Source organism: Mytilus edulis, chromosome 3 (assembly GCF_963676685.1).
Source record: "Mytilus edulis chromosome 3, xbMytEdul2.2, whole genome shotgun sequence".
NCBI classification, from domain to species: Eukaryota; Metazoa; Mollusca; class Bivalvia; order Mytilida; family Mytilidae; genus Mytilus; species Mytilus edulis.
In genome coordinates, this window is record NC_092346.1 from 84,106,434 (window position 1) to 84,375,570 (window position 269,137).

General features: G+C 31.7%; 10 protein-coding genes and 6 long non-coding RNA genes across 23 annotated transcripts; 8 read left to right on the top strand and 8 right to left on the bottom strand.

Annotated features, from left to right (window-relative positions):
- Window positions 1-4,119: 4,119 nt before the first annotated feature.
- Window positions 4,120-11,621, bottom strand: LOC139514567 (uncharacterized). Of its 3 annotated transcripts, none has more exons than XM_071303954.1 (6): window positions 11,528-11,621; window positions 9,456-9,517; window positions 7,719-8,299; window positions 6,490-6,659; window positions 5,508-5,604; window positions 4,120-4,418 (listed from the first exon to the last, which is right to left on the bottom strand). In XM_071303954.1, exons 3-6 carry the CDS (start codon window positions 8,281-8,283, stop codon window positions 4,198-4,200), a joined length of 1,053 nt encoding a protein of 350 aa, XP_071160055.1. In that variant the 5' UTR covers window positions 8,284-8,299; window positions 9,456-9,517; window positions 11,528-11,621; the 3' UTR covers window positions 4,120-4,197. The 3 variants fall into 3 exon arrangements, with proteins under 3 accessions (XP_071160055.1, XP_071160056.1, XP_071160057.1); XM_071303955.1 differs by having other exon boundaries at window positions 11,524-11,607; XM_071303956.1 differs by lacking the exon at window positions 9,456-9,517 and having other exon boundaries at window positions 11,528-11,608.
- Window positions 11,622-11,632: 11 nt separating this feature from the next.
- Window positions 11,633-23,580, top strand: LOC139514566 (uncharacterized). The gene is made up of 3 exons (XM_071303953.1): window positions 11,633-11,900; window positions 19,706-22,471; window positions 22,665-23,580. Exon 2 carries the CDS (start codon window positions 20,085-20,087, stop codon window positions 21,594-21,596), a length of 1,512 nt encoding a protein of 503 aa, XP_071160054.1. The 5' UTR covers window positions 11,633-11,900; window positions 19,706-20,084; the 3' UTR covers window positions 21,597-22,471; window positions 22,665-23,580.
- Window positions 23,581-30,858: 7,278 nt separating this feature from the next.
- Window positions 30,859-49,737, top strand: LOC139514565 (protein stoned-B-like). Of its 2 annotated transcripts, none has more exons than XM_071303951.1 (3): window positions 30,859-31,058; window positions 38,852-42,304; window positions 45,173-49,737. In XM_071303951.1, exons 2-3 carry the CDS (start codon window positions 38,869-38,871, stop codon window positions 45,532-45,534), a joined length of 3,798 nt encoding a protein of 1,265 aa, XP_071160052.1. In that variant the 5' UTR covers window positions 30,859-31,058; window positions 38,852-38,868; the 3' UTR covers window positions 45,535-49,737. The 2 variants fall into 2 exon arrangements, with proteins under 2 accessions (XP_071160052.1, XP_071160051.1); XM_071303950.1 differs by lacking the exon at window positions 30,859-31,058 and adding an exon at window positions 31,083-31,187.
- Window positions 49,738-53,545: 3,808 nt separating this feature from the next.
- LOC139514569 (uncharacterized) lies at window positions 53,546-85,449 on the bottom strand. Its single transcript, XR_011662636.1, has 2 exons — window positions 85,320-85,449; window positions 53,546-53,981 (listed from the first exon to the last, which is right to left on the bottom strand). It is a non-coding gene; the product is annotated as an uncharacterized lncRNA (long non-coding RNA).
- LOC139514570 (uncharacterized) lies at window positions 57,081-64,932 on the top strand. Of its 2 annotated transcripts, none has more exons than XR_011662637.1 (4): window positions 57,081-57,195; window positions 59,998-60,195; window positions 61,730-61,888; window positions 62,533-64,932. It is a non-coding gene; the product is annotated as an uncharacterized lncRNA (long non-coding RNA). The 2 variants fall into 2 exon arrangements; XR_011662638.1 differs by having other exon boundaries at window positions 57,081-57,191.
- Window positions 73,514-79,900, bottom strand: LOC139514571 (uncharacterized). The gene is made up of 3 exons (XR_011662639.1): window positions 79,550-79,900; window positions 77,428-77,540; window positions 73,514-75,101 (listed from the first exon to the last, which is right to left on the bottom strand). It is a non-coding gene; the product is annotated as an uncharacterized lncRNA (long non-coding RNA).
- Window positions 85,392-95,478, top strand: LOC139514568 (uncharacterized). 3 transcript variants are annotated; one of them, XM_071303957.1, is made up of 3 exons: window positions 85,392-85,503; window positions 88,373-88,697; window positions 89,707-91,145. In XM_071303957.1, the coding sequence occupies exons 1-3, from the start codon at window positions 85,465-85,467 to the stop codon at window positions 90,147-90,149; spliced, it is 807 nt and encodes a 268-aa protein (XP_071160058.1). In that variant the 5' UTR covers window positions 85,392-85,464; the 3' UTR covers window positions 90,150-91,145. The 3 variants fall into 3 exon arrangements, with proteins under 3 accessions (XP_071160058.1, XP_071160060.1, XP_071160059.1); XM_071303959.1 differs by lacking the exons at window positions 88,373-88,697; window positions 89,707-91,145 and adding exons at window positions 93,799-94,072; window positions 95,363-95,478 and having other exon boundaries at window positions 85,483-85,503; XM_071303958.1 differs by lacking the exons at window positions 85,392-85,503; window positions 88,373-88,697; window positions 89,707-91,145 and adding exons at window positions 93,098-93,162; window positions 93,799-94,072; window positions 95,363-95,478.
- Window positions 95,479-107,029: 11,551 nt separating this feature from the next.
- Window positions 107,030-110,150, top strand: LOC139514959 (uncharacterized). The gene is made up of 3 exons (XR_011662771.1): window positions 107,030-107,130; window positions 109,187-109,463; window positions 109,965-110,150. It is a non-coding gene; the product is annotated as an uncharacterized lncRNA (long non-coding RNA).
- A 6,920-nt stretch (window positions 110,151-117,070) lies between these two features.
- LOC139517645 (uncharacterized) lies at window positions 117,071-119,404 on the top strand. Its single transcript, XR_011663175.1, has 3 exons — window positions 117,071-117,112; window positions 117,844-118,091; window positions 119,305-119,404. It is a non-coding gene; the product is annotated as an uncharacterized lncRNA (long non-coding RNA).
- A 1,831-nt stretch (window positions 119,405-121,235) lies between these two features.
- LOC139517643 (uncharacterized) lies at window positions 121,236-125,536 on the bottom strand. The gene is made up of 3 exons (XM_071308918.1): window positions 125,222-125,536; window positions 122,422-122,804; window positions 121,236-121,373 (listed from the first exon to the last, which is right to left on the bottom strand). Exons 1-3 carry the CDS (start codon window positions 125,312-125,314, stop codon window positions 121,328-121,330), a joined length of 522 nt encoding a protein of 173 aa, XP_071165019.1. The 5' UTR covers window positions 125,315-125,536; the 3' UTR covers window positions 121,236-121,327.
- A 2,978-nt stretch (window positions 125,537-128,514) lies between these two features.
- Window positions 128,515-132,663, top strand: LOC139514960 (uncharacterized). Its single transcript, XR_011662772.1, has 3 exons — window positions 128,515-128,585; window positions 130,902-131,140; window positions 132,537-132,663. It is a non-coding gene; the product is annotated as an uncharacterized lncRNA (long non-coding RNA).
- A 1,596-nt stretch (window positions 132,664-134,259) lies between these two features.
- On the bottom strand, window positions 134,260-180,538 carry LOC139514961 (neuromedin-K receptor-like). Its single transcript, XM_071304537.1, has 4 exons — window positions 179,755-180,538; window positions 148,015-148,115; window positions 137,325-137,415; window positions 134,260-134,965 (listed from the first exon to the last, which is right to left on the bottom strand). Exons 1-4 carry the CDS (start codon window positions 180,478-180,480, stop codon window positions 134,747-134,749), a joined length of 1,137 nt encoding a protein of 378 aa, XP_071160638.1. The 5' UTR covers window positions 180,481-180,538; the 3' UTR covers window positions 134,260-134,746.
- A 51,178-nt stretch (window positions 180,539-231,716) lies between these two features.
- On the bottom strand, window positions 231,717-233,817 carry LOC139515461 (serine/arginine repetitive matrix protein 2-like). Its single transcript, XM_071305032.1, has 3 exons — window positions 233,801-233,817; window positions 232,196-232,542; window positions 231,717-232,048 (listed from the first exon to the last, which is right to left on the bottom strand). The coding sequence occupies exons 1-3, from the start codon at window positions 233,815-233,817 to the stop codon at window positions 231,717-231,719; spliced, it is 696 nt and encodes a 231-aa protein (XP_071161133.1).
- Window positions 233,818-241,368: 7,551 nt separating this feature from the next.
- LOC139517646 (uncharacterized) lies at window positions 241,369-245,835 on the bottom strand. 2 transcript variants are annotated; one of them, XM_071308920.1, is made up of 4 exons: window positions 245,709-245,835; window positions 244,166-244,540; window positions 241,944-242,349; window positions 241,369-241,469 (listed from the first exon to the last, which is right to left on the bottom strand). In XM_071308920.1, the coding sequence occupies exons 2-3, from the start codon at window positions 244,536-244,538 to the stop codon at window positions 241,955-241,957; spliced, it is 768 nt and encodes a 255-aa protein (XP_071165021.1). In that variant the 5' UTR covers window positions 244,539-244,540; window positions 245,709-245,835; the 3' UTR covers window positions 241,369-241,469; window positions 241,944-241,954. The 2 variants fall into 2 exon arrangements, with proteins under 2 accessions (XP_071165021.1, XP_071165020.1); XM_071308919.1 differs by having other exon boundaries at window positions 244,166-244,552; window positions 245,709-245,832.
- Window positions 245,836-254,902: 9,067 nt separating this feature from the next.
- LOC139514572 (N-alpha-acetyltransferase 30-like) lies at window positions 254,903-263,607 on the bottom strand. The gene is made up of 4 exons (XM_071303961.1): window positions 262,926-263,607; window positions 261,916-262,039; window positions 259,135-259,190; window positions 254,903-258,058 (listed from the first exon to the last, which is right to left on the bottom strand). Exons 1-4 carry the CDS (start codon window positions 263,445-263,447, stop codon window positions 257,921-257,923), a joined length of 840 nt encoding a protein of 279 aa, XP_071160062.1. The 5' UTR covers window positions 263,448-263,607; the 3' UTR covers window positions 254,903-257,920.
- Window positions 263,608-263,754: 147 nt separating this feature from the next.
- Window positions 263,755-267,850, top strand: LOC139514573 (cytochrome c oxidase assembly factor 6 homolog). Its single transcript, XM_071303962.1, has 3 exons — window positions 263,755-263,856; window positions 265,709-265,901; window positions 267,637-267,850. Exons 2-3 carry the CDS (start codon window positions 265,725-265,727, stop codon window positions 267,757-267,759), a joined length of 300 nt encoding a protein of 99 aa, XP_071160063.1. The 5' UTR covers window positions 263,755-263,856; window positions 265,709-265,724; the 3' UTR covers window positions 267,760-267,850.
- The last annotated feature ends 1,287 nt before the right edge of the window (window positions 267,851-269,137 follow it).

The following is a 269,137-nucleotide window of genomic DNA, read 5'->3' on the forward strand; positions in this document are numbered from 1 at the left end:
CCACCATAGAGCAGACAACAGCTGAAGGCCACTAATGGGTGTCTTGCACCCAGAGGAGTCCTTCAGCTGGCCCTTAAACAAATATGTTACTAGTTCAGTGATAATAGACGTCATACATAAAAAAGACCGTTAGTTTTCTCGTTTGAATTGTTTTACATTGTCAATTTCGTGGCCTTTTATAGCTGACGATGCGGTATGGGCTTTGCTCATTGTTGAAGGCCGTACGGTGATCTATAGTTGTTAATTTTCGGTCATTTAGGTCTCTTGTGGACAGTTGTCTCATTGGCAATCATACCACGTCTTCTTTTTTTTAAACTCCAAATTTTACACAAGAAACTAAAATTAAAAATAACTATAATAGGTCCAGAAAACGTTTGTCAGATGCTCAAAAGTTAATATCAGCTTGCTTTCCATTTCTACCAACAACTTTTTCTACGAGTTAATGCCCCTAAATGAATCTTCAAATTACACAAGAAAATTATATACCCTTTTGCTATATCAGCTTAGTGTTGTAAGAAGATCCAAACTGAGTAAAAAAGTTAAGCAACAAATATTTAAATTATATTTTTTATGCCCCACCTACGATAGTAGAGGGGCATTATGTTTTCTGGTCTGTGCGTCCGTTCGTCCGTTCGTCCGTCCGGACGTCTGTCCCGCTCCAGGTTAAAGTTTTTGGTCAAGGTAGTTTTTGATGAAGTTGAAGTCCAATCGACTTCAAACTTTGTACACATGTTCCCTATGATATGATCTTTCTAATTTTAATGCCAAATTAGAGTTTTTACCCCAATTTCAAGGTCCACTGAACATGGAAAATGATAGTGCGAGTGGGGCATTCGTGTACTGAGGACACATTCTTGTTTTTGTATTAAATGTTTCAAAATTTGCTGAAATGAATTTAATAATTGAGTTTCTTTGAGTTAAATTTGCACCTTATTTTATTTCATTTGTTGCAATGATATGTTTATTGTGATGTTTTGAAGTCTAGTTCATTTTGAAATATGAAATTAAAATATATGTTGCTAAACTATTTTACTCAATAAATAACATTTCATAATTATTTAACCTTTTATAATTCTTTGTGATGCATAAAAATATTGGATAGCCTCAATCTTAGAACCTATATAAAAAAGATAAAAAATATTTAGTATGCAAAGGTTTAGTGAGTTAGGTTATGCTCATCTAACCTAAACTTAAACCTAAAAATATGATCCAGTGGTCAGATTGAAGTTTTTGGATTATGCTTGTTTTTACTAACAATACATGTACATGAAACAAGTATGCTACTTTTTGCACATGAAAATACTTGTGATGATGTCATGCAAGTCAATCTTGTAGGTATCATGTAACTTATAAATGATATAAAGAATAGGTTTACATCTATAATACCTTTCATGCATCATGAAACATAGATACTTATATTCTATCATTTCAATGAGTGAAATTTTAATAGAAATATAGGATATTTTACGGCATTTAAGAGACATAATTTTTTAATGATTTTTGTCCAATTCAGTATTGGTAATGGTAATGGATACTGGAAAATATATAGGCATATGAAATGATGAAGCACAAGACGTCAAGTAAGTCAAAGAATATAAAATAACACTTTTCAATGTTAGATCTTTTGGCCTGGCCCAGGTCCGTCCTACAGATAATATTCATTAAAAAAAATCCTATTCTGTTTACAATAACTTTGAAATACCATGTCCCTAGGTTATACATGTTGAAATTCCACCCAAGTTATTTAATTCATTATTCTAAAGTGCACATCCATTTAAAGACATTAGCCTCACCTTAAAACCGATAGATTTACCTGATATGATATGTTAAATGGACCCTTTAGATGACCTCCTCTGATAATATTGTACATCTGTGATCTGAACTCAGCTATAACCAACTGTACAATGCTTTAAAGGTTTAGGTTTTATTCTATGATGTCCCAAGCTATAGTACTTCCATTAGCAAAACAATATGAATGGCAGGACCAATATATGGCCACATAAGCCTTAATTCTTGAAAAATTAGAAATGCTCCATAGAATTAAAATTTCTATTCACTGATCGTGAAGAAAAGCAAAGAACTTATTTAAGTCCTTTCTAGCCATATTAACATCAAACTTTTACTAATAGCACAGACTAAAAACTGACAATATCATTTGAGATAAAGAATGTCATTAAAAATGCTTCAAATTATTGTGTTTTCACTTGTTCTGATATACAAAGTGAGAAGTGAGATTCAGTGCAAAAAATACAAGAAAATAATTCACATGTACAATGTGAATTATTTCTTCTGCTAATAGATGTCCTCATCCTTCTGTAATATTAAACCCCACCACATTCTGAATGTATGTGCCTGTCAGGAGTCTGTAATTCAGTGGTTGTTGTTTGTTGCTGTGTTAATATTTGTTTTTGGTTCAGTTTTTTGTACATTAATTAGGCGGTTAGTTTTCTCGTTTGATTTGTTTTACATTTGTGATTTCGCTACCTTTTATAGTTGACTATGCGATATGAGCTGTGGTCATTGTTGAAGGCCTTATGGGAATCTATAGCTATTAATTAAATTTCTGTGCAATTTGGTCTTTTGTGGAGAGTTAATTGTCTCATTGGCAATCATACCACATCTTCTTTTTATATTAGTTTTTTTCCTAGTGAGAATGACAATAAATGCATCTTAATCAACTTTCATGTAAGATTATCAGAATTTCTGTAGAAGTTTATACTGAATCTTTCAACCAATTAATGTCACCTGACCCTGACCAATTGTCAGGTTAAAGGAGTAGGTAAGGTACAAAAGGATCTATTATCTGGGCCCTAAAATATCAAAACATAGTTAACTTATTCAAGACTTTAAAAATTGTGTCAACTCCAATGTCCTTCACTGGTGCACATATTTGATCTATCAAAGGGCAATAACTCAAACAAAAGGTTTTGGTTACTTTTCAACTTTTTTCGTCCAACAATTACAGAAATGTAGAGATACCATCAATCTCATCTCCATATATATTTTTCTATTTCCAAAGGGCATGACTCCTATATAAATTGTTGATTAGCCGTCTTTATAAAACTCTTCAAACAAATGTCAAAGGTCTTGATGATATAAATCTTTGACATAGATTTCATAAAATTTGAGACTAGAAAAAATAGGTGTTTGAGTGCTTAAAATGCAATGTTTAATATCATTTATATGTCAAAGGGGCATAATTCCTTAAAGAAAGTTGAATAACACCAATTTTTCAACTATTCACAAATATTACTGATAAAGACCTTCAATATTAATTTCATAAACATCCAAACAGAATGTTAGCAAAAGTTTGCTTACAATGCAATTTTCCTTAGAATTGACATGTCTCCTGTAAAAATAATTCATCAGAGTTAATCTTTTTAATATGTCCCAGACAATGGTGATAATAAACCTTAGATATAAATTTTATTACAATCCTACAAGAAATGTAGGAGAAAAAGTATTAACAATGCAGTTTCCCATATAGTTTATATTTCCAAGGGACACAACTCTTTTAGAACTAGTTAATAAGCACAGATTTTCATACAGGTTCAAGGCATTGCTGATATAAGCCTTTAGCATAAATTCTATTACAATCCAACAAGAATTTGTAGGATTTAGAGCACTTACAATGCAATTTTCCATATAATAAAAATGTCCAAGGGGCAAAACTAAAGAAATACAAAATATGTATTATTGATTGGTACTGATTTTCCAAAGATATTGTTCAAGGAGAGCACTTACAAAACCAGACAAACTCCCAGTATTCCTATATCCTTTCACTGTACTTGCCTAGCATTGCTTAGGGACAAACATTCAACAAAAGCACACACTAAATGATGAAAGTAAAAAGAAAGCTTTGTATGAGAAACTGGATTGTATATTTTACACCAATGCAACCTGCCAAACTGTTTTATTTGATGTTTAGTCTTGCATACATCCATAAATTCCCATTCTTTGTTTCTTCATCTAAAAACTTTTTTTTTGTACATATAACTGCCAATTTATTTGTTCCTAGGTGATCAAACAGGTATTAATACAATTCTTAGATGACTATATCCTTTTAAACAGAAAACAAAAATAACATATGTGGTAAAAAGAAAATAAATCTCATGTATACATACATATTCCTTTAATTCATTATTAGTGCAGGGGTTTTCATAAATAATTTATAATTGCATTCACATAATATCATTACTAATCAACTTTATAAAAATCGCTTATTCTTTTGGCAAGAAGAGTATTTTTAAGTTGTGGTGAGACTAAATGTCTGTGTAACATTCTCATTGTTGCTGCTGGACTATGTGACCAAGTCTCTAACACATATTTCATAGGTAATTCTAACTTCCATTTTTTCCACTGTACTACGGTCTCAGTAGATATCCCTACTCTCTCAGCAAACAGTCTCCAATCCGCACCTAAAAATAGAATTGTCTCTAGTTAAATCATGACTATTATATAAATCTGCAACTACCTGATAAACTGTAAATTTAGAAATCATTGAATGCATTTATTGTTGCAATTTTCAAAAATGGACAAAAATGGGAGTTCAATCATTGTGATTTTAGAAAATCTACATATAGATCTATGGTTTATTGATCAAAATGTGAGTTCTTATTATTGCAACACTCACCACATTGCATTATTTGCATTAATAAAAACCTCGCACTAATTGCTGAATTTACAGTAGTTTAAACTGTGAAAATACTTTTACTCAATAGCTATATGTATTATTTTATAAATTAGGCTGTAAGTGCTTTCAATTGAATTGTTTCATATTTTTCATGTCAGGAACTTTTTTAGTAGACTACACAGTATGGGTTTTTCTCATTGTTTTAAAAAGCTGCACGGTTCCCTTTAATTGCTTGCAATTACTTTATTTGAACTTTGTTGGATAGTTGTCTAATTGGCAAACATACTGTATCTCCTTGTTTTTTTTATATCTTTATAATTTAATATAGTGAAAAAGGATACTGAAATATAAACAAGGATACTTAATTTAGGAAAAAAAGGAACACATAAACAAGTATCACTTTAGTCAAAAATAATGATCAAATAGTATTTATTCAGAAATGTTATCAGTATAACATAATATCAGTCCTTTATCTTGGAAGCTACTGAAAAGTGTTAATCTTGACAAGATCATGACTGAGTCTGTAAAAAATCCAAAAAAAAATCCTATAAAAAACTTATACTTCATTGAATATTTAAATGCATGCTTTTCCTATACAAATGAAATCCACTAAAGTAGGTATCTCATGAAAAAATTATAAACCAACAGTACCCATCATTTATTTGACACTGGACACTAAAAAGTCATTAATGATCAATTTACCAAGAATAATGTTATACAAAATCCTAAAAAAATCTGGACTATGGCCAATTCACTCATCACATTATGCAAACATTTTGTTAAACAAACTTAAATGTTATTTATATACAGCCTTTTTCAAATGAATATTTGATACAAAATGTATCAATAAAAATTTCATGTTCAGTTTACTTACCATTTCCTTTACAGAGACTTAGTTCATTGATAATGTATTGCTCAAGGTCTTTGTCTATTTTCTTTATATGTGTTTCTCCTGGTAACTTGTTAATGGGCTGAAATAACGCAAAAACAAACAGATATATTTATATTTTATGGAATAGTTATAATCTAAAAATGAATTTAAAATTATTATAACAGGAAATTCCCAATGAAATTTTTGAACAGTCCAAACAATATTTGTCTAGGTCAATAGCTGTAATTGATAGGCTAATTAATCTGCGTTGTTCATTAAGAAAAAATAATCTGCGTTGTTCATTAAGAAAAAATAATCTGCGTTGTTCATTAAGAAATTAAGGAAAAATGCTATTGTACTTTAAGTTTTAAGTTATTTTAAGAACCTTTTCCACATTTTCTTATTCTCTTTACATAATATATCTCAGATTATGTGACTAACTAGATTGATTATATACTATGTGACAATGGAATGGAGTCTTTCTTTAAAGACTCAGTTTTCTTTCATTTAAATCTGATGTAGAACATTCCTTTTTTGATAGCCCAACCAAAAATTTAAATCATTGAAAGTAAAAGATTTTACATTTTTCACTATGTAAGATTTGTCAAAATAGGATAAGGAATGAGGAAACAAATTTTCTTTATATAAACTGTTGGTTAAGAGATAGTGTCAAGTATTGACTTATGGGTGTTAAATCTAACAGTTTGAGTTTATTAATATTAATACTGAGTAATACTAACTTCTGAGGTTAAAAGATTGTTTACGTATTGACTAAGGTTTAAAGCGTTAATAGTTGAGAGAACTCTGAATTTGTTATTTAGTATTGACTTACCGGTGTTAAATCTAAGGTTTAAAGTTTATTAATATAATACTGAGTAATACTATGGTTTAACTTCTGAGGTTAAAAGATTGTTTAAGTATTGACTAAGGTTTAAGTTGTTAATAGTTGAGAGAACTCTGAATTTGTTCATTAGTATTGACTTACCGGTGTTAAATCTAAGGTTTTAAGTTTTTTGATAATTGACTCAGTATGAGTAATACTAGGTTTGACTTCTGAGGTTGTCACTGTAGTTGAGGTATTGTGGTTGTTAGTTATTTCTTCCTCATTAACACCAAACTGGTCTTTTTCTAGGAAAGTAAACAGCCTACTACCTTCTGAAATAACAAACAGAGTCAACTTTAGGTGATTTTATCTTCAACTTTGTATTCAATTTAGTACTGGTACATGCAACATAATTATAATAAATTAATCATAATTATGTGTAATATAGTCAATCTTAACATATATATGATTATTCTTAAAGATTTAAAAAGACTAGGAACCTATTGCAGGGTAGAGAATTTGCTCATAGCTACATGTAACAAACACATCAAGCATTTAAGAAGTCATTCTTATATATTACAGTACAATTTGTGTAAAACAGTTATTCCATGTAGATTTCTTTGATATTGTATACTTTTTGTAATGTTTAATTTAATGCATAATTTGACACAGCATTATATGATTTACAAATATAATAAGCCTTACAAAACAACTTAAGCCTGGAGATCTATACTTGTGTTGTTTATATTATATATTATAAATATGCACATCAATAAGTTAAAAATTTTAAATAGATTGTGCAAAGAGGAAATCTATCAAATATTACTTCCCTGAAATAAAAATGTATAAACTTTTAGGGGAATGTAACTGTGAACAAGGGAGATAATTACTGTCTAACAAGGAAATTGTGATAGGGAAAAAATCAACAAAATATTTTCTTATATAATTGCATGCAGTTGATTAGTTAAGTTGTTGCAAATATTTCACTTGTATTGATGAAGATGGATTGTACATGTATGTTTCAAACAAAAGGATCAACAATACAACAAATTCTTTGTAAGGCAAGCTGCCTTATATGAAGAGTATTTGAAAATCAACATAAAATAAAATTGAGAGGCATTGAGCTACAATGTACTTTACATGGAGACATTTTACAAATCAGAGCATTTTAGAAAGAAAAAAAAATATATGTAAATAACAATGTCATCCATGAAAGAAACTTTAAATTGTGGTATGTTATCCTTGTTGACACATTAAGATAAATTATGTAATAATGGAGAAAACTATGAAAGATGTACCATGGTTAGAAAAAAAAGGAAATACCAAGATGATTGTCTATGTTTTATATGACCAATATTCTACTAGAAGCAATATATCAAAAGTTAACTTACTTGTTTCATATAACAAAAATCTTGCTCTATTTTGAGCATCAAACAAATTATTGCAGTTTTGAATAGCATCTAGTCCATGCTCATAGTTTATTCTCAGTTCCAACATCTTTGCTAATTCCATATTCAAATGAGTAATTCTGGTTTCTAGTTCCTCTACCCGTGTTTCTATAGAAGCCCTATTTCTAGGATCTTTCCCATGTGTCAAAAACTCAATAAGTTCGGAAATATTTCCTATTGGTAAATCAAGCACATCCATGTTTTGAGTACTAGCACTATATTTGTACCCTTTTGATTTGGAATGTTCAACGATATCAGTTGTTATAAGTCTCAATCTTTCCATTAGTTCCAAATTTGTAGAATTTAAAGATTTGACTTCAGCTTGTAACTCTGAATTGTCTTTGAGTATTTGATCTTGTTTTGATTTGCTAAACAATCCATTTGTATTGCTATTTACTATTTTGGCTGAAGACTCCCTTTTTGTTAATTTAGATGAGGCTGGACGAGATTTATCTCCCCTTTCTCCAGACTCTTTCTTCATAGTTGACTTTTTAGGTTGACTTGCCATGGGACATACTAAGATACTGCAATATATATAACAAATTTCAAGTAATAGTATAGCATATTAAATTACCTGACTATATCGGGATATCGGTATTTAGTCGGAAATTAACATGTACTTGTGATTTGTAACAAACCGGTATTTTAAAAAATAAACAAACAAATACTGAAATGTTCTGGTCGACTTAATTAAATCTATATTTGGGTAAGATGATGCAAGCATACGATTTTTATTGCGTCTTACACTTTGAGAAGCAAATAATCTTTTACTACTTATTAAAATATTGTGTAAAAACATTAATTATAATAAGCTATGAAAGTCAAGTGGCTCGAGCATTTTTCTGAGAAAGTTTTAAAAATTTCAAAGAAACATTTTTACAGTTGTCTAGCTTTCAATAGTCTTCACTATCCTATAGATTAACAACTTTTGGTAATATTTATAATTTAGAATCTTCATTGAAGGTGGAGCACGAATGCACAGTCAGCACTGCTGTCATTAGGGAATTGTGATTAAGTATCTACAGAACAACCATTATTTCTAGTTTATCCTGCACAATGATGATCACTAAAACGCTTAATAGTGCATGGATACAGGCGATCCCCTCTATCTGGTCAATGATGTCATAAAGGCACGCATAATTGTAGAGTTTTTTCCGGTGACAAACTTGAAAGTGGTCTATTGTTTCTTTATTATAATAATAAAATAAATCAATAGTACTAAAATATATATATTACATTAAAAAGTGTCTTTTAAATTCTCTAAATTACAAATTGCAAACTACATAAATTTTGTTTCAAAAATATATTTTTTAAGTTATAACTGCATTCAACTTTAGTGCCAGGTATCAATAATTCAATCATTAAATCTAGAGTGTGATTTGAACAGTTAATGTTTGAAAATACACATTTCCTTAAAAATTCTGTTACAGCATATAAGGATCCAGGAGGGGGGACCTGGACCCACCCTCACTTTTTGTGGGAAAAATTTGTTTGATTATATAGATAATCACTGAAGCATGACTGGATCAGGCCCCTTACATAAAGTTCTGGATCCACCACTGTAAAATTCCCACCAGATACCAAATGGTGTAAATGTTACTTTTTTGTATGTATTATAATATACACAAATTAAAGATACATGTACACACAAAACTTATTTAAACAAAAGCACTTCCTTACCTAAATCAGGCACAAGAAATTAATACTTTAGTCTTTATCTGTATTTTGTCTTTAAAATTATTCTGAAAAAAATTTAAATTCTTGTAAAATTAAAATATTAAATTACCATCATACCACTGTTCAATCTATAAAATCATTTAAATTTATTTGTCATCAGTAAAATGAATAATACCCACTCAAGAATATCTATATTCATAACAAAGAATTTAAATGCCAAAGCTTCAATAATTTAATATAAGTATTCAATTTCAGTATGAAACAAGTATTAATGAAAAGATTATGTATACTGTATTTTTAATAGATTTTAGGCAGGTGTATTTACAAAAATTGCCATGTTGACATGTTAAAATGTAAACATGTAACTTAAATTCAAATAGGAAATTCTATTATCATGACATTTGTTTGAATTGATGATAAAATTAAAACAATTCAGATTAAGGTATCTACAAATGTAAATCTGTTGCAATTTATGGACAAGGGGGGAGAAAAAAAATTACAATAGAAGTTCAACGGTATTGCACTTTTAAATTTAAACGAAACTTAAATATTCTTGATTTGTTTCAAAGTATGTACACCTTAAGAAAGATATTCTGTAGTGTACTGATAAAACACCTTGCTATTTAATCAAGTTCTTAACAATACTTATGAACATGTTAGAAGTATTTAAAACTTAACAAAGAATTATTTACAGACTTCAATCAACAGCAAAAGTGGTTAAGTAAACAAGACAGTTAAGTTCCGTTTAAAGGTAAATGTTATCAGAAAAGGATCTTCCATTTAACTAAATCTTAAACATTCAAATCTTTCCATACAGAATGATAAAATTTCACATCAACATTCACATATATCTGATATAAAGATACAACATTTCTATACAAGTAAACAAAACCGAATATTCTGTAATCAGGTTTATTTGATAAATCACTTTTAACCTGACCCTGATTAGATTTTGAAAGTATAAAATTTAAGACATTTTATGATGACAATGATACTAGGATAGGATTACTTAAGGATCTTTTATAAATTTATCTGTCTCAAACTAAACATTCAAAATGGGTTTGGTTATTTCCATTAGTATCAAAAGCAAAACTTTATTAATAAAATTCATATCAAAATTTTATACCAGTAAATAACAACAAATGTTGTTAGAAATGAAATAAAAGTTGATTGTTATTTATTGAAAGCATTTTTTTTTCACAAGAAAAGGCTATTTACTAAATTACTTCAGGTTGAAACCTATTAAGTAGATTGATTCATAATAATCTCCCAACCCCATCTCATCTCATGAAATTTATTAGTAGTAAATGATTGTAATTATATACTTTTTCCTGATAACTTATAATTAACTCACATGGGAGCATAAATCTTGGTTATTATGGTCTACTTCAACAATATTTATCAAAATATAGCATATATGACACATTTTTCTAAACTTTTTTTAATCAACTACTGCTCAATTTTCATGAAAATAACAGGAAAAATTAATACACACCTTTTCCCTAAAAACTTACATACCATATAAAAAAAACAGAAAGAAATAAACAAAAAATACTGAACAAATACTGAAACACTTAACTTTAGATAAATACTACAGATTATCAGAAGTCTTAAGTAATGAACTTCTGATATAATATATGTTGTATTTCCCAATATTTCATATCATACAAAAAAATATACAATTCCTTGTACAAATACACAGACAAACTTGAAAGTTTATCATTTAATTGGATTAAATATTTTGACTTTAATAAACACCTGTAACATTAATATATTAGTATTGGAATGTTACAGATCTAAATCTCACATTTTGTTGGTCCTTTAAAAACACAAAAATGTATGGTAAAACTATAATTTCTACAAATCTACTTAAAGTGCTGTATTTGGTCAGGTAATCATTTCTTATAAATTCAATGAATAAAAGTCTTGATATAAAATAGTTTTCCATTTTAAAAATTACTATTTAAGTTTATTTATAAAACAAGTTTTTAGCATCCCAAACTTTATTTTTTCTCCCGTTTTATATATTGAACATTATTGTATGATATTTGCAATATAAAATTTGTCATACATACACATTCTTTTCTCATTACTTTGATGTTTTCCCAACAAATGTGACAGCATTTCTATTCAACAGGTGCACGTTGGTAAGGAAGCCAGACATGCGTAGTTGTTGAAATGGAGACTTCCGTAAACATTGCATATGGCGCTGGAAATTGAACGTCAAAATAATTTGACAGTTATTAATGTGAGATTTACTGGTAAATTGTCGATTATAACCACATTACACGCGTTAGAAAACGAATTATGATAACATTTGTATGCATTTAAAGATTTGTAAATGGGCCATCAATGAATAAATCAAGGTGACACAGCAATGAGCATAAATTTTACTGACCCTGAAACTGGGAAACTTGCAGTTGCATGAAAATATGAAGACCATATGAAGTTAGTATGTCAATTTTGCTTATATGATATGTACACAATAACTATAAAACGTGAGCTCTTTGATTCGTTTATGACATAAAACAATTATGCAGCTTCATGGTATTAAAAAATTTAATTCTTTAAAAGAGCTAACTAGTGCCAGTATTAAAGAGGGTAGAAATGCCCTTTTACAGCAGGCGTCAAATGTTTTTTTCTGCTCATGTTAGCGTCAAATTGGTTAAAGTTTTACTCTGATTTGTCAAAATATCCTTATTATGATTCGTCAAAGGGCTCAAATAATTTTCGTTACCATTATCAAAGATTTGTATACTATACAAATCCTGCCATTATTTAAAGTATAAAACATTAATGTTATTCGTCAAAATCTGTTGGCTTGTTTTATCCTCTGAACGAAAGGGTACATATTATCGTCATGTACAAAATGTACTAAAAACTACTGTCAACATCATTTATTTGTCATTTGGCAAGAATTATTACTGTATTTGTCATGATGGTACCCTCATCCAGTAAGGCATGAAAGCAATTTAAATAAAATAGCCTTTCAAGACGTCATAATAGGGCCAAGTGAGCTTTTCTCATCACTTTGCATCCAGCATTGATAGTCTGTTAACTTTTACAAAAATCTTCTCCTCTGAAACTACTAGGCAAAATTTAACATATACCTTAAAAAAAGTAGGAGCAGATTATTTTGTCCCAGAAATAAGGAACATTGGTGAACTTAATCATGCAGTCTGAACGAAGTGATCATTGACACATGATAGCCTTGCGACGAATTGACCAAAATCTGGGGTGAATTGGCTTGGAACGAATCAGACTTATAACAAATTAACTACCATAGCATAGTATACTAATATGGACTATGGAGAGGATTGATCTGTATTTCTTGTGTATTGTTTCACATAGAAAATCCAAGTTAAAGGGAAATAACTGGAGTAAGTCATGATAAAGGAACATTGAATAAATTGTAAGTTTACACGGTCTGTACAGGGGTTTCCCAATTCTTTTCTAAATTTGTATTGCTTTGCAGGTTTTTTTTTATGTACAAAATGTGTGTGAATTAATGAAGTTAATTTTGAAATAAGTTAATTTAACGTCCTCTTCACATGATACATACATGTACATTTATGTATATCTACAATATTAATCAAAAACAATGTTTTTTTAAATGATGTTTTTATTATGTTTTGATAATAGAAAAAAAGGGATATGGGTTATCCATCCATGACACAAAATCAGTAAATGCACATAAAAAAAAAATCGGAAAGAAAGAGTGCTTGTATTGCTGTTCTCCATCTCAAACTTGAAATTCTCAGTAAGGCCCTCAGCATGGAGCAAAAAAAACCACCTCATGTCTACATTGACTTTGTGATAGCCTGAAATATTTTTTGGTAGGCCTGCATCTTCTTTTGAGAAAACTTATTATAAGTCCAAAGTGTAGAAGAAAAAAATAATCTTTATTAAGATTAGAAACTACATCGCATAAGGAACTGACATAAACAAACATGTATTTTCATCAGCAATTCTTCTGTGGCAGGATGTTGTTTAATTTATATATAATATACATACAATGTATTATATCATGCTATTTCAAAAATAATATTTGCAGTGGCTACTTTTTTGCAATTGTTATTTCTTTACATATTAGTTGTAAGACTTATATCTTTATTATGCAATAGCATGAACATGCATTTTTTTCCAAAGAAAGTATTCTAAGTTTTCATTTAGGTAAAGGTAGATTTCAGATAATTTTTTTTAAGTTTCATTAACTCTTCGATGACTGAGCCTAACAAAACTGGCCTCTCAAACTAGGCCTATATATAACAAAGTTGGCCTCTTTTACCAATTTAAAAAGATTATAAACGTTAAGACAACTTTATTTAGCTTTTAGAAAACATTAATGGATCAATTTTCATGCAGATTATAAATTTGCAATTATAAAAATTCAAATATACATGATTTTGATGGATGTTTAAATCTGAAATCGAATAAAATATCGGATACTTTTAATGCATTTCTTATAAAAAAAAATATCCCTATTTATTCCTTTATTTTTCTTGGTATTTGTAATTATGTCTCATATGTACATGTATGACTTACTTCAATGAACATGAAATTCTGATATAATTTATTACTGCCACATATATACTGTTGACAACTTGACACCATTTCAATCACTTATAAAAACCAATCAACTAGATATAGGTGTGACTATAACTGCACAACTGTAAAAGTACATTTATTGTAGTAATTAATCAATTATTCATGTTATTCACTGCTATAAAAAAATAAGAGAGAATAAGGTAGAGCAAAAGTTGCCATTTTTGAAATTATCCGACACTTCCTTAGAGAATTACATGTAATTGTCCTTAATAATGAAATGATTTTATTTCCTGTTTCAATGTTATAAAAAACTGTTAAGACCTAATGGAAAAAAAAAAACTATATGCAAGCATTGAATTGGCTGAAATAGTCTAATCACGACTGTGTTGAACAAATCTATCCCATCAAACTAGAGATAAAGGATACAACATATACCAGGGGCGTAGCTGCCATTAGGCACTTTAGGCACGTGCCTACACATAATTTTTTCAAAAATATTTTTTTTTTATTAAAGAAAATAATAAACAAGGCTTTAGATGAAAGCCGGTGAAGTCAAAACTCTTTAATTATCGAATGTCATGTGTACACTAGTCTCTCGTCCTTAATGAATCGAACTGTGACAACATAAATTGGATAGAATTTTAAAAATGTTTTTACGATTTTACCTTATATAGAAACTATAAACTAGAACTTTGGTTCAGATCATTTCACTTCTATCAACAAAATCTTGAATGAACCTCAACTTAGACACATGAGTTTTTGTCAAGCCTGCAACTTTTGTTGCAGAAAGCTCGACATAGGGATAGTGATCCGGCAGCGGCTACGGCAGCGGCGTTAGCTAACTTTTTAAAAGCTTTATATTTTAGAGGGTGGAAGACCTGGATGCTTCATACTTTGTATATAGATGCCTCATGTTACGAAGTTTCCGTCAGTCACATGTCAAATGTCCTTGACCTCATTTTCATGGTTCAGTGACCACTTGAAAAAAAAGTTCAGATTTTTTGTAATGTTGAATTCTCTCTTATTATTAGTAATAGGATAATTATATTTGGTATGTGCGTACCTTGCAAGGTCCACATGCTTGTTAGACAGTTTTCACTTGACCTCGACCTCATTTCATGGATCAGTGAACAAGGTTAAGTTTCGGTGGTCAAGTCCATATCCCAGATACTATAAGCAATAGGTCTAGAATATTCGGTGTATGGAAGGACTGTAAGGTGTACATGTCCAACTGGCAGGTGTCATCTGACCTTGACCTCATTTTCATGGTTCAGTGGTTATAGTTAAGTTTTTGTGTTTTGGTCTGTTTTTCTCATACTTTATGCAATAGATCTACTATATTTGTTGTATGGAATGATTGTAAGATGTACATGTCTAGCGGGCAGATGTCATCTGACCTTGACCTCATTTTCATGGTTGAGTGGTCAAAGTTAAGTTTTTCAGTTTTGGTCTTTTTATCTAATACTATATGCCATAGGTCAACTATATTTGGTGTATGGAAATATTTTATGATCTATATGTCAGTCCCGCAGGTTTTATTTGACCTCGACCTCATTTTCACGGTTCATTGATCAGTGTTAAGTTTTTGTGTTTTGGTCTATTTTTCTTAAACTATAAGTAATAGGTCAACTATATTTGTTGTATGGAATCATTGTTAGCTGTACATGTCTGCCTGGCATGGTTCATCTGACCTTGACCTCATTTTCATGGTTCATTGGTCTTTGTTTAGTTATCTTGGTTAATGCTAAGTTTATGTGAGTTTTTAATAAAGCTTTATACTTAGGACTATCAACATAATATCAATAATTAGTAAAGAAGGCGAGACATTTCAGCGTGTGCACTCTTGTTTAATTAGTTGTTGTTAGTTTTCAACTAGCTTTCCACTTTGTCTTCACCCGACTTGCCAATGTTGGTCGTCCGTTTGGCTGTGCAGGATGTATAAATACGCAGTCACGTCTGGTCAGAATGGGGACATTAAATCCGATGCCTAGTTGTAGAGAGAATGCAACTCTTTGAGGTTAATATAGATGCAACATCTAGGCTCATTCCAACAAGCCGAGCATCAAGAACAACTAGGACTGGATGTTTCCAGGTTCCTCTTTGCAGAACGGATATAAGGAAAATGTCATTCTATCCAAAATCTATACGGGAATGGAATGCCTTACCACTTTCAACTACCACCGCTCCGAGTCTTGAATGCTTCAAGGCTCGGCTAACAAAATAGACCTAAACACTTGTTTTTAATGAGCACCTGTATATAGGATTTTAACTTTCACAAAATGTAAATATATTAAATTTTCTTTGGACTTTCATGCGCAACACACAGTGGCAGAATAATCAGACAGTTGATTGCGGCCGCTTAACTGGAAGAAGAAGAAGAAGAGGAGTTCGTAGTTGATTTACTGAAAGTCAAAATTTCTGCTCCTTTCCAATAATCCCTCATTTTCCAATGCCTGGCATTTTTAAATTTCCAGACCTTCGTCCTGGACGACACCTATTACAGGACCTAGCTCCAAGTTGTATTTATTGTAAAAAAAAAAAATTCAACGGTCCTGAACTTGCATAAATATTTGACACTGGATGTAAAAAAATCAGTCAATCAACTGGCTTCCAGTAATTTTGAGTACTCTCAAATCTGTGTGTAATGGCCCCATATATACTGTATAAGGTCACTAGCACACTTATGTAACAAATTTATCGTACAGACTATCTTAACGTGTGAAATTTAGACCTATCAAAATGAGCAAGCCTTCAATACTGTTAGCATTAAGAAACTACTTCCATTATTCAAAATTCCTAAGCAGGTAGGTATTTAACAGTAGAGGATATTAAGAAATACGAATTTCTTGAAATTTGTTATTCATCGATTATGTCTGTATGTGTTTGTGTGGCTAGGGTGAAGGTTTAAGATTCAAAAGATTGATGGTTGATGTCTAGCCAAAAGGATAGTTCTATTATATAGTATTATCAGTGTTTACGTGCCTATTTTTTTTTAATGAAGGATCGTCAATATATACTATTAATAAAGTTAAACGTATATATCAATCAGAACGGAATAGATATGATAATACCAAACAGGGATGCGCTGATCTACGCTGGGCAATGCATATTGTAAATATCTTTTTTATATTACGGATTGTACGTACTGGCTAACTGCGTTATTTAGTTCACCAGTCAGATGTTATGTTACATTATTCATAATTCTTCAAACTTTTCATCATGTATATTATAATTATCATGATTAAATAACCAGTAAATTTAATGTTTTTGTACAGAAAATTTTGCAGCTAAAACGCTGAAAACCGTTTTCCGTCGGGGGCAAGCCCCCCTGAACCCCCTACCAAGGCTCTGCCCTGGACCTGATGGGGGCCTTGAGCGGCCCCCAGACCCCCAGCCGATTGGTGCCTACAGTTGACTGAATACCTAGCTACACCCCTAGATACAGTTAAGTCTACCTCATATCTTGACCAAAATCTAGAAATTGAAAATGAGGATTGGTTGAAAACAACTTTACCACAAGAGAGAATTTGGCTTCCCAATTGTGAAATTTCCATTTCTTTGTAGCAACAATCCAGCAGCACCTGCATACAGAGTATATACAATGCATCTCCAAATTGATATGATATTCCTGGGCTTGTCTTTCCTATCATGATTCCCTTGATAGAGGGTTGCTGCTTACAAGAAAGTTTTTTAATCAAGAGTTCAAAATGGTACAGTTGAAGTCATCTCCTTGTAAATTTTAGGAACACCATCATGAGTTGGTTGACTGTTACGGAATATCCGTTTCACAGATGATAGTGGATATGTTCCTTATGTCTTATCAACACGATGGGTACCACATTTGGAGCAGAATCTGCCTACCCTTCTGGAGCACCTGAGAACACCCCCAGTTTTTGGCTGGGTTTGTGTTGCTTAGTTTTTTTTAATTCAATTTTCTATGTTGTGTATATTGTGAACTTTTGTTTCTATGTTTCCTTTTCCATTTTTATACTCCCACTTTTTTTTACCCCTGCTTTAAAAAAAGTGAGGGTATACTGTTTTACCTCTGTCTGTTCGTCCGTCAGTCTGTCCATGTGTCTGTCCCATGAATATTTTCGTCACATCTCTCTCAGGAACTACAATACAAGAATTTCTGAAAATTGGTTTCAGGGTTTATATAAGTCAGCTATACTGTGTCATGCGTTTCAGATTCATCAACTTCCTGTTTACCATAATATTTTGGCTGGGGTTTCATCAGTGAGCAGTATCTAACAGTTTCACTTGTTAGCCATGGCATTGTCAATTTATTTTGGATTTATTGGTTTGAATGTCCTTCTAGTATTTTCCGGCCCCTTTGATAGAGATTGCCTCTGAAACACATTTTTTAAGGATTAGTAATGAACAGGGCATTGAGGAGAATAGAAAGGGTTAAACACCTATAAATAAAGGACAATGTTTGTAGTCACATTATTATATAACCCAAGCAACAGGTTGGGTAGGGTATAATGTTTTTATCCGTCCATCAGTCTTTTTCGTCTGTCTGGTTCTGTCATTGAAACTCCTCTGAAACCACATAACAGAGTTACAGGAAATTTGTAGATAATAAAATCATACTATTTAGATGTGAATATTTAAAGGAAATTATGATTCAATTTTTTTCTACAAATTATGTCCCTTTGTACATGTACATTGTACATAGAATTTTGGCCTAAATATATTGCTGCACACGTACAGTTTGTCATCAATACTTGTCTAAAACCACATGATAGAATTTCATGAAATTTTTTAGTTAATGAAGATATAAAATGTAAATGTGTATATCTTTAAGAAATTTAAATCAGTTGACTTTTAAGAGTTATAAGTATTTGAAATTAGGAATCTGGGAAGAATTTGTTTATCCAGTGACAATGTGGGGGCATGAGGTATGTGAGCATGCTGAGGTTCTTAATTGTTTTTGAAATGTCCTTGTTTTTCAAGTGTCTTTTGTACAAGGTGAGAGCTTCTGGCTCCTGTGAGCCTCTAGTTTTAATGTCAGTCACCTACATGTGTACCAACCAAACTAATCAAACTAACTCATGAGCTGAAAATATAAGAAAAAAATAATTTAAAAACAAGAACTGTTTTGAAGATAATGGTGTAGTCTGATATTAGATTTTGTATTAGACCTAACTCATCCCTTGATGAGACAGCCACATTTGATTTCCATACCATCCTTACTAAATCTAATCTAATCATCCCTTTTCAAAGGATTCTTACATGATCATTGATTCATACTAAGTTATATCATCACTGTCACAATAAAACACATGATGTTTACAATTCTAGAGTGAGAATATACTTCTAAGGGAAATATTTGTATCGTGTTGTCTTGAGAGATGTCCCTTGGGAATCCTTGTATATTTACATTTCTGTTGTATCATCAATTACTATTTTTCTGAGCATCACGAGAAATGTCAGTATTAGTGATACTAGAAATTAAGATATTACAAATTGGTTGTCATTGTATTAATGTTAAACCATTAGATGTAATTTTATAAGCGAAAGAAGCAGAAATCTGATTTACTTACACAATATTTCTGGTAAAATTTTCGTAATTTTATTCATTATGTTGTATAATGTCTCCACAAACTCATTGATTTTCTATTCTCTGTTATAGGGACTTGAACATAAAGAGACTTTAGTTAGATAATAAATTTTAAGAAAGGAACTTTGATTTTTATTTACAGACGTGAACAGGAGTATGGAAGTGGTATAGACATTGTAAAGACTAAGTGATATTGATTAGAACTGCCAATGCCATGTGTTAACCAATCTGTAACTCCAACACGGCATAGAAGGTCTGCATGGCTGGAAGAAATGAGCGAGTTTATCAATTATCAGTATACATTTAGTTAACTCAACTATAAATGTCTGATATTGATTTGTCACCAATTACATTTAGTTTTTGTGGCATTGAACTTGGTAATTTGGATAATTTACTGATGCACAAAGTGAGTATGGATTTAATGATTCGGAGAAGTTTATATATAGATTTTTACAAAACTGGAATTCAGGATGTGAAGGACGTGAAATAGTAAGATATTTAAAAAAAATTAAACAATTAGAATGAGTATATCAGAAGCACCAACTGCAATATCTGGTGATTTAAGAGCTCCTTTGGCAACTTTTGATACATTTGATTTTGGAGAGGAAAGGAGCTCACTAAAAACTTTACAAGATGATTCGTTTGAGTTAAAAAGTGAAGTTGAAAGCACTAATTCAGAAGCCAGTATACCTTTTGAGTACTCAACATTCACAGAGGATAGTAATGACCCCTTTATGCAGGATGTAACCACAGATTCTACCAAACAAGAGGACGTTTGGTCAAAAGTAGATTTAAAGACATTCTCAAGTCCTCAACATGCAAAATTAAATAAAAGGAATAGTTTTGGATACCACAATTTAAAAGAGAAAAAGACAAGTAGTAGTTCAGATTCTTCAGATAGTTCTGATTCTGAGAGTGGGTATTTACAAAGTGGTTATGTCACGGTTTCTTCCAACTCTTCTAATAAGTTTTCAGGTTCTTCATTTCCTAGTGACATTTTTGATTCACCCTTACCACAGAGGGCATTTTTAAAACACATTGGAGATAACAATAGTTCTTGTGAATCTACACCATTTTCTTCACCAAATTTAACAAGATTTTCTCTTCCATCACTTTTACAAGAACTTGAAACGGTTACTGAAAAGTCAAAACGAAAAGCAATTGAAAAGAGGATTCAAAGACTGCAGGTAACAAACAAACCAGTGGAGAGACCTCGAAGCACAACTCCCATAAATGTGGTCAATTTTGAAGAATACAAACCAGAAATATCTCCATCTTTAAATAGTGAAAAACTGTCAATAAAATTGCCACCTGAAGAATTTCGAAAAAGACATAAAAGTCCTTTGAAGCTTCATGGTGAAATATTTAACTTTATGAATGAGGATCAACTTTTCACAAGAACAAAATCTTTAGTTGTTGAAACGGCAAGTTTACCTGGACAATCTCCGAAACGTGTATTGATACCTCCCACTCTTAGCCCATCTTGTTCACCATGTGTTTCTCGTAGGAAAAATGAATTATCAGAAACATGTCCAAAACACTCTGAAATACTTTTCTCAACATCTCCCGATAATTGGGTTGCATTTCCTAATGTGTCTTCATCTAGTCAGGAAAACCTCCATACAGAAGGCAATTATACTAAACAGGATGAAATTCCACCTTTAAACGAAGACGTTCTTACCATAAGTATTATAGAAAGAGATAATTCTAAGACTTGTGATATTTCATTGCAAGGTAATTCAGCGGGTGACAGTTTACAATTAGACAAGCAAATCAATATTCCCATGACAGGTCAAGGAGACAACGAACATTTACATACAGAACAGTTTGACAAAATCACATTAGACAATTCTCAAACATCAGATTTTCATAAAGAAATTATTTCAATTGTCAATGAAATATTTGATGCTGAATCAAGTCTACCACAGGTCTTTCAGAATGAGAGAAGAGAAAATGAAGAAGTAGCAAAGAAAGGTGAAGTTTGTGCCAAAGAAGAGAATAATACTCAGAATACTCATCTGCTTATTTCATAACTCATAATCGTAAGTACATTTATTTACGGGACATATAGATATTTATTATTTTCTATTTACTCATATTTTTTATTAAAAATAAGCAATTACACTTCTTAATAACAATATGAAACATATTATTAGTTTGGAATTACAAATGCTTCAAATAGATTTTCATAAATACCAAATTAATTATCAATAAGCAGAATGTGAAACGTCCAGTGTGATGAATATGAGGATGTGCATTTTATGAAGAGGCAAGTATATTCAAGTTTCTGTATGCACAAGCTTGAGTGTGTCAAGTATAATCTTAGCTACCTTAAGACTTAAAAATGTAATGTACAAGAAAAATGAATCTTTACATGATGTTTACAGAAAGCCAATGTCAAAAGAATGAAGATTATGCAACCAGTTCAGAAATTCAATACGTCCCAATTTGGCAAAAATACACATAAAAGAATAATATGATATCTAGAAAATTACAATGTGTAGAAAATTATAATATCTTGTCTAAGTTGGCACATTTGTACATAGAACACTTTATAAATTCCTTAAGCCTGAAGTACATTGTATGTAAACCCCTCTCTGATAGGTAGCAATTATTCATACCTAGGACAAGTTGAACTTGGTGATTCATCTGGTCCTATTTATTTGGAATTTATTGAATTATACCAACATCTACCTAAAAAATGACAGTGAGCTGCCTACAATTTTGTATAATACACTTAAAAAACATGAGGAAACTTCTGTTGTTAAAACAAAGCATTGACATTGATCAAATTTCATTAAAAAAAATCTAACATCTTCAGATAGTGTCATAAATTAATTGATGAATCAAATCCCTGGTAGCCTTAGTCTTTTTTTTTTATTTCATGATTTTAGGAAAATCGTGAATTGTTGATGTTTGGGGAGATTTGGCATGTTTGGGGAGATTGGGCATGTTTCTGACCTTTAGTGTTGATGTTTGGGGAGATTGGGCATGTTTGGGAAGATTGGGCATGTTTCTGACCTTTAGTGTTGATGTTTGGGGAGATTGGACATGTTTGGGGAGATTGGGCATGTTTGGGGAGATTGGACATGTTTGGGGAGATTGGGCATGTTTGGGGAGATTGGGCATGTTTGGGGAGATTGGACATGTTTGGGGAGATTGGGCATGTTTGGGGAGATTGGGCATGTTTGGGGGAGATTGGGCATGTTTCTGACCTTTAGTGTTGATATTTGGGGAGATTGGACATGTTTGGGGAGATTGGGCATGTTTGGGGAGATTGGACATGTTTGGGGAGATTGGGCATGTTTGGGGAGATTGGGCATGTTTCTGACCTTTAGTTGCTTACATGTAGTCATTTACATTGAGCTCTGGTGAATAATTCATTTCAATGCATGGGTACAATGTATACCTCTGGCAAAATTTCCGTTTTAAGGTCGAGTATCATAATTATGTTATAATGACCTTTATGCAGCTACATTTTAAAGTCATATGATGATATCATTAATTGTTGTTCATACATGTATTAAAGAATAATTATATATGAAATTCCAAAACATATTTGTACATTTTACAAGTGATATTCATTATTGGCTTCATAAGTAGGTTTCAAAATATACATTTTCATTTATTTTATTTATGTATGTGCCTTGAAGTATGAATAGCCCATTTTATCAGACACATATTCAGTTGTTGGTACTTCCATCTTTTATAGATGGATGGAAGCTGGTTATCATGGTTATTGGAAGCACTCCTAGATATCATAGAATTACAGGATGTGACAATTTAATGGCTTCATTGTGTAGGAGTGAAATTGTAATTTAACTTGTAGTTCTTTCAATCTAAAATCATTCAAATGAGTGTAATTAAGGGGGGGAAAGATGAGGAGCCATCATTATGTATAGGGGATGGTGTTTTCTGGGATAAATAGGCTAATAAACTAAAGTTGTTTGTTGTTAATTGAAATATCTTTTATTTCTGTTTCCAGTTGATAATTAAAGTACTGATTTAAAAAAAAAAGTTTCAAAGATTCTAATGCTGTACACACTTGCAAGTTGACAACAAATTAAAATTCACTTTAATTTTAACAATCAAAATTTGCATTTTTAATTGTAAATGATGGCCTGTTTATCTGTTATCTAAAAAATGAGTTTTGTCTTGTATCTTAATGAATTTAGCAATAATTTTTATGACCTTGTCTATCCAACCATTTGTTTATTGTTCATGTAGCCTCTCACAAATATTCTTGCATGTATGAGAACTTGTGTCCCAATTTTTTGTTTGAAGTCATTTACTGGTATTTAGCCTTTTCACCATCATGACCATGTGTAGACTTGTACTAAGATTTTAGAATTTTAATTTTTGTTTTTAGTATTCCAGCAATGTAAAATTTGTCATGTTGACCTTGTCACCAGTACCCCTCTACCTCTCATTACTATTTTGGCATTACTCATAAAAATCCTGGATGTTCTTAAGAATCTGTTAATTCTTTTATCCTTTAGGTTTTATGCACCTTTTTTACCAGAGCTTTTCATTCATGAATGTCCTGTTGCAGGTAATTTATTTTGTGCATTTATACATGTACATTTACATGTAGTACTGTTCATTTAATATTATGTCATGTATGTAAAGATCTTGATCAGCAATGAGGATTTGGCATCTTGATTTTATATACAAGTCAAATTTTGTACCAGTAATGGAAACTTTGTATTGTGGACCCTAGTCTCCCAAAGTTTGTCTAAATGTAGATGTTTATAGTTGTGAGTCATTGTTCCTAACCATAATTGATGTGCCGTAAGGTGTGTAATGAATAATGAATTATTATAGTTTTGTTTTATGGATTGAAGATGTTAAACTTGCACAAACAACTGGTAATATGGATCTTCTCTCCAGAGCTCTTCATCAGTTAATCTTGTATTTTTATATGAAAAATTTTAGGGGATGTATAATAGTATAATGTTGTTGTTGTTTGGCGGCACCATCAGCTACAGTTTTATCCAAGGTTGATAGTTCTGAGATGAGATTAAACCAAGAAATTATAGTTGAAAGACCATAATTAATCTGTTTATCAATATTTTACTGGGCATTAATGGCATTGGCTTAAGATGTCATCTTGCTCTCATTGAAGCCATTCTAGGTTCATTATATAGAGATGGAAAATTATCACACATAAACATCAAAGAAAAATTAAAGAAAATAAGTATTATACTTGGTCTTGGTTTTATTTTATAAGAGGCCTTACCAGACCCTTCACATTCTGTTGTTCCTTGTTATATATATGTTTGGTGTGCAATAATAATTAAATAACATTCTCGTCGAATTGTCTCCACATTTTTTCATGTCAGTACCTTTTCTTGCCATTTATCGATTTTCTCATTGATGAAGGTTGTATCATTGCTGAAAATTGCATGCATTCACTTCATTTGAATTTTGGTGGATAGTTTTCTCAGTGTCATATATACCAGTAAATATGTAATGCTTTCATCATGATAAGATATTATTAAGGAACAGGGAAAAAAGGGCATGTTTTCTTAATAAAATGACCCAAGTTAGACTTGATAACCTGTTATTATCATGTATGCTATATGGGGATTTAACACAAGCAGCAGTACACTGTGAGCCCCCATGAAGTTTTATCTCTTGGCAGCAAAGATTCATTGTAAGAACTTATTGATGTTTTCTAAGTTGTAATCAATAGACCAATTAATAAATAGAATATGGGATGATTACTCTATAAATGTTTTATTCACCTTATATTGATTTGTCAGTCAAGTGGAACTTATGAAAATTTGATAAAGTCCATATATATAATGTCCAGAAATAGTCAATCAATATATAGACCAGAAAAACCAACAATAGTTTACTAATCGTAGAATCTAACAATAAAAACTGTGTGTACATATTGATTGTGGAATATAGTTTTCATATACATGAACATTGAAACTATTTTATTCTCTGTTATTTTTCAGAATTGGAAATATAGCGAAACTTCTGTCAATATTAGCATTAGAACATCAGAAATCAAAAAATCTAATAAAGTAAATAGATAATTTCCAGCATGTAGAATTTAAAATTGGTTTTGTAATTAATGTCATATTCATTCAATCATGTGTTCATCATGTACATTAAAACAAAGCATTACTATCTAGTGATGATTACAGTATAAATGTTTAATTCATCTAATGTTTTAAAGACGGCCATGTGAACATTAGATAATTTGTAACCTTTAACAAAAGAATAAGATAATAAACATAAAAGAGCAACATTACACTTTTTCTTTGTGATATTATGAATAAATAAAAAGTAGAATGATTGCATTGGCATTCAAAGCTTTCTCTATGACATTCTTCTGATCAGTGGCTGATTTAGAAATTTTCAAAAGTGGGGGCCCACTGGCTGCCTAAGAGAGGGCCCTTTCCGGGCCGCCAGCCACCCCCCTCCCCCACCCTCTGCTGATAAAGGTTGTAATTTAATGGTTGTTATTAAATCATCGTTTATTGTGAAGAGTTAATTTTTCAGGGTTAGGTCTTGTACCTGTACTGAGATACTAATACATTTGTAGATTACCTTTGTATAGGTTGCATAGAACATGTAATATAATTGTGATTTGAACATGTCTACAAGTCTGACAGTTTACATCTGACCTTGACATTATTTTCATGGTTCAAAAACAGTGTTCTAGCCAGGATTTGAAAAGGGCAGGGTGCGAGTCAGAAAAAGAGCAATTTAAGGGGTACATGTCATTGAAAAAAGGGCAATTATAATTTATTTAAGCTTTATAATTAATAAGCATATAACTAAAGCACTTTGGTATTATCAATTTTCAGTAAAAATTGAGTAATAAATATCCATTAATGGCACAATCTTCTATGTTTAACTTAATAATCTCAGGGAATTATCTTGATATGCACACTCTTTCTCAACATATATTTAGTTAGATGGACCTATCTTTGCTTTATACAATAAACAGTGTAAAGTGCACCTTTTAAAGGTCAGGCAAGTGAGATGCTTTCATTATTCAAATTATTCAAGTTTTCGTGGTAACTCAGGAAAGGTCATTTTTACAGAACCCACAAAGGTGACCTGGGAATAGAAATATAGTCACCTGTGGTCTTCTTCGACCAGTTGTAAAACCTAAGCCAAAGTAGGGGTTTGTTGACTATGCAGGATGTACAAGTTTGAAGCCACATTTGGTCGAAATGTTGCTGATGCTTCCTCCTGTAATGAGAGTGCCAACCTCTTTGCATGTTAAGAACTCTTGCAACAACTTTCAATAGGTAGCCTATTGTAAGGCTAAATTCTGTCCCTATCTAATACATCATCATTTTCCCAGGGCAGCCCATATTTCCAAGATCTTCATCCCAAACAGCCTCTACTACAGGACCTTCCTATTGTAATTGTTGTTAATTGATTTTGGTCCTGAACATGCATGAAATATTTGTCACTGAACGTTAAGCAACCAACAATTAAGCAGTCATTCAGTTTTACAGATATTTTAAGTAACAGGTCATCTTCATTTGGTGAATGGAATGATTGCAAGGTGTATATGTCATCTGACTTTGACTTCGTTTTCATGGATCAATGATAAGGTTAAGTTTATTTGTTACTTGTAGTAAAACATTGATCTTAATTTCATAGTGTGTAATGTTTTTTCACCTGTCCATCTGTCCATCTCAGTCCTGTTCTTTTTTTCACCTGTCCATCTGTCCATCTCAGTCCTGTTCTTTTTATCACGACTCCTCTGAAACCACACAACAGAATTTTATGAAACTTTTAAGATAATTAGTACATATTGATAGGAAATCATCATTTTTTTTTCTATAAGTTATACCCCTTGGAAATACACTGTTAAGTCTTAATATACTTTTGGAACAGTTTGTCATAGCCACCTCTCTGAATCCACACATTCAGATTTCATGAAACTTTGTAGATAATAATGATATACTATGTAGATGTGCAGGATATCAACAGGAAACTAGCTATAGTTCAATATTTCTCTAGCAGTAATGCCCCTTTGAACTTAATATTTTGGCTTAAATAAACTACTGCAACAGTTTGACATCACAAATCCTCTGATGAAAGATTATAGATGATAAGTACATACTTTGTTGACGTGCATATCCACAAGAAATTTGAATCAGTTGATTTTTGTAGGAGCTATATGTCTTTGAACTTGAGGACCTGTTTGTCTGATGATTTTACTGTATTGTTGTTAAAACCTTTGAAAAGAGGTGCTTAAATGACAAATAGTTTACAATTCAAATGAGAATACTAACGTTCTCATTTAATTACAAAACAACATAAAAAGAATAAAAAATATGATTTACAGCAACAAAGGACAGTTTTACCGCCAGTGGCGGATCCAGAAATTTTCCTAAGGGGGGCCGGCTGACTGACCTAAGGGGGGCCCGCTCCAGTCATGCTTCAATGATTCCCTATATAATCACCAAATTTTTCCCACAAAAGGGGGGGCCAGGGCCCCCCCCCTGGATCCACCTATGACCGCTGAATTGTGTATGTATGAAAAAACATGTATATTGTAAAAGAAAAAACACAACTATTGTAAAAGGAAAAACACAATAAACTATAGAACATAGTTACCAAACTATCCATCCAATCTGCCTACACCGATTTTGAATCAGCTCTATACTATAGATAGAATGTTCATTTACAATTCCAATATTGTATAAGTCTTTTATCAGTGGTACCTATTGATTTGCCTAACATACCATCTATTTATTTAAACCCTGTTCTTTATTACTCTTTAATTACTATAGCTCAATGGTTTTTGTAAATTGCTTATAAATTGGAATTAATGGTTTCCACAGTTCCTAAAGCAGCAGTAAAGCGGTGTATTGAGTGTGTATAATATGTTATGTTAACTTTATAAATCTCAACTCTTGAGAGAAAGTGCCAATTAGTTACCATTTGCTTCTTCTTTATATAGTCTTTTATTGTAGACAGCCATGTAGTTGTCATGGTGATCTTGACATTAATTGGGTTATTTTTTCAGTTCTTATATTTTCTTATAGGTTTTTGTAGGTATACAATATTACATCACCCAATTAAAGATTTGTTTCCTTTAGATAATCTTAAAAAAGTCAAATAATATTTCACAAAGTACTTCCTTATTGTTGCTTTGATTTTGCTCCACCTGATCTCAGATACTAAAGGCAATAAGTCTACTATATTTGGTGTATTGCATGATTGTAAGGTGTACACATCCAACTTGCTGACCTTGACCTCATTTTCATAGTTCAGTGGATTAAGTTAAGTTTTTGTGTTTTGGCCATTTTTTCTAATACTTTACAATGTCAGTCTGGCAGGATTTATTTGACCTTGAACTCCTCACGGTTCATTGCTCAGTGTTAAGTTTTAATTTTTTATCTGTTTTTCTTTATCTTGAAGAAATAGGTCAACGGTCAACTTTATTTGGTATATGAAATGATTGTAAGGTGTATATCTCTGTCTTGCAGGTATCATCTGACCTTGACCTCATTTTCATGGTTCATTGGTCAATGTTTAATAGTTTTCATGGTTAAGTTTGTTTCTTAGATATACTATAAGCAATTTCTCAACACTATTTAATGCATAGATTGATTGAAAGGTGTACATGTCTGTCTGGCATGGTTCATCTGACCTTGACCTCATTTCATGGTTCATTGGTCAATGCTTAGTTTTCATGGCTAAGTTTGTTTCTTAGATATACTATAAGCAATTTTTCAACACTATTTAATGTATAGATTGATCGAAAGGTGTACATGTCTGTCTGTCTGGCATGGTTCATCTGACCTTGACCTCATTTTCATGGTTCATTGGTCAATGTTTAGCTTTTCTGGTTAAGATTGTTTCTAAGAAACTAAAAGTTTTAGTTTTACTATATTTGGAATGATTGTTAGGTAGGTGTACATGTATTTCCCTTTAGGTTTATATGACTTTGACCTCATTTTCTTGGATCATGTTAAGTTAATGTGATACTTGTTATAAAGCTTTATATTTAGGACAACCAACAAAAAATCAATGGTCAGTAAAGCAGGCTAGACATTTCAGCATGTGCACTCTTGTTATGGTCATGCTTGAAAAAGTATTGTTTTGAAGTTTTTGGTACTAAATGTATAAACAAGGAATTATTTGAATCTGGAATAATTTTGAATTCTGGAAAATTGATTAGAAATGTAGGATGAAAACTAACCCAACTAAATAGGGTTAGCCATGCACGCATGGCTAAGGTTAATTTTACGCTCACTATCATTTCAGTATGAACTAACTAACACCCCTTAGCCATGCGCACATGGCTAACCCTATTTAGTTGGGTTATTTTTCATCATAAATTTCTTATTAATTTTCCAGAATTCAAAATTATTCCAGATTCAAATAATTCCTTGTTTATAGTATAAAAGTATTCTACACAAATATGAAGGATTTATATGACCCTCATACTGGATTACAGTATATGTTTAAGGATTAGACGCCCAGAAAATATGATTTAATGCTTTAATGGCAATATTTTTCCAAAAATTTGAATACAACTTTGGCTAGATGAAGTGTTTAAGACTTCACTGTAACTCTGAAATGAAGAACAGCAACAAAAACAATGTTCCTTGGCATTTTGTGTGTCATTTTTCTGTACATGTTCTCCTTTGGTGTCATGGAAGAATGGTACCCCATCTTTTCCTGGGGTAGAACATTTTTTAGTATTTCGAAAATTCAAAATTTTGGAAACAGTATAATTATAATCATAAGACTTTATCAATGATAATTCATGTTAAATAGAAGTGCTGATAGAAAGTGACTTTCATAAGCATATCATATTAGGGGGGGAAATTCTCAAATTTGTTTTAAAATCATGAAATCAGCAATTTTAAAGGCATTTATAATTTTGTTTACAAATTGTTGATACAGTATCTGACTTTTAGTTTTTTAGTTGATTTTGCTTTGAAGAAAAAAATTATTTTGGTTGTGTTTATTTTGAATAATATGATTTAGTTCCAAATAAGTCAAAAGTTTAGAGGTTGTCAATCTTCCTTTGAAAATAATTGTATGAAAGTAAAAAAGCCAAAAAGGAAACAAATGGTTTCATTCTGTTATTTAATATGGTTCCTGGAAGTTTATAACACTTCAGTCATATGCAATAATGAATTGACACAGATTACTATAATATTATCAATCAATTTATAAATAAGTCATTATAGCTTTAATAGTACCATAAATAATGAACTTAAGCTTCCATGTAACCCGGAATAATTATGATAAAGAGACAAATTGATTAAGCTCCTCCCTAATGATGGAATTTGTTTATGACTGGTTCCAAAAATCTGGCATTGATCTGATTCCTGCAAGAAGATTTTGGAAATCAATTTTTTTATATTGGAATATTGTTCTGTTCAACCAATTGCCTTGGTTACAATTGGAGAAAAGTTGCTGGATCAATTAATGGATTTTTCCAATAGACAGAATCATTTGTAATATTAGGCTCCTAACCAAGGCCCTGTTATAATGTAAGTAAATATAATTTCATTGATTTTCTAACCAATTTTCCATTTCTATTAATGGAAGCCATTTTCTTTCTGTCCGATTCAAAGAATGAACTGCCCCTGCAGGTTGGCAAGACAACAAACATGGCTGAGGTAATGTTTCTTATCTATTTTTTTCAATTAATGATGTTTTCAGTTAGTAGCTTTGAAGGTACTGAATTAGTGCATGTGCTGACCTTCTGCTGTTAGCTACTTTTGAAAAAGCCTGTATCTGACATAATAGAATTAGTTGGGACATAATATTATTGATCAAGCTCCAGCCTGAAAAATTCTCACTGTAAATGGTGCTTATAATTGTCTTTTGTCAAAGACATTTCTACAAGATTCATATTTAGGGCACGTCATTTCACACCTTTCCTTGGTGTGAGGAAAATTTATTTGTTTTATGAATGACTTTGAGCAGATCAATATTCATGTATTTTTTTATAATTCTAGACTGTAGGATCTGACATTAACATATATATTTGGCAACCATCTGAACATTAATATATATAAGTGATCATTTGAATAGATAATATCATAAAACTTTTCCATTTTAATATGCTATATACATACACAAGTGGTCTATTGTTGAAGGTTAGATGTGTTTTTTTTATGTGTCATAACTTTGCTCTCCAATAAATGCATACTCCCCACCTTTCTATGGGTACTCTGGCTTGCTCCCATAATAATTAATGTCCACCAGGATATAGCAAAGACTGCTGAAAAAGCCATTCAGTGTCAATCAATCATTGGAAGAGTTGTTGGTAGATAGAAAACCATAATACTTGTTGTTCCATATGTGTTTCCTAGATATGAAAACTTAACCCTACCTATTATATGAAATTGAGGTCAGAATATATCAGTGAAGTATAAAAGTGGTCAGTTTTTTTAGGAAGCTAGAGTCAGCAGAACGCCTGCACTATAGAAGGTGGCTAGTCCCTTATAATCCCAGGCGCGTAGCAACCCGTATGCAAAAACGCAGTTGCGTACACATCGAAAATCTCAAAAAAAATAAAAATATGGTAAATCTAGTAAGAATTTAACTAAAGTAATGAAGTTAATAAAAAAAAAATATACAAATATGTTAATGATCACTTTGTAGCTATATTCCGTTCCGAAAACTAGTCTTCCCTTTTCATTTACGAAATCAGCATCGTGATTCTGTTGCTGATACAAACAATTTAAAATGGCTGAGTCCTCCGGGTGTCAAAACACAATTGTCACGTCTTCTATGCCTCCTTACCCTGACATTTTTTTTCTGAAGATTGCAAAATAACTGATGAAATAAAATATGACATTTTTAAGAGACCATGGACATCAATTCATTCTTATGAAACTGAACATGTATCTACCTTTCGTCGATCATTTGATAGCAGAGTTGAATACAAGACTTCTGACAGCAGAGCCACGTTATGTCGCACAAAAGTTAATCCCACAATCATTGACCAACTTACTTTAGCTGTTGGGGACATAATCTTTAATGGAATGCAGATGATGCCCATGTTTCAAAAGACGAATTTCAAGATCGAAATTCGGAGATGGTTAAAAAATGGACTGGATAATTTGATAACATTCCTAACAAGCTGCAGGAAACATTAAATGTTATAAACCAAGGATACCCGGGAATCTTTCAGATACTTAATGTATTTGCATGTATGCCGGTCTCGACGACAACGCGGGCAGAACGGTTCTTTAGTACCATGTGAAGAGTGAAGACCTAGTTGAGAAATACAATGAAAACGAATCGTTTATCTGGACTCGGTCTTTTGAACATATACTAAGAAAAAAAATTAAAACAGACACGGTTTTGGACATCTTTAGTAAAAAAAAAGAAAGGAAATGGACATCGATTTTTCAGAATTAACTTTGAGAGAGAAAAAAAGCTGAAAAACACTGCTTGTTCACTCCTAAAATAAAACATAAAGATATGTGTCTGATTCGAATTTTTATTTATGTATTTTCTCAATAAGAAAAATACCATTTAAGTTGCACAGTGTTGGCTTAGAAATAAGTTTGTTTTCTAATGTAAAGTGGGTTCAGCATGATTAGGTAACAAATAGAATATACCTAATCAAGCCATTTTAACCCACTACACATAAGAAAAGAAAAAACAAATTGTTAAGCCCAACAGTACGGGTTTCTTTGTTTTTCTCTGATTTTTTATTTCCAAAGTTGACTTTTTTCTCCTGAAAGTAAGATTTCTGTGAGGTCATTTTAAGTCCTCGGAAATTGCGGGAATGCAGGATTTTGCACCATTTACCCCAGAGCTTCAGGGGGCCTTCAGCGGTCCCCAGACCCCCGGCCGTATGACTACCTTTTCCGGAATTGCGTACACATCAAAATTGCCTAGCTACGCCCCTGAATCCATGTACCTAATTAGATTCATTTCATGAAACATGTAAAGGAAATGTTCAAAGACTAATTTATCATGCAAGTGGTCCTAGTTAATATCACATGACTTCTTCAATGTAAAAAAGATTCTTCAAAATGTCATCAGCACAGTGTCACTTGACCTCGACTTAAACATCTTAAAAGTGGTATCTTTTAAATGCTTCATTTATCAAGGGTTATGGCCACTTTTTTTACAAATGGAACCAATATTATATAGACTCAGACTCTGTAATAAAAACTTGAATAAAACGTATCCGAGAAGGAATTTTCTTCATATAGAAGGTTTTTTAATTCGTTAAATATTTCTAACTATTAAACCATAAGTTAGGCTGTTTTACCATGAATGAAAATAGTGGATGGTCATCTGTGACAATAGACTGTACCGATAGCTTGTAAAAATTATCTAAATCAGTAAATGTCCTCCAATCTTTACCAAATCCACAATAATTCATCTTCAGATGTGAACATTGAGGTTATTACAACATAATATACCTATATCACCTATTTTTATAAAAAAAAAAAATATATTTCAGTCAAAGTAACAGCATAAATAGTTGTCTATGTCAATAATATTGATGGAATTTAATTGGTTTTACTTCCTTGTAATGCTATACCTTGACAAATCAATAGTTGTCAAGTCTACAATGACATGTATTTTTTATTACCACATTTAAAAAAATCCCAAGGAGGATCCAACAGTGCAATTTAAGGAGATTTTCTATTAAACTTAAACCAATGATTTATCTTTCAGACAAATTCAGTTCCATGTTGGTTGAGCATGTCTATCCATGCAAAACATTCAAAATTAGTTTCAAGTTAATTAGGCATGTTTATCCATGCATAACATTTAAAATTAGTTTCAAGTTAATTAGGCATGTCTATCCATGCAAAACATTCAAAATTAGTTTTCAAGTTGATAAGGCATGTCCTTCAATGCAGAACATTTTTAAACTAGTTCAATGTTGGTTAAGCATGTCCTCCAATGCGAAACATACAAAATTAGTACCATGTTGGTTACGCATGTCCTTCCAAATATAACATTTATACAATCAGCTAATGAAAAAACTAGTGGAAAGGCTCTACGAATCTACAATGAGTAGTGTACATTTATGGGGCATTTTCATCTGCATTAATCTTTACCCTCCAAATTTATTTTTTGACAGTTTTTATTCAAGAAATTGAAAAAATCTTGATTTCTGATTTTACCTGGTGTTTTTTGTATGTAAATCATATCTTAAGTCTTTAAAAATTCGTTCAGTATCTTTTTAGATTTAGATTTTTTCTGTTGATATATTGTTCTGAAGATGTGAAGATGTCCTCCACAGAATTAAAACACTGACTCAAAACTATTTTTCCTCATCAGAGTTATTATGATTTATTCAATGAGGTGACATGACTTCCTGATTATTCTTACCTTATTTATTAGGAGCATGCATATGTTGACATTTGGCTCAGCAATAGATACGTGTTATGATTTATTCAATGAGGTGACATGACTTCCTGATTATTCTTACCTTATTTATTAGGAGCATGCATATGTTGACATTTGGCTCAGCAATAGATACGTGTTATGATTTATTCAATGAGGTGACATGACTTCCTGATTATTCTTACCTTATTTATTAGGAGCATGCATATGTTGACATTTGGCTCAGCAATAGATACGTGTTATGATTTATTCAATGAGGTGACATGACTTCCTGATTATTCTTACCTTATTTATTAGGAGCATGCATATGTTGACATTTGGCTCAGCAATAGATACGTGTTATGATTTATTCAATGAGGTGACATGACTTCCTGATTATTCTTACCTTATTTATTAGGAGCATGCATATGTTGACATTTGGCTCAGCAATAGATACGTGTTATGATTTATTCAATGAGGTGACATGACTTCCTGATTATTCTTACCTTATTTATTAGGAGCATGCATATGTTGACATTTGGCTCAGCAATAGATACGTGTTATGATTTATTCAATGAGGTGACATGACTTCCTGATTATTCTTACCTTATTTATTAGGAGCATGCATATGTTGACATTTGGCTCAGCAATAGATACGTGTTATGATTTATTCAATGAGGTGACATGACTTCCTGATTATTCTTACCTTATTTATTAGGAGCATGCATATGTTGACATTTGGCTCAGCAATAGATACGTGTTATGATTTATTCAATGAGGTGACATGACTTCCTGATTATTCTTACCTTATTTATTAGGAGCATGCATATGTTGACATTTGGCTCAGCAATAGATACGTGTTATGATTTATTCAATGAGGTGACATGACTTCCTGATTATTCTTACCTTATTTATTAGGAGCATGCATATGTTGACATTTGGCTCAGCAATAGATACATTCCACAAGTCATGTCTTCTTTGACTATTAATGACGTTAAAATACTAAATCCCTGTGATGTGTTTTAGTCGATTTTAGTCTCTGATGCATGATTTTTTATTATTAATTGGTTTTGGCTTTTAACTAGCTGTCAGTAACTGCGAGTACTCTCAAATCGTATTTTCTTGTTAATTCGACCTGTTGATACTGTTTATAATGCTTTTTTGTCATTTTTTATTTATACGGATCTTGTCTGTACACCAGCTTTGATTATTTGTAATATCTTCACTTATTCTTACAACATTTGTATAAACTTCAAGATTATAAAAAAAACGGTTTTTTTCTAAAGTGAACATTGATTGGTTAAATATTTCTCAGTCATGTCCTGTTTTTGAATTTGTTTGTTAGCTTTTTGGTCATGAATGTTTGTCTCTAATATTTAATTAACTGTGCATTTGTATTCAGATATCGCAGATCAAATTTATTCGTTCATTGTTTAATCATACGTTTTTTGATTGAGTTAAGTCTGCCAATTGATATTTTATCGTATGTTTTTCTTTGTTGTGATGTTATGCTATTGTTTCAGAAAAAGGGAGAAGGTTTGGATCCATTAAAACGTTTAATCCCGCTGCAAATGTTTGCACCTGTCCTAAGTCAGGAATCTGATGTACAGTAGTTGTCGTTTGTTTATGTAATATATACGTGTTTCTCGTTTCTCGTTTTGTTTATATAGATTAGACCGTTGGTTTTCCCGTTTGAATGGTTTTACACTAGTAATTTTGGGGCCCTTTATAGCTTGTTGTTCGGTGTGAGCTAAGGCTCCGTGTTGAAGGCCGTACTTTAACCTATAATGGTTTACTTTTTAAATTGTTATTTGTATGGAGAGTTGTCTCATTGGCACTCACACCACATCTTCCTATATCTATATGTTGACATTTGGCTCAGCAATAGATACGTGTTATGATTTATTCAATGAGGTGACATGACTTCCTGATTATTCTTACCTTATTTATTAGGAGCATGCATATGTTGACATTTGGCTCAGCAATAGACACGTGTTATGATTTATTCAATGAGGTGACATGACTTCCTGATTATTCTTACCTTATTTATTAGGAGCATGCATATGTTGACATTTGGCTCAGCAATAGATACGTGTTATGATTTATTCAATGAGGTGACATGACTTCCTGATTATTCTTACCTTATTTATTAGGAGCATGCATATGTTGACATTTGGCTCAGCAATAGATACGTGTTATGATTTATTCAATGAGGTGACATGACTTCCTGATTATTCTTACCTTATTTATTAGGAGCATGCATATGTTGACATTTGGCTCAGCAATAGATACGTGTTATGATTTATTCAATGAGGTGACATGACTTCCTGATTATTCTTACCTTATTTATTAGGAGCATGCATATGTTGACATTTGGCTCAGCAATAGATACGTGTTATGATTTATTCAATGAGGTGACATGACTTCCTGATTATTCTTACCTTATTTATTAGGAGCATGCATATGTTGACATTTGGCTCAGCAATAGATACGTGTTATGATTTATTCAATGAGGTGACATGACTTCCTGATTATTCTTACCTTATTTATTAGGAGCATGCATATGTTGACATTTGGCTCAGCAATAGATACGTGTTATGATTTATTCAATGAGGTGACATGACTTCCTGATTATTCTTACCTTATTTATTAGGAGCATGCATATGTTGACATTTGGCTCAGCAATAGATACGTGTTATGATTTATTCAATGAGGTGACATGACTTCCTGATTATTCTTACCTTATTTATTAGGAGCATGCATATGTTGACATTTGGCTCAGCAATAGATACGTGTTATGATTTATTCAATGAGGTGACATGACTTCCTCAATATTCTTACCTTATTTATTAGGAGCATGCATATGTTGACATTTGGCTCAGCAATAGATACATGTCAACAATATGATTTAAAGTTTAGTGGATTAACAACTATTCATTCTATCTTTGTATGTGAATTAGTTTTAACATCAATTAAGCAGCAGGATTTGTGCTTTGTTTTCCAGGTTAATTGAAAGAACTTGTTTCTTTACTCAAATTTATCACCAAGAAAATGTTTTTAAATCAATAAGACAGTAGATTTTCCTTCAGTGTAGAAAATTAATTATTGCAAAGAGTCTTTTCATCCTATAAAGTGTTGTTAATTTGATTAATCTTTATTTTAACCTAGAAGTTATAAACCTAAAAAAAGAAATACATTGTATCCCTTTGAATATTCCAAGTGGCATGTCATGTATCCCATCCTTTCTTTGGTCTTCCTATTATTGTAAATCTCACACTTTGGGATACAACGAGATTCTTTTCCATTTATTGATTTGTCCTTATCTGTTTTGTTAAACATATTTGTTGCTTTTCTTGTGTTAAACATTGTTGTCAATATATTGGAGATTTATTGCTCACTGTTGTGCAGTATCAAAGCCAGCAAATTAGAAAACAAGGATGTATTATAATCAAAGGTTAAATGAAAGTCAACACAGGAAGCCAGGATTAATTGCATGATGGCACAACTTGTTTGATGTTATTGTGGAGTCAACAATTTAAAAACAGATATTGTGCATTTAATTGCTCTCCTTGCTTTTAATAAGTCAAAAGTTCTATAGAAAATATTATGGTACTAATTTTAAATATACTGAAAGATTAACATATAAAATAAGAAGATATTGTATTATTGCCAATGAGACCAATACACCCCAGAATCTAAATGATAGTGTAGATATTAACAACTGCAGGCAGGTCACTTCATGTACAGTTCACTTACTACATGTAACCAAACTTATCAGTCATTGCAGTCATATCATTAAATTTTGTAAAAAGTTTGATACACTGAGCGCATTGCAATAATTTCACTGTTTGTTGGCATTGCCATTTGTTACCTCAAAAAAGGAAAATAGATTATGCCTCAAAATATACTTTATGAAAACTAGATGACATATACTATTTAAATTAAGATTTTAATTTAATATTTTTTCTAATTTCAGGGAAGTTTAACTTAGCTATGTCATCAGAATCATTTGACGAATCATCTAATTTGGTTGTTACCTCCCCTAATGGTGATGATAAACGCAGCAAACATAAAGAAGATAAAGGAAAGCTACGTGTTAGAGACAAAAGTCCTTCAAAGGGATTTGGTTTTATGAAAAAGAAACGATCAAAATCACCATTTAGCTCACCATTCAAATCATCTAAGCCTCCTAAATCACCATCAAAGTCACCTTCAAAAGAAATATTAACAGAAGAATATAAAGATATTGAAAAAAAAATAAGTGAAAAAAAGTCTGAAGAATGGAAAATCTTCCAACAAATGCAAGACCGCATCAAGCAGAATCTCTACCAAACTCAAAATACACTTCATAAACTCTCAGCTAGTTTTGATGATGACATTGAACAAGTAGAAAAATCCAAATTAAATGTTGATGAAACGAATGATAATATGTCTCTGATTAAACGTGAAACTGGTGAAGACCTTGATCTAACTGTAACAGAATATAAAATGGCAGATGACAATACAACAGAAGATGAGTTGTTGAATTTCTCTCAAGGAATTTCAAATCTTAAAGTAACACCAGATATATCTCCAAGAGGTACACCTAAACCACCAGCAAACAGTTTAAGAGCAAGTAGTGAAAATTTACTTGGTTTAGATCAAACGTCTGTTTCAGTTGACACTGGATATATTGATCTCCTTGGACTCTCTACAGATGAACAAACTACTAATGTGGATAATCAAGTGCCGCCATCTTACATGAACGAAGATTTACTTGGATTAGAAGACTTTGGAACAGATCTATCTCAACAAGGAAGTAGTTTATGCAGTAGTTTTGATGGGTCAGATATGATATACAGTAGTAATGTCCAATCTCATAGTGAAATGTCATCTTGTCGATCCACACCATTGGGCTTTGAATCAGCATTCTGGGAAGGTCAAGACAAGGTCACACACATTCCCTCTGATTTTGTAAGTTCATTGGTGGATGAATTTCTACAGCTTGATACAATGAAGGGTACAGATGTTTCTCTTGGCTCATTTGGGAAAGATAAACCTTCATTTACGCCTGATTTGTTCGATCCATTGACTCCTCCCCCTATTCCTTCAGCGACAACCAAAATAACATTCCCTACATCTAACATTCAGACAAATGTAGATCCTTTTGCTTCTGTATTGGAGGACAAAGACGTAGAAGATATGAATAGTAAAGATGATGCTGAATTACAACCTGATTCTTCAGCATTTGCTTCAAGAGAATATGATAATTTAGGCTTCAGAATGCTCTCTCTTGATGTCCCTCCTGATCAGGAATCTCAAGGGACTGCACTGAAAAATCCTTTCTTGTCTGATACAGGAGAGGAAATATCTCATCAACAAACAGCAGATGTTTTTAGTGACAATAACTTTTTCTCAGATATGCTCAACACATCTGATATACCTTCTCATGGTAATATCTGGGGTGATATTACAGAAAATATGGACAATGCACCAATGGAGGGAAGCATCAATCCATTTGAAGAGGATTTTTTTGCAGCTGATCAGATAACTCAATCAGATATTCCTACACAAGGTAGAAAAATGTCTTTAAATAATCCTTTTCTCATGATGGATGAATCTGATTTTGATCCTATAAGTGATGAATCTACGATAAATCCCTTTATGGATCTTGAAAAACCGGCTTCAGCAAAACATAAATTTCTATCAGACTGTGACAATTATCTATCTAATTTTACTGATTTGGATTCAGTTGTTTCTGACACTACCAAAATTTCCACATATTTAGAAAATTTTGATCCGTTTGGTACTGCTGTTGATAAGCGTGACTCAGGAATCAGCGATAAGGTGGAAAATGGAGATGTACATGTACATGATGTTGATTTTGTTGCTGATTCAACAAATTTTAATGATGATGATGATGACGATGATGACAACGAGGATGATGACACATTTAGATTGAAAATAAAACCAATCATGAGTGAATCAAAAATATTGAATACAGTGCCTGTTCCAGCTCTTGTACCACCTCCTCGACCTAGCAGGTCACCTCAACCTCCTAGGGAAAATCCATTTGATAGGGAATCTCCGGCTGAAGAAAATTTTGCAGAATTCAAAGATCTCCATGAAGAAACAAATGCACCGAAAGTAATAGATTCTTTTAAAAGTAGTGATGTATCTACTGATATCAATTCTTCAGAAGAGGAAAATTTAGAACCACTTTCACCATTTTATGCAAAGGCTGATCTCGAAAAAGAAGGATGGCATTTAATGTTGAGGCAGCCAATAAAGAAAAAGTTGGCCTTAGCAGGAAATCGTTTCTGGAAGGAAGTTTATGTTAAACTAGTTCAACAAAAAGAAGGTCCAACTCTTCAAATATTTCGTGATGACAAAAGTGCTGAAATTCTTCAAGAACTTATACTGCAACCTTGCTATTCAATATCAGAACCTACATTACAACATTATGACCAATACGGTAAAATACACACAGTAAAAATACAGTATATCTTCTACAAAGAAAGAGTGGGGATAAGACCTGATAGAATTAAACCTTCATTTGTCAAAAAACCAAAAGCTACTATGATACTTGACCATGCACCACAGGTATCAGAAATGATGAAATTTGGGTCTTTAAAAAAGGAGGAGATAAATACTTTTGTTCGTCTCATAGAAGATACAATGATGAACATGGATGCTCGCCGTGAAAAAACATTGACTTATGTCAAAGATGAAGTATCTGCCGAGGTTTGGGATGAATATAAGACAGTGCTTGACAAGCAGGGTAAAATTTTATCTCAGAAAGTAAGGTGTAGGATATTTTTCTTAGCTTTTGTCACTGGAATGCCTGCCACAGAATTAGGTATCAATGATAAAAGAAAGGATGGAAATGAAGTTGTAGGTCGTCATGACATTCTACCTATCAAAACAGAAGAATGGATCAGACCAGAAGATCTGGAATTTCATTGTACAGTAAACAAAGAACTATTTGAAAAAGATGGAACAATAAGATTTCATCCTTTAGATGCATGTCGATTTGAATTAATGAGATATCGTGTCAGACTGCGTGAAAATAAAGAGTTGCCTCTTCAGTTGACAATAACGCAAGAAGTTAAAAAGAAAAAGTTTGAAATTAGGTGTGACCTCCTTGTAACTGGGTATCATTCGTTCAGTAAAAAGCATGGTCAGTTTCCATGTGAAAATATTGAAGTCAGATTTGCAATACCAGAACAATGGATATATTTATTTCGATATGAAAGACGGTTTGGGTATGGCTCTTTAAAATCAGCATGGAGAAAACCTGGGAAAATCAAAGGCCTGGAAAGATTGACAATGATAGCTCAAGGATTAATGACTCCAACTCTTATGGAAACTGATGTTGGTGTTGCCAAGTATGAGAATGTATATCATGCTGTTGTTTGGAGAATACCCAGACTTCCAGAAAAAAGTGAAGGTAATTAAGCTTAATATCATAATATCATTGATGCTTTTAACAACATTTTTCAAAGCACAAAATAATCTGCTAGAAATGATTATAAAAATTATGGGTTGTTGGGTCCAACCCCTGAACTCTCATACATTTGTTCCTTGAACACTATAGCCCACCTAAGATACAATATATATACAGATTTTTAGAGTCAATAAGAGAATTGCTTACTTGGTTAAGTAATTATTATTTTACTGCCTTGGGATCTTTTCTCTTTATTCATTAAAGCATCATTCCAGAGAAAAATCAATAAATGAAGGAATCTGCAACCACTTAATTTTACTTTACCAAGTGCTTTCTATTGCCATCCATGTATTATACCCTAAAACATGTACGGTATAGGTATATATTCTATTTCAATTAAAACTAATAGTGGTAATAGTCTTTTCTATTTAACTGATGGTCATACCATTACATCGTTTTTAACAGATAAACACAAACTTAAAGGCAAACATAACTAGCTTGCTGCTTGTATATTTTTTGAATAGTTGAATTTTTTCAATATTAATAACAACTGATTTACATATATTGCAAATCAAGACCTTTCAATTAGCACATTATCATATGGCATGTATATTAAATGATGCTCGAATTTGTCCTTTGGTCAATGACATTGGAATCACAATTGTAGGACTCACTTAACATACAAACCTTTAAATATGCATTCAACAACAATTATTTGAATAGTTTCAGCCATTTTTCCATACTTAAAAATAGAACAACAATTATTTGAATTGTTTCAGCCATTTTTCCATACTTAAAAATAGAACAAAGTCAGTTTTCAGCAAATTTTTCCAAAGATGTTACCAATTGATGTTTTGAACCTCACAGCAGGAAATTCCTCCCCAAAGTGTGGTTTTGAAATAAGTATAAATTCTCAGTTTTGTCTCAGAAGTCCTTTACATGGATAGTAAGTACCCTGGCTGCTCTATGTAAAAAAGTTTTCCTACAATTTATTTGAGAGTTCTGATATGGCCTGTTCTTCACTATCCAATATACTCCCATTTTCCATTGGTTTTCTTAATTTGATACCTCAGTAATACATGTACCACACATTTTTTGTGATAAGTGTATATGTATATATGTTATTATGGCTTCAGTCACCTGTTCTTGATTTTCAAAGGTTAGAGATTTTCAGTATATATATATATATAGGATGAAGAAGATTAACTTGTTTTAGTTTGAAAGAATTTGTTTGCAATGTCAGAACTGCCAGTCTGAACATTTAGATCACAACATTAATGATATCACCCTGCCCTCATTTTTCCTCTGCAGTGATCAGGCTTAGATGTCCATCATTAAGTTTTGATATATACTATTGGTCAACAAATATTTGTATTTGGATTGTTTGTGAAAAGACCGTATATCTGTCTGTAATGGACTTATTTTTTATGGTCATACTCAAATTGTCAGGTTTGGTTTTCAGGATTAAAGTCTGATGCATTCCTAAAATTAATGTGTAAAGATATATGACTGTCTGACATATCGTGTATCTTTTGTCTCATTGTTGTTCTCAAGTGACCACATTAGACTTTCTAGATTAGATATTCTCCCTAGCAACTATGTCTGATAAGTTAACACAGCTTCGTACATTGTAGTACTGCAATATACCAGTTATTGAATTTTTCAGTAATCAGCACAGTTCCTGGTCAGTTGGAAAAAAATATGTTTGTTCTGACGTGATTTCTAGAATCAATTTGAATTTATCTTCATTTATATAAATTCTTGCTAGCTCAACTGTGTAAATAGGCTTTTAACTAATGTAGCAGCTTGCAAATTTACATCCTAAGTAAGTTGGGCCTTCTTTAGTACATGTATAACTATTGTGCAATTTAAATTAAAATGCCTATTTCCATGTGAAAAGTAATTTCTAATCATTGAAATCTGTGCAGTGAGTTTTCAGATTATTGACAGTGTATACTTGCTTTGCTTTAAAAAGAATGGTCTTGATTTGGTTCACAATAAGACCCAGTGGCGGATCCAGAAAATCTTAAAAGTGGGGGCCCACTGACTGCCTAAGAGGGGGCTGCTTTAGTCATGCTTCAGTGATTCCCTATATAATCAACCAAATGTTTTCCACAAAAGGGGGGACCTCTCCCCCCCCCCCCCCCCCCCTTCCTAAATTCGCCTCTGAGACCAGTACTTCCATACTTGAACTTATCATTTTCTGAGCTGATGAATTCAAAGATGCATTAATATTATACTATGCTTTATCAACACACCCAATTATCAATCATTTCATATCATAATCTTCTTTTCTTGCTTTATTTATGATAGAGACTTAAATAATGAATAAAGATTTAAATTTAATTCTTTTTTTCCAACTGTTCATGACTAGTCATAGCTTAAAATTGCGAGTCCCATGACTGACCTTTATAAACCTTGTTGACTTCAAGAGGTTATTAGTCTCGATACTCTCCTGTCGAGTCCTGTGTGTAAAGAAAGACGTTAAAATTGATGTTTGCTGCTCATCAACCAAGCCCGTAGCTATTTTTATGCTTTCTGATAATCATGTGTGAAATCTGAAAAAGTGTGATCATAATTTATATGAAGTATTTATATAAAGTGGCAAACAAACACCTCATTGATGAAAACAGAAACCAACACAAACAAGTCAAACATTTATTTCATCATATATACACATCTAGATTTACAGAAATAAAACAGGAAGACTTATTCACTTCCGAGCTCTGACTTTGAATAAAATGTCTAGTTTGTGTTCTTTTAAGTTTACTTTACATTTCAATAATAAGAAGCAATTGAAAAATTGTTATACTGGAATTATTATAGTACCTTAACTTTGCACTAATAAGAAATATATAATTTTTCTTTCAGGTGCTTACAAAAATCATTTGTTCAAACTTTCCTTAGAGCTTAGTCCTCATGATGTTATTCCAGAGACATTTGAACAAACTGCTGAAGTTCGCTTTACTATGCCATCATGTACAGCATCACAGACTCAAATTAGGTCTGTCTCCGTAGAAAATCCAAATCCTCCAGATAAATGGGTCAGATATGTGGCCAAATATGAATACACAGCGGCAATAAATCACATTGACCATGTAAATGATGTAGTAAGTCCTACAGAGAGTGACATGGATTACAGTATATCCACAAATCCTTCACAACTACTGGTAGAGAAAGGAGAAACAGAAATCCCTGAGAAAGACCAGTCTAGTAGTGAGGATGATGATTGAGTCAATAGAAAAAAGTTGTTGTCATGTTGTGTTAAGGTTCAGAGTGAATCCCATCATTAACTATATGAGTATAGAGGCAATTACTATTCATTAGGGTACTATCCTATAATATTAAGTAAGGATGAGTTGAAAATTAATTTGAAAATATCATTTAACTTTTTATTTGATTTTAAATTATCTATTCTTTCAGTTAAAGATGGTTGTAAAGTAGTCTGTGACCATACTACTCTTTCAATGTCTGAGTGTTCCAAAGTTCCACTAGATCTGGTTCTGGATTTAACACTTAAACAACAAAATAATGTCAAGATTTATTTATGGGACTTTATTTCCACCAAACAAACATTACACAAGCAAAATGGTCCAATAATGATGTAAAAACCAAAATTAAAGACTTGTTGACAAACATGATTTAAAATACATATCTTTTGCAAGAAGTGAAGATAGTTGCTGTTCTATTCTGTTCCACAGTAAATTATAAATTCTGCAATTATATCAACAAAAGTTTGTGCTATTTTGATTATTTTTTAGACAACAGGCTTCCTTTACTGTTTCTCTGATAATTTCAGTGTGAAATTAATTCTCTTGATATCAGATAGCTTTGTTTTAACAGGTTTTTTTCCCATGTCAAACATATTAAAATATTGAAGCAATACAACCGCTAGAAAAATTTAATTTTGCTATACAAACTGCTGGAAATTCTGTAGAATGCAAAGTAAACAAATGCCATCTTTTCCCGCAGAGCTATCAGGTTCTTTGATTTATCTTTAAAATATTTATACATGTATTGTATGAAATTTACTTATGAATTGTTAAATATAACTTAAAGATCCATTGTTATATGTATTTTCCTGTCTTTCAATACATGTGTGTTGTGAAATTTTGGTGATTACAGTAAATTCTGAATATATATATATATATATATAGGTTTTTAAAACTTGACAAGTTATGAATTATTTACAATTCATAATATAAATTTATGACTTATTTATATTAATTTTTTCAGTCCTATGAATTTTTTACATTTTTAAAGTATCTAATCAAAAGAGTAAAACTGTTGCCCATAATGCAGTTTGTATATACATAGAAAAATATTTTTTCTGGCAGAGCAGTATACTGTTAGAATTGTGGTTGAAACAAATCCTATGAAATTACTAGGATCTCTTAAAATCTGCTTATTTTCATGATATTATCATTCAGATTTAACTGGTTTGAACAAATTTTTATTGTCTGCAGGCCATTGCTGAAGTCAATGACTCCAAAGTTTCTTTTCATTAATAAAAATCCTTATATTCAATTGTTTGAATAGTTTTTGCCTTTTTTTGGAGCTGTCTGAGTGAGTTTTGATTTTTTCTTTGTATTTGGTGCTATAAATTGTTTATGACAAGTGCAATGTTCTTCAGTTATATTTAATCATTTATTTGATTCTATAAGGGGAGATAACTTCATCCTTTTTTTATCATTTTTCCAGACACATGTATCTAAATTATAATTCATTTAAACATTATAGACTGCTGACTTTGAGTTTTCCATGTATTTAGGGTAATAATTGTCTCCTTATGAAGATGTGCTGAATATTTTGTTAAGGGGGGATGGGATTATATTAATTAGGATTTTAGATGTAAAACAAGATTTCATAAACAAGAACTTTATGGAGAAGTAATATAAATATACCTAGATCTGACTTCTTTATGTTGGTGAGATATATAATATTGTATTTTACCTAATTAGTCTCCTTAGTATTTATAAAGTACCCCAGAGAGAGTTATTTATTTCATATTGAACCTATTTTCCCTCTTTATAGCCTTTAATGTATTTACTGATAATGTAAGTGACATATCAGTTATACTACATTTCAGTGACAATTTACTGTTTATGGTGTTTATTAATTGTTACAGGGACACTTCTGAGGTAAAGTGTATGGTGTTTATTGTTACAGGGGCACTTCTGAGGTAAAGAGCAGTTCAATTTACATGTTTTTTTTATAATGGGTATTTTGCCAGTGTGTATAGATGCTGTGATATTTGTCTTTTTTGTTTTCATTACTTTTATTATGTTTTGTATGTTTTGTATGTTTTCTATTTTTCTGTGTTATCGTTTTTATACTACATCTTGCTGATAAGAGTGCATTTAGAAAATAATTTACATCAGCCAAAGTACTACATGTATAAGTTATTCATTACCGAATCAATAAACATTTGTGAGACTATTTAAGATTTCAATCATACTCAGTATATTCCATTTCATAGAAATATATTACTAACTTTATAAGTTAGTCATGTGACTCCTTCTGATTTAGATATATTGTATAGATGCCTGTCTGCTAGTGAAGAATATATATGTTTACCACAAGATATCTTTTGTATATTTGTGTCAGTGTGTTGCTATTTCATTACATATTCCTCACATTTCAGTTGGTTTATTTTTTATTGCACTAATGTAAAATGAGTATCAATTTTTCAGACTGAAATCTAGAATTTATACTATTTAATTCTTTCAACATGTTATAAATGATCCTTTACCAAAGAGCTGCTGCTCATGTTATTATATATGGAGATTGCATGGTACTCTCCCAGTACTCTCTTTGGAGGTAATTTCCCCCATTAAACAGGAAGTGACTGACAATTTATTAGATGTATAATTGGCACTATATACATAAGTGTTGTCAGTTAGAGTTATTGGTAGGGTTCGGTTTTTTTACATAAAGAGAGCTACATATACTCTCAGGATAATAACTAAAATACACATGGTAGACCCTGGAATGTGTCTTGAGTTATTATCCCAAATTAGACTGTTTTTCTGTATCCTCAACAAGTGTTACAGTAAGCTGTCTCCAATATGCTGGCAATGTTTGATGTATTGACTTAAACTTCTATCTATATACTAGTACATCCCATACCTACCAATAGAAAATAATGAAAGTAATATACTTGGACAGAAGAGTATCAAACTTTAAAAAGTAAAAATAGATTTGTTACAAGAATCTTTCACAAAAAGATTTCAAAAGACTATTTGCCTAAGAAATGGACATCTGTTTACATTGAAACTTCTTTCAACTAAGATCATCTTAGCTATAGTGTAACACTTAGATCATCTGAGCTATAGTGTAACACTTAGATCATCTGAGCTAAAGTGTAACACTTAGATCATCTGAGCTAGTGTAACACTTAGATCATCTGAGCTATAGTGTAACACTTAGATCATCTGAGCTATAGTGTAACACTTAGATCATCTGAGCTATAGTGTAACACTTAGATCATCTGAGCTAAAGTGTAACACTTAGATCATCTGAGCTATAGTGTAACACTTAGATCATCTGAGCTAAAGTGTAACACTTAGATCTTATGAGCTATAGTGTAACACTTAGATCATCTGAGCTATAGTGTAACACTTAGAATATCTGAGGTATAGTGTAACACTTAGATCATCTGAGATATAGTGTAACACTTAGATCATCTGAGGTATAGTGTAACACTTAGATCATCTTAGCTATAGTGTAACACTTAGATCATCTTAGCTATAGTGTAACACTTAGATCATTTTTGTACCCTTTTATGAGAGGCCACACACTTAAAACAGAAACATTATTGCACCATTTTCTTTTTTAAAGTTTGCATTTTCTATGTGTGTCTGTTGAGTATTAACTCTGCTTTAATCAAGAGTAGAAAGAATAGATATTTTAGATATATGGCCAAAGAAAAAGTTTTTACTCACACAGACAAATATCACACCATTTATTTTTATTCTGTAAATAATGGTAAGTAAAAAAAAATTGTTTATTATCCTTTGAGGTTTCTAACTAAGCAAGTCTCTAAAAGCATAATCAGAAGTTGAAAAAACAGTGCATTGCTTTTATACATCAAGTTAATTACTTACACCATAATAGAGCTTATCAACATTTACAAATTTATTTCTTGTTAGTAAAATCCTTTGCTTATATGGTACCATATAATATTCATATTATAATATCAATTGTATTTATAAATATATATGTTATTATTTATACATTTGTGAAATATTTTCATATTTGTCAAGTACATGACAAGAAGTTATATTGTACTAACAATACTCATATCTTATATAATCATCACAAGATCTGTTTTATTACAATATCTAGTCCCTTCATTTTTTATTACAAGGATAGTTACTGCAATTACTGGATGTTAGGAGTTTTGAATTAAGTTGAAAATAAAAAATATAACTGGACTGAGTTATCTTTCTTGATATATGTTTTGTACTGATCAATTATAACCTGAATAATCCAGTGTTAAATATGATCACAACGGAAGTAGACAGAGGGCGTTGAATTATTTGAGTTTTGATCATTTCATAAAAGTTTATCATGTAGATGAGGTATACCTTTATAGGATACTTCATTTGGGTTCAAACTGTTAATAATTTAGCACAATGAATTTCCTATTAGAGAAATAAAACTTTATTGAAGTCCAATAAGTTTAAGGTGAATGTCATAACAGCTAAAATAAGTTTATATTACATTTTCCAGGTATTTAGCTCACCTGGCCCACAGGACCAAGTGAGCTTTTCAGTCATCACTTGGCGTCAGTCGGCGTCCGTCGTCATGAACTTTTACAAAAATCTTCTCCTGAAACTACTGGGCCAAATTTAACCAAACTTGGCCACAATCATCATTAGGTATCTAGTTTAAAAAATTGTGTCTGGTGACACGGCCAACCAACCAAGATTGCTAAAAATAGTACATACTGGTAAAATGCAGTTTTTGGCATCATATCTCTGAAACCAAAGCATTTAGAGCAAATCTGACGAGAATAAAAATTGTTCATTAGGTCAAGATCTATCTGCAGTGAAATTTTAAGACCATTCAGGCAACCTATTGTTGGGTTGCCGCCCCTGAATAGGTAATTTTTAGAAAATTTCGCAGCTTTTGGTTATCTTGAATATTATTATAGATAGAGATAAACTAAACAGCAATTATGTACAGCAAAGTAAGACCTATCATTAAGTCCACATGACCAAAATGGTTAGTTGACCCCTTAAGGAGTTATTGCCCTTTATAGTCAATTTTTAACCATTTTCATAAAATATTTTCCACTCTAACTACTGGGCCAGGTTCATTATAGATAAAGATAATTATAAGCAGCAAGAATGTTCAGTAAAGTAAGATCTACAAACACATCACCATCAACAAAACACAATTTTGTCATGAATCCATCTGTGTTATTTGTTTAATATGCACATAGACCAAGGTGAGGGACACAATTAGCTCTTTAGAGCCTTAAGTTTTATTCTCGGGGGAAAACTAATTCTAGGAACATATAGTGGTCTCATGGTCAGTTCATCTGTGGGTTTGTAATAAATGGGTTTGAGAAATTAACTTGAATATTTGATTATAATGAAACTTATTTAATTGGAAGGAGGAAAAGTCTATAGATTATGAGAATCAAAGGTAAAGGTTGTTGTACTAAATACAGTATATCAAAATAGGAAGATGTGGTTTTTGAGTGCTAATGAGATAGCTCTCCATCCAAGTCACAATGTATATCATTATAGGCTTAAGTACAGGCTTAATGGGTAATATAATTGTAGTAGAGTGATGTTGTATGATTGTCAATGAAACATTCCTTCACCAGAGACCAAATTACGTAGAAATTAACAACTATAGGTCAACGTTCGGTCTTCAACAATGACAAAAACACATGCAGTATAGTATAAGGCATAGAAATTGAAAATGTAGATACGGAAACCAACTGTTCAAATATTCTTCAAAAAGGATTATCTGTTTATCAAGACTGGTGTGCACTTTACAACATGACAGATGTAGGTTGAAATTTCAGGAAATCGAACCTATTTTAAATAGCTTCCTGCAATATAATTAGACTTGTGTCTTATACCACATAGAAGGGCTTTACCCAGTGTCAGGAAAGTAAAGCCCACATTTTTTAAGGAGAGTCCATATGGTGGGTTTTTTTTTTTTTAAAAGGTTCTGGAAAATGTATAATACAATTTTAGTTATAGTTGACTTTATATTAGAACTCATTTTGGGTATATTGGGGACCATCTATCAGTGTGCAGTTCTGACAGCATGGGATGACAGTACAACATTTCGCCTTTTCTAATTCAAGTACAAGACATAGTGTATTGAAATTTTTACTTTAAGATAAAACCCTAAACTGATGCATTTTTATACGACAGCTAAAAAAATTTGAGATCGTATAATGGTATGATGTGGGTGTCGTCGTCGTCTGCGTCGTCCAAAGATATATTTGGTGTCCGGAAATAACTTTAGTTTAAGTGAATAGATCTCTATGAAATTATATAGGAAGGTTCAATACCACAAAAGGAAGGTTGGGATTGATTTTTGGGATGATGGTCCCAACGGTTTTGGAATTAGGGGCCCAAAACAAGCATTTTTCTACTTTAAGGGTATTAAGTTGTGTATAAGTATTTCAATTGCTCTGAAATTGTACCACAATGTTTAATACCACAAGTAGTAGGTTTGGATTCATTTTGGGGGTTATGGTGCCAACAGTTTAGGTATTAAGGGCTAAAAAGGGGTCAAGAACTAGCATGTTTGTAGTTTCTTGACAATAACGTGTGTGTAAGTGTATTGATCTCTCTTATATTGTACCACAAGGTTCGATATCACAAAAAGAAGGCTGGGTTTGAGTTTTGGGTCAATTACCCAATTCATGCGGGAATTAGGGGCAAATAAAGGGCAAAAAAACAAGCATTTTTGTCGAGCCTTCGACTTTAGTCGAAAAAGCGAGACTAAGCGAGACTACATTCCGTCTTCGGCATCGTCGTCGTCGTCGGCGGCGGCGTCAACAAATATTCACTCTGTGGTTAAAGTTTTTGAAATTTTAATAACTTTCTAAAACTATACTGAATTTCTACCAAACTTGGACAGAAGCTTGTTTATGATCATAAGAAAGTATCCAGAAGTAAATTTTGTAAAAATTAAAATTCCATTTTTTTCGGATTTTACTTATAAATGGACTTTTATGGTTAAAGTTTTTAAAATTTTAATAACTTTCATAGACTATCCTTGATTTGTACCAAACTTGAACAGAAGCTTGTTGATGATCATAAGATAGTATCAAGAAGAAAATTTTGTAAAAATAAATTTCCACTTTTCCGTATTTTACTTATAAATGGACTTAGTTTTTTTGTCAGAAACAAAACATTCACTCTGTGGTTTAAGTTTTAATTTTTTTTATAATGTTCTTAAACTATCCTGGATTTCTACCAAACTTGGACAAAAGCTTGTTTCTGATCATAAGATATTATTCATGAGTAAATTTTGTAAAAAAAAAATCCACTTTTCCGTATTTTACTTATAAATGGACTTAGTTTTTCTTCCAGTTAACATTACATACAGTCTGCAGTTAAAGTTTACAAATTAAACATTAATTAGATTCATAAACTATCCTGGATTTTTACGTAACTTGGAAGCCCTTTTCAATCAAAAGACAGTATCGAGAGGGAAATTTTTATTGATGTTTTTCCTCATTTTTGTTGAGTCTGCGATTAACAGCAAAAGTAGGAGAGACACTTGGTTCCGAGGAACGTTTACGAATTTTTCTAGTTTCCAGACACTCGTGTTTAAGAATATGGATCCCTCTGAAATCGTACTACAAGGTTCCATACTACAAAGGAAAAGGCTGGGTTTGAGTGTGGGGGTAATTGCTCCAAGAGGGGGTTCAAAAAGTTTGGGGGTTATAATTTTTTTAAGGGGTTCAAAATTTTACAAATTACAAATTTTTTAAAATTTTCAAAAAGAATCTTTAATCGCACAGTTTTGTGCAATAGATTTGTATTAAGATTTTGACATTTATTTTGAGTCAGAAACCTATACTATGTCAAAAATTTGATCACAATCCAAAATCAGACAGAATCAAGCTTGAATATTGTGTCCAAATTTGCCACAACTGTTCAAGGTTCAACCTCTTCTATCGTATCAGGCTGCGCTCAGAGAAGCATTTTATTGTAACTTGAAGGCATTAAAATTGTTTTGAAAAAATAAAGAAACAACATATAGTTTACTAATGCATTCGGTTGTTTATTATAACAATTTGTATGAATCTAAATAAAAGCTGTTGTTTGGCTTTTCACAACTTCTTTTGATGAAAATCTTCAACTATATAATCATTCAAAATGGATATAACAGACATAATACCAAACCAAATCGTAAATTTAAATTACGAAAACAGAAATTATTTGCGCAGAGTCACTTTAGTTGTTCCTATAATCTGATAGTCTTGTTCTGAGTCAACAGAAATCATTGGAACTTGTCGAGAACTTGGCCAAGTTTGTTTTACTATTACTTTGTTGCCATGTGTTGTTGTTTCTTTCAGTACAGGAACCAGCATGGCCAATCTGCATTTCAATACATAGGCCAGCACATTTATATTCTTTGTTTTAGGAACAGATCTTTGTTTACAGTTTATTGATGCAATACGTCTCTTGAGGTCCTGGAAAGTTAAAAAAAATTAATTTCATTTGCATTTAATTTTCATAACTAAAAAAGTTTTATTCTTAATCTTAAGATTTTGAAAACAACACACAAAGATATAGAGATGATATACAACACTAAAACGCAGTTCCTTTGCCTTTTGATTTTCGAAAGTGCGTATGGGTTTTGTGTAATGAAGTGCACCACATTCATTATTTTTCATTTTGTTTCTATCTTCAGTGTATTAGATATATATGCGTCTCAAATAATTGGTTGTTTGATACAGATCTGTTAGTTTTATTTTGGTTTTTTTTCTCTCACTTTTCTTGTCAAGGTCAACTTACAGCTTTACAGCTTTATAGCTTTACAAAGTGTGCAGACACTAATGTAACTTATGAGACGAATGTTATCCAAGGTGCTTGTGATTTTTCATATCTTTGGGTCGCTTTCTCACTGAAGAATATACCTTTTCTCCTTTATACATCATAAGTATGCTCAAGTTTTTATAAAATTGTTTAGTTGAAACATCTACAATTATTTCTCCGATTCATAGGGAAAAAAAGGATTAGTGTAAAAAATTTGTAGAAATTATTTACATAATTTTATTCTAAGCTTTGTATCCCCCATAAAATGAAATTTATTTTTTAATCTGATTTCAGACTTTTAATAAATTTCATTAAACCGGGTATATCCTTATAAAGGAAAGGAAAACGCTAACTCAGTGATGCTGACCATGAATGAGGTCAGTGGACGTTTGTTTCATGCGGAATTCAAATTAGAATATGACAGCACCCGATGCAACTGAGGTTATCCTATTAAATAGATCTTATGTTAGTGGGGTTACGTTGTTCAATAGAGGGTATGGTATACCATGTTAACACATGTTAGGGGGTTATTCTATTGGAATAGAGAAACACAGTATTATATCCATGCTAGTATATGGTATGGGGTTATCTTATTCAAGTAAAATAACACAGCAATGATACAAGTTTTGCATATGGTATGGAGTTATATTGTTCTAATAGGGTAAAACGGTACAACGATGTTGAAGCCAATAATTTTTTTTTATCCTACATCCGGAAATTAAAACTGCGGCCTAAAAACCATATACCATGAGATTAACACGTTATTTGATTTATTAGTGTTGATCTTATATTATAGGGTAATTGCATGAATATTGAGGAATATTGTCCCGAGTAGAGTATAGATTATAAAGATGGTACGTTTGATGGAACTTCCAAATATACAGCCGAGACCGCATTCGATCAAAAATCGTAGTTGAAAAGCATTAGAAAATATCGAAAATGATTATTTTTTATATAGATACGCATCCCTCTGAAATCACCTACTTATGGAAAATGTGTGATAAAATTACTTAGATAAGTTCACAATAATTTATTCGAAGGTAAAAAGATAAGCACTGTTCCCTAATATAATATGCCGGATACAATAGAAATACTAATGACCATCATATACTATATGTATAAATGCTTTATTAATAACAACTATAAGAGAGAAGATGTGGTATGATTGCCAATGAGACAACTCTCCACAAGAGACCTAAATGACACAGAAATTAACAACTATAGGTCACAGTACGGTCTTCAACAATAAGCAAAGCCCATACCGCATAGTCAGCTATAAAAGGCCCCGAAATGACAATGTAAAACAATTCAAACGAGAAAACTAACGGCCTTATTTATATATATAAAAAAATGAACGAAAATAAATATGTAACACATAAACAAACGACTCCTGACTTGGGACAGACACATACAAATAAAATTGAGAATGGAACTGGGGAATATGTCAAAGAGACAATAACCCGACCATAGAGCAGACAACAGCAGAAGGTCACCAACAGGTCTTCAATGTTTATTTTCCAATCAAAATTCAAGGTCAGAGGCGGATTTAGGGGGGGGGGGCAGGGGGCCCGGGCCCCCCCTTTTTGGGAAAAAATGTGGTTGCTTATATAGGGAATAACTGAAGCGTGACTGGAGCGGGCCCCCTCTTAGGTCAGTCAGTGGGCCCCCACTTATGAAAATTTCTGGATCCGCCACTGAAGGTGGCTATAGTGACAAATCTAAATCGGTGACCCCCAATTTTTTTCCATCATATATTGTTCCTCAAATCATGAAATACCTTCACACAATTATTTTAGGGGGAAATCACTGGTAGAACTGAATAAGTTGTTAAAGGCTTTTTCAAAGTTTAGGACTACTTTATCTTAGGAAAGGATTTATGTGGGTGAAATGACCTTGGAAAATAGTTTTATTCCCAGCATTTTCATCAAATGAGCATTTAGTGTTTCAACCTAAATAATAATCTCAAGCTGATCTATTAAAAGATGACGCGGCGACAGCTTTCTGTATGGAAATTTTCGTCAGAAAAGCAGAACGCTAATTTTATATCATTTTATGTCAGTAATGACAGTATATCGGAGGTTTTTCTCTAAGCAAGTACAAATTTTCAGAGACAAGTTGTTGTCTCCATGGTTACTTGTAAACAGTCAAGATTTTGAATTATATACTTATGTCGACCCCGCAACACACCGTGTTTTGTTTTTTTGATATTTGTGTTTTTGCTTTTTTGCTTATTATCTGAAACTGAGACTATTATAACACATAACCTCAGTCTTAAAAGGCGGCGAGATCATCGGCAATCTAATTAAAACCCGATCTCTCATCGCTCCTGTTTCTGATATGTCGAGCTCCCACGCGACATATCAGAAACAGAAGCGATGAGAGATCGGTTTTTAATTAGATTGGATCATCGGACTCACCGTTGCACACACTTTCACATAGAAGATCATCAAGTTGAACTATATGTAAAAGACAAAGAAATAGCTCGTAGAACATTTGAAGAGGGCACAACCAATATATAAACTCAATGATAATGACACTCTCAAACATACTATTACAAATTTAACAATTACTAATCTAGTATAACTGATCTTTAACCCCCCTTTATAGATGAACCATATTTTCATATGTAGAACAGGTGCTCTCTTTATATAAAGTACTGCTTCTCCCTCCACCATTGGGCATCTAACCATAGTTACATGCTCAGCTCTGTTTCAAGTGCTCTCTATTTTACTATCCACACCGATATGTGTCCACACTTGTAAATTTTTAATTTTTTTTCGGAAAATACTCATTTCCATTCGGAACTTAGCTAGATCTACCACGATGTTGATGATGGGGCGCGGCCATTATGTCTGGAACACATAGTAGGTAACCAAACATTTTCAATGTAAATCTATCCTATTCTAAAAGATAAATCCCACAGTTATAGGGATGAAACTTTAACAAGCAATACAAGTACATTAATCAGGAGTAATAGGGAGTTATATATATATATAGCTAGTGGAGAAGAAGATAAAATTGTATAAAAAAATCAGTTAATCTATTTTGGAGTTTTTGTCCCCTTTATAATGCTTTTTATCAGTTTTTAACTGTGACCACAATATGTTTAGGAGCTAGGTTAAAAGTTTACTGAGTTGGAAAATGGATCAGCATGACAATATGTATATTATTTTTGACTGAAATTTCGAGAAAAGTCTATAAACCTGTTTTGGAGTTATTGCCCCTGAAATAATATAAATTTCCAGTTTTTTAGCTTTTTCCATGAAAAAATAGGAGCTCAGGTGAAAATTGAACATGTAAAAAGGTTCAACCTAACAAGATGAATATATGTCCTAAAAAATTAGTGAATATTTGGTCCAGGTGTCAACTTATATTTGAAGTTCCACTGGAAACTTTGTTATAAACAATGTCATAATATCTATACCTGTAGGAACACATATTCTATACCATTTATTCCGTTCGGATCATATACTGTAATTTTTATTCCTCTGGAAATAATATTCCAGAATATTTTTCCTTTCGGAACTTAAATTTATATGAAGGAACTTCTATTCCGTGACACCCCCTGTTTCGATATAATCTCTTTATCAACTTGTACTATACTTTTATTCACACATTTTTTGTTGTTATTTTGAAAACATTTTTTAAATATATACATTAATTTAAAGAGAATAATTGGCATGTCGGTGATTACCAATGAGACAACTCTCCACAATAAATGACATAGAAACTAATAACTATAGGTCACTAACACTGTACAGCCTTCAACAATAAGAAAAGTCTTTTAAAATGCATAGTCCGCTATGTCATGTATGTTGATTTTTTACTTCTTTTTTTCAGTTTTGGCTGTTATCTGAAAGTTATACATGTTACAGGAGCTTAAAGCTAAACCTGTAAATTGCAAAAAAATATATAAAAGTCTGAATTAGCAAACTGGTGTCGATTTTATACTTCAGGTGAACAATACAGGCACAGATATAACTCTTCTTTGTCTTTTTAAAAATTGTTGTGTCTATTTTTGATTGCCATATTTGCATCTTCTCCCCCTTTTTTACATCCTTCAATGAATATCATGATTCTTAATAGTTAATTTCTTTCCTTCCATATTAAAATAAGGAGATGTGGTTGATGATTGCTAGTGAGACAACTATCCACATGAGTTCAAATGAAGGGGATGTTAAACCATATACCATGTATATACATGTTGCCTTCAGCATTGAGAAAAACTTGTTATACATGTACCATTTGGTTGGCTATAACAGCATTGTACCAACATGAAAAATGTAAACTAATGTGAACTTTAGAGAAAACTTGTGGTCTGATCGATAATAGTTTGACAACCATTTAAAAAATCTGATTTTTATGTTATTATATAAAACATCACTAACATGTTAAATGACAGGGACTTGTAAAACATTGAATGAGTGATATGAGTAAGTTACAGTAATCATGTTCATTGAACAAAAAATATATAGTTCTGTTACCATTCATACATTTGACTGATGAAAAACTTGACAGTAACATTCAGTGAATGGTATAAAAGTTAACAACTACATTTGTATGGGTCACTAGATATATAAGAAGATGTTATATGAATACCAATTAAACAACTCTCCATCCAAGTCACTATTTTTAAAAGTAAATCATTATAGGTCAAAGTACTATAACTTCAACATGGAGCCTTGGCTTACACCAAACAGCAAGCTATAAAGGGCCCCAAAAATGACAAGTGTGAAACCATTCAAATAGAAAAACCAACAGTCTAATCTATATAAAAATCGAGAAAGACTTATGAACCTCATCAACAAATGGCAACCACTAAACATCATGTTCCTGACTAGTAAAGGTGCAAACAAATGCAGCTGGATTGAACGTTTTGATAGGTACCAACCTTCACCCTTATCTGAAACAATCACAACATAGACAGACACTGAACATATGTGTAATGCCTTCAACAATGAACAAAACCCATGCCATGCATAGTTAACTTAAAAAGGCCCTGAAATACAAAACAATGTAAAACAATTCTAAATTACCTGATTTATGTATAAAACAAAATAAATGAAAGAATAGATGTAAAAGACATTTATTTAACCAGGTTTGTTTATTATGTCCAATATATATTAAATATGATAAAACAAAGATTTTTTTACACTACAAACATGTATTTTAGATTTGATGTCATTTATATCCTACATTTGTACATGTGATTTACAAAATTTGATCTTTTCTAGTATTAATTGAGAATTAATTTCCACCAAACTCAAATACAAAAAGGCTGTTTACTCGAAACACATGAAATTCAGGAAAGGCACTTTAAAATCTGCTTTATGATAGAGTCTAAGTACGATAAAAGATGTAAATGAGTGAACATGGTGAAAATATAAATGAAAATATTTATTTTTCACTATATATTGGTGGATACCCCCATTTTATAATGGCCTCCCATGAACACCAAGTATGTTTAAATTGATCATCCCTAATACCTAATGGAAAAAAGCATACCTAACCTTTACTTGTTTCAAGCTTAAAATTTACCTCAAAGGAAAATTTACTCAAGACATTCAAATTTTATGAAAACATTGTGTTCATACATTAGTTCCACTACATCTTTTAGGAGAGATCTTGAAACTAATTTGTATAAATTGAAATCTTTATCATACATTTCAGGTCAACCTTCTCATTTATATTGGCAGAATATATAATTATTATTAACTGACGAAAAATAAAGGAACTGTTGAAAATGCATGGAGAAATTTGTTGGGCAAGGACAGACATAAAGCTTAACATCAGAAAACCTCTGGATTCTCGGAACTGTTTATCACATTGACATTATCAACATGATCAAATCAGATAGGTTTTAAAAAAGTATATATTGTAAAAGACTTCACACCTTTCACAAAATATCTTACTACTAAAAATGCTAGCAAGTATTGAAATGTTCCTGACACGCAATTATTATTATACCCCTTATCTTGAAAAGATGGGGCATTTATTGATGCACATGATTGTCAGTATGCTGTCTGTCCACCATTCAAAATTTTAGTTTTATGATGATGATTACAGTATCACTTGACCAAATCTGATGAAATTTAAACATCTTGGATAATACTTTATACTGGTCAAGTTTGATTATGATAGCTTTGATGTTTATTGTTCAAGATTTATGACTAAATATGCCCCTTATATAATTATCCACGACCACCTTGAAAGTTTTTTTTAAATCTCTTGCCAAATTTTTTTTAAGTTCTTAAAGAACACAATGCAAGTTGGTTCATGAATGACAGATCAAATTAATTTTGACATTTACTGTTTTAAGAGTTATTACCCTTATTTACCTAAAAATTCAGATTGATTTTGTGTTTCTTGTTGATAATGCACCATTTGAAAAAAAACTTTTTTCAATTTTATTATAATTTAACACAAGCATGACAAGTGAGGAAACTTAAAATACAGGTCACATTCAATTGTGATTTTGGTTTGTGGCAACTACAGTAAGGGTGTTTTTGCAACCAGGGGTACCTGTGATCACTTGATCACCTAGACTGACAATTTCGAGTTTCTAGTAAAAACTTTTATGAAATGGATAGTAATTTTTTAGTTTTTTAACACAGTTATATTCATGTACATTACAGTTTGTACCTATGAAATGTCAAAAAAAAAGAAAACCAACAATAGAACAAAAGTCCTATATTTCTGTTCATGTATAGTGGAATTTAAACTAAACTACATTGTATCTTCATATACATGTATATATATAACACATGAGGTATAGTCTTACCGGTACTTTGGATACCATGCTTTTGTGTCTTCCACTACTAATGGGAGCTTTTGGGTGTGTGTATGATTAATGGAAGAAACCACCAATCACAACAAAACTAAAATGAAACTTATTTCTCTTATTTTTTTGTGTTTATTTATAAATAAATAACTCCATATCTTAATTTTTTAAAGAAAATCATAATATATTTAATAGTTTTCTGAAAGTTGTATGTTTATTGATGGTAACAACTTAACATCATATATGTAAACCAACTTATTTTTCAGGGATAGTAGATTTTGTGTAAAGCCCTTTTCAGCTGACTTAGCAGCAATTTATTCTTGTGATTTTCAACCAAAATGCTATTGATTTCTGTTAGGAAAGACCCCCATTTTAGTTAATCCTGACAATTTTCATTCCAATTAAATGCCTTCGTTGGGTTGAGCAATATCAAATAACCTAGTAAGACTGGCTTTTTCTTCCCTGCTTTACCTCTGACAGACAACATATGTGCCTTTTCTTTCTTTCTTAAACTCACAAAAGTTTCAAAAGTAATAGTCTACAAAAATAAGTTGGTGTACAGTTTTGTAGATTTAGGATCTTCTTTAAATTATACATTTATTACACACTTTTTAATTACAGTGATATATTATATAATGGAAAGTTAAAGCTGGAAGTAAGGTGCATACCATGAAAGTACCTGACAAGTGGACTTACAAGATCTGGTGTAAGAACATTTGTGAATTGTTGAAGAAGCACAATAAAAGAAGTCCATGAAGTTTTTGAAGATCTTGTTGTCAGGTTAATTTCAAGTCATCCCTTTCATGCTTTACACATTTGTTTGCCTTAATTGATATATCCCCATTGATTGACATATAACTTGATACCAGCTAAAACACAAGTCATCTAAAATTGGATTGCCATCAAATATTAACTTGTTGAAATAGTGTACATGGCTTTGTGCTTTGAACAATTAGTCCAATTAAAACTTTCAACAGGTTGTCAATTATATTAAGCAAACATATTCAACAAGTGACAAATAATATCAAAAATATTTTAACACCCTCAGCACTTTTATAATATGTACAATATCAGAATTATTAAAATTTATGTTATTTGTCCAATGATTTAACAAAAAAATTTATGAGGTTCAGTAGTTTGATTGATTTGAAATAAGATATCAAATATCAGAATGTCAACTGAAGAAAATGTAGAGAGTGCACAGAAAATTTATAAGAAAATGTAAAGAATGCACAGACAAAATAAGAAAATATATGGATTCACAGAAACAATAGTTGTATAATCATGTATATAGGAATAATAGGTATAATATTAAGACTTCTAATTCTGGATACTATTTTTTTTGTTGCAGAAATCAGAGATGTATTGAATAGATTTTAAATCTGACACAAAATAATCTAATAGAATTATTTTATTTTTTTCAGTATCTGACTTCATTGGTAGATGTAATTGAACAGTTTAATAAACCAGCTCCAGCAAATCTAGATCATTGTTCCAATACTCCAGCAAAAAGATTTATCATTAGAATTCCAGGAAGTCACAACAAATTTATTTTATGGTTTGATCCTAAACACTATCATCATTGCAATTGGTTTAATATTATACCAGGCTCTTGAGTCTGAGGAAAGGAATGTTATTTTCCTTAGTTTACTGTTAAAATAGAGAACATGAATAATGAAAAGAAGCTTTTTTTGGGCATGTGATAGTAATTATACCCCACACAACGGGTTGCGGAGGGTATAATGTTTTTGACCCGTCTGTCCGTCCGTCAGTCCGTCCGTCAGTCCTGTTTCTTGTCATCACAACTCCTCTCAAACCACACAATAGAATTTCACGAAACCTTTTCAGATAATAAGGACATACTATGTAGTTGTGCATATCGACGGGAAATTGCGATTCAATTTTTTTTCTAGGAGTTACGCCCCTTTGAACTTATTTACTTTAATGTACTACTGCAACAGTTCGCAACTCCTCTCAAACCACACAACAGAATTTCACGAAACCTTTTCAGATAATAAGGACATACTATGTAGTTGTGCATATCGATGGGAAATTGCGATTCAATTTTTTTTCTAGGAGTTACACCCCTTTGAACTTATTTGCCTCACTATACTGTTGACTCCTCTCGCTTGGAATTTAAATTCCCCAAAAATACTGAACAGTGGTTATTTTATTGAAGTTGTATGCTGGGTTTACCCTGCGTCCGTTTTCTTCTTGCCATGCCTTTGGCTAATGCTTTAAGTGGTTTTCATGAAACTTTGATGAATTATTTATTTCTATTGAAATGAGCTACCTTTCGTTTGATAGAAATTTTAGATTTTACTTTTCCTAGCTATGGGGATTTTTTTTGTTAACAAAAAGGGGGATTTTCCTGTTTTCGGACAAGAATTCATAAGTGCTTTGAGCAGTTTCATGGAACTTTGATGACTGCTTTATTTCTATTGATGTGAGCTCCCTTAAGCTTTTTTTTTTTATAAATTTCTGATATGAAATATAGGCATTATGGAATGTTATAAATGAGAGGCATATAATGTGCTCATTGCACTGCTGTATATTTAACTAGTTCATTGTAAATTCTATTTCTCAAATTAGGTTTATGTGTAACATCTTTTTTATTGTTTTTTTTTTCTTAAAAGTTCCTCTTGCTCATTTTTCTCTTACTTATTTAATTGTATTTTATTGTAAACTTTAAGTTTTTAATCAATTGTAACCTGTTGACTATTTTTTTTAAACATCATTTATGGCATTTAACTATATTTATTGTATATATTTTAACTATTTTGTTGTGACGTTTTTTTTGTTGTTGTAAACTTTGATATGTGAGAAACTGTGAGTGAATAAATGTCCGTTGTTTCATTGTCAATGTCGCATGTTTTGTATCTTTAAGTAGAAATCAGGTATTCTTAAAACGAAACATTTATTTAATCTGAACTTCCAACCTCATTTAGTTTCCACATTTATGAAATTTATATCAAAGTTTTATACATGTATCAGCAATGTCTCATCCAAATATATCTGTTTTCAGTGATTGTGATGAATTTTATATTATATATCTGTTTTCTTTAAAATATGTAGAACTAGGTATCTAGTTTTCTTGTATGAAGTAAAATGTTATGTTACGTTAATTTCAAGGTTAATTATTTTAACTTTGATATTTATTTTTTTCACTATGAAATCAAAAATACTTGACATATTGAATATGTTTTTATTATGGAAAATTTTAGTACAATATTTTTTTTAGTTCATGTTAATTAAGTTTATAACAGTTTATTATTATTACTAGTTTACTTAAAGGCACACATTGTATGCAACAAGAGCAACACAATATAGTATACAAAATGATAAATTGGTCAATAAATATGACAAGAGAAGAAAAAACACAACCCTTTTATCACTAGGGGTGGGAAAGAGGTTTTAAGTATTTGTGAAATATGGTCAGGATAGTACTAGCATAGGACAAAAAATTTCCAGATAGATATAGTATTAGTATTATATATAGTGTTTATGTACTTTGCATTGAAGCTAATATTGACCTGGTTTTACGAATCAGGTTTGTCAGTTCTGTTCCGCTTACACTTTTCCATTGTTTTGATGTCAGACTATTTCATGGGCAAAAACTCAATCAATACTTATAAGTGTCATATTTTATGCTTCAGTCAGAAATGAGAATTATATTTATTGTTGCTTTAAGGGTATACTATGTGTTAGGATTATGTTTTCTATTGAAGATTTGGGAGTGATGTTTAATGAGTATTTCTGATGGTATATATGCTACGTAGAAATTAAATTTCTAGTTGCCTTTTCAATAAAGCAATCATTTACTATTATGAAGTTTTTGTGTTTGTTGCCAATCTCAAATGGTTTTAACAGCAAAAGCAGAACAGTAGTAAAAAAAACAAATTGACCACAGCAAGTATTCTAGTAATTAAAGTAATAAGTAAAAAGCTGCTGCTTTGGTCATGATGTTCATAATGGCACCATCTTCCCTATTTTGATGATTAAAAAATCATGTATTTCCTTCATGTCATAAACAATTTGTGTACAAGTCAAATACAACTTCCAGTTGCTTGTTAACAGTAAAGAATACTACCACAGCAGAGTTGATCAAACAGGATTTTTCTGAATATTAATTTCAAAAATTAAAATCTATTTTTATAGTCTAAAATGATAAAATCCCAATAATAAATATGCACAATAATTTCTGAATTTACAGTATATGAAATTAGGGTTTTCAAACCACTCCTTTTTTAAGTGAATGGTTCAAGAATGAATCTTGTAATATATATTATCTACACATCAATGAAACAAAGCCATGATCAGCTAGCAAAGAAATTAATTTCTCATACAGATAAAATATCGAATAAGTGATTAATGTAGGTAAATTTTTAGGACAACTTACTCTTTTAACATGTTTATGACTGCAAACATTTGCAATCATAAAATGGTATGGCTATTTAAATGATGTTTAAAAGAAAAATCAAAGTCTTTGATTCTTGGGATTATGAAAAATGCTGGATCTAACTGCACATTTAGATTTTGGACCCCACTTTAAATTGGTCCATATTAAAGTCCAAAGGATCCAAATTGTTTGATTTCAACAAATATTTAATATGTGGTGTCCCTCAAGATGCTGAATCTAAAGAGAATTTAGACATTGATTTTTGAACCCAATTTTCAAATTAACTGGTCCATATTGAGGTCTGAAGGGTCCAAAATTGAAGATAAATGGACTTCATCAAAAATTGAAATCTTTGGATTGTTAGATATATTGAATTAAAACTTTTGTTTAGATTTGTGATTTTGGACCAAATTTTCAACAAAAAATTAAAATATTGGGTCCATTTGATATGTTGAATCTTATTGTGAAATAAGACTTTAATTTTTGGGCTTACTGAGCAAATTTATGGCAAGCCGTTTTGCTATTTATTATAACTTCATTAAATCTCATAAACTTTATTAGATATCTTATATAGTTTATAAAATATATAGTTTATAATGTATATTATATAGTTTATAAGATATATTATATAGTTTATGAGATATCTTAAATAGTTTATGAGATATCTTATATAGTTTATAAGATATCTCATATAATTTTTATAAGAAATCTCATATAATTTTCTTTATAAGATATCTCATATACTTTTAAATATATCTTTTAAAGTATTATTAGATATCTTGTAAACTATATTTTTTATATATATAATATATGAGATGTTTTATAAGATATCTCCTTAAATATACAAGATATCTTATATTACATGAGATTTCTTGAAATTCTAATAAATAGTACGCCTCCGGGTGCGGGAATTACTCGCTACATTGAAGACCTGTTGGTGACCCTCTGCTGTTGTTTTTTATTTGGTCGGGTTGTTGTCTCTTTGACACATTCCCCATTTCCATTCTCAATTTTATTTTAAAACAGTTTGCCATACATATTGGTCCGTTTTGAGGTCCAACAGGTCCTAAAATTAAATTTTGTATGATGAACACAAGGTGTTTTGTTATATTGTGAATCCATGGACCTGTATGTTTCTGCTGAATCTAACCATATATTTATAGGTAAATGAGATAAGATGTGGTATGATTGCCAGCAAGACAACTCTGTTCAAGAGGCAAAAATGTCGCAGTCATTAACAACTATAGGTCAACTTGCAGCTTTTTTACAAGGTTAAAAACCCATAAAAACTTAATAATCAGCTATAAAAGGACACCAAATTACAAATGTGAAACAATTCAAGGAGAAAACTTACAGCCAATGTATGTTAAAAATAATGAACGAAAAACAAATATGTTAAAACAGCAATAAACGGCAGCCATTGAATTAAAGGCTCCTGACTGGGACAGCCACATACGAAATGTGGCGGAGATGAAATAGTTGGATGGCGCAAAACCCTTTCCTACCATGAGACATTGGTACAACAGCACAAAACAATGCACTATAAAATATAACAAGCAACAACCATTCATTTTAGCTCCTTCCTTACTTGGAACAGGCACATACAAAATGTGGTGGGGTTAAACTAGTTTGAATGCTCCAACATTTCCCCTAACAAACTATATAAAAATCAGTTGGAGAATGGCTTAACTCATCAGATGGGTCAAAATAAAAATATAGAATCTTAACAAAAACACAATGTTTCCAATTTCAAAATTCTTAGACCACACTCATTTGCGGTCAGAAACCTATGCTGTCAAATATTAAATCCCAATTCAAATTAAGAACTGTATCAAGATTAAATGATGTGTATAGTTTCCCCAACTGTTCAGTGTTCGATAAGGAACAAATGTTCCATGGTGCAACGAAGCTAAGTTTTATGCAAAATATATGACATAACCAGTTTGCTGTGTATCTATTTACCAGCATTACCATCATTCTAGTATACGCTAGATTGAGTGATCGTTGATTGCTTTAGTCCAGTGGCAAAAATTTGATGCATGCGAGACAGTTTGTTGTTTGCTTTAGTCCAGTGGCAAATATTTCTGCACGTGAGACATAGTTTGTTGTTTACTTTAGTCCAGTGGCAAATATTTCATGCATGTGAGACAGAGTTTGTTGTTTGCCTTAGACCAGTGGCAAATATTTCATGTATGTGAGACATTGTTTGTTGTTTGCTTTAGTCAAGTGGCAAATATTTCATGCATGTGAGACATAGTTTGCTGTTTGCTTTAGGTCACGGTCAAATATTTCATGCATGTTTGAGACAAGAAAACTATGCGCACAATAGGTAGGTCGTGTAACTGCTATATTCCGTCTATCTAAAAGAATGGACAGAAAACATATTTTTTTACATTCTATAAGACGGAATGATCTTGTCCTTTATTGAAACTTCGTAATAACTCTGTCTCATAGACGTATATATGAAGGTTACATAGGGTCTATACCCATCGAATAACTTTGTCGCATTGGAGTCTTTTTTAGAGCCTATTTTTATCTAATAAATCAGATGATTCATTGTATAAAAGCTATATCCATCAAATATCTCTGTCTCAGGGTTTATACTTCTCAAATAACTCTGTCTCGTATACCCATCGAATAACTTTGTCTCGTTGGTGAGCGAATGTTGTATAGGGTCTAAAACCCGGCCTCGAAAAACTCTGCTTGATTGGTGTATGAACGTAATATAGGGGCTATATTCGTCGAATAACCCGGTCTAAATGGTATATGGACGTTATAGAGCTTATAGCCATCGAATAACGTTATCTCATAAGTGTATGAATTTTGTATAGAGCCTATACTTATCGAATAACATAAGTTTCATTTGTGTATGAACACTATACAGGGTTTATACTTCTCAAATAACTCTGTCTCATATACCCATCGGATAACTTTGTCTCGTTGATGTATGCATGTTGTATAGAGCCTTTTCTTAATGAATATCTCAGTCTCATTGATGTATGAACACTATACAGGGTCCATACTTCTCAAAAAGTGTCTCATTGGTGTATGAACGACGGGTTATATAGCCATTTAATAACAACCCTGTCTCATTGGTATATGAACGTTATATAGAGCTTATAACCATCGAATAAAGCTATCTCATTAGTGTATGAACGTTGTATAGAGCCTATACTTATCGAATAACTCAGTCTCATTGGTGAATGAACACTAAACATGGTTAATACTTCTCAAATACCTTTGTCTCACAGTTGTATGCACCACGTTACATAGGATCTATACCCATCGAATAACTTTGTCTCATTGGTGTATACACGTTGTATAGGGTTTATACCCATCGAATAACTTTGTCTCATTGGTGTATACATGTTGTATAGGGTTTATACCCATCGAATAACTTTGTCTCATTGGTGTATACACGTTGTATAGGGTTTATACCCATCGAATAACTTTGTCTCATTGGTGTATGAATGTTGTATAGGGTCTATACCCATCGAATAACTTGTCTCGTTGGTGTATGGACATTATATAGAGCCTATACTTATCAAATAACTCTGATTCGTTGGTTTATGAACGTTGTATAGAGTATATGTAATTATATACCTCTCGAATAACTCTGTCTCATGTGTATGTGTATGAACGTTAAATACATTGTAGGGTCTATACACATCTTATAACTCTGTTTCATAGGTATATATAACATGTATGAAGGGTCTATACCAACCGAATAACTGTCTCATTGGAATATGAACTCTATATATCGAATTGATCGGTCTAATATATAGGTGTATGAACCTTATATACCCATAGCGCCGTCTCATTGGTGTATGAACGTTGTATAGGGTTTTTATATATCGAATAACTATGTCTCATTGGTTTTATTCATGAACGTTATACAGAAAATATACTTATCGAAAAATAAAAGTAATGAAATTATGCATTTCAAATAAAGTTGTCTTTCAGTGCGTCGTTTTACCTACGTTACCACAGTCTAGTAACCGCTAAATTGATTGATTGCTGTTTGCTTTGCGTCCAGTAACAAATATTTCATTCATGTTCAGAACTAGATCATATTAGCGATCACTTCTATAGTAAGGGTAACCTCTAGACTCTGTCCGTCCAACAAACTATTTACGTCCAGTGGCAAGTATTGCATTCATGTTCAAATTAACAGCGAATACAATAGTAAGGTCACATAACCGTAGGACTCCGTCTGTCAAATTGACTGGAAATAAAATCAATTTTCGGCTTCTACCTGACGAAATCATTTTTTGATTTGGTCTGCAGCTTGGTATTAATATTGTAGCCAGTAAATAAGTACATCCGACGTGCAGCCACTTAAATGTCCGTCTGAATACCTTTATATGTGTAAGAACTGTATCCATACCATCATGTTACAAATATATTTTATGAACGATGGTGTCCGCCTGTTTCAATGATTTGTTATATACGAAATGAATCCAAAACAATGACATTACTGACTGTATGCAAAAACCACAGAAAATAATCACGCAAGTACCATAGCAAAACTTACAGACTGTACGTAGGTACCACAGACTATACACTACTTAGACTGTATCTAAGAACAACCGACAAAACTTACAGACTGTACCTAATAAACACAGACAATACTTACAGACTGATCTAAGAACCACACCACAATACTTACACTGTATCTTAGAACCACAGACAAAACTTACAAACTACATTAGAACCACAGACAATACTTAGACAGTATCTAAGAACCACAGACTATATTTTCAGACTGTATCTAAGAACCACATACAATACGTACAGACTGCATCTAAGAACCACAGACACTCCTATAATGCTGTATCTAAGAACCACGGACAATACTCAAAGACTTTGTCTAGGAACAACAGAAAAAACTTACAGACTTTTACAGGATCTAAGAACCACAGACAATACTTACAGACTGTATCTAAGAACCACAGACAATACTTTGACTGTATCTACGAACCACAGACAATACTTTGACTGTATCTAAGAACCACAGACAAAACTTACAGACTGTATATAAGAACTACAGACTATATTTACAGACTGTACATCAGAACCAGAAAATATTTTCAGACTGTATCTAGGAACCAGACAATACGTACAGTCTGTATTTAAGAACCACAGACAATACTTTTATGCGGTATCTCAGAACCACGGTCAATACTTACAGACTGTATCTAAGAACCAGACAAAACTTACAGACTGTATCTAAGAGCCACAGACAATACTTACAGACTGTATCTAAGAACCACAGACAATACTTACAAACTGTAAATAAGAACCAGACAAAACTTACAGACTGTATATAAGAACCAGAGACAATACTTAAAGACTGTATCTAAGAACCACAGACAAAACCTACAAACTGTTTCTAAGAACCACAGACAAAACTTACAGACTGTATCTAAGAACTACAGACTATGTTTACAGACTGTACATCAGAACCAGAAAATATTTTCAGACTGTATCTAGGAACCAGACAATACGTAGTCTGTATTTAAGAACCACAGACAATACTTGTATGCGGTATCTCAGAACCACGGTCAATACTTACAGACTGTATCTAGGAACAACAGCTTAAACTTGCAGACTGTATCTTAGAACCACTAAGACTTTGTCTAGGAACAACAGAAAACACTTACAGACTTTTACAGGATCTTAGAACTACAGACAATACTTACAGACTGTATCTAAGAACAACAGACAATACTTTGACTGTATCTACGAACCACAGACAATACTTTGGCTGTATCGAAGAACCACAGACAATACTTACAGACTGTATATAAGAACCATAGACAAAACTTACAGACTGTATATAAGAACCACAGACAATACTTACAGACTGTATATAAGAACCACAGACAATACTTACAGACTGTATATAAGAACCATAGACAAAACTTACAGACTGTATATAAGAACCACAGACAATACTTACAGACTGTATATAAGAACCACAGACAAAACTTACAGACTGTATCTAATAACCAGACAATACTTAAAGACTGTATCTAAGAACCACAGACAAAACTTACAGACTGTATCTAATAACCAGACAATACTTAAAGACTGTATCTATGAACCACAGACAAAACTTACAGACTGTATCTAGGAACAACAGACAATACTTATAGACTGTATCTAAGAACCACAGACAAAACCTACAAACTGTTTCTAAGAACCACAGACAAAACTTACAGACTGTATCTAAGAACTACAGACTATGTTTACAGACTGTACATCAGAACCAGAAAATATTTTCAGACTGTATCTAGGAACCAGACAATACGTAGTCTGTATTTAAGAACCACAGACAATACTTGTATGCGGTATCTCAGAACCACGGTCAATACTTACAGACTGTATCTAGGAACAACAGCTTAAACTTGCAGACTGTATCTTAGAACCACTAAGACTTTGTCTAGGAACAACAGAAAACACTTACAGACTTTTACAGGATCTTAGAACTACAGACAATACTTACAGACTGTATCTAAGAACAACAGACAATACTTTGACTGTATCTACGAACCACAGACAATACTTTGGCTGTATCGAAGAACCACAGACAATACTTACAGACTGTATATAAGAACCATAGACAAAACTTACAGACTGTATATAAGAACCACAGACAATACTTACAGACTGTATATAAGAACCACAGACAATACTTACAGACTGTATATAAGAACCATAGACAAAACTTACAGACTGTATATAAGAACCACAGACAATACTTACAGACTGTATATAAGAACCACAGACAAAACTTACAGACTGTATCTAATAACCAGACAATACTTAAAGACTGTATCTAAGAACCACAGACAAAACTTACAGACTGTATCTAATAACCAGACAATACTTAAAGACTGTATCTATGAACCACAGACAAAACTTACAGACTGTATCTAGGAACAACAGACAATACTTATAGACTGTATCTAAGAACCACAGACAAAACCTACAAACTGTTTCTAAGAACCACAGACAAAACTTACAGACTGTATCTAAGAACTACAGACTATATTTACAGACTGTACATCGGAACCAGACAATATTTTCAGACTGTATCTAGGAACCAGACAATATGTACAGACTGTATTTAAGAACCACAGACAATACTTTTATGCCGTATCTCAGAACCACGGTCAATACTTACAGACTGTATCTAGGAACAACAGTTTAAACTTGCAGACTGTATCTTAGAACCACTAAGAACCATAGACAAAGCTTACAGACTGTATTTTAACACCACAGACAATAAATACACAGTATCTAAGAACCACAGATTAAGGTTTCACTACAAGTATCACTGACAATTCATATTTTACATAGATCCTATAAGACACACATGCACATCTAACAACAATAATTCAATATACCAAATATATTTGACCTATTGCTTAATATAGTACTTGAAAAAAGACCAAAACACAACAAACTTAACATTGACCAATGAATCATAAAAATTAGATCAAGGTCAGATGAAATCTGCCAAACTGACATGTTCCCCTTTACTAGTCCAAATAATTATGACGTCTGGCAAGGCTATTTTAATTTTTTTTCTGGGACGCCTTCTCAAGGCTGAAAAAAATTAAAATAGCCTTGCCAGACGTCATAATTATTTGGACTACCCCTTTACATACATAACATATAGTTGACCTGCTGCGTCCAATATTTTATAAATAATAAATAATGATAATAAATAAGCAAGTCGGCAAGATATACAAACAGAGACAACATTAGCTCTAATGAGATTTTAACCGACATAAGAATGGATCTAATCACAGAACTTTAAGGTCAAGGTCAAAAGAATCTGGTCTGACTGAAATGTAGATCTTTGAAAAAGACACACTGACAATATCTTAGAATCACAGACAATTCATACATGTATACATGAAGACTCTTTTTAAGAAAACCATATAATTCACAGATTGTATCCTGTTCTAGTTTTACTTACAAAAAAATAGGTGAAAATAGTAAAGTCATCATTTAATAAAAAATAATTTCACACAAAAAGTCATGCTTAGCTACAATACTAAGTTCAATTCAGGCTTTGGGTTGCACTCAATTCCTTCTGTAAAGAGGAAATGAACTTTAAATATGATAGTTGAAGCAATTTTCTCTCCGTTTTCTATCTTTTGCTGTTTTATTTTCTATATGATGCAAGTTATATTTAAACTCAGTATCTATTACTGGAACAGCCTTCCTTTTAATAAACATATTGGATACAATCAAATCAATCAAAACATGTTTTATTAATTTTATTCTTTATTATAAAACTTTAAATTTTTTAAATTTGTATATATATATATATAAATGTAAATGAAAACATTATCATAAATACCTAACAAGAAAATTATCTATAAATTAGTGACATGCATAAAGCACAATTTATATTTATCATGCATAATATCATGGTACAAAACAAAATAGACAAAAAAGTAACCTATTAAAAAATATGGAGCAAGAGGGCACAAAGTGTTTTTGAGAGATTGTTTTTAATAGGAAGACAAATTCAATAGATATCTTTATATTATATTAATCTTTTATAGACCAAGTAAATTTATCAACAAATTTACAAGTTTCAAAAATTAATAATGAACAAACAATTTATCTTACAAAAAGACAATGTTTAATATATTTTCTTTTATACATTTAAATAATTATGAATGAATTAATTGTGACTTTTTGACTGAGGCTTGTTACTCTAAGTCCTATGGCTTTTTTTTGTTTTTCAACACATATTGTCAACAATCAACAAACATAAATATGATTAGTCAATTCCAGTTTATATATTCATCTTAATTTAAAGTACAATTATTTGCAACAATGAAGTATTAGCATATCATAATCATTATGTATGTTTTTCTGTACATGTATTTATGACATTTAAAAATCACGTTTTGAGGTATATTAAATTATATGATAAACACATCCTCTATGCAATGAAGACAATCCCAATAAAAATACTAAGATTTGGAACTAACCTTTATTATACAAAAAAAATCACTGTTGTGACACAAAGTTTTTTTTTTGTATGGAGTCTTAATAATTTGTTTATATTTTAGAAATTTATATTTATTTATGCCAAGACTCTCTAATTTTTTTCAGAGAGGCATTCATAGTGGACAGTCCTTATGGCATATATTTTTTTCATAACTAAATATAATTGGGGTGGATTAATACTACACATATCAAGAAATAATAAAAACACAGGTCATACTTAGAAGGTATTCAAGAATGACATCTTAATCCTAAGAAATAAAAAAACAAAACAAAGTAACCTTACTAAAAACCTTCAATAGTTGTCAATGGTACTCACGTAGGAAAAGGTATAAAAAAAACCAATTACAAGATATCTAAAAAGGAGCAACTACAAAACAGATCGGTATATTAGAACAATACATTACATAAATTTACATAACTCTATCGTAGTGGTAAAATATCAAACATAAGCTCAAAACCAAGTGCAATAAAACAAGTCTTCTCTGTTCTTTAAAGCCATTCTTGCCATTCACTCTTTGACACTTGTATGGCAAGCACTAAGAAGTCTTGATAAACCTAAAATAGAATTGTTTTCATGTAAAATTCACAAAAACTGGTTCAATTATTGAAATAAACATACATAATAAAATGGAAAAAAAAGTTGAACTGTTCAGATCACATTCCAGATAACTGACTTTTCCAAAGATATATTAAGTCAAGTTGGAATGATGTCTTAGTTCTGGTTTTAGGCATGTTGCAAAAAATCTCTTTTTTGGTTTAAAATATTTTTACAAAGTATAATGCAATATTATATGACTGGAACATCTTAAGCTCGAAAGTTGGATCAAGCTATCAAAAAATTAAGTGTGATAAAGTGTATTTAAATTAAAAAAAATATATCCTTTTAAAATAAAGGGCAGATAATTACATTGATTTGATAGGACACTTTGTGTTTTGTATTTATTTTTAAAGAACAGAAGGCTGCGGCCCCCTATTTTTATTTGATGTTTCAAATGTTCTTATAATAAGTAATTCTCTGATTAAATTTAAATGTAATGCAACTGGGTGAGTATCGCAACAATAAAAACTTGTATTCTAGTTACTAAAACATAGATATGTTAAGACTCCTGATTCACCTGTACTTTTGTGGAGATCTAACTTCGTAATATATGTAAAGAATATAACAAGGACTTTTGTGATCCTAGTTTGAAACAAGAGTGAACACAGAACAGCATGGATAGGATTTGTCATTCTGAGTGTATTGCATAAAACTGGGAGTCAACCCACTAAAGGATACCCCACCCCCATTCCAATTCATCTTCTGAAATATTTCAGACCAATATGATTTTCCTTCATGCACATTCCCAGGCGGTGTACTGCACTTGATATAAAATTTCAACAATATCGATAAAGCAGATAAGGAGAACATCCACTTATCTTACTAAACACTGTTGCAACATATTGCAACATTAAACAATTAAGATCCATTTCCCCCTTAAAATATTTCAGACCAGGATTATTTCCTCCATATACATTCTCTGGTGGTGTCAGTCTACTGTGTTAATTTACATCAATATCCATCAAGGTAATTAAACATAGTTGCACTTACAGGTCCTGTTGCCACTTATTGCAATATTAAACTAATTAGGTTCAATTATCTCCCTTGAAAATTATTGGATCTGGACTATTTCCTACAAACTAAGTAAATTCAATTATCTCCCTTGAAATATTTTAGACTGTGTAAAGTTTCATCTAATTGGTACATACATTACGGAGGAGTTAAGTTTACAAGACATATGAAACAGACAGACAGACAGACAGAGTGATTCATATAGTGGCGGATCCAGAACTTTTCCTAAGGGGGGGCTGACTGACCTAAGGGGGGGGCCACTCCAGTCATGCATCAGTGATTTCCTATATAATCAACCAAATTTTTCCCACAAAAAGGGGGGCCGGGTCACCCAGCAACCCCCCCCCCCCCCCCCCCCCCCCCTGGATCCGCCTATGGATTTGCTGAAAGTATTTTTGAGTTATTGTCCAATAACTGGAAAATTCCCCCTTTTGTAATGAATAAAACCCCATAAAACTCTGAACTATAAAATCTAAAATTTATATAATTCTAAAGGGAGCTTACATCAATAGATATATACAATTCACCAAAGTTCAATAAGAGCTGCTGAAAGTATTTTTGAGCTATTGTTTGAAAACTGGAAAATTCCCTTCTTTTTAATGAATAAAACCCTGTAAATGGGAAACACAAAAAATCTAAAATTTATAAAAATTGAAAGGGAGTTTATGTCAAAAGATATAAACAATTCACCAAAATTTCTTGCAAGTTGGTGAAAGTCTTTTTAAATGATTGTCAGAAAACTGGAAAATTCCCCTTTTTTTAATTAATAAAACCCTATAACTCAGAAACTTAAAATCTAAAATTTATAAAAATAAAGGATCTCACCGCAATAAATATAAACGATTCACCAAAGTTTTATGCAAATTGGTTTAAGCCTTTTTGAGTAAATGTCTAACATGTTGACGATGGACGGACAGACAACGGTATACCATAATATGTCATGTAACCAGGCCTATAACAATAACTGTGAAAAGACAGTTTTGTGTCATTTCTGAGTTGATTAAATGTTTCATAAGTTATCCCATGGAAACTGTTCATGGCAGCATGTCCAGTCTGCCTTACTTGAACAGAGTACTAACCAGTTTTCTATTGGTTAATAAAACATAAAATTTCAATGAAAATTATGTTAAAGATGAATTGAAACATTATCCAATATGCCTTAATTAAATGGATTTTGATGAAGTTGTTAAATTAAAGTGCTTGTTTTTCAGAGCAACTAATCCTAAATATACTTCAGTCTCAAACATAGCATTTTTTTGGGGTGATCGATACCATTGTAGGTCCTGGATTTCTTTCAACATCACCAGACAGCTGTAGGATTAACCTTTTGAAGTTCTTCCAGTACCTGCTTGCTAAAACCTTCACTATTGTTACTTCATTACATCCTGAAACAATAAACATATTGATATATATTTGTATCATATATGTAATATTAAAAACAGTAGTTTTATATATTTGATAAATAGCCTGCTGTTTAATATGTATTGCTCAACTTTGATGAGTACCCTTTATCACACTCCTACTCGGATTTCACCTTTGTGACAGTAGTGATTCAGACAAAATAAAACGGTCATTAGGGCATGAAGCCATTTATTGAATTGCATCATTGTTTGGCATGTTATGTCACAGACATCAAGCGTTCATATTCTGGCACACGAAATGCAACTATAAAAAAGATCTCAATGAAATACCATACAAAACACACAAAAAATAAAAATAAACAAAATAATTCTATGAACAACATGACTCAAACTGTAAGGTAACACAGGTGCTTCCAATAAATAAATAAGCGTTTCTCTTTAACGCTTTCAAAACAGAAGTAAATCTCAGGTGCTAGGGGTCAGAAAGCAGTTGATATTTACTCTCCTGTTTAAATATATGATAAAGCGTACAAAACATGACGAAATCCGTATCACATGCCATACAAGATATCTTATATAGTTAAAAAGATATCTTATACAGTTTATAAGATATTTCATATAGTTTAGGAGATAATGATGATAAAATTGAGAATGTGTCAAAGAGACAACAACCCGAATATAGAACAGACAACAGACAACGGCAGAAGGTCATTTCCACATCAGACTGTGATGGCTACCCAAACTTTAGATACACCAAACCAGACCCTTTTCAGAAACATGAAATATGTGGTTTCATTTATACATTTCAATGTGTTCTACAAGGATCACCAGTACTATATACACCTTTCAAATAAAACTCAATTACCAAACTATATTCTATATATTTTGATATTTACACCTTAGTTATGCCTATTCTGTTTTAAATACTTTCTACTTTCAAGTATGTTTTTTATCTGGCCCAATTTGGTGGTGGTACATGTTTATATAAAGTCTATCCGAATTTTTTGGCTAAAAATTCTGCTCAAACCAATGCTTAGGGCGATCTTATACTTGCAGTGATTTTTTTTTGGCTCTGTGTTGAAGGCTTTACTGATAATAGTTATGAAAAAGTGCAATAAAGCCCTGATCCTTTGATTTTTGTGTGTGTTTATAGTGCCTTGAAAACAAATAAAATCCTGTGGACATCCATACTCTTATTATGGGAAGAAACATCCTACTATATCCTACTAAGCTGTATCTCAAAAACTGTAGGAGGAGAAAGCCGGAAAAAACAATGTACTCTTATAGAGAAAAACAGACAGTGGGATAGACAGGGTTAATTAATTGAGCCTTTACATTTTTTAACATTTAGTTTACCAAAAAAATATGAGACAAATGTCAAAAAAATATAATAGGCACAACAACTGTGCAAAATGTTATTGGCCTAAGTGTTTTGGGGCTTATACAAGACAAATCTCATAATATAAGATTTCTTACAACAAAATATACGCTGAATTTCACATTAATATAATATACACATTGCACTCCTTCCTAAACATTTTGAACATATATATCAATAAAAACAAATACTGATTTTAAAGAATCACATTAAATTCCTTACAATACCAAATCCTTAAAAATAAGTTTTTCTCAGAGGATTTGCATTTATATGAGGTCAATATTGCAATACTTTTTGAAATTGTTGACTACGGTACATTTGGTTGTGGATTGAGAGTTGTCTCATTGATAACCAAACCACATCTTTTTTTTTTATAAAGTATCATTCCTCCCTTTAAGATTATTATATAAAATAAATGGTGATATGATGTTGTCAACTACATAATATGGTAAACAGACTTTTTCTACTATTCTATAAAACTGAAAAAGTCTCACCCATAATTATAAAGACTATGTTATCCTTTAAAGTTTTGCTACAGATCATATCATCAATTGTTCTCTTAAGTAAGAACTTTATGTGCTTCACAATAAGCATGATTGACAGTTTGTCAAAGTAGCAATAAACATTACGTTAGTCATACAAGAGAAAAGCATACCTTTCTTCTCAACATCAGAAATAGGACTAAAAAAAAAGCTTGATCACAATTGTTGTCTTTTCTTTGAGCACATAGACCAACTCTTTTTGGTACATATATCCCTATAAAAAGAAAGTTAAAATGGAGATTTTAGTTATCCCATAAGTTAACTATAAGTGAAAACAAATACATAATCTAACTAGGGTATGTAGAAAACCCTACATTAAACTTGCTTTACAAAACACTGTCAAGAATATTATTTTGTCTAGACCATTATTAGTTATTCCATGTGAAGGACAATTTTTTTTTTTCAAAATAATATTGTAATACTAAACTCTAGTTACTAACTAAATAGTAACACATTATTCATTTTTTTTTAAATTAATTTCATTGAATAAACTGTTCTGCTTGTCCTTCTCCAAATAATAACTCCTGACATGAAGATGCATGTAAAACTAATAGAATAGGCTGGACAAAATGCTGGAGGTCATGCACATTAAGTTAAAAGGTAAATTGGGAATCTGTATACATGTACTGTCATAATATTATTGAACTATTAACCCTTTTAATCAGTACAATAAAATAAAAATGTCTTCCATAATAAGTTAATATCCTTAATCATCTAAACATCTTCCTCTAATGTCAGCAGAAAATAATACAATTATTGATATAGCTATTCACATTCAAATCATGCAAAAAACTGTAAATATGGTTCATATGAACCAGTAATTCTATAGATTGAAATTGCCTTAGTACATCAGCACATGTATACAAGTATCTGAGTATGTTTTGAAAATGTAAAAGATTAGTTTCCCATGTAAACTTACTGGTGATTCAGTAAAAACAAACATTATTGAAGCAACAATATACCTGTAACCTGTCTCAAACCTATTTATATTAAATTTTTGCTTAAAAGTATCATTAACATCTCATATCACCTCGTAAGGGAAAAGTAAGAGTGTGTATTGAAACTGAATCAATGCCACTTTCCTCTTTTCGCTGGATGTTGAATCTTCCAGTCTAGTGTGTGGTCTGTTTCGGGCAAAAACTATCTAATCTTTGGTGGACATTTAGTAAAGCAGATTCTTTTCATTCTACAATAAATAAACAAATTTCAATATATGTTCTATTTGTTTTACATGCAATGTATCAAGTTTCATTAAAACCATTCACATTGGGAGTTTTGCTTGAAAGATACATTGTACTACAATAAGTCTTCAATTATCTCCCCTTTATAAATTATGACTCAAATAAATGGGGAATGTGTCAATGGGACATAGACGATGCACCCTAGGCATATCATATAAAGTTATAAAGGGACATAACTGAAGAAGAGTAAAATTTACCCTACCCAAATGTGCATGTTGATTTGTGGTGTCAGATCAGTATTGTGTATAAGTTTTATTACATTTGTTTGAGACTAACTTATGTTTGAGAAAGGAAGCAAAAATTCAGCATTTATTTCCATTTTTTATGCTTATTACCACAAAATACTTTTGTTACACAGCATAGTTATGATCCATTTGTAAACTTTGGGAAGTATGGATGTGCAAAAGGATGTAGACATACAGCTGGACACGGGTAGAACTTTGTGCCCCCTCATCATTTCAAGGTATAAGAGGAAAAACCTTGCAAGATGATCTCAAAACAGACAGACCAACATGTATCATTATTCCTATGTTATCATAGTTTGTTGTGGTATTATAGTTAAGAAATAGTTCATGGAAGCCAAAGATTGTTGGAAATTTACACATGGCCTTGGCTGAGATATTCAAATTTTATCCTGAGCGTTAGTTGATAAATACGGTCTTTACAAAATTGAAGTGAGGGTTGGTATTTTGTGTGTTTGGCTGTTCTTTTTTACTCCTTGTTAGATCAAGTTCAAACATTCTAATAAATCTGTAGCTTGCATGGATTATTTCGTGAATAACTGCTCGAGAAAACCTGTTTAATTTTTTTACTTCTCAATCCCAACATTTGACATCTTTAATTTACATGTGTTTCTCGTAAGCGACTGTCAAATTCAAAATTGACATTTCTTAACCAAAGAGCCGCCATGTTGACTTGCTGAAATCTGTAAAATGTTAGTATAATGCATTAAAATAGAAAATAAAACATATAAATACATCAGAAATCCATTTATCATACAAATTTCTATTGTTCACGTAATGGAAAACCTTCAACTCTAGCGTTTTCATTTGTATGACGTCATGTTTTGAAATGACTTGAATTCGCCAAAAATATTAATAGACTTTCGCGAATTTAATTTTATTTTGATATTGTTGATTTCTCTGAACTCTTGGGCATTTATTTTTTATTATGCATCTGAAAAAGAATAAAAGTTCTTTTGTCTTTTTTAATTGCCATTTTTAAAACAATAAAATCGGCAAAGAGTTTGCAAAGTAGGTTACAATACATGTGTTGTAACATCCATTATTATGTACATCTCTGAGTCTGTGCTAAGTATAGATATATTGAGAATTTTATCACGGTGTTGCATTTACTTTTCTACTTGGCTTGAGGTACCTGTCACAAGTCAGGAGCCTCTGGCTTTTGTTAGTCTTGTATGATTTTTAATTTTAGTTTCTTGTGCATAATTTGGAGTTTAGTATGACATCCATTATCACTGAACTAGTATATATATTTGTTTAGGGGTCAGCTGAAGGACGCCTCCGGGTGAGGGAGTTTTTCGATGCATTGAAGACCTATTGGTGACCTTCTGCTGTTGTCTGTTTTATGGTTGGGTTGTTGTCTCTTTGACACATTCCCCATTTCCATTCTCAATTTTATTGTTCTTACAGAAAGTTTCAATTACAGAGGCATCCTGGTTTCAAAACACTAGCGTGAACATTCCTTGGACGAAAACTTTATTGTTTACATCAATGCAGGATTCAAATACACCATAAATCCTCCAAATAAAGTACACTGGCGGAATCAAACCACTGTTACATAACCACATCCTTGCATTATAGGACTAGTTGCATGGTCTACAGTTAGCTATTCTATACCAGCTGAACCCTTATTATATTAAAATTAAGTTTTAGTGGCAGCGATTCATGCAACATAATTCTGCAAGTTTTGTGCAATAAACAGATAAACGTTCTGCAATATAATGTGGGCTTCTGGATCTCTGAGTGTGGTGTTATCAATAAATAAATAAACTAATATGTCTTGGTAAGCTTGCATTTAATGTAGCACCATTCTCATATTATCCCTGATAAACAAATGTATTTCTTCATGTTGTTTTGCCTTCAACTGTTCAACTTTTGAGGGGGAAGTTTTTGCACTTGCAGTAAGACATATGTATTTCATTTTAATATTTTGGAGTAGATAGATATAACATTTCTCTATTAATCAACCTCATGAGAGCAGGTTTCTGTTTCCTGTTATAAATTGTCCCACTTTCTAGGCCAGAATTTAATTAATTTACGAGTCAAAGTGAAAGTGAAAGTGAAATTGACTAAACGGAAAATAAATTTCACAACTTCCGGTACAAACGTATGTATCAATTCCGGACAGTACATTTTGCTATCGGCCTCAGCTATGGGCTGACAGAGAGGTTGCGCGTTTTGCAGTTAAAAACTACGTCGTTAATCAATATAAACGTTTGACAAATATTTATGTTTAGCAAATATAACTCAATTTTTCATAACACGTTCAATTAGATTCATCGATCTGCGGGTGGGTTTTGGTTAAACAATCAGTGGCGTAGCTGGGTCATTTTTACGTGTACGCCCAAACCTTGGCGAGGGATATGAGGGGGGCCAACCGCTCAAAGTTGAAGCACCTGCGGGTAGTGGGTTCGTTTTAATGGTTTTACACTAGTAATTTTGGGGCCCTTTATAGCTTGCTGTGATGAAGGCCGTACATTGACCTATAATGGTTTACTTTTTTTATAAATTGTTATTTGGATGGAGAGTTGTCTCATTGGCACTCACACCACATCTTCCTATATCTATTTGTTTTGGTTAAATTTTGTAATATGTTAACTTATTCATCGTGTTAAACTGGAAGCTGGCCAAATGGTCATTGGTTTTAGAGAAAACGTCCAAACCAATATTACTTTTAAATAAGTTTAAAGGGTGCCGTGAGTGAGCGTACAATCGACAAAAGCACCTTTTAATGAACACAAAAAAAAATATTTCTAAGAGGTGCAATATAAAAAAAATACCTTGGATTTCTTCCAACAAAAAGTAAATCAATTTATCATTCCTTTAAAGAGATTTAAAAAAAAATCTAAAATTTCCTTTTGATATTTTTTTCTTGATCTGAAATATTTCACGACAATCGATGAAGGGGTATAAATTGAGCATGTAAAACAATTAATTGCGTAAAGAAGAGTCCGGCTCTCTGTCTATCAGAAAAGAACAGAAAAATGACCGAAAACAAATGCTTTCAAAATTTTTGCTTTAGACATTAGTCATAGAAAAAGCTTCTTCGGCATTTTCATAAAATTCGATGAAGGTTCGACAAGTAGTTAATGTAATTGAGAAATAACAAAATGTAAGCCCAAACTGCGACCACTTATTAGTTAAAGAAATACATTTTGTCCTTAAAATGCGGGAAAACTAAAGATATAATTGCATTATTATATTGCTCTGAATACTCTTTTGATCATACACAGTTTCTGTCCAACTTTCGTAAAATTTCACGGAGAGTCATTCAAAAGACTTTATTCACATTTGGAACCTAAATATTGACGCGGCTTTGTCTCGCTTTTAGGACATAAATCACAGGCTCGACAAAATACAAACAGCATATTGAATCTGAGCAGATGGTGAATTGATTTAAATATAAGAAAAGTACGTAGAATTCATAGTAGATTCAGACTTTTACAAATTAAAGATTCGAACAAATATATTAAATGGTCTATTTGATTAAATTTAGTCCCTTTTTATTCAAAATTACAATCCATTGAAAAAAGAAGCACAAGGCTGATGTGTTTTTGACCAATTTTTCTTATTCTATGTCAATTATTTGTTTTATTTTCAAAATTCAAGTGTACGCCCGTGCGTTTTGACGTAAACGTAGCTACGCGCATGACAATTCAAGTTAATCAGTATTAGGGCAATTAAATGTGTTCCAGTTTAAACTAAAGACACTCGTTTAATATTCTACAATAAAACGTGCTTTAAGTCAAATCAAAAAGGGACGGGACGAGGAATGAGAATTATTGGAAATAAACCTTCGTAGTATGTAGTAATATCAAGTAATATGTATAATTGTTTACAAGTATAAATGATCATAAATGCATTTAATTCTCAACTTACTTGAATCTTTATTTTACATGATGCAGCGTTAGTCGTATCATGACAAGATGCAAAAGTTTGGTCAATTAATGTAACAATGACCTCTACACTCTCTGTTTGCATGTGGCTTGAAAGTTATGGGGTATTGTTTTTTTGTATGATTATACAAGAAATACAATGATTGGTCAATGTTCAGCCTCTGTGTCATACCAAAATATCTGTGTTATTTACTTGAATAAGATAACCCCATACTCAGTTTATCCTATGTGCTAACATTGTATAATTTCTGTGTTACCTTTATTGATTAGTATAACTCCATACTATATGCTAAATTTGTATCATTACTGTGTAATCTTACTTGAATAGGATAACCCCATACCGTATACTAGCATGGTTATAATACGGTGTTACTCTATTTCCATAGAATAACCCCATAACATGTGTTAACATGGTATACCATATGGTCTATTGAACAACGTAACTCCACTAACATAAGATCTATTGAAGAGGATGACACGGGTTGCATCGGGTGATGACAGTACCTTTACAATTTCTTCTTTTGATGTACCTTCGACTTTCTGTACAGTCATCAAACAATATTGACTAAGAACAATGGTTACCATAGGAACGTTGCTCACGTAACGTCTTTTTCAGTTTGACTTGTAATATCGGAGCCCCGAAACGCTAATGGAAGCCGAGACAATTTCACATTCAAATGATTTCAATGTAAGATTTAGTGTGGATGAAATTTTTGCAAAATCATAAAAGAAAACATGGGTTACCTTTCTTATCTCCTAGAAATTTGAGGCACAATGTAATTTATTGAAAGAACTTGTATGACTTTTTCGTCCTATATGGTGTAAAATGGAGAAATCTGATAAAAACCACTCGATTCGAATTTTAAAGCCTATCTCATAAAAATAATAGTAGTTACCTCAATAGATAAAAATAATTAAGAAATTATTATAAGGAAATATTATATGTCCGTTTTTAGGATTAAAATTTTAGTAATTACTATATAAGTGTTTGTTTTCGAAAACCGACAGACAAAAGAAAAACCAACATAAATATATTGTTGTGAGGTTAACACTGCACGCGACACAGAAGTTCTTGGCAATGAAATTATGTTTGTTGTCTGCAACATTGAAGGTAGAAAATATCTAGTGAGAGACCAACAAACGATAATCATAACTTCAAAATATCAAGGATTTTTTACCCGAGGAATATATTACCGTAGCCATATTGACGAAAACTTTCATTTTATTTTGGTCCTCAATGATCCACAAATTCGTACTCATTTTGTCTTTGTTAATTCGAGCGTCACTTATTGTCTACACGAACCGCGCGCCTGGCGTAGACAATGTTCATCCTGGAATCTATGATGATTATCACCACACATAAGTTTAAGAATATTTGAATTATCTGCAATTACTCTGGTATGGTGGCACATATCTGCAACCTACTTGTCACTTAGTTAAGTCTTCTTAATTAGCTAAATCAGTCGACTTGTCAGATAATTAAGTCTGCAACTCTTGGATAAGAACGTTGTGTCTTTTCCGTTTTGTTAGTGGATGTTCATGCTTACCGATCTGATGCGTCAAACCATTTTCAACTTATCTGAATAGTTTGTTTAAAGATATGTGATAAGCTTAATTTAATCATGTTTTAATAAAAAAAACAAAAAAAAAATAACCAGAAAATCTAATGAATATTGTGTAAAGTATAGATTTACAGCAGACATGGGAGTATATTTAAATAAAGATAAAAACGATTAAAAATGGTAAAGAAAGATTCGAACAAACAAATGACTTTGTATATTTTTTCACTACATGTATTTCAGTTTCAAATACAAAATCGCGTTATCGGATTGGAGAAAAATACTAAAGATCCGTTTAGAAAACAATCAATAATTTGAAAAAGCAGAAAATGCATGCGAAGTATAACTCTTCCTGTTATACTTTGGAAGAAAAATAACCCAAACTAAGCTTAATATGACCGGGAACAAGTATGTAGGTCTCCAGGGTAAATATTTATCAGATCATGTTTGTGTTTGACAGTTCGCACATTTTTAAGACTTAATACATGTAAAAATGTCATTAGTGTTGACCATTTGTTCAATAAAATATGTTTATATATTATACTTTCAACTTTTATTGCTCCTATTTATCTATTGAGCATCATAAGCTGGTCAGTATATCGTAAATGAACTGGGTCAGCGAAGTGATGGCTTTACTATAATCATTCATGGACAACATTTAAAAAATAAATTTCCGCTAAATATAAGCTTTCAGTAAGTGTCCAACTACCATATTAAGTTTTTCTGAATTGTCCATTAAAAAAGAAGATAACTGAAAATTCGGCAATAAATTCTCCAACAAATGTGTTAATTCTTTGAGTATAAAATAAAATCTGGAGTTTTTGAAAACCCAATACTGTTACTATATACTAGGTTTCAAATATCATGAAAGTTGTATAAGGATAGAAAAAAATTCTATATCATATTTAGCATCTAGGCAAGATAAAGAGGGATATAAAAGGTGTTTTTAGTTGGAAAATGTCCTCGCTTGGTGATTTAAGACTTTACTTTTTTCGTGACTATTACAAGTGTTCATAGTATTTTGTTTCTCTCTTTTAAAGTATAATATAAAACAGGGCTGATATGCGTACAACTACTCAAGTTGAGATTTTTTAACTACATGTCCTACGATAATTTAGTACTAAATTAAGATTCTTCAGTACGCAATGTTAATTGGTGCTCCTGCGAATACACACGAGCTATTAAAAAAAATGTAAATTCTTTTATACAATTGAAAGTATACAGCTGTATCAATAAAAAGGACATTTTAAGATACATTTATATTAACATTAATTACATATAGAAAACTAATAAAACAAATGTGTTTGATATGTATTAGGAGACCCCTGGGCTTTTTGTAATATATTTTTTTAATGAAAAATATGATAAAATAAATAATTTGATTACGTTTAACTGCAACCCTTTTGATTTGCTCACATACATCACAATGTTATAGAAAATGTCCATATTCCAGTTTTTTTATACATCATATCGATTCTTGAAAGGTGTCAAAATCAAATCCTTTACGATGATTAACGTCCATATGTACATTTCAGAAATAATGTACTTCCTTAAATTGTGCAATATTGCACCGAAAAAAAGTGAAGTATATTGCTATTGGCCAATAAAATATGTACGAAATTAATTAAAGATTTTCAAAAAAATAACAGTATTATAAAGCTGAAAACTATATCCGATTAACTTCCTTAAATTTCAAAACAACAATATGTGAGTATGATATAGTTATTTATTCTAAATATTCCTTTGATTTGCATTCAACTTTTAAGAATAGTATTATTTTATACCAGCGATCAAGATAATAATTCAGAATATAAGCAACAAGAGTTCGTTGTTGCATTCAGATTGTTACAATCAAAACTTATTCTACAGTACATAAGAAAAATAGTGCAATCGTAAAGTTAAATATTGATAATACAAAAACATTTACATGCCAATAGTATTCATAGTATGCATACAATTTGTACAATATTTTGAGAAACCTTTCCTTTCCTTTTTCAGACTAAAATGAAATTGCTTCTATGCGTATTGGGATTGATTTGTATAGTATATGCTCAAAGAGGTGATATAGGCTTCTTTGAAGACGACGTTGATGATTTTAATGCCCCTGTAGATAACTGGGACGAAGATCGTGGAGATGGATGGGGATATCACACCCCAACATGGGAAGCTGGAACAGGGCCGTTAGTTAGTGCTCAAGCATTCGACACTCAACCATTCGACCATCAAACATTCGACCACCAAGCATTCCCCGCAACAAATATACAGTATCCACAAAAGGACATTTATGATTTTACTGAAGGGAATTATGGATATATTGGACAACGTAAGTTTATTTATTTCAAACAAAACAACATGGTAATGGCAGATTGCATTATCTTTTATGTATAAAAAGTTTAATTTGATGAATTGTTAATTTTGATTATGTTGTGTCTTGTCGTATACGGAAGTAGAACCAAGATTGCAGCGTAAACGGACTCAATCGACTAGGCTTAATCATACATTTCAATTGATTGATTGATTGATTGTTGTTTACCAAACGTCGTGTGGCAAATATTCCATGCATACATGTCCAGACGAGAACAAATTAACAAATAACGCAATAGGTAGGTCGTACATTGTAAAAGGTCGACTGTAATGAAGGACAGGACCTTTTTACTGGGGATTTTAGCATGTAACAGGTCACATATTGACCCTTCGAGAGTTGTTGCAAATGTTCTTTAACGTGTTGTCCCTATTCTCACCGGACGTGGCTATGTATTTATACATTCCGCACATCCAAACGGAAGCCCTACTTTAATTGCAATACGGGAGACATCCAAAAATTACCACATCACTTGCTACTTATTGAGAGTCAAAATGGAGGTCTTTAAAACAACTGAAAATTAGATATTGTAAGGGGTAAATTCACCTTCCTCTACTCAATCACAAAACCATAAAGCAAGAAGACAGCGCCTGAAATATTATTATTAATCCCATAGCCATAGCGTTGAACTAAAGCTTACATGTACCACACCACATCACACCCCGGGACGGTCCCTTACACAGTTTTGCGATAACAATTTAAGAAATTAATTATTTTTTAAAGATCATGGATAATGAATTAAAAGATGAAAAACATTTCGTTTTAAAATGTCTAAATCAGTTAAGTGTGATGCCCATTTTTGCTGAACTAGTATTCATTTTTGTTTGGGGGCCAGATGAAGCCCCCTTCCGGCATATGCAATTCTGAAGGCAAAATAAACACCACCAAAACAACACATAAGGGCGCCATAGATGACCTTTTATTGAAAACACATCAAATGTTTTATATTGTACACATTTCTTTTTTTCAGTAGGCAAACACTGCAAAGTGATTAAAGAATATGGTAAGCGTATCAATTATCATGAAATATACCAATCATACAACGATGGCGGCTCTTATAACAAAGGATATCCAAGTTCCATTGGACTTCAACAATTTCCGTCATACGCAGAGAACCACTTTAACTACCAGAACAGCCATCAAGGCGACAATACCTTATCGACAGTTCCCTTCACAGCTGCGGGTGGTGCTGTTCCTCTAACATCTATGCTTACAGGTCCAACATTATCGATTGGCGGTTTTCCTTCATACACAGACATTAAGAATCAATACTATCAGAACAATAATGAAATCCCTAATAGCTTATCTACCGCTCCGGGAACAAACATGGGTTTTGTTGCGCCATCGGTAGCTGCTTTCAGCTCACCAGTATCGAACGCAGGGTTTTCAGGAAACGACAACTCTTACCACTGAAATATCAGCTTTGGCATTGCCTGATTTCTAGTCATTATCATTAATTTAATTTAACATAAGTGTATACATCTCATGATTTCTTAACTTCACATGTTCATATATCTATACTATAGTATAAGCGTTGTATATGTGACGTCTAAAAATTTTGTAAATTACTGCTTAATCTTAAAAATCAACACCTGATTATATGATATATGGGGAACTTGGTTGATTCCCACTGGATATTTTTATTAAGTTACATACTATTAATTATTGGGAAAAGCTTGTAACTGGTGAAAATAAGAAACTTCCTGTTATTCTATACAATCTTGTTACTGGTAGTTATAATGGAAATATAGCTTGGTGTAAGAATGTAAAATCTGTGCTTGATAATTGTGGGCTATCAAATAGTAAAAACTGGTTGTATGATACTGTTAAATTAAGATTAACTGACCAGTTCAGACAGACATGGTATGCTACTGTACAGAATTCTCCATAAGCTCTAGATTATAAATTATTCAAAAATAGCATAAATTTCGAAACCTACTTTGATATTTTAGATGACAAAAATATTGCTTCTTTTTGTAGATTTAGAACGTTGAACACAAAAATTCCTATCGAAATTGGTAGATGACAAAACATTCAGAGAGAAAATCGTATTTGTACTTTGTGCAATTCTGGTGACATTGGCGACGAGTTCCATTATATTTTAGAATGCTCGGCAATAGACGATAGTAGACAACTGCTACTAAAGCATCATTTTATAAACAGACCAAATATTGTAAAATTTCAAGGTCTAATGAATAGTAGCAACCCGTCTGAACTAAACAATCTGTGCAAGTTTATAAGAATTATTGTTAAATGCCTAGAATCTCCTGGGTAATCACTTTATGTCTCTATTTTACATTTGTATTTAAAATTTATACTATGTTAATTTATTTGTATATGTCTCTGTACCATTGTACTTTGGTTATGAGAATAAAGTTATATATATAAGTACTGTGTTTAACTGATATGTTATAGTTATTTTGTAATAAAAATAGTTTTCAAAAAAGTTATCGATTATTTGCCAAATAAATTTTTTAAATACTGTTAAAAGACACTCCGAGAAAAATTTCAAAAGAGAACTAAACGTTCATTTCGACTGTTTGTCTTTTTATAACAGAGTAAAGTTATCGCCAAAGGCAAAGTAGTACTCGCAATTGCACCGAGTACCCAATTTGCATCCATTTTGCATCCATTCCAAAAAAAAAATGTGCATCCATTCCAAAAAAAAGCAGTAGACATATATGTTTTCTTAGTATATGATTCAATAATAAATAGCTATACTAGGATGACAAATTGTAAAACAATCAAAACGAGAAAACTAATTCCTTTATTTAAGTGGTAAAGAACAAGGATGTAGGTGACCGTAACTGGGACAACAAATGTGAAAAATTCAAATGGAGATATCCAAAAGTCTAGATCAAGACTATATATATATGATAATAAACAAAAACCAATATGATAGATAGCAACCAACAAAATACTGATTTAAAGGCTTCTGACTTGGGAAACGGTAGGTCAAACATGTCTCCGAGCGCTCCACCCTCACCTTATCTGGGACCGTGTTGTTTCAGCACAACAAAAGTCTGATAAGAACAAACCGTCAAAATAAGGCGAATGGGTTAAGTTCTTCAGATAGACAGAAAGAATTGATAAAACTAACACAAACACTTTAAAACACTTGTACTTGCATAAGTGAACTTGGCTCAGAGTAACTGAAATCTAGTGCAATGCCTATCACAACTAATAGGTAAATCGATGTTTCATCCAAGACTAAAGTATCAATCGGTACTCATCAAATGGATTTAGTGTAAAAACATCAATATGACATTTTGCAATGCCTAAATATAGATATCTACAGCAACATACGCAGTCAACGGTGTTTTAATTTTTTAGCAACAAAATCAGTGCAAGAACCGACAAAAACAATATTAATAGATTCCACCACATTGTTTAAGAATCTTTCAGGATAATCGGAACACTCAAAGGGAACCAAAGGGTCGACCAGTCAACACTGGTCGTATCCATGGGGTCTGGAAACAACATCACATTTAAAGCTAGGACCTGTTTATCTGTTTGTACTAAGTTTTCTACTGGTACAGTCAAATTTCCAAACCAAATCTGTGTATATATGAGAAAATTGACGAAAGGTTTTGATTGATTTGTGGTAACAACATGTGAAACAGAACAATCTGATTCCAGAAAATGACAATTATAACTGTTTATATAAGATTTATTTAAAGTAATTTTCTTTCGGTAAATTTCATGTCTTGTGATATGAGGATAAAGGAAAATGGGATTTATTTTTAATTGAAAACATATTTCGAGTTAAACTTAAAAAGAACTTAAAATAAAATATAAATTAAAGTAAATAAATAAAAATAAAGTTAAGAATGTGGTTTGGATTTTTTTACTACGCTATTCAAGTTACTTACCACACGTTACTCCCGTCCTAAATTTGTATGATAAATCATTTTGCTTATTCATAGAATTATTTTCGAAATTTTGTGTTCAGTAGTCAAATATAAAAGGGTTTTAATAAAATTTTACAATCCTACTACAACAATTTAACATTGGAGAATATGTTACCTTGTACTCTTCAAAACCCTTTTATAGTACTATAATGTAACCATCTACATATTTTTACAGTGAACCATTCTGGAAAAGTTTACGAAGTTATCTCTACAATGTACTTTCTTTCTTTTATTTCCAATAGCATTTTTATTTAATGATGTCTTAACGGAATTTTTTTTATAACCAATGCTTAGACAATTAAAATGATGGCTTATTGACAAAATAATATGTATATTATTGATCACTGGTCAAGTTTAATGTGTTTGTAGAAAAGTAGTGTCCCGTTGTGATTGACAATTATTGCTCTTAGAAACCTTTCCATTTAGCCTCATTTACATTTCATATAAAAATCTTGCTTTTCTTTTATAATGTGCCACTAGACTTTATAACAAGTAGCCAGCATAAAGGACAAACGGTAAGAATTATTACTTAAGCCTTTATTGGGATAAATACACTTAGCATTATTTGGCTTTTGTCCTGTATGCATACTATATATATATAACTGTTATTTCAAAATTATATATCCAGCATAGTTACCAGATTTATAAAACCAGCAATAATTCTTAAATTCAGTAAAAAATGTAAAATTTGCCTGAGTGGTACTGTATTACATAAAATGCTCCTTTTTAGTTTTGTCGAATTTCAGATATGTTGCTTCAGCGATGAAAACATTCAAAAGTAAACGATTCCGACCATATAAATAATAACCCGTTTGCTTTTACAGATCTTCATCCAAAATTTTCACAATTGTATCATTAACAAATGTTAACTTCTGATTAGGAAGATTTTCATATTTATTCTAATACAGTATAATCTTTGATTTGAACAGTTTAAAGTTTAACAATTTAAACACATTTAGTTTTCCAAGGTATACGCTTAACATAACCCTAGGAAACTTTCTGTAAGACGAAGGACGTTTATTGAACCCGTATGTGAAAATTGTGGTTACGTTACAGCATTTTATCGACATGGTGGTGCGGTTGGAAACATAAAGACTTGTTACGAAATGTAATTTTTCTTAAAAATGTATTTCAAATGTTATCTTTTTCAGAGAAAATGAATTCCTTATTGGTAGTTCTGTTGGCCTCTGTGGCCCTTCTTGGTATGACGTCAGCACAGAGTTTTAATCTTTTCCCTACTTTAGCCTCATCGACAGCTGGTGGTCTTTTAACTTTAGGAGCATTTGGATTACCATTCCTTCTTGCAAATGGAGGTGGTAATTTCTTTGGAGGAGGAGGAAGAAGGGGACCACCAGTAAACTTTCAGCCACTCAATATCCCACCATACCCTCGTCCATTCGTTGGACCATTTCCACCAAGACATTGGTATGTGTTTATTCATTTTTTAATAATTGTATATTTATTTTCAAGTCATGTAGGCCGTGTTTTCAAGGTAGTTGTTTCATGGTCAAAAATGAGTCGATAACAAGCATTCCTTGTGAAAACAAATAAGTATTTCCATAAGTTATCAATTGTATACGTAAAAACTTTATAACTTTATTGGAGCACGATTTCGGTAAGAAATAATCAGCTTTATAATTAAAAAATAAAAATACAATGTATATAACAATATAACATAAGAGTTTTAATGTGGTAAGCTACATGAAAAAGAAGTTCTTCCTGATTAAATAAGACATTCTTATTTAATGCGCTTTTAAAAAAAAAAGATGATCATAATTTATTTTTAAATATATCACATAACAAAGATCCTATAAAATTACTTTATTCAGGACAGTGACCATTTTGAAATATATCACAATATAAAAATAAGGAGATGTGGTATGATTGCCAATGAGACAACTATCCACCGAAGTACAAATGAAGTAGATGTAAGCAATTATAGACGACGAATGCGAAAAACCCATACCGTGTGTCGGCATTAAAAGGGCCCAACATGAAAAATACGAAACAAGTCTCTTTTTTTTTATTTTAAAACTACAGAGCGCACATTTTAACGAAAATTGTTTGTGAGATTTTATCATATGTTAGCAACTGGAATTAATGCTCTTCAACATCGTAATTTATTTGGCCTTTTATTTATTTTTATTCGAGCGTCACTGGTGAGTCTTTCAGTGTAGACGAAACAAGCGTTTGGCGTACAATGTTTTAATCCTGACAATATTTTAATCCTGGTATCTATGATGAGTTTATTAAAACCAATGGGTCGATGCAACTGCTGGTGAAGTTTTTCTCCAACTTGGTATTACCAGCCCAGTAGTCAGCACTTATACATTGACATGAATTATCATTGATATAGTCATACTCATAAATTAACTGCTTACAAAACTTTCAATTTTTCTAAATACTGACAATTGTCTACACCAAGAATATATTACCTCAGCTGTAATTGACAAAACCTCAAGTTTTTGGAATTTTGTGTTCTGAATGCTTTTCAACATGGTACTTTATTTTGACCTTTAAACTTTTTTATCCGAAACCCTCACATGCAACGGAGTTTACAAAGTCGTGCATTAATTGTACACGATAGGTTATCAATATTTATACCAAAGTCTCACTAAAATCATAGGTATCATACATTTTGTTTTTATTTCATACATGTTTGTCCTTATTATCTTAAATTTATTCTATGATAAACTTTTATTTTTATTCTTTCAGGTAATTTGGAATTCCTGTTTGATTGTTACATGGGAAATGTGCTTAAATTCGTGCTGTCAGTTTATTGTTATGTTACCTTGTCTATTTTTTAATTAAAAAAATAATTAAAAAACCAACATTCGACTTACTTTATTCACATGATTTATTAAGACCTTGCAGATAATGTGGTGTAGTCTAACGTATACAGTGCTCTAGCTAGAATTCAAAAGGGACAGGGTGCCAGTGGAGGGCAGGGCACTTTGTTATGATAGGAGAAGGCACTGCTAATTTCTTTTGTCTACGTCCCTGCGTGTATCACGAGTTCACACATTTTTTACTGTATATATTGTCAATAAAGATGCATAAGTTGTTGTTATGATTATTTATTCTATAAAATTTGCATAAGAAAAGTCATTCATACTACATGTTCATATAACATGGCAATACAAATTCATACTATTAACCAAAAGAGGCAAAATAAACTTACTTTTCTTCCTCACCCCCTCTCCTTCCAAAAAAAAGAACATAAACTAAACATCTCATAGTTTACCATACGTGTACATGACAGAGTAGTTGTATTTCAAAATTTTTATCTAGAGCTTGGCCCTCAAAACTTTTTTTTTTGTTTGTGTTTAGGAATATATAATTTAGTGTAGCTTCATCATGTTGATTTGTGATGAGAGTTTAACTACACACTTCTATTTTTTTTTTTTTTATCTTTAAAAAAAAAAAAAAAAAAAAAAAAAAAATGGAAGTGTGTAGTTAAATACACACTTCCATTTTTGTAAGTTGATAGCTTGACACCAATCAATCAAGGGTTGTAACATATTTCTTACTTGAGAATGTATTAAACATGGATTGCCAAAAGTATGATTATAAAAAATAGATTGCAATATATTGTTTTTGTATGTTCAAGGACAGTTAGTATCCTTATGGTAACATTCTTATATAATTTTGTATTCAATTGGTTATTTTTTCCTATTTTTAGTGCTAAATAATATTTTAGGAGCACAATTTTGTAATAAGCTTTTTCAGGGGAAGTAACTCCAAAATTAATTTCCAACATGTTTACGTCTGCTTGACGCTCACAAGTTGAGATGGACGATGTTTCTGTGAAGGCAAAGTTGATTACTTCAATTCAATTCTAAATTCATGAAAGTCTTCATTCATACACTCTTTCATTGTGACTTGGAGATCGAAAAGAAAATGCCGACCCATTCATCATATTTATGACAAAAAGGTACATTGTCTTAATTAAATTACCTAGTAATTAACACCTATGAAGTCTTATCCACAATAATTGATTGTAATGACATGATTAACCTCGTTACCTGGGGGCAATCACCAGGTGTCATATATGTAATTTAACTTCTGATAAGAAATCGATGAAACAAAAGGCAATTTTACCAAAACGGCACAAGCAAGGGTTTTTCAGAAAACGGCGTCAGGGCAGAAGGGCGCGTCTGAGGTCACACAGGGCGCGGCTTAGGGCACCCAGGGCGCGTCTGAGGTCACACAGGGCGCGGCTTAGGGCACCCAGGGCGCGGCGCCCTTCTATTTTGGGCTAACGAGACCACTGGTATATATATATAGTTAATGTCTTATAAGGTGCATCATTGTAGAAACACATAGTTCTGCATTCTGAGAACGTCAGATTCAGTGATTTAATGACTTATCTGATATGATTCGATTTCTCGAATTGGTAACTTCAATGATCCTCCATGTGAATGTATGACTTTTTTTGTGTGTTAACAATGCTTTCTACCCGATGGTCTGGTTGTTGTCTCTTTGACAAATTCCTCATTCCCGTTCTCAATTTTTTTGTTTCTATATAAACAAATGAGGAATGTATTGTTCCCAATTAAACAGATCTTCTGTCGTCGTTATTGAATATATTTATGAAATAATTTATATTTCTTAAGTTATTTTTTACAGAAATATTTAGGACTTGGTACTGATTTACAAGGCATTGGCGCGCATGCGTCAAGAATATTTTACAGTCCCCCTGCTTTGTAAGTCGGTTACAAATCCTAAAAATTACTGCAAGTGTAACTTGTTTTATCTGTGTTTTTTTGTAAATGAAATTTGCTTTATCTGTTATACTTTAGAAAAAAAATGTCATTACTTAACTTAACCAATGCAAATTTTGTGCAGTATATGAAGGTCAGACTGGTATCATTGGTATCCTATCACATTGTCTGTTGAAAATAGTTTGTTGTACGGTGATGTCATGCAATGTTAATACAATAACCATAAATTCATGACATTGTTTATAAACCTCAGGAGGTATTGCAAGATGGTCAATGAGGCAAATTTCTTTCAGATGACAAAATGACGTGTGTGTAAGCAAATACATAACTCCGTACAGCTTTTAACAGATGGAACAACCCATATCGTATACTAATTTAATATTTATGTACTTAAGACTATATTTTCATTCTCATTCAAAACATCAATGATTTTAACAAGGATCTTTGTAAATAGTTATCAAAGGTACCTTTGAGATAAGTTAAATAGCTCAGATTTCTTAGTCGGCTTTGTAAATTCGTTTTGGTATCTTTCGAATGCTTTATATTTTCAACTTTTGAAAAAGTAATTAGACACCAATGAAAAAACAACGTATGTCGAGGGTAAACTTAAAACACCCTTAGCAAAGACGACCGTCCACAAAAAAAAATCACAGAAAAAGTCCGTTATCAAATGGCAAAATCAAAAGCTCCAACATATCACAAGAATGGACAACAACTGTCATATTCCTGCCTTGATGCAGGCATTTTCTTATGCATAGAACATGGTGTATTAAACTGGTTAATTAGCTGGCTAAACTCCTCACTTGTATGACAGTCGCATTATTCAATAACATTGCTAACGATGAGTGAACAAAACAAACAGACATATGTTAAAATGTAAAAAAAGGGGTACAGCAGTCAATATTGTGTTCACTATAAAAACAAACATCTCTCTCTATATATATAGATATATATACATATCTATATATGCATATGTATATATATAAACAAACATTTACTATGGCACGATTACACAATGACGGGATGTATAAGTACAGAGCCACGTCATACGAACAAAGGAACACAAAAAGGCATAAAAACAAAGCATAAATAAAATGTGAGGAATACAAAGTCTGAGTTGTTGCTGTATTCTCCTGAATACTGAATGACTTTGCGAAATGTATTTCCCATATGCAGGTGAAGTTGGTATATTGCTACCAAGGTGTGGGAAATTGATAATTTCAAAATTAAAATCGCCTAGTCTGTCATAGATTCTTGTACTGAGATGACCGTGTGTGTCTAATTCCGCGAGGTATATGTCTAAAGGTTATCTTGCCATTTTTGTAATAAGATCTTTTAATATTATAGTTTACGTTGGCTTGTCGTTACGTTTGTTTAATTTTTTTTTTTTGGCATTGCACAAATCATGTCTTCGTTTGACTGCCAATGACGTTAAATAGTAAATCCCTTGGATGTATTTCAGTTGATTTTAGTCTGTTATGCATGGTTTTTTTGTTATTAATAAAAAAATTTTTGCTTTCAACTAGCTTTCAGTAACTTTCTCGTATTCTCAAATCTTACTTTCGTGTTAATTTGACCTGTTGATACAATTTGTAATGCTTTTTTGTTATGGTAATTTAAATAAAATTAAATTATAGTTTATACATATTTTGATAATTCCCATGATTAAACTTCCGCTGGTTTGTTTTCTTTAATGTTAAGGTCAGCTTGTTAGCTTGTCAGCTTGTCAGTTCTGTTTTAATTAGAGATTAAGGGAAGTAAGACGCTGAGCTAGCTGTAAAACCAGGTTTAATACACTATTTTCTACATAAAAAAATGCATGTAACAAGTCAGGAATATGACAGCTGTTAACTATAAGTTTGATGTGTTTGAGCTTTAAATGTTGTGATTCTTTTGTGTTGCATGTTTATATACTGGTAAGAACTCTTGCTTTATATGTTTCATTTGTGCATGACTTGATATGTATGTTTTGTTTTACGTGTTGCTCTGTCGGTTTTAAAAGCTCTTCAGAGCTTATGTCCGCAATTGTAATGCATATACCGACTCTAAATAAAGTTTTGTGTCTTATGTCTTCTGTTTTGTATTTTCCCCGGAGTTTAGTATTTTGTAATTTTATTTTTTATCAAATCTGGTATATATTAAAAATGGAGAGACGAGATATAAGATATGATTATAAATATTGAATAACAAAAAAGCATTACAAATTGTATCAACAGGTCAAATTAACACGAAAGTAAGATTTGAGAATACGAGAAAGTTACTGAAAGCTAGTTGAAAGCAAAAATTGTTTTATTAATAACAAAAAAACCATGCATAACAGACTAAAATCAACTGAAATACATCCAAGGGATTTACTATTTAACGTCATTGGCAGTCAAACGAAGACATGATTTGTGCAATGCCAAAAAAAAAAAATTAAACAAACGTAACGACAAGCCAACGTAAACTATAATATTAAAAGATCTTATTACAAAAATGGCAAGATAACCTTTAGACATATACCTCGCGGAATTAGACACACACGGTCATCTCAGTACAAGAATCTATGAACGCTCCTTTGTCTAGAGATACATTTATAGCTTGGCTTCGAGAGTCCCTGTTCAGATTAGGGTATAATGATAGTAAATTTTGTGGTCATTCTTTTCGAATTGGTGCTGCTACATCAGCTGCAGCCGCAGGGGTCGAGGACCATATTATTCAGACTTTAGGAAGATGGTCATCCGATTGTTATATACGTTACATTAGAACTGACCCAAAAACTGTTTGCAAAGCACAAAGCAGAATGTGTTGTTCCTAAATTTTTGATACATGTTCAGTACTATATCAAAGAGTTATAAAAACTACATTTTGTTGAATCTATATAGTATGGTTTTTTATTTTATGCGTTTTCATTTTCATATATTAATTCCTTTCAAGTACTATTCTCGTTATGGTATATGGAAAATTTTGTATTATCAGTATTATATATATATATATTTTTTTTTTATATGTATCATTTCTTGGGGGCTTTCACTCATGCTACTCGTTTCAATTTGGCCTACTTAATTTCAGGGAAATTATTTTCCCCCAATTCATTAATACATTTTATTATTTATTTAGGCTTTGTTTTATTTAAGGGTGATAATTAAGTTTTTTTTTTTTTTTTTTTGTACCTGTTGGAATCTACCGCAGGAATTCTCATTTTTCAAATTTATACTTGTCTGGGCTCTACCAGTCAGGTTCTAATAGTACCTGTTGGGATCTACCGCAGGAATTCTCAGTTTTCAAAATTCATACTTGTCTGGGCTCTACCACTCAGGTTCTAAAAGTACCTGTTGGGATCTACCGCAGGAATTCTCAGTTTTCAAAATTCATACTTGTCTGGGCTCTACCACTCAGGTTCTAAAAGTACCTGTTGGGATCTACCGCAGGAATTCTCAGTTTTCAAAATTCATACTTGTGTGGGCTCTACCACTCAGGTTCTAAAAGTACCTGCTGGGATCTACCGCAGACATTCTCATTTTCAAATTTATACCTGTTTGGGCTCTACCAGTCAGGTTTCTTAAATTAATTTTTCACCTGTCAGGGCTCTACTGCAGGTTCTTAAATTGCATAATTTAGACAATTTACTTTTTATTTAATTTAAAAATAGTTTTGAGTAGGTAGTGTTTTTTCATATGGTTATTTTTATTTTTATTGTAAGTTTTAACGAGTAGCCCCCTAGAAAGCCAAATGATACATTTATTATTATTTTCATATGTATTTAGTATAAAAGATGTAGAAATGATTGTGAATATGATTTAAGTATACTGTGTATACAATAGTGTTTTAGTATACTAGTTTGTTAATAAAATTAGAATAGTTATTATAAAGATTTGCGTATGATATCAGTATCCTGTACGGCAAGATATATATGTTCCATCCTAGTTAAACATTTCCTTTTCTACTCTAAGCATCTATAGAAATATAGATAAATGTGGTATGATGCATGAGACTAGTTATTGTCTATAAGGACACATCAACTGTTCTAGTGGTATGGTATATATGTATGAGACTTGTTAGGTTTTAGGCGGAGATTTCTACTTGTTCTATGTGGTATGGTTCTTGAGACTTTTATGTACTTAAAGACATTTACATTTGTATGTGGTATGGTATATAAGAATTGGTAGCATTTATTAGGAGACATCTATTGTTCCTTGTGGTAGGGTACAGGAGACTTGTTAATGTGCTTTAGAAGACATCTACTGTTTTATTGGTATGGTATATTAAACTTTTCAGTGTTCAAGAAGACTTCTATTGTTCTGAAAGTTATAGGTATAAATGGTAATTTAAATAAAATTAAATTATAGTTTATACATATTTTGATAATTCCCATGATTAAACTTCCGCTGGTTTGTTTTCTTTAATGTTAAGGTCAGCTTGTTAGCTTGTCAGCTTGTCAGTTCTGTTTTAATTAGAGATTAAGGGATAGGTATTATATCATAAATGGGAAACAGCTTGATGACAGCATAGGTGTTATCAGACATGTATGAGAATCATCTGTATATAATTTTGATAGGATGGCAGTTGTCGTTTGAGCATTGCACTGTTAGCAGTCATATTTTTACTTGTGGATAATTTATTCAGCCCATCCACCGAATCCCCAGCTGCACCTTTAAGAATTTAATAGTCTTATTTTAGTGTTAATTATTTTACATGTTTATTTAAACAGGGGCTACTCATAACATATTTGTTTTTTGTTTGTTTTAGTTTTATGTTGTGTGTGTTGTTCTGTCATTTAATTTAGCCTACTTAATTTCAGGGAAATTATTTTCCCCCAATTCATTAATACATTTTATTATTTATTTAGGCTTTGTTTTATTTAAGGGTGATAATTAAGATTTTTTTTTTTGTACCTGTTGGAATCTACCGCAGGAATTCTCATTTTTCAAATTTATACTTGTCTGGGCTCTACCAGTCAGGTTCTAATAGTACCTGTTGGGATCTACCGCAGGAATTCTCAGTTTTCAAAATTCATACTTGTCTGGGCTCTACCACTCAGGTTCTAAAAGTACCTGTTGTGATCTACCGCAGGAATTCTCAGTTTTCAAAATTCATACTTGTCTGGGCTCTACCACTCAGGTTCTAAAAGTACCTGTTGGGATCTACCGCAGGAATTCTCAGTTTTCAAAATTCATACTTGTGTGGGCTCTACCACTCAGGTTCTAAAAGTACCTGCTGGGATCTACCGCAGACATTCTCATTTTCAAATTTATACCTGTTTGGGCTCTACCAGTCAGGTTTCTTAAATTAATTTTTCACCTGTCAGGGCTCTACTGCAGGTTCTTAAATTGCATAATTTAGACAATTTACTTTTTATTTAATTTAAAAATAGTTTTGAGTAGGTAGTGTTTTTTCATATGGTTATTTTTATTTTTATTGTAAGTTTTAACGAGTAGCCCCCTAGAAAGCCAAATGATACATTTATTATTATTTTCATATGTATTTAGTATAAAAGATGTAGAAATGATTGTGAATATGATTTAAGTATACTGTGTATACAATAGTGTTTTAGTATACTAGTTTGTTAATAAAATTAGAATAGTTATTATAAAGATTTGCGTATGATATCAGTATCCTGTACGGCAAGATATATATGTTCCATCCTAGTTGAACATTTCCTTTTCTACTCTAAGCATCTATAGAAATATAGATAAATGTGGTATGATGCATGAGACTAGTTATTGTCTATAAGGACACATCAACTGTTCTAGTGGTATGGTATATATGTATGAGACTTGTTAGGTTTTAGGCGGAGATTTCTACTTGTTCTATGTGGTATGGTTCTTGAGACTTTTATGTACTTAAAGACATTTACATTTGTATGTGGTATGGTATATAAGAATTGGTAGCATTTATTAGGAGACATCTATTGTTCCTTGTGGTAGGGTACAGGAGACTTGTTAATGTGCTTTAGAAGACATCTACTGTTTTATTGGTATGGTATATTAAACTTTTCAGTGTTCAAGAAGACTTCTATTGTTCTGAAAGTTATAGGTATAAATTCAATATTTATAATCATATCTTATATCTCGTCTCTCCATTTTTAATATATACCAGATTTGATAAAAAATAAAATTACAAAATACTAAACTCCGGGGAAAATACAAAACAGAAGACATAAGACACAAAACTTTATTTAGAGTCGGTATATGCATTACAATTGCGGACATAAGCTCTGAAGAGCTTTTAAAACCGACAGAGCAACACGTAAAACAAAACATACATATCAAGTCATGCACAAATGAAACATATAAAGCAAGAGTTCTTACCAGTATATAAACATGCAACACAAAAGAATCACAACATTTAAAGCTCAAACACATCAAACTTATAGTTAACAGCTGTCATATTCCTGACTTGTTACATGCATTTTTTTATGTAGAAAATAGTGTATTAAACCTGGTTTTACAGCTAGCTCAGCGTCTTACTTGTATGACAGTCGCATTATATTAACAACGGTGTGTGAACAAAACAAACAGACTTAATAGGTAAAAATGTCAAAAATAGGTGTACAGCAGTCAACTTTGTGTTACATCCCAATCACTATAAAACACAAATATGTATCAAAGAAGCACATAAGCAAAACTGATTTATAATCATATCTTATATCTCGTCTCTCCATTTTTAATATATACCAGATTTGATAAAAAATAAAATTACAAAATACTAAACTCCGGGGAAAATACAAAACAGAAGACATAAGACACAAAACTTTATTTAGAGTCGGTATATGCATTACAATTGCGGACATAAGCTCTGAAGAGCTTTTAAAACCGACAGAGCAACACGTAAAACAAAACATACATATCAAGTCATGCACAAATGAAACATATAAAGCAAGAGTTCTTACCAGTATATAAACATGCAACACAAAAGAATCACAACATTTAAAGCTCAAACACATCAAACTTATAGTTAACAGCTGTCATATTCCTGACTTGTTACATGCATTTTTTTATGTAGAAAATAGTGTATTAAACCTGGTTTTACAGCTAGCTCAGCGTCTTACTTGTATGACAGTCGCATTATATTAACAACGGTGTGTGAACAAAACAAACAGACTTAATAGGTAAAAATGTCAAAAATAGGTGTACAGCAGTCAACTTTGTGTTACATCCCAATCACTATAAAACACAAATATGTATCAAAGAAGCACATAAGCAAAACTGAAATTCAAGAATACAAAAATTATCATAGAACAATAACACAGTTACGTGATGTATAAGTACAGATCCACGTCATATGTATAAAAAAACCACAAAAAGGCATATAGACGAAGCACAATATCAAAACTGAAAGACAAGAATACAAGAATTATCATAGAACAATAACATAATGATGGGATGTATAAGCACAGAGCCACGTCATATGTACCAAAGAAACACAAAAGCCATAAGACAAAGCACATTAGCAAAACTTAAAGAAAAGAATGCAAGTATTATCATAGAACAATAACATAATGACGTGATGTATACGTACAGAACCACGTCAAATGTATAACAAAAAACCACACAAAAAGCCATATAAACAAAGCACATTAGCAAAACTGAAAGACAAGAATTAAAAAATTATCATAGAACAATAACATAATGATGGGATGTTTAAGTACAGAGCCACGTTATAAACACCAAAGAAACACACAAAGACATATACACAAAGCACATTAGCAAAATTATCATAGAACAATAACACAATAACTCAATGACGGAATATACAAGTACAGAGTCATGTCAAATAAATATCCCCGTAAAAGACCAAACAGTAAATGTAATATTCATAAAGACAAATAAAAGAATATCATAATACGTTATTAGGTTGATAAACAACGTTAGTACTGATAAGTGTTTGGTTTGACTATAAATTGTTACTTCTTCTCGTACTATGAACAACAAAATTAATTATTTTGTAAAAAAGTATTTCCGTTTTCCATTATTGTATACCTTCCAACAAAATATTTTTTTATTTACCAGTGTACATGATTCTATTTTGCGGCATTTTGTTCAAGGTTACGTTTGTCTTTCTGAAATTGCTTAACATTTTACTCCTTTTTTTTTATTGATTTTGTATAAACATGGTGTCTTTTAATTTAGTGACGCCATTTCAACTGATACTTTATAGTGTGTAAGATAAGATTGGTTCCTATTAAAACGTTTGAACCCGTTGCGCACCTGTCAAGAACCTGATGTTCAGTGGTTGTCGTTTGTTGAGGTGGTTCATAACTCGTTTTTATATAGATTAGACCGTTGGTTTCCCGTTTGAAGGGTTTTACATTAGTCTTTGTTGGTAACCTTTATGTATAGATTGCTTTTCGGTGTGAGCTAAGGCTCTGTGTTGAAGACCGTACTTTGACCTTCTATGGTTTACTTTTACAGATTGTAACTTGGATGGAGAGTTGTCTCATTGGCACTCATACCGCATTTTCTTTTATATATATTAATTTTGAATCCCAGTTGTCCATGTATATATATTCTGAAATTTGATGTAAACATTATCAGTTAGGCGTAAAAGAAGAGAAACTATAATTTTCTGACAGCATTATTAATTGTGATGCCGTCTATTGATAAGGACGGTAAAAAGAGGTTAAAATTATAATTTTCTTAATGCTATCATCTTTCTTAAATTCGATTTTTACAAAACAAGAATCCTACAGCCCCATGCAAAGTTGGCCTCAAATTGATTTGATTATTCTTGTATGCCCCTTCAGATCATGTAGATCTTTGTGTGTTTAGGTAGTTGTACACCCTTGCCTTTGGATATTATATAACACAATGTTGACTGCTGTAGTTATGACTTTTTTTTACTTATCATGTCTGTTTGTTTTGTTCTCACATTGGTGTCAACATAATTGCGACTGTCATGCATGCAAGTTAGAGGTCTTGCTATTAAACCAGTTTTTTTTTACATCATTTTATACATAAGACCATGCCTGTGTTACCAAGTTAGGAATATGACAGCTGTTTTCCATTACTTTGATGTGTTTGCGCTTTTGATTTTGCCATTTGATAAGGGACTATCCGCTTTGAATTTTACTTGGAATTCAGTATTTTAGTTTTTTGTTGTTGGTATGAACGGTTTATGTTGAATGAAAATTCAGAAAAAACGCTTCGAAAGCAACAAATCAAAGCGTTATTTTTATTTCTATTTGACCAACTATACTTTTCTGATTAATCTATAACCAAAGACGGAGCTCCAGTGTTTGGTCCATTGCACTAGACAGATTTTAGAAATGACATTCCTTGTATACTCTAATCTATTAACGATATATATATATCAGTGAATATGAACATTTGTATTTAAAAAAAATATGCTTGTTTTGTATTCTGAGTGTATTTTAACATCGCATCTGTGATTTTCTAAAATCTAGTTATTACTTAAACATGTGTCTTCAATGATAACAGTCTTGCACGTAACAGAAATGAACGATGAAGTCTATTGGAAGGCAGAAATGCAAAATGATTAGAACAAAATAATGATATATATTTAATATAACAAAAAACAAGTACTAAAATAGAAATGGTTGAGCTAAAATACATATAATGCAATAAACCCTGAAATTAGTCAGCACAAAACAAACAATAGGTGTGTAACACCTGACAATGTGGTAAAACTGGATATGCCGGTGGTCATTTAAGACAGTACTTATGATGGATTTAGTACTGTTGACCAAAACATGTTCGTATAAAACAATATGATAATATAATAAAATCATTTTCTTAATGTTTCGTCAGCACCAGAAAGGTAAGTTATTGTCATTTAAAAACTAATTATAAATGAAGGTAGACTACTGTAAAAAGAAAGCATTTCTTCATTCAATTATAATTGGAGATATAAAAATAAAGGCTTTTCATTTCATTAGTTCTCATTTAAAAAGGAGTAGGTCCGGTAAGAACCCATTTTGGCCTTAAATTCCAGGTTCATCTGATGAAAGATTTTGTACACTTTTTAAACACCGAAGTTGCTACTTCAGTCGATTCAATTAGTTTGTGAAAAAGATTAATACTGATTTAGTCAATTCAGACGCTCATATTCAAGCTTAAATATGAAACATCTATAAAATGTGCCATAATATGTCTTTTTCAGATAGTTTTTGTCAACAATGGAAGTGGCCGCATCCGTGTTGACCCTCAACCTTTATATATGTTATATATTATCATGAAATACAACTTACATTTAAATATTAAGAATGAACACGAATGCGGCCACTTTAAGACGAAAACCGTCTAGAATTTAACTTAAATGCTACAATCGTGAAGATTTTAATAATTTTGCATGACTTAATGATGGTACTATCCGATATATGTGTATTTTATTGTCAAAAATAACCCATATGTATGTAGCTGAAGTATTTTACTTTCCAATAAATAGCTTGAAGTTTACATTATAACAATTTTGAAAAACTGATATATTTTGGGGCCAAAAAGGGGTCTTACTGAACCTACTCCTTTGCAGGAATTGGTTGGTCAAAACGTTTGACAAAATAAAATATTCCGTAAAATAAATCATTGTAAAAATACATCTAACACGCCTTAAAATATACCCCTTTGATTTTTTTGTACTAGAAACATATCCTCCTCATAATTGCAGGTCCGTCAGTAAATTAAAATTAGTGTACGTCTATTACGCCGGACTGTATTGTTATCTAAAAAAGTAGCGCAGTGAAAAAACTTTCTATGCTTTAAATAGCTTTATGGCTGAACCTGATCTTGTTTTTACTTCGTTTACCGTCAGCAACTAACGGTTGTCAAAATTTTTTAGCAAGTTGATTACCTTACTATAACTCTAGTTCATGTATGCCACTTGTTGTGCCTAAATTTTCTAATGCGGGTCTGGGAAGATATTATAAAGGATATATCTGTACATAACTTACATTTCATTGTTCAATGGAAGTATATCTGTACATAAATTACATTTCCTTGTAAAATGTAAGACACATTCACCAAGTGGGGTTATATACAAAGCAATATGTCCGTCCATCGTCACAAACTATCTGCCAACTCGATAAAAAACGGACTCAAACCGAGGGTAATGTCAGAAAAGACATCCATATATTATTTTCGTTTTCACAATTATTCCCGAAATAACCCGAAATGACTAATCATTAATAGTAGGATAAATCAGTTTGCCTAATTCATGGGGGTTAATATTAATATTGCTTAATTTTATCAGGAAGACGGAAAACCGACACAAAAACATCGATCTACTATTCATATGTATTGCATTGTCTGTTTTTGTTATCTTCAATGACGAGTGTATATTGAGCTTCCGCGCTGCGACTTATAGTCCCAGTTCCGCTTGAACAACAAATGTAAAATAAATACGTATGCAGTTACTTCTGGTCCGATTTTGGAACTGCATTTTTTATACGTGTACTCGTACATTAGAAAATATTATAAGTTTGTGAGGGTTGGTGTTTAAGGGCGGGATGTATTGATATAAAGAGTCTATATACAAATCAACGATGTAGGAGGATCTGTTGAAGATTTTTTTTTCAAAAGTAGGCAATTTATGCACAAGGAAATTGAAAGTTTTCACCGGCTTACGTGATGATATAGAGGTTTAATACATATAATATGAGGAATTTCGAAAGACACATTGTGTTCGTTATACTACGTACGGTATACTACACATATTTAGTATTACGTAGTATAACGAAATCAGAGATCTATATTTTAATTAAATTGTATGTATATCATGATAAAATGTTATATAATGTTGATATAACCAAATGGACAATAAATATCTAAATACATTGTTATATAAATCTATTATTTCATATTTGTTAAACATTTTACAGAACAAGATGAAAAATTTGGGGCTGTTCACCATTATTCTCCTCATAGCAAGCGCACAGGTTATATCTGCTCAGGGTAACTTTGTCCGAGGACTTGTTCTTGGCGGTCTTGGTGGTTTTCTCATTAACAGAGCAGTTGGAAATAACAGACGAGGTGGATTTGGCGGAGGACTTTTTGGAGGTGGACTCGGTGGAGGACTTCTGGGAGGTGGATTCCGACAACCGTTTCCTGCTTTCAATTCAGGTTTCCGTAATTCCAGAGGATTTTCGCCATTTTTTTGTAAGTTTTTACACAGAAGTTCATTGTTGACTCTATATGGCTTTATCTGTATTTAATATCATTATGACACAATCCTTGCACATATGCATAATTATACAACAATATCAGTTTATTCGTTATTTATTCTCAAATGTTACAAATGCCTCACCTTTTTAGAGTGCTTAAAATCAGTGTGGCTATTTTTCCATTGATTTTTATTTTGATATACGTCTGAATTTTTCAGTACTGTAAATTCAGAAATTATTGCGTTCATTTATTATTGCATTTTTGTCATTTTGGACTCAAATGCGATTTTAATTTTTGCGATATTGAGAAAAACCGTTTTTAATTCATATAATTTATTTTCAGTAGTTGTTATAATTCTAGTCCGTTCTAGTAGGATTCATTATTTCATTTTGTTTTGAATTGTTGACAAGTAATCATCAGTTTTCAAAATGTCTTTGCATATTAATTATTATTTTGTGTGTATTTTTCAATTTTTTTTTTTTTAATTTTTAACAGGAAAACTGTTATCTGAAGATGTGCGTTAAGACGTTCCCAGTATATAATAGTCCCGACGGTTTGAACTCTGAATTTGTGGAAAAGATGATTACACCTTTGTTTCTCCAAGGATCATTTCTAGACTGTCACAGCGTTGTAAAGCAAGTTGATATGTTTTGCATAATAAAAAGATGAAGCAATGGCAAAGTCTTAGATTTGATTATAGGAAATAGCATAAGTATTTCGGATCAATATTCAAATAAAAGGTGAACCATGGCATTATACGGTTAAGGAGGGTACCCAACATTTTCACTAAAATAAAGTTGACTCGTTAGTTTACATAAAAATTGACTAAATACTTACTATGACTGTTGTCAAAAATATGAAATAAGTAAATTCACAAAAATACTGAGCTCCGAGGAAAATTCTTAGCGGAAAGTCTCTAATCAAATGTCAAAATCAAAGCTCAAACACATCAAACGAATGGATTACAACTGTCATATTCCTGACTTGGTACAGGCATGTACTTATTCAGAAAATGGTGGATTAAACCTGTTTTTTTAGCTAGCTAAACCTCTCACTAGTATGACAATTGCATCAAATTCCATCATGTTAACAACGACATATATGAAGAAAACAAGCAGACATAATAGGTAAGACAGTCACAAAAAGTGATACAGCAGTCAGCATTTTGTCATAATCTTAGTCACTATAAAAAACAAACAAATATGTAACAAAGAAGCACAATAAGGCATATAGACAAAGCACAGTAGTAAAACTGAAAGACAAGAATACAAAATTTACAATAACAGAAAAGACGGGATGTAAAAGAACAGAGCTACGTCATATGTTTAAAAGAAACAAAAATGGCATATAGTAAAAGCACATTTGCAAAAATGAAAAACACGAATACAAAAATTATCATAGAACAATAACGCGATGAGGGATGTATAACAACAGAGCCTCGCCAAATGGATATCATCAAAAACAGACTAAATATACGCATGGAAAAAAATATTGCAACACCTTGACTTTTTAAACCTTGAAAAATCATCCTCTTATTTTGGATAGATTGGATAAAGTATTTGTAAAGTAATTTTAAAACATAGCTAGTGATAACATTGGCATAAAAACGAATAAAAAATGTATGAAAAAAAAAAGTTTTATCTTACCACAATTTTGATAACAAAATGAAGTATTTTTTGTACACAAAAAATGCATTTTACAACTTTTACTGTAGTTCAATGTCAGACATTTCAAAATTAATCTTAAGATGATTGTTGACAACATGGTTGATAGGTATACGCCAAAGAATTAGTACTTGGTGCAGCCTCCCTTCAAACGGATAACCGCCTCTTAACGTCTCCTGATTCCTGCCATCAGTCGAATAATTTGTTGCTGAGGTAACCGCAACCATTCCTGAGGGCATTGTTTATTTCATGACATGTTTAAACTAGGGGTATCCTTTCGCGTAATATACGTCCAATAGTGTCTCATATGTTCAAATCCGGGCTACGATCGGCCACAGGAAGATAACCGAATTCCATTTGAACAATGGATCTTCCTCCACGATGCTAATTTCCAACTTTGCAAGCTCTGCACTACATTGGATACGGGCAACTGTATGTCTGTTCGTAAGCAAAGGTCCCCGAAGTCGATCTCGAACAGTTCTTGTTTAAAGTCTCCTGTATGGCAACCACTCTCTTTTTAGGATTGTATTGTTTGAAATGGGTTTTCCTTTTGAACAACCTTCATTATGCTTGATTTTGCGCATATGCAGATAAGAACTTATCGAGTCGATAATTATTGATTAAACTCAGGTGTAATTTAAATAATGTTTAACAAGTTCTATATCAACAAATTATATCACAAAAAAATAAAGAGTGTTTTTTTTTTAATTTCAATTTCAATTCGGTGGTGCAATATTTTTTTCCATATGTATAGTAAAAGTAATATTCATAAAGACAAATAAAAGAGTATAACACAGTACAGTATACACAATATTTATCAACAGTCTTGGTAACTTCCGATAAACTTTTTAGCTCAATTGGCCTAAAAGGCCATGTGAGCTTTTCTCATCACTTGGCGTCCGTCGTCGTCGTCGTCTGTCGTCGTTAACAATTTTTCAAACATCTTCTCCTCTGAAACTACTGAATGGATTTGAATGAAACTTAGCATGATTGTTCCTTAGATTATCCTGCACAAAGTGTGTGCTTCGATTTTTGATCCGTCAAAAAACATGGCCGCCGTTACTTAAAATAGAACATAGGGGTCAAATGCAGTTTTTGGCTTATATCTCAAAAACGAAAGCATTTAGAGCAAATCTGACAGGGGTAAAAATGTTCATTAGGTCAAGATCTATCAGCCCTGAAATTTTCATATGAATCAAACAAACCATTGTTGGGTTGCTGCCACTTAATTGGTAATTTTAAGGAAATTTTGCAGTTTTTGGTCATTATCTTGAATATTATTATAGATAAAGATAAACTGTAAACAGCAAAAATGATCAGCAAAGTAAGATCTACAAATAAGTTAATATGACCAAAATTGTCAATTGACCCCTTAAGGGGTTATTGTCCTTTAATGACAATTTTTCACAATTTGTTCATCATATTTGCTAACTTTAAAAAATCTTCTTCTCTAAAACTACTAAACCAAATTCAACCAAACTTCAACTGAATGATCAGTAGGGTGTATAAAATAAAGTTTGTGCTTTATTTTTTATTTCGTCAAAAAACATGGCCGTCATGGCTAAAAATAGAACACAGGGTAAAATGCAGTTTTTGGCTTATATCTCAAAAACTCAAGCATTTAGAGCAAATAAGACAAGAAGTTAAAGTATTTATTAGGTCAAGGTCTACCTGTCCTGAAATTTTCAGCCGAATTGGGTAACTGGTTTTTCAGGTATAATGCCCCTGAATTGATGATTTTAAAGAAATTTTGCAGTTTTTGGTTATTATCTTGAATAATATTATAGATACAGATAAACTGTTAATAGCAAAAATGTTGAGCAAAGTAAGATCTACAAATAAGTCAATTTGACCAAAATTGTCAATTGACCCCTTAAGGAGTTATTGCCCTTTAAAGACTTTTTTCACAATTTGTTCATCATGTTGACTTACTTTAAAAAATCTTCTCCTTTGAAACTGCTGTATCAATTTCAGCCAAACTTAGGCTAAATGAGTTTCAGAGTATCTAGTATAAATTTTATATTTCATTTCCTTGTATGTCAGAAACATAGCTCCTATGGCTAAAATAGAACATAGGAGAAAATGATTTTTTTTTGCTTTTGAAGAAAATAGGACGATTCAAAGAACATTTAAATAAATTGAAAAGCCAAAATAATCATTGATGAGAGATTTAAACAAAAAAATTAAGGTGAGCGATTCAGGCTCTTGAGAGCCTCTTGTTTAGAGAAAGGACGAGATGTTCTTTGACATATCCCTGTGGTTCATCAACCTTCTTCTCAATCATTGATGACGTTTCATAGTCTTAGTAGGACCTGAAAAATTCTAGAAATTTGGGTCACATAATTTACAGGAATAATGTGGTTGGAAATATATAGCAGTTCGACAAACACAAATTTTGATAATTCAAAAGCCTTATTTCTTTTTAACTAAATTTTTGGATTGAATCGTTCAGCTGAATTTAAAGAGTGTCTCAGGTATTCCATACCCCATTAGACATTGAATACGTTTAAATAAATTATATTAACGGGGTTTCAGATGGTTGTGGATACAAATTGGGAACTTAAATAGAAAAAACAACGGCAAAGAAACGATTTTGGATGGTAAACCTTAAAATTAATTCAGGTAAAAAAAGTAGGCTCACAAATTAATGACATTGCATAGTTAAGATTCTTTGACATTTGATTGCATTTTGATTTATTTCGAGGTTTCAAAAGAGGAATCGATATTCATGTATACAGAAGTGTTAGACATAACAAAAAAAACCAAAACTATCATGCCAAATTATGTCTAAACATTTAAAAATCATTTGATGAAATAATTGAAAACGTAACGATAGTTTGATTCTGTAAAAATTATTAAAAAAATATGTAATGCAGGTCACGGAAGAATAAGATTTAAAAGTGGGACGGTAATGAAGAATGGAAAACCTGCTTAAAAATGTCGGTGTCATACATTCAGAACATAAATATAATAAACCATAATAAACAGGCCATTATTTCAACTTGGAATTATTTTTAATTATGGAATTTGCATAATTTCTTGTGAATGAAATTTTTAATTAAGTCCATGTGTATTCTGTTTTTTTTTCAATGTTCTGTGCAGCGCACAACACTTTCTTTTACATAGAAGAGAGCACATTTTCAATTGAATGTACTGTGCGGCGCACAACACTATCTATACACAATAGAGTGTTTATTGGTATTAATATTGATTCAGTTATCAATGAATGAAATTAGTTATCAAAGGTACCAGGATTATAATTTAGTACAACAGACGCGCGTTTCGTCTACATAAGACTCATCAGTGACGCTCATATCAAAATATTTATAAAGCCAAACAAGTACAAAGTTGAAGAGCATTGAGGATCCAAAATTCCAAAAAGTTGTGCCAAATACGGCTAAGGTAATCTATGCCTGGGATAAGAAAATCCTTAGATTTCGAAAAATTCAAAGTTTTGTAAATAGGAAATTTATAAAAATGACCACATTATTGATATTCATGTCAACATCGAAGTGTTGACTACTGGGCTGGTTATACCCTCGGGGACAAAACGTCCACCAGCAGTGGCATCGACCCAGTGGTGTAAATAGTTATCAAAGGTACCAGAATTATAATTTAGTACGCCAGACGCGCGTTTCGTCTACATAAGACTTATCAGTGACGCTCATATCAAAATATTTATAAAGCCAAACAAGTACAAAGTTGAAGAGCATTGAGGATCCAAAATTCTAAAAAGTTGTGCCAAATACGGCTATAAAGGTAATCTGGTAATCTATGCCTGGGATAAGAAAATCCTTAGTTTTTCGAAAAATTCAAAGTTTTGTAAACAGGAAATTTATAAAAATGACCACATTATTGATATTCATGTCAACACCGAAGTGTTGACTACTAGGCTGGTGGTAACCTCGGGGACGAAACATTTCTAAACCACACTAAGTATTATTGTTCAAATGGAGAATGGGAATCGGGAATATGTCAAAGAAACAACAACCCAACCAAAGGCCACCAATGGGTCTTCAATGCAGCGAGAAAATCCAGCACCGGGAGGTTGGCCTCAGCTGGCCCCTAAATAAAAATGTACTTGGTCGGTGAAAATGGACGTCGTACTAAAGTCAAAAACATACAAATGAACTTCGATAAAAAAAAAAACCAAGAATTATACATACATATACTCACATTCACAAGGTGATATTTTTTCTGACTCTCAAATCCATTTGATGCTGGATGTGTTCTGATTGATATTTTAGTGTTTCACATTAGCTGTTTTTGGCCTAGAACTATCTGCAAGTACTGTCAGGTCTATTCTAAGTGTTTTTGTTGTGAAAAATGTTTAAATTTCCTGACACGTTCGAAGTGTGTTTTTGTTTTTGTTATGATGAGTCAATCGCTTGAAGGTGGTATGGGAGTCTAAAATAAAAATGATAGAATTTGTTCATACTTTGCCAAAATGTAGTATCTATTGATATATGTTGAAAAATATAATAAAAATGATAGGTCACCATGCATTTTCTCAAGCTACAGGGCGTGACAAAATGACAAATTTTGTATGGACTATACAGGAAAAAACACCATTTTGTAATTAGAAACTAAACAAAATGATAGAATTGTTAAATACTTAAGGAAAAGATAGCTTTCAGACAATGCTTTGAGAATATCAAAAGAAAAGATAGGGTCACCGTACGTTTTTTTTGGCTAAAATACAAAATAGGAAAATTCCATGTAGAATCCTTCAGAAAATGCACTGTTTTAGAGTTACCTCCCCTTAAAATACCAATTTAAATTTTTGTTAAAACAACCAAAAATAATCAACATTTGCAAAAATATTAATATTGATAAGTTATATTCTTATAAATTGGTTCTTTTAAATGAAAATTCACATTAAATATCTGCATTCCTGCATCAAATTTTGCTAACTCGATAGAAAATCTGGACCTTTGGTTCTCTGTTTTTTACAATCCAAGATGGAGGAAGACACCCATACCACCTTAATGTTCTTATGGTGTATTATTACACTAGGCTCCAGCAACATGTTAAACCCATCGGCATTTAATATGTGCCTGTCTCAACTTGAGTCAGGAGCCTGTAATTAAGTTGTCGTTTATTGCTGTTTTTCATATTTTTACTTTTGTTAATGGTTTAAGTAGTTTGTATCTTGTGTTACAACCTTTTCCAATGTTTATGGGAGGTGTGGTGCCTTCAAATATGGTTCACCTCGTTTCGTGCCTGTCATATTTGTTTTTCGTAAATTATTTTGTTATGATTTAGTCGGTTAGTTTTCACTATAAAATACATTGTTTCACATTTTTCAAGTCGGTGCCTTTTATTCCCGACTATGCGGTATGGGGTTTTCTCATTGTTGAAGATAATACGGTATCTTAAAATTGCTTACATCCACTTTATTTGAATGGTGGTGGATAGGTGTCTCATTAGTAATCTTTCAAAAAATATTCCCTAGCAGTCTAAATCTAAAGAAGAATACACAAAGACATGAACTTTTATAGAGGTATACAACATTTCTCTTTTATTAGATTACATAGATCTACGAATATAAAATAAACAATTAGGTAATAAAACACAAAATAACAAAATTACCGAACTCCAAATAGAAACCAAAACGAAAAGATCTTTACCAAATGGCAAAATATAAAGTTCAAAAACATTAAACGAATGGAAAAAAACTATCATATTCCTGACTTGGCATAGGCGTCATAACATATCTAACAACAAGTGAATGAACAATCTTACTTATTCGAATTTCTCAGGTCTATTCAATGAGTTGTTATACGATTACGTATACTCTAGGCAATAACAAGGTAAACACGGACAATAATATTTTTACATAACAATTGACAAGATAGAACAACAAACATGGGACGTAGGTGGGCAATAAACATAGCAGTACAACTACTATAAAGTACTATTTTAGTAAGCAGATCCCACAGAACTAGAGACGAAACCAAGCTGTATTTACATACTTCTGTAAGTATCAAGACTGAAATATTTGAATTAGCATATTTTTTTGAACGAACTATCGAAAATTAATTCTCTTATTATTTCTTGCTTAACATTTTAGACTGTGAAAAGGATATTTAATAGGGAAACATATTTTAAAAATTTGAACACTACACATTTAAATAGCACAATGTGATTCTTAAAATTATAATACACATAAATGTAGCTGAAATATGCACACAAGGAGTAGTGCGATTTGTTTTACAGCCGTCAATATAAGTTTCTTATTATTACTTAAAATTTTATAAAATAAGTGTGTGATTAATAAAAATTAACAAAAAGTATGACCCGGAACCAACTCCGAGTTCAAATAAGAATAACACTGGAAAATACGGGATGATCTTAAAATAATCATAATGAAAAACATTATACAAAAGATGACTTATCTTATTCATAAAAAAATTATTTATTTATTTAAAGGTTGTTACAAAAACTTCAACTGGCTTTAAGTTCTGACATGATTCCACATAGAAATCGAAACTTTCATTCAGATTACATTGTATTTTTTGTATTCATATCCTTATTAAACCTCATTCCGACACAGAAATTGAGCATGGTTATATAAATTAGGATGAAGATATTTTTTTTACGTAGATAATGTACCTATCGGCCTATTCTTACTCTGATTCTGATTTCGCCGGAGGTAGTTATCGTAAATATCTATTTATCAATTAACTACTCCTCTTATTTCTTTTCAGGCTTATATAAATACAAGATGAATGTTCGATGCATATTCGTTCTTTTGCTCCTAATTTCAGCAAGCCATCATGTTGAATCACAGAATTTTGCACCGTTTTTAGGAGGACTATTTTTAGGTGGTTTGTTCAACCGATTTCAGTCACTTCCGCCACCCCCAGTATACTCACCACCTTTCTACTACCCACAGTTTCAACCTGGATTTGGTCGATTTGGATAGATAAATAAATTTAGACAGTTTATCGGTGCTGTAAGTACCAATCATTATTTACTTTAATGCAAGTGCCATTGTTGCTGATATATATGTTCGTATATTAGACTTTAGGTGTAATACCACCAAATGGTACGTCACATCCGGTTGTATTTTTTAGGTCGAAAAAAAAACCAAATATTCCCTTGAATTTGACAGTTGTTGGTAATTAATCCTACATTTTATTGCAGTAAAACATTTCTGTGTCATAAACATATGTCTTGGGTATTTCAAAGCACCATTAATTTTTTTTATTTTTCTATAGAATATTTTGTAAACTTGAGGTTACATGGTTACTAAACCTTGTACACAGATTAAATATGGGGAGAAATTTGAGTGGTTAACTTTCACTGATGGTTATTTTCTTATATGCAATGAAATGCAATGTGATTTTTTTTCTATAGTACTGGACAGGACACAACTTTACTCATGCCAAGTATTTCTTTATTTGAAACAAAGATAAGTTCTGCACATTTTTTTGAAAAGTGCAAATTTAACAAAGACTAATAGGGGAAAATCAATGTTGGTATTACACCTATTAGAAATATCCAAACGATTCGCGTCTAATTTTCTTAAAATGTTGCTGAACAAGACCTAGAATATATGATGATATACATCTCATACATATGTAGGAGATCTTTGCGATATCTGTGCCGACTCGTATATAATTTGGCAGATAGCAAAATAATTAATTTGCAAAGTTTACAAAGTTTCTATCTCAGTTCGTTCTGGTGTACCAAAACACCAAAAGAAACGATTGCAAGAAGAATTTTTATTGTTTTATAATTACATTTTCTTTGTATTTAAAAAAATATGTGTAGACAATCGGTTGTTGAAATTATAGAATATGAACGAAATCACTACATGACTCTATACCTCTTTGGTCGGTTTGTTGTCTCTTGGGCACATTTCCCATTTCCGTTTTCAATTTAACTGTTCATTATATAAAAAAAATATAGTAGTTAAAATAAAATCCTGCTTTCTTTTGTGTAAAGAAACAAAAGTGTGCCATATTAATATAGTAACATATTTATAAACATTTGCTGCTTAGCGAGGTTCATTTCATAAATGAATTAAATCTTATTAAAATGACAACGATGGTACCATGATGATTATAATTGTAAACAAACAAATAAACAAACAAACAAACATACAAACAACTATTGTATTTAGATAATGGAAATATTTGTATATTGAATTTTCCTCTTTTCAGGTACATCTGACATTTAGAAGAAACCATTTGTTAATGAAAATGTGAGAAAAACAGTAACTGTTGTGTATCTTTTTTATTATTAAATTCTTAATTAAATTAATAGTTTCATTAGAATAAATCATCGTGTGGCGATTAATAAATAAAGGTAAGTTATAGTAGAATAAAAAGAAAATGGGTGATGCCATATATTGCCATTGTTGGTATATATACATATATTTTCTGCGCTCTGTACCCTTCAAAAATGAAAATAACACGTTATAGATCAGTTGCTTTCTAGGCGTTTTTTCTGGATTTACTTCAAATCAGGAATGCTCAAAGCCAAAAATATTGATTGAAAGACGTGGATGAATAAATCTTATATGACTAACATAGATCTTAAAACAAAAGCCAATTCCATCGAAAGTAAACGTTGCTTGTACTGTGAAGTACCGAAGCAAAGACTACTTCAGCTGATGCTACTCTCAATAACTAATAAGAGTCCACCAGCAGAAGTATGGACCCCATTGCAAGTAAATGAACATTTCTCTTAATCATTTATTTGCGTCCGAATCGCTTTCCTGGATTTACCTTCACCAGGAAGCTAAGTTTAAAGAATTCAAAAACTAAGAAGATGTACAAGTTTTTGAAAACTTGACTGTGAGCTATATGACCGAACTGGTTTTCGTGAAAAATAACAAAATTCGTGTAGGTTAACTATGCCTAAAAAATGTTTTTTTTCTGTAAGTTAGTAATTTCGAAGTTCATGACCGGGAAATTAAAAAAATACAATGATATGCTTAAATTCATGTCAGTACCGATTAAGTGACTACTGAGTTGCTTAACCCCTCTGGGACTTGCAGTCCACTAGCAGAGATATCGACTCAGTGTGAGTAAATGAAAATGCCACAATATATAGATTAGTTTCATCTGGAACGGTCCAGGCCAAACATCTAATTGATTGATTTCTGGTTGCTTAACGTCCAGTAACGAATATTTCATGCATGTTCAGGACGAGAACAAGATAACAATAAATACAATAGTTAGGTCTTGTTAAAGGACATCCCGGAATGATGGTCGGGGAAATTTGGACTGCCACTGGAAAATGAGGGTATATTGGAAAGGGGCAGAAATTTTGCCTTGACACAGGCCACCTACGAACCCCTCAAAGAGTTGTTGCAAGGGTTCTTAACGTTCAAAGAGCGTGGTACTCTCTTTACACGAGGCATAGGATTTAACGTCTCCATTCTGACCGGACGTGGCTGCAATTAGCCTTTTCAGAATCTAAAGAACTATGGGTTATCTCATTGTTCGTACACCAAAATGAAAATAACGTTACGCCATTGGTCAAATTTTCATTGTTAAGAACGTTTTAAACCAATCACAACGTTTTGAGAGATATGGCTATAATCTAATACCTGGAACGTAGTACCGGGAACCAGGATAACGGACGCCCCACTTTGGCAACGTTTTACTACTGGTGGGAAGAAGATCAACTGGCCATACTTCTATTCCCCCTTGGGGGGGGGGGGGGCGCAAACATTTGAAATCCATGGATATATTAGTACTTGTAAACATGAAAAGATATATAAATGGTGATAAAAAATAGTTGAAAACCAAAATTGGAGTGTTAAATCATTTTAATACTATAGACAAGAAAGTTCATACACTTACTGGTTTTATCAAAATTTCATGGAGTTTCGTCAGTTGAAAATCCATAAAAAAACAATCTACCACAAAATGGCCCGTTTTATTTATGTCTTATTTTGTTATTCTTTATGGACTTCCCCTTTTAAATTTACCGCTCGACCCGATCTATAATGGCGTGTTTGGTTTTGTTCGACCAAGGAAAGAAAACTTATAGATAATACTTCCATGGTGCGACACACGTTTTCGAAAATATCTACGTCAGGTACGGGGGAGACCTAAATAAAAATAAAAAACATTGAAGTATGTCAAGTGTGTGTTATAATTTATTAATTTTATCTTGTTTTGTTACACGAATATGTTGTTAGTTCTCCGTGAAACCTTTTCTTTGTGTCTATGTTTATAGTTGACGCATCTGTCTTCTCCTCTGTTTATAAACGTAAACACTACAATATAATATGTATAATTCATTAACATACATCCCTATTTTTTTATTAATTTTTACACAAAAGACAAATTAATACGTTTATGTGGTCAGTATTGTTTCAAGCTATTAATATTAATGTATCTTATAATTGGTTGAATAAAATTGAGAATGGAAATCAGGAATGTGTCAAAGAGGCAACAACCCGACCATAGAACAGATAACAAGAGAAGGTCACCAACAGGTCTTCAATGCAGCGAGAAATTCCCGCATCCGGAGGCGTCCTTCAGACTACATGTTTTATCGAAGCAACTGCGTTAAAACGAAAATCAGAAATGGAAAATTCCAGGAACCAGGAAACAGAAAATTAAGTTTAAACGACATTCTCAAAGAACAAAAGAAAATGAAACATGTGCTTAAGCAAATTTGAAATTCTAACATTGTTGGACTTAATTTTAAAGGCATTATATATATATTATTGTGTTAGCTCTGTGGAACCACGTGTATATTATCCGATGGAGAATGTCTCAAATAGTTGTATTTATAGATTATAACATGCCATTTTCCATATTGGCCCTGGTATCATCCAGAGGCGTTAACCGAGGGTAAATATGAAAAAGACATATTATAATCTATTTAACACATATTTAAGTTCTGCAGAAAAGAGAAAAAGTCAATTATAACTATCGGATTAACAACAAAAGGTAAAGTATAAAAAGATTTAATGCATTTTCCATATTTTTGTTCGTTTACTGCATTGTAACATATGGTAATACACAAAATCAATAATTTTGTATAACTGAGGCTAAATCCTTAGTTAGTTGCACATTGTAACTAGTAGCTATCATAGCAATATTCTCAATACAAACACCGTCAATTTTCTCCGGTATTGCCGTTAAGATCGCAATGACGTCACGTAATTTGGAATCTGGACACAAGGACCAATAATCACTTGTTTGCCCCGGGCAGCAATATGAGACGGACATTTTAAGGTCATTACATATGCAAAGCCCAACGTTTTCCTTTCAAATATGTGACGAATTGTATATACATTTCATCTGTTAACTTACCTTATAGTAGCCACAATGAGACATATTGAACTAGTAATGAAAACAGCAAGGCCAACATTTGGTTTTGAAGTCGTCGTCGAAACTCTTGGTGAATGCATATGACATTTTGGAAATTTAGGATAGAGTTTATGCAACTCACAAGCACATTGTTTGGCGAAGTTTTTACAGTCTGTGCATTTATCGAACTTATCATGAAAGTCTTCTTCACGTAAAAAGCAGTTGTTATATATCAATAACGACTCATTACATTTGCATTTGTTCACGTCACATTCAAAAAGCTTAAATTTGAATTCTTCATCTTGAGGTGGACATATCATAGACCCTAGCATTCCAACCGTTGTCACGTGTCCTTCAAAATAAAATGATGGCGATGATAGCCTAATCTGAAATAGGCCAAAGAATATCTGTGTAATAACTATAGTCAGTCGTACGAAAAGAAGTCTTTAAAAACAAATTTCTTAATCAATCAATTGTTAACTTACAAGACAGCTAAGCCTATGCATTTTTTTATTCCTTTAAATTGATAAATCGAAAGGATACTGTAACATGTAACCAGGCGTTTATATCAAAAACGTCCATTCCAGTTAAATACTTGGATAAATGGGCATGCATTTGATATATTTCATTAACTTAGAACACTTCCAAACTCTTAAATGATGCGCATGTTGTTACTTGTTCATTTATTATGACTGTAATGTGTTGCAATTGAAAATTGACATATTTGACCTAGATGCGACATCCGTTCTTGCTGGCTGTTCAAACTCCTTCCTCAGAAAAATCACAATTGCAGTCATTTGCTTGTTTACAAACAAAAAAGGGAGTTTCCTAAAAGAGCCTACACAAACATTTTTACTTCTCCAGTGTAGAATTCCATTAAATTAACAACAAAACGTGTGAGCAAAACAAACAGTCAATAATACGTAAAAATGTAATTACATGGGGACACATCAGTCAACATGGTGTTATTGCGGCGCTTAAAATCGCGATGCATTAATTTGCTTTTTTGAGTCGGGGCAATTGATACCTCGGTGGGTTTTTTTCCCCTCTTGGTTGAAATATTCAAAATAGAGTTTTTAGTTTTGCGGTAATCTACTGTTGACGCTTTCTTGCTTTTTACATCTAAATAATCATCATTTGATTCCTTCACTGACCTTTTTCAAAACTTAAGTATTCAGCAATTGAGAGAATTAAATAAATATGTATATACACCTACACCAAGGTGTAGTTAGATGACATTAAATGCACTGCATTTATCATGCTTTGTCAAATCGCCGAAAGACACCCTCCTAAATTATTGAACACTTTCATTCTACGTTGACAACTGTTTGTTCCCTATTGTTTATACTAGTATTCCTTATTTGAACGGTAATGTTCCATTGCGATCATCTTACGGTATTAATATACCACAATCTCCTTCGCATAACGTTTTGGATTTCAATGAACTTAATCTCTATTTTAGTCGTGAATTATGAAGTGATTTTATAACCACGAATGACTTTAAACCTTTTCTAAATTCTTCCATAGATACACAGATTTGGTTTGGAAGTTTGACTGTTCCAGTAGAAAACATATTTCAAACGGGATAGCACATCCAACTTTAATGGAGATGTGGTTTACCGGGCAAGGAAATCTTGATACGACCCGGGTTAACTTATTGATCCTTTAAATAAACTTATTCTAAAAGGTTACCAACTCAACACTGTAAATATATATTTTTAATATTGTTTTGATTGGTATGAATATTGATTTTAGTATTATTATTATATACATAATGCACAATCATGGCTCTACAATGGTTGAAAGCTTTAATTTGGCATTGTACAATGTCATGTTTTTTCTACTGTTAATGACGTCTTGATCCTAAATCCATTCGATGTTGGATGTGTACTGATTGATATTGTATAGGCTAAGATGCATAATTAGCTGTCTTTAACACAGCCAGTAATCTGTACGTAGTTTTCTGCTTTGTATTGATCTGAGGATTTAAGATCTTTTCAACTGATAATTATAGTTTGTTCTTATGTTGTACTGTTACACCACAGTCCCAGCTTAGGGGACGGTTTCATTGGTTGTCGTTTGTTGCTGTACCAGTATAGCATATTTGGTTTTGATAATTGTTTTGTACATAAATCAGGTCGTTAGTTCTGTTAGATTTGTTTTACATTTGTCATTTCGGGAAGTTTTATAGCTGACTTTGCAGTATGGGTTTGGTCATTATTGAAGACCGTACGGTGACCTATTGTTGTAAACGTCTATGTCATTTGAACTCTTGTGAAAAGTTGTCTAATTAGCAATCAATATTTTCCAGATGCAGTAACACTTGAGAAGATGTTTTGTTAATATAGTTATGGATTTGGAATGAAATCTTAATTGCGACTATTTTTGTGTCATCAATTTGATACCTTAGTACTTCTATGGCAATAAGAATCGTTGTACTATCTCATGTTTCCTGGTTTAAATGCAAAAGATCTGAACGTTTTGCTGATAAATGATAATATTTCCATGTAAGTTAGCCGGAATGGGTGCATCTTATTAACATGTTTACATGTTTTGCAGAATGACAGTTTTCAATAATTTAGGAGGGTAGTCTTTCAGTGATTTGATTAGCATGATACATGCAGGGTGTCCAATTTCATTTAACTACATTATTCATGGTTTAAATGAAAAAGCGCCACCAATGTAGAATATTTGTATCCGTCTGTTTGTGATGATTATGATCTACATCAAACATGCAATGGATCTTTATTGTTGCGGTGTCTACATTTATTTTAATAATGAGTGTATTAGGTAAGAAAAATACCTGTGAGCAGAAGCTATCAGCTGCACAAACTGGATCATTTTCACCTGAAGCTGAATAGTGACATATAAAGAATAATAACATCCATCTCGTCATTTTAACAATTTATACAAAGCCCGCACTGAAATAAAATGTCTCTTATCATATCCTTACATTCCAAAGTTCATTTAAGTTCTGAAACAAACTATATAATATTAACACATAAATTTCGATATCCGTTTTGATTTTAAATATAATATAATATATTTTATCCTTTTCAATATGATTAAATTTTTCCTGTACATAATACGGAAGGAAGTGTGTATTTAATAATATAGATAAAATTACCAAAAAGAACGATTTCTCTGTAAACGGAAATATTACACACAAACTGGAAAAGTGAATAGATTCATTTGTCTCTCCTTTTATGCATCAACCGCAGTGAAGTGTTTATTTAAAACAGCTTATGCAATCGTTCGGAGATTTAGGACTGATTTTATTAAGTTATTACTATGTTTATATTTACAAATAGTATAAGTTCGTGTACCAGTTGAGGTACACGTTATTCAAGTAGAACCTTGATACCATTTCAGTAGGAATAATCATGAACAGAAGCAGGTTTTTGACAGCAACAAAACGACCCAAGAGAGACCCAGAGGTCAACATACCGGTTGTCTACAATCGAGTCTAATATACTCTATCACTCCAGACGAAGATGACAAAGAACAGCCGCTTGAACATGTTTCTCGATTAAACTAGTATTGTTTATATAGAATGGAATTCAAAACAGTGTGGCTGTGGCCATTGATTAACACATTAAATTCATCCATTGACTGGGACAATTTACGTGAACGTTTGTCTGTAACGACCACTGTTCACGACGTACCTACGATAGACATTCTTCTTTGCTGTGAATACCACTGTCACTCTAATATAATTATAATCAATTTAACTATAATTGTCAGTTTATTGTCTTAATTTTGTATGCCATAACCATTTAATGTAAATGTGTTTGTGCGAATAAAATATTGCCTATTGTCTATTGTCTATTGTCTATTGTCTATTGTCTATTGTCTATTTAAACTGTGGGGTCACCAAAGGTTTCTTAACGCCTTTAATTATAAAATTATTCGAAAAATTAATCAGGAATAACCTTTATCTTTTGACTTATATAATTGATATAAATCAAAACATCGTGTTATTTCTGATTAATTTTTCGAATTACTTTATTAAGGTGTTGAGAACCTTTGGTGACCCCATAGTTTAAGTGTCTTTAAAAAGTACATAGTGAGCGGTGGTCGTTATATACAAACGTTCACCTAAATTGTCCCAGTCAATGAATGAATTTAATGTGTCAATCAATGGCAACAGCCACACTGTTTTGAATTTCATTCTATCTCAATTCCGACTCACTGTAGTCAGTGGTCTACAAATAGAATTTAAAAAAAACAACCAATAGTTATCAGTACATGAAAAGCACTTAATTTCATATAAGAGTATAATAATATAAACAAAAATATAAGTACAAACAGTAATGATAAACCTACGGATTAAGATTCAATATTTTATTATATAATACCCAATATATAACACACATTCTCCATAGATAACGTACAAGTGTCATTCTCAAAAGAATTATGAAAAACTGTAAAAAAATAATTATTCTTAAAATTACTATATTACATATCATTATGTGAGATAAATTCAATCGAAGAACATAAAATGATATTTCAGGGGAAAAACAAAGATATGAGATATCCATCAATGTCAAATGCACAGCACATGCACAACAACAAAAACACACAAAAAGCAAAGGAAAAGCGCCCCTACTGCTGTTCTTCATCTTATAGTCACAGTGAAGCCTTCAACACGGATACAAAATTCACCTATTGGAAAGTTAAAGACGTCTTATTGAAATATTTAATCAGGCAGGTCTAAGCAACCAGATCATAACACTCGTTACTTTTTAAATAAATATAAAGATTTGTCATCATTCTATAAATTATAAATATCTTCAGTACATTTTAATGCTTCAATAAATAAACAACTACGAAAATCTGCATATAATGGGCTTGCTAATGAAACATGTTTCTCATCTCCAATCTAATCATTACACATAAAATGATAAAAGTGTCTCATTTGGCACTCACACCACATCTTCTTATATCTAGTTACTTTCATACCTTTCTGTTTCAATTCTTAAATGAGCTACTCAACATCTATATTTTGAAAAAGTACTTCTATATTCATATTACAGTAACACATGTCTAGAATGCTCTCATTTACTGAAATCCAGCCTAGAAAACTTTGCCTGATGAAATGTAATAATGTTGTCCTACACTCTATGTGTCAACATAGGACTACATTTTATTCAAGAATGGTGATGTAAAAGAGGAAAATCCTCCAAGAAAATAATCATTTAGTTTTCATGCCTGTCTATAAAATAGATAAAACTGTCACATGTATTATTCAACAAGCCTATCAGAAGTTTGACATTTGTTCCTGTGACAGAGCATGTACAAGAATAACGATACATAAATATGATATTCCTTCCAAAAAAAAGAAGTCATGTTTTTGCACGATGTTTTATTATGAAATTAACGTCATAATGAAGCCTAAAAGCAATTATAAATTTTTCGTATCTCAAGAAATTCTTCAATTCAGAGATGCTTATAGGTAGTAACTATTCTTTTTTTTTCATTATTATATTATGGAAAACATTAAACACAGGTATATTGTTTTTAATGGATAAAAAAATTAAGTAACTTTCACAATGAAAATGCCTTTATATTTTTTTTCACTTTTCTGACTTCTTTGTCATTCTACATCAATAACGGTAGAGGACAGGGCTGATATGCACAAAACTACTTAAGATATCCATTCGTAGTAAGAATTGATCGTAGGACATGTAGAACAAATCTTAACTAAAGTATTTTTATGCATATCTTCCCTGATTTACAAAATGACCTTGTGGCTGTGGTCATCTTTTATAAATGTAACTGTTTCAGTGTAAGCGAACGAATTCAAATGAATTCAAAGTATTAGGAATATCCGTCAAATGATGGGTGGTATATATGGGTGGTACACTTAAATTTTTGCTTCTTTTAGTTTTGAAACGATTTTTAGTTGAACTATAAGGGAGTGTTCAGAAAATAAAAGTATGCAATCATTTACATACTTCATACATTAATTTTAGAAAGACCAGTGACAAGATGTCCATTAAAATTATAGTTGTCGGACGCTTGTGGAAATAAAACCAATCAATAATGACACAAAGGCAATTATTTTCGCCAATGGTCAACGATATTTGTTTACTTTTTTATGATTTGTAAGTTATAAAACAAATATTTCTTGTATATGTTAATAATTTTACACAGTTTCAGTGACGGTAAGTGCTGTTATGTTTCTTCTGTTATTTCAACTTGGAATCATTTTTGATGATGGATTTTGCATAATGTTTTGTGCTTGAAATTTTTAATACAGTCCATGTTTATTCTGTATTGTAATGTAACTCTTTCCATACAATGTTATTTTGTATAGATATTGTTGTGCGCCGCACAGTACATTCTATTGAAAATGTACTATCTTCTTTGTAATAGCATGGAAGTATTATATTCTTCCATGGTAATAGAAAGTGTTGTGCGCCGCACAGAACATTAACATACAGAATAAACGTGGAATCTATTAAAAATTTCAAGCACAAGAAATTATGCAAATTCCATAATTAAGAATATTTCCAAGTTGAAATAATACTAGTAGCCCGTTTCAATAGGGCGCATTACGTTTGCGCGCATTTGAGGATTAAATATTTTTACGCTTGCGCACAGCTTTTCATTACATTTGCGCGCATGATTTTACAAGTATTTGAATAAGTAATTAAATACTTTAAGTTAGCTTGCTCTAAAGTTGTGTCAAGTCACGAACATCGAGTCCATATTTCCTTCAAGTCTTTGGGCCATCACTAGTATCAGCAGAATCCAGGCGTTCTATAAACGGGCAGAATCATTTCATGTTCACTATAATGAGCAGTTTTATTATTATTATGCACATCCATGTATTATGTGTTTTCTTGCCACTATTTTTTATTGTGTATGATAAAACGGACCTATCCTGCTGAAATTCGCAATGTAGCCTTTTTTTAGTGAACACTGGACTTGGACTAATTGAACTTGTTCTTCATGTACAAAATAAATAATTACTAGTATTATAACTTGTATTTACGTGTCAAATAAATTCGCGCAATTGTAATTAAAAGCTGCGCGCAATCGTAATGATTTTTTCGCGCAAATGTAATGGTAATGTGCGCAAACGTAATGAACAGTTTCAATAAGAAGTTTAAATTCCAATACATGCTTGAATATAAAGAAAACATTAAAAAAGATCTAAGTATTATTGCGTTGAAATTGATTTTGAATGGTGACTTTAATGTTACAGTCTGCAGGTACGCTTGAAGTATAACCATTTCCGTATTTTCGTGTTTGATGAGTAAGAATTAGAAATAAGAGGTATTCCTGAAAAATTCAAAAACGATTTGACTACGATGATTTGGTATTTCATATGGATGGTAAATTAAATCAAGTAGACCGAAAGGGGTATGGGGATAGTCAATTTAAAATATAATTATCTAGTTGGGAGGCTTTAGGTGAATTTTTGTTAAAATAACGACAAACATTTCCTTTGTACATGTTCTGGCCTTTCAGGCAATGACAACAAAACCCTACCACATTATTACAAAAGCGCTTAACAAACATGATCAAAATTACCATGAAATAAAATACAAGAGTTTTCAAATAATCGCATTATCTATATACATATGATTTGTTAAGGTAGCGGAGTGAATTTTTATAGCGAGTACATAAATTGGAAACAAATTAGGCTAAATCAGTAAAATGGATATTAAAGCTACGCCTAGGATCGATGATGGTCGAGTTGTTGTCTATTCGACATATTCCCCTTTTCTATTCTTAATTTTATTATAAACTTTAAATACCACGGGAAACGGGGAGAATTGGTGGATATATCTATAGGAGAAAGTTGACCTCTGCAGGGATTTTTTTTCGAAAATTATCTACAAAAGGTTCTGTTTCACTTTCGATGGAGCGTACCATTCAATAAAACATACAAGTCCGTAGACAGATTCTCTTCATAATAATATTACAATAAACGAGGAACGCATGAGAGATCAAAAGAGGTTGCACAATTATGTCTGCATGTAGAAAATCAAAGAAGTCGATCTCTCATTTAGTATGCAACTCTAATTAGGGACAGCCATACACAATAATGAATGTTATTTTTATACTAATGACTAAAAATATATTTCTCATGATATTTCCACGTCTGTATATTTTGAAATAGCGAGCATGCGTCAAATAGACCATCGCACATTAGCGTCCGGACCATAGAAATTCGGCGTAGACCATCGAACTTCAGCGTCCCAATCGCATCTCGGAGTCCTACATATATACCAAAAACTGACTTTAAATAATTCATACGTCTTCATAATTCATGCTTATAATTATAAATTCTACCTTAATATTTACCATCCATTCTTTATCTTTAATAATCCATTCATGGGTATGTTTCAGATTTAATAACTATTTTGTGGTAATCAGTGAAAAATTAGAAAGATATGACAATTGAAGATTTGAAATCTAAACCTATCTAATTCCACTGGATTGCTTTTTCATTTTTTTTTCTTTTACAGACAATTACAAGATGATGAAGTTTTTATGCACTGCGTTGGTTTTAACATTGTTCTGTGTACAGGTTATTGATGCACAAATCATAAGTGCATTAGTTTTAGGTCGGTTACTCGGTGGTGGTAACTTTTTAGGCGGAGGAGGAGGAGGAGGTTTCCAGCAACCTGCTACTTTTTACTATCCTAATTTCCTTTCTGGTCCACCTCCAATGCACAGAGGGAATTTCTACGGATGAAATTTAAAAGTATGTTACTAAAATAATAAATATATATAAACAAAACTCCTCTTAGGTCCAAATCTAATAGATATTTATATCTTTATTCTGAAACAGCCAATGTATAATATTCGGTACAGAGATACACTAAAAATATAAGAATAAAACGCACCATAACTTTCAATATACGAACTATACATGCAGATACAACTAACAATGGTAAAAATAAAAACATACAGAAAACATGAAGTATGTATGGGTTACAAGCCAGGAGGACAAACAGAAAACCATTACAAATTAAATCAAATTCTTTTCTTTTTTCTTTTGAAATTGACTATCAAAACAGTCGCTGAAATCAACATAACTCTGGAGAAATTTTCTCTTTCTAACAAAGACCAGAGTTTCTGCTGAAACATTTATACATTTTATACATAGGTATGGTGTATAAATGCGACTAGAAAACGGAAAAAAAGAAAACGAATAACTATGCATTTTCTCATATATTGAATTATTAATACAAGACGGAATACTATACATATACAAGACTTAGAAACCGTACAGATCCAAGACATATTCATAGTTTGAGTCCTCTTTTGAGTAATAAATCTTATTAAGACATACTCTTGCTATAGCTCAGTGACTGATGCAAAAACTCAGTACCTATGTAATACACTTAAATTAAAAAGAGTAACTGGAAAAAAGAAGGAAACCATTATATCGTGGGGTGTTGCTAAACGGCGGAAACGGAAACGGAAAGATATTTTTATATAGACTGAGTGTTTTTTTTTTTTTTTTTTTTTTTTTTTACAAAACCCCACACTGTTCTACAGGTTACTGAATATGAAACCAAACATTTCAACCTATTACTCATAAAACTCTGTGGTAGAATTAACAGATAAAATACATATATTCAGAGAAAATTTGGTGGTACATATATAAAAGAAGATGTGGTATGATTGCCAATGAGACAACTCTCCACTAGAGACCAAATGACACAGGAATTAAAAACTAGTGGTCACAGTATGGTCTTCAAAAATGAACAAAGCCCATACCGCATAGTCAGCTATAAAAGGCCCCGAAATGACAATGTAAAACAAGTCAAACGAGAAAACTAACGGTCTAACTTATATACAAAAAATGAACGAAAAACAAATATGTTACACATAAACAAACGACAACCGCTGACTCACAGACAGTCGTGTAACAGTACAACATAACAACGAATTCAAAATCAGTTGAAAAAGGCTTAACTCATCAGATGGATACAAATACTTATACTACACAGAATAGACTGTGAGTTTCCACAGTATTTTTTATCTGTTGTGTATAAATTAAAGGCCATGTCAAAAATATTTCAACACGAAATACATAATGTATCTGAAAAGTGTCACTGGTTCTTCTGTAGCATGCAATTTTATCATTTCAGAAACATCATGTAATCAGCGATTTGCCATGAAGACTGTGCGACGGTGGAACTTCTGAAATATTTCATAGAATGTGTTCAGATTTCAGTAAATTAAAAATTTCAAACATTGATTTGATACTTATATAAATCATGTTTTGAATCTATTTGGCCCTGAAACCCGCATAATCGGAATAAACTTATACGGCATATCTTATAACAGTCGATTAATAGTCCTACATTTTACTTAAGTCACTGCGGATAACTACGACTGTATCAAATGTTTCAGTACTGCTCTAGACCCATAGTGGCATTCGGCTGGTGTCTGCTCTTTTTTGTCGGGTTTCTGTCTCTTTGACGAATTCCCAATTTATTTTCTCAATTTTATGTCATAATTAATTGAAACTTTGAAGGTTTTCCTGAACTTTTATTGTATAATTGTACAGGTTTTCTAGATACCGCGCAGGCTAAAACTGATATCACAATTATAGAAATATATGATTGAAGATGTGGTATGAGTGCCAACGAGACAACTCTCCATCCGAGTTTATATGTTTATTTGTTTATTTTCATGGTGAGACGTTAATAATTCCAGATAAAAAAACAACCTGATATGTAAATTCAATCAATAACAAAAAATAATAATGACAGACAGCAACCAGCAACAACAACCAACTGACTTGGTACAGGCACAAAATATCGTCGGGTAATCCATTTTAACGACACAAAACCTCTGCCTCCATCTATCTAGACCATATGTTTTAACATGTTTGGTCCATTAGTATTATTGATTTAGTTGCTCTCTCATTAACTTAGGTCTTTGATCTCCCTCTTCTTTATAATTACCAGGCCTCGTCGAATGCATGTTTCATGCTAACCGTACACTGCACTCCCAGTTTTTGTCGGGGTTCGTGTTGCTTAGTCTTTAGTTTTCTATGTTGTGTCTTCTGTACCATCATTTGTCTGTTTTTCTTTTTCTTTTTAGCCATGGCGTTGTCAGTTTATTCTATGAGTTTGACTCTTCCCCCTGGTATCTTTCGTCCCTCTTTTACAATTGGAAGGTTATCAGTAGGTTAGTTTTAGCATTTTGCGGACAGAACCCGGATGTATATCTATTTCTTTTGTTGCATGGAGGAAAGGCCAGTTAGAATTTGACACATTACAGATAATGATTTATCATAAATTTTCAAAATACCTTTATTCCTGCAAACAGAGTGGAATGAGATAGTAAACAGTTATTGTGTTTTGGGGAAATAAATATGTGGTTTTATTGAAGAAAAAAACCCCGAAATAAATAACTTTTTTTGTTTAAAGTCAACTCAATCATATATTTACCGAAACAAATGACAGCAATTGTTTACTCTCTGATTGTTATCAATGTATTTACCCAGACAAACTGTACGTAAACTATTTTGCAATGATTGTTCATATGAAAGCTTGCGATGTGTACCGCGGTGAATATCATTATTCTTCAAGTGAATTTTTTTTCCTTTCAAAATCCAATTCATATAGACAACCCTACTAAAATGACACAAATATTATTGTCGTTGGTTGTCTTATTATAAGGTTGGAATAAGATGTGGTGTGGACAGCTAAATGTATGGTGTATAATAATTGAATAAATGAATGAAACAAATAAAGTGTGTTTCGATGTCATTAAAGCATACTGTATTTAGCAGTTGATATGGCATACCCTCTACATCAAATGCTAAATTCAAAGTTTTTGTTATTTATTATATATATTTAAATGTATGCTGAAATGAAATAGGGTGCAAAAGAATACATGTGAATTAAAACTCTTTGATGGTGATGAGCTCCAAGCTGATGACCTGTTATAAACATTTATAAATTTTACAGTATATTTGTTCTGTTGTTAATTTCTAGGTTCAATGTAATAACACACAAAAAGGGTTTGCTTTCATTAACCCAGAGAAATACTGGCTCCGTTGGTATGCATTGATGATCAAATCATTCTCATAGAATTTCAAAACCTACATTGTTAGTCTAATATATAGTGGGTGTTATTTATTTACAGGAAGGTGAACTTTCAGATTGATCTTCTGGCTCGGTTATCATTCAACCGTCGTTCTCGATTGTCAAATAAGTTTAATGCCTTTAAACTTCTATCAAGATGGGCTACTTATGTCCATCATCCAAATCAATTCTTGCCACTATTGGCTTTTGGTCGTATCAATATCAGTTGGCCCGTTGTTGTTTATTTGCATCATTGATAGTCAGACCATCGCAGGGTCGACATTTTCTATCGATAACTTTGTCGATCTCCGGTGATGTCTAGAATACATTGACCCATTCATCGATGTCCTATATTTCCCGTTGTGTATGAAACTCGTCCGTATAGTCATGTCATCAGAGAAATCAGGAAAATCGTGGTCTTTGTACAGTTTTCGACAACATTTCCAAAATATTCGTCGAAATGCTCGTTTAAATTTATCCTGAAACAAAACAAAAATACTTTAAAAAATTCTACCTATAAACAGTCATTCAGTGTTGTTTTAATAGAAAGACGAGATAGAAACGCATTTATTTCCTCATCATAAAAAGTAGAAGAAATTTCGTAAAACCTCGAGTTGTTCATATCAAGGATGCTGTGCCTGTTATGTTATGCGTCTCAGACTTTTCTTTTGACAACCGCACATTTTTTTACTTTCCTTTTTATGATGTTCATGAGTTTTTTCTATTTATGTGTTTTTTGTCGTGATATAAAAGAAAATTGTGTTTTTTTAAGATATTTTGAGCTACTACTTTTGATTTTTCAGAATTTTCAAAACTATAAATGGAGTTTGCACAGCAAGGCCTATGTCCTAACACTAACACTTCATGTTCATATCGATAAGGAAGTTGACAGTTAATACATGATTTATTGAATGCTGTACCAAACAAATCTTCAAGCTTTTAGACTCCCTATCAAAATGGAAAAAAAAAACGTTATTTGAAATATAATTCAAGCAATTAAAATGGTTACGTAAATGTCAGGATGGGTATTATATATTAGCACTTATTTAACTCTGAATGAATCGAAAGAAAAGCTTAATGTCATTGAAGGTTTAAAAAAGCCTTTCATAACATATAATTGATTATATTTCCTCATTTAAAGCAGTACCATGTGGTGTATGTTACATTGATAATGCAATGGAATCAGAACTTACAAGTTTAAGAAAAAAATATATAATTGTCAATTCTGGTGTAATGTAGAATCAGTTTCTCCATTGTTTTGCATTTCAAAAACACCAAATTATCCATTTTAGGATTAGACGATTTTAAGGAACAATGATAAGGTGTTTAAACTGCACAGTCAGCAATAAAAATATTTCAGATTAATGAGTTAAAATCCTTAATAATGGTAAAAGGGGGTTGAACTTGTAGAAAAGCGGTATCTTTGATAGTGTCTGTTTAATTGTACTCTTTTATAAGTGAATTTACTTGGTAGGACGCTATAACTATGAGATATTCTTGTCTTATGAAATACTTGAGACTAATCTTATCAAACTTCATCTGGTGCGGTGATGAATGGAGCGAACGTCTAATGTTATTTGGTGAAGCAATTGAATTAAGGTTAGATAACTTGGATTTTCTGAATGATAAATACTAAGAATAGTTTAATTTACTGGAAATTGTTTTGAGAACAATATACTAGTATAACAATTTGCATTGGTAACTAGATTGATTTTACTATGTTACATTTCTAGACATAGGAAAATAGTTTTAATAGCCTTTTCTGAGCTATTAACTATATTCCACGTCAACGTAACGGATAAACCACGTGATCGCTTTGATTGTTCAGATTTTTGTTATTGTTAATCAAGCACTCCTTCGTCAAGTTAATGAACCTAAACATTTCATTCGTCTTTCTCCAAACTTCTTGTCTGATGGGCACAAATATTTTTTTGATGAATGGCCTTATTACTAAAGTTATATATCAATACTATCCTTCCATTATTTTCTATTATTACTTTGTCAAATATTTGTAATTTGAAGAGAGGTCAATTAGTTTCTACTTATGTTTAGTTGTTATAAAAGACGAATTGCGTCTGGTGTCCAGGCTCTAATCGAATAATACCAAATGACCAAATGTCAAGGTCAGTTGTCACATATTCAAAAAAATGATTCCCAGTAATGGAGAATCCAGTTGAAGTGAATCTGGTATCTGGATTCAATTGGAATTACTGGCAAGGCATATAAAGTATATACAAATAATCGGATAGCTGATTTTATTGAACGTAATAATTTTTAAAAGATGTTTTTGAAAAATAAGTTTCAGATCTAACTGTTCGAACGAAAGCATCAATACCTAATCAATGGTATCCTTGTAGAAACATTTGAAATCATTAGCCTTAAGTTTGTGCGTTGCAGTCTTGAAGTATTACATAACATCGATTGTGCTATCAATGAATGAAACTTTTCACCGATATCGGGTTTTTCTCTTTGGTGTTCGTGTTTGTTAGTCTTTAGTTTTGTCTATTCGACGTTTTTCGTTATATCCCATGATAATTTTATTGTCTGTTATTCTTTGCTTTGTCTTTAATGTCTTGGTTTATTTTTCAAAGGTGATTCTTAATGTGTAATTAAGCCTTTAAGTTACACACTAGTATAGCAGTTTACGATAAATTGCTTTTACAGAGAAATTTACAGCTATAAAGATGATACTCAAAAATTGTTCGATATTTTTCTATTAATTTATAACCTTTAAACGTTGGCACAAACAAACTTCAAAGTGTGGCACATTATATCGATTTATTTTCTACTTACATTGAGGAGACCATAAATGAATGGATTATAACACGAGTTACTTACATTGAGGAGACCATAAATGAATGGATTATAACACGAGTTACTCATTGCGAACCAATTGGAACAGAACCAAATTATGTTGATGTACTTGTAGCTGAAAGTAAAACAAGAATAAGTTTACGAGATCAATTACATACTTTTTTTGTGTTAAAATTAAACTGGTATATCAATACACCTGAATCATATATTTCTTTTTACCAAAACCAATCTTAGTAATTCTAATCCTAATGGCAATATGAAACCTAAACAATCCTTGGAATTTCATTATTCTTGAAATCATTGTTTATGGGTAAGACATCGTTTAGAGATCATACATGAAAATATCCTTTCACAAACATAAATGAAGAACGAACAAGTCATTATGTTTGTCGCATATTATTAAGTTCAAAGTGTTTTTAGATAAGATAAAAAAAAAGAGAGAAAAAAGAATGGCACTTTAATCTTATGTTGAAAAGAGAACACATAATGACAATACACTTTAGAGTAAGAAAGCAATGCCATAACATTTAAAATTTCAAGCTAAGGATGCACATGATACACCAACCATTCTTATTTGCAGTATACCCTTTTCAAAACCAATCAAAAAACTTGGAGAGGAGTTCACTTTGCATACACCTACTAGATCTTAGTCGACAAGAATCAAACAAACCTGTAACATATACATATACATGTATACTATATTATAGTCTATAATTTGCTAATGTTTGTTTTACAAGTTTGTTCTGAGGTACAGAGAAAAATGACCAAATGAATATTATCCCGAAAAAATCAAAATGAGCAGCTATATTGTAAAACTTTTAATCGAAAATTTACACAAAATAGAATAAAAGAAATAGAAACACTGGTCCTCTTATCATTCATTGTTTTGAGGTTTTAAGTTTTGATGTTACATCTTTTTTATTGAGTACTAGTATCTTTCACCATTTCTGAATTTTATTGTTGTTTGCCCTTGGGAAACATTTGTTAATGTTACTTATTATGAGCTACATGTACGTACACGACGGGTGCCACAAGAACTTCTTATCCTCACGGAGCACCAGAGTTCGGCTAGCTTTATATTGTTTCATATTGATTAATTAGTTTTTACAGTTGCGTTTTTTACTGTTGTTTATTTGTTTTCGTGGTTGAACATTTTTAAAACCATTTGTTGTCAGATTGTCTTCATTTTTATGACACTCAATGAAAATTACGTATTTTAGCTCTGTATATAGTTGTAGATTGTTGGTTGTCCTATATCGTCTCTCTTTGACTAGTAAATTTTTATTCACCACTTGGTATCATCTGTCTCGTTTGTAATTTATAATTTGTGGTTTATTCGAATTATAATTGATTTTTTCAATCCGCTTTAGACGCTTGACATAACAGAGGAATTAACAACAATTATGTTCATGAAATTTGTTGACAGATTGTGTATTTTGAACCTACACAGACTCGTGTACAATGATAACAAGTAGTAGTCGTTTTCTGTATATTTAGACCATGGCGTTGTCAGTTTATTTTCAATCTATGAGTTTGACTGTCCCGTAGGTATTTTTCGCCCCTCTTTTAGACAATAGTCTTTAGACTTTTGTTATGATTAGATTAACTTATTAACCAAGTTATACACATTCAGTGCATTCATATCAATACAACATCTTCAATCCAAGGTATCAAAGAAATGGTATATTTGATGACACTGAATGAACTTTTACTGAAGTCGAAGTAATCTTTGAAGTCATTACAGCATTTAGAGATTTCAATTTCAAATAAAACGAACACATGATATAACTTTGTGACTGAATGGTGTTTAAACAAGAAATTGTTAAACTAATATTTCAAAGCCGATGTGTGCAATAATTGAGATCAATGTACTAGAATGCATTTCTGATTTTGTCGTTCTTTAATTAACATCCTTTTCAGTCGATCAAGGGAAACTAAGTTTGGATAGTTTAAAGTACGCGTGTTCTAATTTCGCAGGTGTGCTTGGGCGGCGGGGATTAGAAGTTTATATGAGGTCGAAGGTTTGAATTGACCAATTATAACGCAGGTGTGTTTGGGCGACGGGGATTGGAAGTTTATATGAGGTCGAAGGTTTGAATAGACCAATGACAACGATCGTTCCTCAGCGAGTTGATCTAATAAAGTTTGTTTGACTGATTACGTCGCAAGTGGTAAGTTATGATGGTTGTTCGAAAGTGATTGTCGTCCGTTAAACGGACGAAAACATATTCTGCGCATGGATGACAAAAAAATCTGCTTCCCAAATGTTACAAAGAACTGACAATGGATACCGCGATCTCGAATGGTTCTATTTGCAGTTCGACCGAATATAAAGCTTTCATTTCCGCCTTCTGGGGAAATGACTTACCCAAATTTTCAAATAGTCAGTTATTCGTTCATAAAACCCGCGGTAGGTCAGCTAGTTTAAATGTATCCACGGTTTATATGTTAAATTTTTTACAAAAATCGATCGAGTCGTTAGAAATTCCAACTTTGAGAATACAAATTCCGGAACCTATTAGACTATCCTAACGTTGTCACAATGATGGAAATGTCATCTTTCAAATCTGCTCTCAACGAGAATCTGATTTACATGGTTGTCAATATATGAACAGATGAATCTTCTTTTCTCTTTTTTCATTCCCGCAATATTATACTTCATAGTTGGATGTTTTTAAAAAAACATAAATTTTTTATGAAGAAAGGAAGAATAGTTCATTGAAATAAAAGATGAAAACATGGTGTTCAAATCGATAACGGTGTTGATTTTGAAATGAATCGGAATGCTGATTATTTTAAATCAAACTTCAACGAAATAACAAAAATATGAACTATTTTTATACCCACATTTCATTGTATGTCTACAAGATTCAATCATATCTTCAATTTTACCGCTTTTCGCCAATTGTCTTAAATTCACTCAGACTTTGCAGAACCGTATATAGCTTTAATCTCAGCTGAAAAGTGGAAGAAAATTACATGTCTAGTCTTGAAAATTGTCAATGACTATCCTCTCTATTATAACATTGAATATCTTTGGGTAGAGAGGCTTTTCCTTAACGAATAACAGTCATGTTCTCAATATTAGACAGGAAACTAAGTGCGATCTTCCTTGAGACTGTACTGTTACAATTATAAATAATGAGTTAAATTTGACGGGAAGAATTCATTTTTTAAAGTTATTTTCACATATATTAATAGTTTTGTTGTTGAGCTTCTTTCAAAACCTATCCCATGTTGATTTAAATGTATGTCCTGTTTCGATTGACCAATAATATCCTGTAGTTAACAAATAATATTTAAATACAAATGCAACCAGCAGATTATAAAGTCTTGTTATATTTCATATAAATGTATTTTTTCAACCGTTGTCTTAATCAAGGAGTGTTAGAACTTTGTAGTTGAAACTAGTAAGAAAACATTGATATTAGTATTCTCAAAGTTTCCGACTGTCTTTTTAAGTTGTTTACAAAAGAAAATAGAGATTACAAAATAGGAATTTATTAGCAAATTGAATACCAAACCTGATTTTCCGTAATTTAAAAATGTCTTGTAGGCACCACATCACGTTCTATGAATAATTCATTGTTGTCTTTTTAAGCCCTATCATCGGAACAGAAATTAACTTGAATCTACATATTATGATTTAAAATGTTAGTCAAAGTATTGTTGTGTACATATTATTATTTTGATAAGAATAAATGTACAAATGTATTACTTAAAATGTCGAGTTTACCATAACAGTAGCCAATGCAAAAGTATTGGCATTTTTATAACTGTCTCAAACAATATTGACTGGAGCGTACACAACGTTGTATGAAGTGTTGAATAATAATTAGATAATAACATTCATCCTGAAAAACATACAAATACGAACATTGACAAATACTGAAGAAAAAATCTTGGAAAAATTGACAGTTCGGTTAATACGTTCCAATAGCAATTCATAAAGAGATGAAGTACTGACGTTGTTTATCATCTTTATAACGTGTTATATTATTTAATTAATTCGTATATTTTAACTAATTTGATTCGCTCAGGGATAGTCACTTGTTAAACTATATTTTCGAAGGTTGAAAGAAAACGGCGGATAGCAAAAAGCATATTGCACGATTATTTTTAGAATATTTAAAAACCGACATATTTTGTTTTTATAAAATAAATATCTATGATTGAGTATTTGAAGAAAAAAATCTTCAAATACATAAGATGTAAAAATAAAAAAAGTAAATGAAATAACAACTAATATGTTGTTAATGTCTAGGAGACAATATAATATCTATAAAATTACAACATAATCAAATGACGATTTTGATACAAATATGGTAGAAAATTAATAATATAACAATTATAGCCAATTTATGAGGCCAATACAGGATATATCGACCTCGAACTTCGTCCTCAGTCAATATACTTCTTTCAGGTCAATATATCCTTGGATCGACCTCATACAAATGCTATAATTGTATAATATACTATTCTTTTATTTGTCTTTATGAATATAACTTTTACTCTTTGGTCTGTTTTTATCGATATCCATTTGACGTGGCTCGGTACTTGTACATCCCGTCATTGTGTTATTGTAGAACATTGTTTATTCTTGTCTTTCATTTTGCTAATGTGCTTTGTCTATATGCCTTTTTGTGTTTCTTTGGTATTTCGTGGCTCTTTACTTATACATACCGTCATTTTGTTATTGTACTATAATAAATTTGTGTATTCTTGTCTATATACCATTTTGTGCTTCTTTGTTACATATTTGTTTGTTTTTATAGGGATTAAGATTATAACACAATGTTGACTGCTGTACCCTTATTTTTGACATTTTTACTATTTATGTCTGTTTGTTGTGTTCACACATCGTTGTCAATATAATAAAATTTGATGAGATTAATATAAGTGAGAGTTTAGCTAGCTTTAAAACCAGATTTAATCCACCATTTTCTACATAAGAAAATGCCTGTAACAAGTCAGGAATATGACAGTTGTTATCCATTCATTTGATGTGTTTGAGCTTTTGATTCTGGCGTTTGATTAGGGACTTTCCTTTTTGAATTTTCATCGGAGTTCAGTATTTTTGTGAATATTTTTTTTTAAAAATAATACCGTTTGTCACAAGTGTTAATCATTTTGTTTTAAGTCACTACCAAATTCTATAGTATCAATATTAAGATTAATTGGATATGTGTATGATGAAATTAATCACTGTTCATGTCTATTAATTGAAAGTTTACCATTATTATAACAGTTGAAACTGAATTAAAAAGTAAATTTTTATAGATATAAAAAACAAGATGTGGTATGATCCGTTTACCAATGAGACAACTCTCCACAAGATGAAAAATGACACAAACAATAACAGCTGGTTTTTTTTTGAATGTAGGACAGAAAGTCACAAGACAGAAAGTCACGGACAAAAAGTCTCAGACAAAAAGTCACAGGACAAAAAGTCACAATTCAGTTTTCAGATTATTTTTCTTTGAACAAGAAAACACTTATTTTGAAAATATTTTTTTGGATATTTCTTGAAGCAACTTTGTAATTAAAATGTATTCAATAAATATCAATAATGATCAAATAATTGTTATGAAAACAAAATGTTAAAGTGGTTTGGTACTTAAATGGCTTCATTTTGCCAATACATATTTTCTTTGCATGATTAAAATTTAACAAATTTTCATTTATCAAGGTTTATGAGTAATTTCCTTCTCTTAAAAATGAATATACATGTATGTAATAAAAAGAAAATATTACAAAATACATTTAAACAATTGTCAAAAAATTATTTGTGACTTTTTGTCCTATCAAATTTGTGACTTTATGTCCTGTGACTTTTTGTCCTGTGATTTTCTGTCCGTTTATTTTTTTCTTCTTGTGTATGTAAGAAAGTTTTGCATAAACTGCTTTGTTTCAAATCAATGAACTTCATCGACTATGCGAATTTTGGGAATAAAATATTTGTTGTCTGAACCATGGAAGCTATACCTGTCAATATAATACTTTCATGTCGGAACTAACTGGTGCACAGACAAATCACTTACAAAATTTTTGCATTTTTTTCAATAATATGTAAATACATTGCCAATTTTTGTGGTCCAGAAAAATATAACATGCAATTGTTACTATGCTAATAGGTGTTTTCGCCACATTAAATAGTTTGATAACCATCATTAGACACCGTACTTTGTAAATAACGTTAATTCTTTAGTCGTAATACCGAATGATTGATGATTACTTAAGTTCCTTATTTTAAAACACTGAATTAAATTATGTCTGATTCCAGACACCGGACGGCTTGCACAGTAATTCCATTTTGATTCATATTTCTTCTATGTTGCAATGTACGTATATGTCAATTCATAATATATAATGGACGTATATGAATATTTAAGCTGTAGAAAGACCATTACACAAGAATGGCTTGTCAAATAATGTGAATACCATTTGTTTGTGATTTTGGAAGACTCTGGAGTCAATAATTGACTACAGAAAAAGTATCCCTGTTCTTTGTCATTTGCTTATAGAAATAAAAAATTAAGACCTGTTCGAAGCTTTTACTTTCTTTAAATGGATATCTGGAGTAAAAAAATAAAATCTTTGATCTAATTGAGTTGTTAATGTCCCTGTAGCCCATTCTATAGGCAGATTCGTAACAAGAACAAGTCAAACAATTATTTATAGGCTATTAAATGACAGGATCGGAAATAGAAGCTAATATGCTTTATTACAAGTCAAGGAATATTACGAAGAGATAGAAAATAACTTCTTATAAACGGTTTACATACGGATTTCTTATGTAACAAGTGTAAATGTTCTTCAACGCTGATAAAGCCTGGTTTGCTTTAGTATGGATGTTCAATTTTTTCCATCTCACTTCAACTAATATTACTAGTAGTTGCCAATATAGAAATATACTTAATATAATATTGAACAATTCATGTATAAATAGTTCAATCCTATGAAAAGTTTGAACACTATACTTATTAATGATATATATGTTTAAGACGTTGTGGTTGTAGAATCAAAACTTTCTAAATTTCAATATTTTACACTGTCAGGCATTAATTAATATTTTCCTAATCAGTTTCTGTCTCATACCATTATCACATCTAGGAAAGAATTTCCATTATCGTCATCGCCTTAAACTTAGTTTTTGCTCTGTCGTTAAGACCTAAACTTCAAGTTCAAGAATTTGTTATAAAGACACTGTACCAATGCTTTATGTTTAATCAATAATTAGTATTGTTATTGATCACTGGTAGTTGTTAAGAACGTAACGCTCAAATGTGTGTTCAGTCAAATCAGCATGGTCGATGATATGGTTTAAATAGTTACCAAAGGTACCAGGCTTAACTTAATACGTCAAACGCGCGTTTCGTCTACATAAGACTCATCAGTGACGTTCATATCATGATAGTTATAAAGCCAAACAAGTAAAAAGTTGAAGAGCATTGAGGACCAAAAATTCCCAAAAGTTGTGCCAAATACGACTAAGGAAATTTCTTCCTGGGATAAGAACATTCTTAGTATTTCGGAAAATTCACACTTTTGAAAATAGTAAATTTATAAAATTGACCATATAATTGATATTCATAACAACACCAAAGTGCTGACTACTGGGCTGGTGAAACCCTCGCCCCAGTGCTGTAAATACTTATCAAAGGTTCCAGGTACAACAGCTATTAAAACACAAGTCTTAAAATGTGTTTTTACAAAAGTGTTACAGGGGGAAATTGCTGAAGAAAACCTTTACATGTTTGTCGGATATGAGATGGCTGAAGGTTATAGATTATAGTCATCATTGCATAGTTGGTCATTTTTTTTTATTGTCAATCTGTTTTGTAACTCAGGAAAATCTCATTTGTTTTAATGCATTTGTATCATATATATGTAGCACTATTCTATCTACATTTGAAAATACAGTTTATTATATATCTATTAATTTCTTATCCAAAATTACTTTTTTTTTTAAATACAAAATATAATTATAATGTTATTTTCCAATCTAAGGTTGCAAACGAATTTTGATATCGCCACAGTTTGATAACGATGTTTCCAAGTTTTTAGATTCTTAATAAACCTGTCCTCTTTTTCAGACATAGTTCATCAAGAATTGCATACTTTATATTCCCTGAAAATGGTCTTAAAGCAATCGTTCATCATGCTTTTAGAAGTTATTTCCGTTTATATGTATGTCTTACTTAATCAGATATGATTGACCTTTTCAAAATATGTCATGAAACACCCAGGGTATAAGTTAACACTTTTGGCCTTGTATATTAACCATCCCATGTCCTGTACTTCCTCTTATGAAATTTTGACATGAAATATGAATCAATTCATTGGCCAATGACTTTAGCACGGCCAAAATCCCTGTTGACATTTCAATAAATGCAATGTATAGACGTTACGAAACAACCACAAATACTTTCTGAAGAAAGCGTGACATTTTAAAATTACTGACTATAAGAGTGCAACTGTTCCCTAATTGCTTTGAATCGACTATATTTATATAAAGGTAGGAGATAGCGATTAACTAACCTTACCACTAATAGAACTTAATCAGTGTCGTTATAAGTTACTTGTTACTGATAATTATACCTCTCTCAGATGATGATTAGATTTATAGATTTCAATCTTTTGGAGTATATTTTTGGTTTCATTTTGTTTGCGTTTCTTTTTACGGCATCACCGTGATCTAATTAATTTTCAGTCCTGCATTGAGAGATAAGATTATTTCATTGATTATATCTTCAATTGTAAATCAGGCTAGTTGATTCAAATTGTGAATAAGGAGACTTTTAACCACACGAAGACAGTTCTCTGTCCAATTGCTTTCAACAAAAGCAAATACTAGACAATTGCCTATTGTATATTAGAAAATTTCACAAATTGAAATGACGGTATAGCAGATAAACTCATCATAGATACCAGGACTAAATTTTGTATAAACGCCAGACGCGCGTTTCGTCTAGAAAAGACTCATCAGTGACGCTCGAATCCGAAAAAGTTAAAAAGGCCAAATAAAGTACGAAGTTGAAGAGCATTGAGGACCAAAATTTCTAAAGATTTTGCCAAATAGAAAGAGTGATGGGAGTTATAATTCTAGAAATCAGTCAATAAAAAGGAGAATATTTCTAGGGCAATCAAACTCACAAGTAATAGAATGCACAGACAACATCATGCGAAAGGAAAGGCCACAAATTATTCCATAGACAAAAATAAAGCAACAAGAACACAAGTCTGATGGTCAAATGGCTTCCTTGTAAGCAGAAAACCTAATGATAACCTGTCTATATCAACTAGAGTGCTATATATGCGTCGCTTGTAGGTGCTGCTGAAATGTTGCTCTCAATAATAAGTGGAGAAATTTGGAAGTATATAATAATAATTTTCCATACATGTACCGTTATAAAGAAATTATTTGTTCTTTCATTTCTTTTTTCAATAAACAGTCATAGTCCATATAACATATATTACTTAATTGTTTGTTATTATAATTGTCACAGTCATCGTACTATGACATATATGACTTAACTGTTTTGGTATAATAATTGTCGGACACATGATCCATCACAATCAAACGACGTCTTCTTAGTTTACGGTCAATTTTGATTAATAGTTCATGGTATTAAGTCGTGATATTTTTTTGAATGTATATGTCTATATTAATGACATGAAGAGCCAATTTTGACATACTATCCATACTATCTTTAATGTGAACGCGTCACGTTAAATCTAATTTTTGTAATGGTAAAATATTTCAATTATAGTAGTATAAGTATAATTTTGTTTTGGTCGTTGGGATTCTTATATTATATTATAAAAATTTGCATGCGCATGATTTAAGTTTTTGTAGTTAGGAATTTCGAAAAATTCCAACATCTAACACTCAAGAATAAATACGCCACTGGCGAGCATACAGTTCACTCTAACAGTAATTGAAAATACACCTAGTTACCAGGTTAATGTTTAATCGGAAAATAAGAAAAATTAGATGCTGAATTTTAGGTTGATAATACAAAAATTTATCAAAATAAATGAACACAAGACAATAAACAATGAAAGCCAGAAATATTAAATGTGTTTGCAATCATAACTTGACCAACATAATTTTAAATGTTCAGTTAAATCCTGTCAGTACACAACATACAACTGACCTATTTTTGTATTCATAGTAACTGAAAATATCATCTAGTAATAAAAACCTCCTGTTGACCAATGATTGATGAACATTAGGTGTAAAAGGTGAGATGTTTTCTGTCAGTCGAACATAAACACATTAAAATTGTTCTATAAAGGAAATATAGCCTGCTTTTCTCTAAAAGTACAGGGAACTGATCTAAATAAGACCATTGCTTATTTATAAATGAACCATTTAAAAGAGAGCAAGGTTGGGTGAAACAAATCAAATGGGTATTGCTTAAATCCACGTTTTAAACTCTGTTGGATTCAGGTCAGACCGGCAACATTACCAGGTCTTCTTATTTTATATTTATATCTAACAATTACCATATTTTTATAAATCAAATGTATCTCATCTGTTACTTTTTGAAACTGGAACGATCACGTATCATGAAACCCATAAAGTGATTCTAATCATAAGAAAAAAAATTACTTTCAATGATTTAGGGAGTCAATGCATATTAACTTTAAAAGACCTGCAACTCATGGATTTTCAATGACAGTTGCTGGTTTATTACACAATACTTACTCATTAACTTCTCTGTACACTTGTGACACAACATTGTAAACCTGCAATGGTAGCCAACAGATGACGAACAGGCAGACGACAATAATCAGGATCTTCACAACCTGCAAAATTCATCAAATATTTTATTTAGCTATTTTGATATTCTCCATGAGAGGAAATAAAAGGTGTTTGCGCAAAGAAAAACGACTTTATTGATTTGAATTTTCATTCCATGGAATTATATTTATTGCTATTCAATTTGTGTAAGATGTCTAGTTCTCGTTGTGTGAAAAAGAAAGACTATAGAGAAAATGTTAATTACTATAGCAGTTCGATAAAATTGTTGGTAGAGAGTAAAATCACAAAAATACTGAACTTCGATGAAAATTCACAACTGAAAGTTCCTAATCAAATGGCAAAATCAAAAGCCCAAACACATCAAACGAATGGATAACAACTACAGATGTTCTTTGCGAGCTGATTAAACGGTCAATTGCGTTCCTATATTTAATCAGCTCGCAAGTATATTAAACATTTATCAATGTAAGCAGTTCGCAAAGATCACCAATCGTTGTATCTGTGAGTATTTCTTATCCACAGACTAAACTTAAATATTTCTCAATTTTACATTTTCCCGTTCGTTCATTTTGTTGTTATTCAATCTTACATTACTTCTGTGTTTGATATTGAATACACCGTTGGTGGTTTGAATGGTGATCGTGTTGCTTATTTCAGAATTTATGTCTCTTCTTTTTCATTTTTGTCATTGGTATTTACTGTCCTTACTCGACTCACGGTCCCTGTTTGTATATTTTAACACATAATTGTGTTTTGAATTTATCTGATTTTGATGGTGCCACGACATTAGTTCTATCAGAGACATATGTAGTACTCGATATATGTTTCTGGTTCGATCGCAGTTTTTCACTTTCATTTATATAATCGGATAAAATTATGTCATATGGTAATATCGAATAACAATATTCATTACCAACCTTTTCTAAAGTATTTATTACTTTAATCCCAACTAACCCAATAATTTCAATAAAAAAACAAGGGATATTGAATTATCATAGTTCCGTCTGGTGCAGTATGTCATTCTTTAATGTCTTAGTTTTCATTACTATTGCTATTGTCATTCAAACAAGAAGCATTGAGTGCAAGCTAATAACGTGTTTTTTTTATAGAGGATAAACGTGGAAACATACCAAGCATTCAACAAAATCGTTATTAAATATTCCTTCATTTTCATAGCACTTTTTAATCATTGCATATTATCTTATCATAGTATAAATCAAGAATGAAAAATCTATTTCAATTAATGGACTATTTTAACATGGTAGAAATTAGTTTTCGTAATGACAATCATATTTATTTCATATGATACATGTTTTTCTTTTGTCAAAAAAAAAAAGTTAAAAGGACTAGTACTGATGTATATACATATTATAAGAGACAATTTTGATAGAATCCTAAACAATATTGGAAATGCAAGATCTAGTATGCTGAACGATGCTGCAATCAATAATTAATGTATAATTGTTTATGCAAATCCCTTTAAACATTGATATATATATATCCGGCTGATTCGAAAAGTTTTTGGTGCTATTGCGTTTGAACTGAGCATCAGACATTACGTTATGTTTTTTTTTAATTTAAATGGACAAAAACTAGCATTATTATACTTTTTTCCTTTTATTGTTCCAATAAAAAGTAAACTAGCAAAAATACTGAACTCCGAGGAAAATTCAAAACGGAAAGTCTTTGATTTTTTCTATAGATTTTGACATAAATTCATTTTCTGATAACTGGATTGAAAGTTTCTAGAAAAAGAAAACTCATACATCACGAGTTGACCGTTATGGAATATTTGTTTCACAGATGACTACGGATGTGCACCAATCTTATTCCCTTTCCCCCGATTATGAATTACAGAACTAGACATATCACCGAGTTTGAACTTACATGAGTAATATGATGTATGCACCATGTAGATTAGGATCTGCTTACCCTTCCTGAGCACCTCAGACCCCCTCTTTTTAGTGGGTTCGTATAACTCAGTCTTTAGTTTTTATATTGTGCTTTTGTGCTGTTATTCGTCTATCTGTCTGTTTGTCTGTCTGTCTGTTTGTTTGTCTTTTTCTTTTTTAAACATGGCGTTGTCAGTTTATTTCGACTTATGCATCCTGTTGATATCTTTCGCCTCTCCTTTACAAGTTATCCTGTAAATTCCCATTTAGGCATTCTACTGCAGATATTAATCGAGAGTAATAAAAGAGTGTATATCGTATAACAATCTGATATCGTATAACAATTATCTTTTAGTGAAGTTTCATGTCCTCAGATATTACCATTCACACAAAGTTCAAAGACTTTATTGTTATAATTATTTCTTTAGTCAAAGACAACTTTTATCCAAGACAATAATTCTAATAGAAACTTTTCTGATTATAATGACATCCATGCACTATAAAATACCCCGTTTCTGACTTAAATCTCGTGTCTTTTTAACACAGTAAATATCACCTGAATATTTTAATGATCGCAGATAATGACTGTCATTCACTGGCGCTTAAATTCCGAAAGATCTAAGAAATTAAATTAAAGTATCATTAAATAGGAAGAAAAGATTTTGAAATAACTTCACTCGCTTTACTTGGTTCGAACGGACACTTGTCAATCATTGAATGAAAACATAAAACATTTTTTTTTATTTAAAATGCCATTATACACAATGTATGTTGAACTAAATTATTCATCCGTCTTCTCTTTAAAGCATTTTAAAATAATGTAATTTTCAATTCTTTTATCTGAAATATCTCCAAATCGACTTTTTATAACATTAACCACTTTCTTTCCAGACGACAACTAAGTTATTTAATTAAAAACGTTAAAAAAAATCACACAATATGTCTTTATTGTAATGTCGCATGTTCTGTCGCAACATCGATATCAAAAGAACGCTCTTTTCAAGAGTGGTTTTACCGAAGCATAAATCCTACAAAGTCTATTTATGGTAACTATCTGGGGGAGTATTTCCTTGACGGATGTCCAGAACGCATGTTAAATCCCACTTTCTTATGTTGACTGTCTTCTCAAGGAATTACAGAAATCTGCTTTCAGGATTAACCGAATCATAGTGATTTCTTACTCCTGCCCTTTGTATAAATGTCACCAAAAGATATAATATGCTATTGGTAACATAGACTTGAATTAAAACCAAGTCAAAACTCCGTCTTTGAAACACTAAAAGGCACGACCTCGAATCAGTTTCTAAATCGGAATAAGGAAGTGACCATAACACGGAAAGGACGTATTCGCTATCTATATACACGGCTGGATTTTAAAAAAATCGTTCGAAAGTCTGCCGATTATTAACTTTTATACATTACCACCATCATTATATTGCTCTCAATTCTGCTCCTTACGGGGGAAACCTTATTAGAATGTCCAATGGAATCCTTCAACAGTTTAAAAATCAGTTCCGTATTTTAAAAGCGCATTGAATAAAACATGTGCATTTAATTTATGAGCAAAATCAACACGAAAGACAATAAAAAGCTAGGGTTGATCTCATACGGTTCGGAAGGGTGATAAGTAGTGACATCCGTCGTGTTGCTTAATACAAAATAAGGAAAAAAAAATGTCAATGATGTGACAAAAAATAGCACGATTGTTAAAACAGAATATATCACTGACATTTAATTTGTATTTAAAGTATTCAATGTTTTTTTTTTATCTTTTGGAAAAATAAATGACATATGCATAATTGGCAGGGATATCAAGTGTTCCATGACACATTTGGTACATTGTAATATTTTAAAGAAAACTAGAGGCCGTAAAGAGCTTGTGTCGCTCACCTTTGTTTATGTGCATGTTAAACAAAGGAGTGATGTGTTTGTAGATCTTACTTTATTGAACAATCTTGCTGCTTACAATTATCTCTATCTATAATGAAATTGGCCCAGAAGTGACAGTGGAAAATATTAAGTAAAAATTTACAAAATTAATGAAATTTGTAAAAAATTGACTATAAAGGACAATAACTCCTTAAGGGGTCAATTGACCACTTTGGTCAAGTTGACTTATTTGTAGTTCTCACTTTTCTGTACATTATTGCTATTTTCAGTTTATCGATATCTATAATAATATTCAAGATAATAACCAAAAGCTGCAAAATTTTCTTAAAATTACCAATTCAGGGGCAGCAGCCCAACAACAAGTTGCCCGATTGGTCTGAAAATTTTAGGGGGCATATAAATCTTGACCTAATGAACAATTTTTATCCCCAACAGATTTTCTCTAAATACTTTGGTTTCAGAGATATGAGCCAAAAGCTGCATTTTACCCTATGTACTATTTTTAGCCATGTCGGCCATCTTGGTTCACGGGCGGGGTCATCAGACACATTTTTTAAAACAAGATACCCTAATGATGATTGTGGACAAGTTTGGTTAAATTTGTCTTCGTAGCTTCAGAGAAGAAGATTTTTGTAAAAGATTACAAAAAATTACCAAAAATTGTAAAAAATTTACTATAAAGGGCAATTACTCCTTAAGGGGTCAACTAACCATTTTGGTCATGTAAACTTTTTTGTAGATCTTACTTTGCTGAACATTACTGCTGTTTACAGTTATCTCTATCTATAATAATATTCAAGATAATAACCCAAAACGGCAAAATTTCCCTAATATTACCAATTTAGGAGCAGCAACCCAACAACGGGTTCTCCAATTCATCTGAAAATTTCAGGGCAGATAGATCTTGACCTAATAAATAACTTTACCCATGTCAGATTTGCTCTAAATGCTTTGGTTTCAGAGATATAAGCCAAAATCTACATGTTCACTTTATGTTCTATTTTTAGCCATGGCAGCCATCTTGGTTGGTTCGCCGGGTCACCGGACACATTTTGTAAACTTAATACCCCAATGATGATTGTGGCCAAGTTTGGTTTAATTTGGCCTAGTAGTTTCAGAGGAGAAGATTTTTGTAAAAAAACAACGACGGACGACAGACGACGGACGACGACGGACACCGAGTGATAAGAAAAGCTCACTTGGCCCTTTTGGGCCAGGTGAGCTTAAAATATATTTGGAAACCAAAACCGTACCGTTTATTTTAACAAGTGTAGTTATAAATATACATTGTATCGCTACAGTATCTCCTTCAGTTGCAGCGTAAGAAAATAACTGAATGACCATCATGATTGCAATAACAAAAATATGCGTCCTGTACGATAAAGTTTAAGATTAAAGAACTGTCCGAAAATATAAAATAATAGGTCATACTTCAATTTGACAGATTTGTCTGTTTTGCGTCGAAGATATTCATTATCACACACTTACCGAAATTGATTGCTATAATGCAAACAAACAAACAGAAAACTAACGTTAAGATATAGCTAAATGCAACCAATAGAAAGGTTCCTGTTTTTGGACAGGTACAAGCTCATAGCTTAATCATCTCTCTTATTACTTTTATGTTTATGCTGAGTCGCTCATAATTCTTAATAGAATGGCCCTTGTATATGTTTTAGTATTTAAGCTAATGATATTTTACTGCAGTTTTAATATACAATATGTTTTATATATATAACCCAATATTTCATGTTATACTCAATGTTTTAAATGTATATTGGAATGTATTATGTTATACAATTGGTGAGACTTTGATAAAATATTGAAGCTGTGTTGATTGTTTATCAAAAGGTTATGATCGTTTATTATGTCTGTTTGTTTTGTTCACGCATCGTTGTCAATATCATGGAATTTGATGCGACTGTAATACAAGTGAGAGGTTTAGCTAGCTATAAAACCAGGTTTAATCCACCATTTTCTACATAAGAAAATGCCTGTACCAAGTTAGGAATATAACGGTTTTTTTTTTATTTTTTTGATGTATTTGAGCTTTTGATTTTGTTATTTGATTTAGGACTTTCCGTTTTGAATTTTCCTCGGAGTTCCGTATTATTGTGATGTTACTTTTTACTTCTGCACACAAAAAACTGTAACAAACCCGATATTTTTTTAGCAGTTTTTGATCTACGATCACATAATGAAATATAATTTCCCAATTATATGTTATTGATATGTAGTTAAATATGTATGAATGCATTGGTTCAACCATTTCCTTAACATTATAATTACCCGAAACCCGTTTCATATGTCTTTTTAAAACATGATAATCATCAGAAACTCGTTTCAAATGACTTTAATATAATCATCACTAGTCACTTGTTTCATATGATTTTAAAGGACCTTTGGTGGATATTGAGGTAATCACTAAAGGTATATTTTCATTCATAAGGTAAACACTGAAAACAACCCGTTTTAAATTTCATGGGTCCATATCCCTTTTTGGATTTATCTTCATCAGTACGATCAAAGCAAAATATTAGAAAACCATGTATGTAAATGAACCGAGCTAAGTGACTAAACAGGACCCACAAAAAAGGCCAAATCAATGTCAACTTTGCCTCAGGGAGATGAAACCTTGTGAAAGAAGATTTTAGGCTACAATGTGTTTGACATAGTAAGATATAACCGGCGAAGTATTTAGAAACTGAGTTTGCTATTTTGTGCCGATATTACAGCCATTTTATATCCGTTCACCTGTATTTTCGATAGCCTGGTTGAATGAAGCTTACCTCACAATACTAAAACCGAAAAAAATAATGTATAATGGTTCTATTCTAAATTCATTGCGCTTACAGTTTATAGAAAATACTGCTTTTCAAAGAAACGTTAACCAAGGAAAGGAAAGTGAAATTTGTGACGGATATGGAATCGACAGTGTTTTGAAAGATAAGGAAATTGAATGGAGATGTTCAATAACCATTTAATTTCTAACTTCGAAAAGATGTTGTCATGGTTTAAATAATTCGATTTAAATATCAAATTTCTCCCATATTAATGTTGTCTTTATTCCAGGATAAAACGGATTTTTATCAGTTGAGTTCACAAAATAAAATATGAGATGATTGGTGGTATGCAGCATTGCATTTAAATAGATTTGAAATTTCACATTGTGTTGTCTTGGTATTAACATTTCTTATTCTACTACGTAATGTTGTTAAAACATAAAAATGAACTAATTTCAGTCAACAATTGGCAATGGTAACTGAATCTTTCGAAAAAACGACCTAAAACTTTAGCGCTGAAATAGATTACATTATTGCGCTCAAATTTGGTATTGTTCGGTGCTGAAACTTCTGATATATTTTTTTCTCGCCGATGCGTACAAAAAGTTTAAAAAAAACTCGGGGTCATTAACTGGTGTCAGTTATTATAAAAGGAGCTTGAGCACTGCAAAAAAAAATTGCTCAACCCTCTCCTGTCCAACTTCAATAACATAATCATTGGTTGTCTACGTATAATTTTTCTTTTAAGAAGGAGTTTTAGAGACTGATATTCGTGTGATACAAGAGGATCATAACCCACACCATACAAAAAGGTCTATACCACATGTCTAGCACTTAATTGTCATGAATCTTGATAATATTTTGGTTGGACGTAGCGCGCGTCTGACGTATTAAAATATTTTTTAACCTGTTACCTTTTGATGGCTATTGTTCGTTTGTTTCTCTGTCCTATTTTCTCCCATTTATCTGATTATTTAATTTATTGTAACCCTGTCGTGTAATGTTGTCATTTTAATGTTATAATTAACACTGCCATTAAAGCGGGAGGTTTGGCATGTCACAAAACCAGGTTCAACCCACCATATTTTCATAAAATGCCCTGTACCAAGTCATGAAAATGACCATTGTTACATTATAGTTCGTTTCTGTGTGTGTTACATTTCGGTTTTGTGTCTCTGTTGTGTCGTAGTTCTCTTTTATTAGATACGTTTCCCTTAGTTTTAGTTTGTAACCCGGATTTGTTTTTTTTTCTATCGATTTATGAATTTTGAACAGCGGTATACTACTGTTGCCTTTATTTAGTATCAAGAAACGACCATACTTTACGTATACGACACAGACCACTGGCTATCTCTCTATATGAGATTTAAACATCGGCGAACTAATTTTGCCTTTATTGATGAGTTCTATCTAATTGACTCATAACTCGTATGTTTCATTTTTTCCAAGCTATCATTCTAAATAAATAGAGAAAACTAATTTATGGATAGAATCGAATTACCTTAATTATGTATAATAAGGAGACAATCAAGCAAAACGAAACAAAACACTACAGAAAGTTTGAAGATTGAGCAACATATTTCGAACATGTGACTTTAGCTTTACCATTAAGAATGATTTTTTGTTTGCAGCTCCTAATAGGAAATACGATCTTTAGAATAGCATGTAAAATTTAATAGGACATTTCATATCAGATATAATAAAAGACCACATCAGAGTGAGAGTAAACTGATTTGTATATATGTAGATAGATATGACATACTTGGTTCCCTATATGCCTGTGCAGCTTGAATACTGACATTATCCAAAGTTTTACGATGTAGATAATTGCATGATGTGTCCTTCCTAAATTAAGATACTCGTATCTACGTATCCCAATCTTTGCAATGAAATAAGGTTAACTAAAGACTATTAAATTTAGGAAAAAGAGTCTGTAATACATGTTCAAATATTTAAAATTTATCGCAGATTGATTTTGATCGGATCTTTAGTCTGACATACCCTTTGTCATTTTTCCAAGTCCAATTCATTAAAACCAAACAATAAATGGTTCTAAATGAAAAGTGCATTTCTTTCTAACACAAGCGATACAAACGGTTCAGTGCATACACGTTTAGATCATTTATTTCAAACCAAGAGCATTCCTCTTTTTTAGTGGAAAAAAATATGTTTAGATAATTCATTACATGTTTTAGTTAGAATGACAAACTGTAGACGTATTTTCATAGAGTGTATAGTTTGTCAAAGTTTATGCAAACTTTGCAAGCGTATGTTAGAAACAAATGATCGAAACGTGTGCTCGCTAAACCTTTGTATCGTTTGTGTTAAAAAGAAATGCACTCTTAGTTTCTAAATATGCTCTGTTTTGGCTATCGAAATAAAAGATTTCCATCATTAAAAATTATGCGAGCGATTGACTGAAATACTAGTGATTACGAATTCAAGAATTACACGAACTTGTATTTCATGTGTACTTTATTTGGCCAACATATTCAAAACATTAAAATCACGACGATAACATATCTATCAAAATCTAATACAAATTACTAACTACAGACCGAACGATATACTGAAACACACATTAATATCTCGAAGGTTCGTTAACGACGAGACTCCGGAATTTGTTATCACCATGCTTATTGTAGGTATTATCAAGCTTCATGGTGCAACACAAAGGTTCATCCCAAGAGAATATTAATAAAATACTTATCATTATAATTCAAAATGTGTTGTAGTATTTAACTGACTCAATATTATGTTGCAGTAAAGAATTATTAGCTTTCCCTGGAAATCAATTTTTTAGTGACAGACACAAGAAAATAATGTCTCAAAGGGAACGCATGAAAAATCAGGAGGCAATGTATGTATATAAAATCTACTATTAATCTCCCAAGATATTTGAAAGTATGAATAAATCGAGTCGATTCATCAAAATTCAATTTCATCATTTTACCGATAACATAATTTCCAACAAAGCGAACAGACCGAAAATTACATTATGATTCCTCGGTTATTAATATCGTTCACGCTGGTTTTATTTGTCAACATAAAAATTAGTTTGAAATGATGTATTTTACGAGAAAATGTCAGAATTGAAGGATGTTCTTCTGCTTAGTATTTTAAGTTTGATTGCCTTCGTTTGAAAACACATTTACAAACGTGTCCAAGTTGTCGCTTTGGTCTATTGATGGTTTTCCTATTCTCTCACAACAGGGAGTGTATTATAACAAAAAATGACTTTCTTCTAACAAAAATATCATTACTTCAGAAAGCTCAGCCATAACCCATGTTCTGATCGATGGAGCCAATATATCATTCAATTTTGAGGTGCAGACGTACTCATATATTGTATTAGATACAGAAAAAGATAATCTTACAATTTTCAGAAAATTTATGCTTGTAGATCCTTTTCTGAATTTTGAGTAAGCAATGTTTCTAAAGATTCTAATTGAGTTAAAGATTATCTTTATATACTTGATTATAGCGATTTCAAAATGAAAAAAAATGAGAGGTAAATTAAAGGCAATATTAGTATACCGGTGTTAGAAAGTTATAAATCGATTGAGAGAAAAGAAATACGGGCTACAAAATAAAACCGAGGGAAACACATCAACTACAAGAGGGGGAAAACGAAACAACAAAAACACTGAAATTCAAACCAAACGACAATGCATCACAAATTGGAAGCATTTACTGCTATATTCACCTCTGAAATGGATAATGATAATTTTGATTTGCGAAAGGAAAAATCCTGTGCTGTAAGTGGAACAGGATCTGCCTTCCCCTTCTGTGCAAATTATCTTTCTCTGAGGTGAATCATGGATAGAACTTTATCTGTGTGCTTTTAACAATTGAATCAATCTTCCAGAGTTCTGCTGACAGATTTTTTTAAACAAAAATGTATAAACATGTTACTTACAAATAGATATCATTAATTGCCATTATTTCGTAAATTCGTATAGAAGCGAAAGTCTATTTCAAAACTTACATTTTGTGGCCATAGATCTTCCATGTTTTATGTCTTTGTTAAGAAATTATGTATGTGTATATGTCATCATTGAATTAAACATATAATCTAACGACTCCCTCGTGCATGTTCCATTAAGGTCTCAAATGTTTAATGCTATTCTATATCATGTTATGTGATCTGTAGTTTTATTCGAAGATGTATAATTCAAGATACAATGTGCAATTATCAAGAAACCGAATCAGTTGGATCTTTGAATAGCATTGTAAACTCTAACGTGTATCAATCAACCTGTTATTTAAGGTATCTAGTTCGAAGTTAAACAATAAATATGGTGTTCTGTTAATGTTAAGGTTTTATTTGTAACTGTATTATAAAAGTAAATAACAATTTATCTTATTCGTTTATGGGCTTAGATATCCACTGTTTGAAAATGCTATTAAGTGAATTCAAAAAGTCATTTATGTATCTACTTTCAAATGTATTTTACGACAGGGCCTTTTCTTTTATAGAGGAGTCACTGATGGATCTTTTTAACGACCACCAAACAATCACGACAAACAGTGAAATTTCGTAGGTGAGGTTAAAATCAGATGGCACATAAAGCACACTCTTGTGTTGAACTTGAGTTGCTTTGTAATCTCATATGTGTATCCTGTTATGAATTGTGTGTTATGCATTTATCTGTCACAAGTGGTGAGAGTAAAATACTGCATTTGTCTTTTCTTGTCTTGACTCTCAATATTTCTGACGCTCACATTTAAATACATACATGTATGGTAAAGTTTACGTTTATGTGCTGAGAATAATTTTACATTATCTCTCATAACTCTTTGTAGAAAGCCTCTTTTAACTTGTGTGTTTTATTAGAAAGCCTCTTGTTGTAAATTGTGTGTTTTATTAGAATACATATTGTTGTAAGTTGTGATTTTTTTATTAGAAAGCCTCATGTTTTAACTTGTGTTTTTATTTATAAAGCCTCACGTTGTCACTTGTGTTTTTTTTTATTGGAAAACCTCTTGTTTAAACTTGTGTGTTTAATCAGAAAGACTCTTGTTTTAACTTGTGTTTTTTTTTATTGGAAAGCCTCATGTTTTAACTTGTGTTTTTAATTAGAAAGCCTCACGTTGTCACTTGTGTTTTTTTAATGGAAAGACTCTTGTTTTAACTTGTGTATTTCATCAGAAAAGGTTCTTGTTTTAACTTGTGTTTTTTATTGGAAAGACTCTTGTTTTAACTTGTGTGTTTTATCAGAAAGAATCTTGTTTCAACTTGTGTGTTTTATCAGAAAGACTCTTATTTTAACTTGTGTTTTTTTTTAGAAAGCATCTTGTAAATAATTAGGAAGACTCTTGTTGTAAATTGTGCGTTTAATTAGAGAGCCTCACGTTGTAAATAAACTCAGCATAGGGACTAGGATTGAAATTTTGTATTCGCGCAAGACGCGCGTTTCGTCTACAAAAGATTCATCAGTGACTCTATCGAAAAAAAAAGGCCAAATGAAGTTCGAAATTGAAGAGCATTGAGGACTAAATATTCCTAAAAAAATCATTTGTGAGTTTTGTAAGAAAGCCTCATGTTGTAACTTGTGTGTTTTATTAGAAAGTCTCTTGTGTTGACTCGTGTGTTTTATTAGAAAGCCTCATAGATTTATTTGTGTGTTTTATAAGAAAGTCTTTTGTTTTGACTTGTGTGTTTTATAATAAAATCTCATGTAGTTACTAGGTTTTTTTTTTATTAGAAAGCCTCTTATTGTAAATTGTGGGTCTTATTAAAACATCTCATGTAGTTACTTGTGTGTCTTATTAGAAAGTCTCTTGTTTTTACTTGTGTGTTTTATAATTTTATGCGACTGTCATACAAGTTGAAGGTTTAACTAGCTATAAATCAGGTTTAAACCACCATTTTCTACATAGGAAAATACTGTTACCATGTACGGAATATGACAGTTGTTATTCATTCGTTTGATGTGTTTCAACTTTCGATTTTGCCAAGTTTTTGTTTTTGTGTAAGAAAGCCTCTTGTTGTATTTAGTGTATGTAAAATACTTTATCTCTTACCAATACTAAGATTTCAATTACTGACACTCCAATTTCCATACATAAATGTATGGTATTTCATACTTTAGGTGCTGAAAATTATTTTCTTCTTACATTTGAAATAGAAAGCACAAACAAAAACCAGGGAGCACTGCATTTTGTCGGTCGTGATGAGGTTGCTGTGTGGTTCTTCTTTAAATGTTGATCAATGTGCATCTATACGAGTGTCCTACTATGATGCTGAAACTGTTTTTTTTTTTTTTTTGTATCTCAACAAGACAAGAACCAATGCCAGATGACTTCATTGCATCTTATTACCATCATGACAGAAATACACATCTCAAATTCGTACATGTATTTCTTCATGACTATCCTATGAGTAAAAATTCAGTACATGAAATGGATCCAACCAAGATATACATGTTATATTCAAATAAAAATGTACTTTATTTTAGGCAATGTTTATGGACTATTACCATAAGAATTTAATAATTCTTAAAAGTACAAACCTGTTTGGGTAATTGTTCATGTTTGTTATTCAATTCTTCTCTCATATACCTTATTTAAATATGAGAATAAAAGACGTCTTGTGTTCTATTTTAGATAGAAGAATTCAAAATGAAGTTTAAGAATTGTCGTGCTCTTACGATCGAAGTTAATGTAAAGAAGATTTGTCTCTAAAAGCAAGAAGATCGATGTAATTGCTAATACATATCCGTCAATTCCTATTTGACAGTCTTTTAATGCTGTTGAATATCTGTGAAGTATTGTTATTTACATGATCTAATTTCCTGATCACAATATAGAATTAGATATATTTAAGTAAAACGTACATATTAGTTGATCCATGAAAAATTCTTCATCATGAAGTATGACAATTGTAACTATAATTATAGTTAAAATCATAAAAAGGTAAAAGAAGTATAACGGAACAGCGATAGACCAATTAACAACAAACAGAACATAAAAGACTAACACACGTCCATCTGTAACTTTAGTTAGGTGTTGCATCTCCAATTCACATTTCAAACATATGTGAAAGTGTTCCCATTTTGATAAAAGAGTGCCCATTTACTTGTGTATGAATTTACATGAAAATTTAAGAGTAAATGTGGTACTTATATAATCTATGAATTTCAAATCTATTTGGGATTTTAAATAAACTTTCCGGTGATAAAGCTTTTCGAAATGTTATTTTAAATACTATGCTGTAAGAGGAATTAAATCTGTAATGAAATGATACTATTAAAAGTATATCCAGGTCTTTATGCTTCAAACACGGATTGTGCAAAGTTATCTGAATTCATACAAAACATAAAGTAATACACCAAATTGTTTGTAAATGAAGGGGGGAGGGGGACAGCTGATCTGAAGCCCAGTGACAAAACCTGGAAATAAAAACCATGTGAAACTTTCTCCCTCCAAACAAATAGGTAAATGCTCAGTACTCTTTAGTGTACTTTTTATATCGGTATGTCGAAAATCATAAAAAAAACCACAAATTACATATGGCATTACAAAAGTATTCTCTCGATGCAATAAGAATACGAATATTCTGTTGTTATTGGAAATAATAAACATATACATTTTATCTTTACGTTTGGTAACTGAGAGAAAAAATTCTGTAGTTGCAATTAAGAATGGTGAAGTGTACATGAGCTATGATGAAATTAAAGTTTCTAAAAGGTCTCCCCTGTTTTTTATTCAGATTAATCAAAGATACGTTATACTTATGTGGCTATAACCCCCTTCCAGCAAGGTATTGCCTGTACTGAGTCAGGTATATAACAGTTATTATACATTCGTTTGATATGTGCGAACGTCCGATTTTGCCATTTGCTTAGATACTTTCAGTTTAGAATTTTCCTCGGCGTTTGGTATTTTTGTTATTTTATTTTTTGTTACAGAATCTTAACTGGTATTTATTAATAAGTTTCCTTTTACATAATTTGTGAATAATCAAACTGTTTAGATATTTCATGATACTTGATAGAACTGATGCATTGTTGAATTCAACTTTGATGATAACACTGTTTATTTGTCTTTACCCCTTTACATTGAGCAACAATACATAGTTTTATAGCTTGATATGTGCTAAACCTGATATATTCAGAAAACCTTACAAACAACAAAACCTCTACAGACATGAAGCCGAAAAAAAGAAAAAGAAAACAAGGCTGTTTGATACATTGACATGACCGAGTAAGACAGCGATACAATAAATTAAAATAGACAGACTTTAAGATTGGTATTAAAGAAGCCTAACAGAAAACAGACTGAGGATGTTGACAAGGAGTTAATTCTAATCGGCAATAAACACTTAGTTCTACTAAATAGTTATCAAAGGTACCAGGATTATGATTAAGTACGCCAGACGCGCGTTTCGTCTACGTAAGACTCATCAGTGACGCTCATATCAAAATAGTTAAAAAGCCAAACAAGTACAAAGTGGAAGAGCATTGAGGATTCAAAATTCCAAAAAGTAAAGCATATACAACTATATATGTTGAAAACAATATATCAGTGTTCCTTCAAGTACCCGGAAGTCAGATAGTCTAGAGCTTAAAGAGTTATGTAAAGGAACCATATTAAGAAAATGTCGATAGGGATTTTGTTACAAATAAAATATCGATAGGATTTCTGTAGAGAATAAATTCCACACTTTATGGTAATAAGCTTTTTGGAATTAAGATTCTCTCCCACTAGGTATAAAATACTGCGACATGAGTTATAGTGATCTAAATAGGATCTATTATAAAGACACGGAATCAATTAAAATACCAGGTCCAAACTTTGTAACTTATTCATCTTTTTTATATGTGTGAACAAAGACATATAATTCGCCATTGGTACAAAAAAGTGTTTATGTCAGTTTACTTTTAAAATACAAGTAGTTACAGTTGATTCTTATCTAGAAACCACTTTTGTGGTCTCGTGGTAGCATGCAATCACGAGAGGATATGGGTATGAACCCCAAATGGGGACCAAACCAAAAAAGTGAAGTTTGTTACCTTGTGAACTAGGATGTGAAATTTTTAGATCAGCGTATCGGTCTAGTCTAAAGCAGGGTTAATATATCATTTCACATAATCGTGTTATCGTTCTGAATATCTATTTGGTATAGCCTTTGAAAATCCAACCTCCATCCCATTTCTAATCCAGACGATTAAGACATTAAATTCTTTTATATAATCATTCAAAACAAACATTAAAGAATCCTGACACGAACAATTCGTAATTACAGATAAATCAAATGTTTATTTAGATTCAAAGTTTAAAACTTAAGTTTTCATCGTTTGATTTATCAAACCTAAAGAAGTCCGCCATCGTTTAGACAATTTTTTAAAGAAGTCAATGGTATAACGAGGCAAACATTGTTCAACACTTGAAGAGATGTTATATTTTATTTTAATGCGTATTAAATTTTATGTTCCAACTACAAACAACTCAAATGTGGAATTGTTGAACATTAAACAAATGTGTACAGCAGTAAATTTCGTTACCATCTTATTCATAAATAGAATCGTATTATAGAATTCATTGATAAAATTATAATGTGAAAGAATTTTCAATGCCAAACGATTGACACTGACGCGAATCAACAGGAAGTACCAGTCTTAATTCAGCCAAGTCTGGTAGAAAATGATCTTATATTAAGTTAGAACATAGTGCATACATCAACTAATCGTCTCAAATACAATAATTAGGATTTAAGGTTTAAACGATTGATCAGATTGCCACTGTCTCACTTTAGATGGAAGTAGGTACGTAGTTCGGCTTTAGGTAATATTTCTTCTATGACGATGGAAAGCTTGTGACATTTGTGGTTTAATACGTTACTTTGTATGAAGATAATGAATATATATATATATACAACTCGTCTTAACATCAACCCAACAATGTTAGATCTGTAAATTTGCTTTCGCAAATTTTTTTGTTCTTCCCTCGCCGGGATTCGAACCCATGCTACTGAGATATCGTAACACCAAAACGCCTGCATGTTACATAAAATATGTTTGTAGCTACAACTACATGAACTTGGAATAAAAGTTTAACACATTTATAGATGTTCGATTAATTGTATGAATTTCTATAAATTAATTTGTATGATTTCAAGATAATTATGGTTTTGATTTGTTTTTAAATCTTTTTTCGTCTCTCTCATTGAGTCCATCAGGTTCAAGAGTTCGTAACTGGTGCATCCAAAATCTCTCTCTTTTTTGTCTTCCTTGTGTATCCTAATTTTGATTTTTTTCAATCAATAAATATATATATATATATAAGAACAAAACAATTGCGAAAGCAAATTTACAGATCTAACATTGTTAGGCTGATGTTTAGACGAGCTGTATATACAGAATGTACACAGCCATGTATCACCATCACTGCTGGTGATCTGATGGATCAATCTGTTGTAGAGTTGTCACTGGTTCGGACGTACTTGTATATAATATCCCCCTTAACTGACTTTTAAAGGATTGTAACTTATTTCGGCTTTTTATAGGCATATGCAAGGTAAATCTCAATGAGACAGAACAAAACAGAGAAATCCGAATAAATAAAATACTATATAACATTTTTGCAATTTTTAGGTTAGTTTTTTTTAGACTGGACAACATACGCAAACAAATTTAACAGAATTAAACCGAATATTTCACATTAACATCCAATTTGTATCTTAGAAGTGTTATTCAGAGTATTAAGTCATGTTTCGTAAATCTATGAAAAAAAGAACACTATCAAAATTATAATTATAATCACTACTGACGTATGTGGCTGCTTATGGAAATCTCGTCAGCTGTTCTTGTAACACTTGTAGTTGTACATATTTACTGTCAAATGATCAACTACTTAAGTATCCAAAAATGTAAAGTCACAAAAGTACTGAACTCCGAGGAAAATTCCAAACGGAAAGTACCTAATCGAATGGCAAAATCAAAAGCTTTGTCTGTCGTCAGTAGTTTTTGAGTTGTTGTAATGTATTTGTCCCATCTTGATTATCAGTGCTCTCTTAAAGGTTAGTTTTCTTCCTTTGAGATTTTCTTTCAATTTTGTTTCTATCTAAGATTTGTATTCTGGTATCAGTTATTTGGACTCTCTATTGCGTTCATTTGGAAAATTTGTGTAGACTTGGAACAGTTACACTTTTTTTTTACATGTCCGCCGATTGAGATCGTATGCTAACCTCTGACAAGATTATATTTCCAAAGTTTCATTATTTTCTCTGCAACTAAGGATTACTCCCAATGATCAAATTTACCTCGATATGTACATTTACCTCGATGTGTACATACATGAACATTGTCCAAAACTTCATTTTCTGTGTTTTCGTTGTTTTAAATATCATTGGATCTGAATCCTTAAATCCATTTAAAAAAAAGTACTATCATTATGTATGTTACCAGAAACACAGTACACTAAAATGAATGCAAATGTAATTTAGCATTGTGTCTGGGTAACAGATCATTCGGATAATTTAACAATCCCTACTGTTAATTATGCTTTGTTTTTTGGGAGAAACAGTGAAAATTAGCTTAACTGTTACTTATAGTGTCTAATTAATGACGCACGAACAGGCCTGTCTAAACAATTGAATGACTGATACACCATAAGTAATGGCGAATTAAAGAATGGGAAATCACGAATAAAGAAAACAGCAAAGTAGAATAAAAAAAAACCTCGAGATTAAGTGTAGAATCTGGGCATAAAGGTCAAACTTAAGATATAAGAATTTGAAACGTATAAAAGATATATTTATGACTCCAGAAAAAAGCAAAGGGAAGATATGAACAAATGTAGACATCAATATTATTTTTTTTTAATTAATTGATAATGTGCTCACATCATAAAAATAGTGTGGTGCTCATAAAGTATCCACAAACGTGTTTAATTAACATTATATCCAATGAATATGTACAAACAAGTAAACATATGCATTGGTTATTATTGGAGTTCAAAATTGATACATTTAGTGAACAGCATCAAATACGATAAATAATAAACAAAAATAATTTAAGCAATCCTATTAAATCTCCCTTCAATCTACAGTTGTATCTGTTAACTGATTGAAAAGTGGGAGCTAGATCCAAAAATCGCTATTTAAAACATTTCATACGGAAATGAGATTATATGACAAACGTTTTGCCACAGCTCATAACTGATTCCAATTCAGTTACACTTCGCCAACAATTGTTTTTGTAATTGATACAGTCAATATTTAACTGCTTGTAGACTTCAAGTAGAACACATTTTCTTTCTTATGTTGCATTTCTTTTGGTCAATTGTGCAGATATGTTCGTATGACGGACGATAATGTATCCGACAAATCATTCACCGAATTACATTATAATGAATACAGCTGTATAGTAAAGGGTAGAAAGTCGAAATAGATGTACAGATATCACAAAAATATCATGAAAAGGAAAAAGGATAGACGAGATAAAACCATCCTTACTTTTGACAAGTTTGATGCGAATTCATAATATAGACAGAGCTATAAGAAGGTGTGGTAGGATTGCCGACAAGACAACTATCCACCAAAGTTCACATCAAGTCTATATTTGTCTTTAAATGTATTTATTGAGAGTTTTGATTTTTCAGATTGTGTTTTCTTTAGTATTTCTATGCTGAATCTTAAACGGGTGTCCCTATTGGATTAGGATCTACTTTCCCTCAAGGATTACCAGAGATCACCCGCGGTTATAAGTATGGTTCGTTTCACTCAGTCTTTAGTTTTGTTTGTTTTGGAATTGTTTCCTCTGTTTGTCTTCGACCTATGATGTTTAAATTGTTACCTTGGTAAATCTTCTGCATATTTTTCATATATGGAATAAACCTTGTTGTTATGTTAGATTGAGTAATTTATCCTTAATGCCTTACCGTTTCTGAGACAAGCGCATTCTTATAGTAAAAAATATATCTTGCACATAGATTCAACTTCTTATAAGTGCAGTAGAATATAGATCACCACCATGGGTTTTATTCAAGTCGATATGAACAAAAATGCCAAGCTCTTTGTTTTATTTCAATTGCATTCCGAAAAAGATTCCTTGCTACAATTCCTTTACAAATAAAGAGAGATTTTCTACCATTATATAATTCTTCTTAATTGCATTTCACTTTACAAGTTTTTCTTGAAATTAAAAAGAAATTGAATTATCCTACTGACATCAATTCACAATTATGAGTCCAGTTTTGAATAATTGTATTAATGATACTTTCTTTGAAATGTTTCAAAAAAGAAAAACACTGAAATATATATAAATCTAAAAAATGTTATGTGTTTACAAACTTAAGTGCAGTGCAGCAGTTAAATCATTGTTATTTTATAAATGTCTTTATATGTAGACAGTTGTCATGCAGCAGTAGTCTAAGAAATTAAATCCAAAGAGATTACAGAGGTCTATTTGAATACATAGTGAGCACTTTATAACCAGTATATATACTCTGGTATTTTTTTTACATGCAAATGATAAAACAATTGTTCCAATACCATTGGCCATTAGAATAACTGTCTATTAATGTGACTGTAATGTTAAAATAGCGGTGCGACGAATATATGAAAAATGGTTTTCGTTGAATAAGCCATGGCTATCAATAAATATATAACTAAGAAACAATGATATTTTTTTAACAAATATCATTGCAAAACTACGACTAAGTATATCTTATCAGATATTGAAATAACCATTTGAGGGTTTAATGATTGTTGAGGGTACGATGGTTGTTTAACTAAAGATCTAAGCAAAGAACAACAATAAACTGTTGTCAATATACAAACTAGCCCCCTAGAATAGTGTTGTTTTTCAAACCAATGAATTGTCTTACTTTACCAAAGGTCATAAGATGGGAGAGTATATATGAACATTGCCTAGGTGCATATTTTACACATATTTTTAAACAGAACCTTCGTTTAATATATCGATTAATGATATTTATTTAGCCTCATCAATTCATCATAAAAAGTAAAAACACAAAAATACTGAACTCCGATGAAAATTCAAAACGAAAAGTCTTTAATCAAATGTCAAGATCAAAAGCTCAAACACATCAAACCAATGGATCATAATCCTGACTTATAACAGAAGCAACAAAAAAACAACCCCACAACACAACAAAAGAGAGGACAATATGTCGTCTAAGTGACAATATATTATACAAACCATTTTTTATTAACGCGTTATTTTTCGTTATCTGGGACACTCGGTCAATGAACGACAGATTTTAGCCTATTGTGTAGTTAACCAAAATTAATGTTGACGACTGCCCGGAAGACTTCAAATCTTAGACATTGCATTTATAATAAGTCTTCTATCCATTAGTTAAGATTAAGACTTTGGAAACCCTTCACTGTAGTTAATGGCTTTTGAACGATAACTTTTATGTAATATTGTAGAGTTTGCAAAGCTACGTTAATGAAAGTATCAAAGCGTCTGTGCGAATAAAAGTAGATTTTAATCAGTCAATGAGGCAGTAACATAAGTTTGCATAATGTTACAATTCCGCATTCAAATTCTAATATAAAATATTGCCTCTCCTTTCTTCTCTGATTGTGCAGGATATATCCTTATAGAGACGACCAATTTTATTTTCTTCCGAGGGGGAGACAGGAGGGTCTAGAAAATTAATATTCTGGCCGGGTAAGAGCTTAAAGTATATAACTTGGCCTTAGACAGGATTGAAATGAAAATTTCGCAACACAAAATTGAGGAAATCATTGTAATGAAGAAAAAAAATACATGCATAGCTACAAATGAAAATGAAAACCCAATTCGCAAAATTCCTACTGCGGTCTTTAACAAAAGAAAAGCGCGTACTAACTTATACAAATAGAAAAATAACACACAAGAAACGTGCTTCTCTCTATAGAGTAATAGAAGTAACCTTACAGTCTTTTGTCACACAACAAAAACAAGTCTTTCGTGGTCGTACACAAAGCAGCCTTCCAGTATTTAACAATAAAAAGCGCACAGGGTCCCCCTTGCAGTCAATAAGCTGATTATAGAAAAGTACTTCTCTCTGACAGTACTATAGCAATAACTCGAATGTCTCTTTCAATAGAACAGTATACTATTTGACAGAACTAAATGTAACCTCTAACAGAAAAAAAAACGGCTGAACGAAATAGCGCGCACTCATGATGAGTGAAAATTTTTTGACAACAACGTGATTGGAACAAATTTAGGGGGTTATCCCCGAACCTTTTGTAATAAGCGAGCAATTTAAATTGGAAATAATTATTGTCTCCAAATTTCCCAATTAACTGCTGTATCCTATATCTTCATTTATACCTTTGTTTTACTTCTGAATACTTCATTTTGCTAAGGAAAGGAAATGAGTAATTCTCTATTGAATTAGTCACAAGTATCTTTATTTAGTAAGCTGCTACAACTGAGTATGTATAAAAAGTGCAACCTGAAAAAAACCAATCACATATTGCACTTTTAAAATTCGTTTTCCTTTTGTTTTAATCACCTACGAGGAGAGCCTGTTGATATCATATAAGAACCGAAAGAAGTGTTTATGATGAAATTGAAATCGCTGTTTTTTGGCAAAATACTTTGCTAGAGATACAAATACTTGAGTTGATTTACACAACTCCAGATTTATATCCTTTTACTCAGATTTTCTATTCATGGAATCGTCAGAACTAAAACTGACAGTTTATTTATGTAGATGCATTAATTTCTATTTTGTAGGTCCTTATTGTTAATTTTAAAAACAAAACTGAATAGAATAATCGCATTATTTGACTGCGTCTCTAAGAAACAGAGACTATTTTCGTTAGGCATCATTTGTTAGAATCAATGAGCAAATAAAATATATTGAAATTAAAATTAGGATCATTCGCTCAACAGTACGTCAGAACTTTCAACTTTTCATGCTTATAGATCAACCCAAGTCACCTTTCATTCAAATAAAAAGTATCGACTGGATGTAAAAGGAATGAATGAACGGAATCAGGATCGGAATTAAGGGTATAATCATGCTTTATGTGAACCAGTTCCTCAGCTTCCGCTTGCATGTCCGACCTATCCCGCATACAATTCAAAATGTCATTTTCCAGGAAATTCACTTTTAGAGTACAAAATATATTTAACTTGAAATGACATGAATATCTAATGCGAAAATGTTACAGGCTGAGAATAACTCTAAAAACAAACCACGAATTACAGGTACACGTGACCAATCTATTTTGAATCAATGAACTCAAATTCAGAAAGACATTTCAAACACAGAACAATTGTATTAACTCCGACTGCTGGCGGAACCGTTTACATGCTACATTATTTTAAATTCTGCCAAATGAAAAGTGTTTAAGCAACGACTATTCTGTTTTATATTTTTTTAAATACTAAGTCTTTTCTCTGGCAAAGTTTGAGATTCTTGGCTATTCCTTTTTTAGGGGCAATACAACTGTGTTTATTAATCTTAGACGTACATGTATGAACAAATGATTGATAACGTTCATAAGTGTCTCGGAAGAAGCTTATACACGATTGATACCGCCTTATATTACCGTCAATTCTATAAGTGTAGAATACCTTAACTTGTTTCACAACAGGTTCTTAGATTTAAAATTAATGAAGTACTTAAGGTTTCGTGTAAGAAAACAATCACTTTGTCTTCTAAACATATCCACAATAACCATTTTGCAAACTACATGCAATTAGTGCAGACCAAAGATATGAATCCAGTGCATTCACCATAGGTTTATTGCTTTCAATGAATAAATATAAGACAACATAATAGTATGGCTGTCAAATATAGGCATCAATTTGTATTGCCTGTATTACCGGGTTGTATAGATATGATTTTACTTTGATACTTGACATAATTGCTTTTTGGACAACGGCCGTTTGGTGATTTCTGAAATAAGTGGACTGGAAATATTCAGGAAAAGCACTTTTCTTCGTCTAGTTTTTGAGTGTGTGTCTATATCCTACTGTATTTATCCACTCTAAATGTTTACTGACAAACTGGAATAAAGTTCAACAAACCATAGAGGAAAATTAAAAGCAATATATGGTCCGAGAACACAATTATTTCGTAGTGCATTTCTTTTAGAACATAAATGAAAATAAAAAAAATCCCACCTGCGCTTTCTCAAAGAAATTTTTACAGTGTGTTGTACTACTTTTGGGACAAATTATATCAAAATTATAGAAAACTTCATCGGCTCTAACTCAAAATATGGACATTTCTATGTTTAGGGCGTCTTGAAATCTTTTGACAGCTTCCGAAGTGCTAATTTTTAACCTTTTTCAGCTGGACCAAACCTACTTTCCTTTAAAATTCTGGACCCAAATTTTTTTACAGTGTAATTTCACCCCCCTACTTGCAATTTGAGGCATTAAACATGGAGAAATAAATTTGGAAGGGGTATAAAAATTAATGGCAAGTAACCCACTGTCAACACTAGGGACTATACGACAATTGTGGTCTCGGACCATATGTTGTTAGTCATCTTAATGGAATTTGATATATCCCTGATTTTTCTTTTAGATAATTTATTTATATAAACATAATCAGTTTTACACTTGGCTACTTATAAAAACACTGCCGATGCTTAAATTTTGGCACTGCATAAAGCAAAACCTTTCTTGGGCTAATCAAAAACCAAATCCGACTATAAAACGTAATAACTTAAAAAAAGATTTACTGTCTGGTTTTGAGTTGCCAGTCACTTCTTAGTTATTCCCTTATTTACTACTTCAATATTGAATATGCAAATGTAACTCAGTATTGAAACGCAAAATAAAGAAAAGCCTATGATTGTCTTTAATGTTTTCCAAAAAAATATATGATGTCCCACTGAATTTCGGGTTGAATATAAATGAGTGGATTTTTTTGAAAATCAAGTCGCTGTGTGGAATTAGTTAGATTCTCTACTACATGTATACAGTGTCGACTAGATACATGTGTCCATGCTGCAGTCCTATCATAATATGTTTCCTCCAAACTATTGAATTATTCGTTTTGATTATGAAGCAAATATTTCATGTAAGAACTCAAAGCTAACTGGTTATATATATGTAATAGGCCTTGTCTATTATTTCGGCTAGCCGGAACAATAGCAAAAACATATAATCTTCCGGTCAACCGTAAAAGCTTTTTTCTATGTTTTTCATGAGGATCCCCTTTCTCGTTGAAATAATTTCAAACTTTTCTTGACACAATTCCAATTTGTTTTTCTCATTTAAGTATTAAGTTTGATAATTTATTGGATTAAAAAATTGTGTGATTTTCTTTTGGCAGTAGGTACGGGGCGCCGAATAGGACTCTTGTGATTTTGTACTCGAAAACAGATAAAATTCATTTTTGTCATGACAAAATTCAATTTTTGTGTTTATTTTTGAGTAGACAAAATTGACTTTTGTGACAAAAATGACTTTTGTGTTTTAGTTTCCATATCATGTAACAAAAGTCAATTGTGTATGCAAATAAGTTTATATAAACCGAATTTTGTCTACAAAAATGAATTTTGTCATTACACAATTGAAGTTCTCTTAAAACAAGTCTGTATCACATAGTTTTGTAAGACAAAAATGATTTTGTTATGACAGAATTGAATTTTGTGTACACAAAATTGATTTTGATAACAAAAAGTTCAAGACCCATTCGGCGCCCCGTAGAAGGCAATGTTTTTATAAATTACGCCTATAGTCAAAAATTCGTTATAGGAAAATAATGCAAAAACAGAAATGACGCTTTTAAATCAATTTTCTACACAAGATTGTATCTACATAAACTAATTTTCCGTCTACTGATTCATGGACACGTTCATAAGTGTTGACATTACGAATTGTCCTACAGGCAAATGGGACATTTTTTCAGTTAAAAGCCGGAAATTCACCAGTTAGACGGATTGTTGAGGGAGAAGAAAATAACCAACTTGCAATGTTAGGAAAACTGGACCAGACATAAGGCCTCACACAAAACTAAAATAAGGGTTGAACATACTGAGATGTATATAAAAATGTAAGATGGCAGAGGAATTAACTCGATGGTAATATTTTTAATTTGCTTTGGATACTGCAAACCTACCGAAGTCGGAAGTTTTTATAATTTCTCTCTCCTCTCCCATTCTGTTGTAAATCCTAGGAGTTAATGCAAAGAACCTTCTACCATTTTTGTTAATTACAGGAATTTTCATCTTAAGAGTATGATTTCCACATTACACCAAAAGAAATACGTCTATGGTTTACACAAGTAAATTTGAATAAAATAAACGATATCATATCATTACTCACAAAACAACTTAGCTTTGAAAATTTATTCTGATATAATTTTATGGGGACAGTTTATATCTCAAGTGTATCCTGTCTTTTTACGAATTCTCTGAGGTAAAAGAGACTCCTTGTAGATATAATGAGGGTATAAATAAATGACCTTTATTTTATTACCTTCTTACCCATCAAAACGGTTTCTTTACATTTTTTTCTATAACAATTGATACAATCTTACCGACAACACTATCTGAAAACAGTTTCATAGGCAGAAGGCAATTATAGGATAATTCCTGGAATCCAATTTAATTATAAATGTCGTAAACGATACAGTGCAACATATAAAGGTCTTTGCGAAAATTATCTTCAGCGGCTCAGAAAAGCAAGCTAGGGTGTGCTTAATTATATACAAGACGGATTCAAACGATTAAAAACTTAAACAAATACTGGTATGACAACTCAAAGGTTTATTCCCTGCGGATCGAAAGGAACTTTTACAGGAAACCACACAGACTGGATGGTGACAAACTAAGTAACATAAATTTATAAAAATTTGTAAGAATTAAGTCTATTCATATCGCCTTCGAATGCAAGTGTATTTTGGATTTTATCTGTTGTTTAAAGTGCTAAAATCAGCCCCCCCTCCCCACCCCCCAAAAAAAACAAAACAAAAAAAAACAAAAACAAAACCAACAAACATACGAACAAATAAGCCAAACTTGTCGAACTGTGACAAACACTAAATCGACATATTCTCGATCTGATTGTTGTGGAACATTTGCCTCTGTATATTATTTAAGTTTTAGTTATTTGGTCATAGTACATGCATTAGTAGTGTAAGTCCCGCAATCGACAAAAAATGTTTATTTTACTCTCATGAAAAAACCGCATGATATGAGTTTGTTTCTTCACACTTTGAATTATATTTTGTCATCTTTAAAAGCCCCTATTATATAGAATGCTTCGGAATACACCGAATATTCATAACCTTATAAATCATGCATTGAAATAACATACTAGTAATTAAAACCCGTGCATAGTTTAAATAATATATAGTTACATTACATGTATGTTTCAGGAGAATTCGTTATTCTGATTAATTGGATAATAACGCTTGTTCGTCATACTAGAATTCACCTTGATAGCCCAATGAAGTTTAAAATTCACGATGACACGTGATATCACAAAATAGTTTTTTTCGATTGTCATTGCAAAAAATGTAATAACAAGTATTGAATGCTTCTTTTAGTAATTTCATAAGGTTGTAAAAGTGTTGACCGTGCGCACATTTTTAGAATGAAGTGCTTCCGCGTTTCATACAAAATGTACTTCGGTCAACGCTTTTACACCCCTATGAAATTACTAAAGGAAGCATTCAATTCTTTAAAAATACAATGTACATATAATTAGACGGCAAAAACTGAATAGTTTACCTAAAGTTGAGAAAAAAACAAATAGCAATTAGAACAAAAAACAATGTTAAAATATAGGATACATTAAAAAAAATAATCGTTGCCATATTTTAACACAAACTGTGACATGACGAATATATTGATTCTGCAAATGATTTTTAAAACCTGGATAGCTTACCAAAAACTCAAATTTAATATGGATGTGTACAATTTATTTCTCTCATCAATTCATTCGTTGTTCTCGTTGTGTTAATGATGAAGTATTTATTTCGTTAGTTCCAATTTGATTGGTCATTTTTGTATTTGACGAAAGAAAAAAAATATGCACCAAATGCAAAATGGTCAAAGATTCTGACTAGAAATTTCAGCTGACTTCTTTTTTTTTTTTAGATATGACGAATTTTATGTTCAATTCTAGTATGTTCATTTTGTAGATACGATATATCCTCATGTTTCTATACACATCCACAAATTTGATTTTCATTATCTACTGAGTGGATTTGTAACGAATTACAAACGACCGAAGATTCTGTATTGAGGAGTACCCAAATTGCACCCATGCTTAACTTCACTTCCGATAAATCGAACAAAATAATGCACTGTTTTATTTCTCCACATATTTTGATCAATTTGACAATAATTCATGCTAAATTTACATTTTGTAAGAAATGGATGTTGGCAAGCCAACACATTTCAATTGCACATTTATAGATAAGATAAGATAACCTTATTAGCACTAACACATTGACAATAAATGGTTATGACAACAAATTAAAGACAAACTACAATAACATATATACAATGAAGGAGTGACAGTGGATAATTATGACAGAAATATATAAAAATAAAAGAGAAGCATATACATTATATAAAAGGCAAACTTTACTTTTTTCACTGGTTGCCTTCATCTATTGGTATATAATGTAACTGTTTAGTGTATATTTATGTGTATCTAGCTATGTTGAAAGACGTACCTATTGGCATTACGACACCATTTAAAGTAAATTTAGTGTTTTGAATGTATAACCAATCCCACTTTTTCTTCGTCTTTTCTTTTTGGTTATTACTAACCTGTCATTATGATGTAAGAGGACAATTAACAAACATTGAGAGTTCGAACTCAGAATTATGCTGCTACAGAAAGCTAACACTTAATTTTTAATCAATTTAATTATATTTATTACATTCTTTTTATTTCTGCAAACAGTTTAAATAAATTATTTCCGTAAATGCGTCCATTGTCGTATATGCGATACAGTTATTGTTTTATAATCAAAAAAATCAAAATGTTCACGTGAGCCTGTGAGCTTATCAAAATAGTCAGTACAGCTGATGGTCATAAAGTCAGTAGAAAGTTCACGTGAGTAGGCGGAGCTTAGATCATGTGTTGTCTGCATCCTCAGTGCACTTGATGAAAAGAATTTACAGTACAATGTATTTCCTGTTATTATATCCATTCTGTTATTATGGCTTTGATATAAAGCCCTGATCAAACATAAAATAAATCTGCAATACTTATTATTATACAAAACTCATTAGAAATAAAGGTAGACTTCCAACCCACAGCTTCCTTTGAAAGAAAATAATGTAAACAAAGCTTAGTTGACTTTATTAACTTCAAATTAAAAAATATGGTAAAAGAATCACTATCCTGGCTCATGTGTATCTTATTAACATTTGTTTAGACCACTGGACCAATTAATTTACAAGAATTAGAAAATATATACAATTAACAAAGCGCCAGTGCAAATATTTAATGGATTGGAGAATAATTAAAATAGGATTGGGTTCGAATACCAAAATTACACTGAAGATATTGAAGTGACAGATAGTTATCAAAGGTACCAGGAATATAATTTAGTACGCCAGACGCGCGTTTCGTCTACATAAGACTCATGAAAGGACGCTCTTATCAAAACATTTATAAAGCCAAACAAGTGCAAAGTTGAAGAACATTGAGTATCCAAAATTCCCAAAAGTTGTGCCAAATACGGCTAAGGTAATATATGCCTGGGATAAGAAAATCCTTAGTTTTTGAGAACAGTCCTCTAAAAAAAAGTACATATACGAAAACGATTGTATAGAGATGAAAACAAACCACAAAGCAAAATATTTATGGACCATGCATATATTGGCTTATTGCCAATATTGGCAATTATGATAAGTTTATTTTTATATAGTTCTTAAGAGAGTTCGTGTAACAACTCTTTGGAGTTAGAAGGCGACCCATTACAAGAAACAAAGCGCTAAAAAGTGAATTTTTCCTTAATTGATTTCACTCAAGAGCAATTTTCAAAAAAGTTCGTCAATCTTGAATTTAATTTTCAGTAACACCGCTTCCCATTTTACTATTTGGTTGTTTCAGCCTTTCGTATTTCTGAACATGAAGCTAATTTGCCTGGTCTACAAATGACTGAAAACTGATGCTTTACGAACTTTGACAAACAATGAGGTATAATAAAAGCCAATAATTGGTCCCTATAATTGCATAATATATGTACTTCCATTTTTCAAGCCTTCAGTTTCCTCAGATGTTATTTGTTATATTTATTCTACTTTTTTTTTTAAATCAGGTGACCAAAACAGAACAGCCTCTTGAGTATTTACATTTTTTTTAACGAGAATGACATTCTAAACAAGCCCTAAACCCCTTTGGAGGTTCATCAACGTGTTGCCTAGAAGATACAAACAAATGATTTTGGATTAAATGTCTCCTAATGCAAAATTTTATAATAACATAAAACAATTGTATCTTACAACATAGCCATTATACCAACTTTACGTACAGCACTGATTTTTTTTCTTTCATTTTTGTTGTCTTCCTTTTTTTTTGCCATGAAGTTGTCAGTTTCTCCTCGACTAATGAGTTTTGGTTGTCCACGCGTCATGTTCCACCTCTCCTTAGTTATAATGGATTAGTGAAAAATTGTTGCTAAAATTTTCTAGTAGCCATTCATTGTTCAGACTTTTTTTATATTTTAATATCTCTGTGTATAATTATTTTTTTAAATGATGACCTCATTAGTGAAACCAATTTATTGGAACCTACTCATGTATGTTACATAACTTATATTGACCAATTAAGGTGAATTAAGATTTACTGTGCTTTATTTTTATGTTTCTTTATGGGAATATTATAATATTAGCTACACAGTGCGCTAGTGACCTAATAAATCAATATACGCGTCAGTAAATTATATATATATAAATATATTTTCATTTTATGTTTTCTTTTTTTGCTTTTACTTCTGTTTCTAAAGTTTTTGAAATATTCGAATATTGAACAATAAGACTGATATATCAATTTGTGTTCAAACGTACACACAACTAAACGACGACTGCATTAATGCAAAACTACAGGTACATATTAAGATTACAACTTAAATTCATGTTTATTGGGTCTTTCTTTTACATAGCAATTTGTATTTCTACACATTAAGAGATCTCGTCCTTACTTATAGGTTATCCAATGAATGTAAAGATCCCTTGTCTACACGTAACCTGAAGAACATATAGAAACCACAAAACCCAGATAATAAAGATGTTTTATCACTTTCCTCACAGTATCTCAGTTTATATCGGGAAACCTACGAAGCGAAGTGGAATTTGAATGTCAGTTATCTTACTAATCTATTGACAAAATTTACTACCTGTTTTTACTACATGATAAACCATAATGAGCCGTATAAATGAGTGTTCGCAGTTTTTGAATGAAAACTTAAAGTTTATCTTTTTGCTTTTGCTTTTTTATATACTGTTATTTTAGTAAAATTGAGAATGGAAATGGGGAATATGCCAAAGAGACAACAACCCGACCATAGAAAAAAACAACAGCAGGAGGTCACCAATTTTAGTGTTTGTTTCACCTTCATTTGAGTTTTAAAACTGCTGTTCCAGTAAGGAAAACACATTTAAATTTTGTTTTTAGTTTACTATTTAAGCCATCGTGAAACTATATGCTGAGAGGAAATAATTAGCTCTGCTTTTAAAAGAATATGTATTCAAAATACGAGTTTTAAAATTCAAAGAACTTAATAGAGTTATTGAAATAGTCAAGCATATAGATATAAGAAGATGTGGTATGAGTGCCAATGAGGCAACTCTCCATCCTAGTTACAATTTTTAAAAGTAAACCATTATAGATCAAAGTACGGTCTTCTGTTTTCTGCAACGCTTTCAAATTTTAGAATACATTGACATTTTACAACCATTGAAAATAGTTATTGTGTGTTGCTTTGTTAAAAACAAATGACTAAATAATGAAACTATAAGCCTTATCGTTAACAAAGCAATAACAGAGTTATACAACATTTTGAAGAATTCTATAGTTCAGGTAAATTTCACATTACAATGTTTACTGGGGGTTGTTGGTGTCTTAAATACGAATACTGTTTTAAGGAATCGCTCATATCAAAATCTATAAAAAGTACAAACAATACAATTAAATATTGTGTAAAAAAATTCTTCTTACCTTCTTACGGTTCCTGGCACGAATGTCATCACGTCTATTTATATAATCCCCGGGTGCCTTTGTTCCCCATATTCTGTATGCTATTCTTATGTACGAGAAGTTAATAACTATCAGTGGTAATATGTACTGTATGCACAAAAGATACACAAAATAGTATCTTCCAAAATCTTTATGCGGAAAAAACGGTCGACAGAACGGTTTTGTTTTTCCAGTTGCGTTCTCTGGAACTTGAGTGACTTTCATATACAGTGCTTGAGGAATGCTTGAAACTGTCCCAAAAACCCAAATAAAGACTAAAATCACAGCGGCAACAGATTTCTTAAAACCGGCTTTCAATGGATACAGTACAGCTATATATCTATCTATGGCAATACACGTTAAGGTGAAAATACTTATATTTACGGATAAGTCTTTGACAAAAGGTGCAACCCAACACATAAAATCGGCAACGACCCATCTCTGCAATAAAGCCGCTTGGAATTGAAATGGAATGGTGAACATACCCAAAATGACGTCAGCGAACGCTAAATTTGCGATGAAAATATTAGTTACTGTTTGCATCTTTTTATTAATGATGATGACACTTATTACCAAACTATTTCCAATGATAGCAGCGACAGAAATGCTTCCATATAAAATTGCCAACAAAGCAATAATACCAACTGGTACCGGGTATAGGTCAGATATTGTTGAGTTGACCAGTGGTTCTGTTCCATTCCATTCCATAGTCAAATTGGTGGTAGTTATCAGATTTGATGTTATAGTACCAACAGTCCGGACTGTTTGATGTATTGTAATCCAGAAGTACTTTCAGAATAGTATAACACTTCTTTGCATAATGATGAACCACTTTGAACTTTTATACGTCACTCAAAGTTTTTGTTTGCCTCGTCATTAAAATATGTTCTTTGCTTCCCACGCCTTGAAATTAACAAGAATTGTGAATAGCTCCAGTGATACTATTCTTTACATATAGCAGGCTGATTGAATCAATAGAAGAAAAAAGCTCTAACGGAAAGCGCCTGCAGTTCTTTACATTTTTATAATAGCAAACTAACAGATACTTCGAGCGAAAATGAAATTTCTCCAATCACCCAATAATAAAATTATTAGTCGAATAATTACTTCCCCAATTGGATTTATTTGTAGATATAAAAAATAGTGTAATTATGGGCCGCTCAGGGACCTGGAGACCAATTACAATTATTCTGCGGATTTATAAGTAAAACGTATTATGTATAAAGCTCTCATCTTCTTATTCCCATCTAATATAGATCACTGCTGAAATTCTTCACTAGGAGACTATTAAAGTTAAGTACGAAACAACAGCAATGAGAAACTTAGTGAAAGACAATGAAAGTATGCCATAAAAGAGACAGCCTTTACCTGATTTGTTATCAATACATGTTTATAGAATTTGGCATTCGTATGGCTACAGATAACTATTTTTGGGGAATTGTACCTTACCGACAATTTTTGTTGTTGCTAAAATAACAAAATTGAATAATTCGTTAAATAAATAAACATTACAGCATTTGGTAGGGTTATTGAAGTGTTTGTCATCTATAACTGAAGGGTAGTAGTATTTTATCTAAAACTACATGAACAAAATCTATCCTGTACCATGTTACTAGAGGTTGGCGTCAGGGACATTGCCATTTGATTAGGGACTTTTCTTTTGAATTTTCCACGGAGTTCAGTATTTTTGTGATTTTACTTTTGTCAATATTATTAATTTGAAAGCCTTTATTTCACTTTTTGTTCGTGTTATTTTTTACAAGGATCATGAGAGATCTTTAAATACAGTCACATCAAATGAAGTCGAATTATGTGAAACGATAGAAAGGTTCTAATACTATATATGATGTTGCTGTATGAAAGAGTTTTTGAAGTACATCAACTTTTATCAGAGCGTAGGACGGCATATTTTTGTTTTACAATAAAGACTCATTTTAAAGATAATAAATACACTTTGTTCAATTCTTGCAAAACACTGAAAAAAAATACACAAAAGCAATATATTCTTTATGTTGCTTGTGTTGTTAAAGTTTAAATTACTTTTAAGGAATTCAAAAAGATTAAACTAGTATCTCTCAAAACCTTATATGCTTAAAATAGGACCACTTTGAAAAAAAAAATAGTTTCTCCTAAAATTTTATACCAATGAAATAAAAAATATTGCATTTAAATGAAAAATATTGAATTTTTGCAACCAATACCATGCCATAGTTGTATAACCTAACCTAATGCAGTAAAGTAAGATTACAACATAAAAACGCCGCTACAGAATACCAATTAAAATTGTTGAACTCGATGAAGACATATAAAGAAAAACAATTAAATATATTATACTGAACGAATAAGTTTGGTCAATGACACAATATAAATACAATATTAATAAAAAAAAAAACCAAAAAAACAAGATTTTGAAACAATATCAAAAATGCAGCTCTAATCGGGAACAAAATGGCGAACGTATACAAGTAAACTTAAAATAATAATTGTTAAGAGTACGGAAAAAATCATTATTTACAAAACAAAAACAAACAAAAACGTTTTGTTAACAATACGAGTAATGAAGTGAAAATATATCTTTATACTAAATACTATTTGTCAAAGGTAGTACATATATAACAAAAAATATGTAAACATTGAATAACAAAAATGCATTTCAAATTGTGTCAACAGGCCAAATTAACATGAAAGTACGGTTTCAGAGTCCTTCCAGTAACTGAAATCTAGTTAAAAGCAAATAATAAAAACCCTAATAAATAATAAAAAAAAAATCAACATTCATCAGATACCAAAATCAATTAAAACGATCCACAAGGAGTTGGTGTTTTAACAGTCAAAGCATGACTTGTGCAATGTGTAAACTATCAGCATCTGCATATGAAATATTTTATTTTCTAGTCCCTATGACATGTCAAGGTTTGCGTTTTATATGTTCGGATTTTCTCGAGAAAGGTTTGCTTTTAACAAGAATTAATCCTACTTTTGTTTCTACGATTTGTTTTCGTACGCTATCATGATTGGTTGACTACAATATCTTTGTCACAAATGACCACACATATTAAGAAGGGTGCGTGTTGCTATATATGTGAATGGATAAAGGCAGTGAGGTTGTTGATACAAATCAGAATTAAGAAACTGAATGCCCATGCTACGTCAATCTTTAAAGACCCAAATGTTGCAAAACAATTATCCTACCTCCATGACAAATATGTTGTTGTCCCCGCAGATAAAGCCCCAAACAACATCGTTTTTGTGTGTAAAACTCATTACATTAACTGCTTGGTAAACGAATTAGGTATTGACAATTCACTTGGAAACTCAACATATACCCTAACGACACTTGCCAAAGAGGAAATCCTGAATAATCATAGTTCTGTTCTATGTGCCTTTGGAATTTCAACCAAAGATGAAGAACTGGATCTTCCATCATTGTATTGGATACCTAACCTACATAAGTGTCCTTACAAACAACGGTATATTGCTGGGTCGTTCGAGTGCTTCACGAAACCTCTTTCTTAATTATTAACATCTATTTTATCAGCAATCAAAGAAGGGCTTCAAAGTTATTATGAAACTGCCTATTCTAGAGGTGGTGTGAATCAGATGTGGATACTTAAAAATCACAAAGATCTTTTAGAGTACATACAGTCTAACTCTCTTTCATCTTGTAATAGTATTAAAACATTTGATTTTTTTCTACACTTTACACAAGTATTCCACATTCCAAACTAAAAGACAAATTAACAGAGTTGGTATTGCTTTGTTTCATAGAAAAAAATGGCCAACGTAGATACAAGAAACTTGTCTTAGGGAGGGATAAGTCCTACTTTGTAAAGGATCACTCTGATTCACTACATAAAAAAATTCTCTGAAACTGACATTATCAAGATGCTTGATTTCTTGATTGATAACATATTTGTTACGTTCGGAGGACGTGTTTTTCAAATGACTGTCGGCATTCCAATGGGAACAAATTGTTCCCCTCTTCTTGCCGACTTGTTTCTTTATTATATGAGGCTGACTTCATACATGAACTTCTTAGAAAGAAAGATAAGAAGTTAGCAATATCCTTTAACTCTACTTTCCGCTATGTAGATGATGTTCTTTCACTAAATAATTCAAAATTTGTTGACTATGTTGAACGCATCTATCCCATCGAACTAGAGATAAAGGATTCTATAGATACAGTTAAGTCGGCCTCATATCTTGACTTAAAATTTAGAATGGAAATGGGGAATATGCCAAAGAGACAACAACCCGACCATAGAGCAGACAACAGCAGAAGGTCACCAACAGGTCTTCAATGCAACGAGAAATTCCCGCATCCGGAGGCGTCCTTCAGTTGGCCCTTAAACAAATATATGCTAGTTCAGTGATAATGAACGCCATACTAAACTCCAAATTGTACACAAGAAACTAAAAGTTAAAATAATACAAGACTAACAACGGCATATACATATAAATTGACAATGACGGTCGGTTGAAAACAAAACTTTACGATAAAAGAGATGATTTCAGCTTTCCCATTGTGAACTTTCCATTTCTAAGTAGCAACATTCCAGCAGCACCTGCATACGGGGTAGATATCTCCCAATTGATACGATATTCCCGTGCTTGCATTTCCTATCAGGATTTTCTTGATAGAGGTTTGCTGCTCACAAAGAAGCTATTAAACCAAGAGTTCCAAATGGTGAAGTTGAAATCATCCCTTCGTAAGTTTTACGGACGCCATCAGGATCTGCTTACTCTTCCGGAGCACCTGAGATCACCCCTAGTTTTTTCGGGTTCGTGTTGCTTATTCTTTAGTGTTCTATGTTGTGTAATATGTACTATTGTTTGTCTTTTTGTCTTTTTTTCATTTTTAGCCATGGTGTTGTCAGTTTATTTTCGATTTATGAGTTTGACTGTCCCTCTGGTATCTTTCGTCCGTCTTTTTCTAGGTTTGTTGTTTTCTGTGTAGAGGTTTGTGGACTGTTTGATGTAGCCTATATCTCTTCGACTTTTAGTTTTGATTTTCACTTAGTTTTTTCTTACTTCCCAAAGTATCTACAGATTGAAGGATATTTCTATTTTAAAGTACTACTTTGTACATGTACATGACATACAAAATATTACAATTTCAAACATAAGTATAAAGTCAATTTAGCATTTACGGTAATACCAACCAGAAGTGCTGTAATTTGGTAGTTTTCGGTTGTCGTTTTTAATGTATCATGCATGATTGTATAGTTATGCTAAAAAGGATATCATCAAATGTTTATTTGATTTGTAAAAGTTAATTTTGAATATTCTATGAAAATTTTCTGTCCTATCTTGTAATCTGATTTATTTTTTACTCTTACTTAAGCTTTTCAATATTTCAGGAACTAAATATAAAGAAGAAGATATTTACTGCGGTTATTTTTTTTACTAGAACTAGAACTAGGTTCAACATATGTATATAAAAATGTATCTTTCTAGTCGTTCTGTATAACAGTATTAGGGTTGTCAGCACTGTGCAGAATTTAAATTCAAATCAACATGAATGAATTTTCTACATATCAAAAGTACATTTCAAATGAAGCATATAAGATATTAATCATAAATTGGTAGCAAAACTATTATTATAATTAAAGTACCAGATATTCCTAGACACCAATATTTGACCTTATTCTTGTTATGTTTTGTAAATGCCTTTTTAATTTCAGTTCACGAAGATTATTATCCAATAAAAACATTTATATATCATTTCGCTTACATTGTTTGAATCATTTACATTTGTTAAGTACAAATAACAGTGGATACAAATTGAAACTTACTTGAAATCAGAAAGTGCACAAGGTTTTCTAATTGCACAGCGCTACTTTAATGCAAAGAGCATTCGGTATAGGAATATAACTGTGCCGATAAATGAATAACTTTTTTAACACTAAACTATCATCAGCAGGAATTAAACCAAGTCTCGTGTACTTTTTCTATGAAACGTTACTTTTCGCTTTTTCTTCGATTTTCCTCGCTCTTCATTATAACGTCAGTCCTCTTATTCTACTGGTTCAAATTATATTTATCTTAGAATTCCAAGTACCATTTATCCAAAAGCCTTTACACAAATAATTCATACATATTCAATTAAAAATATTTTAAGCCAATGTATTGGAGACACACATCTTTTTTATATATATTAATTGAAACAAAATGAGATAGACACTTATAAAATAGTCTAAAATGAGTTTGTACCTTTTTTCTAATATAAAAAATAAAATAACAAAAAAACCAAATAATTTATTCACTCATAATATAAGGATAAGTAGGTTTCCCTTACATTCAAACGATGTATTCAACCATCAATCGTGTTTTCATCACTATATGTTCAATTCTGACGTAGTTTCTTTGTTGTCTTTCTTATTCACTCATACACCACCCTAATTTATCATATTTTTACACAAAAAGTATTTCTTTATACAATTTTAACTTTTCCATTTGACTGTAAAAGTATTTATATACTAGTATTCTTTTATATGTTATCTCACCCGAAATGTTTATGCACTTTTTAATGCATTTTCATTTTTATGTATATTATTTTTAACTTCTCTGTAACCTTTGTACTTGCATGGTATTATGAGAATAATCTATTTATCTTAAATTTCGCTATTGTGAAAACACAAAACGACGACCGTACAATAATACGTCACATAGAAAGTGCAGATATTTGAAATTTTAAAAGACAGTTTGCCTACATATCGTATAAAAATCTATAGAAACACAGATTAAACCCACCGCTACTTATGTGATATGATCATTTTCCCCAAAATTCACATTCAAATTTAAAATGTTTAAAATGCTTATCAAGCGTCATGTTTTGATATGTGGCTGTCTTCGGGGACGAAATATTTTATCACCGTTTTAATGTAGAATCTATATTTTATGAATTAATGTCAATGCAAAAGCCTTGAATTCATTCTATGTGCTTAATTGAAGTCACACTTTATCTGACTATTAGGACATGCGTAGTACCACTAGAATGCATCTTCCAATGTTAAAGCTTACATGAAAAATTCTGAAAAAGCAGAGATGAAAATCAAATTATCTCAGAAACAACATAAACAACAAAGTTAACCTAGTTAACGATTGAAAATTAGAAAATCAATAAAACCAGAGATGATATAATTCTATGGAAAGTGAAGTTTATTATGCAAGTTATCATAGCCGATAGTTTATGATTTAATTGACAGAGAAAATGTTTTCATTTTAAAAGTTTTAATTAATACATTTGTGAATGGGAAGATGAAAGTAAATTTAAAAAAGGTCTTCGGACGCAGGAAATGTATAGTGTAGTTTACATATTTTACAACACTTTTGGACATTACCGCTGCTAGTGGACTAGCACCTCCAGGAGGGTATCATCAGCTCTGTAGTTAGTACTTCGGTACTTGCATGCTTTATGACAAACATTTCGAAAATTCACCGTTTAAATATTTAGAAATTAGTAAGGAACTAAGTGGTTTTTGTTTGTTTATGTGTAACATATATGTTTTTCGTTCATTTTTTGTACATAAATTATGCCGTTAGTTTTCTCATTTGAAATATTTTACATTGTTATTTTGGGGCCTTTTACACCTGACTATGCGGAATGAGCTTTGCTCATTGTTGAAGGCCGACCAGTGACCTATATTTGATAATTTCAGGGTCATTTTGGTCTCTCGTTGAGAGTTGTTTCATTGGCAATCATACCACATCTTCTTTTGTTATATTCAACGGTTAGAACCAAGGATAATTGTTATAAGTTTTACGAGTTATGGTCTTAATAGGCAAATGAGGATGTTTGTGTATACGTATAACTGGTTTAAACAATATTATGTATCTGTATGAAAACATGTGTATTTCTTTGTTCAATTTCTTGTACGCATGTATGGGATTTTTTCTTCGGATGAGTCAAGTCAAATATGTCTTTTGTACAGTGCTGTATTTTTCGCCTTTTTTGGTTGTCGCTTTGAATGTAACATGATTGCATAGATTTTTTCTCTGTGTGATTATATTTTCAATTAGATTTAGGTTTAACATATATATATATATCAACATATATCTTTCAAGTCGTTCTGTAGAAAGGTTGTAGGGTTGATCTCAATGTTTGTTAATCATAAGTAATTTTGGTTCTCAAAAATTTATTTCAATTGAAAACGAGTGAATTTTTTACGTATCAAAAGTACATTCTACTTAAAGCATATGAGATACTAATCACGAATTTGTAGTAAAACTATAATCATAATTAAAGAACCAGATATTCCAAGACACCAATATTTGACCCTATTCTTGTAATGGTTTGTAAATATCTCTTTAATATCAGTTCACGTAGATTATTATAAAAAAAAACATTCATATATCATTTCGCTTACATTTTTTAACTTATTTACATATGTTTAGTACAAATAACAGTGGATACAAATTGAAACTACTTTGAAATCGGAAACTACACGAGGTTTATAATTACACAGTTCTACTTTATAACCAAGAGCATACGGTATAAAAAATATTACTGTGCAGATTAATGAATAACATATTTTTAAAGTAAACTATCATCAGCAGGAATTATACCAAGTCTTTTTGTGTACATTGTATATGAAACATTACTTTTGACGTTTACCTCGTTTTTCCTCGCTCTTCATCGTAACGCCAGTCCTATTGTTCTACTGGTTCAATTTATACTTAACTTGGTAGTACAAGTACCATTTATCCAAAAGCCACATTATAAGAAATCATGCATAGTGAATTAAAAAGATTTTCAGCCTATCTATTGGAGAAACAAATTAAAGATTAGTTGAAACAAAATGAGATAGACCTACATAAAATATTCTACAAATAGAGAGTTGGTACCTTTTTGACCATAAAAAGTAAAATAACAAAAATACCGAACAATTTATTCACTGAAAATGTAAGGATTATGTTTCACTTATTTTCACCGACCGTGTTTTTATTACTAAATATTTAATTTTGACGTAGTTTGTCTTTGTTGCTTTCCTTAAATTTCGCTATTCTGAAAACATCAAACGACAACCGTACAATAATACGTCACATAGAAAAAATACAATAAGTTGCAGATACTTGAAAATTCTAAAAGACAGTTTTCCTACATATCGTCTAAAAATCTATAGAAAAAAGATTAAACCCAACGTTTCTTTTTTTCTTTCTTTAAAATTGACATTCAAATTAAAAATGTTTGGAATTCAAGTGTCGTGTTTTTAATTGTGCCTGTTTTCGGGCGCGAAATATCACACTTTTAATGCAATATTTATGTTTTATAAATTAATGTCAATGCAAAACCTTGAATTGTGGTTGCATGCATTCGTCAGAAGTGCTAAATTAACACACTTTAACTGAATATTAGGTTTATGCGTACCTACCACTAGAATTCATCTTTAAATGTTAAAGCTTATATTAAAAATTCTGAAAAAGCAGAAATGAAAATCAAATGTTATCAGAAACAACATAAACAACAAAGTTAACTAACGATTGAAAATTAGAAAATCAATAAAACCAGAGATGATATCATTCTACGGAAAGTGAAGTTTATTATGCAAGTATGCATGGTGTTATCATTGATATCCTCATTAATCATAGCCGATAGTTTGTGATACCAGATTTAATTGACCGAGAAAATGTTTTCATTCAAAAGCTTTTATCTAATACATGTATACATTTGTGAATGGGTAAATGATAGTAAATTTAAATAAAGCGCTTTATATATTTTACAACACTTTTTGCACATAACCGCTGCTAATGGACTAGCACTTCCAGGAGGTTATCATCAGCTCTGTAGTTAGTACTTCGGTACTGGCATGCTTTATGACAAACATTTCGAAAATTCACCGTTTAAATATTTAGAAATTAGTAAGGAACTGAGTGGTTGTCGTTTGTTTATGTGTTACATATTGTTTTTCGTTTATTTTTTGTACATAAATTAGGCCGTTAGTTTTCTCGTTTGAAATGTTTTACATTATTATTTCGGGGTCTTTTATACCTGACTATGCGGAATAGGCTTTGCTCATGGTTGAACGATGACCTATAGTTGATAATTTTTGGATCATTTTTGTCTCTCGTGGAGAGTTGTCGTCTTATTGGCAATCATACCACATATTCTTTTTTAAATTCAAGTCCATCGTACAAAGTAACCATTGATTGATTCTGGCATTTTTATTCATATCCTTTATGGTCACATAGCTCTTCAACCTATTGGGTTCTCATACATCCTTGGCTTTCAGACATTCAGCTTTGAGCTTTTCTGATGAAGCCAAATACAGAAATGCGCTTCGGACGCAAGCTATACGAAAAAAAGGTTTCATTTTTCACAGCACAGTGTCGATAACGCTAATGATGTACTATGAGTCCCCGAGGTATGAAATTGATAACGTGTTTTCATAACGTGTTTTAATTTTTGTTTCATCAGCTCAGTAGTCAATACGTCGGTACTGACATGATTAATAACATACTATTCTCAAATTGTCCGATTATAAAATAATCTAAAAAAAATGAAATAATAAAACTCCGGATTCAATTCCATCATGCAATGTCGACCAAAGATGAATTTAAAGTACTATGTTAATGTCCTTTTTTGTCAGATAGCACTTAACTTGATTATGTTTTTATACACCATCGGCTTTCAAATATTCGGCTTTTTTTATGAAAACAAATGCAGAAAAGCGCTTCAGACACAAGATATTATACAGTGGGGTTTTCTTTTTAAATTTCTATTACAGCATTAGCATGAGTCCATACTGCTGATACTGGACTATCATGTTATCATCAGCCTAGTAGTCAGTTCTTCGGTACTGACATGATTTATAAAAAATCAAGATTAAGGTAAATCGAGAAAGTGTCAATTTACATTTATAGGAATAATTGTTTCACTGAATGTGCAATGCATGTGTTTTTTTTTTGTGATAAATAAAAGTGATGTTGACGTCCAGGTATGGCCTTCAAAACAAAGAAGTACATAGCAAAAATAAAAAAAGTATTATTTACAAATTATGTTACATTGATCACGAATTTGTTTTCATTGCTATTTTATGTCATCAGACTGTTTAACCGTTAGCCGTTGTTTGATTGAGTTATCTGTACTGATGTCATCACTTTATGACCAACCGATCAGCACAAAATCTTTCTTTTCAAGAAAATTAGCTTTTTTTCAACACGGATTAATCATTTTCAGAAATAGTGCTAATTGAAATCCTTATCAAAATTATTGTCCCATGACTATATAGTATTTATAGCTATTGGAATGTTGCATTTAGAACAGTATAACTGGCAATTAATTTTTCCATCACGCATTACATATATAAGTTCTTTACGGTTTTACACGCATTACTGCAGAAATGTTATTTTGTTTTGCAGACTTCGTGCAATAACTGTTAAAATGAAGTGAATAATTGAATTTCGTTTAATGCTGAAAAGAATGGTCACTGTGCCGTTACAGTGTTCAAACAAAAACAAACACCATAACAAAATTTAAACAAAAGATGAGAAATATGGAAGAGAACATTTGTCACAAACCCATTTTCAAGCCTTAAATATTGATTAAAACTTTGGTATCCCTATAAATGGTCGAAATCCCCCTAAAAAAACCACCAAAAAAACAACACCCTGAGTACAATAGACCTTTATCGCAGTCAAAATCATTATACAAAATGTGCCACAAGTTTTACCCTTATTAATTTTCTATAAAAATCTTTGTCTAAAATTGAAAATTGAAATCGTAATTACGCAGTAACTGCTCAAACACAATTTTGAGGAGGAAAGATTATTTATGACACTCCTTAACTTGGTTGAATTGGTTGATCCGCGAGATGTGTCTGTATCTAAATTAACGGAGGACATTTTTACCACGTCTTCGATTGTGGTTTACCATTTACGTCGTCTGGTCTTTTAAGTACCGAACACGACCTATTCCCGAATATAACTGTTTTGTTGATTTTGAATTCGCATTGCTATAAGACGTGTCACGATATTTGTTTATCCAATATTCACATATATTTAGTTATGATGTTTGTATTTGTAATTTTGATCGGATATTGTTTAATGTCTTTTCGTTTGTAGGTGTAATTTATATTTTTGAATTTTCTATTCGTAAGGAAAAGTAAAGATAATTAATCACTAATCACCCAGTTCATTTATTTGGCCTTTTTATTAATTTTTTTTATTCGACCTTCACTGATGAATATAGTTATCAAAAGTACCAGGATTATAATTTAGCACGCCAGACGCGCGTTTCGTCTACATAAGACTCATCAGTGACGCTCATATCAAAATATTTATAAAGCCAAACAAGTACAAAGTTGAAGAGCATTGAGGATCCAAAATTCCCAAAAGTTGTGCCAAATACGGCTAAGGTAATCTATGCCTGGAATATGATGAGTCTTTTGTAGACGAAACGCGCGTCTGGGGTAAATACAAAATTGAATCCTGGTATCTATGATGCGTTAATTCATAAGATTTTAGTTTGAAGCAACTATATGTAACCGATTTATTTGTGTGTTACATTTTGATGTTGTGTTTCTGTTGTGTCGTAGTTCTCCTCTTATAATTGATCCGTTTCCCTCAGTTTTAGTTTGTAACCCGGATTTGGTTTTTTCTCAATCGATTAATGAATTTCGAACAGCGGTATACTACAGTTGCCTTTATTTATTTGTTTTACAGTTTGATTTAGAAGAAATACCGACATTTCAGGAATGACTGTAATATTTTTTCTGTCTATTCGAAATAACATAAAAAATGTGGTGCACACTGAATAACGCGCGTAATGTTTAACAGAAAAAATACAGTCATTTCTTATAATTTAATTCTAAATTCCATTTTAAACCGTAGAAAACCCTGAAAAAACGTTGATGACGTCACGGTCACATGACTAAATCATGTCTATGGGCTTATAACAAAATAACGTCAGCCAATCAGAAGACGCGTTACATCCAAAATTAAATTATATATAGATAATACAATTATTTTTTAATAACTAACATAATTCTATATTTATATTCTTGTTAGTCTCTTATAATTCTCCTTTTATAAAAGTCACAACACGGTTTGACCTCCAAAACCGTGAAGATACTATGAAGAACAAAGACGCTAAATTCATTCAAGTGTGGACATCACAATATAGCAACTTATTACATAATAATTAATTATGTAATAATTATGTCATAATGAAATTATCACAATTTGAAAGATTAATCTTTCTTCTTTCATTTGGTACCTCATTTATAAAATTTAAAGAAGGATGAAATGAATTACATCAGTTTAATGCTGTCTGATTGGGAGTGAAAAAATCTTTGTATTGTGCTAGCTGAATGTCGTAATGTTTTGTTATTGTAAAAGTAATAATAGGGTTTTTGTTAGTTTTCACATAGTAAATTCCATTAAAGATGTTACATTTACAGGTTGTTCACCGCGAACAGTTATCAAATTTTTCATATTTGTTAACCATATTTTTTTTTATTGTTAACTGTCTATTTGTACTCTAAATCTAATTTAATTACTGCCTTATAAGAAAAGTTTGAATATCAACGACATTCCAAAACAAACACCAGAGGAACTGCAATTATAACATTATCATGTTCGGAATATAATTATGTAAAAATCTTGGGGCCAAATATCTCTAACTGTAACTTTGTATTCGATCATATTGCGTATTATGTCTTCACAAGACTGATTAATGGAACCAATGAGGTTTTATTAGAACACTACCTAATATATCCTCCTTGATGGAACCTAATTTTTAATATTAGTAAATGGATTGTATGTATTGAGAAGTGGCTAAATATTTTCTAAAGATTGCAGTTTATAGTTGTGTTTAGACAGCATGGTGAAATCTTTGCAAACATATTACTTCCAATCCATACATATGTTAACGGGCTTTGATCAGAAAATGCACTCTTTAATTGGGAAGCCAAATAACATAGTTATGAAATGTTATTTATCATTTCAATACATTACCCGGTATAGCTAAAGTTCTTGTTTTAAGGAAAGGCTCACGTAATTGGCATAAATCACTTTCTTATTGAGGTATTCGAGATGGCATCGGCGACCCTTTTTCTGTTTTTATTGTAAATTTTTATCTGTTAACTTAGTCGAAGTAGTTGAACATAACAGATCATAACATATCAGTCATCCAACGCCAAAATTACAATGTTTAAATAGTGTACATCTTATAGGAATGTTTCTATTGAAAATTGGGACTTTCAACGTTATTCCAGGTGAAATAAACTGTTAATAAATATATTCCAGAGGAAATAAAGTTTCAAAAAGTATAGTACAGCTAAAAACAAATTAATGACTCTTACTTTTCACAATTTGAGGCTCTTTCAAATGCCGATGTTGGTCCAAATTCGCCTAAACGAAAGCACCCATAGGAGCTCGTTGAACTTAGTTTGCGGAGTGCCTTAGATGGCATTCCAACTGTGTGGTTTTTTTTTACATATAGATGTGGTGTGTTGGCCAGTGAGACAACTTTCCACCAAAGTTTAAATGAAGTACATGTAGGTGTATAAAGCAATAATTATAGTCCAACGTACAACATTCAACAATGAAGTAAAACTATACCGTATAGTCAGCTATAAAAGGCCCTGATATATATAAAAAAAGGTGAAATATATAAAACTAGAAAAACTAAGTAAGTAGCCTGTAATTCAGTGGTTGTCGTATGTTGATAGGTAACATATTGTTTTTCTTTCTTTTTTATACATAAATAGGACCGTTAGTTTTCTCGTTTGAATAATATTACATTATCATTTCGGGGCCTTTTTTAGCTAACTTCTATTATGCAGTATGGGCTTTGCTCATTGTTGAAGGCCGTACGGTGATCTATTAATTTCTGTGTCATTTTGGGTTCTTGTGGAGAGTTGTCTCATTGGCAATCATACCACATCTTCTATTTTTATTTTATATATAACGTTATATGAATTACTTATCAACGAAAAAGAAATATGACAGATATATAACCAATGTACTACAGGCCCCAGACGTTGGACAGACACAAAAAGAATGCAGCGGTATTAAACATGTGAGCCCCCAACCCTCTCCTAAACATGGGACACTGGTGTAACAGCACAACATGATAAAAAAAACCTGTATAATTGCAATTGGCTCAACTCAAAATGACGGTACAAGGCACAAAAACCATATACATAAAATATTGACAAAACAGTAATGGTAGTACTAGTAACTGATAGTTATTTCAAAGCAAATTACAACTAAGAGGTAAATTATGTTACTAAAGTATCAGTCAGTATATATCCAACGCAAATAGGTAAAAACGTAATAAAACGCATTAACTTGACGTGCAATGCCAAATATAAGTAAACAGTATCGAGAGTATATACGATCTTATGAGTTCTCATAAGTGTGCATATATTGTACTAATGTTAAGTGATCAGTCAGATGTTTTGATTTAACAGGTACAGCAAAATTTTCGACATTGTAGCCAAATTATTTTTTTCATCTATGTAAGAATTTGGTAAAGGGTGACTGAGAAATATACTAGTAGATATGGTGACTTTGGTCTTTTCCCGACTGGCAGTAAAACCTGCCCGAAGTTGGTCACCCGTTTAGCTGTGTGGGATGTAAAAATTTGTTGATTTTCAACTATGAAATTTTCAAAAATGTATGTTTTAAAACTAAGAGGCACGAGAAACATTAAGTTTTGAGTATTTAAAAATACCAGGCACGTTTTATCATTGATATTGTCGTGCGTTTTGTGATGTTTGTGTACAAAAGTGTCACATTTTTCAAAAACCTTTGAGTAAGTAATGAGTATTATGGCAAAGAATATATTGGAGCAAAATATCCGAAGAATGGATATTGGATTTTCTTTAAAAATATTAATTCTTTACTGTCTGAACTCAGTGGTACGCGGTCTGTTCGATTCGAACGCGTCAACGTCCGGATTCATCTGTATCGGGGTTATACAGGGTGTATATGTCTCAAAGTATAAACGTTACTTATATATTTTATCGAAACTCATATGCAGTTCCACGGACTCTAATTGCATAGCTGTTAATGTCTGTGTCATTTTTGGTCTCTTGTGGACAGTTGTCTCATTGGCAATTATACCACATCTTCTTTTTTATATAGATTGCCTCTTTACGTACATTTTACTTTAAAGAGTCTGTATTTTATAATTAGAAAGTAGATATGTAATAACAAGGATAAAGGCTGCATCTGCGGATCAAACCTTACACACAATTTTTTTTTTAAATCTTCAAAGTCGATTTATTTGCTTTATTAAGCCGAAGTTCCTATGATGAAAACTCTCAGCTTGTTTTGAAAAGAAAAATCACAGAAAGTTAATAATCAAGCCAGAACGTTAAATTTTCCTTTTGTCTATTTTTTATATGGGAGGTTTCATAAAAGATCGACAGACAGAGTTGGGCAGTTGGAATACATAGAATTTGATCTGTTTGTATGGACCTGCAGATGACGTGTGTGCGTCTCAAAATATACCCTCTTTCTTATCCGAGTTGCGCAACATGACGGACGTCAGATAACCGATAGTCTTGAGTATTCTTCTTTATTCAATGAACTTGTCAGTTCTTACGTTTTGAAAGTCCTTTTAGTATATTTCACGTCTTTTCAGTGTACGTGTAGAGATAAATCAGCAAATATTGGCAGATTCCGCTACCCCACATATAGGTTGATAGATCTGGCGAAATGTGCAAAATGATAAAGCGATATGTCTTTATTTAAAATTTGCCCCTATTATTGGATTTTTACCACAAACTGTTCGGCGCTTACGATTGGGTTTTGAGGAAAGATAACTTTTATTTCAATCAGCATACAAGAACACACTACAGCATCAATAACTTATAAGTGGTATGCAATAGTATTTGAATTAAAACAGAAAATTATAAAACATCTAATTCATAGCAAATTAAGAAATCAATTTTGAAAATAGTTTCCAATTTCTATTTAATAAACAACAAAACTGTATCATCAAAGTTCTCGAACTTGTTAGAATTAGAGAAAAAAAAATGATATATTTAGACAGATACAAATATCATAACCACAAATGTCTCTAGACTGAATAGATCATAGCATAGTGATGTGCGTTTTCAATGGAGTTCACATTGCAACATTGTCATTGCCTTCCATTACGAGGTAAATAAATCGCTTTCAACTTCAATGTTAATGTTCTAGGGCTGATAGATTTGACGTGATTTCAAATCATCATATGAAACATTAATATTTTTCTTGACTATGCCATATAAAAATAAAACCAAGATAAAAAAGCAAGTTTTGAAAAATTGACAAGTTCAAATTACCAAAGCAGCATCAACTGGGAACATTTTATACACAACAAATACTAGACTAGATTTCTTAGTAACAGTTGTGAGCAAATATTCTTTATGTCGACTCTACGACATATTGCTATTCATCAGTTTCTTCTTCCTTATCATTCTGTTTTCTTAAAATTATTAATGTCAGCAGGATTTTTTCCGTATAAATGTTGACAATAATGGGCACCACCATGTGTACTTGTTCACTTGACTTTGTAATGTACATGATAACTGTCATTACCAATGGGAGCAGTACAAGTTTGAGATTTTGAGTGTCATAAGTACTACCATACTGTCATGGACAATGGAAAAAGGTTTCCCATTTTAAGCCACTGTGAATAACCTAAAATTAGCATCGTCTCTGCATAGGGTAGGTTAAACCCAAAGAACATTTAATCGTATGCTGACTCTCATATACCAATGCGGCATATGTCTATGGAAATTTGGAATTGGTCACCGTTACCAAGAAAAATAGCAAAAATCTGGTTTTTTTTTCAAATGTTCCAAATGTTCTGAAAATGTACAATAAGATGATTAGCCATGCAAATATATGTATTCACTGTTTGTGACTTTTCTTAATATTTGCCATTTAGTTGTAATTGGGGTGGGTGACACCGGCTGTTCTTGCAATAACATTTCTAGTTATTCATCCATGTGTTATGTACATACGTTGGTAAATGCCCAAGAGATGGAAATTGCAATAAGTAATTGGAGTATACATGTATCAGATTATTTTGAGTTTCGAGGTTTTTGCTTAAATTTGAATGATTATCTCCTCGTTGTGATCAGCAATGTATAACAGGTAATAAGAAAGGAAAACAAATGATTACTTCCTTGTATTAATTTATCATTGTACGGGGCCGGTATACATTTCTGTGAACAGTTTCAATATTTATTAATAAAATTTATCACTTTTAATGATTTATTGTTGTACTGGTCCTGTATAAAGTCAATATGTACTTATAGAAATTAAAATTAAAAGAAGTATTGAATTAGAATTATCGCATGTATGACCTTCTTTAGTTGATATAAAACTCTCGTGCAGATAGGAAATGACATGGGTTTACGGTACAATATTACGCCAACAAACTGAAATATCTTATCGCTCGGAAGATACTTAGAGGTTTAAAAATGATTTTCAATTCACAGTTGATGAATATCAATATCTCAATAATATAAAGTATTGATAGGAATTATGCATAGACGAGTTTATATGCTTATCACATATAAAACAGCTATAATAAAGTTCTTTTCCAATTTGAGAATTGTTCTAAAAGAAGAAAGATCATATAAATCAGTGAAAGGTTAGCCGATCAAATCTCTGTTATGTAACTATATTGAGCAGGAAAAGGCCAAATGTCTATAACAATATTGAAGACCTTGGCTTTTATTCACTTTATTCATACTCTTAAAGTGCATAGTTATATAAATCAGGACAAGAACCAATGAAGTACAGACAAATTCAATTAAGATATTAGATTGCATTGCTTAATATGAAACAATACAAAAATGATATTGCATTTTCCACCTGTGGTTGGTACCGGAAATAAGAAGTTATCCTTTTTTAAACGTTAGACGTGAGTGAAAATTGTCGGAAACATAATAAATCAACTACACGAGGCAATTGTCAATAGCTAGCAGGGAAAGTAAAAGAATCAATGTTTGCACACGAAACTTAATTTGACATTTACTTTGGTAGGAAGTAAGGGAGATTATTTAAGCTACTTCGTGTAATCTTAAAAGTCGTAGGATGTCTGTCAGTAAAATATCTAATACGGTGTTCTTTTGTCTTTTCTTTGTTATCTACCAAACCTGGCATATTATCACATGACCAATATTTGATAAAAAAAAACTTATGACCGCCAAATATTGCTATCCCTCTTAACAGTCTGAAGCAGAAAAACTGCATCGAAATAAGATAAATACAGAAAAAACAGTTCCACTTCCATTCTTTAATTCACTAGGTATTAATTTGGTTTTTATTTTAGTGTTTTTTTTTTATATAACTCTAGAATGTAACTTTATAAATTGAGGACGAATTAAGTTGTCAGAGCGCATGTTTTTTCCAGTTACTCACATGGTTGTTTTGATATAAGCAACAACGAAAGCAAAACCTCTCAAAAGATTCAAGTTTTTTCATATTACATCAATATTCTTTTTAATTTAGACATCAAACCGTGTGTGAAAATACCATCTTTGTCTAATTTTGATAATGTTAATAATCTCACATTGATTTCAAAATTATAATTATGTACTGATACCCATCTATTCTTGTTCAATAACATACCTTATTGTTGATGTTACTTAGTCGGGTTACCCCGTTTAACATCATATACAACACCTTAATACTAGGTGGCATCTTTGGACCTTCATTCCTGATTAAGATAGCATCATTGGACATTCATTTTTGTTTAAGGTATTATCTTTGGACCTGCGTTCTTGATTAATATATCATCACTGAGCATTCATTCTTGTTTTAGATGGCATCTTTTGACCTTCATTGTTTTTAAGATAGCATCACTGGGCATTCATACTTGTTTTAGATGGCATCTTCGGACCTTCATTATTGATTAAGATATCATCACTGAACATTCACTCTTGTTTCAGGTGGAATCGTTGGACCTTCATTCTCTATTAAGATGGTATATCCGGAACTTTATTTTTGTTTTATAATTATATCTCTGAATATTCATTATTCTTTTGAGATGCATCTCTATTAAGTCGTGTAGGTGAAGATATGATCTTAATCAACTTTGAAATGTTTAAAATTATTTCCATTGTTTGAGATTTCAACATAGTTTGTGCAATTCAGTAAATATCTGAAGCAGAGCTCATTGTATATGAGCATTTCAATTAAAATCTATACTGCACTTAATAGTTTTGAAAAAAGTAGAGAAATAAAAATACTGAACCCCGAGGAAAATTAAAAAAGGAAAGTCCCTTATCAAATGGCAAAATCAAAAGCTTAAACACATCAAATGAATGGATAACAACTGTCATATTCCTGAAAAAAGTAAAATCACAAAAATACTGAACTCAGAGGAAAATCAATTCGGAAAGTCCATAATCACATGGCAAAATCAAATAACAAAACGCATAAAAAACGAATGGACAAGAACTGTCATATTCCTGACTTGGTACAGGCATTTTCAAATGTAGAAAATGGTGGATTGAACCTGGTTTTATAGCTAGCTAAACCTCTCACTTGTATGACAGTCGCATCAAATTCCATTATATAGTCACCGATGCGTGAACAAAACAAACAGACATAATAGGTAAAAATGTCAAAAATAGGGGTACAGCAGTCAACATTGTGTTATCATCTTAATCCCTATAAAAACAACAAATGTAACGAAGAAGCACAAAAAGGCATACATCAAATTAACATCCTCATTTTGATTATATTATACGATTATATTTGTCTATGTAAAATGCACCCATCAAGGAAGGAGGGTATGGGTACTGGTGTAAAATTGCGCGTTTGAAATTCGCACAGGTAGACATAAAATAATTTTGTCGTTCAAAGTATGACGGGATGCATAAATACAGTCACGCAAAATAGATATAACAAACACTGACTTAGCAGTTAAAGTAATAATAATAAATAAAATAATAGTGTGGTTCAAAGTATGACGTGATACATAAGTACAGAGTCACGTAAAATGTATATCACAAAAAAAGTTGGTTAACAGTAAAAGTAATATTAATGAATAAAATAATTTTGTCATTCAAAGTATGACAAGATACATAGGTACAGAGTCACAAATTTTCTTATGTAAAAAATTGTGAATTAAACATCTTTTGATAGCTTGCTAAACCTCTCACTTGTATGACACTGGCATAAAATTCAATTATATTAACAACGATGTGTGAAGAAAACAAACATACACAATAGGTAAAAATGTCAATAATAGGGATACAGCAGTCAACATTTTGTTATCATCTGAGTCCTTTAGCTGTGATGATAACGTTAAACATGACAAATTTGAAGTCAAATATTTTTTCCTCAATATTATTCAGTTTTGCAAAGTTCTTAGTCAATAAAGATAACTGTTTAGAACATCTCGTTCACCATGTTCACAGTGCGAACAATTTATTTTAACAACTTAGATGTAATAAGCAGACAATGAATCGAATATCCAACGTAAGACGTTGTGTTATATAACAGTTCACATTGGTTTTCAACTGGAAAAAAATATTGATTTAACCCAATTATATTGTTCTTTCTTTTCTATTTAGAAAAAAATAAATCAAATAAATGACTCAAGTGAGTAATATCGAGTCAGATTTGAAATTTGTGTAAGCTAGATTATCATTCTAGCATTTGACTTTCGTTTTTGGTACAGTTTTAACAATAAATTACAACCAATGTCATGAAAGCAAAGATTGAGGAATGAATCTTAAAAGAGATTTTATTGCAATAAATCTTACTCACAGAAGCTGTATTTATTCAACTACAAATAACTGAGTCCTTTGTTATCAATCATCTAGCACATCTATGCCAACTTGAAATAAGTTTAGTGTCATCATTTTCACTGTGTTCCATCTCTATCAATTTCGTGTGTTCCTTTTCCACAAACGGAGTTTAAATAAAAGGTTTACGATAAATAAGTATGGTATAAATGTGTTTTTGCTGTGAAATATCGTTCCTGTTCATTTGAGATAGGGTTTTGGTACATTTTCAAGCTTTCATAAACAGAATAAATGTGTAGCAATATTACAAGATGGTATTCGACAATTAATATACACGCAGACAGATGCTACACCGATAATTGAGCAAAGATTCAAAATAAAACTGGTCGTGAAATAATGAATAGGAAAAGTAGACCAAGAAAATAAACCCTTATATAAAACTGATTGTGAATGTAAAACGAAGACCTATTTTTGAGAACATTATCAAAACCCAAAGAAGCAGAACAGACGTTGAAAACAAAATAATACAAATAACAATATAAAATATACTAAAATAATGCAAAAGCAAGCATAACACATTAAAAACTAGGGATGAATCCAGGTACTTTGGATTGGCTAAAAGTTACTGTTCCAATAATGGCAACCATCATCAGGCTGTGTGGACTGCGTACATAAAGGTTAACCAAATCATAACTGTGTGCGTAAACCTTAACAATTTTGAACCTATTGTTCAATAGTTTACTTTTTACTAATTTAGGAAATCAAACAAAGATACCGTCAATCTGTGAAACAATGCATCAACTTGGACTTATATATAATTAGTCCAATTTGATGAAGATAGTTCAAACTTGATATGCAGAAGTTGAATACATTTTAGTCTCTATCTATCCCATGCCGGCTACACACATCAATAACTATTTGATATATTTATAATACTTTTGTGATTTCAAAATCAAAAGATGCTGAAATTAAGATCGGTCATACCGTCTGATTTGTACAACTTAATTCTTGAAATTGACGTGATTTATAAAAGGAACGCAGTGACTGGTGCGTGGTTAGCTGTTACGACATGGTAAATCTTGTGCCAAAGGTGAACAGCGTGATTTGCCATCCTTATTTCAAGCTCACCAAAAAGAATGTATTGTAACTAAGAACAAACATCTTGCTTCAAAATGAATCTTCTTGAAGTAAATTACTAGAATCTGAAGATAAAAAAATCATTTGAACAAATGCCCGTATATCTTTTTCATGAACCGATATATTGTACGTCTTTGAAAACTGTAAATTTAATAGTACATTAATCTTAACACCGACATACATTTTTTCCCTCTTTTATTAGGTCAGTAGTGAACTGAAAGCCAAATCAATGATGACATAAATTTTGGTCATTATTAACAAGTTAATTGAGAAATTAGGTATACAAAGTTGTCTATTTCAAATTTGTCTTCCTATAAAATTGCTGTTCAAGATGTAACAGAAATCAAGTTATTAAAGTTTTTTAAAATCATATTCACGAATGACGTCATTTATCTCAGGTGTTCTGGCTCTTCCATCATCAGTATTACTGTCGTTTAAAGTCTGTTTTAGTAAAAACATAAATATAAACTACAGCTGAGCAAATGAACAAACGGTTCAAAGAAAAGAAACCAAAAAGACATATATAGCTAAACATGCCTATCGGTCGAGGTTCTGCAAAACAGGAAAAACACGATTTAAATTTAATGTGTCCGAAGCGCTTTATTGAATTAACTTTCATCAGGAACGCTGAATGCCGAAAATTTGAAACCATCAATTTTTTATATGTTTGCTATGTGTAATGAAATTGCTATTGTAATTATTTTAAGATGGGAGTAATAATATCAGCATAATCTTCATTCCGCTGGTATGGGTATGATTGCAATGATACATACAGTTTTCTAAATTCTGGTTGATAATTTTGTTTAACGTGATTGTCCTACAATAAAGATTACTTTTCTACGCAAAGTAAGTTGGAGAGATAGATAACCTTAGTTGTAAATGGCAAAACATTCGGAATTTTTAGCCTTCGATGCTCTCCAACTCGAAGTGTCTTTTTTCATTTAACTTTTTTTTCGAGCGTAATTTAATGTTTTTCAAACGGCACGCGCGTCTCGCGTACAAATCTATTAACCTGGTATGTATAATAAAGTGTTTTTTTCAGACCACTTCACTTATGCCATAAATGGTGTTTTTCGATATTATCACTAGACCATCATGTATGTGTTGACGTGAACTATTACAGATATTGTTATATTCATAATTCAAAATGTTTACAAAACTTGGAATCAATCGAAATATTGACAGTTTCCTACCCGAGAATGTATTACATTAGCTGTAATTGGCTTCCGCTTTCTAGAGGAATTCTGATAAATTTATTGTCTACTTGTTTCATGTGCAATATCGTACTCAAAGAGAATTTGAGAACTTAGATATTAGATATTAAGGAAAATTTTCAATAATGCTTTGTTTGTGTCTTTAAAGTCACATGTTACTATATAGAGGCAACAGTACTTTAATGCTGTTTAAAAGGCCTAAAACGACTGAGAGAAAACGATTCCGAAGTAACAAAACCAAACAAACGAGGTAAAAACTCAACTTACATGAGGTAAACAACGGAACAACAGAAACACCGTTGAAATTATCTCTTTTGTCGTAGAGTTTTAGTCTGAACCGAACATCTTTGTCAATTTATATATATAAGTCAAGATATGATGCAGATAAAATTGTATATGTCGTATCTTTATTTCAAGTTCAATGGGATAAATGTGTTAAACTAGTTTGTGATATGACACCATTTGTAAAGTAGAACGATATGCTTTCCACTCTTCATAAAAAGCTCTGGTATGAACCCGGCATCATATGAATATAGGAACGAGCCGAAAAGAAGAGTTCACATGTTCAAACATAATTCTAGTATGCTGTAATTTAAACATCATAATAATGTCAGTTTCAGAGAACAGTTATGTTTTAACAGTGTACGATTTAACCCTACCTAAGAAGGGATACTTGTATATGTGTTAGTCATTTTCTTTTATGAAACAAAGTAGAGACAATCACGGTTGCAAGAGGAAAGATATTTGAATATTCAGAACGTGTTTGAAATTGAAAAGTTGCCGCTGTTGTATTTGGTTTAAGTGTAAAAGTGAAACGAAATATACATATTGACAAGAAGTCAGAGATGATAGGTACAGACTGATCTTTACAGTAGGGAGATATTTTCGAATGAACTTGTTTTTGATGAAGGATATTGCTCAAAGTTGATAAAATTGAGCTCAGTGTTGATAGAGGAAAGTTTTAGAAAGAATCTCTTTTCCATTTATAACCTTTTCCAATGTAAACCGGTCTGAGAAGTCTACTACTTTCAATAGAAGATAGCTGTAAAAGAGAAACAAACGATACCATAAGAAACTTTAAACCCAAAATAAAAGAAAGCGCAATTGCAAAAGAAAAAAAAACAATCATAAAAGACATTTTGTATCGGTTTGACATTTGGTTTGTAACAGTGGCTTCGAAACCTAAGTTGTACAGAAAACGAAGTTTTGAAAAGGGTAGTGAAGAAAGCTTCTTTCAAATGTGATGATTGCACAACTTTTTGTACAAATGTCAAAAAGGTCATATTAAAAAAGAGATATCATGGAGAATGGGTGATGTTTAATGGCCATGAATAAGCCTACGTCGAAGTACACGTGTTAAAGATATTTACCACATCAACCGAGCTACAGGAATGCCTTTATAGTATACCTAGTCCATCAATTTTGCCATTGCAACCATATCATGCCGCAGTTCGCAATTTTCGAATCCAGTATTCTTCATTTTGTCTATTGAAAGGCGTTGCAAAATTGGTTATTTTGTGACACATTTTTTTTCCGATGATGCGAACTAGTAACTAAAGGATTGAATGAAGAAACTAAATGAAACCCTGGTAAATAATGTCATTTGCATTGTTTTGATGTCTGGTCTATGACCGAACAACGTTTAGTAAGCCTGTACTTCGTTTCGCCGACATTTACAAATCAACAGAGATTGCACTCAAATCAGTAGGCGAGATTTGTTGATTTACAATTCAGATTTTTGTTGTTTCTGGTAGAGTTAGAAGATTTAGTTATAGATATTTTTTTATTTGTTTTGCACTCTTTTGTTGCACATTCAGACATAAGAATTAATTTTGCATTTTTTAAATTATCAATGTTTTCTCTGCAATTTATTTATTTATTTCTCAAAGCAATATGAAGATGATGGCATATCAAAGTTAGATAAAAAAAAATTTAACATATTCACAGTTAGTAAATCGGAGCAACACATACACTTCTGTATTTAGCAATGAAAGGAAGGTTATGATAAGTTAACGTTTAAGCCTTCTTCAATAAAAAAAAAAAGTATATAATAATAAATCTGCCAGATTAAATCCAAAAGACATTAGTCTATCGGACATCAGTATTCTATAGTTTTGAATTTTGTCTTACGTGTTTGCATTACACATTTAAACTTTTTGCATGGAGGCAAAACAGCCAAAATTGCCTATTTTTTTTTTTAGATCTTGTCATTTATGTTTTGTGACGTATTTTTCGTAAAAAAAGTTTTTTGCTAAAAGATGATTTTTAAAAATAATGGTAATGTGTGTAAAGAATCTGTAAGTAAAAAGACAAAAATGACCTATTTACAGAGAGGGACTGTGTTAATGATAAGGATTGACTAAATGATAGTTTGCTACAATATAGTTAGAATGAAGATTTTAATGTGGATAAAATACGTACTGTATTGAGCTGCAACTCTTTTCATTTAATATTTTTATTTCAAATGCTGAATGTTTGTAAAAGAGGGACGAAAGATACTAAAGGGACAGTCAAACTCATAAATCTAAAACAAACTGACAACGCCATGGCTAAAAATGAAAAGGACAAACAAACAACAGCACACACGACACAACATAGAAAACTAAAGAATACACAACACGAACCCAACCAAAAACTAGGGGTGATCTCAGGTGCTCCGGAAGGGTAAGCAGATCCTGCTCCACATGTGGCACCCGTCGTGCTGCTTATGTGATAACTAATCCGGTAAATAGTCGAATTCGGTAGGTCACGTTCATGAAAGGGAAGGGGATTGTAGTTACGACGTAAGGAACATATCCGATATCATTTGTGAAACGGTTATTCCATAACGGTCAACCAAGTCGTGATGGCGTCCGTAAAATTTACGAAGGGATGATTTCAACTTCACCATTTGGAACTCTTGGTTTAATAGCTTCCTTGTGAGCAGCAACCCTCTATCAAGAAAATCATGATAGGAAATGCAAGCACGGGAATATCGTATCAATTGGGAGATATATACCCCATATGCAGGTGCTGCTGGAATGTTGCTACTTAGAAATGGAAAGTTCACAATTGGAAAGCTGAAATCATCTCTTTTGTCGTAAAGTTTTGTTTTCAACCGACCCTCATTGTCAATTTCTAGATGTAAGTCAAGATATGAGGCCGACTTAACTGTATCTGTAGTATCCTTTATCTCTAGCTCGATTGGATAGATGCGTTCCACATAGTCATCAAATATTGAATTATTTAGTGAAAGAACATCATGTATGTAGCGAAAAGTAGAGTTAAAGGATATTGCTAACTTCTTATCGTTCTTCCTAAGAAGTTCCTGCATGAATTCAGCCTCATAATAATAAAGAAACAAGTCGGCAAGTAGAGGGGCATAGTTTGTTCCCATTGGAATGCCGACAGTCTGTTGAAAAACACGTCCTCCGAACGTAACAAATATGTTGTCAATCAAGAAATCAAGCATCTTGATAATATCAGTTTCAGAGAATTTTTTGTTCGAATCAGAGTGATCCTTTACAAAGTAGGATGTATCCCTCCCTAAGACAAGATACTTGTATCTACGTTGTCCATTCTTTTTTACGAAGCAAAGCAATACCAACTCTTTCAATTTGTCTTTTAGTTTGGAATGTGGAATACTAGTGTAAAGAGTAGAACAGTTAAATGTTTTAATACTGTTACAAGATGAAAGAGAGTTAGATTGTATGTACTCTAAAAGATCTTTGGAATTTTTAAGTATCCACATCTGATTCACGCCCCTCTAGAATAGACAGTTTCACAATAACTTTGAAGCCCGTCTTTGATTGCTGATAAAATAGATGTTAATAATTTCGAAAGAGGTTAAAATAGCTTTTAAGGTAAAGCGAAAGGTCAAAAACATTAATTCCAACACATGGTATCTTAGATACATCGCAACTGTCAATATGTGCATGAAAAGATCACCGCACCTTTAGTTTTTATAGTCTTTTATAGTGACAACAAATTTATACCTCGTAATACAAGAATAATAATGATATCTTTATCAATTTAAATTTAAAACTACAGTGTTTACCGTTTTTTTTTATTTTGTTTTTTGATGTTTTTTTTACCTTGAATTGAACTAATTAGATCTGTGTTTCAGTTTCCTTTTATAAGCTGTAATGTTAAATCATCTGGTGCTGTTCTGGATCGTCAATCTGCAGGTCAATACAACTGACCGTAATATTTACAAAACAAGAGTGTGCTTTATTTGTTTGATCGATTTATTTCTAGTTTGCCTTTAGTTGTGATTCTGCGTCATTTGAGTCCCCCTATTATAGGGATGTATTTTTTTACGTCATAATAGAAACATCTGACGTCACACTGGAAAAGTAATAGTTGTTTGACGTCAATAGTTCATAGGCGCAGATTATCAGATCAACGCGGTTTCAGATTTCTAAATAGCGATAAAGACTATTGTTTACGTCTTTGTTCTTTGGTAATGGTCCTAGGGTAGTTCAATATTATTTTTCTCAGTGGCAATCATTTTCAACTCCTAGTTTTGTTCAATCTTTTTTTTCTGAGTAGACGTATTCTGGTTGTATGCACATTTGTCCTCCATTACACACAATTCCCCGTTAAATTTGACATTACAATTTAAAAAATTGAAATGAAGTAAAAAGTGATTGTTGCCTGACGTCAGTTTATTCGGAGACAAAATTCAGCTGAATACCAGAAATAAAAATACGTTGATTTCTCAATGTTACCTGCTTTACTTCTACTATTGACACTTTATACCTTTTATGTCTGCTTGTTTTGTTCACAAGTTGTTGTCAATATAATGGAATTTTAATGCAACTATAATACAAGTGAGATGTTAAGGCAGCTATGAAACCACTTTTAATCACGCATTTTCTACATAGAAAACAGGTATACGATAATTGTTATCCACTCGTTTAATTTTGCCTTTTTATAAGGGACTTTCCGCTTTGAATAATCCTCGAAAGTCGGTATTTTTGTTACTTTACTTTTTTCTCATGCTATAGCAGTACCTTTCCAATCACTATGTATGTATGTATTGCGACTAAATATAAATTGTAACACTTTTTGGTGACTGATAAGGGTTAATAAATCATCAAGAAATGTAGAAGACAATTCCAAACATTATCCGATCATTTGGCGTTGCAGCTTGTAAAAGGGAACGGAGTAACTCAACATTGGAAAGTTATAATTCAATGTAAAATATGTTTAAATCTTGTGAAATGAAATAAAAGAGAAAAAGGGAAACGAAAAACCAGGTTAACACTGTAGCTAATTAATAAAGATACCATTACGTATGTCTGTATTTGTCTCGGATTTCATGCTTTTTGACGACATTTAAGATATACCTAAATTGAATAAATCTTTCATATTTGTAACAGATAACAATGGTATATAGATGCATTTCTCCAATGTACTTCTTAATATCCTCTCTGTTATTGTTTATTTATTTGCACATTGGGGTATAAAGTGACATTTATTTTCTATAGAGCTAGCGGATAACTTGTTGATCACCGCTGATTTTCGAACTTGTCTCACCAATTACTGAAATAAATCTTCAATACGAATTTCATTACAATCCTTCAAGAAATGTAAGCTTGATAACCGCTTAAAATACAATTATTCATATGATTTAATACCGACGGGCATATATGTTTAAACATAGTTGATCGGTCATGATTTTCATACTTGTCAGAGACACTGCTGAAACAAACTTTTGATATAAATTTGATAAGAATCTTACAAGAACTGTAAACTGTGACTATTTGCATGCAATTTTCCTTGTAGTTAATATTTCCAAGGGGAATCAATCTTTTATTTAATGGCACTGATGAAGATACTGGTGATAAACATTTGAAAACAAAATTGCCAAGAAAAAAGTAAAATCACAAAAATACTGAACTCAGAGGAAAATTAATTCGGAAAGTCCATAATCACATGGCAAAATCACATAACAAAACGCATCAAAAGCGAATGGACAAGAACTGTCATATTCCTGACTTGGTACAGGCATTTTCAAATGTAGAAAATGGTGGATTGAACCTGGTTTTATAGCTAGCTAAACCTCTCACTTGTATGACAGTCGTATCACATTCCATTATATTGTCACCGATGCTTGAACAAAACAAACAGACACAATAGTCAAGAATTTTATCCTTGTGAGCGCTTAGAACACATGACCGACGAACGAACGCCGTTTATGTGTTTATCCCCGTCAACGCGTCGCCCAAGCAAAAGATATATATAACTTATTAAATAAGGATGTGTTCATCTTTTATTCAGGTACAGATATTTTTGTTAACATATCTCTTATTTCACAACACACATTTTGTTTATCATTCTGTTTAATAATACTTCTTTCAAATTTTTCTTCAGAGCAGTTCCTAAATATACAATTTTCTATTCTCACATTTTCAACCAATACAAGCTGTATATATCTAATGATCAATACCTATGAAACAAAATTATTTCATATGAATTAGGTTCATCGAATCAATATTTTATGGAAAATTATGTGTCTGGCGGTAAAATTCTGCTCTCAATTTTTGCACTTATAATAATGCATAGTCAATTTTGTTCCATTAACGACAAATTTTCATTACGTTATAAGAAAAACTTTGTTTTGATAAAGAAAGGTCAAAATTATCAATTACGTGGACATTGTCTTTAAACAAATTCTGATGGAACGTTTCACAAGTAAGGAAATTATTTTCATAATCTTAAGAAATTTTGTCGAGAAGTTGTGACGGTTTTTTCTGAATAAAATTAAGATTGGAAGGCAGACATCTGCTGGCCCCATAAAAAAGTATACTAGATTAGCGAAAACTTGACGTCACTTAAAACTCAAACACATATATATGAACCAAAATTAGAAAATAGACTATCAAAAGCCAGATGTTTCTGACTTAAGACAGACGCAAAAAATGCAGTTGGGTTTAAAATATTTGTGAGATCTCAACCCTCTCCCTATACCTTTAGCAAATGGGTAAAAACCAGAGCAATACGCAAATAATGACTCTGTCTAAAAGAAGTCCAAGTCCGATGTTATATAAGGTAAAAGAAGAAATTTAGCAAATTGACAATGATGAACATAAATTAACAAAGGAATAATAGCAGTTACATGCCAGTTCGAGACCTCAATTAAACTGATGGAAGTTAATTTATGACAGTAATAAAGGTTCGCAAATGCATATATGGCACGGAACGAAAGGCTATTAGAATAATGTCTTACTTAAGAGCTAACAACATTAGACAATCAAAGAAAGGACTTGAGTAGAATGAAACCCAAAATTTTAGATAACGAAAATAAAATGATGCCGTTTTTGACAAGTAAACAAAATATAGATGAAGAAAAACTTGAAAGGATTTTCAGACAAATGCAATTATGGAAGTAGCAGACATGTTTGTATCAACAAAACAGGACAATAATTACTTTATAACATTTCTATGTCTTTTTCGTGTATATTGGAAAATTAATCAAATTTTAAAGAGGATGCAAATTAGAAAGTCAATTTGTAATATTTAATTTGTTGAAGAAAAAAAACAAGGAGTTTGTGAGAGAGAAGAGAAAAAAATCATACGATTGCCCCGTTTTTGTTTTTGGTTACATTTTCTTTTTCTCTTTTGTGGGATAAGAACATTGGTAAACTACAGTTACTGTTCCTAACTTAAACCGTTAATGATAACATTTACAGAAAGTCTAATCATTATGTAGAATTAAAAATCATACACAGACGTATACACAAATATGTAAAAGATAAATATTGCGATGTCATGATTTAATCGATTTTTTTGATTTTTTTCTGTAGCAATAAGTTACAAATATTAGAAGTATGAAACATTGTAGAGAAATAAACTCAAAATTAATCACAAGACAGTAATAAAAAGAAACGTTTGATACCGATATTTATCTGTTGTGCATTTATTTATATATTTTTTATAAAATGCTTTTTTCAGAATATCAAAAGCTAAATGCTTTAACACGAAATAGAAAATTTCTTGATGATCCTTTTATTAGTTTTCCTGTTATAATTATAGTTTCAAATATTCTACTTTTGTAAAAATATGATAAATTATTCCTTGACGGGGCATAAGCTACGAGATATGAAAAAATCAGAATATGATTTTGTTTGATACAATTATTGATAAATTCCTTATAATGAAATGATAATTCGCTTTTAACAGTCAATTTGGTTTAATTTTGTCAAATAGGCAAAGAAACATTGCTGATGAGTTATTCACTTGCAAATTAATAATTCGGCCTCATTGAATCCGTATTCATGTGACCTTTATATCAACTCATTAGCTAAAGATGGGTTGCATATGTATAAGTCATGTTAAGCCAAGAAAAGAATATCTGCATTAAAATTAAACAAATGTGAACCATTTCGTTGACGGATTCGATCCCCAAAAAATCATTTCTATAAAAGTTAAAACGATACTTATTTTTAAACAATCAAAATTTATATCTATGTTTATATCGGGTTAGTCTTTGGAGGTCTTCTCAATAGTTAATTAGATGGTGCCTAGTCTTATGAGTTATCAAAGTTACCAGGCTTATAATTTGATATGCGAGACGCACGTTTCGTCTAATAAGACTGATCAGTGACGCTCAGATCAAAATAGTTAGCAAGCCACACAAGTATAAAGTCAAAGAGCATTGAGGACCCAAAATTCCTAAAGGTTGCGCCAAATACGGCTAAGGTAATCTATGTCTGGGGTAAAAAAAAAAATCCTTAGTATTTCGAATAATTCGTACTTTTGCAAACAGTTAATTTATAGAAATGACCAATTTAATTGATATTCTTGTCGACACCGAAGTGCTGACTACTGAGCTGGTTATAACCTCTGGGACGAAACATCCACCAACAGTGCATCTACACAGTTGTGTAAATAGTACACACGACATTTTGATAAATTTATCGAGTTCGTACATTGTTAACTGTTCAATTCAGACTGATTGTTATTTGGATATATAAGTCTGTATACGTTATAAATCCAAAATGAGAATGCGAGTCAAATCGGTGAACATTAATTTTACACCTAATGCCCCTTTAAGATCTACTGATGATTTGTAAAGTACATCTGTTCTCGCAAGTTATAGACTTGTTTTATGATTTCTAATTGGACTGTGGATTAACCTAATGACATGATGATAAAATCATCAGTAGGAATTATCATCTTAGTAAACAACGTGCAAATGATTAAATCAATAAAGAGGGCGGCGTTTTCTCACACTTATATTAATTTACTTTCTTTTTTGTATTATAGAAACTGGTAAACTGCTTTTTCTTATCTATATAAACTGGCCTATTATAAATGCATAAATTTTTATTTGAATGGTTTTAAATTGCACATAAAAATATGATCTGAAAAATCAAAAACACAAAATGTTATTATATCTATATTTAGTGGTTTTGTGAAATATACCACCAAAGCTGTAAATCATATTTTTGTCTAGTTGAAACTGTCGTCAGAACATATGCAGGGTCAATTTTAACTTAAACTTTAAGAATAGCAGATGCGAAGTATAGTGATAAGACACTGATACATACTGAAATCCTGTGACACTCGTATATCCTAATTGGAAATGAATGTTCCTGTTAGCTAGTCTACGAAAGTGCTGGTATTTCAATGAAAGAGATTTCCAATTATCTTCAGATATTCCGATTTGAAATTGATTGCTTATATATAAAATCAACTTTACAATCACGTTAGCATTTGCAATTATTTAGAGACATGTTTTCTTTTTTAATTTAATATCAAAATGATTAGTCCTCCAGATAGATGTCATGTGCACTTCTCAGGCGTATTTATACGAAATAAAACGACATATCGACATATTAAAAATCAATTGTCATGCAAAAAATAAAACTATAACCAGTTTGCTTTTAAAGTATAAGAATTTGTATTGTACAACAACTGTGCGATTGGCCTCCTCACACACGGTTTTGATTCAAAAGTAACGGTTTACTTTATAATCAATCAAAGTATCAGAAGACCATTACTAGACTGTAATGAACTTCTAGTAGTATTTTTAGACACCTGTTACGATCGCAATCGCAGTTCTAATTGAAGAAAGGGGTATTAGCTGTGAAATTCCTGATATCCAATTTGAATTAAATTTTAAAACACGATTTTTAAGTTACTTTAACGTATATCCAAATTACAAAAAGTCCATATGAAGTTATTAAAAAAGCATGAACTCCTTATAACGGATAAGCATTTCTTGAGTATTTTAGACCAGACGCAATCTTATTAACCATAGAGATGACCTCCGAAGTCTGTCGTCGATTTTATGACTTGATGCAAAAATAACCATATACATATAGAGACAGATAAGAACATGACGAATTTTCTAGATGTGTTTGAATTCATGATATGGATTAAACATTATTATCATCAGTTTACCTGTATAGTAGTAATGTTTTAGGTAGTAGTAGAAAGAAGAGGTGTACAATAAAGGCAACAGAAGTGTACTGCTGTTCAAAAGTCATAAATTGATTGAGAGAAAACAAATCCGGGACAAAAACTAAAACCAAGGAAAACACATGAACCACAAGAGGAAAACATAGGAACAATAGGTAAACTGAATTGCAACAAAATCAACGCCAACAAACATAGGAACAAACTCTTTGATAACAACTGCCATATTCCTGACTTGGTACAATACATTTTAAGAATAATTGGTGGGTGGAACCGGGTTTAATGGCCAGACCTCACGCTTTATCAAAATATCAAATAATATCATAGTCGACATATATTGATAATTGCGTAATAATTCATAATACATAATCAGAGAGAGATATGTCAGGCAAAGGTGGTAGTAAACAATACCACTTATTTTTGAAAGTTTTATACTTGGACCATACATGTATAAACCATTAGACATATTGTTAAATCTTAATGTCATTATACATAGAAGGTTTTTTTTACCAAATACCTATGTCGTTTTGCACCGTTTAAAATCGAAACAGGGAGTAAATTTGAAAATTTACTTGAACGAGATCCAGTCTGTGGTGCTATATTAACAAAATTTATTTAATCGGATGAAGATTTTGACAATGTCGTATTATTTCATCAGTGATGCTTATATTAAGTCAAAACTTTGAAAATTCAAAACCTGAAACGAACGGTGAAAGGTCTGATCAAATATAAAGGAACCCAAAGTTTAGCTGAAACCAGATAAGGAATCAGACCTCTGAATTAATGAGAGTTTTTTTTAAATATAAAATGATTTCAAACCTTTATTACATTAAATTCGAATCAAACAATATTGCTATTTTTTTAGTATCGAATTAAAGGCTACTTGGCTGTTGATACCATTAAGATATCACTAGCAAAATTAGCCAACCAGCTTCTCACTAGAATCAAAAATGATAGGCTTATAAATGTGTACGCCGACGCGCGTTTCGTCTACATTATACTAATCAGTAAAAATACATACTGGAGGCTAAATCAAATGCAAATGTGTTAACCATTAAGAATCAAAATCCCCTAAAGGTTGTGCCAAATAAGGCTTAGACAACCTATACCTAGGGGTAGAAAAATCTAACTGTTTCGAAAAACAACAACATTTCCTTAACAGAAGATTTAGCAGCGGAAAAATTAATATATCAATGTTATTTCTTGTCAACATAAAAGTGATAACTACTAAATTAAAGTGTTACCGAAAGGTCCATATTATAAAATTAACGTTGCCAATTCCAAGGCCCTAGATACTTATTCAAACAACTGTCTCTTCATTGATGCTAGAGGTCAAACTATTTGAAAATCCAAACTTAATACAAGCGTTGAATAGCTGATCAAACCAAAATATACATAAAGTTCTGTGTAACAGAAGAATATCGACTAACTTATGTGATTTTAAAAGTATATGAACTAGTATAATGTAGTCGTCAATCATTTTTAAGTGTGATTTTTACAAGCTCTTTATTCATTTACCCTATGCAATTATGTTTTTTTCGAATGAGAATGACTACAAAAATGATCGTAAGAAAAAAAAAAATACCAAACTCCAAGTATAATGAAACGCATCAATCGAATGGCAGACAAATGTTATTTTTCCTGTCTTGTTACAGGTTTTTTTTTGTAGAAAGTGGTAGATAAAAAAAACCCTGGATTTATAGCTAACTTTCATGACAGATTCCTATACTTATTAAAATCGTCTTTGTCTAATACCCTGAAGGAACGTCATGAAGACAAAGATTCTTCTGGAAAATAGTCCTGTTTAAAGATAATGACCAAAAACACTTACTACAGTAACTCGTAGACAACCCTTTCCATTATCGTATTTCCACTCTAGGGTATAAATCGTATTATATTTGTCAAATGATAACGACAGAAAATTATCACTAATTTTGTTTAACAGATTTACAGTTTTTCTAGAAGGTCTAATAAGGCTGACATGATTTCAATCACCATTAGTAAATAGTTTGACCTACTTGCATGTAGTAATATGTAATCGATCAAATCTTTTTTGAAAATGATAATGAATATAGAAAAGTAGATGGTACGATAAGGACACTACCCACTAGCATGACCTCCAATAACATGAGGGTCTTTTTCTTTTTTCTTTTAACATATTTACGTTATTATCATTCGTTTGATGTGTTTTATCATTTGATTTTGCCATTTAATTAGGAACTTTCCGTTTTGAGTTTTCCTCGGAGTTCAGTATTTTTTGTGATTTTACTTTTTGTTACTGTGTAAAATATATCTTTTTATTAAGACACATCTTGCATATAGGTAAAAAATGTAAATTCCGTCTTGTATGTGACATCATAAGTGACATTTCTGCACAATAGCGCCTAGATTATATTACTAAATGATAATTTTAACAAAATGAATTTCAAAGGTTTGGAATTTCCAAAAAATATATTAAACGTTGGGGTACCAAAATTACACCTATGGGTGACATTTTTCTTTCGGTTTATAAATTGTACAAACGCACTTTATAAATCATGAACAATGCCGATAAACGAAGCGGTGGTGTTGTTGTAGCGTGTTCGTCGCGAGGACGGAAGGCGTGGTTTTGAACCCCGGGTCAAATTGGTATTTACTGCTTCTCAGCTAATCACGTGTGACAAATTACCTCTTACTGAGATGGCAGGGTACATCATTATGTTAGATCTCCAAACTGAGTCTATTCATCATACATGTTTTAGAACATAAATCGCGCTGTCCTTTTAAAATCCTTGTTTGCTGTCTGCATAATTAGATTAACAATAACATGTTTTCATGTTTCATTATTTAGAAGAAAATCAGTTAAAAATATATAGATGGAAACTTTTACAATTCATATTACCAACAAAACAATTATTGTTTAAATGGAAACAGAAGAATGAGAGTCTATGTAATGTATGTAAAAGAAGAAGATTAAAACCACTTATTTTTTTTTTTTTTCTGGTCGATTTTTAGAAAAATTTTGGAAAAGTATTTATGAGTTAATGATAAAATCAAATTTAAATTTTAGAGTATCATTAAAGCAATTAGTCTTTGGATATAAAATTTTTGACAAAAATTATTTTGGTCTGAATTATTTCCACGATCTTTCCATATACAAATCATATTTTGTATCTAATCAGATATTGACAAAGGTAAATGTTTATCAAATTTTTACAACGAAAACAGAACAATGAAACTTAATCAATTACTAAAGTCACTAAAAAGAAGTTTAGACGATTGATAGAATAAAACATAATGTATTAAAATGTTGTACAATTGTATTTCAAGAAATTTATACATATTATTATAATTTATTAATATATACCAGCAGCTGATTGCTAACCTGGGTAATCAGTGGAATATAACAGGATGCATCAAGAAGAGCTTGGTTTCTTGGTGTAACAATGTAACAAGCATATTTGATGAATAAATATTTAATGTTGTTAAAAAAAGGAAAAGCAATAACGGTTTTAAACCGAAAAGATAATGATGGTTCATTACTGATAATCACATTTTGACGATACATGCGCCACTGTTCAGGTTCTCGACGATGCGAGCTGTAAGTACCTAACCTATGGCGTCGATGGGAGTTTTTTTAACGACCTTGACTGGCTATACAGCCCTTGTACGGTCGTCTATGGCTAGATAACAACATCGTCATTTTATTGACTGTCAATCGATTTCGAACAACATCATTTCTTCCCAGTCGATGTTGTTTATCGAGCTGTTAGACTCGCTCTATCGAAACATGTTGCATAGTAGTATACCAAAAATGTACTTATGCTGGGCAGAGCATTATTTGGTCGTTCATTGGAGCTGTTTCGTACATTTAGATAATCTGTCAAATGCTGTATTGTGCAAACATTACAGTTACGTGCATCTTCAAATTTGTTGTTTAAAAGTTCTATGGTTCGTTCAAGGAGTAGTGTTGGCATTTTTCCAGCATCAAAATGATACTGACAAACCCATTTAATTTTCCCGTCTGAAATAACTTATTAATTGCACTGATTGTGTTAAATGACTGTATTAACCCATAGCCTTTATCTTATTATTTCTTGAACAAATTTTTCCTATACCAAAGTGTCTGTATCATTGTATGAAAACAAATAATTGCGTGATAAAAAAAAGATAAAAACAAGTTGCTTTTTTAGAAAAAAAAAAGTCAATACGTGAACCTTAGAACTTTATGCAAATCTTATTTCAACTGAATTGTAAATTATACCTCAGTGCTTTCATTATCATCTGTGTGGAGGATAATATTTTCTTTTTAGGCCACACCAATTTAATTCCTTGTTCGACGGACCCACCCGCACCTTTTTTTTTCAAAGCAGAATTTTTTATTTTTTTTATGTTCCCGCTTCCCGCATCCGAAAATGTAATCGTGTCCATTTCCCGCACCGTTTTTTTTTTGTAAATATTATAAACAGATATTTGCACTTGTTTTTATTATCACAATCTAACATGTATTTATAACGATTTTAAACATATAAGCACCCAAGTACACTGTGTCAATGTCTGTGATAATATTTGATTCAGCATGAAACCCATTTATCCCAAATGGGAGTGCTCCGATAAATAGAAAACAGAAGAAAATACCTGTACAGAACAAAACATTGGTTTCCTTCCCCCTTACTTAGATTACCTATCAAAATATGTTCGTTGTTAGAAATAAACTTCAAAGAACTTCGGAAAGAAATGCCTTCAACTGCAATATGCTGGCGATACAAAACTATCCATACCCCTGCATGTTTATGCACCTGTCCTGATTGATTCAGGGGCCTGTCGTTCAGCAGTTAGATATCGTTCGTTGATGTTCATAAATATTATTTGGTATTTTTCCGTTTGTATATATATAAATTAGATCGTTGGTTTTCCTGTTCGAATTGTGTACACTTATAATTTTGGGGTCCCTTATAGCTTGCTGTTTGGTCTGGGCCAAAGCTCTGCCGTACGTACTATGACCTGTATTTGCTATTATCCCTCAGAAGGGCACATATGGGGTCATTTTACTGTTGTAAAAAAAGAAACTTGAAGAAATACCAAGGATTTGCATAGTGTTACTATACAAATCCTTTGAAGAACTTAAAAAAATTAACTAAAAGAGAGGAGAAATACATCATATTTAAATAATTTTAAACAACATTACTATATTCTTAAAGAGAATTATTTATGATATTATTTATTTTGAATAATATTAAAGTAAATGTGTTAACATGGCCTAAGTCCAGGAATATTACAAAATTCTTGGGCATGTTTTGACCATTTAATACCAGATAGATATATAGTTCTTTAAGAAAATATGAGCTCTTTTGTACTAAAAAGTTTTAATTCCAAAAAAATATATTGTAACTTATATTGACCCGTCATAAAAAGGATATTTATAAAATTGAGGGGTTGTTCCCAACTTGATTATGACTTGGATGGAGAATTGTCTCATTAATTGGCACACATACATATACCAAATCTAATTATTCAATTATTTATTGGTGAACAGGGAAAAATACTTCATAAATTAAAGAAATGTCAAAGTACAAGAGATAAATCAAGTTTTAATATTGTCAAAACCTACTATTTTATGTTTACAAAAAAAAAATATAATCGCTCGCCTTTACTTTTCAAGCTTCGCCTCAAAAATTTGCAAAATAAATATTTTTTATTAAAATTTTCAAATCGCTCGCTTCCCCCAATTTTTGGAGTCCAAAAATCCGTAGAACAAGAAATTAAATTGGTGTGGCCTTATTGTAAATCAGGACAATTTGGGTATGTTGAGAGTGGCGTTAAATATAAAGTGAGGAGATAATTAATGTTTTTATTTCGATATTAATGTTTACCAACGTGAAAGGTCAAAATACTACCAATGGATGACACTTCTAGGGTTCTTATTGGTAGAGGTAATATTTCACCTAAGTCCAACAGCCATTTTATTGACTTTTCTGTGAAAAAAATCCATATTAGATAGATATAGGAAGATGTGGTATGAGTGCCAATGAGACAATTCTCCATTCAAGTAATAATTTATAAAAGTAAACCATTATAGGTCAAGGTACGGCATTTAACACAGAGCCTTGGCTCACACCGAACATCAAGCTATAAAGGGCCCCAAAAAATACTAGTATAAAACCATTCTAATGGGGAAACTAACGGTCTATATAAAAACGAGATACGAGAAACACATAAGAACTACATAAACAGACGACAACTACTGTACATCAGATTCCTGACTAAGGGAAGGTGCAAACATTTGTAGCGGAATTAAACGTTAAAGTACGACTATTTTGCTTCATAGAATATGGAATGTTTATTCCTACCAATAAGACAAAAGCAACTTACTTATCATGTGTTTGTGCATGCCGTAAAACCCTGTTCCACGTAATAAATGGGTTTGGATCCAGCAAATACATTTAATTTGCTGCTTATACATGTATACTTAATATACCTGTCCGAAATCAGGAGCCTGGTTTTTTTTTGCTAATTATCGTTGTTTGGCATAATAAATTGCCATGAATTTGATGCATATATGTGCATAGTGGTGAAAATATACCACCCATGGGCGTTCTTATAACTTGTTTGTATAACTGTCCATTAAACCCAAATTCATTGTTTCTTAGAAATAATTTAACAAATGCAGTTAAACCTTTTTTGTTGGGAATCTTTAAAGGATATTATTGTGCATCAATCAATTCTACTGCATTGATAACCGTTTCTTTTAAATTAACCATGATCATATTTGTGTACATTTACGTTACATCATAGGCAATAAGAAAGCATTCCCTTTTTATCTTGTGTGTAACTCTTTTTTATTAATGAAATCCGTTGTATCTAGAATTCAATTCTAAAGTTATGCCTCTTTAATAATGGTTTTATATTAGGTCAAATAATTTCTCAATCTCAATCCATCTCGTGGGAGAGTAACACCTATTGATGATCGGTCGTAAAGAACATTAATTAAAGTACATTGTATCATACTAGTTGACCAGTTCGCAATGCCTCATTAATTATTTCTAAATGAATTTTATGAATGTTTAGAAGACTTAGGTACATGTGTCCATGTTTTGAATCATTATTATTCTTAAAAATTATACGTATGGATAGCTATTTCGTTTTTTTCTATACAGATTTTCAACTATATATTTTATTATCATATAGCATATAAGTGAGTAAGCAATCAGTGTAAAGTTCTTTATTGCCATGTTTTAAATATATTGAATACCCCGTATGGAGGTGTTCTTAATTGCAGGATGCTAATACAGATAAGAAGAAAAAATGTTCCGAATGAACAAAAGAAAGTTTCCGAATATTTCTCAATAGACCATATTTCTAACTAATATATATGCGTGAACCCTCAGAGGTTCACGCAACAATCAACTATTAAAAGTTTCAATAATTTTGTATGACATATCATAATATAACCACTATAGAAGTGTTTACAACACCACGATAAGGTTATAAAGTACATACAAACGGAAGGGTAACTTTGCAACCAATTTTGTATTATTTCTTTTCACCGGCACAGTGTACATCAGATTGCGTATTACACATGTACATTACTTTGCATGCTTATCTCTATCCAAGTACATTGTTACATGTTTTGGTATGGTGCCTTGGTAGTTTCCACGAGTGTGGCGTATTAAATTATAAGCCTGGTACTTTTGATAACTAAATTCAATTCTCAAGAGTATTTATTGGATGATCTGTACTACAGTTGTCATATAGTTGCTTGTCATGTAGCAGTCAAATTGCTGGAATTTTTTTAAATTTTTCATTAAATATATATATGTAATTCTTCTTTTAGCATAATTTTGGTTTATGATTGAACATTTTAAAAATTTCTATTTCATATGTGTAAGATTTACATTTGTTGTAACTTCCGCCTCTCTAGTTTAGTTATATAACTTTATAGAGATGTTAAAAAATATCAATTGTTAAAACAACAAATAATAATTTTCATAATCATAACTCGTTGTTCTCCGTTTCATGACAAAAGGAACATGTTTTGTTATATTATTATTATATTATTATATATTAGCTTTTTCTATGCAATTTCTTTTGGGGGGTTATAATCATTATTTTGTAATGAACCGAAAATACACTGAAGATGATACTTGATATTTTGATCTACAATATATTTATAAAGTTTGATGGATTAATATTTCAACAGACAGTCGATATTCTAAATGGGCACTAATTGTGCACCACTACGGACCGATTTGCTTTTTGTACTCGTATGATGCAGAACTCATTCAGAACTTTCTAAATGTCAAAAAGAAAAAGCACCTGGCGAAATAACCCATATTTCAGTCAGTACTAGCATCTCATATATCCCAGTTAAATTAAAAATTAAAGATACTACGGATTTTAGAAGGCATGACTGCTTAATACTTTTATTATTTCCTAAATATTGACACAGATGGACGATTCCGCGCTTCATACAAAATGTACTTCGGTCACGCTATTACACCCCAACAAACTTAACAAAAAGGAAAAAATATATACAAAAAAAAAGTATTCCAGTAATAACTACACAGACACATACCTAATGAAATATCAGCTATCTATAGAAATTTTTAAAGAATAGCAGTCCAAAAATCTAACGAAGGCTGAAAATAGAGTCTAATATTTAATCCGTATTCTATGAAATACATCTTGGAGGTCTTTTTCTATCAATCGGAGAAACTGTACCTTCAATCGCAGAGTTTAACCTCAGACAACCTCTCAAATAGAGACTATCTTCAAGTGGTTTTCTCATTCAAAGTCGATATTCAATGGAAACGTTGTTGATGATTCTCGATTTTATGTGTTATGCTATTTCACTGTTAAAACTGACACATAAATGTCAAAATTATGTTTTCAGCAAAAATTTAATTCTGTTTTATTGATGGGTAATTTACCATACATGTATTATAAGTGATTAGATTACTTGGATTGTAGAATAAATTGATTGCTATAAAATATGCACATGGATGAAATGTAATTTAATTTCAACGTCTCTTCAGAAATAAAAATATAATGTTCTGTGACAGATCTAGACGACGAACAACTGTAATTTAATAGTATCCTTTGAATGAAACAGAAAGATTATACGGTCTTTCGATATATCGGTACTAGTAAACTCGCGTAACGTAAAGGTACAATTTTGATTTGGACATATAAAAGCAACACATAGTTAAATGTTTACATATAGCTTCTCACGCATTTAATATATATCCTTGACTTTCAAGTTTTACGCGTTTCTGGAAAAGGTTAATCCAGACAAGATCAATGGAACCCCGAATTTATGAAGTGATTTTGTTATTTACACTGTTTGTGTGTGGGGGGAAAGAACCTTTGTTGGAGCTTCATAACACTCCCGTTTATGCGCACTCTTTTATGTTATGAACCTAGGTTTTGACAATATATCAGGAGTAACATCACCTAACATTTTACAGCTAGTCGTTATAAAACCATGAGCTCCATTGACATCAGGTGCAACGGCTTTACAATTTACATCATAGTCTAAAATTCACTTAGAACTAGACTTATGTAAGTATACGTTGTCGAATAATTCACAGTAAACTATTCAATGATAGTCAGAAGGCGTTCTAAAACAAATTTCACTTTTATTGGCAATAATATTCATATAACTATCCGCACACAACATTTATCTTTGTGGGTTTAACAGAGTATACGATTGTTTTGTTCATTCTTTTCTTGAATAACCATAGTCCAGTCAAACTAAGATTTAACCTCAAACTAATTGCAACAGAAAATGTTTTAGTTCTAATCTATAGCTTATGCCCTTAATATAAACAAAAAAAAGTCCCAATAAATCTCACTTAAGGAAAACTCAAAATCAACATTTTTAATTTCCTATGGAAATTAACATTGGAAGGGGAGATAACTCCTAAAAATTATTCTTTTTTTGTAATTTTTTTGGTTGATTTTCTTGAAATTTATGTAAAGTATGATACTTTGATGGGGGTTTAAGTTGGTATTTGACTAAATTATATAATCTTCTGCTCATTAAATGTACAAAACCGAAGTGTTATGGGTAGCTTTATTCTTTTTGTGCATTTTTCATTAAAGATATTGCGAAGCTTTGTGACCATTTAAAAAAAATAATGTGAAAATTTGGTATTGTTTATATCTGTATATTATATTTTTTCAGCATCTTACTTGTCTAAAGAAACTTTAAACCACAAAAAGAAGAATACATGCTTAATTATTTTTATTAAATTAGAGATTCTTTACCTTGACATGTTGAAAATTCAATAAATGGTCAACTAATGAACTACAAAATCTAGATAATAGCTTGAGAAAAAAAATGAAAACACCTTTATAGTTGTTTTTTATACTTTAAAGACCGCTAAAAAATCAAGAATCAATACATTCTGATGAATAGAAGCGGTAAAGTTATAATTTTGTATCAATTTTTATTGATATTTCTGCCTTTTTTGCAAGAGTTATCTCCCTTTTCAATGCTAATCTCCGTAGGAATTTTAAATGGTGATTTTTTTAGTCTTCCTCAAGTTAGATTTTATGGGACTTTTTTCTTTGTATATTTGGGGTATAATGCTTAAGATTAAAACCTAAAAATCATCTGTTGCAATTACTTTCAGGTTATGCTAGAATGAGTGGACTACCACATCATCTATCACCATCAAGTAAAATCCAAACGTGTCAATCGTTTGTTTTAACACCACCATCAAATAAGTTTAGAAACGTAACTAGGTCATTTCAATAGAATAACAAAATTTAAAAGCAGAAGTGATAATGGACATCCTTGGGGAAACCATTTGTGACATTACATCGTTCTGATAAAAATCTGTTGAATTGAACACTTTTAATACTGAACAGTAAATTTGAATTAATAGACTGTATAGTAGTGGTATGAAACGTTTCTGTTGCACAAAGTTTATTTAGATTTAACAACAGTGTAGCCATATTAGCAAAAGCAAATTGAAATTTCAAAGATAACACAAAAATTATATTTGTCAAGCTTTTTTTCTGTCATTCTTTAGGGTTGTAAGTAAAGATACTTGATTTATTATAAGGTTTCGAGTACGGCTACGGAAAACATTCTGCTCGTCTGTTATAATAAATCATTGCCATTGCGCCAGCCTTCATCATGAGCTTTTAGGCAACCGGGCTAATGTAATACCTCTGTCTGTAAGACAATCGGTATGATGATTATATCGTTCCACAGATATGAAGTTCCAGAAAGCATAAATCAAAATTTCAGCAATTATTGTGCAAAGACATGATCGACATAGAATGACAGCAAAATATTTTCAAAGGTAAATATGAATCGCGTGTGTTCAAAATCCTGTCGTTCAATTTTAAAAAGACGTAGATCGGTGGTGACATGCATAACAATTATATGGTCATTTTTATAAATTTACAGTTCGCAAAAGTATGAATTATTCGAATTACTAAGGAATTTCTTATCCCAGGCATAGATAACCTAAACCGTATTTGGCACAAGTTTTTTGAAATTTTAGGTCCTCAATGCTCTTCAACTTTGTACATGTTTGTCTTTCTAACTATTTTGATCTGAGCGTCACTGGTGAGTCTTATGAAAACGAAACGCACGTCTGGCGTATTAAATTATAAGCCTGGTACCTTACTGTAAATATTATTCATAATGCTTCATGAAATATGCAATACATGTTATACGTTTCTAATAGTACTGTATTAAGAAAAACTCTCATTTTATGTAACGTTGTTTTAACATTTACAACTGTATATTATACTGGTTGAGAGATGGGATTTAAACTTAAACCATTGAATTGAACGGAATTGTTGTCTCAACGATAGTCGCGGTACGGGTAAATGTTTAAATTGGTTCATGGGCTTATTTTAACATCAATATCAGGTTCTAAACTATGCGCTATTTGAACACAATGTATTGATCAGGCTTTTTTTTTATTTTGTGCTTTGTGAATTTTTTGTCTATTAACCGTTTCTCGTGGTTTTTTTAATGCCATAGTGTTGTCAGTTTGTTTTGGACTTATGAATTTGTCCTTTTGGTATCTTTCGTCTGTCTCTATTGTTCTATTTGTAATTCTCATCGGATTTTGTCAAATGTGTTGATGTCTTTTCTATTATATTTATGTGTTATGGTAAATAATATTAATCACCGCATTCATTTATTAGATTTCATTATGTTCAACGTAATCAGTACGATATTTTACGTTTGAAGTCAGATTCAAAACAAACCGGACATAGCTTTATAATATAGTTAATTGCTACCTTAGTTTGCTAATAATAAATATTAAAATGTGCATTGTTATTAAATGCAATATCAGTATTTAGTTCAAATATAATCTTAAATCGATCCTAATTCTATCTTTTTCATTCAAATGACGTCATTTTTCATTTTTTGATGATCTGTTTTACAAATTCAAATGACGTCATCATTTTTTTGTCATTTTTTACAATTTCAAATATGACGTCACTTGGCGTTGTGGTTTGGGCTTGTTCGGATGTGTCTACATTTTGTTTTGCAAATGTCTGGTTATGTAATGTATTTCAGTTGTTTCCTGTAATTAGTTAATATTTCAGTTCTATGTACAGCTTCTGTTTAATAATTTTATAAATTTACTGTTTGCAAAAGTATAAATTATTCTAAATAATATGGATGTTCTGGTAACTAACAGAAAACCCTGGCCGTTTTTGGCACAACTTTTTTGATCTTTTGGTCCTCGATGCTGTTCGACTTTGTGCTTGTTTCGGCTTTCAAACTTTTGTATCTGGGCGTCACTGGTGGATCTTGTGTGGATAAAATGCACTTCTGACGTATTAAAATTTTCAACTTGTTGCCTTTTGTTGGCTGTTGTTCGTGTGTTTCTTTGTCAATTGTATTCTCCAATTTATTTATATTGTAGTCCTGTGGTGTTGAGTTGTCATTTTAATGTTATATTTCACATGGCTATGAAAGGGGAGGTTTGGCATGCCACAAAACCAGGTTCAACCCGCCATTTTTTTCTTTAAAAATGTCCTGTACCAAGTCAGGAACATGGCCATTGTTATATTATAGTTTGTTTCTGTGTGTGTTACATTTTAATGTTGTGTCATATGTTTTCTCTTAACTTTGAGTGTAAATTCACATTGCGATAAGACGTGTCACGGTACTTGTCTATCCCAAATTCATGTATTTGGTTTTGATGTTATATTTGTTTTTCTCGTGGGATTTTGTTTGATGCTTGGTCCGTTTCTGTGTGTGTTACATTGTAGTGTTGTGTCGTTGTTCTCCTCTTATATTTAATGCGTTTCCCTCAGTTTTAGTTTGTTATCCCGATTTTGTTTTTTGTTCATGGATTTATGAGTTTGAACAGCGGTATACTACTTAATAAAATTGAGAATGGAAATGGGGAATGTGTCAAAGAGACAACAACCCGACCAAATAAAATACAACAGCAGAGGGTCACCAACAGCCTGTTGCCTTTATTTATCCCATTCTTTTGTAAATATTTAAGTTTAAATTTTTTCAAACTTTATTTAGATCCATTCAGTTTATTTTGTACCAAGTCAGGAATATAACAGTTGTTATCCATTCGTTTGATGTGTTTGACTTTTGATTTTCAAATTTGATGTGGGACTTTCCTTTTTGAATTTTCCTCAGAGTTCAGTATTTTTGTGATTTTACTTTTTTCATATACGCATAGGATATTACTGAAAAGTGCATTTTTAACATATTTGTATTTGGAACTCTCCGAAGACTTGTTTATCGGGTTCTTAGAACGTGTATTACATTCCAAATAATTTAATTATGATAACATAGTTGATATGTTGTTTTGAAAAACTAGGTTGGAAATTATTACATAACTTTGAGAGAAATAAAAACAATCGATCAATACTATTCTACAACGTACATTTGATGCATATTCCCGTCAACAATGCTCGCAAAGAGTTAAGAACTCAGCAGAGACACTTTCAACCACTAATCCAAATAAATAATTTACAGTTTCTTCAAAGAAAAAAATTATGGATTGAATTACACCATAAGCAGTTGAAAGTCAATTGTATAATTTTTAACATTGTGGAAAATCAACATCAACAGGGACTATGCTAAATTCAAATATTTTACTGTATAGGTAGGGTCATGGTATCAAAAATATCTAAAGTTACATATCTTTCGATATTATTCTTTAAAAGCTGAATTAAAGTGAAAAGAAATGCAATATAATACTAAACAAAGGTTTTGATAAAAGATATTTACTGTTTTATTATTTAGAGAATAATTCTAAATGTATGTTTTTGAATTGGTTTTAACTTCTTTATTTCAATGTATCTTGATCAACTAGTTTTCTCTCAATAAAAAACCTTGAAGGGTCCAACATTGGCTTAAAGCTACTTCATTTAGAAGGTTATGGATAGCTTCATGTATAACTATGCCGCATATTTTTTTTTATAACACAGAGGTTATTCTCACAGAAGATGTTCTTCTGTTGAGAGACATTCATTCGAACAAGATAACTTGACAAATAAAACCATGCTTCATCATTTATGTCAACAACATTTTCCTAATGACAATAATTCTTAAAGAAAATGCGTCTTTTGATGATGGAAGTGTTTAACGACCTTGACTGGATATACATACCTCGCACGGTCGGCTCGGTGCCCGAAGGCGTTTGGTGAGCGTTTAAATTATTTTGAGCCATAGGTCAGGAACAGGTGGAGGACGCCATCTTGGTTTTGTGAGTTGTTTTGGTTTTCTTTTGTTGACTATTTTGATGTTATGTCTTCACAACGGCTGCTTTCAGGGCCAGATTGGTTTGCATGGCAGCCCGCTAACCTCCATGATAGAGTACTGACAGATGAATCGCGGACGTAGTATTATCGATGACAGGAAGCATTATCAGGACCAATGTCGTGAGACAGTGAAATGTAGGTCCATTATTCAACACCTCGGATACAGCCCTCGGACTTCAGTAGGCATACCACTCCCCCAACCATAATGGGTTTTGAGAGTATGCTGACGCGGGTTACGCGGATAATGCCTACCGTATTCTGACTCTATTCAGCGTTGGATTGTTTTTTGTCATCGAAAGAAGAAAGTAGTTGTTCCATCTATCAGTAAACCCTCATCGAAGATAGCGGGTAAAGGAGAGCTGACCCAGCACGTCTGTTCAGCTGTAATGACTGAACGTGACTGATACGTCTATTGTGAAATCAGAACCCGCTATCGCATAATTCGTAAAGTCGGAGGGGTACCATATTTAGCAGACTAAGAAACTATATATATTGTATTATTATTGTGTTCAAAAAGAGGTATGATTTCTTGACAAGCAAGTAGGAAGCATTTGCATAACTTTAAGAATAGTTATATCATTTAATCAATATCAATTATTTAATGTACATCAGATGAGTATTTCGATAAATATTTTCTCATAAATATCTAAGAACTTAGCGTTAACATTTTTTTTTTTTGCAATACAAGATTATAAGAAATGCATTATTGACAACTTTTAAATGAAATAAATAACCAATGACTTTTTGATCAAATTATCATCAAAAGCATTTCAAGTTTATTGTTTTTTGCTTCTCCATTACATTTAACCTGGGAACAGTATATATATATATATGTTCCTGATTTAACAAGTGCAAGTTATATCAAACTTAGATTTACAGTATGTTTCAAATGATATAATATTACATGCATAGTATCTAGATTGTATTCTCGAGGGTAAACTGTTAAGTATCTTCAAATAATTTTGTTAAATGAATTTTAAACTTTTTTGTAACTCGAAAATATGTAACAAACTAAATTTAAGAAAAAACTTGTTCATTAACAATTTATTCGTGTGGTCTTTTTGGGAATCTTTACTTATTGGAAAATGTTCGTTATCGTGACTAATACTATTTAAAATCTAATTAATTTTATAATATTCTTTAAAAAATAAAAAAAAATAATTAATAAAGTGATTATTATAACATTAATGAGCGAAATTTGATAATCTCCACATTTTTAATTCTCCAGACCTGTAAAAAAAACCGTATGGAATTGAAGACTAAATAATTTGACATCCCAGTAACATTTGTAATACCGGTATAAAGGAAGCAAATAGTCTTTCCATTTTACACGAAAGAAAGCCACCGGTTTTTTTATCGTTGCTAAAATCATTCCCTCGCAATGAACAGCATATAAATCGTGTACCATATGGCATTCAACCATAAGAACAATCATACTGTATTGTAAAGCTATTATAATAGGTACCAAGATGACAGAATGTGAAACAATTCAAAAGATTTATACTACAACAATTAACGAACAATTATGGCAACAACAACCACGTGTTTATATGGTTGGGTATACTAAAACTATCATTACACATTAAATAGTAGGATATTAGTGCAATTAGATTTACAACACATGACTTTGTTATTGTAACCTTAGAAATAAAATATTGATACTAATCCATTTACGGAATATGTGTCACTAACGCGCAATGCAACGAAAAGCAGCCATGGCACCCCACCAATAGATCCCCATGACCTTATCGGGTTTCTAGCAATTCTGTATTGGTCATCAATCATATATCTGAAATATTTCTAACAACAGAAATGTATTTTATTAATTTACCAGCTATATTATGGCGATTTTTCATCAATACTCTAAAATCCTTTATGAGAGGATTTGTCCCTGTGCTAATGATTATGTTTTCAATAACTGTAATTTCGTTGAAGTCAGAGATATCGAAATTTCACGGTTTTGACTGACATATCGTTTCAAAATGGTGTATTTGAAATAAATATGTATAAACGCAAAGCTCTATTTGCCGTTAAGTTTTTTTTTAGTATGTATAAGACGATTTCAATTAAAAGTTTGAAAGAGTTCCGTATGACACCCCAATGCATTAAACTATAGTTAAGTCTCCCAAAACAAAGTTTGGAGAGTTATTGTGTTGTTCAGTTTCAAAATTACTACGTCTTCTTCTTACTGGTGGTTGTCTAGCTCGTCTTATTCTGTCATTTTGATAAATTTCCTGTTTACAAAATTTTGAATTTTTCAAAATACTAAGCATTTTCTTATCCCAGGCATAGATTACCTTAGCCGTATTTGGCATAACTTTTTGGAATTTTGGATCCTCAATGCTCTTCAACTTTGTACTTGTTTGGCTTTATAAATATTTTGATATGAGCGTCACTGATGAGTCTTATGTAGACGAAACGCGCGTCTGGCGTACTAAATTATAATCCTGGTACCTTTGATAACTTTTTATTCTTCTTACGGGTTGTTGTCTAGTTCATCTTCTTACTAGCGGTTGTCTAGTTTGTCATCTTCTTCTTACAGATGATTGTCGAGCTCGTCCTCTTCTTCTTACCGGTGATTGTCTAATTCGTTCTCTTCTTACGAGTGGTTGTCTAGTTCGTCATTTTTTTCTTACGGGAGTGTGTTAAGCTTGTTCATTTCTTCTTACGGGTGGTTGTCTAGCTCGTTCACTTCTTCTTACGGGTGGCTGTCTACGTCGTTCTCTTCTTACGGGTGGTTGTCTAGCTCGTCCATTTCTTCTGACGGGTGGTTGTCTAGGTCGTTCTCTTCTTGCTGGCGGTTTCTAGTTTGTCCTCCTCTTCTAACGGGAGAGTGTTTAGCTCGTCCTCGTCCACTTACGGGTGGTTGTCTAGCTCGTCCACTTCTTCTTACGGGTGGTTGTCTAGCTCGTCCTCTTCTTCTTACTGGCGGTTGTCTAGCTTGTCCTCTTCTTCTTACAGGAGAGTGTTTATCTCGTCCTCGTGGTTGTCTATCTTGTCCTTTTCTTCTTACTGGTGGTTGTCTAGCTTGTCCTCTTCTTCTTACGGGTGGTCGTCTAGCTTGTCCACTTCTTCTTACGGATGGTTGTCAAGCTCATCCACTTCTTACGGTTGGTTGTCTAGCTCGTCCTCTTCTTACGGGTGGTTGTCTAGCTCGTGCTCTCTTCTTACATGTGGTTGTCTAGCAGCTCGTGCTCTTCTTCTTACTGGCGGTTGTCTTGTTTGTCCTCTTTTTTTTTACAGGAGAGTGTTTATATCGTCCTCGTCTTCTTACGGGTGGTTGTCTAGCTCGTCCACGTCTTCTTACGGGTGGTTGTCTAGCTTGTCCTCTTCTTCTAACGGATGGTTGCCTAGCTTGTCCTCCTCTCCTTACGGGTGGTTGTCTAGCTTGTCCACTTCTTCTTACGGGTGATGGTCTACCTCGTCCTCTTATTTTTATGGAAGGGTGTCTTGCTCGTCCTCTTATTGTTACGGGTGGTTCTCTTGTTCGTCTTTTTCTTACGGGTGGTTGTCTAGTTCGTCCTCTTCTTATGGGTGGTTGTCTAGTTTGTCCTCTTCTTATATATTAACTCAACTGAGGGTCTAGAAGAGTAAAAAAAATGGGAGACAAAAAAGACAAAAAGGGTAACAAATCGACAACGCAGATTCTAAAGGAAAGTAGGAATGTCTTGTATGGAGAAGAAACAGAGATACCTGCTGTTCTAAATAACGTTTTGACACTATTAAACAGAATGGATACACGACTATCCTCGATCGAAAAAAAGCAAGAAAAAGCACAACAACTTTGAGTCAAATGAATGATAAATTGAATTCTCTTTCCGCAAGAGTAATCGACGCAGAAAAGGGTATAGTAGATGTCAAGTCGAGAGTGACTCAACTAGAAGCAACTTCGCATGGTACAGTAAATATTTTCGATGAAATTAAGGCAAAGACAGACAAATTAGCGTCAGATATAGAACATTTACAGAGGGAGAGAACTGATTTTGAAAACAGACAAGAGAACATGAAAGAGAAAATAGACAATTTAGAGGAAAAGAAATGTATGTTGAACGACAAATTTATTGATATGCAATGTCGTTCGATGAAGTACACTCTTATATTCTCCGGGATTGAGGCACATAGAGATGAAGACTGTGAAGACAAACTCCGCCGATTCATATATCAGGACATGAGAATTGAACATAGACTATAATTTGGGAAGAGTTACTGGAACAAACCGAGACCAATCATAGCACGGTTTTTGTACTTTTCCGATTTAGATATGGTAAAACGTGCCGGAAAAACCCTTAAAGGTACACACTATGGAGTGAACCAGCAATTTCCAGCTGAAATTGAAGGAAAAAAAACGGAAACTTTATCCGATTATGAAGGCCGAACGAAAAAACAACTCAAAAGTTGTTCTCATCCGTGACAAAGATACACGGATTCCCCTCAGTCCTGGATAGATCTTTTTGAGGAGGAATTTAATGCAGCTCTTTCAGAAAACAAAGGGATAATTTTAATGGGGGACTTTAATATTGACTTGAGAAAAAATGAGAATAAAAAATGGATCAATTTCATAAACAATTTCAATCTTCAACAACTTTGCACTGCAACACGTATTTGTGAAATCTGAAACTCTAATTGATCATATTTACACTACTAATCCTGAAAATATTGTCCATTGTCATGTTCCTTCATATGCTTTAAGTGACCACTATCCTGTATGCTTAAATATAAAATTAAATATAAAGATAAAGAAAGAAAATCATATCGAAATAAAGTATAGGTGTTTCAAAAAATTTAATGAAGATGCCTTTTGTACAGACTTACATCAAACCCCTTTTCATATTGTTGAAATGGAAGATGATATTGATATTGCTGTCGACAAATGGTATGAAATTTTGATCAAGTTATTAACAAGCATGCACCAATGAAAACTAAAAGAGTAAACACATTTAAACAAGCCAAATGGTTTAATGAAGAAATTAAAAATTCCATTCAATATGGGAATATGTATCATTCAAAAAAAGATTGGGTAAACTTTAAAAAGTGGCGTAATAAAACAACGTCGTTAATATTTAATGCAAAAAAGGAATATTACCAAAACGCTGTAACTAGTTCCAAAAATAGTAAAGAACTTTGGAATCATATTAAAGAGTTAAATCCAAAAGAGGATAATATTTTTCCACCTAAAATGCAGTATGAAAATCAAACTGTTTATAACAACCAAGATATTGTAAATACTCTTAATGTTCATTTTTCATTCGTAGCTGAACAAGAGTGCACACGCTGAAATGTCTCGCCTTCTATACTAATCATTGATATTATGTTGATAGTCCTAAGTATAAAGCTTTATTACAACTGTCTTATAAACTTAACATTAACCAAGATAACTAAACAAAGACCAATGAACCATGAAAATGAGGTCAAGGTCAGATGAACCATGCCAGGCAGACATGTACAGCTAACAATGCTTCTATACAACATATATAGTTGACCTATTACTTATAGTTTAAGAAAAATAGACCAAAACACAAAAACTTAACACTGTGCAATGAACCGTGAAAATGAGGTCACGGTCAAAAGAAACCTGCGCTACTGACATAAAGATCATAAAATATTTCCATACACCAAATATAGTTGACCTATGTCATATAGTATTAGATAAAAAGACCAAAACTCAAAAACTTAACTTTGACCGCTGAACATGAAAATGAGGTCAAGGTCACATGACATCTGCCCGCTAGACATGTACACCTTACAATCATTCCATACAATAAATACAGTAGACCTATTGCATATAGTATGAAAAAAAAGACCAAAACACAAAAATTTAACTATAACCACTGAACCATGAAAATGAGGTCAAGGTCAGATGACACCTGCCAGTTGGACATGTACACCTTACAGTCCTTCCATACACCGAATATACTAGCCCTATTGCTTATAGTATCTGAGATATGGACTTGACCACCAAAACTTAACCTTGTTCACTGATCCATGAAATGAGGTCGAGGTCAAGTGAAAACTGTATGTCAGACATGAGGACCTTGCAAGGTACGCACATATCAAATATAGTTATCCTATTACTTATAATAAGAGAGAATTCAACATTACAAAAAATTTGAACTTTTTTTTCAAGGGGTCACTGAACCATGAAAATGAGGTCAAGGACATTGGACATGTGACTGACGGAAACTTCGTAACATGAGGCATCTATATAAAATGTATGAAGCATTCAGGTCTTCCACCTTCTAAAATATAAAGCTTTTAAGAAGTTAGCTAACACCACCGCCGCCGCCGTAGCCGCCACCGGATCACTATGCCTATGTCGAGCTTTCTGCAACAAAAGTTGCAGGCTTGACAAAAACTAATAGGAAATAATACTTCAGATATGGATTTTTCTATGCTACAAAATTTTACTAGTAAAAAATTAAAGAAAAGTGAAAATTTTAATTTAAAACTCATTTCTGTTGGAGAGGTGTGTTCTCAACTAAAACATCTTAATATTAATAAATCCGCAGGTTTAGATGGCATTGGTCCCAAATTTTTAAAGCTAAGTGCAGAAATAATATCCCCATCATTAACTTTTTTAATAAACAAAAGTATAACTTCAAATCGTTTTCCGCAAAAATTAAAACTTGCAAGAGTAACTGCTATACATAAAGGAGTACCAAGAGATATTCCCTCAAATTATCGTCCAATTTCTATTTTAAATACCATATCTATTTTCGAGAGACATGTATGTACACAGTTGTATGAATTCCTAAACAATGAAAAATTGTTACGTATCGCCCAGTCAGGTTTCAGACAAGGTCATTCGTGCCAAACAGCGCTAACTAAACTAACTGACGAATGGTTAAAATATTTAGATAATGGAAAAAAAGTTGATACAGTGTTTTTAGATTTTAGTAAGGCTTTTGACCTTATTAACTATGCTATACTTTTAGAAAAGTTAAAATTTTATCATATCGGAGAACATATGATAGATTGGATAAAATCATATTTGTCTGAAAGACAGCAAGAAGTCCAATACGCTAACATTAAATCTGATAAATCGTTTGTAAAGTATGGAGTGCCTCAATGTTCTATTTTAGGTCTGCTGTTATTGTTTATATATATAAATGATTTGCCACTTCATATTAAACAATCTTAAATGCTTAGTATACAATCTTGGTGTAAGAATAACAGTATGAAAATCAATGGACAAAAAAACTAAGTGTATGAAATTGGGTTCAAAACAAAAACTTACACAACTATCAGAATTATGTATTACCGTCAACGAAACATTATTATTGTAGTAGCGTTTTAGTATTTCTTTATTCCAAATATGTGTGAACCTGATGGCTATTTTTTTTTACCTAAAGCAAAACCGTTTTTTAGTAAGATGTGTTTCTCAAAACTTTGAGTTCTAAAAATTGCCATCACAATGAGCTTTGTTTTATATTCCGTGTGCAGTTATTTTATTATTATACAAAATTTTACATAACTAAAGTGATATTATCTTAAAAGTGCCTTTTTCACAACTATATGGATATGCATACGTTCATTGTTACAGATAATGTCTTTTAATTTCCTTCTGAGTGAAATAAAAACATCGGCATATATTTATTTGATAGACATTTAAATAATTATATGGGTAAACAGGAAAAAATCACACTGATATATGTTTGAGTAAAATTATTTATCAAGAGTATGTTGGAATGCACCTGAAAAAGTATAAGCCAAAGTCGTATTTCTATTTTTTTTTTTTATCCCTTTACATATAATTGTAGGTTAACTTATGACCATTATCCATAAAAAAATATATAATGTGACTTTGTCTACTACATATTATATGTGCAATTTTCATACAAAATAAATATGGTGACTTTTTTCCCAGTGACCTTTTTTTTTCCTGTGACCTTTTTTCTGTGACTTTTTTCCTACATTCAATAAATGAATGTAAATATTATGGGTTTTTTTTTTACAGAACACTGTGTTCCGATACATTTATTTATAATATACTTAGACTAAATAACATATGATGATTTTTACTGTATGATAATAACATTAAATTAACGTAACTCCATTTTTTTTCGAATACTCTAGTTCAGGGAAGCAATGCGCATGTGCAAGATCGATCGTGATTTTGCGTTATCGACTAATTAGATACGAGATTTGATAAACTGGGGGCATTATCAGTTTATTGATTTACCAGATCGGCATCGTTATTACTGTAGTCATATGCATAATTTATTTTCACATGCTATGACAAACGAAAATATATACAACATATGACAAATAAAAGGCAGCAGAGAACAGAAGTTACAGAGTATACAATAATATTATGACATTATATGTGATCTAATTTTCCAAGCGGCTGCATTTGAATAAATGCATAGTTTTACTGTCAGGGATTTAGAATAAATTATCTAACTTGTGCCGATTTGGCCAAGAATAGTAGAATAAATATTAAATTCTATGCGCACAGATCTATACAATGGACATGATAAAACAAAATGATATTCGTCTTCCAAAACATTCATATACAAATTCTATTTTCTCTTTGAGTATTCAGATAACGACCAACTTCAACATTTAATCTAAGTGTGCCGCTACGCAATTTTGTTAATATAGATACATTACAATGAAAATCTAAGTATCTTTCAAAACCAAATACTACTTTATATCGTTTATAAATACAAAGTTTGTTACATTCTTCTAAAGCTGAAGATTCCACTGACATATTAAAACAGACTATTTTGACCGTTATGTTAATTAATCTTAATTACAAAAGGAACGGTTAGATATATGTCACCTGACTTTGAATGTTACCTTCATGCAAAAGTGGACAGATTCATGCTGTGATGTTCACTTAGCAGATCGTCTGTATATTCAAGAAGGCACAGGTGCTATTTCATTACCATATCTGAGGAACTGATCTTAGGTCATGCGGCTCTTGGGCTGATATTGAACCTAGGGCTGATAATACATGCGATATGAAGAATGCCATGTAATAATCTGATAATACATACATACATGATCTTTCCTGTACCATGTGTACATGAATGAAGAATTAACAGAATTTGAAAAAAAATGTATTTTTATTTCTTTGTTAAGATAACTGTTATTAATGATCTATTCATTGAAATGTTAAGTTCAGTTTAATTTAACGTTAAAGCAGGTAGAATTTTTTCTACAGCCGTGTAATAAATCATAAATAAATTAATTTATGATCTATATTGTACTGTGGAGTGGTCAGAGTATTTCTAAAATTAACATTATTGTAAGTTATATAAATTAATGATTTATTACCGCTCAATTACCAGTACATGTGGTAATAATGGTAAACAGAAACTATAACGTACTCATCATTTTATTTATCTTTCATCTTTTGGTGTGGGTATATCACTGACAATTAGCACACACTATAAACATATGGGTACTGTGTTATCTATCGGCTTGTCAGCATGACAGTCAGTCAATGTCGGGGATTGTAAATACAAGGATTTCCAGGCATCTTGGGTGTCATAGTCCAGTTTTCAACATGAAGATCGATTCTGCAACACAGAGTGATTTTGATTTAACGTTCCATTATTTAGACCTCATGTGCACACCTCACAATACATTGAAAGACCAGTTTTTCTCATTATTTAGTGGTAAGAATTCATTAATTTATCAAATTCATTGTATGAAATGATATCAGAAGTCAATATCTTCAAATGATTTGTATAGTAAGATAAGCATGCCGTTGTTCCAAACGATATCTCTTCTCTGACGCTCTCGGTGTAGAAGTGTTACAATATTAAATCATAAGTTTATAGGAAAGATGAAACTGAATTTCCCGGCAATATCTCTTTGCATATTTCGAACTAAAATAGTTGGCTGGTTCGTTCTAACGCACGATTTCAACTGTGTTTATTTAAAGTGGTTTCCGAATCAATAATGAAAGGCAGCATATTATGAATTTATTTTTTACCATTGCCATTAATGAAATTTCAAAGAAGTCAGCAAAAAATTTCAAAGACGTACATTCAATTGTCTATGAATTAATTTTTCACCAGAGCTTTCAAAAATGGATTTAAGCTGTACTAAAATTCACTTCCATATATACTTTGAACTTATCTTTTGGTATAATTGCTTATTTCCAAACGTATGTCCATTAACACCAAAATATTTAAATTAAGATCTGACACTGACAATATTTAACCAATATGTGCAATGTACCAATTTAAAAGTCAAATTTCAGGCTTGAAAAAAAGACTATTAGCGGGTCTGGGCATAATTCGCCGATTGCAATTGATTGAGATTGCACTTGACTTATACTGAAGCATAACATATCATTCCTTTTCATTGATGGCAAGCAAACATTGACGAAAAATTTGCTTGTACAATGAGTGACAAGTAAGTGTTTGCACAGTGGATGTAACTTACAAAACAATTATGCTTACAAGCTGTAACTCATCCTTATCAAGCTACAAACTAAACATAAAATCCTTTCTTTGAGTAGAAACCGAGAAGACCCGTGAGAGTTTTCTATACACGGTCTTTCAGACAAACGGACGGAATCGTGCGGATACTAGACTTCTTTACGCCATCGGCGACGTATAGTTAAAACTAAATTTTGTAACATGCTTCTAGAAATAATTTCTTACAAGACAGTTTTATATAGATATGTTTGTCCTTTTCTGATTTCGACACCATTTAAACGGTTCATTTTTTTTAAATGGATGTGTTATATGTGCTGTATACCAGTTAATTCTGCATTAAGTATTTTTTAACACACACACAAACATTTATGTATTCACGCCGCTAAAACCATGATTTCTTTTTCTATTATTTTTTTTTAATCACAATTCGACGGTAAAGTTATCTTGCTATTTCATTTGTGACAACATATTATATGAGATTTTATCACGTAGAAATAATTGTACTCTGTACTTGGTTTATATAACCTCTTATCCACTAACAATTAAATGATTAATTTATTATATATAATTTGTATGTTTACCTATTACAGCAAAGCCCGTACAACCGGGTTCCAAGGATTTAGATTGTTATCTTAAGAAACTTCAAGATGTTGCAACATGTCAATCACCGATGTCTATAAATACCGATACCGAAAAAAACATCTCATCGACTGTATCCGATAACTTTACCAAACCATCGGCACAAGAACCAGACTACCCACAGCTTGATATCAACAACCTTGACGAATTCCTCCTGCAAGAATTAGAGGTAATTTCAACAGAACTTTCGGTAGTAAATTCAACAAAAAGGGGACAGAAGGTAAAAAAGAGACTTTTCGTCTGTAGCAATGACGGTGAACCAAACACAAAAAGGAGAAGAACTAACCCGAATAATCCAGTCGTTATATTCCGACTCACTATCGATCGCTACATTAAGAGAGGACACTGACCGATAGAGGGCGCTGAATTATTCGAGTTAGAGAAGAACAGGAAGTTTCACAGAAACAGATGCTGACATTGAGTTTATATGGACATCGTCCGACTCTGCTGGTCGCAGTTGAGAATATAATGGGCGTGTTTGATACATGAAGCCTTTGTTTGCCCTTTTAGTGAGGTCCGTTTGAATAGCAACATTTGTAATCATGTTTATTGACTTACATGGTAAAAGTAACTGTTGTATGTTTGATAATTTGTGTACAAATATATAAAGATATAGTGCTAAATGATATATTATAAAGTGTACAATAACCACATTTTCTTTCACTTTTGTCAAAATCTGAACTGAGGAAAAGGAAGAGGGGATTTTCTGTATAGGTTGCCCTTAATTTAGTATGTATGAAGTAAAGCATCTATCAAAACTCATATTATACAGGCAAGTGGATGTCCAAATATAAAAACAGCCGCAAAATACAATTGAATACCATTCTTTTCCCAATATTGTATTGATTCTGAAACGTTTGATTCAAATGAGGACGAATTACTTATCACAAATCACAAGCACCGCATTAGGCGGATTTGTTTTATCAAATGCGGACTGCAAAGCAGTTTTGATTAATATTTCCAGTCCTAGATGTGTTTAAAATGACCACTTTCGTGTAAAACATATAAGACAGTGGAGATGGCTAATTTTTAATTGCTTACATGTGAACCCATAAGAAACAAAATTTTAACATTTCAATTGTGCCTCTTCATGTTTTATTCTAGGAAACGTCAAAAATCATCTTTTTCGTCTTTGTTTGCATATTATAACGACCACCAGCACTTGTCATGACCAAATCAACAGCACAGATTGATAACATTCTGTCGAAGGTCAATGTACCCACCCTGAAATAGATCCTACAAGATACTAGCATAAAAGTATATAGCTTACTCGGTCCTACAAGAAACCAACATTCAGAAAACGTTAAGAAGTTATAATTCTTGTATAAAAAAAAACACAAAATCAAGCTAATTTCAAAGGTTTATTTGGAAAGAGTTTTTTTTAATTTAACAGCTGCTATACTAGAATCTGTACTTTGGACAACCTCTGCTGATGACTAATGACACATCTATTGAAATAAAAAAGATAAAACAGGTTACAAATATTATATTCATACCTTGTTCAATAAGTGGGTTTCGGTGTTTTTTTAACACCAAAGAATTGCAATAACAAACTGTATCTGACTTACAGATTATATTGCCGTCTTTCATCCTTTTTTTCAGCTGACAACTCCTAAGAAATATGCATTTGCATGTTATTATGTTTAAGTTATCGTGATGAAATAAATAGTTCTCTTGAAGTAATTATTTGCCACAAAAATACGAGTTAACCTTCGATACGAGTTACTGTCGTTTTAACTTTGCATCATGGAAACTAAGTGAACTAAAAAGTTGAAATTTGTTTAAATGCCTTAAAAGCAACATGTTAAAGCTATTGTTCTCGTATGTAAAATATTGTAAACATTATTACGGTCTCTCCTGATCACGGACTTGTTGCTTAAAATATAAGGACGTCAAAATGATTAGCTTGAAAGTATACATACACGCTATTTGCTTATCCTACAAAACTTGTACCACTGTACACAGGGGCAGAACCAGAGTAGATTGATGTTGATGGATAGGCACCACCGGCATAATATCCACCACCGACACCACCAAGACCTCCAACACCTCCAAACCCTGCAGCACCTCCAAAACCTCCAACACCTCCAAACCCTCCAGCACCTCCTAAACCTCCGACACCACCAAGACCGCCAACACTTCCGAAACCTCCAACACCACTGTAGCTTGGATAGCTACCACCAGCTAAGTAGGAACCAGAATTTCCGTATAGATAGTTGCTAGATCCGCCATATGATGGGTATGTAGATGCACCGCCGAGGTATGAGCCTGAACTATATGGCATGATGCTACCAGAAGTTCCATAGCCATATCCGCTACTATATCCACCTTTAAAATAATAATAATAATATAATTAACTGGGATCGATAAATATTTAACAATACTTCTATATTTGCCCTATACTTTTATCGAATAAAAATATTTTTTTTCAAAACCAGTATGACTGATTTTTGGATGGACAATTTAAACAAAGACGTAAAAATGTGTTCTGGAATTTTTAAAATACAGAATTATTCATTTATGATAATGCCTATTTCATATTCTAATGTCATCGTCATAAGTTATTATAAAAAAGTAACCAAGTTTCTGGAAGCCGATCATCTTATAGTTCTTTAACAAACATTCATTGATTTTCAGGTGACAACAAACATCTCTATCCAAAAACAATTTAAGTGTTTGGCATGAAGGTTTATAAGTTAGCTAGAAAATGATTTTACAAAATGTTATTATGCAAATTTGTTTTTAATAAGAGCACCATTATCATATAATTTTTATCATTTTCTTAAAAGGACTGCATTTACACAGTTTTGTGTAAAATTAAATTCAGATGGTAATGTTATTATGTGAACAAATATCATGTATGCTCATATAAAAAAGAAGATGTGCATGGTATGATTGCCAATGAGAAATATCTCAAATGACACGGAAACTAACAAATACAGGTCATTGTACGGCCTTCAACAATGAGCAAAGCCAATACCACACAGTCAGCTATAAAAGGCCCCGAAATGAAAATATAAAACAATTCAAACGAGAAAACTGACGGCCTTATTTATGTACTAAAAATGAACGAAAAACAAATATATAACACATAAACAAATGACAGCCACTAAATTACAGGCTCCTGACTTGGGACAGGTATCTACATGCAGAATGTGGCGGGTTTTACATGTTAGAGGGATCCAAACCATCCCACTAACCTATGACAGTGGTGAAACAGTACAACATCAGAACTAAGACTATAAAAATCAGTTGAAAAAGGCTTAACTCATCAGATGGATAGAAATACAAATACAAGTGGACGTGGCCAGGTACTTATACATCCCAACAACAAAAAGGCACTTAGTACAGATCTGAGAGTACTCGCAGATACTGACAGCTAGTTCAAACCCACTAACAACAATGTTACATTTAAAAAATAACGTATCATAGTCTAAACTATCAATCAGTACACATCCAACATCCTATGCCGGGATTTAGTGTAAAGACGTCACAAACAGTCAGAGAAAAACCATGACCTTGTGCAATGCCAAGATACTAGTATCGACAGATTGTAGATCCATGAATGTGTATATGTATATAACAATAATATTAAGGTTGCTTTTAATTTGACTGATAACAAAATCAATATAAAAACAATATTCAATGATCTAATTACAGTGTTGGTAACTTTTTAGAATAAGTTTATTTAAAGGATCAATTTATTTTTCGATTGTTTTGATAAATCGCAGACACAACAATATCGCGTTGATATATACATACAAAGATGTTTAGAGGTTCGGGAGAAACACCAAAATCGACGGATATGCACTTATGATTATTGATTTACAAAAAGTAACACAAAAGGTGGAAAATACAAGTTTAGAAATACCAGTAAACAGACAGAGACTTGGTGCATATGACAAAACAATCTTATCAAAATACATTGAAATAAAAGAACCAGTACAAGAACTTATAAAGTAAACAGGTTTATTTTTTTGGGGTCAAAAGTGGGGAGACAAGCCGAGGGACATCCAGTTTTTTTTGCAAAAACTTTATATTTAACATTTATTTAAGAAAGCAAAATATATTTCAGATATGTCTCTAGCTGGACATTTCCATATGCTCTAAATGGCAAAATTACCAATAAAATAGCCTTACATACCTCCACCGTATCCACCCCCGTATCCTCCTCCGTATCCGCCTCCGTATCCACCACCGTATCCTCCTCCGTATCCTCCTCCGTATCCTTTTCCGTATCCTCCTCCGTATCCTTTTCCGTATCCTCCTCCGTATCCTTTTCCGTATCCTCCTCCGTATCCTTTTCCGTATCCTCCTCCGTATCCCTTTCCGTATCCTCCTCCTTTTCCGTATCCACCTCCTCCATATCCCATCCTATAACCCCCGCCATATCCTCCATATCCTCTTCCGTGTCCTCCACCATATCCTCCTCCGTGTCCTCCACCATGACCATACCCACCTGCCTCAACATAGGCAACGACAACAGCAAGGGCAAGTACTAACTTCATGGTCGCCATACCTAATTATTTAACTTTGAACAATGTAATAATTTTATTATAAAAACATTGTAATTGTAATGTTTTAATAAAAATCATTCATATTGAATTTCTTCCTGACTGCGACGACAACATATATAAAGATATATTTACACAAAAGACTCAAAAATTATTGTAAAAGTTTTATATTCTTTCAATTTAATTTGAATGTTAAAGATCATCATTAAAAAAAAATATATTTTTTTTATACTTATCCATAAATCAAAAAGTTTTTCAGTACAATTAAACATTGCTGTTGAAGACAGTTTTGATACTAAATCGGAAATTTAAATGTTTTCGTAAAAAGATATATCATTGAACGACATTCTGAACTAACGTGCTGTTGTCAGAAAGTCAAACTAGATAGATTTACTTAAAACAAATATAAAGATTGGATATGGTTAAGAGTGTCTTTCTTATTTATTTTTGCGATAATTACACCAAATAAATCCAAATCAACCAAAATTGCAGTTTTGATAAAATTTCAGGCATTTGAAATTGTAAACGTTTTAAAAGATTTGCCGTTGTACAAACTAACTGTCATGTTATCGTCACTTATATTTTAAATTTGAAAACTTGGTTTTAAATAGCCCTGGCGGGAAATGAATTTTTGGAGGAATGGCTCTACCCACCTGAAAAGTGGTTTACTTAAAATTTGTATAATTTAAAAAGCAAATGTAATATCGGTCCGACTCATATATACTCTTCATAAACGATGAACCTTTGAGAATGGGAAACGTTCAAATGCAGTAACAATCAGTCTTTTCCAATTTGTTTAATTTTTAAAGAGTTTGAGCTCATTCCCATTATTTAGCTGATTTTTTTATACGATAAATTATGATTAAGGTTGTTGTTGTTTGCTGAACGTTCAATGGCAAATAGTTGGCGCATATTCAAGACAATCTTAATTAATATCAAAACTAAATCATTTTGTTCTTGGTTTTTGAACAAGTTAAATTCGTAATATTTCTTGAAATCACCTTTAAATGCAATTTGTTGAAGATTTCGGTTCCATTAGTTTCGTTAAATATGATGAAAAATCTATTTATTAGCCTTTTATCAACTTTTCAATATTGAATATACAAATACACTACCCCAGCTTTAAACAAAAAACAAACCGGCCAAATGACTTGTGAAAACTAAAGACCATACCTTAATTTGACCTGTGTGATCCTAAACAGCGCTGTTGTTCAGAATTAGTAGAATTAGTTTATATACGTCCAACGGAATCATGTGATATTTCCGTAAATAGATGTTCTAACCGGGTGACTTGTCGGAATATTTGGTAATATTCATCATATGTGTATTGCCTAAGTATGGGTTAATACAGGTCACGGTTGTCAGGCCGGTTGACAAATCACTCTCAAGAATCTTCCTTCTATAAGAACGTTTCATAATAACATGATACATATGTTTACGTTTTTTAACACCGGATTTACTTGTAAAAATGTCAAAACGTTTTCGAAGATTCCTAACATTGATAACTTAATCAAAATGTATTTACTATATAGTAAATTGTAATATAGTACTTTTCCTTTGCAAGTTAAGTACCAGCTGTAACTGGTTAATTTGTTAACACTTGGTTTGTACTCACGGGAGAGAAAGGTTCTATTTTATTCTATTTTATTATTTAATAGTCACCACCAAACCTCCTTTATAGTGGTGATTTTGTAAGGATTATACCCCAATACCTCTTAAAAGACAAATCATGAAATCATTAAAATCCTTGTCTTTGTGACCTCCGAAAATGATTACTCGCTTACGAAAGCACAAATATATATAAGGTTCCTAAATTTATTGTACATTCATATTATACATAAATCAAAAATATTCACCGTGATTAATTGGCCATCATAAGTCTATTGAAATGCAGATCATAAATTCAATTAACTCTAACTTGAAATAAAGATTGCTTATTCAAATACCAATGAAATGCATCAGAAACATTTATTCATTCAAAGCTTTATAAAAGCTACATAACATGATAATCTCCCTTTTTTAATATTACAATTCTTAACTTTTCTCAATCAAAGTAGGAAACAAGAGAAAGTCTTCAAAGTAACCAACATTTGTTCATGGATAATCAATTATGTTTCAATGAAAAATATCAAACATTTACAAAACATAATCATAATATATCAATGATTCACAGGGCACATAATTACAATTCAATATACATATCCTAAATAAGGAAATGGCAGACAATTTCACAGCAAAATACCATCCTCTAGTAGGAAAAAACAAATATAACTACCTGTGAACAATACTGAATTTATCAGAACCTTTTATATTTAAAATGTAAAACACATTTTTTTAATTAATATTTCTCAACAATGCATATCAATTAGTTCAATAAAACTATAGATCAAAATCTATTGATTATACAAAATTTCGAAATTATATTTGCATTTGCAAAACTTCAGATAAAAGTATAGAATGCTATTTACGTCAAAGATTCTTTTTTTTAACCAAGAGTTCATACGCTGAAATGTCTCGTGTTTTACTGATCATTGATTGTATGAATTGAAAGTCTTAAAGATAGTAGATTTTACAAAAGTATCACATAAACAAACCAAAGCACAAAAACTTTTAAAACATGACCAAGGAACTGTGGAAATGAGATCAAGGTCAGATGAAACCTGCCAAACTGACATGTTCCCAACACAATAATTCTATACTCCCACGAATAGTTGACCCACTGCTTATACTATTTGAGAAACTGTCCTGATTCAATAGGACAAGGCAATTACTCTGAAATGGTAACTCAAGGTTCCAAAGATTTTAAATCGCCGACCTGGATTAATTTTATTCAATAGAAATATAACGTCTATAATAAATAAATAACGTACCAAATAACCACCTTAGCATCTTTGATGTGTTATAACAACAGTAATAAGTGACATTTTTTGTAAATAGAAATTAAAATTAGAGATTTTGGAACATTATATGAAACTTGTCACGTTATACCTAAATATTTATAAGCACCTTCTACATTGTAATTATCAATCATGTCGTTAAAACAATTTTGACTTAACCTTCAGTTGAAGGATGGCGTTTTTCGACTCATCTGAACCACAGACAGCCCTTTTGCCGGCAACCTTTGAAACATCAATACAGCAAAGTGGTTGCACCAGATCTGGATTTCGATAATAAATGTCTCTTCAGTGATGTTAGAGATCGAAACGGTATTTGGAAGGCCATATAAAAAGTACCCTCATTTTTAGAGACTCTTGAATTTTAAGAGTCAATATAGGATGAACGAATCATATAAACCGGAGGGAAAATATGATACAAGCCCAAACGAAAAAATATAAACGAGTCTAATGTGAAAACTACGTTCAAACCTATGATTGCGTTGGATAAAAACCGCAATTTTTATACGTGTGCATGTAAAACAAATTTCGTTGTAGAAGGGTCTAAAAACAGCACAAACAACATTTTCCAAAAGACCAAAAAAGTGAAAAAGTATATTTAAACAAAACGCATTTGACTAACAGGTCGAACAACTGATGTTCTTTAACCCTGCTGACTGCCATTGGCGATTGCCAAATAAAATTGATCACAAGATGTAATAAAATAGATCTTAATTTAAATTTAATACTAAACAGAAAAAAATTTAACACGATGTTATGCCACAAACATACGGTGTCAATATTTTTTTAGTACAGCGGATCCGGATTTCGACAATAAATGTTTCTTCAGTGATGTTAGAGATCGAAACGGTATTTGGAAGGCCATATAAAAAGTACCCTCATTTTTAGAAAAAGTACACTCATTTTTAGAGACTCGTGAATTTTAAGAGTCAATATAGAATGAACGGATCATATAAACCGCCGGGAGGGAAAATATGATACAAGCCCAAACGAAAAAATATAAACGAGTCTAAATTGAAAACTACGTTCAAACCTATGATTGCGTTGGATAAAAACCGCAATTTTTATACGTGTGCATGTAAAACAAATTTCGTTGTAGAAGGGTCTAAAAACAGCACAAACAACTTTTTTCAAAAGACCAAAAAAGTGAAAAAGTATATTTAAACAAAACGCATTTGACTAACAGGTCGAACAACTGATGTTCTTTAACCCTGCTGACTGCCATTGGCGATTGCCAAATAAAATTGAGCACAAGATGTAATAAAATGGATCTTGATTTAAATTTAATACTAAACAGAAAAAATTTAACTTGTGGCCACGATGTTATGCCACAAACATACGGTGTCAATATTTTTTTAGTACACCAGATCCGGATTTCGACAATAAATGTCTCTTCAGTTATGTTAGAGATCGAAACGGTATTTGGAAGGCCATATAAAAAGTACCCTCATTTTTAGAGACTCTTGAATTTTAAGAGTCAATATAGGATGAACGAATCATATAAACCGGAGGGAAAATATGATACAAGCCCAAACGAAAAAATATAAACGATTCTAAATTGAAAACTACGTTCAAACCTATGATTGCGTTGTATAAAAACCGCAATTTTTTTACGTGTGCATGTAAAACAAATTTCGTTGTAGAAGGGTCTAAAAACAGCACAAACAACATTTTCCAAAAGACCAAAAAAGTGAAGAAGTATATTTAAACAAAACGCATTTGACCAACAGGTCGAACAACTGATGTTCTTTAACCCTGCTGACTGCCATTGGCGATTGCCAAATAAAATTGATCACAAGATGTAATAAAATGGATCTTAATTTAAATTTAATTCTAAACAGAAAAAAAATTAACTTGTGGCCACGATGTTATGCCACAAATATATGTACAAATATATGTAATATATATAGTATATTTATCCACACCAAGAAGTAGAAACACTTTTTAATTTTATTCCCCACCTACGATAGTAGAGGGGCATTATGTTTTCTGGTCTGTGCCTCCGTTCGTTCGTTCGTCCGTCCGTCTGTGCGTCCGTTCGCTTCAGGTTAAAGTTTTTGGTCAAGGTAGTTTTTTGAAGTTGAAGTTCAATCAACTTGAAACTTAGTACACATGTTCCCCATGATATGATCTTTCTAATTTTAATGCCAAATTATAGTTTTGACCCCAATTTCATGGTCCACTGAACATAGAAAATGAAAGTGCGAAGTTCAGGTTAAAGTTTTTGGTCGAGGTAGTTTTTGATGAAGTTAAAGCTACATCAACTTGAAACTTAGTGCACATGTTCCCTATGATATGATCTTTCTAATTATAATTCCAAATTATAATTTTGACCCCAATTTCACGGTCCACTGAACATAGAAGAGTGGGGCATCCGTGTACTATGGACACATTCTTGTTTTTTACATGTATTATACTTGTATACTTGTTCTAAAACTTCTTTTAAAACTCCTCGGGCTTTTCCTGACGGCTAGTATGTGAGCAGTATGCACCTCAGGGCCCCAAAAGTCAATTTTGTTAATTCTCTTTCAGTCTTTTTTGTCTCCAAACTTGTACATGTACATTATTTCTAACTCAAAACACTATACCACCGAATACCCATGCAACGTAAATTAACACGAATATAAAATTTAAATGATTTCAAGATCTAGATTTTTCAGTCTCTTTCTGCCGTTTGAATAATAATAAGTCAGTCGTTTGCTTGTTAATTTCGAGCGGAAAAAATTGTAACAGAACCTGTTTGACTAGAGCCAGTCCCAACTATCAACTTGCGTTTCCCCATCTTTCAGCTTGCATTTATAGACGCAAGTGAATACTTGGGATTGGCTTTAATCATACTGTAAGGCGACCTGAATTTTTTTTAAATTCTGCCGAATCAAGTGTCCATGTATTTCTCAGCCTTCGTTAACTTTCTCCGGCCTCATTACAATGTTGCTGTCTGTCCTGTGTAGACATGGTTTATACAATTACAAAGTTAGCACTTTTACTTTGACAGATCTAATTCTATCCGTATTCTCATCCAGATAAATTTTGCCCGAGTGGTGTTTTTGACGACTATTTAATAACGAATTAATTGTTGTACCATTCCCCGTTTTTTGAACACATTATTCTAAGTCTCTATAAATTTGATTTCTACTTTTAAAACAAAACTTTATGGGAAAACAGCGTGCATCATGAATAAGTATTTATTGCAAAAATAAACCAAGAATAAAAATAAAGTGATAAGCCTGCTATGCATAAGAACATATAAAGATAAATCGTGTCGATGCTTAATATCAAAGAAACAGAATATTTAAGTATAGTAATACATTTTTAAAAGTTAATATTGAGAAGAAGAATGGCCGTAAAACGAAAATGCAATTTATGTCAAATAACCATTAAGTATTGCATAAAAACGCTCGGCACTCGGCATCTAGGGAGAGTTACCGTAAAAAAGGTCACATAGTTACCAAAAATAAAAGGATTGTTATTATTTAATCACTTTGTGATTGCAGAACCTGCTGAATTGGCTTGTATACATGTGTGAACGTTACTCGATAACGTCAGGAACGATAACTCGGGGCGTAACGTCATTCGGTATCGTGTTACCTTAACGATAATCGTTTGTAGAGGGTCACCCGATTAGCTACTACCGATCAGCAAAATTTCCTTCTTTTTAATATATATATATGTATATATATATTGTTGAGTTTCAGAGAAGATTTTGTGAATTTAACCAATCAAAATCAATTGAATCCCTCTGGCGAATTTTTTTTCGTTCAATCGCACTGTAATGAGGATAGTTCTTAAGGGGCCTGCCAAACAAGTTATATTACTACCAAATTTAAACAAATAATTGTATATTTCAATATACAATTCTTTTGCTTTAATGAGACATTGGTTTAATGGTAAAAGATGAATCAGTGAACTCTAGAGTTTAACTTGGAATTATGAGCCACATATTAAACCATAAAATTGAGAAAGGAAATGGTGAATATGTCAAAGCGACAACCACCCGACCATGTTTGCCACCAAATTAACATCACGTGGTGATGTTTGATAGAAGGTATCCCATTCACTAGTCATGTACAGTTCCATGACATTTTGCCATGTACTTTCAGAGATTTATAAAAACTGGTCATTCAGAACCAAAGATTGCCAGGTGGCCATGTTATTCGTTCTTATCGAAACAAAATGAGAACGTTGAACGGGCACCTTCAACATCATCAATGTCAAGTTTGGCTTAAGATTGATCTTGAATTGAGTTGCTTACATTTACATAGATATATACAAATGACGAAAATAGCAAAAACTAGATATCATGAAATTACATTTTAATTAATTTGATATCAATAGAAGAAGAATTGTCACATGTAATTGTTTTAAATTTGTTTCATTTGTTTATAATTTTGTTGTGAGGCGTTTTTACTTTCTGTTGATATAGACACGAAATGCCTTCTCCTACGCGTCTAAAACAACAAGAGTGCACACGCTGAAATGTCTCGCCTTCTTTACTAATCATTGATATTATGTTGTGATAATCCTAAATATAAAGCTTTATTTCAACTGTCACATAAACTTAAAATTAACCAAGAAAATTAAACGTTGACCAATGAATGATGAAAATGAGGTCAAGGTTAGATGAACCATGCCAGGCAGACATGTACAGTTAACAATTATTTCATACAACAAATATAGTTGACCTACTTGTTAAGAAAAACAGACCAAAACACAAAAACTTAACACTTAATGAACCGGATAAATGAGGTCAAGGTCAAATAAAACCTGTGCGACTGATAACATCATAAAATATTTCCGTACACCAAATATAGTTGACCTATTGCATATAGTATTAGAAAAAAAGACCAAAACTCAAAAACTTAACTTTGACCACTGAACCATGATCATGAGGTCAAGGTCAGATGACATGTACACCTTACAAGCATTCCATACACTATATATAGTAGACCTATTGCATACAGTATAAGAAAAACAGACAAAAACACAACAAGAGGCTGTCAGAGCGATAGCAAACCGGATTTATTAACATTTATTTGTGTCCTGGCATTTATCAATATCACAGGAACCATAACTCCTGAACAGAAAAAGTGAAAATCGCCAATATTGAACTGGACCTCAATTTTGTCATCAGTAACAACATATTTAAATCTGAAAGCTTTGGTTGAACGGTTTATGAGTAAATACACGGACACGACTGCAAACACCAGTTTTCAATCTTTGAAGAACCATAACTCCCGAACGGAAAAAGTCAAAATCGTCATTATTGAACTTGACTTCAATTTTGTCATCAAAAACAACATTTTTAAATTTGAAAAGCTTTGGTTGAACGGTTTATGAGTAAATACATGGACACGACTGGAAACACCATTTTTCAATCTTTCAAGAACCATAACTCCTGAACGGTAAAAATCAAAATCGTCATTATTGAACTTGAACTCAATTTTGTCATCAGTAACAACATATTATAATTTTAAAAGCTTTGGTTGAACAGTTCATGAGTAAATGCACGATATGACTGGAAACGCCATTTTTCAATCTTTCAAGAACCATAACTCCTGAACGGTAAAAGTCAAAATCGACATTATTGAACTTGACCTTAATTTTGTTGTCAGTAACAACATATTAAAATTTTAAAAGCTTTGTTTGAACGGTTCATGAGTTAATGCACGGACAACATTTGGCTGTCGCCCAACCGCCGTACGTCCCCAAATCAATAACTGACATTTTTGTCACAAAAATCCGGTTAAAAACTTAACTATAACCACTGAACCATGAAAACAGTTCGTCAGATGACAACTGCCCGTTGGACATGTACACTTTGGTGGACTATTAGTCCCCGAGGGTATCACCAGCCCAGTAGCCAGTACTTCGGTACTGGCATGAAAATACGGATTTTTTTGTGTTATTTAAATTTGCTGTTACAAAATATTAGAAATTATTATAAATTAAGGAATGTATCTCCCTGATGCAAAGCTTTGATTCCTTTCACGAATTTGACTATACTTTTTGGACCTTTTAGATTATAGCTCTTCATCTTTTATATAAGCTTTGGATTTCAAATATTTTGGCCACGAGCATCACTGAAGAGACATATTTTGTCGAAATGCGCATCTGGTGCAACAAAATTGGTACCGTTGATTTTATTACAGTCCTTCCATACACCGAATATACTAGACCTATTTCCTTGAAGTATCCGAGATATGGACTTGACCACCAAAACTTAACCTTGTTCACTGATCCATGAAATGAGGTTGAGGTCAAGTGAAAACTGTCTGACAGACACAAGGACCTTGCATGTACGCACATACCAAATATAGTTATCCTATAACTTATAATAAGAGAGCATTACGAAAAATCAAGTAGTTACTGAACCATGAAAATGAGGTCAAGGACATTGGACATGTGACTCACGGAAACTTCGTAACATGAGGCATCTATATACAAAGTATGAAGCATCCTGGTTTTCTACCCTCTAAAATATAAAGCTTTTAAGAAGTAAGCTAACACCGCCATATCACTATCCATATGTCGAGCTTTCTGCGATGCAGGCTCAACAAAAACAGTGTATTAACTGGAGTAATCCAGATAATTTTAAGACAGCACAGGCACAGGCGTGCTTATTGGATTTATGAAAGACTGCACAAAGTAGTTTCTCTTTCATGTGTTCCTTTTCCCTTCTTGGAGTAACTAAAGACTAACGTATTTAATCCAGTAGTCTGCTTAAGGCGTGCAATTGAAGTCTTGTGTCATTAGCTGAACCTACATTGTTTCTGCATTTTCAACAATGGCTATTCTCCAGACCACTACTTATAACTATAACTCACGACGAAGATATCTTTTTTTGTTGATCTTGTATTGCTGATCACTATAATATTGTTTTCAGTTTCTAGGCTACTTGATGTTTTGCCTCCAAAAAACAAACATTGCTAAAATTGTAACTCAGGGTAAATAACTTTTACATGAAGTAGTTTCAATTTTGTCTTTGCTGACATGTATTTCAGAATTTTGTTGTTTTTCTCTTGATCTATTTTTTATGCCTATCCCATAGAAAATGTAACACACTGTTGACACAGATAACATAAAATTCAGATAAAAAGACAAACTGTTACTGATGCACAGCAACATGGCAAACTCATTCAAATTTGCTGGACCATGAACTTGTTGGCAGGGCATTGAAATGGTCGACAAAATGAGACTTTAAAGAAAGTAGAGTTGTCTATTGTAAGAAGTTCCATATCAAACTAACTTAATAAGCAAAAAACTAAACATTGAAAATTGGTAATTTATTTAAAGTCAATAGACCATGAATTAAGGGACAGGGCCTCAAAATACTCGTCAAACATATATGATAGTGATAGTAATGCAAGTTTTTATGTTGGCCCAGTAGGTTCAAAGGAGATTTTGCAAAAAAGGTATGCCCATAGCTCACTTGACCTGTTGTGTCAGTTGAACTAAAAAGTAAGAAACTTCATATATCATATCTCTCTTTATTTACAATTTTAATAACAGGGATTTCATCACAATGGTTATTACCTTAGAATTTTTATTGGAACCTAAATTAGACACTACCACTGTATGATCAGTATCCTGAGAAATTGCAATTAAACTTTAATTATTGAATTTCTAGTGTGTACCATTATATCACTGTATATCATATAATTTCAAAATGAGACATTTCCCAACAAAATCATAGCAGTTGTTCATTACCAAGTGTATTTCTAAATATGTTTTATCAGCCTTCTAGTTTGTATGTATATTGTACATGGAGGGGATAGACCGAATTACATTCATTTATAATATGCAGTGTTTTTTGCCTAGATTAAACTTTCCAAGAAATATATACAAAACATGAATGCATAACAAAATACTGTAAAAGGAAAAGTTGCACTTTTATAAAGTCATTTTCACAAAATGCCTGAATGATGTAACAAAGATATGCGAGATGCATTATTCAACTCTATAACATTATATAGGGTGTTTAAAATGTAAACAGCAGGTAACAAATTTAGTGTAGAATACAAATTGTCTTTTTTATCTCTTAAAACCAGGTCATAATTATTTTATACAATGTTAATCTCACTGGATTTCATTACACATTTTATTTCTACCTGACATCTTGCACACTCAACTTAGAGTCAAGTTACGCATACATTATCCTTCTCATTTCTGCAAAGAACGAGAAGATAGAAAATTAAATTATAAAACAGGTCCTCTAAAAACTTACAAATAACATGACCACTCAATATACAAAAAGTATTTTCAATAATTCTAATTAAACAATTTAACATGACAGATCTTCTTCAATCATCATTCCTCATTTATTTCATCAGCGCGTCATTGATATTTTTATTTCATTTATAAATCAGACTAAGACAATTTTCACCTTTTGATCTATGAGGAGGTTTGTCTGGTGTCAATAGAGTTAAATTCTGAACTGTAATGCTATCAACATATTTGCAACGGGGAAAAAATGCACTATTCCAGATATTGAAATGTTATACTCTCAATCAATCTCTTTGGGCATAAAGCTACTTTATAGAATATCTACCTTTATTTCATAAAAATAGCAAAAAATAAATCTATATCAGTATTCTAGACAATGTTAGAATGCATATACTTTTACCCTGAAAATATACAAAATTTCAATATCTTAAATGTCTGAAAATACACAAGCCAAATGTAGGATCCTTACCAGAGTTTAGAAAAAGCTAGAACTTGTATTAAACGATTTAGAGCATACAAAACTGCATTTATACAACAAGGGAGAACAGTGACCTAAGCTTATTAGGTAGCTTTAAATTGTTTAACTTTACAACAGAATTCTATTGTATGACTATCTGCTGATATCAATATTAATGTCCAAATTCAGATAAAAAATCTACACGACCTAGTTCGATTGAAATTCGTTAAATGGGATGAAAAGCAGATTCAGGCTCTCCAATTGTGTTCCAACTTATTTTCATCACCACTTGACTGTTTAGTGAAGGCCACCATATTGAGCCTGAATAAATATTACTAAATGGACCTTTAAAGCAAAATCCAAGAACAGAGTTCACCGCTAAATATATCATCAGCAAGCAGTTGGTTTTGCTGAGTACACCAAAAGCTAAGTGTTGACACAGAAATTTTAAACAAGTTGAAGGTACCATAAAATGATTATGTACAATTGTATTAGAAGAACCTGAAATAACTGTTCAAGAAGCTATTCCGATGTATGATAAAGATTCCTTATGGAAATATCTTGATTGTCAAATGGGGAATCATCTTTAAAGTATTGTGTGTGACAAAGTACTTTCATTTCTTTGTACCATTCAAAATCACATTTTGCTTATCACTGTTAGACTTTATAGCAATGTAAAGACAAACCAGTGATTTTGCTAGCGCTTGTCACTTTCGTAATGAAAGGGTTTTCGCATTGACGAAAGTATTTCAAATCAATTGTCACAAACTTGATGGTTATCATGAATAAGGTTCTTTTAAAGCTCTTAACTACTTAAGTGCATGGCCTCTTTCAGAGGGTTTCATGTTATAATTGTTGTTACTGCAAACATGTAGATTTTCTTGTAATTCAGAAGTTAATAATATAGTTTATCTTTGTAAGTTGATATGATTAAGATTTTGTGTTCCCTAGTATATACCATGATATTTTTAGCAGTATTTAGAAATAGCTAGCAGTTTTTGTATTTTATTAAAGCTTGAAATAGGTTTTAATGTAAACTGTTATGACTGTATATAAGAACATTATCTAATTGAGTATATGGTTTCGACATTGATGGGTACCCTTTATTTCATATTAGGATCATCATCAGACCTGTTTTTTCACATTACTTTCAATTTACTGTTTATACATAGATAAATAGTTAAAAAGGATAAAAATTAATACACAGAATATCAAGAACTTAAATACTGGAAGGATGTTTGTTTTAAGAACACATTATATGACACATTAAAAATATGAATGCATGCTTACTAATACAGTATGTTTTCTTTAAAGCAAACCCAAGGATTACATCCTTTCTTAAGTATTACATATTGTGAGTTGTTGAGCATTTTTCTGTGTAAGTTGAAAATTGATGTCTAATTTTCTTCTTTAAAAGTTAAAATGAAGTGATTCGGTTTCTGAGAGATCAAATTTTATTGCCTACATTTCAGCTTAAATTCCCCAAATATATATTATTATCTTGTGTAGAAAAGTCTTGTTCTTTCTAATTCCTCATGCATTTAAATACATGTACATGAAGGCATATTTATTCCATTCAAAATACACAGTATTTTCTGTTTATCAATTACCATCTTCGATGTTTAAAATTCCTTTCTTATCATCTTATCAGAACAAAGTTACATTCTCAAACCAATATTCATATTTTTTCATCATCTGCAGATGACAACACTTTGTCCTTATCACATCTTTAAAATTATCTATATGTACAAACAAAAATAATTTAATTCTTCATATACTCAACAACAACACTCTAAAAAGGATAGTAAAATTCACCGTAACCATAACTTCAAACGTAATGCGTCAACACCATTCAAATAATAACGGAATAGACGTTTGTCTCGTACAAAACCTAAATTTTCATATAAATTCAGGGCAGCTTTATTAGTAATCTCGGTCTCCAAAACAACCTGAAAATATAAAATATCAAACATTAAAAAAATATTCATAATTTTTTTCATGAAAGATATGGTGATTATTGCTGGCTATGCATGGTTCATTTGCACGATTTGAGAGATATTTAGGAATCATTTTAAGATGAATTAAAGGTGAAAGTATATGAGGTAGCAGATAACAAAAGGAGAATACCAAAATAATCATCTATCAATTAAACACTAGAAAAAATAATGCAATGGTAAACTTGTGACTGGCAAAGCAAGAATATATATGATGTGTGACCTGTGAGACGGCCATAATTCCAATTTGTGAGAACAGATTGCAAACTTGATCTGCAGTTTGTCACAGCTAAACAACATTGAAAATATAAAATGTAGGTATAACTTAAGGCAGAAATGCTTTCAGGTACAGTGTTTTTCTCTAAAATAAGGAGTAAGCTTAAATATAAATTTCATAAAAATCTGACAAGAAAATCCATGTGAGACTTTGCAAAGCAATTTTCCATAAATCTAAGTTTCAAAGGGACATAGTTCCTGTACAAATAAGTTTTGAAATAACTGAAAGTCACTGTTTTTTGTACCTGCCCAAGACATTACTGATATAAACCTTAGATTTAAATTTCATATAAAATCATACAAGAAATGTACGCAGATTAGCTTGAATGCTTCACAATGCAATTGTCCATGAAAATTTTTTTTTAAAAGAAACAACTATTAAAGTAGATATGTACTGATTTTTAACTTCTTGAAGACATAACTGATACAAATATCATAAAATTCACATTAGAAATGTAGGCTTGAGAGCACTTACAATGCAATTTTCTATATTATATTTACTTCTTTAAAATTAGTTGATTGTCTCTGATTTTAGAACTTTTCAGAAACATTGATAATATAAACGTTTAATTTAAATTTCAAAAGCTGACATACATGTGGAAGTGATTTTTACATACAGACTGACCCACAGAAGCATGCCTGGTATTTTTATGTCCCCTGACGGAGACAACATAACAATGTAAGCATACACACTTCGAAGATGATGATAAAATAGATTTGAGGTAAACATTAGAATGCAGTAGTCACATACTTACTTCATCACAGTCATCAGCTATCATGGCTTTGATTGCTTTACGAACTAAATGAGAACCTACAAATATCAAATTAAATAAAAAATTATATACTTTGTAATACAACACTTAAACTTGATTCATGATTTAAGATAAATGATATTTTGATTTAACTAGAGGCTCTAAAGAGCCTGTGTCGCTCACCTTGGTCTATGTGAATATTAAACGATGGACACAGATGGATTCATGACAAAATTGTGTTTTGGTGATGGTGATGTGTTTGTAGATCTTACTTTACTAAACATTCTTGCTGCTTACAATTATCACTACCTATAACAGTACTTTCTGTGGAAAATGTTATTGAAAATCTTCAAATTTTAAGAAAATTGTTAAAAATTGACTATGAAGGGCAATAACTCCTTAGGGGATCAATTGACTATTTTGGTCATAGTGACTTATTTTTAGTTCTTACTTTGCTGTACATTATTGCTGTTTACAGTTTATCTCTATCTATAATAATATTCAAGATAACAAAAAAAAAAACAGCAAAATTTCCTCAAAATTACCAATTCAGGGGCAGCAACCTAACAACCGATTATCCGATTCATCTGAAAATTCCAGGGCAGATGGATCGTGACCTGATCAACAAATTTACTTCCTGTCAGATTTGCTCTTAATGCTTTGGTTTTTGAGTTATAAGCCAAAAACTGCATTTTACCCCTATGTTCTATTTTTAGCCATGGCGGCCATCTTGGTTGGTTGGCCAAGTCACTGTACACATTTTTTTAACTAGATACCCCAATGATGATTATGGCCAAGTTTGGTTAAATTTGGCCCAGTAGTTTCAGAGAAGAAGATTTTTCTAAAAGATTACTAAGATTTACGAAAAATGGTTAAAAATGGACTATAAAGGGCAATAACTCCTAAAGTGGTCAACTGACCATTTTGGTCATGTTGACTACTTATTTGTAGATCTTACTTTGCTGAACATTATTGCTGTTTACAGTTTATCTCTATCTATAATAATATTCAAGATAATAACCAAAAACAGCAAAATTTCCTTAAAATTATCAATTCAGGGGCAGCAACCCAACAACGGGTTGTTCGATTCATCTGAAAATTTCAGGGAAGATAGATCTTGACCTGATGAACAATTTTACCCCGTGACAGATTTGATTTAAATGCTTTGGTTTTTGAGTTATAAGCCAAAAACTGCATTTTACCCCTATGTTCTATTTTTAGCCATTGCAGCCATCTTGGTTGGTTGGCCGGGTCACGCCATACATTTTTTAAACTAAATACTCCAATGATGATTGTGGCCAAGTTTGGATTAATTTGTCCCATTAGTTTCAGAGGAGAAGATTTTTGTAAAAGATAACTAAGATTTACGAAAAAAAGGTTAAAAATGGACTAAAAAGGGCAATAACTCCTAAAGAGGTCAACTGACCATTTTGGTCATGTTGATTTATTTGTAGATCTTACTTTGCTGAACATTATTGCTGTTTACAGTTTATCTCTATCTATAATAATATTCTAGATAACAACCAAAAACAGCAAAATTTCCTTAAAATTATCAATTCAGGGGCAGCAACCCAACAACGGATTGTCCGATTCATCTGAAAATTTCAGGGCAGATAGATCTTGACCTGATAAACAATTTTACCCCATGTCAGATTTGCTCTAAATGCTTTGGTTTTTGAGTTATAACCCAAAAACTGCATTTTATCCCTATGTTCTATTTTTAGCCATGGCGGCCATCTTGGTTGGTTGGCCTGGTCACGCCACACATTTTTAAAACTAGTTACCCCAATGATGATTGTGGCCAAGTTTAGTGTAATTTGGCCCAGTAGTTTCAGAGGAGAAGATTTTTGTAAAAGTTAACGACGACGGACGACGACGACGGACGCAAAGTGATGGGAAAAGCTCACTTGGCCCTTCGGGCCAGGTGAGCTAAAAATAAGTAATTTGAAAGGTTTTGTTCTTAAATTCTAAACTGATGATACATGTACTATAATTGTCACAATCATGACAATACAAGCTTCTAAGACAAACACATTTTCTGTTAGAATAAAATCATGTATGAGTATCAAGTTTCATAAACATAACAAAGATTGCTGTCAGATCATCTGGTACCAACTACAAATATGTCAGTATTGACAGTAAAATTATGAATAATGAAGTGCCACTGCTTTTATCATAGTGAAAGCAATGTTATTTCTTTGATAATCCAGATATTGAAAAAAACACTGATTTAAATTATTAAATCTTTACAAGTTTTATAACAAAAAGTATCCTAATACATGTATGAAAAGTCTTTTATACTAGTACTTCTCTAACCAAACTGATTTAGACATCTTAATTTAAGACAAGAATTTTTTGGATGACTTTACCCTTTTTATATGCAGCGACAGTATAAAGCTTTGCTACATTTGTATTTAAGCATACATGTTCATTTTTTATAAAATTAAGGCCGTTAGTTTTTTCGTTTGAATTGTTTTACATTGTCTTATCGGGGCCTTTTATAGCTGACTATGCGGTATGGGCTTTGCTCATTGTTGAAGGCCATACGGTGACCTATAGTTGTTAATGTCTTGTGTCATTTTGGTCTCTTGTGGACAGTGGTCTCATTGGCAATCATACCACATCTTCTTTTTTATATGTACATGTAAATGCATTTTCCATAAATGTCACTATATTTTTATAAAAATATAATATGAATATATATATATAACAGACATTTTTGTAGATTCTTGAGACTACCTTTATACTAATGGCTTTATCTTTTTGTTTATACTACAGAATTACCTATTTTTCTTCTCCTATAGTCTGAATCTACAGCTAACATGGCAATATATCCTCTTCGTACCATCTTTTTATGCATATCTAATTTACAAACTATAGCACCTACACATTTCCCTTCATCCACTGCCTGAAAAATTAAAACAAAATTATAATAAAGATAGAAACAAAAATTCAAACATGTTTGTTTCTTTTTGTATTGAACTTTAATAATAACAATATTAATCTACATACATGTATTAAAATGTTTAACCCCCCCCCCCCCCCTTCCCCACACACACATTTTTGCACCTGTCCCAAGACAGGAGCCTCTGGCCTTTGTTAGTCTTATATGATTTTTAATTTTAGTTTCTTGTGTATAATTTGGAGTTTAGTATGACGTCCATTATCATTGAACTAGTATAGATATTTGCTTAGGGGCCAGCTGAAGGACGCCTTTATTGAAGACCTATTGGTGACCTTCTGCTGTTGTCTGTTCTATGGCCCGGTTGTTGTCTCTTAAACAAATTCCCCATTTCCATTTTCAATTCTATTAAATCAAGTTAAAATTGAGAAAGGAAATGGGGAATGTGTCAAAGCAACAACAACCCGACCATAGAGCAGACAACAGCCGAAGGCCACCAATGGGTCTTCAATGTATGTATGTTTAAGATGCTGATCAGTGATGCATATGTTGTATGACTATGTACAAGATGATGCATGTTTCTTAATCTCCTTATTCAAGAGTTGTTCAATTTACAAAAATGTAGTGTTAGCAGCATTTCTGTGACTGAGTTAGTGTTGTGGTATCTGTTGCATGTGTACCAAGTTTATTTGTGATTCAGATCATTTATCAGAACTATCACACTATTATCCGTCAACATTTACTGGATGTTAAGCATCCAACAATCAATCAATCAATATATTTATAGTTTTCTAGCAATTGATTTCAAACAGTAGTGTTGTACATGTAGGTGCCTCTATTTTGGGGTATTTAGCATACTGGCTATATTTGGCGTCTATTTTCATCAACTCACCAGAAAACAAAGCTTTGGCCAGTTATGTATAAAATATCTATAGGTATAAATAGAATATGGTTCAGACAAGTCTTTAGTTATGAGTCTCATTATATCTGGCATCTGAAGTTCTGATTCATAAACAATATAATGTATTCCATCTATCATGTCATTCTCTGGTTCCTCCTGATCACTTTTTTTAAGTTCCAACTGATTGAATGATTTGCACATGGAAGACTCATTGTCCTGAAAAGTATGGCTACTGACATCTACCTCATCGACATCATGAATTCCAGAACATGGACAGTGGTGAGGTGAATCTGCAACGGATTTTGCATGTCTTACAAGCCCGTTTTCATGTTTATGTCTTATTTTACCATTGGGTACCTTTGAATCTTTACTCTCATGATTAACGCAGTAAGAATCGTTTAATGAGTCACTTTCAACAGAAATTTTATCATGTTTCAGTAAATTATCTATCTGAGGTTTGATTGGAAAGCTGCTTCCTGAATCAGTTATCACTGAGCATATTTCTTCAGACATTTTACAGAGATAGTTTGAACCAATGCATTTTGAAAAGTCTCTAAATCAGGGTTATTTCGTCTTGCTACATCTCAGTTTTCAGCTAAGAAGACACCTGTTTGCTATTTTGTCAGAACAGGTGCTTCCATGTTGCTGTGGACTATATACTTCCGGTGAAGTTGTTACGCCAACTTTTCCCAAAACATTTCTTTAAGTTTTGCTCAATATCTAAAATTATTTCTCACAAAACTCTGTCAATATAACAAATTTCAATAAATTAATAAAAAATCAGCAAAAAAGTATTAACTTACATCAGAGATTTAAACCAGGAAAAAGCACTATTTCTACGCGTTATTAGTTCATGTGGGATGTTGTTGGTCATTTCCGTTTGTTTCATAAAACGAGTATTTTGTGTTGACATTGAGTAAAGGTATCTTGTTTTTGGAAGTTTTATATTTTAATACAACCAAACGGACAGTTTCATATTAAAGCAGAAGTCTATTTGAAGTTCAAATCACAATGCTTATGAAACAAAATCAAAATTACTTAAATCATTAAAAAAATATATTTTTAAAAAAGATTTTTTTTTTTACAATTTCAATCTGGTTAACCTTGTACCATGTCTGTTAGGTTTGAATCATTGTCAATTGCCACATAGTAAATTGACCTCCAACTTCCATCGACTGGTTTGAGGATGCCTCTTGATTTAGGCGGCAGTCTCAAATAATTAGTGTCATTGAAAAAATGTAATGTGCTGTGTCAAAATCAGTCCATTTATTTTTAATGCTAAATTAAAGTGTACATTTTATCTTCATGCACAAAAAATTACCATTAACGTCATTTGGTAAGAACTTTTACCATGATTCGTCATAAAGGTACCCCAAGTACTACCCGCTGGTATAGTAGTCATTTCATCCGACAAATTTGTTTGGCGTCCTATTGATGTTAATGCTATTAGGGAATTTGCGACACTTGACCAAAGAATTTTCAACTCTTAAGATACTGATCTTTTTCTTCTTCCAATACAGTGCAGTTCTTTACTTGAGTATTATCGCAATATTGTCCACGCTGGGTGTGACAACAAAGGTGCAAGAAAATATTAACAGGTGCAAGTTAAAAACAGTCTGATGGTGCGATTAATGGATACTGCAGCTCAGTACCCCCTGCTTGAAAGCATCTAGTGAGGTACTGTCCACCATAGGTTGTGGAAGGCTGTTCAACATCTGTATGCTGTCTGGAAAGAAGGAATGCCTGTATGTTGAAGTTCTTGCATACAGTATGAGAAATCGTGTTGGTTGTCCTCTAGCTACGGATGATGTAGTATGTAGCTCTAGCATTTATATTGCTACGAGGCCATGTACTATTCTGCACATCATTACTGCTTTGCAACTTTAGAAAAAACTTAGTCTAATTAGTTATCAAAGGTACCAGGATTATAATTTAGTACGCCAGACGGGCGTTTCGTCTACATAAGACTCATCAGTGACGCTCAAATCCAAATATGTATAAAGCCAAACAAGTACAAAGTTGAAGAGCATTGAGGATCCAAAATTCCAAAAAGTTGTGCCAAATACAGCTAAGTAATTAAGTTTGTATAACATGTTCAAGTTGTGTACACATTTGATATTTTTTTTTAATATGTATACAATATATAGTATACATGGGGGGCAGGACCTTTTTCAGGAAGTCGGGATGGGGTGTTTTTAAGCTCGGGATTTCGGGATGTCAAGATTTAAATTTCTTTAAATTCCGGACCTTGGGATTTCATGTTTTTAAGGCTGGTATTTCGGGATCAGGAAAATTAATCTTATTTAGTGTACCAAAACAATGCCATAATTAATTTTAACAAAACCTTTTGCAGTTGATGCATATATACCACTATCCTTTCAATGGTGTAAATATATTAACAATGAAACCAGAGGAAAATTTGAGGTTTAATACCAAGGCCTGGTCCTTAAAATTTCAAAAACTAATTAAAATTGGTAAAAATTATTTGAAGGAAAAATGATCAGCAATTTAAAATCTACTAAAAAACCTAATGACCATCATTGGATGACACTTTGAGGAATTATTGCTTTCAATTATTAACAAAAATGTTGACTTTTTTAAGTGTCTGTCTGTACTAGTACTTTTCAAAGACCTTTGTCATTTGATTGCTGTCTCTTTGGTGTATATTTCACATCTATTCATACTGATCAGACGATGAAGTTTCTTCAATATTTATTTTGCCTAGATATATATATTAAATAAATTAATATAAATAAGTTTTTTTTTCTTTTCAGTAGCTAAATGTGAAGAATGTCAAAATCTGTAGGTCCTATTTCTGGAAAAGCAGACAGAGAAAAATGTTGGGGAGCAAGAGATAACTATTGGAACTGTTTATCTAGACATGAAGAGAAACTAGGAAAAGAAAAAGCATCAGAAAAGTGTGCGGAACTTAGAAAGCCATATGAATCATTTTGTTCGAGAACATGGGTAAACTATTATTATAACATTGTATTTAATTCATTTTTTTTAAATAGATAGTTAAACTAGATGTGTGGAAACGACACGAATGGCCCTGTCTAGAAAAGTTGAAAAACTGCAATTTCAACAACACATGTAGACACAAACATGATGGTAGTCTCACATATTAAAAATCAACTCAAAATTTGAAGGCATATAGAAAAAAAGTTCAACAATTTTCAAAGTCGTAAACCCTTAACCTCTGACAAAAATCTGCGGAGCTGAACTTAACTTAAACTTGATCTATAAATCTTCATGGTTAACTCACATACCAAAAATTAGCCCAATATCTGGAGGCGTTGAGAAAAAAGTCTGTATAATTGTGATTTTCTACAATTTATCGAAGTCCAAAGCCCATAATTTTGGCAAAAATTAGCAGAGCGGAACCTAACTTTAAATTGATCTATAACTCATCATGGTTAGCTCACATACCAAAAATCAGCCCAATATCTGAAGGCGTTTAGAAAAAGTCCAAACCTGTAATTTCGGCAAAAATTAGCGGAGAGTAAACGAACCTTAAACTTGATCTGTAACTCATCATGGTTAACTCGCATACCAAATATCAGCCCAATATCTGAAGGCATTTAGAAAAAGTCTGTATAATGGTTTGTTGCGGAATGACAGAATGACGGAATAACGGACAAGGGTAAAACTATATGGCAACCACAACTTTGTTGTGGGGCCATAAAAATAGATTGCCTTTTTTTCTTTGAATGCTGTGAAACCTTTTATGCATATAATCATGATTTAATTATACTTGCTGGTCTTTGGAAATACTGTAAACCAACTTATTTTTTGTGGATACTTTATTTTGCGTAACTCAAGATTTTAAAATTTTCATGACTTATTCATAAAGGAGAGATCAAAGTTTTAAGTTTTAGTGACAATTAATTTCACATTATTCTTCTACTTGCAAAAGTTGCAAAAATAAATAACTTTTGAAAATAAAGTGGTATGAGGTCAAGAGATATTCTACTTTCAGGTCTAGATATCTCTGTGTTGACCCCATACACACATACAAGTTGTTCAATCATATATATTTTCTTTTTAAAATAAATTTAAGGGTCCCATTGATTTTAAAATTATAAATGCATGGACTTTTTTCTCTTTAGTCATATTGTTGTCTCTTTGACACATTCCCCATTTCCATTCTTATTTTACCATTATAATCATTCTCTGTCATTTGTCTGTTATCATTGTTAAAATTCAATATAAGGAAGTAGGTCTAACACAGGGCTCTAAACATGTTCAAAAGAACATTGTAAATATAATACTCTGACCAAATTAGTTTTTGAAATATACTTGTTCAACAACCTCTCAACAGTCTATTGTCAAATCATATTTTACCCATGAGAGACTTTTAAATCCTATTTTACCCATGAGAGACTTTTAAATCCTATTTTACTCATGAGAGACTTTTAAATCCTATTTTACCCATGAGAGACTTTTAAATCCTATTTTACCCATGAGAGACTTTTAAATCAAATCAAACAAATCAAATTGTTTTATTGGTGTAAATTCCCATACAGAAATGATACCAGCTGACATTTACAAAATACAAATACAAAAATATACCCAAAAAACTCCAAAAAAACAAACATATTTTCTCAATGATAAGAGATACATATTTTATATCTACATTGTGTGGAGGTTTTTAAAATATGCTTCTATATCAGTGATTTGAAATATTTTGTTATATTTTCAGGTAAAACATTTTGATAGACGGCGAGAATATTTAAAATTTAGAGCAAAAGTTGAATCTGGAGAAAACCCTTTACCAGAAGAAAAAGAGTTCAAAATTTCAGGATATAAACCAGAATCATCATGATGTTGTTGACAGATGTAATTTTATGTGATATTGTAAATATTTCATGTATTATACAGATAGCTAAAATATCAAATAAATCTTTCATATACTGGCATATGTTATTTCTGAAAGAAGTTGACCAAGAGGATCTAAACAAGGGACTTTCACTCCAAGCAAACCCATGATAGGACCCTGGTATGAAGTCTGAAGGGAAACAGAGCTTTGATAGACAAATTGTTAAACACATTTTGTTAGTAATGAATAATTAAAGATAGTTTTTACCTACTTGTTGATATTTAAGTTTAGAGTAGTTTGATGTTAAATACATAGCCTTCATAATATTCATGAATCATCTATGAATACATCTGAATTTGGACTTCACAATAGATTTGAGCTTCTTGCAATAAGTTATATTATGTTCTAGTCCAATCAGCAGAGAATGAAGGTTAACTTTCTCTGATATACTATTATATAATGTATACACTTTGTAAACTGTAAAGTCATTAAATTAATGGGAACATATAATATTGCAAATTACTGATTACTTGTAAAAATGTAAGGGATCAAATTATTGTGATTGCCAAAAAAATCTGAACATTCCCCAAATTATGAATGAGTTTTTATACGACCGCAAAAATTGAAAAATTTTTGGTCGTATATTGGTATCACGTTGGTGTCGTCGTCTGTGTCGTCGTCGGCGTCATCGTCCGAATAACTTTAGTAAAAGTGAATAGAAATCTATGAAATTTTAAGACAAGGTTTATGACCACAAAAGGAAGGTAAGGATTGATTTTGGGAGTTTTGGTCCCAACATTTTAGGAATTAGGGGCCAAAAAGGGCCCAAATAAGCATTTTCTTGGTTTTCGCACTATAACTTTAGTATAAGTAGATAGAAATCAATGAAATTTAAACACAAGGTTTGTGACCAGAAAAGGAAGGTTGGGATTCATTTTGGGAGTTGAGGTACCAACAGTTTAGGAATTAGGGGCCAAAAAGGGGCCCAAATTAGCATTATTCTTGGTTTTCGCACCATAACTTTAGTATATAAAGTAAATAGAAATCTATGAAATTTAAACATAAGGTTTATGACCATAAAAGGAAGGTTGGGTTTGATTTTGGGAGTTTTGGTCCCAACAGTTTAGGAATAAGGGGCCCAAAGGGTCCAAAATTGAACTTTGTTTGATTTCATCAAAAATTGAATAATTGGGGTTCTTTGATATGTGGAATCTAACTGTATGTAGATTCTTAATTTTTGGTCCCGTTTTCAAACTGGTCTACATTAAGGTCCAAAGGGTCCACAATTAAACTTAGTTTTATTTTAACAAAAATTGAATCCTTGGGGTTCTTTGATATGCTGAATCTAAAAATGTACTTAGATTTTTTATTATTGGCCCAGTTT

Coding starts and splice junctions, on each gene's coding strand:
- LOC139514567 (XM_071303954.1), bottom strand. CDS start 8,283: ATGGCAAGTCAACCTAAAAAGTCAACTATGAAGAAAGAGTCTGGAGAA. Junction 6,660..7,718: donor ATTTTTGTTATATGAAACAA/GTAAGTTAACTT, acceptor TTGTTATTTCAG/AAGGTAGTAGGCTGTTTACT. Junction 5,605..6,489: donor AAACCTTAGATTTAACACCG/GTAAGTCAATAC, acceptor GCGTTATTTCAG/CCCATTAACAAGTTACCAGG.
- LOC139514961 (XM_071304537.1), bottom strand. CDS start 180,480: ATGGAATGGAATGGAACAGAACCACTGGTCAACTCAACAATATCTGAC. Junction 148,116..179,754: donor GTGCCAGGAACCGTAAGAAG/GTAAGAAGAATT, acceptor TGAATTTTGCAG/GTTGTGAAGATCCTGATTAT. Junction 137,416..148,014: donor GTGTACAGAGAAGTTAATGA/GTAAGTATTGTG, acceptor TTTTACTTTCAG/CTACAAGTACATCAACATAA.
- LOC139517643 (XM_071308918.1), bottom strand. CDS start 125,314: ATGACGAGATGGATGTTATTATTCTTTATATGTCACTATTCAGCTTCA. Junction 122,805..125,221: donor CTGATAGCTTCTGCTCACAG/GTATTTTTCTTA, acceptor GGCCTATTTCAG/ATTAGGCTATCATCGCCATC. Junction 121,374..122,421: donor CTCATTGTGGCTACTATAAG/GTAAGTTAACAG, acceptor ATTATATTGTAG/TGTTTACGTTTATAAACAGA.
- LOC139514568 (XM_071303957.1), top strand. CDS start 85,465: ATGGAAGCCGAGACAATTTCACATTCAAATGATTTCAAT. Junction 85,504..88,372: donor CACATTCAAATGATTTCAAT/GTAAGATTTAGT, acceptor TTCCTTTTTCAG/ACTAAAATGAAATTGCTTCT. Junction 88,698..89,706: donor TTATGGATATATTGGACAAC/GTAAGTTTATTT, acceptor TCTTTTTTTCAG/TAGGCAAACACTGCAAAGTG.
- LOC139514573 (XM_071303962.1), top strand. CDS start 265,725: ATGTCAAAATCTGTAGGTCCTATTTCTGGAAAAGCAGACAGAGAAAAA. Junction 265,902..267,636: donor CATTTTGTTCGAGAACATGG/GTAAACTATTAT, acceptor TTATATTTTCAG/GTAAAACATTTTGATAGACG.
- LOC139514572 (XM_071303961.1), bottom strand. CDS start 263,447: ATGTCTGAAGAAATATGCTCAGTGATAACTGATTCAGGAAGCAGCTTT. Junction 259,191..261,915: donor CTATAGGAGAAGAAAAATAG/GTAATTCTGTAG, acceptor TGATATTTGTAG/GTTCTCATTTAGTTCGTAAA. Junction 258,059..259,134: donor TAGCTGATGACTGTGATGAA/GTAAGTATGTGA, acceptor TTATATTTTCAG/GTTGTTTTGGAGACCGAGAT.
- LOC139515461 (XM_071305032.1), bottom strand. Junction 232,049..232,195: donor GACAAACAAGACAACCGCCA/GTAAGAAGAAGA, acceptor GAAGTGGACAAG/CTAGACGACCACCCGTAAGA.
- LOC139514565 (XM_071303951.1), top strand. CDS start 38,869: ATGTCATCAGAATCATTTGACGAATCATCTAATTTGGTTGTTACCTCC. Junction 42,305..45,172: donor ACTTCCAGAAAAAAGTGAAG/GTAATTAAGCTT, acceptor TTTTTCTTTCAG/GTGCTTACAAAAATCATTTG.
- LOC139514566 (XM_071303953.1), top strand. CDS start 20,085: ATGAGTATATCAGAAGCACCAACTGCAATATCTGGTGATTTAAGAGCT.
- LOC139517646 (XM_071308920.1), bottom strand. CDS start 244,538: ATGGCGACCATGAAGTTAGTACTTGCCCTTGCTGTTGTCGTTGCCTAT. Junction 242,350..244,165: donor CGGGGGTGGATACGGTGGAG/GTATGTAAGGCT, acceptor ATTATTTTAAAG/GTGGATATAGTAGCGGATAT.